Source organism: Falco peregrinus, chromosome 2 (genome assembly GCF_023634155.1).
Source record: "Falco peregrinus isolate bFalPer1 chromosome 2, bFalPer1.pri, whole genome shotgun sequence".
NCBI classification, from domain to species: Eukaryota; Metazoa; Chordata; class Aves; order Falconiformes; family Falconidae; genus Falco; species Falco peregrinus.
In genome coordinates, this window is record NC_073722.1 from 113,255,197 (window position 1) to 113,516,665 (window position 261,469).

A 261,469-nucleotide genomic window follows, 5' to 3' on the forward strand; every position below is an offset into this window, starting at 1 on the left:
TAATGGTGATTCTTGACTCCCAAAACCAGACTTGCGCTCTAAGGCTAGTAATAATAATTTTGCTGATTTTCTTTCACTTAGAAGGATCTGCTTGGCTTTGCTAATTCGTTTTAACATGTAGTGAAGGTAATAAATGTGTGCGAAAAATACCCTTTGGTATTGTTGAGTGGTTGTAATTGCCAAATTTCATTATTCTGCTCCATTAGTCCAGTCAGACTTCAGGATTAGACTGTTAACATCAGAGAACAATGGACACAGCAGCAAAATTTCACGGTTGATTTAAACTAACGTAATATATTGATCTTAACAGTTATGTCAGGCAAGAATTTGGTTTTGGGTGGGTTTTTTTCTGCCTATATTCACAGCCGTTAAAGCTAGTTGGGTTCTTACTGTGGTATTGAAATGGTTCCAGTGAGTACAATATCTGGCTTGTGGTAAGCCTCTCTGTGGCACTGATATGGACAACGGCATCCTTGGATCATGTAGACCCAGATTGTCAGCCTCTCTCTTCAGGTTCTCGTGAACATGAGTTCTAAGTATTTAGGGACATATCTGTGGGGTTTTTAAAATTAAAATAAATGGCATGCACAAACTGGAAGCACTGAGCCTACAGACCCTGTCCAGAACTCTCTGCCTCCCTAACTTTACCTGAAGCAAGTCATGTTCTTTGTGCCTAGTCATAAGCAATGGACAAGTCCCTGATGACCCTAGATCTTCTGAGGAAAAGAAAATGAGGAAGCGTATATGTAAGGGAATGACGCTTTGTGTATGCTACGCTGCCAGCATTGGAGGAACTGCAACACTCACTGGAACAGGACCAAACATGGTATTGAAAGGCCAGATGAATCAGTAAGTCATTCTTGCTGTTTCTTTTACTTATACGATCTTACCGTTTCTGTGACCAACTGACTAGTCTTAGATGACAGTTCCAGTTTCAAACTATAAGCAATAACCAGCTGATAAACTGAGAAATGGATTGGCTTCATTTTTCTGCCTCAGCCTTTTTTAGGCAGCAATGTGCTGGTATTATAGGTCTCCCGAGAAACTTGGATATGCTTGCTGGTAATCAGCAGACAGCTGATTGATCATGAGATACTGTTTTTTCTGCCTTCTCTTTTTCAACTGAACTGCAGCACATCAGCAGAGGAACTGTAGTGAAGAGCATCAGAAGAATGTATGGTTGACTCTTGTAAGCACACCAAAGAGAGCTAAAAATGGCTTAGCCTCTCCTGTAATATTATTATTCGTCCATGCTGTGGCTGTGGAAACTGTACAGATTCTGTTGTAAAGGGAGGGAGTTATTCACAAAATACTCTTTGCTAAACTGAGTTTTGGAACTGATTTAAATACAACCTAATCTACAGTGCAATTTGTGAAGACTCCACAACAGTCCCTCAACATTGCTTCCTTCTGTTGGGAGTACTTCAGCTTCAGCTGCCACATTACCTGTTGGTTTTAACACCCAGCTGGAAATTTTCTATTGATATTTTTCCTGTAGACATTATTGGTGGACACAGGGAAGAACAAAAATTGCTGTTCTTACAACACTGGCTTCATTCTCTTAAGCCAGCTAGCAACTTTGTCTTCTGTTGAAGTGAGCAGAAGTGCAGCTATTAATTTCAGGAAAGATAATTCTTGCTCTCTTATTAGAATGAGCAGGGAGGAAGAAAGAACATCCTGTCTTGGGATAAATGAGCAGGCATGTTGGAAATGAAAGGTACCTGGAGCGTGTGGGAGATCTTTCAGCAGTGCTTTTCTTACTGAGACCTAAATATCAACATGAGCTCCTATATGCGTTGATGTAAAATACAGGGAAAACAGGCTCATTTAAGTTCTGCTCTGAAATCCAGGCTGCCATCCTATTGACTTCAGTTAGGCTATGGATGTTGCCTATGATTACTTGTAATGATTGTCCTAGATTTACATGTATATTTGTCATTAGCGCATATTAAAGGGTGAGTAGATTACTAGATGTTTTTACATTCATACAGAAAACATCTTTCTTTTCTTTTCAGGTTATACCCCAACAATAACGATGTTGTGAATTTTGCTTCCTGGTTTGGGTTTGCATTCCCAAACATGATTCTGATGTTGGTACTAGCTTGGCTTTGGCTACAGTGCTCCTTCATGGGACTCAAGTGAGTATTTAATTGCATGATATTGTGTAAACCCGTCAGCTAAAGTAGATCAGCTTGCTGAGAAAACTGGATAAAACAAATGCACTGACAAGTTACTAATTTAGTAGCAGAGAGCAGTTCTATTTCACAACAACTTTTGAGGTCTGGAAACCTTTTGTGTTCATGGGAGTTGCACTAAGGCAAAAGCTTTATACATTCTTAATGTTCAGACAGAATTGCCTTTTTATTTTTCAATTTCACATCTGAATTTCAACCCTAGGAGAGTTAGCATATCTGTTTTGCTACCCTTGATTCAAAGCTGAGGTTTTCATCCCAGGTTGTTGCAAATTGGACAGAGGCTTACATCCATTCATAGACCCCATTCTTCTGTGAGAACTAGCATGTCCCCATGAAATACTTCGACACTGTTGTCATTTCTTTGTTCCTGGCCTCTGCTGTAGTCTGCATCTGTCCCCAGGAGTGACAGCTTCAGAATGGCAAGCATGTTAAATCCCTCTAGTATGTTAATACTTACAGTATTTTCTTCTCCCTTTTTCTAAAAGCTTTAAAAAAAGTTGGGGCTGTGGGACAGAGAGGACTGCTAAAGAAAAAGCTGCATACAACGTACTGAAGGCAGAAATGAAGAAATTAGGCCCTATCTCTTACGCTGAATTCAATGTCCTCCTGATGTTTCTTTTGCTGGTTCTGTTGTGGTTTTCCAGACACCCAGGCTTTGTAAAAGGCTGGGCCACTAGGCTCTTCCCAGAAGGAGAAAAGTAAGTTTTTTATGGTTTTTTCATCTTGTGCCCTCTTGGTTGTGAATCAGATTCCCATTCCACTTGAGTGTGGTGTCATTCATGCCAGCCTTATCTGAATTCACATGTTTACTGGGCTTGATCCTGTCATTTGTGCATGAGATCACCAATCAATCTATTGTTTGACAGTTTGTACTGCAGTGAAGGCTGGAGACTGGGACATGGAGCAGGCTGAACCTCCTAAAGGAAGAGAAAATTCTGTATGCTGGTCTCAGTCACACTGGTACACATGTTAGTATTTTATTTGTATGAGCCCAAATCACTTGCGGTGTTACTTGAATATTTGGTAATATCACCTCTAAACAATCGCTTAGAACTCACTGGGAAATCGATCTGGTGTTTTGAATGCTTCTTTGCATAATGCCTGTGGCATATTAAAAAACATAAAAAGCGCGATAGGACTGTCATTCAGGCCATTTCTTTTCACATCTTTCTTTGAGACACAAGTGTTGAACATTGGCTTCACCACAGAGGAGGAACCCTGCTTCCACAAGCCATTGTCATCTGTGACTAGTTATTACTGTGTCTTGTAGCTAGTTTCTTTTATTACTGTGTTTGTGTTGTGGCAGGTCTGCGAGACCTCAGTCATGAACCAATGACCCATTTTGCTAATGTACAAGCCCCAAACAGGATGACAGAGCAGTGGCTGCAATGTTGGAAGGCAGCCAGCTTCTCGGAGAAAGATGTCTATTTTCTAAGCGGTATTCTCTTCTCTTCTTTAGGTATATTACTGATTCTGCTCCTGCTGTGTTCATTGCCCTGCTACTATTTATCCTTCCAGCTAATAAACCCAAATTCATAGGCTGGAATCCAAGCATGTCTGACCCTGAACAGACTGAAGAAGGTATTTAAAAGAGGAATTTTAACACCAGGAAACTGTCAGCCAGCTCCACCTAACATGGCAGAAACATATTCTGGATTTGCACACAGTTTTTATGGGTAGCTCACTTCCCTCGCTTCTTGGGCAGGGCTGGGGCATTGTCGCTGCCCATGTGTGTTATTACACTTAACCTGTGCAGGTTTCTCAGTAATATGCATCTGCCTGTTGGGTCTTTCCCTGGTATCTTATAGAACAGGAGACAAAATGTCTTCACTCTCCTAAAACATGTTCTGCTTTTCATTTCTCACTTCAGATATAAAAAAGCCATTTTTATCAGCCCCGCTGCTAGACTGGAATGTGGTTCAGAGGAAGATGCCCTGGAGCATTGTGCTGCTGCTGGGAGGAGGTTTTGCTTTGGCTGATGCAAGCGCAGTATGTCCTGACATCTGTTTTTCTCTGAGTCAAAGGCGAACTTCCCTGGTTTGTTATCTAGTCCTGTATTACTGGGCATGCACCCAAAGCCAAACCCAGTAGAGATGTTCAGATCTGGAGGCAGATCCAAATTAGCAAAAACTGGGAGGTGAGGTGAATGTCTGTGGCTCTTTTTCAGGAATTGGTGTGCTCTGACCACGTGTCTTCAATTTCTCTTACTTCTTGGAGACTGCAGAGTAGTTTGGGATCTTTACTGGCTGGACAGACCAGAAAAGCATCCTTCCTTATTTCTGTTGTCATCCTGATCCTAGCCCTATCTAGAAAAACAGAAGTACAGATAACGCTTGTAAGCTTTTCAGAACCATTTGAGGTTTTTTTAAAGGATAGGTATCTTCAGATTTAAACCAAACCACTACTGAAGTGGTGAGGAAGAAAATCATTGTGGGTAGATATCTTCCAAAATTGTGTACAGTGGGGTTTCTTGAACTTCTTGTCAGTGGCTGTTGCCCGGCAATACACTGCATTCCATAAGCCTATGGTTTGATCCTGCGTTCAGGAATCTGTATTCAGGCAGCTGAATTCCCAAAACAGGAAGGAATCTTTAGGTGAACCATATTGTTTCCTTCATCACTGCTAAGCTGCATCTAAATCAAAGCAAGCCTTAGCTATCAAGAGTGCCATGCTTTTGGAAAACTCATAATCATGTCTAAGTTGTGGCTAGGTGGTTTTAAACCATGAGGCAAAATAAAGCTCTAGGACCTAACATTCATCTACACACACCATGCATTACATTATTAAAGCTCCAGAGCTTTAGAAGCCAGTAAGTCAAAGGTTTTGTAAAGCTGTTTGACTCAATCATTGCCTGCCTGTTTCTACAAGAGAGCATTCATAACAGTATCAGTATCTTCAGAAACCTTAGAAAAACATTCTAGGAAACTTCTGAGCAACACATTAAGTATTTGCAATTGCTTCAGCAATATTTGTTTCTGTTCAGCAAAAAAACGTATTTTTTTTTTGTAACCCAAGTGTGAGCAAGCATTTGGGTTCCAGAAAAATCAGGAAAGTGGGACTCAGTATTACATCTAGTTGGCAACCAATTTCTTCTAGTGTTTGTGACAGATCATTGTGCTTTCCCAGGTGGTGCTTATATAATTCAGGAGTCATTTAGCATTATTTGGTGGGAATGTTACACATGACATGAGTTCCCTGTTCATGACCTATGGGTTCTAAGCCTCACTGAAAACCACTTCTTTTTCTTGTCAGAACTCTGGGCTCTCAGCTTGGCTGGGTCATCAAATGACTCCATTAGGATCAATCCCACCATGGGCCATTGCTACAGTACTTTCGCTTATTATAGCTGTCTTCACTGAATGCACCAGTAATGTTGCCACAGCCACCCTTTTCCTACCTGTCTTTTCATCCATGGTAAGATTACTTCAATGCTGTTATCCTATCAACTGGGAGATCAGAGTTTAACTGACAGTCTCTAGTGGCAAAGCAATATCGTATTTATTGCCTTGAGTGTTGCTCCAATGTTAATGTGAAAGCCAGTAATGAAACAGTCCATCTGACAGTATACCATAATGGTTAGTGATTTTAGCCAGTGTTCACTGCTGTGTTTGTAGCATCATATGTAGACAGAAAGTGAGAATACAAACTTTCTCCAGTCTGCCCTACCTGTATGCCTGAAGCCTGAGAACCAGCTTTCTGGGGGAAGAAGCTAGTTCAGGATGCCTATCCCATGGAACCCTCACTGAGAAGGAAACCAGTTCAAACCTTCTGTACATCCCTTGGCCCTGGAGGAAGTGAAGCGCAAATCACTTTCGTAATACAGATCAACAAGCATCAGTTATTTCTGGTCATTTTGTATTTGAACCATCAACTCAGAACTGGAAAAATATACACGCAAAACTCAAACCAAAATAAAACTTTTATTCATCCCTTTGAATGATTCTTTCTTCTTCATGGTTTTATGCTAGAATACAGAAGGTGGTAGGCCTGGTAATTAGGAATGTGTCATTTTCCATAGGAAGCCAGAAAAATTTTCAAAGTTATGGAGGAAAACCTGGTAAGTTTTGCTGCCTTTTCTGAGCAGAATTGAAATTGTAGCATAAAGGAAAAAATAAGTTACTTTGTTCTTTAATTTGGAAAGTACAACCACTTTATTCTAGACTATTTCATCAAAGTAAAATCTCAGTGAAGGTGCTGCTAAGCTATTAGAGACTTAAATTAGCACTGAAATTCTGAGTCCCACAGAGTTTATATAACATTGAAGAGTGTTATTCCACATGCCTAGTAATTATAACCACATCCCTGTGTTACCCTGGCAAAAGTGTGGTCTGAGGTCAAAGAAAAGATCATTGGATAAATTTGACCAGAACTCCAAATTATACCATAGAGCAAAACAAACAACAATAAAGAATCAAGCATTGTTTTTAAGTATTGTGGGACAGGAAACAAGAGCAAAGTTATGTTTAAACACATGTGGATTTCAGAATAAAATGCTTGCAAATTACTCTGGTGATATAATACCAGGAAACTAAATGAGCCTGTGTGTCTCAATGGTCTGGGAAATGCTCTTTATGCTTTTCTTTTGGAACAGCTCCAGTGTGATATTCTCTCCATTTTATTGCAGGCTGCATCTGTCAAGATCCATCCATTGTATGTTATGTTGCCTGGTACTCTCAGTGCTTCCTTTGCCTTCATGCTACCTGTGGCAACGCCACCAAATGCAATAGTGTTTTCCTATGGCCACATCCGTGTTTTGGATATGGTAAGATGATAATTGCTTGGTCTTTTATCTGAAGCTCTCCATTGCCTTTATCCTGAAATGTGGTGAGAGTAATTTTCTCAGCCAAGTATTTCTGAAGTACCAGGAGCTTTTACGGGCTGTAACTACCACCCTATGCCCCTTTCTTATGCAGTGTTAATACTGCAATAAAGATTTGCATCTCTGAAGTAACAGTACCTTTCTCAAAGGTTTTGGCAGTCATACAGCCCAGCCCAATTGAAATTAAAAACTGACAAGTCATAAATCTCTTAAACACTGAAGGGTTAAAATGCAGTCAGTGATTTCCAGTCTTCTGGGGCTTTGGCGAGTGTAGCTGAAGCCTTGTTTCCACTGGAGCTGAAAGCAGAAGGTAACAATCAGTTGCCCTAGGCTCTGGTCCTCTGATTGCCTGCCAGACCACACAGTGCCAGGTTCTGTGCTGAACACCCAAACACTATGGGTTTTGTAACTGGAGACTTGAAGGGGGCAGAAGTTGTTCTTTAACTAATAAGAGCAACTTGTACATGCTTTAAAGCTCCAAGACTAGTTATATAGCAGAGTGTTCGAAGGCTTTGCACAGTGTGTTCCCTGGTATTTCCACCTAAGCAAGAACATAGGGCGGTGGGTACAATGGCTATTTCTGCGTTTTATTTGACCATGTGTCTTTCTTGCATATGTACAAGTAGGCCTTGCTGCAATTTGCTGTTTTGGTGTTTGGTTATTGTTGTTGGTTTGGACTTTTGTCCTCACAGGTTAGATCTGGAATAGTGATGAACATCATTGGAGTCTTCTGTGTTACACTGGCCATCAACACATGGGGAAGACCTATGTTTGAGCTGGACACATTCCCAACCTGGGCAAACAGCACAACTAACCAGTGAACAGTGAAGAATTCATGTGTTAAACGAGAATAATACTACTCTCTATTGCCCAAAGCCCTGTATAGAGTCTCATCACCACTTCAGATCCAGTGTCGGGTGTTTGCTGCCTTGTGGGAGTCACACATCACCCTAAGGATCCTGTGTCTGGATCATAAGCATGATCAAATGATCCGTTGTGCCTCCAGTCAAGGTCAAGATTTAGAATTTGTGGAACTTTAAATAAAGAGAAGGCAGGCTGTTGTATCAAATGGTTTGAACTATCGTATCACTGGTATGTACTTGTAAATCATTAGCATTGAACACTGCATTCAGGCAGGGACTGAAAATTCATTAACTGTTACTTATATTCACAAGTCAGCAGCTGTATGGAGTAATTCCTGTTGTCACTTGTCTAGTGAAAGAAGGGGTATGTTATGTTACATGAAGTTATGCTATGTTTTAGTTGGGCCTCAAACGTGGTAGAATCCTTCCAAGTCAACATCCAACACATTTTTCATTGCCTTGTTTTCACTCCCAAATCTCACTGCATTTAGACACCCTTATTGAGAGTTGAGATAACATAATTCCATGCTGATCATGATTCAGCTGATGTCTTGGGCAATAATGAGTTATGGCTGGCTTTGTGTTTCTTGCACTGTGGCACTGGCAGGGCCAGGCGCCTTTCACTCTCTTGGCCACGGGATGTGGTTTCACATGCCAAGCAGTGTTTTGTTGGTGCCAGCCTGGAAATGACCAGTGGCCTATAGGACTTCACACCTATTGTGAAAGTTCCTGGATTAGCCCCTGATGTGCTGTATTAATTAACCTGGGAATTTTGGAGTGGAGATAAGGTATGAGAAAAGCTCATATTGAAGGCCTTGTAAAAATTTAGGGGCCCAGCTATTAGGGCTTGTGCTGGCTGACAGCAATGGGAGTTGTCTTCTGTACTTTGGAATTCAGGTCCTGTAAGAAAAGTGTCTTGTAGCACCTGTTTATGTCGTTTCCAAAGCAGAATTAGTCTACAGAAAGACTGCTGTTGGACTAGATGTATTTTGTCACTGATATGTGGATGCTTTTTATTCAGCCCTGGAGATGAAGTTAGGCAGGAGGTAAGGCAGCGTGATACAGTAGAAAGATCTGTGGGCATAACCTGACTTCTGCTCTCAGACTTGCTGTGCAGCCTCTCACAAGTCAGTTCACCTCATTTTGCCTCAGTTTCCCCTCCTGAAGAAGAGGTCATGGTACCTGTCTACCTCACAAGGGTGTTGTGAGGACATAAGCGTCAAATTCTTCACCCGTGGTGATTTCCCACCTCATAAGTGGTGCAAGGTAGAAGTTATAGAATCATAGAATTCTGGCCAGGGAATTCTGGTGAGAAGATCTGGCCTCCAGCATAGCGGTGTGTGTAGGATATTTAAAAGTTTTGTTATTAACATGAATATTCTTTATAGAACTGGAAAATTATTCACATTTTTGTCTTTAAAAGCGATGAAAGTATTTATCCACAAAACAACCAGGTGCTTTTCTGAGCAGAAAACTACTTTAAGAATGATTTGATTTTCATGCCTTTATCTTCTATGCTCTTTCAAGGTGCTGGGCACCATAAACTCTCCACTGACTTGTGTGCAGGTGCCTCCAGTGGCACCCTGTCTACCCAGCTGGCTCCATGTGGCGCAGCCTTATTATACCCCTTCCATGGAATGGTGGGGCATGTGGATAAACACTGTTCCCCTTGTGGAGTCTATCTAAGCAAGAGGTCACTTCTCGTGACAAGAAGTCACTTGGTCACAGACATTTGTCACCACCTGAAGCTTATCACAGTATTTGTTTGAAGAAACTGAAATCAGGAACAGTTAAGCACTTTCTGTGCTTTGGCAGTCACCACAATGCTGATTTGCATCTGTAGGTATCTAAATGCATTTGAGAAAGGGACTTTTTTTGCCTTCTGATGGACTCTGCAGTATGACATGTTACCGCTGTCAGGTACTTCATGGTGCTTGCTCTTCACTATTGCAAATAACATAGAGTGGAGCTTGCATGGGTGGATAACACTCAGCTTGCTTGTCTCAGTTCATAGAATTGTAGAATCACAGCACAGTTTGGGTTGGAAAGGACCTTAAAAATCAACTCATTCCATCTCCCCTGCCATGGGCAGGGACACCTTCTACCAGACCAGGCTACTCAGAGCCACGTCCAACCTGGCCTTGAGCCCTTCCAGGGATGGGGCACCCACAGCTGCTCTGGGCAGCGTATACCAGTGCCTCACCACCCTCACGGTAAAGAATTTCCTCCTAATATCTAATCTAAATGTGCCCTCTTCCAGTTTAAAGCCGTTCCTCCTTGTCCTATTGCTACAAGCCCTGCTAAAAAGCCCCTCTCCAGCTTTCTTGTCGGCCCTTTTAGGTACTGGCAGGCTGCTCTAAGGTCTCCCTGGAGCCTTCTCTTCTCCAGGCTGAACAACCCCGACTCTCTCAGCCTGTCCTCATAGGAGAGGCACTCCACATTCTGATCATCTTCGTGGCCTCCTCTGGACCTGCTCTTCATATGCTGGGGTCCATGATCTTCATATGCTGGGGGCCCCAGAGCTGGATGCAGTACTGCAGGTGGGGTCTCACCAGAGCAGAGTAGAGGGGGAGAATCCCCTCCCTTGACCTGCTACAAAAGCCACGCTGCTTTTGATGCAGCCCGGGGTATGGCTGGCTTCCTGGGCTGCAAGCGCCATTGCTGGGTTGTGTTGAGCTTCTCATCAACCAGCACCCTCAAGTCCTTCACCTCAGGTCTGCTCTCAATCCATTCTCCATCCAGCCTGCATTTGTGGTTGGGATTGCCCAAACCATGTACAGGACCTTGCACTTGGCCTTGTTGAACTTCATGAGGTTCACACAAGTTCACTTCTCTAGCCTCTAGCTAGGCGGCCGAGGGATCCATGCAGATCAAAAACCCCCTAAAACTGATTTCAGCTAAAAGCCACAGGACAGACTCTTCCCTGTCCCATTTGCAGGAAGGAATGTTCTGAAAGTTTTTTGAAGGGGAGGAGGTGCCCTCATCTCAACGAGAGAAGGGCTTCCCTCTGTTGCTGTGCAAGTAGAAAATAAATGTTATTTTCATCAATGGTCACACAGGGTGATTTATTGACAGGAGTGCCAGGGCAGTGGGAACATACATTTGGGATAATAAAGAAAGCAGGTTTTATTATAACTGTGGTCTATTTGATGTGCCACCTCTCTGTCCTGTTAGTTAGCAAATGTTTCTTTCTGAGACACTTCTATGACATCCTGTGATTGATTTGTATTTAATTTAAATGGGTGAGTTGCAGAATTAGAGCCTGGCAAATAAAAAATTAGAACTGTCTCCTCTCTGGCATGGATTGTTTCCTGTGTAACAGGGGACCACTTGCTTCTGCATTAGCTTCCACTGTGGTATGGTATTGCACCAGTAAGATCCAGGAGGGTACACGCCACAGAGAACCAGTGCAAAGCAGAGATTTGGATACCGCTTTAAGTATGTTCAGACCTGTGTATCAGTGGTTCCTCCTCTTTCCTCAGCTAAGTGATACTCAAGTTTCCTTCTTTGAAAATGCTCAGGTGGGACAAAATCAGGTGCCATACTTTATAAGCTGTCTCATTCATTTCAGAGTAAAACATTGTAAGAATTTAAGAAACACAACTAGTTTTTAAGAATTAACCTTGTACAAACTCTCCAATATAACAGATACAAACAGGCTTTTCTTCAGCATCAAGCACACATGTCGTCTTGTTCCAGTGCCCTAGGTAAATATCTGTGTTATTTACAGTGGAAGGACAATGGCTTTGTTAGTGGTGGTAGGTTAAATTCCCTTCTAGCACTGCAGGATAAGTATCTTGATAGATACTCGTCTTGCATGGCATGTATTTTATTTCTCATCAAAGGGTGTTTGGTTTAGTTGCCAAAGTTATGATGGTCCTGAGGCAGTGGCATAAAGAAATCCCTTTGTCCCCTGCTTTCAAACCATGCACGACCAGAGCCATCAGAGAACATGGGAGGATCTTCAGCATGGGCTTTGTCAGGACGGGTTACTCAGCCACACTGAACTAGCAGTTCCTGTTTTATCGTTACGTGGACAGAGTGTGATTCCCAGCAGTTAATGTGTATGTCAGCTGTCCAGCTGGCATAACAGCAGGCAGTGCTGCCTATAAGTAGCTAAATTAATGCTTTCCTATTTTCTGTTCACTATATAGAATGTCCTTGACTTTTTCTTTCTTCTCTCAAAATACCAAGTTGCTAATACACATTCTGCAGATGTTCAATGTCACAAACCTGCAGAATCATGACATGGGCTGCTGTTACACAGGGTTTGCTCCTGCTAGCCATGTACCTGTGTGCAGACTTACTCCCACAAAGTACTGGCTGTTGGGAATGGTTACATATGTGTGAATGGGTTCATTGAACAACCAAACTACAGGAAAACCTACAAAGGGAAGGCAATGGTATTTCTTGCCTGTGTGCTGAACATCAAGATCTGTGGAATGGAGAAGAAACCTTTCAGCATTCTCTATGTGGTCTAGAAGTCACCAAGCTGAAAAAAGTACCCAGACAGAAACAGGCCGAAGCTTAATGTGGACAAAAAAGTCATCCCCTTTTCTCTTAGGTACGAGTATGTTCTTCTTTGGCCTGCTGCAGAGATCTCTCTGAGCCCTAAGTCTGAAGTAGGGCTACGTTACACAGGTCACCTCTTTAGTAGGCATCATCTGCTGAATGATTCATTCTGGCTGAGTTCTGATCTCGCCCAAACCCAGTCTTTGGTTCATTCATATTCTGTTTTCTGGTTCAGGTATGTTACTACTTGAAAAAGCAGTAACTTGATTGTAGCCAAAAAAACCATTTTCTGACAACGTGTTGGAATTGGACAGTTGGTGAAAATCATCCCAGAAAACAAGCAGATCACTGAATCAGTCCTAGCCAAAATCCAGCAGTGCTTTCTTTACACAAAAACATCGATTCCTTTTTAGTAATGAGATATTGTACACATTTTTACATACTCCATGCCTTTTTTTTTTCCAAAATGCCTGTGCTAAATATGGAAAGAAGTGGTAGTAATGAAGCCTGAACACTTGGATCAAGTGTTCAGCTAGCGGACAGTTTTCACAATGTTTTCCCAGCATGGGTGAATAAACTTTAGTGCAGTACTTTTGTCTAGTTGTGTCACTGTGAGTCTCCAATACTTTTGTGCATTGCAGCACAATCCCAGCAGCCCATTACTGCACATGGGCGAGGCTTGGCATTTGTCTGCATGGTTTAATGGCAGGATGCTGGTTTTCCCCTGTCTGGAGCAACCATCCAAGTGGCAGCTCTTCTGCATCAGGTCAGACCTTCACTTCTATGTATCTTTGCTGGCCCCTTTGTGAAGAGCCTGTGGTATAAAGAGGACTCTGCCAAGCATTACAGACTGCATCTGCTTTGCAAGACGTGACTGAAGACGTTCTGTCCTTGAGCAGAGCACTTGAATCTCCCCAGGCCTGATGATCTTAACCAGTTGTCAGCTCCACAGAAGTATTTGCAGAATACCATGACTTGATAGTGCCAGTTGCTACAGGTGAATATTAATGAAAAAAACAGCACAATTAATAATAAATACTGTTGTTATCCTAAGGCCAAAAATAGATTCTTCACAAACCTAGTCTCATAGTAGAGTTTAATTTAAATAACCATGATAGGAAAGGGGAGAAATTTGTCAAAAATTGGCATTGCAGAGGAGAGAGGCTAATTTTACTGTTTTATATGTTACCAAGATTCATTCTCACTAAGATTTTGATTCTGACATTTCCTGTGCAACTCTGTTGCTGTCCAGTTAGGTTATTAGGGATAGATTTTATACCTCTTCTGGCCTTTGTATCCTGCCAAGAATTTTCACCTGCAAAACTGGCAGGAGGCTTTTTCATGCACATTCATCTGGACAGCCATGAAAATCCAGCTTCTGCTACCAACAGAACACTCAAGGAAGGAAAAATAAAGTTCCCAGAAGGTTGATGAGCATTTTTTGAAGACTTATATCTAGATAGTGGTTACCTAAAGATGGATTAAAGATTTTCTGGACTCAGCATTTTACACCACTGTCTTGTAGCTAATGAATGACAATATGAAATGACCCTTTATTGAGCTCTGGTGATAGTTTGTGAGTGTTTGCTTTCATTTGTTTGTGCCCATAACTGTTTCATTTTAATGGTCAACCATCCCCTTTATTTTTCAGACTGAGGTCTGTAGAAATCCTCACATCTAGGAGCTCTTCAGGAGGGTTGCACTGAACCCACCCAGCTGACAATCATTGTGTTTGGGCTACTAAGGCCAACTGCTTTTCTAATGCCAGCAAGTTCTGGGTGTGCTAGGCTTTGCTTACACACTTATATGTCTGTGTATGGATTATATATGCACTATAGACATACATATAAAGTGGGAGGAAGTTGTTGTGTTTCAAGAGTCTAGATTGCTTAAGAGTGTCTAAATTAGTCTGGGAAACTGTGTGAAAAGACTTGTGAAAGTACACGTATTAAAGGGAGACAATGTGAGCATAAAGCAAGAAGCCAGAAAATGGTTTATTAAGGCTGTTTTTGGACTCTACTCAAATTTTAAGCAAGTTGTTTGACTTTTCTGTTTCAGTCTGAAATGTTGTATTTCATGCTTGTCAACCTGTAAGACTAGTTAGAAATATGTCCTGCTAATTCATGCATGAAGACAAAGACTAAATGATTTGCCTAACTAGTGAATAAACTATGTTGCTGAAGTCTGAGTTCAATCAAATTGTATGAAATTTGCTGTAATTCTTGAAGTTCTACCTCTTTGAGTCATGTAGGAATCCCAGCTCTTCTTGGAAGCAATAAGTAAGCCTAAAGCATGGGAGGAAAGTCTTTGAATATCAACTCTAAAGCCTCAAAACCCATAAGGTAAGTAATAGGAACTCACTGTTTTGGTTTTGAATTACTCAGTTTGAAATGCAGACTGGCAATTTTGAGGGCTTGGCTTGTGATACTGTGCAGCAATTTGCAGTATGAAGCAATACCAAGTCCATACTGATAGAATGTGACATTTCTTGTCTGTTATGTCTATTGTCCCCTGCTTTTCCCCTTGTTGTTAAATCCCTATGCCATTTGTTGTACTTGCACATGAGAACAAGCCTAAAAAGTAAACTATATTTATTAACAGAGAGTTCCTTTTTGTAGTAGATTTCTTTCAAATGCTTTGTTATTTAATCTGTGGTTTAGCATTCCAGTGTAGTAACTGTGAACCTGATATGCTGAAAATAATATACTTATTTGTCCTGTGCTTTTGCATGTCTAGCTAATATCTGTAGCTTGCCAAGGTGAAGGAGAACCTGCTTCTTCCAGAGGGAAATGCTGAGGAATTTGTGTGTCCTGTATGGAACAGAGGTAAGTACAGCCCTCACCATTCAGAAACACAGAGTAAAAGGGAGGCATACCAAGCTGCTCTGAGGTGATTACGGACTGCTTAATGAGATGTTTGGTAGCTCTTAAAATAGAGCAGACTATACCGAAACTATTTTTTGCCCATTTAGGTTGTTCTGGAGCACTAAGTCAATAGTTGCCCATTCATTATGGTGTAAATATGGATTGTAAATTCTGATCATAAGAAAGAGACTGTGTATCTTCTCTAAGTAAAATGGTGTTATCCTTCCCGTATTTACTTCAGTCCTTCATTTACCCATGTGAAGTTACTTACTAGCCTTATTTAGCGCACAGCTTTTCAGTGACTTTTCATAAGCTGTTCCAGGTCAGAACATGAGCCTCATTACAGTGTTCATAGAACATTATTTTTATAGACCATCGATATTCTTGAAAGGACTGAATGTTCCAGATACTGAAACCAGTTTGTTGTAGTTTTACTTGTGAACTACTCTTTGCTAACAATAATATGGGTTGGGTCTTAGCAAATATTTTAGCAGGCCAGTTGAAGATCAAATCTTCCACCAGAAATGAAGTTAACAAAATCTTTGCATTACAGAATGATTATTTCTGGAGCACGTATCTATTTTACTTCAATATTTTGTCTTGGCTATACAGTCAAAAATCAGAAACCCAGGATTTTTTTGTGCATGTCACTAAGAACAGTTATCCTTCAATTGGGGAAAACAGAAATTTCCTCTGAAAAAAAGCAGGGGGGGAGGTGGAACCCAGGGCACTTCAGCTCCTCTTTAAATAATAAAAGCTGGGGGAAAAAAACAGCTTAAACTTTCCTGGGAACATCCTACACACACAATTGTCTTATTATACCTCATTTCAGAGCTCACCTTTGACCGTTTTAATTCATATCTGTCCACAAATGTAAGTCAGATCAATGGAGACCAAATCTGAATATGTCACCTCGGGACACAAAAAATACACAAGTTAAAATCATCCCTATGGGGCCACACAGGGGAACAACTTCACCCTTGTTTGAAAGGTGGTCAAATAAATAAATATTGATTTTTTTGGCAGGTGATCTCCTAGCTCTTTGGGTTGTGTTTTTTTATTTTATTTGGGGTGACTTAACTTGATAATGACCAATGTTCTGGGAGCTAATTAGGTGCAGGTGTCCTTCACAAAACTTTTCTCAGATGTCTGTTAATTTATATGTCTCACTGCAGCAGCTATCCATGTGGAGTTATGCTGTGCTGCTCTACTCCACTGTACTGGAATTGATTCCTCAGTAGGTTGGGGTCTGCACAATAAATGAAGGTCAGGATTCTCTGCCTCCTGAGAAATATTTAAGGAATAGAAATTACAATGGGTAAGTGCTTGGGGTCTTTTTCTGCTGTAGTTTGATGCCTCATAACAGCAGGAGTCAAAAGTTCAGAAAATTACTCTAATAAATACTTGTAGGCATGAATGCATATATTTATTAATGTTATGCAGGTGAGAGCTCCAAGTTTGTACACTCAGTGAAGCATTTATAAAGCCTGTGTAGCAGGATTACTCTGTAAATAGAAGTCTGCCCACTATAAAAACCTCTAGCAGTGAGAGTGCTGTTGCAGTAAGGTTCCAGAAGAAAGAGCCTGTAATAATGGAATCTGGAAACCTCTTAACCAATAGATTAACCAAAGATGTATATGATTAATCTGGACAGCTGTGCTAATACTACTGCATTTCATACACTCGAAAGATGGTGGCAAGCAATTTTAGGAATAAAGACTGACTATTCTTCTAGAACTGGGAATAGATTCCAGGAATACTGCTGTTCAAAGTGTGGGCTGGACCCATGCTCTTCTCCTTTCCTGGCATTTCTAAATGCTGCTGATATAGGAGATGCCTGTTCCCTGATGAGAAAGAATAATCTGAATAACATCTTCCCTCTACTAAACTGTTCTGCACAGGAGCTATTAAAAACTCAGCTGGACTGTGTGGTGGCACTCATTAAGATAACTGTAGGTGAAAGACAACAGGAAAATTTGTCGCTGAACAGCTATGTTGTCATACATGAAAACTGCTGAGCAGCTGACACGAGTATCACAGAATGGTCAGGGTTGGAAGTAACCTCTGGAGATCATCTAGTCCAACCCTGGTGAAAGCTGGTTCACCTGGACCAGATTGCACAGGATTGCATCCAGGTGGGTTTTAAATATCTCCAGAGAAGGAGGCTCTGCAGCCCTCTGGGCAGTCTGTCCCAGCACTCCATCACCCTCAAAATAAATCAGTGTTTCCTCGTATTCAGCTGGAACTTTCTGTGTTTCAGTTTGTGCCCGTTGCCCCTTGTCCTGTCACTGGCCACCACTGTCACAGTATGGCCAGAGTATGCTGTAATTCAAGACAAAGCTTGGCAATGATTTCTTCATCTTCCTCTCTCTTTTCCAAAATACTACAATGATCCTTTCTGTGCAAGGAATAGAGATGGTGTTGGCATTTCCAGCAAAAGAAAATGGTATCCTTGAACACTGTTCCCAGCAATGTGGCCTTATTTTGTACTGTTTACCCATAAGGAAGCAGAGATGACTTTTCCACTCAGGAAACCTAGCATCTGAGGAATGACCATGGGCTTCAGAGGTGAATCCTAGTGGGAGGTTCAAGCTAGGTCTCCAGAAAATCCAGTGCATTTGGTAAACGCTGCTGAGGAGCAGCTCAGCTCCTGAATGCTCAAGCAGTTAGCTATTCATGTTGAAAAAGCTGTAAAAGGGGGGAAAAAAAGGAAAGTAATTTTATGTGCTGGTCTCTATCAGATGACTAAGTCAAGGTGTCAAAAGTCACATACAGAGGTCTGTGTTGCCATGATCATCTGAGACCAATCAGCTGATTCTTTGAGTGTTTTTAAGGTTTTTCTAGTCTCCTGTGCTTTAGAGCTGAAGGACCAGAAATACAGTCAAGGGTGTCTCAGAGCCTGGCTCTGACATTAGCAGAAGCTAAATATTTGTAATTTGATGTATCAAGAGTCACTGAACTGGAATTTTGTGTCAAATCTGCTCTTCTGACTTGGTCTCTAGATGAGTGTATTGCACAGCTAGTTTGTTAGGTCTCTAACAGTGCAAAATCAAGGAATTTGCCTCATGGTGAGGTTAACTGGGACTTCTCAGCACAGGCTGTGATGACATGGAAGTATAATCCAGGCTTGGTCCCTTGACAGAAAGGAATTCAGAGACGGCAATAACAAGGCAGCATCCACTCCACAATCACAGTTACATCCCTGCAACAGACCGGTGGAAACACAGCTTTTGCAGTTACACTGCCAGTGTATGTGTACAAGTATTTCCAGAACCTACTGGCTGATTCCAGGCCAGGTTCCTGGATGGGGAGAGAGTCTTGGGGTCATATGTACCTGGTGAGAAGAGACCTGGTCATGCCTGAACAATAGGAAATGTTGCACAGAAACTCCACAAGAGCATTTTATTATGCAGAAATCATCACTAGAAATTTTGCTTATAGGAAACCTGCTGCTTTATTTCTAGTGCTCCCAGAATGACACTTCAAATAAAGTTATTGCTGTTTACTGTTCAAAATACTAGTCTTCAGAGAAGATGCATAGATGATACTGGTGCAGAACACTGGAGCAAAAAGCTGTGAAGACACTGAGTGGCTAGGGAGACATTCCTAGAAAAGCAGGAGCTGTAATAGAGCACACTGAGGTATCCTAGAGGGGAGTGCGTTTAGCCTTGTGTGTGGATAAGGGCAAGAAAGAAAAGCAAGCAATGCCCTCAAGATTGCCAAGATATTTGGCTGAGTGTAAAGTCAAGATGTACGTCTCCAGTAAATGAACAGTGGTCCAGGAGGAGGTGTCTATTAATATCCATCACAGGGTGTTTGTTATGGAGGCCGTTGCTGCTTAGGGTCAAATAGTGCTTATGCTAACAGCCTCTTTTTTTTTGCCTTGCTGGTTTTAATGCTCACACTGCATCAACATAGCATCTCCCAGTCATAATGGTGGCAATTGTTCTCCTGCTTAGAGGTCAGAAAGGGGAGCACTGAATGGATTCAGCCAAGCGATGAATCCATTACATGGATTGGGAAGGATGACTCTGAATCCTAGCTGGGTATTTATTCAACATGTACCCCTTTTCCTTTTCTTCTTTAAAATTACCTCAGCCTGCTGGTGAAAAATGATAAAGCTGACTGATTAAAATTATGTATGTTGAGAATTATTGGGCTGGATTTTCTTTCCAACACCATCAGATCTTCATGTCTGCAACAACACTGAAGCCAGTGGAGATACTCTGCAGCTAGCATACGCATATCTTTCTGTTTGGAAAGATCTTGGTGAAGGAAAATTGTATTACGTGATCATCCCAGGATGTTCATCTTGCACTAAATTTTTCAGGTTTTCCCTCTTGAATTTCTAAAGCAAATCTTACAGTCAGGGTGACAACTGACCCAAAGCCCAGTTAGGGAAATGGAAAGTGTTATATTGTTCTTATATGCTCATGAGAAAGCAAAAATAACATAGGATCAGATCCTGAGACTTTTTCCCCTTTTTGTTTTGTGGTGGTTAAACTGAAGGACTGCAAGATCAGGAACCTCAGAAATTATAATTATAATGAGAGTTAGAGTTGCACATTTTTCTTAGTTGTAATGTTCTATATAAAACTGTATATTAAAAAAACCTTGGGGTTTTTGTTTATTGGTTGTTTTTTTTTGAGGGTGGTGGCTGCTTTTAACACATAAAGTGGACTTGGAAAAGGAATAGATTGAACAAAAACCAACTGGCTGTTTTCACTGAACTAAGAAAAACAGGTAATGAACAGAGATATTATTAATTCTAAGATAGGAGCAAGGAACCAAGAGAGCTTGAAGAAACCACCCCAGAGAAACTGTTTTTATGGCAATGAATCTCAAAATACTTTTATTACAATTTTAACTCTGCAATACAGGAAAAAAATAAAACTGAATGTAATGCAAGTAAGATGTCAAGCAGTGCTTTACACTGTTGTGTAATTATTCATAAACCCTAGGTTACTTCGTGTTACTGAAATTTATGTGTTAGACATAAATCAAACATACTCTGCTGTAGGTTTGGCATTCAAAGGTTATGGGCCTTGCCTACAAGAGGTATATTTAGATTTGCTCCCTAAGGAATTCAGCACTTTTATTTGCCTGAATGCTGTATAATCTTGACTATAAGCACTGACAGGTTGGCTAGCATGCAGCTAAAGAGAGGATTTATATTCTTGCCAGATATTGATGTAGACATCTGTGAAACTGTAACTATTTGTGTACCACCTTTGCAATGACCAAGAATTAAAAGTTATTTTCATCATGAGTGGGTGAGGTTTTGGGTGAGTGTACAAAATATTTAGGGTTTTGCTTGCCAGCAGGAAGGAATCTCACTAATCATATTTTCATTACTGGAGATGATGCAATTCCAGCTCTCTTTATCTATAGAAGTAACTGCAGTACTGCAGTGCTGTTTCTAGTATAGTTAGATGCTCCTGTGCAAGAATAGGAGAATGTGGTTTTTACATGCACACCCCCAAGTCTCTTAAGTCAGGCAGTTGAGATGGCAATATAAAAATGAGAAATAAATTGTTCGCTTTCTCTATTTAGCCCCAATGATTTAATTAACATTACTCATTTATTATCAGAATTTTAATTCCTGGGATTTCATACCTTTGATCCTTAGCTGACATGAACTGGCAGGTTTGTATAAACTTCAGCTGCTCATCCAGTTCCAGTTTATACCTGGGGAAAGTTAGTCTTGAGTCTGAATAAGTATTGTACATCAGTATGTATTTTCATGCTCTGTTATCACTAGCGTTACAGCAGCCCCTACAAGCCCAGCATTTTGAAGTCTGGCTCTCCACGTAATGAGCTTTACTCGGTTTTGAGAGCTCTGATTTGCTAAGGCCTCACGTGAGCCTAAAACTCCTCCAGATCCGAGCTTGCAGCTCAGGATTCAGCAGTTTGGCCTATTCAGCATTTCAGGGGTGAGCCAGCTGAATGCTCTTGCTTGTCTGCCATCAGCTTTCTTTCTCCAGACCATTATTATGCCAGCCCCTGTTTTCAAATCTTCTGGTAAGACCTGAGGTTTTGACCTCATCCACTACACAAGAACTCAGCCTGTGAGCTGTCAGAGAAGCTCTGTACAATAGCCCACTACTCATTTCTGTTGTTCACATCTGGAAATAGAAAAGAAAAGGAAAAAAAAAAAAAAAGAAAGGCAGGCTTAACATTGGTGCCAGTTACAAAATCTAGAAAAAAAACCCTACCTGCTAGTCTGTTATACACAAATCCAAACAAACTAAACCTAGATATCCAAAATGTATATCTACTCACTCTACCTCTGTGTGTGTCTCATCTGGCTCTTGAGATTTTAGGCTATATGGGAGGATAAGGTTGCAATCTCAAGACTCCGTTCTCAGCTATAGTGCCAGGAAAGTTCTCTATTTTTTTTAAATAGAAAAAAATACATTCTCATGTAAGGAATATGGTGCCACACCAGTTGGCAGAACTGTGCTCTATTCTTGTGATTATTAAGAAAAACGCCCTCACCTGTAGTTTGTGAACATACCTATTACTTTCAACACCAAATTAACTATTTCTTTGTTACTTGCTGAACACAGTCAAAATATATAAAATAAAGGGGATACATTTTTCATGAATTCCAAATTCATACCAATGATTTCCTTAGTTTTATACATAACTCTTCCTGGTGTTTTTTCCCTACACCCTTCTGTTCAGTATCACAGTAGAAAAGCCTAAAAATAAAACGGCATAGAAACTAGATCAAACTACACCATCATTGGAGTATTATATTTGCAAAATTAAATAACTGTAATGATAATCCAAAATATAATGGAAAAAAAGTGAAATTATACATGTATGTGACCTTTATAAAATAGATAACATTCAGTTTATTGTTCTGCAAGCTTGTCTGTGGATCTCAAACTTGCGTAGTTTTACATTCACTCATTACTGGGAATGAGTGTCTCTGGCCTGTTTGGCATCCAACAGGCTAAGAGCTCCTTCAGATCAGGCCCCATATATCCCGGCTCACTGCAAAATTCTTTCTTTGGAGCACCTTAGAAAGGGCTTCAAATGGCAAGGAATACCTTGTGAAGGTAGACCATTGTTCTCAGGTTCAATGAGACCTCAAATCCATCTGCTGTTTAGATGCCCTAAGAACAGAAGACTGACAGATTTTTAACCAATGTATTAAAGGAAAACATAAAATGCTTTCTGACATTTGACACTTAATCTTGAAGTTATCTTTGCTTTCCAATGGTTGTCTGAAGCTAGAGGAGTAACATGGTCACATAAGTACACATTGCAGTGCCTGCAATCAGCCACAATCTTTTAAGTCTTTTTACACCATTTCACCAAATGTAGAGCTCCGTTGAATGGTGTTTAACAGCCTTCAGATGAAGATTGTTCTGCCATGACTGTCATAGGCTGGCTTTTGAAATGTACGTTACCTGCCAGTTTCTTAGCCTCAAAAAATAGAACTCAGTGAACAGTTAAGCCTTTAATTAAATATGTTCTGACAATTGTTTCTGTCACTGATAACTATGATCTTGTTTCTATTGAATTACAATTATAACATGGGAGTAAAAAAATTGCAGACTTTGTACTGGCTTGTTATAAATATAAACATAATGCATACTCTGTTCTCTGTTATTTAACCACGTTTGAAGCAGGATACTCTCCAGTCTGCAGAATTCTGTCTTGCATTCTATGGGTAAAATCCTTTAAGATGTCATTATCCATGTTGATACAAGCTCGCACTCTATTCTAAGGCAGATGGGTAAATTTATGAACAAAAGGGGATGTCTTGGGCCCCAAGCACTGGGTATAAAATACTTACTGTTCCACTTCATCAGTTTTCAATCATGAAGCATTGCTGGATCTCCTTTTCTTTCTGATGCAAATGCACTATACTATATACTATGTAAATGTGGTGTCGTAAATAAACCCTTTGCAATATCTCAATTCCTCAGTCTCCACCTTCAAGATCTAATAGCACTTCAGACCACTTTATTTTCTGCTGTCTTGTGGAGACTTCGTACCTTCATGTCCCAGAAGTGGCTCCATTTAATGGCTGTGTCTCTATGCCAGTTCTAATGATGTTATACTGTACTTGTCGCCATAAACCATTCCATTTTCTAAAAAGCATTCTTGCCAGTGCGGGTACTAATCAACATGACTAAAAATGCTGGAACCTAGCCTATAGCTTTGAATATTCTTTGAAATCCATGACTGTAAATTTTAAGCTTAAATAAGTGGAAAGCATATCCAGCTAAAAATTGGGGGGGGGGGGGGGGGGGGGGGTGTTTGTCAGTTACAAGTATCCAGTGTGGAAAACGCTACAGGTGACTGAGATAGACAACTTTAATTCCAAGATAATGGTTTCTACCCTTAAGCCCTCAGAAGCAACTCTGAATTAAGATGTAGATGTGAACATGTGAGATCTTCATCTACATGAGGTATTTTGTTATCAATCTGAAATGGAAACTCCAAAGAATTAAGTGTCTCTATAACATCTCAAACGTTAAAGGAGAGACCTCTTTTTGGCAAGATGGAGGATATATTATTTAATATTTTAAAAAAGGCTGAAGATCTGTGTGGCAGTTGGAAAAAGAGCTTGAAATCCAGTCACTGAGATTAAACAATTGATGACAGTAGAAACATGTTATTTTCTGGACCTGGAAAGACCTTTCAGTATCCTGGTGTCTGTGGTTTTCCTAAATACAGCATTTACAAAGAAATGTCACAAACCTGATTTTATTGATACTTAGCTACTATCTGTAATTACTACTGCAGCCAAGTGTCATTTTTTGAATGCAGTTTTCAACTTGCAACAGCTTAATTTAGTTAAGGTAGAAAACATTATCTCATCTGTTTCTGTTTGTTAGATAATACATCTGTGTTTTATATATAAATCCACTATAATTTTAGCATACTCTGCCAAAATGTCTCAGAAAAAAATAAAGTCCCAGAAACAGCTTCTAGACCTACAACAGCAGCTATGGTAACCTAGTCCCTATAAAAGGAGAAACTGAGGCAGCGATGTTGTTCTGGTTTCACAACAATATGGAGAGTTCCTGGCTCATAGTCATATATGTTAACACTTATACCCTGAAAGTTTGACTCAATTGGTACTTAAAAGCAGAAAAAAAGATTCCGATTTTTCCTAGAGAACGTTCTTAGTTATTATACTATGATCCTGACTTTCAATTTTGTTCCTAGTTTTGATGGCCAAGAACTGAAATGTTCGACTTAACTCTGGCAAGCCTACATAGTAATTTATTCCTGTGACCAATCCTTTCTTGGGATTCTCTCCTCTGAAGTCAGTCTTGGGAGAGAAATCACATTCCAGAATAGCAATGCAGACACGTGGGATCTGTTTGATCTCTGCTTTTAGCCCAAAGTCTGTGTTTACTGGGGAGTGACTTGTTATGTTTTGATATAGTAATGGTAGTATTCCACAACCACTAAAACCTTGCCTAAAAAAAGCAACCCTATTTTATTAAGAAAAACTATGCCTGAATTCTTTTTAGATGGCTTTTTGTAACCAAATTCCCAGGGAAAAAAAAGCCATACTGCATTGGAAAAGATAGATAATTATATAGAAAATTGCTAACTCAGACACTGAAAATAAATAAATTTTTCAATTTCAAAAAATTTCAAGTTCAAAAAATAATATTTAAAAAAAAAAAGAAAAAGGAAAAAAATCAGTCAGGTTTCAGGTAAATCTATATACAGCGTACTGTTGAACAAGTGCCCAGTAATGCAATTTTAGCAGTGTACCTAAGCTAGCTTGACAGTGCTAAACCATTCGGGCTTTTGTTCCAGCCAAGTTCTGAAAACTGAGTATGTAACACCAGGCAGAACTGCAACCTCTGGAATAAATTTACAGCCTCAGTAGCCGGGCTCCTCTCCATTGTGCTGATGCAACAGCGCAGTTCTGCTCTGCACTCTTGTAGCATTTGTTTATTAACTGGTTTCACTCTGATACAATTTTTTTGATGAATGAATAATTAAGTGCAGAGGTTGACTGAAATCTACTTGGCTCATTGTAAGGTTGCTATGAAAAACAAGACAAAGCCCAGGCTCAGATCTCTGTCCAATATGCAGAAAGAAAGAAAAAAATCAAAACCTAGTTTAGTATTTCAGGGTTGAGTCTCTCCTTTCTATTTCCTTCTGCTCTGGAAGTAATCAACAGTGGCTTGTCTTAGCATAAAGTTAAAATGAATGTTCTGCAAATAAAAACATATGATCATCCTCTTTTTATCCTTTCCAGTTCAAGCATTTATCTGTCTATCTGGGGGAAAAAAGTATAATGAGAACATTGACCCCAAAGCTACTTTGTAATGGAATTGGAACCGAATTGCCTATGTGGTAAAAGCTGCCTTACATGACAGAACAAATTATTAGTCCAACACTAATTTTCTTCAACAGGTTGTTTACTCACATAGGACGTCATTAAATCTGTGACGTTAGAACATGAACCATTCAGATCTGGAACAGAAGGTCTTCCTGAGACACCTGGAGAATTGATGACTCACTAATGGCACCAATGATAAAATTGCAAATTCAAAGATCAATGGCAAAAAAGAGCGCTTCAGGCCACATCGCTGCCTCCCAGAAGAGCAACAGTGCCGGGTAAGTAGAATGAAAACCCCAGTCCTGAGATATTCATTGTGGGTTTAAGGCAGACTGCTTTCTAGGTAAAGACTGTCTAGAGACAAACCCTCCTACAGTTCTGCTGAGAGGGGGCTTTAGCGTCACCTCAGCTAGAGTTTTAGACATTATAAAACCTCCACAGAAAGAAATTGCAGGAAACCATTTTCGTATGTTCTGCTGTTCATGGATTTACGTGGCTTATTCTCAGTTCTGTTGGTGCATCCTAGCTCTAATAAAGTGATTTTTAAAACCACTTCCATAGAATTCTAACTTAAACTGGTTTGTAGAGTTGGAAAAGCAGTAAAGAAATGTCAAATAATCATTTCTGCTTGATTTGTTTTATATCATAATCACCAAATTGCTTACTGAAATAAGTAGTTCTTAAGGCTTTTCCTCCAAGCGAGTTTGCAGTGTCTCAGGCCAAACCGATTCCACCTTTGGAAGAGACTTCTGCACCCATTTTATAAGTCCATCATGTTAATCTACCAGTCTCCTCCAGAAATTCCATTGCTGACGCTTCAGGGCAGTACAGAACTCTTGACAAATGCATCCTTAAAATGTCCTCCTTACTCATCTGCCAGAGGATTGATCACATGGCTCGTTAATAATACCTGGATAACACTGACCAAACTCTAACCTTTCTGGCCATGTTACCGTCAGGAGGAGTGTTCTTTTCCTGGTTAGGAAACAGGCCTCTCAAACGCAGCTGCGAGGGTGGTGCAGTGCCCTGCCTGCCGCGCCGGCCTGGTGGGACCGCGTGGCACAGGCTGCCTGACGGACTGCTCGGCAGGACCGCGTGGCACAGGCCACGGGCAGCTGCCTGGCGGGACCGCATGGCGCAGGCCGCCTTGCCCCGGTGGCAGCAGCTGGCACTTTTGGAGCCTGCTATGCAGAGGTGGCAAGGAACATTTCCAGAGGTTCGTTTGTTTTGCTTGCGAAGTTTTCATAGTGAAGTGCTGGATGTAACACTGAACTTTGGTCGATTAAAAATACACCAGAGTTTGTACTTTGGTTTTTGAGCACTTTGAATTTGGTTCCTGCTGCTTATAAAGTTTGAAGCGAGCTGCAGCAGCCCACAGGACAGCAGAGCGCCTTGAAAAGGGAGGAATTTTTCCCATACAATGTTCAGTTGGAGTTTTTATTTGGATAGTGAAATCTCCGGATGTTCTTTCCAACTACTGCTATTACATGCCCTGCCACTTTCAAACCGTCAGGAGCCGTTCCCGCGTCTCCAGCAGCAAATGGATGGTGCCCGTTACACGCAGCAACGTGGATCCCCATGTATCTTCCCCGCAGGTCTCTGTGCGGTGCCGTAATGGGGAACGTGCCCCCCCGGCAGCGGTGGCTGCTCCCCTCCTGGACCCGGTGGGACCACCGTTTAGGAAACTGAACATGTGGCACGACCAGCGCCGGGCATGTCACACCAGCACCGAACAGCGGCCGCAGAACTAGGCACCCTGCCCGCGCCCTGCTGCCAGCGGCGGAACGCAACCCCCACCGAAACCCTCCGCCGCGGGAGAACCCCGGGCGGGCCGCCCGCCCCGTCCCGCCCCGCCCCGCGCGCGCCCCGCCCCGCGCGCGCCCCGCCCCGCGCGCGCCCCGCCCCGCGCGCGCACCCCGCCCCGCGGGTGGTGGCGCCGAGCGAGGAGGCGCGGCCCGGCCCGCTGCCAGGCACCCGGCGCCGCCTTCCCAGAGTGCTTCAGTGTTGGGGTCCGCCGGGCTTCCGCCCGCCGGCAGCGCCCGTCCGCGGCGCCATCTTGTGCTTGGGCGGGTCGCGCAGGGCGGCGGGTCGCTATGGAGTCAGGTGAGGGGTGCCGGTTGCCGCTGGCTCCCGGGCACTCGGAGTCCGGCGGGACCGCGCGGCGAGGGGCGGGCAGGCCGAGCGCCTGCGGCCCGGGGAAAGGCCGCACGGGAACCGGGGCCGGCCGGTGCTCGGCGAACTCTGAGCCCGCCTCCTCCTCCTCGGCTGCTCGGGCCCGCTCTGGCACCGCGTTTGCTCCGTTGCCGGTGCCCACGACCCTCAGCCTCCCGCGGGCCGTGGGAGGTGGCGGGAGGGCATCGGAGGGCGCATGGTGCTCTACCGCTAAATCCTGCTTTCCCAGAACTGTTAGGGAGCTTTGGCCACGGGTGATGCCCCGATCTCATGTTTAATACTTGCTGTGATTCAGGAATCGGAGTTGCAAATTCGGGGGCGCAAGGGCTTCCAGTCAGTCCCGGTCTGTCCTTCATCTTTATTCCTGTGGAAAGCATTGGTTTTCTCGGTTCTCCACGTAGTTGCTTTGTAGGAAAAGGAAGGTGTGTTTAGATGGAGCCCTCTCTGAAGCAGGTGTCTCCTAGCGCTGGGGCCCCAGCTGGGAACCGAAGGTTGGCCGGGCAGTCCTGTGGCTTAGTGGTCCCCAGTGGCAGCGACAGGCCTCTGAGACCTGCAACCCTGGCTCCTGTCAGTAAGGGTTTGCTATGTGCTCATTATGGTTATGAAAAAGAAAAATTAAAATGAAGATACCTTGATGGTATGATTCTAAAAATTAGAAAGTCAGTTGATTCTTTATTCCTTGCTTTTGGTACAGTAGCCCCCAGCTTGTATAATCACAGGCATAAATGCAGAAATTAATTTCTCATGACCACTGCTAATCAGGCAAAAACTGTCAGTACCCAGCTCTGATTTGGTATTAGGTTCTAGGAAGTAGGCTGTTCTGCATTTCAGTGTTCAAGATGGGACTGTTGGGCAGAATTTCAGAATAGCTCATACTCAAAGGAATCTTTGGAGGTCATCTAGCCCAATGCCCTGCTCAGACTGGATCGGATTACTCAGGACCTTGTCTAGTAAGGCCATCGTTATCTTCCAAGGATGGGGATTCCACAGCCTCTCCGGGCAACATGTTCCTATGATCACCTTCACAGTAAAAAAAAAAAAAGCCAACCAAACCAAACCACCGCCCCCATGCCCGATAAACCCCCAAACATGTCTAAAAGGAATTTCCTGGATTTCAGTTTGTGCCCATTGCCTTTTGTCTTTTCTCTGGGCACCACTGAGAAGAGTTTGATTCTGTCTTCATTCCTTCACAGCACATATTTATAGACATTGATAAGGTTACGCCACCCCAGGTGTTGGACTTGACATTTCAATTTGTTGAACTGAATGAGATTCCTGTTGGCCCGCTCCTCCAGCCTTTTGAGGTCCCTCTGAATTGGCTGCACAGCCTTCCTGTGCTTTAGCCACTCCTCACAGTTACATGTGAGCTATGGACTTGCTGTGTGTGCAGGCAGTCACATCATCTAGTTCATACAGATGTCAAACAGCACTGTATCCCGTATCAGCCCCAGTGGCACACCATTAGTGATTAGTGGACATTGTACTGTGGGAACACTGCAGTATTCCTACTGGTGTACTATATGAAGAATAAGTTTCTGAAGAAAATAACTGTGCTACCTTGTACTACTTTTAAAGATAGGCACAACTATTTCAGTGGGCTGTTCACAATTCCCATATTCTTACCACCTTAATTTTCCCTGTGCAAATATTCCAGGCTTCTTGCTCTTCCCTTTTCCTTTACTCTAAACAAAGTGTCAGTGGGCTTTCCTCCATTCTTTGCACTTGCTTGACAGTAAAAAACCCAAACACAAACCAACCAAACAAAAAAAAAAAACCCAAACCCCAGCATGTTTATTAATGCAGGCCCAACAGTGATTCACATAATGAAGGCTTTGCTAAATCAGTCCATGTGTATTATGGGTAGTTACTGCTTTTCCTTCTGTTTTAAACACATTACCTCTATATGTATGGCTCAAACTAAGAAAATTACTTTCAAATCTATTGTGTCAGTCTGATTCTTACTGTTTTTCTCGTGTATCAGATGATACAGGAAATCGACTTCGGTTCCAGCTGGAGTTAGAGTTTGTTCAATGCCTGGCAAATCCAAATTACCTCAACTGTGAGTACTTGAAAGGAAATATCAGGATCCTGAGAAATTAATACAGTTTAATGGTGTTTATTATTACTGGTCATGTTACAGGGAGAGGGCCAAACAAAGAAAAGGCAATGGGTCTTTCACAGAATGAAGGTAGTCTGTAAATAATTTGTCTAGTTTTCTAATTGCTCGTGTTTTATTGTTTCAAATGAAAAAAAAAAAAAAGCATGTCTAGCAGAGAAGTTCAAGTCTGTAGTTAAAAAGTAATGTCAAGTTAACACCACTCCTTTATCTGAAAACAGAATTTTACTAATGTTAATAATAGTTTCAAGTAGTGTACTTAATTCCCTGTCAATTTTAATACTACAGTCAAAGTTTCCGCTTTCAAAAAGCTGTTCTTTTCCTTGCTGTTGTATGAAGGATATGTACACACTGTAAGGGAGGTGGGGCTAATTTATTATGTCTAGTACGTTGACATAAAAATATTTTTTTTTCCTTGTGGTTTTTTAATTTTGAATTATCTAAACTTGATTGTAATGGTAAAGTTTTGACTAAAGTGCCCCTTTTTTGTATAGTTTTATAAAAAATAGATATGTATGTATTTTGTATAGTTTTCTTCCTTTGGCAGATTTTTTTCACACATCTGTAACTGACAATTCCTTGTTGGTCATTTTATTTCAGTTCTTGCACAAAGAGGCTACTTCAAAGACAAAGCTTTCGTAAATTATCTTAAATATTTACTTTATTGGAAAGAACCTGAATATGCAAAATACCTAAAGTAAGTGTTAAAATCACTTAGGCTTCTGCATTTTAATGATTTGATGTTTTATTTTCTGTTATTTACTGTACAGCAGCATGTCACTGTTTGATTTCTGCCTGTAATCTTACCTTTGTCCTCCCCACTGTATTTATATGCAGCTTTATTTTCCTGTTTCCAACAGTCCAGATGTAGCAATAGACAAAATTATAAAACTGGTCTTTCATGAGTTGTACATGGAATCTTCCTTTTGCAGCCTTTATCTGCACTCTACTTTTTGTTTAAAATAAAACTACTGAAGATTATGGTACAGAACTACTTCAGTTAGGCCCAGTAAGTAGATTTTAAGTGTAATTTTGCATTGTTGATGGTTACACGAAACAAAGGATGACTTTGCATTTTTGTGAGAGCACAAACTACTTCAAATTTTGGGAAAACAGTTCTTTGTTATGTTCTTTACAAGAGCTCTGGAAACAGATATTGTAGTTGTTAGGTATTTGCGTTAGTAAAATCTAGCCATTAGAAAAGCTACTCCAAGCAAGCATGCCTATGCCTTTATAAACTGTTACTGGACTCCTTGTTTCCTAGCCTAATACTGAAGTTACTAAGTTACAGCGTGGTGGAATATGTACAGTCTTAAGCGGTTTGATGCTTGAGTAAAGCACATACATGATAAAAACAAAAAAGCGAACTGCAGAATTATTGGATGCTCAAGTTTTAGTGTACCTTATAAAAACTTCTATTAAAGCAATGTTTATTTTTAATCCAGGTATCCTCAGTGTTTGCATATGTTAGAGCTGCTCCAATATGAACATTTCCGCAAAGAACTGGTAAATGCTCAGTGTGCTAAATTTATTGACGAGCAACAGATTCTTCACTGGCAGCACTATTCACGGAAAAGAATGCGTCTCCAGCAAGCACTGGCAGAGCAGCAGCAACAAAACAACACCTCTGTAAAATGAAAAACACATGGAAGAGTGATCATAAGGTGTACTTTGTGTCAGCTGAAGTATTTACAAGAGAGGAACAAACCCTTTTGTAGGTTTGGCTCTGGGTGTGTGTATGCTTTAATTTTTGATTTATCAAGTGATGGGACTGTTTGGTGGGTTTTTTTTCTTTCATCAACTTTTTTAGAGATACGAGACTGATAACTACATCTGCAATTTATTTTGTGGCATGGACAATTTTGTAAGAGCATTACTTACAGCAGTTATTGATGCCTCTTGATTTTGAAAACATGTTACTTAGTGACATTTAAGTCTTTAACAGAAAGTGTAGCTCAGAAGTCTGTTCTCAGGAGGCATTTTCCCTGGAGAATAATGATGTGTTTCAAAGTATGGCCAAGACCTCCCTCATGTACTACTTTTTACAGCTGCAGGATGAGCAAAGTTGAAGTGGTGATACTGTACAAAATCTAAATTGTGGATTTTTGCCTTGAAACCAAGCTGAGCTATTACTTTGGATTTCTGTTAACGTGGTAGTCGTTGCTGGGAGTCTTACAGAGTTTTCCTTACAGCGTGTTTTACAGAAAGAAAACAAAGTGATGAGACAAGGACTGCAGGAGACAAATAATAATAACCTTTGCAAATACTCAACAGAAGGAAACAGGCTGTAGCAGTATCTAGTCCATTAAAGTCAGCTTACTTTAATCTTGGTTTTCTGCCAGTGAAATAGCGGCTGCTCTTAAGCTTCTCTGCAGTACATGTACTGAAAACAATTTGTGTTACAAAAAAAAAGGTGTAAATGCTTGCATTATAGGAGAAGCATTTGCCCTTTATTCCTGTATAGCTTTAATGTTAAGAACACAGATCTTGGCAGCTGTCAGGGATGTAATTTTCACATTTTAGATTGTATTCATGCTGCATTCATGGTGTGTTTCATATCCCTGTAGGAGCAGGTACCACAGCTGTTCACATTCAACATGTAATCGCTGACACTGTCAGCCCTCAACTTATCATAGACTGAACAGGTAAGCCGTTAAACATCTTTGGCATCGAAGATTTATCTTAACAGCTTCAGCAGTTATGTGAAGTCAGATTTAGGAAGATTAAGGAGGTTTTTCCCATTTCTCTTATATGCACACCCCCCCCCCCCACCCCCCACTATTAAAGGTATAACTTTGCAGTTAAGTCTCCAGTAATTGCAGGCTGCTTTCTCAGGTTATAACATGAGCTCAGTTACTTTGAAAAGAGACTTTGCAAACTCAAGTTTATTTGAATGTGAAAGATACATTTTTTTGTTGCAAGATTTTAGTGGAAGGTTTGGACCTAGAATTTAATTACATTCATCTTGACAAGTCAGAAGTAATTAACCATGAAAGTTTTTAAAAAAGGTTAAAGATTCCTCGCAAGGATACTGCAAATAACTTGAGATTAACATCTTCGTAAATGATTAACTACTGGAGGACTTAGTCTTCAGTAAACAACATACGCACAAGCTCTGCTTTAAAACATTCTTCTTCAACCAGCTTCTGAGGCTGAAAGAAAAGATGGTTTAGGGGCAATTCAAAAACGTGTTTTAGACTAGAGCCGTTTGAACATACTAACATTAGTCATACTGCAGCATTTTTTTTTCTGGGAAGGGGAGGAGCAGTGTGCGGAGCAAGCAAGGGTAAGAATCATTAAAAAAGGCCTGAGGATTTTCTGGCCTTGGAAGAAGCATTTCTAAGTAACTGCTAATTTAAATAACATGCACAAGTTAAAGCTTGAGCTGTAGTCTGAAGAATACACTGCATATAACTTGTTTCACTCCCATAATTAAACATTTGGATTTTTATTTTACATTTGAGGAGCTGCAATTCAGGAAGCTTAACAGTATGTTGCTAAGAATTTTCTCTACTCCTCAACCACACCATGCTGAGTGTACATATTATAGATAAAATTACACAGGAAGCAGAGTGGTTCACCCTTCAGGAGCCATTCATGGCAGGAAGAGTACATGGGTAGGAGCAGAAGAGCTGTTGCTAATTGTCTGCTGTTTTTAAACAAGAGAGGGTATCAGAAAACATGGGTTGCATTCATTCATAGCCATAAGCTCCTGCCTGTTTCCCACCTGAATGTATATCTAGAACATATAATAAATGACTTACTGTTCCATATTTAAGTAGTGTAGGTACTCCTGTTAGTTTCAAGTTCTTCCTGAATTCATTGTTGGGATCTTTCCAGCTGTTTGGGAAGAAGCAGTTAAGCACAGCTTGTAGTGGTGCAGCTTGAAGTTAGCCTGTTAAAATTCCTTCAAAAGGATGATTCAGTGGTCTTTGCCTAGCACCTCCCCAACCCACTTGTCGGAACAAGCATGCAGATGGTTCATATTGGGGATGGTATATACCTCAAAACTCAAATAAATAAACAAACTGCTTCATTCCTTGCAGAAAAGGACAGTTCAGTCAGTTGTTCCAACATGGTAACTAACGTCCTGTCCAGGAATAGCAAAGTTCTATCAGTTGTTGGCATTAAAACAGTTACTTACTAGGCTCTGTCTCCTACTAGGCAGTAGATGAATACAGACTCATCAGGCATGTTATGAAGTTCCTTCCTCACAACTGGTTCAGCTAGAGAGTAATTTTAAAATCTGTTAGTAGTCAGTACTTTTACAGCGCTACAGAATCACACCACAGACCTACTCTGAGCAGCAAGGCTGCTAATGAACGTTCTGTCTGCTTCAGGTAGAGATGTGTATTTTGTTTCATCTGGTCAGCCACAAGCTTTGCAGAATTTACTGCATGCTCAACACTGAAGGGACTTGTCTTTGAGTAAAGGCCAATTTCTGCTTTAACAAGAAAAACAACCAGTCTCCTGTCTGAAAGCCTTCGGAACAGCAGTAAGCGGCTGCCGTATGCACTCTGGCGGGTATCATCCAGAAAGTTCTGTGTTTTCTGAGGAGCTACCTTCACCTTTTCCGGCCAGGCAGTGACTGCTAGGTCGCTTCTGCCTCTCGACACGCCACCCGCGCGAGAACTAACCGATCCTAAGGTCCGCGCCGGGCTGTCGGCTGGGCCTTTGCGCCAGACTCCGCTAACAAGCCGGTGCGATGTGCGCTGTTCCGCGCCGCGCGGCCCGCGGTCCCCGCCGATGGGGGCCGGGTACGGAGGGGCACGGCGGGCGGCCGCCCTGCGCCAGCCGTGGGAGGGGAAGGGCACCCGCGGCCTCCGGCCCGAGCGGCAGGTGGGCAGCGCGGACCCCGGGTGGTGCAGCCGCTGCCGGGAGGCCCCGCGAGGGCCAAGGGCGCAAGGCGCTCCCCGCCGCCGGCCGCGCTGCCTCTGTGCCCGCTGAGCCGCCCCGGCGCGCCCCTCACCCCTCACGCAGTCCGGGCACCAGCTCCTGCCCTCGGCATCCTTGTCGCCGCAGAAGAGCGCGAAGATGGGCCGGCCGTGATAGCGCTGCGCCGTCTGCGCGAACTCGGGGTACCCGCGGACCTGCTTCTCCTCCCAGCCCATGGCGGCAGCGGGGAAGGGAAGGGCGGGGCCGCCCCGCCCCGCCTGCGCCCCCGTCGCGCCCCGTAGCTCCGTGCCACTTCCCGGTGGCCTCTGCGGCGGCGGTTGCCATGGTCGGGTTTGAACGGTAGGTCCCGGCGCGGGCGCGGGGCGTACCTCTCCCTCCTTCACCCTGGGGCCGGTCTCGGTCTCGCCCGCCGTGCCCTGAGGGCGATGCGGGGGAGAAGCGGCCGCCGCGGGCTGTCGCCGACAGGGCTGGGCTGCGGGGGCGCCCCTCGCGTCGCGACCCGCAGAAGCGGGCGGGCAGGGCCGCCCCGGCAATGTCAGGCCGGACGGGAGTCCCTGTGGCTGAGCTAAGGAGTAGGGACAACGCCTGTACTTCAGTCGCGATCGAGTTTTAGCAGCGCTATTTAATTCCTAGAGGAAGGAGGCACTTCGCTTCTGTTTTAAATCCTTCTCTGTGAAGCAGTTCAGGTACGAGCGTGCCCTCGGCCTGTGCTCCGTGGACACTGGCGGATTTTGCACAGGCCCGGCTGCCCCGGGCTCTGCCTGCGACCTGGTGCCTTTCCCCTGCCGGGGGAGCCATAGCTATGAAAGTTCTGCAGCCGTCGTAGGGTTCATGGTGTGTGCCGCCCCCCGTTGTGGTGCTCCTCAGCTCTCCATGGGGGTATGTAAAAGAAGGCTATAAACTGTACATTTTACCTTAAATGGCAGGATTGTACTCTTTGTTTTGTGTACCACCTGTATGAGCACACGCGTTACGCTTTCTGTTTCTACATGCCTCCCCAGGTTGGTTCACTATCCGTTATTGACATCATATTGACACCAGGGATTGCTTTTGAGAGGCAGAAATAACTTATGATTCTTTTTGTGTTCACAGTTGTAATTGTAAACAAAGGAAAAATAACGGGGTTTTCAGCATTGAGCCGATGTGATGGGGCCAAGCCAGACAGCTATGTCTGATGCTACGTTTGCATTCACTGCCCAGCTACACAGGAATGAGACAGAGGCTTTACAAACACAGGTATTAGTTGATTTCTGCAGCGATGCTCAATTGGTTTTCATTTGTGATCATCAAGAAGATTACGACCCACTTCCTCAGATAGCCTGCTAGTCGTTGTTAAACGTGCATACTTGCTTTCATGATACTGTCATACATAATCTTGACACGGTTCTTTTGTACGGGTATAGATCAGAAACCAAATCTGTAAATATTTACCTGTCTGTTGTGGTTTAATCCCAGTAGGCAGCTCAGCGTACAGCTGTTTGCTCACTCTCCCTCAGCTGGATGGGGAGGGGAATCGGAAGGGTAAATGCATGAAAACTCATGGGCTGAGATAAAGACAATTTAATAGTTAAAGCAAAAGCTGTGCGTGTAAGCAAAGCAAAATAAGAAATTCTTTCACTACATCCCATCAGCAGGCAGGCGTTCATCCATTTCTGCAGCTTCATCGTGTAATAGTGACTGGGGAAGACAAGCACTGTAACTGTAAATGATCTCCCCTTCTTCCCCACAGCTTTTATTGCTGAGCATGATGTCATATGGTATGGAGTATCCCTTGGGTCAGTTGGGGTCAGCTGTCCTGACTGTCTCCTCTGCCAGCTTCTTGCCCACCCCTCGTCTACTTGCTGGTGGGGTGGTGTGAGAAGCAGAAAAAGCCTTGACACTCTGTAAGCACCGCTCGGCAGTAACTAAAACATTGGTGTGCTGTCAATGCTCTTTTCATCACAAATCCAAAACAGCACTGTACAAAATACTATGAAGAAATTTAACACTATTCTAGTCTAAACCAATATACTATTTTAACCTCTTACTTTACTACATGGAAAAAAGAACCTGGAAACTTTATTCTGTTACCATGTTTCAGCTTTCCATTTCTCCTTCGTCATGCATCTCCATCTTTTTCTCTCTTGTAAATTTAGTAATGCCTTACTAAATCATTATGATATAATCATACCCATTTATATTACTAATGTTAATTGTTGTTATAACTCATTAATTTCATTGGAAGAACTATTAAAAAAATCTTTATAAGGGCATTTATTGTCCATTGCCTAGTCACTTTGGTGCAGATTTTTCAGTGTGTGTACCCTTCCTAAGGTGCCCATCCGAAGTTGCAGATAAGTGCCTAATGTTATTTACAAGATTATCTAAATGTTTAATTCAAAATAATTCTGATTACTGGCATTTGTTTGAGTGGACAAAATGCCCAGAATGCATTCTAATACGAAAGAAGATCTATCTTCCTTACTATTATATGCTAGAGGTACATTACCTGTGTAAAGTGTTCTGTGTAACATCAGCTTTTTTTTACACTTTGGTACAGCTCCAGTTTAATAGAAATGTTCCTGCGCTTCCAGAGAACTTGGCTCTCAGATTATCTAATCCCCGTCCAATTGTAATAGAAAAACTGAAGGCATGCAATGATAAGAGAAATCTAGCTGTAAGTGAGGACCCCAGCATAAGAAGCTCTGGCATGTTTTCAGTGGTATCTGAGGAGAGACTAAAATTGGCTATTCAACTAGCCAAAAGGGACATAAAACGAAGACATCTTGAAGAGCAAGTGTTTGGAGATGCTGTCAATAAACCATTGCTGGTCCAGAAGTCACACCAGCACATGACTAAAGTATTCACAAATCCAGAAAATAAAAATGCACTGAAGTCTCAAACTCTTTCGAAATATCAGCAGAAACTCAGTCAGCCTTCTAAACTGGAAACTACCGCCTCTGGCGCTAAAGTTTTTCTTTACACAGCAAATGAGGGAAAGGTAATACCAGCTGTTTTGGACTCTCCACCCACCCATGACACAGGACCAGACCCCAAGCCAAATGTGAACAAAAAAGAAGGTAAAACTATGCAGGAAGTCCGGCGGCTGCAAAAAGAATTGAGGAACTATGTCCAGAAAATTGAAGAACTGACTAAAAAAGGTGTAAGACTGAACAATAATTATGTTATATAAATATACAGTAGTTTGTTGATTTGTTTTTCTTTCTTTTTTTTTTTTGGCTTGGATTAAAACCCATATTTAGTTCTGGATTTTTGAGAACCATTAACTTTTTTCAAATGGAGATAAAAACTAGAATGGCTAACCAGTTTAAGCAATAGTAGGGTTTAATATCTCTTGAGTATGGTGAGTTCCAGTCCAACCTGCAATGACAGTAAATTAGTGGTAGGCTATTTAATAATGTGGGTGAAAAAATACTGGTGTCTGTAGACCTATTGGCTAGATATTCAGGCTGGAAAAAACAGTATCATAATTAACCACATTCTTACCAGTGACAAGAAAGGGGGCAACAGCTGGTAAGATTTAATTTCACAAGTCTGACTCACCTAATTTATGGATGTACAGTAAGTAGCATGATTAATGTGCTTTCTGTCACAGTGTTGTGGGCTAATCCCGGTCTGCAGTGAAGTACCACATGCTTGTGCTTATATCCCCCTCAGTGGGATGGGGGAGAGAATAGGAAGATTAAAAGCAAGAAAACTTAGGGGTTGAGATAAGGATAGTTTAGTGAGGGAAGGAAAGATGAAGAAGAAAGAAAAACCCAAAACAAGTGATGCAAAGGTAATCGCTCACTACCTCCCACAAGCAGATCCAATGCCCAGCCAATCTGTGGGCCATGGCAACCTTCCCCAAAGAACCTTCCAGTTTTTATTGCTGTGCATGGCATGGAGTATCCATTTGATCAGTTGGGGTCAGCCTATGTGTTGGCAAGGCATAGTTGAAAAATGAGAATCCTTAGTGCTGTGCAAAGCACTGCTCAGCAATAGCCAAAATACTGGTGCGTCATGAGCACTGTTGCAGTCATAAATCCAAAACAGCACCATATTGGTGACTCTGAAGACAACTAACTCCATCCCAGCCAACCCCAGTATACACTATGTTGGTTCTTTTGTAATAATTAGCCAGAGTTTAACCATTCCTCACTTTGAGTGCTTTACCTATAACTTTATAATAAAACTAAGGGGTCACGTGATTTTGTAAACTATAACTAATAAGCTGTATTGATAAGCATTTTTAGTCAAATTCTACATAGAGACATGATGTAGAATTGAAATTACTAGCTTGCATTACTGCTCAAGGGATCCCTGCAAAATACGTGATGCATTGTGTATTAGTTCTGCACAAAAGAGGCTTGCTGCTGAATTATTTATCGTGGCTTAATCGGGATTTTCACAGGTTAAATTAAGACATGAAACTTTAAACCTCATGTTTTTTAGGGAAAGAGAGAAAAATTTTAGATCCTGATGAAGAGCAACGAGTTTGTATTAGGAGACAGAAGCAAGCTGCACGGTCAGCTCGGATGCTGTATGCACTCCAGCAACAGGTAGGAACCAGTGTTTTAAATTGGTGTGTATAGTAGCTAGTTGACTGTGATGAATTTGACAGAAATGAACTGAAACGAGAGAAATTCAATCAGGTTATCTCTGAACTTGATTTAGATTTGAATGGTGTGATTGGAGAGGGGAGCGTCACCATTGGAAAATTTGGACTTTCACTCGGGCATTAATTATTTGTTTATAGGCATGGAGCTAATTCTGACTGACTCACCTCTCCTCCCCCTCCTTCCTTGATAAACAGGTAAAAGAAATTCAGGATGATTTAGAGAAACTGAGTCCTCATAAAATCAAACATACTAAAAAGGTAAGATGTAATTATCCTTCAGGCTGTGAGTAACTTATATTGATATAAAGTTTTCTAGCTAATTGAGTTTGACTGCATAGGGTACATCTGAGCCCTCTCCAGAAGGGAGATTTTCTTTGTATCTTGACCTTTCAACTCATTTTCACAAGAAGTATGTCTTGCTTGGTCTGATACTGCCTTTGCTGCTTCCCTCTTCTCAGATCTTACCTGTCTGCAGTAAATTGGAGAGGAAGGCTGTTGGTCTTCTGCTCTTATGTGACTTTTAATTCCTTCTTCATTCCACTTCCTTTTCTGATTAACACTGTGTGCTACATTTGACTCCTTTTTTTGATTTCCTGTTGATGCCACTCAGTCTTACCAGCCCCCTTCCTGGTTTTCTTCTTGGCCCAGCATCTTTCAGAAAGGCAGTACTGAGATTGTGCCTACTGTTTGGCTGATACTGTCCTTGTGTTCTCTTGTACTTTTCCATCACTAGTATTTTCTTTTGTAACAAAAACTGGAGGATGGAGAATGCTTTATGTTTGTGCAGTTCTTGTATGTTAGGGTCAAGCCCATGACTACAGTACTCTGTTGGCATAGGTAGTAGAAACATCAGAATATGTTATAACCAGGCTATTTTATCTGAGGCTAGCATGATACTTGATATGAGTACTGTTGCGTAGCACCTTTAGTAGATTACTTAAATGCCAGTTTTGTTGTGTCTCACAAGTGGCCTCATACCCATCAGAATTATCCCAAGCCTGTGTGTTTCTCCCTGAAATCTTGACAACAATTCTTTGAATACTATCAGTATTTGTAGAAACTATAGCTATTAAAGCATTTATTTTCCATACTTCCAGTCTCGAGCTGTATCCAGATTGGCAGCAGCACACAGAGGAGCTGTACGAGCCTTGCAGGCATTTGCCAATCAGTTTACAGATCAAACAGAGCAGCAGATTCCTACCCACTACAAGGAACTGGGCAGTCTCATTCGACAACTGTCTCTCTGTTCTGCCAAGCTAGAAGTGGATTCTTCCATTTCTGACATTATCATAGATGTTTTATTGCAAGTTGAGGTAGGAAAAATAATTTTGTTTTTGCCAAAGCAGAAAAGATGTTGTGAAATATGAGACTGCAAACTATATTGTGTGTTCACAAAATGCCAGAATATCTTCCTGTTGGGTTTTTTGTGTTTGTTTTGGGTTTGTTGTTGTTTTTTTTAAAGGCCACATTTCTAATGTATAAATGTGTTTCTTATGTTCCTAAATAATGGTGGTGTAAAATAGAGTTGTGTCCTAAACATGGGAGCCACCTGCTGCGGTTCTTGTTGATGCTGTTCCCTGTCTTTATTGGCTCTCCTGGTAGAGTAAGGACTGGTAGTGACAGTGACAACAAAGCACTGGTTGCTCTGATTAATTTGCCATTTTCAGCACTGAAAGAATTGGATTTTATACATTGGTGTAAGTCATGTGTTTATTCTTTTGCGATGCATGCTTTAGTCATCAGGATTAGTGGTGAGCATCTGAGCCTCACACATGGTGGTGGGTTCAGAATTGTCCAGGCAGAAGATAAAGTTGTAGCTACAAGAGTTACTTAAGCTCTGTGTCCTTCAAATGGCTTTTGTTAGTGATATCTGTTAACTTAAAATGTGTTGTTGGTATAATAGAAAAGTTCTGATTCACGTTTCCTGCTGCAGTTCCTACCTACAAGATTATTTTTTTAAGTAAGAACCTCTGTAAACCTGAACTATTACAAAAATAGTATTTAATTAATTTGAATAAAAGCAACTGATAAAACAGCTGTAAGGTGTTTTATTTTCCTTAAAATATTGTTCTAGTTTTAAGAGCTGTGGTTTTATTTTTACTCTTCTGAAGTACTTATGAGAACAGTAACAGTGCTAATTGCCTGGGAACTGGAAAAGAGGTAGAGTTGTTTAAATTTGGGCTTAGCATTGGAAGAAGTGCCTGTCTGTCTTACCATAGTCATGTGAGCATTTTATTTTTTTTTGTCTGTGGCCTTTGTGTCTGTTTCTTTTTGAACATGCTGTAAGCAATTAATTTGCTAGATTCAATTGTAAATACAAAAATGCAAGTTTTTTCTCTTTAAGATTTAAGTTGATAATATGAAGAAGCTTCTGCATGAATAAGCTATCAGGAATAATCACTACTACAAAAAACAAAACAAACAAAAAAAAACCCACACCAAAAAAGTTCCAGCTACTTAGAAGCTTGAATTTGCTGCTTATTACTACATTATTGAGAGAGTAATTAAAATTGTAAATATATGGTGCAGGATCTGGATGCACTGCTGGAAAAGAAACGAACACCCCAAAAAGTGAAGAAATGTATTACAGCATCTGACAGCAAATCTCCAAGGAACACTAAGATGTTTCCAGCCAGAAAACAGATTATATCTCCAAAAGGAGAAAACAAACTTCTCATTTTAAAGGGACAGCATGGGCAAGAACCTAGAAAACCTCCAGCTGCCAGGAGTCTCCTGACTGGTTTGTATTTTAATTTATTAAATACATTTTTAACAGTTAACTTATCTGCAGTTCAGTTTTGCAGTATGTTACGTATTGTTGGTCAGAAGTGTGTAACAGCCCATATGTAGTTGTCAGATTCACATAGCCTTGCCGTGCATTTTTTTCAACTGTTTCCCTGAGATGATAGACCTGCTGCAGGTTTATATGCCTGTTCATATTATTATGATCATGTTCTTCCTATTTTTGTCCATTTCTTGTACTGTGGGCTATATTTGGATTGTTTTTCTGCAGTGTACAGCTAAATGGCAGTTTATGAGTTGACATTAATGGTGCATACGGAATATTTCCAAGTATCTATGTAGATAATACTGCATAAATGTACTATTTTGGAATGCAAAGTTGCTGACATTTTGCAAATTTCCAACAAAGCTATTGATGAACGGTTTACAGTGAAAAGATACACTGAAGCCTTGGCTCAGAATTTCCTTGGTTTATGCAATTTCTCAGCTTTTAAGGGGGCTGGCTATGTTTTGTTCTTGCCAGCTCGTTAATGTTAATGTCTTCTGCACAGTAATCAGAGTTGCAGTACTTAGAGACACATTAACTGATAGTTAAGCTGGTTTTTTTGAAGGCTTGTTTTTTTCACTACTGGTTTGCCATGCAACTATTGGGAGTTGGTTTAGTTTATTATTCTTTTACTTGATATATGGAAGAAATGGGCTTTATTCTTTCTCAGGTTGATGTGATGTAATTTACTGTTTACCACCTGAAGTATTTTGACACCTCATGAAAGCCATTATAGCTTATTACATTATTACATAATCTGTATTAATTGTTTTTCTTCTTGGGGGTGTCTTTCTCATATCTCCTACTGTTTTTTACTAGAGTGGTAAGTATTCCTTTTTACCCCTAGATAAGGTAAGTATTCCTTTCTATGCCTAGGTAAGGGTGAGAAGAATTCCATGAGATGTATTAATCTTTGGCAGTCCAGAGAGACAGTATATTGACAAGCATCTAATTATTTCCATGTGTCTTGCTGCTTAAAAAAGCATGTTTTTTACCATTGCCTAGACTTCATATGGCTTTCCCATGGTTTTCATACTTATGTGTATTCAAATACCTATATATGTGTAAATATGTGTATGCACACAAAACCCCAAAATCTCCTGTCCATTGAAACAGTGTAAGAAAGACAATTTATTTAATACTTGATGGAAGTAAAAGAGTTTGGGTTTTTTCATTTTTTATTTGACTTTTTTAAAATTATGGTAGAGCTTAAAAGTTCATGATTAGGTATACCTAGCATAACAGAAGTATCAAGTGTAGAAATAAAGATGATTCTTGCCCCTTTCAACTTACAGTTGAAAGTTTTATTTTTGGTACAGATAAACATTGACATGTTGCAAATGTTTCAGCAGTTCAGAAGGCAAACAGTTGTACTTATACACAGCACAATAAATTCGGAGAAGAAAATGACCCACCTACTCCAGAGAGAAATGCCACTTTACAAGAAAGCGTAGATGCATTGGTGCAACCTAGAGCTGTAAAAAAAGATCCCATCCTTGAAAGTGGCCCTTTGAAGAAGAAAAGCATGTTATTACCTGCAAGATCACAGGTATGGAAGTGATAAAAAAATTTATGCTTTCTTCTAGTTGTTCTCAGAGTTTTGTTCGATGTTGTAAGACACTGTCACACTTTGCACTTCCCCACAATTTTTTTATTCTGAGCTAGGAGGCATAAAGTATGTTATCTACCCACATTATTTTTAGTGGTTATGACAATTTTATTAAATGTTTTTTGAAAGTAGTGTTGCTGTTCCTTGGAAACACACTGTGCAACTAGAACTAATAACAGAATTAGCAAGGAAAACTTTTGCTGAAACTCATTTCATGTTTGAAATTAGCATGGTTATTTTTCAACTTGAAATTAAAGCTGAAATATTTTTCTCTTATTGGTCATCCTGTTATGAAAAATGCACTCAGCAGTAATGTTCTGCTAATGCTGGTAGGAGGATATAAGTTAGGCAGATTGACTTTGTTGGTTACAGAAATGATAAAAACTTCACAATACAAATTCTGGTTCCTGGTGAGTCCTCCTTGCAACCATCAAAAGGCTTCTGTAATGCAAACAAATGAGTTCTTTAAAGAATATTTCAAAGTGCTACATTTTGCAAATAGTTGGGGGTTCTTATAAAACACTTTTTTTCCCCCCCTTCCTCAGAGTATCACTTTAAGCTTGAAAAGGCAGATCTGATACAGTAACATAGATGTAACTTTCATTGCTTCCCCTATCTATCTTAAAAGTGAGGGCTGTGAGCAGGAAAGTTAAGCATTTCAGAAATTCATACTGAGGGGACTAGTCTAAGTGTCCTTGTAGAAAATACAAATATGGCAATAGTATAGTCTCAGGGCTGAATAAAATGTTACCGTGGAAACCTTCTATTTGGATTTGTTAAGAGTTAATGTAGAGTCTGATTCTGGTAATTTCAAAGGAATCTTTTCCCCATGAAGAACATCACTGGAAAAATTGGGACTGTTTACAAAAAAAAATAGTTGCAGGATTATGCATACGTTCTGTTCAGGCACAGTTGTACTTCCCTTTGAATCAGTTGTAAAACCTCCACGTACATTAACTGTGCAACAAAGCCAGTAGGCATGTCTTCAAGACAAATTCTGAAGCAGCATGCAAAATACTTTAAAAACTCAGCAACTGGAATGTATGTCATAAATGTGATTGTGTTCATTTTAAGGGAATGCCAAAATCTTTAAAATCAAGACGGGTACAGCCTCAAGGAAAGCATGCCCGATTTCAAGAGACAACTATAGCTTTCCAGCTAAAGGAGAACAAACAACCTGTTAAGGAGAGCAGAATACCCTGCGTGCCTCCAAACACTACCTCTCCACATGTTTCACCTAGGCGGTATGTTCACAATCTAGTGGAACCTCTTTTAGCCCTGCTTTCCTGTGGAAATGCTGCTGTACTTGTGCTAGTAAATAGGGTGGATTTGGCCTGGCTGTCAGATTGCGAAGGCAAGTGGCACAGCACAGCTTACTTCCAGATAGTTGTATTCTTTTACTTGGCACGAAGTGGCCTCATCCATACAGCCTGGGAAGAGCCATTGCTTTATGCTTTTTCCTGGATCAGGTCCAAGTATTGTCTGTGACTCACAGGCCAAAAAATGCTAGGCATGGCTTTGACAAAACACACAGTATGCAGAATGGCCATTCGGCACTGCATTAAGAATGTAAGTATTAACTCCCTGTTCCAGAAGAGCGATATGTATGTCTTTGTCCTAGCCACTAATGGAGCATGGGTTTATTTATTTTAAACTATGCTGAGCATCCTGTAGACCAGGGCTCCCCAAATTTAGTTTACTTTGGGACTGCTGCTTATGGCAGTTGAAGCAGGAGATCCAGCTGCTAGATCTGTACTAGGCAGCATGCATGGTAAGATAAGAAGCTTGTCTCGCTGTGTAGTATTTGTAGATAGCCATGGTGTTGCCTGTTTGCCAGTAGCAGAAACATAATTGAAGATCCCTGGTTCTCAAGAAAATTTCCTGGCTCTATATGATCTTGAAGTCAGTATTCGTTTTCCCTCTAAAGTTTTTTGCAAGTTTTCTGAAGTAATACTCAGAATCACATTATTTCGGAAATTCAGATGTTAGGATGTGCATTTTTTAACCCTCTATGTTACTGTTTTATTTTTGAAGACTTCCATGGCTTGAAGCAGAAACTTCAAAAAGAGTGAAGGTTTTAGCTGACCTTAGCAGAGGAGAAATTAAAGAAATACAAAAATTAAGGTAATGAGTTACTTTGAAGAGCTATTAAATGGTGTCAAACCTGATATGGTCTTCTCCCCACTCCCACCAGTCCCCCAAAAAGTACATTTATGTGTTTGGGGGTTTAAATTATTGTTGTCATACCAAGTTTCAGAATGGCATTGTCATTTGTTCTTTTTTGTGTAGGTCACAAAGTACTTCTCCAACCCAGTACGCAGACAAAGATGAGAAGGCAGTATGGGAATGTTCAGAACCTCTGTTAGACAGGACACAGGTAGTACAGTCAAACTCATGGCTCTGTTTGAAGGATGTTTATACTTGCTAAACATTTACAGAGGGGCAACACAGTTTCTTTTCAACTTAGTTCAAGTCATATTTATGTAGTAACACAGTTTTGGACGTTTGGCAAGTATATCTCCATTTCAGTATGTGGGTCTTGAATTATTGTGATGAAGTTCGGCAAAGCTGCATTAAATCTTTTTTGGTTAGCTTCTTGTCAAGTAGATGCATTTTTAAGTTGTTTTTGAACGGTCATAACAGTTCCACGCTGAACATGACTAGACTTGATAAGATTATTTTAATAATTCTTAAAATATTGTATTTAATGACTTAAATAAATTTGTACTAGTAGTACTAATGACTAATAATACAAAAAGCTTGATTATCATGAGAGGATTTGTGTTTTATTTAGAAGGTCAATCTTTCCTTGGAAACAAACTGTCATGTGAAGGATTCTTCATTTTTAACCCACCTTTCAACTCATGCAACTGAGAAGGTATATTCTATCTGTCTTAGATTAAAGTCGTTTGACATTTGAGATGAATTTTTAACTTTGCTGTATAGCAGAATGCATCTGGAAAAATAGTACTGATTTCCCAAACTTAGCAATTTCAACTCACGGAAGCCACATCTTTAAAACTGTCATTGTGTGGGCATGTGTACCTTATAAAGTATTGGTTTGTAGCCATGTCCAATATGAAACAATGAGAAAGCTCTTTCTAACATCATCTCTTGTACATGTTTTGCTTGATGCAGCCTTGAATGCATAAAGTTGTTTGGGAGGAAAAATATTTTCATATAAAATAATACAAGTAAACGAATAGCGATGTCATACCATGGCTAATTGCTAAAACTGAAACCTATGGCTGTGGCCTGTATCCTATATATTTACTCATTACCACCTGGAGCTGCTGTGAGACTGTTCCTATATGGTAAGCTAAATGTGTGTGTAGTGTTTTGGAAGATGAAGGCCTTCACTTGACTTTCTTGAATTCCTGGGTGATCTCTGAACCTGTGACAGTATTGTCTTCCCATTTGGGAACATAGTTGCGTAGCAACCTTGTTCCATATCCGTTGATTTTATTGGTAGGAACATGCTAACCTGTTTTTATATATTTGGCTTACTGTATGAGTGGAAGGAAAGCAAGAATTTATTTGGATTTTCATTGAAGGGAAAAGTTGAAATGGCAACTGTATTATTTCCATAAGCTGCTGTAAGGAATGTTTGATTTGTAAGCATTCTTTCTTACAGTTGTTTTGGGTTTTTTTGTTTATTTCTTGCACTGGCTGTGTGATTTTTTTTGTGTTGCTTTTTTTTTTTTTTTTTTTTTTAAATAGCAGGTTGCAGAAAATGCAGATATTCTGAGTGATAAGCTATTGGATGATCTTTTGGAAGATACTGCTCAGGAGCTGTGGGGTATGGAGCAGCGTGGCAGGCTCCAGACTGAGGCTCTGCCTGTGGCTGACACTCATAGTCTGGAGTCAATGTTACAAAGAATGGAAGAAATTGAAGTAAGATTTTCTCTCTTGGTTGGTCTCATTGGTGCCAGTTTCTTGTTTACTGTCCATAAGTTGCAGTATCTGTCAGTATCTACATTCTTAAATGAAGGAAGGTCTGACTGGATCAGTGTATGAAATGAAACACTTGGAAGGAGTTTGAGCTTCCAGCAAAACGTTGTGTAAGAATAGATTAATATTTGCTCTAATGGTTTTTATCGCTAGCTTTAGAGTTGGTAGATCTGAGTTTGCTTCCCACCTCAAGACTTTGTGACTTAGATCACCATATGTGAATGGGAAAATCAGTATGACAATTATGTTGATTGTCTCACAAATTGGCAAGTATTTGAATATTTATGATTTTTTTTTTTACACCCCACCCCCCACCCCCCATATTTTTGTGATAATAGGATCCTAGTATTTTAGTAGCATGAGCATCTCAAGGAAATACACTCTGTCAATCCACAATATTTTACAGGGTGACATGGGGAAATCAGATGTATATGGTTGTTTATGCCCTTATGTATACATCTTTCTATGTAAATATTCACGAAGTTATCATTTACTTGCCTTGAATTTTCTCATATATGGCTTTCTTAAAAAATTTGCTTTGGTCAGCTTTTCCATTTTTTGGTTCACATCACATTTCAACCTTTCTGTTCAGTGAAATTTATCATAACTTAGAATTACTGACTTCAGTACCATTTACTTCTAGAGATCCATTCATAAGTGGGAAGCATGAAGTTTATACATTGTGGAGTGTCCTTATCTATATGAGGCACTTAAGCATGCATTTGAATTCTCTATTGGTAAGACAGGAACAGCTTGAGGACCCTTCAGTCGTTTGGCTTACTGCTGTTGATGTGAAATGGGAGGAGCTGCCATGGTACTGGCAACTAGTTGAGTCACCAAGTATGGCATTTTTGAACAAGACGATTATCTGTGATTTCAAACCCTTTTCTGTGTTACGTTAACTAGGCAAGATAAGCCTACTTTGACCAAGGAGGATCATCACCTGCTTTCCTATTGGGTGATAACTATCACAGCTGAACTGCTAACTATGTGTTGATTGATTAATTTTGTGTGTTCAAAACCAGAGATACCAGGAGGCTGTACGCAGGAGATTCACACATATTGCATACAGTGATTCAGAGTTCTGGACCCAGGAAGACAAACTGGGTGAGTGTCTTTTTAATGCAACTTGGTTTTTTTCCTGTAATTTGTATCTTTAAATCCACATGGTTTGAGATCAAAATCATTCGAATAGGTGTGATCAAATAGCACTAACCAGACACACTTTATACTACAGGTGCTTCTTCCAGAGGACAGTTTCTGAAATAGAGTTTTAAAGTCAGTATTTTAAAGTGGAAGGATTTCTTCTGAGAACAGGCTGGCATTTTTACTTGCCTTTGTTGGGTGCTGCATTTGGATGGAAAGCACTGCTAGTGTAACTTAGCTGAAGGATAGGAATCATTAATACATACTTCCAATCATCAAATGTTAAGTTTGAATATTGTCCCTTTTCTAGGCATTTGTCATTCCTTAGCTTAAATATTTTCTGCCAAAATGTGAGTAATGATTTTTATGCAGTGAAGATGATATTCCATAAGTACATACACTCCACTTCACACGTAAGCTACTTGGATTTACTGCAGAAGACAGCTAGTTTACTTTCTGAGGTATCCAAAAGCCATGTCACTCGTTTTCATGTTAAGCTCTTCATGACTTGCCTGTCTTCAGTTTTGAGAAAAGAACTGGGTAAATTCTGTAAATCTTAAATCTTGAAAACAGTAGTGTGTTCTCATTTGACTTGGATTGCTTTGAAACACCTAGCAGTAATAATTTTCATGCTGATGAATTCAAAACTATTCTTAAAAGTGCACAGGCTGAGGTAAGGTACAGTGAGACAGCCTTGTTTGTTCCTGCTGTTGATTTACTTTAGGCAGGAGCAAACAGATAGGTATCTTCTAGTTTGCTTCTCCCATTTTCTTTCCTTTATTTTAATAAACTTTCAGTTTATATGGCTTAGAGTTTAAGAGTAAATGTTACATAAGTACTGCTGTAGCAGTGAATCCATTGCAGTTTAGGGTTTTTCTGGCAGTACACAGGAGATGATGGAAAGAGAAAAATCTTCTGAGTAATTTACTTTGTTCCTTTCAAGTGGTGGTGATAATTGTTTTTAGATCTTGCAGCATACACTCAAGTTTAATTTTTATAGCCTCAGAAAATCTGGATTTTTGTGTACAGAATTCATTGTCCAGTGTGCCTCAGCAAAAAGTATTCAATCCTTGAAAAAAAACCACAGTTTGGTTGCTTCCATTCATCTTAATCACATTTTTCCTGCCTGTTTTTATTGAATAGAAAATAAAAGAAAGCATGTAAAGTCCTTCAGATGAAAGATGTAACTAACTTTTCACATCAGACTAAATTTTTAATTGAGGGACCTAAATAATACCTGTATGAAACTGTTCATTAATGAAAGGTAACATTCCAAACAATAGTTTGATGTTTCCCATACATAAGCATAGATACCTTAATGCTGCTTGCCATGGTGGCATGCTAATAAGGGTGACTTAAGCGTCCTGTTTTTCCCGTCCCCCTGCTCTCTTCTTTATTCTACTATTTGAATGAGTACAACAGTGAAGCTGCATTGATTTTTCCAAGCTGAGTATCTGATCACTTTAATGTACTGTTTTACACTAGTTGGAAAATCTCAAAATAAGACTTGTGAAGACTTATCCCAAATCTTGTTGGATTTTTTTCCCATCTTGGATTTACTACCAAGCTTAATAGACTACACTAGTTTTAGAGTAGTGTTTTCTATCTCTCCTCTAGAAGTATCCGCTGACACAACAAACTATTTATCATAAAGGTAGGATTTCTAAAATGCTCAGCTTTTAACACACTCTGAGGTCTTGGAAATCTTGTATTGAATTTAGATTTTAGGGGCTTGTCACCATCAATACTCTTACTTATCTGAAGGACTTACACTTAAAAGAAGCAAAAATCTTTGTGAAGATTTACCTGCAGTAAATGTTAATTTTTCTCTTCTAAAGAACAATTTTAAATGTTATTTTCTTCCTTCTAGAACAACAAATTGCATCAGTAGCTACAATACCTACATCTCCTCATCCAATTCAGATAACCAAATTAATTGGACACGCAGAGCCGGAAATGGACTTTTTATTTGAAAAACGTTTTGATGGCAAGTAAGTGAACTGTTCATCCCTACACTAAACTATGATGCATATGAGCTGTGTGTCTTAATTATAGTGTTTTCATAATAGAAAATTATGGTCACTATTTGAAGAGGTTTTCTGATCCATCAAAAAGGTACTTGAAAATCCAGTTCTGGCTTAATGGCTATTGTGTATTTCCAGTGATATTGATGAAAACAAAGAAGCAGAGGAGAAGCTGCAGACTAGAAATTACATTCTGCAGCAATTGACTCGGAATTCTCTACAGAAAGAGTGCTATGTATCTCTCTCTGTGCCAAAGCATATGCTCCAGAGCGTCTTGGATTATAACAGCAGATACAAGCATCACTTAAAGCTTATTTCCCATGAGGCAGTAGGCAGTTTCAATCCATGGCAGATTGCTGAGAGGTATGTGAACTATCTTTTGTGTTTTTGAAGTGAATGTATGGGCTGATGAAAAGGTTTTTCTGTCCCTATTCAGGTAAGGACTGGGGAGGGGACCATTTAAATTCCAAATTGAAAGCCAGAAGCAGTAGGCTATTGCACTGTTTCTCTACTGGTACTTGGTGTTCATTTTTAAGGTAGTTGGATAAAACAAGATATGTGAGCAGAATGTCCTGGAGGAGTGATTATTTTTCACAGTTTTCTATGGTGTTACCACAAAAACAACTGTGAAATTTAGGGTAACGTTATTTTCAGAAGGCTGTCATCAACAGGTAAATTGAAGGAAAGGAAAACAGCATTAACTTTTTTTTCTGAGTGGAAAAGAAATAAAGTGCTGTAAATAACTGAGCAAATTTTAATCTTTGTGCTGAGGGATTTTGAAGTTGATGTTTCATGGAACAACAGTAGATATTCTTTAAAAGGAGTCAACTGGATTTAGCACAGATTTCACTGCTTTCTCTTCCACAAGTCTTCATGTTTCATGGAGTTCACTGTGGGAAGTGTGACATAGGTGGCTTACTAACCCTTAGTACAAATAGAAGAGGTGAAGAAGCAGTTAACAGTCTCTCTGCTGTTCACATCCTGGCAAGGAAAACTTGTTACACTGAATGTCTGCTAAAGCAGGCAGGGTACAATGTAAGCTGAAATACCCACCCTTGCACTGAAGCTTCAATAAGTGCTCAGTAACAGGTAGAGCAGCTACATTATATCACTGGTTACGATATCATATGAGTGATAGCCTACAACTGCCTACAAATCATTTTCAGTATGTATGATACATTTCTGAAATCACCTATTGGTCTTGTAAAGTCCCAGCCCAAAAAATGCACGGAAATATAGGCTGAACTTGAACCTTGCTAGTCCTGTTCTTTCAGAACTGAAGAAATACTGGCACGACTGTGCAGTGGAAATCAGAAGACTTCTAACAATGGGAGGAGAGAAATGAAACCAGAAAATTCTGGAGTATTAAGAAAGAATTTTTAAAAAATCTAACGTCAGTGGTTGTAGATGAAATGATTTGCCATAATTTGCTGTACTGGCAGTTTGGGCATCAGGCTTAATTGCCAACAGTTTTTAAACTTCTGCACACATTTTTAATGTAGTGGCATTGAAATAAGTGGTATAGCTCATTTGAACAACATTTGACATCTGCATCAGTGTTTCCTTTCCGGGACCAGGTTCTGCAATATTTGAGATGACTTGCACATGTGAAGTTAATTACGTGCATTGATGGCTTGCCCAACTGAATAAGCAGGCAAATGTTTTAATAACTATAGTTAGACCACTGTGTTTGAATCTACTGAACTAAACCACTGAAATATGCCTTTGTCAGTTCTCAGTGCTGGCATTCTGCCTTCTGACCTTTTTATAACTAGCGTGAGGCTGGGTAGTGCGAGGACTGGCACCTTCTTGGGGTTGGCAGGTGGATGACATGGCAGTGAATGTCTCCTGACAGCTGGGTTCCACTGCTGCCATTTGCCTGATGTTACCTGAAATCAAGCTACAGCCGCAGTCCGATGCCCAGCATGCGTCACTGGCGTGGTCATACCACCGGAGGGCATTACAGATCTTTTTCCGTAGAACAGTATCCCACAGTGTTCAAAAGAACCACTCCTATGCCATGCTCAAAAGGTCTTGGGAAGACTAACGTTATGATATTTTTAGAATATACACAGAACTGAAGGGAAGTTTTCAAAAGGCTGGTAGACAATTGTGTTCTTACATTAAAATAGTTTTCCATTCTGTAACATCTGCTGTGGTCCAGAGATCACTGAAAATTGAAAATTCTCATCTCGCTTTTCCTTAAACTTTGTTTTTCTCACTAAGTCCTGATTAAGTGATAGCTAAAATCAGTAAAAAGCTTCCCATTTGCTTCAGTGGCCTTTGGGTGAGCACCATAATTTGTTAACTCTTAGATACTAATCCTGCTTTAGGAATAAGAGTTTGAAAAAAGAAAGCAACGGAGATCTCTCAACACTTTTAAGCCTGAAGTATGTCCTTTGCTATGAATCGGACTGAGGAAATAATTTCTGGTATCTTACACAACACATACTAGATCTTTCCTTGGGCTAAGCAGTAGAAAGAATGAAAAAATACAAGCATTTACCTTTTAAAATCAGAACATTGATATCAATGGCACAAATGACTGGAATTTTAAATCTGACTTTCAGAACCTTTTCCTTTTCCTTCCCTCCCTCTCCCTCAAGTCTTGCAGAGCAACTAACAGAAGAAGCCCTATGTGATGTGGCAGCAGAGCTGCAGGATGTTTGTGAGGATTATGCAGAAGCTGTGTTCACGTCCGAGTTTTTGCAGCCTGTGCAATAAATGCTTTCAAATCTGCCCCATTAGCAAATGCGATGTCAGCCTCAGCCTTAACAGTCTTATCTGATTATATAATTTTCCATGCGTTTTTTTTTTAAAGTCTGTGAGATTCTGTCCACCAAGTGAATTAAGTCCATCAAGGATTCATCTCAGATTTTTGTAAAGCCATTATCATAACGTTTTCCTTTTCAGACTTTATTATACTGCATTCATCCAGACGTTTTTTAGCCAGTGTTTCAATAGAATGAAATAAACTGTTACAGGTAAAGTTTATGTATTTTGATAGGAGTACCAATCCATTTGTATACCTGCATTACTTCATCCATTTTTATGTGTGATCATCTTACTAGACTGGGAGGGGGACTGGGTTCGAGCACTGTCACGAACAGTTCAAGCAGGCTGTTGACCTATGAGTACAGCCAATGTCTGTGCCATGAGAATCCTTCCTTTGGGTAGCGACATCCCCAAGTCTGAATGTAGCACCTCTTCTGTTCGATTCTGAATATCACTAGTACATCATGCATGGACAAAGGAGACTTTTCAATATAAACGCATCATGGAGATTTCCTTTCTTTTTAAAGTACTCTAAAATACTATGATTTTATCCGCATTTAGTGGTCCAACCCCATGTTCCTTGCTCTTAAGAATCTCGTTGAAATAAAGAACAATAAAATAAATGAACAACTGGGAATTCTGCGATGTTGACTTCTTTGTTTCAAGTAATCAGTGTACTAGTTTCAGCTATGCCTGGAGCCAGCAATGAGTAAGAAGTATTTATGGTAGTATTCTAGGGAAATGCAAATCCAACCCTTGAGGTAACCCAAAATCCCATGTAACAGTCTGTTTCCTTTAACTTATTTCTTTTTCCCAATAGTGTTTGCCCTATAACAGAATAATTTTTAACCTTCTAAGATTATTTTTATTTTCTCTTATTAGAACATACATTTTAAAAATAATTATTTTATTGAAGGATGGTTTACTGTTTTGTCTTGAAATTTACACCAAATGTAACGATGTAAGTGTTATTGCTGATGTGTGACTTTGCTGATGTGTGATTTCTGTAATTTAAAACACTATTTAAAGCACTTATCTTTTTAATTTCCAAGATTATACAGATAAGCCTGGTTTTAAGTCCAAAAGATTAAATCCATAGTGTCTGTGTATGCTTATATATGCTTGTGAAAGTATTTTCAAGACATTTTATTTTTTAAAAACACTTGTTTCTTAGGAGTGAACATAGTTTTAATTTAAGATAACTTCCATCTGAACCCATTTGGAATAGTCAGCACCCAAGATGCAAGGGAGGGAGTACCTGGTAACATTACAAGAGTCAGACTACCATGTGCCTTGAAGTAGCATGGTCATCTGTCAAGGTAAACATACTTTCTCTCTTAAATCCCATGGTGCCATGGGTGGTATCCTCTGATGACTGATGATGCCAAAGTGAACTTCTATTCCGGATGATAATTTTCTGGCATTTGGATGCCTTCTTGGAGCAGAAATGTGTGGGGAGTGAAGGCTTTAGGTAGGATCCCTGACTTCACACTCTTCAGTCCTTCCTAAGGAACTTAATGAAAAGATTTTGTAATGCATTATTTACTCGTGCAAGCTAGACAGTGCTGAAGGTTTACCCTGAAAAATTTCATAATTGTAGGCCTTTATCTTAAAGTGACTCTGCATGTCATTGTTCCTAAGGGACAGATTGGCATCAAGCTGGACAAACATACATGTGCATAATTCTTGTCACAGGATGTTGATAGAGGCTGTATATGGGGCTGAGATGTGCAACCATAATACCACTGCAGTTGCTAACTATGCATCTAATGAGCCATGTTAATTGGCCATGCGCTTATTTAAAGCACTGTCATGCATCTGAGAACATACGTCTTTAAAGCTAAGTCATCGGCGAGTACCAGAAGCAGTTTCAGTTTTAAAAAGCATTTTAATGTTATAGATAGCAAAGAATGTATTTTCTTGCAGTCTGCACTGTTTCTCATGGCTGAAAGCCTTTGCGAACATGTTAGATATGCAAACCGTACTATTCTGCTTGGTGTTGTAGAGGATCCACTTCCATGGATCTGGACTAGACTTCATTGTAAGACCTTTGCAGGCCTGTTTTTTTCTTGATTCTTTATCTGCAAGTTTCATCAATGTCAGAGCTCTGAGAGGGCTGAAGCAAAAACAGGATGAAAGAATTCAGTGGTTCTATAGGCATGTGGATGACTCCAACAAATACCAGTTGCTGAAGGCATGTATAGATGAAGTAGAATTAAAGTTTACACAGTGGTTCAGTGTGATTTAGGTGATGGCTGGTAGAAGCATATCAGAGTGGTTTGGTGCAAGGGCAGTGCAGTATCCTGCGTGCACCAACAAGCATTAATTGCCCTGACTAGCCTGCCTGGGACCTGTGCCCATGGCCAGGAGCCCCCCTTGTAGTGAGGCCAGCCCCTGGTCCTCGCCAAAGCTGTGCCACAGGTACAGCCGTGTGCCCCCCCGCCCCCTGCTCATCCAGACTCACTTGACCTTGGCTCTGACTCATTGCCTTGTGTGGTCTGGTGATGCCCGGGCTGTCAGTGGGACCTGTGACTGTCACCATCCTGCCTTGCTTAGGTGCTGTGGGACCGTGTTCTGGGGGTGCAGTCACTTCCCAGCCTGTGCCATGGGTACCCTCAGCTCCTGGCTTGCCCTCCCTCCTGGGGCAGCTGTGCTCCTCCTTCCTGGTAGATAACTAGGTGTGTAGGGAGCAATGAAGCAAGGGGTGAGTCTGGAAATCCTCTGTGGGGACCTTGATGACAGGACTGCACATTTGCATTCTACAAGCAGCTCCTGCAACTCCTGAAAACATGCAATCTAATCGGTAAATATTTAGCTGCAGAAATTAAATCTGCATGCTTCTGGGAGTGAGGTAGTTAGGGAAACAGTGTTTGCTTTACCAGCGCCTTAGAGAGGTACTTTTTTTTTTTCTACTAGTGCTGGACCTGATTCAACTTCTATTAATGTCAGTGTGAGAACATAAATGAACTCCTTTCTTCTCTTTGGCTTGTTTTTTCTCTGAGTTGCTCCTGGAGGTGACTTTCTTCACATCCTGCTCTTCTCTGTGGACTACTTTCCTTCCAGGAAAAAGAGGTGGGGTGTTTTTTGTTTGGGTTTTTTCTGGCAAGTGGTTCACCAGCAATAGGAAAAGGAACTCTGATCATGATGTACATGTCAGTCAGTTATCAGCCAAATAGAAGATCTGCTTCAGTATATCTGCTCAAGGTATGTCCTGGAAGAACATAATCGTTTTCAGGTGTATTTTTCCTTAGAAGACCCCACATTCTCTCTTGCAGCGTGCTTGAAGTACTAGGTTGCACTTTCCTTTTAGGATGGTAGTCTGGTCTGAGGGAAAAGAAAGCTTAAAGGACAGTGGGCCCAACTGGCCATTTGTCAGATACCTGTTTTCTTGTGCTTCACCTGTGTGTGTGTCTGCCTGTTGTTCCTTGTATAACAGAGGCTGCAATGTGTCGGTAAAAGGGCTGCCTTGGTTCATGCAGCTCCCAGCACATGGTGGGAAGTGCCAGACCACTGGAGCTCCTAACCGCTATGACAATATCAAAGTGGAACAGAGATCTGGCTGGCAGAACCTGCCTTCTGAAATTCCTCATTGAGAACTACTCAGATAAAGGCAAAACAGGATTTCATTTTAAATTGCAAGTATTGCCCTGCACAGAAGGAAATGTAACCCAGTGTTCAGAGTTCACTCCTTCCACTTGTTTTGTGGAGACAGCATCTTTCCTTACGGGTTGTTTTCTGTATGCTTTTTGCTGTAGGAAGATGTCTATTTTCAGGGACTGATTTTTATCATATGTACTTCTTGGTTTTAAATGTTCTTTTAAGCAGTCTTCTAATTTGCCAAGATGCTTTGGACGTGCATAACTTTTAAAGCAATTATATAGGCATGGGTTTAAAAATTGCTGAAATCAGAGCTAATGCACGAGCTACATTTTTTCCTTCAATCAGATTCCTGCTGTACCACATCTAGCTTTAACAAAACACAGAATATGGTCCCACAGCATCAATGTTGTAGTCAGTGCTTTCCTTTCGCCCCATTTTGCCTCAGCTGAGATTTGTATTTTCAGTCTAGCTGTGGCAAAGGCACGCACACAGAAAAGACGAGGTCACCCTGACAAACCGGGATACATGCCACTGGCGATACCTGCGAGCGTGCTGTTGCTGTGGCTACTGTCTCAAGGGGCAAAAGGAAATCTTGTAGCGGCAACAAGGTGGCCAGAGCCCATGGTTCTGTGCAGGAGCACAGGAGCCGGGTGGGTTAGACTGGCCACAGCTGAAATGGCTCTGGTGTTACTGGTCTTATCCTGCATGAGAAGGTAATCAGGTGAAAGTAATTTGGACTCTGTGGGACTATGTGCTTGCTGCTATCACCTCGCTCTGTAGAAGGCGTTGCTGGAATACTTTGTGTTTCCTTCTGGGGCTGTGACAGCTGCCTGAGTCCCAGCTAGAGGGGCAAGACTGGTCTGTGCTCTGAGCTCAGGTTTCTGGAGCAGGCCAGCTCTCTGGAGGTTAATGTAGGTAGGCTCGCTATGGGGAATACATGGTGCATCAGACTGTTAGATTAGTGTGAGGACTGGGGGAGGAACAAAGAAGGAATTATTTCTGAGTAGCTCTCAGGCATGCTCAGCAGTTTCATATAGGGAGGACTCAGGACTTAGATAATACAGGTTTATTTTTAATGGTACTTTGTATATACTGAGAATTGTAACCTTTCCTTATGCATTAAGCACCCATCCTTCATCCTCTGGTACCTGAAAGCTCTGTGGAGCCAGAGCCTGGCTCACTGTGGTGATTTTTGAAGCTGCTTGCTAGTCCTTTGGACTCCCACTAAAATCAGTAGAGAATGAATGTCACTGGTGTCTTGATCTAGTTCCCTTAATGACCTGTGTCAATGCAGTGTTTTTTCTTGTAACCTCATTACTTAAACCTGACCTTGAGCCAACCTAGATGGTTGGGAGTGGATGCAGTCCTGATCCAAAAAGGCTGGATTGGTGTCTAACAGCACCCTGTCGTAAAGTAGTAAACCTGCAGGACTGAAAGCTGAGGGATGCTCTAGCCTGCTAAGCCCTTTGGTTTAGCTCAGCCTGGTCATTGTATAGTGTAAATTTGGCTTATTACTTGTGGAAGATTTAGATGAGCTGGAAGAGGGGGAAAGAGTGGGTGTTCTATAAAGAAGATTCTCTGTAGAAAGACTTACTCTGGTCTGTGTTAACTGCCTAGAATTCCTTTGTTGTTGCCTCTTTTTAGAGGTTTTGGCTTCCTGTTTGTTCATGTGTCAAAGGTTAGGAAACAATAAGATTGAATAGGCTTGGAGGCAAGGAAATTATAACTTAAATCATTTTATGAGTGAAATGGTTGTTTGTTACACAGCCCATCATGTATAATACAGCGCATCACAGAAAAGTCAGCAACTAGCACATTTGTTCCCTTTTCTTCTCCAACAGTTCTCATTAGCTTTGGGTTTTGGGGTGGGGGGGTGCTGGCTCTAAAAGTATATGCTCTTGGTTCCCGATTCTACCAGTCTAACAGCCCATCATTATCCCTGTAGTTGTAAAAGTCCTTCAGCAGGGGCCTGTGTGGATTAGTGACTTTACAGAGTCTGTCTGCAGGCTGTGTTTGAACTGGAAATCAAGCCACAGCAACAGAGCACTGCTGTTTTGCTCCCAGGTGTGGTGGCTGGGAGTAAAGCTGCCTGCTGCGTCCCCTGCCCTCTGTGCCTCAGCAGCCACAGCTCTGGACTTAGCAGGTCTGTGGGCTAACGTAGCAAAATGAAAACTGCTGTGAGGCCATCAACAACTTGGCACTGCCAGTCTGGCACCAGCTACCCTTTGTACAGTAAACCCTGTGAAGGGTGCCTAGAACGGACTGCGGTCTTGTGTTCTGCTCAGTTCACTCTCAGGGCAGATGTTGTCTTGGCTGTCTATACTAGATGTACCATGTCATGTTTCTTCTCTATGTGGGCAAATTATTTTAAAATAGATGAAGGGCAATGAAAAAGGATGCGGGTTGGAAATTGTAGTGAGCTTGACAAGGAAAACCAGTGTCTCATTAGTCTGTCCTGCCTGCTGACGGCTAAAAGGAAAACTAGTTGTTTCTGGTAACATGTCCTAACTCTGTTAGACTGATTTCTTTCTCATATTGTTGTTCATTAGATCTTGATTTATATTGGTAGAAAAGATTTACCTTAAGCTATTCAAGATGCCTTTGAAGTTTAGTCCCTCAGTGAAATGAAAGCAGGGCTAATCAGTTATCACTTAGTTATAGCAGTCTTAATTCTTATTCTGTAATGCACTTGTCTCTGAGCAAGTGGTAGTCAGTGAAATTATGTTGATCAAACCAAATGCAGAGCAAGAAAACAATCAGTGCTGATGAAGTCATGGGCAGAAAATGCTGGTTTTTTTGAAATTAAATTGTAATTCTTTTTCTGCTGCCACCCCTTTTTATCTTCAGGGAAGTTTTGCTCAGCCTTCTAATGAGCAGAACGAAAGCTTGAGACATGTTACTTGCATCTGCCTGACAGAAATTAAGTAATCCCAAATTTCTGCAGGCTTTAACCTCTTGGGAATCTGAGTCTCATTTATTTAATGCACTGATTTAGTTTTTTATGTTTGGCTATTCCTTTCCATGTGAGAGTCAAACATGAGAATAGCAATGTTATGAAGGTTCATGTCTGGGGAGATGGTTCATTGAATTGTTGTTTCAGTGAATTCTTGATAGGGACAAGCTCCTGCAATTTCAGTTGGAATTTAGTGCTCAGCAATTGTCAGGATTTGGCCTTCAGTTTGGGGCAATCTGCAAAGAACCTGTTTTTCATATTGTAAATTCTGCAGGCTATGCCAGTGCAGGCACCTGAATGAAAGCTAGTAAACTGTCAAGGTGTTTTCACTGGAGCTTTCATTAGTCTCTGAGGTTTGTAAATGTGGCTGATACTCGAATGGTTATGCTCTATAATTGTCTGTTGTCTTTCAGTTGGGAAAAGGAGCTTGCTCTGAATATGAAAATATGCAGCATCAATTAAAGTAAAGGTAAAGCTGCTGCTGCTGCCTTCCCTCCCAGTCCTAGCCCCCATCCCTCTGTCTTCTCTTCTGCTTCTGCAGTCTGAATATTTAGGCTGAGTAAAAAACAGCCAAACAGAAGTGGGTGAGCAGGAAGGAGACAGAGAACAAGTAAACTTCTTTAAAAGGGGAAGAAAGAAAGAGTGGTTTCTTCTGTTGTCAAGACTTCCAGTGTGGATTTCTGACCACCTTGGAGCACATGCTTAACAATGATTATATCAGCAGGAGGTGGCACCATCGGTGTCAGTTATTAATAAACCTCTTAAAGTGCACATCCTGACTCTCTTCTTTTATTTTTTCTTCCTCTTCCTTTCTTTAACTCACTGTAGCAATTTCTGTCCCTTTTTGAGCTGGCACAGAACAAAAAGTCCACAGTATTAATGAAACATAAATAGCATTGTTCAGATGGACCCAAACTGAGACGCTCAAGGCAGATCGAGCTGGGCTATTTCATACAGGTGGCTCCTTAAGCTGGCTTTTCTAGTGTCCTGAAATCTGTCCAAAATAGAATCAACTTTGTAAGATGAAGGCTGGCCTGAGAATAATACAGCCCATCAAAGAAAAGTCAGCAACTAACACATTTGTTCCCTTTCTGAAACACCACCCTTTGCTTCCACAGCAGCCCTCATTAACCTTGGATTTTGGGGTGGGCGGTGCTATATACTCTTGAGGTCCAGGAACTTTGCCCTTCTGCTTTGTGACAAAGCGGTTGATGGCAATTTTGTCTCTGAATCTAAGACCCAATAAACTACTCTCCTAATCCAGATTTCAGTCCGTTCCCAGAAACTGAAGAACAGCCTGGAAATATATGCAGGCTTGGATTTTACCTGCAGGTACAGCCAGAAATTGCTGGGGCTGGGGTGAAAGTGGCCTGTTCTGCCTTGTGGGCCTTATGAAGAAGTGGTCCAGCATCATTACCAGTGTAAGACCAGGAGAAGTCTGCCACTCTGTCCCAGGGTAGGGCAGGGCTCTGGATCAGTGAGTGTCAGCACCATGTAAAATGGTGTGATTTATTTCACCTTGTGTATTTCACCAGGTATTGTGGCTCCAGGATGAAGACTCAATATCAAAAATTTAGCAAAATCCCCTTTGTCAGAGCAAGGGAAAGGCTGACTGTAGCCTGCAGTAGCTGAGCTTGAAGTATCGTGAAGGAGTTTGAAAGTATCAGCCTTGGAAGCATAGATTCTACATGCTTGACATTTCTCCCTATGCATTACACAGGTGGTTCCACAGCCTTCTCTTACATGGTACTGGTAAATAAGAGGGGACTGTGGGTGCTATCAAGAAAAGATGTTCTGTAAGTAAATCATTAGTTTGAGGCAGAGGGTGTGTAGAGTGGCATTTAACATCAGCACAAAGACTTCCCTAATGAGAGGCTATTAATAGCAGTGTGTGTGTGTGTCCAGAATTTCACTCTTGAATGCACTGGCCTCTTCGGAGTGTCTTCACTCGTGGATTACTAATTTGCTCTTATGCATTTCACTGATGGCATTGCCTTGGCTTATATGGAGGCCTGATTTTGCAGCTGAGCAATCCAGCTGCATCAGCTGCATTTGTGGTTCTAGGCAGTGTCTTAGCAAAGCTGAGCCAGGGGAAGATTTATCTGTTGAGTAAAAATTGTGTGAGCTGAACAGAGCTGCACATACGTGCATCGGAGGAGAGCTTGCTGAAGTCTGCCAGATGCCCACTGATCAGTTTCAGGTCTCCAGAGCACCAACTAGCATTGTCTTTCCAGTGCACTGTGTCCATGTGTTTTGATTTGGATAATAAATGTTTTTACTTTTCCATTTTGACAGATATTTAGGAAAGTGGATAGGTTGGAATGCCCAAGGTGCGTGCCTTCTTGCTTTATTTGGAATCATTCTAACAATGGAAAATGTTTTTTTAAATCTTCTTAATAGCACTATAGTAGCTTTTGCTGAGACAGTAACTTAACTGGATCTGATCCATCTTAGCAGGAGTGAAGGGTGCACATCACTTCTTCAATCCACACCTCCTTACAGTGTTGAAGAAGCTAAATCATATCACTGCTGCTACTTAGTAGAGCTATTGCTAGTAGTATCTCCAGAGGAAGTTGAGTCATTGTGTATCTCAGCTGCATTATTGCATAAATTTGTTTAAATAGACCCTTGAGACAATCTATTTTACAAATTAGAGCACCCTTAGCCAGAGTTCTGTCACTGGAGCTTTGCCCAATCCCCCCCCAGTCTGCAACCTCTAGGGAAGTATCTAATTAATGTTGAGATTTTTCCTTCTCCTTTGCACAGCATTCTGTGACTTTGCCTACAGGTAGAGACTTTTCTCCTTTTTTTGTAGTCCTCTTTACTAGAGATAAAGTGGGTCTTGAAATAGCCAGTTCCTAGTATGCGGTCTCGCTCTATGTGTATCAGCAGGCCAGTGATAATTGTCTGTTGGTGGGAAGGTGTGACTACCTTAGCAGGCTGTTTCCTCACAATGTAATGTGAAGATCGGATACCTTCTAAAGACAGAAGAGGCTAGAGTTCAGGAGTTAAGGTAGGTTAGTCTTGCTTGCTTCAAGAGAAACCATTACTAGATACCTTAATAGAACTAGAATTGTATTACAGGTAAGGAGATGCATCACCTGCCTCTCTTTACAGACAGAAGGAAATGGGGCTCAGGGATACAAAGTGATGTGCAATGGAGGCACCAAGCATATGCACAGCAGGCTGTGGAGTCAGTCTCTTGACTCAGTCTGGGCCTTTGGGGGGTTGATGAATAGAAAAATACCAGATGGGGGGCTTCCCCCTGCCCCCCTCCCCCCCCCCCCCCCCCCCGACATCTTTTTACCAAATTATTAGCTGAATTTGGGGGAGGAACCAGCCCTGAGTGAACTAGGAATATTTGCACTTTCTGAATACACAGCAAATAATAAAAAAAATCTGCGTGTCTTCACCTGCAAATGTTTGTGAGAGCTGGTTCTGAATAACTTGTGTACCAGCAGAAGCCAAGGTGCAAATCAGGAGGGGAATGCTTTTTTTTAGGAGCATTGTGCATTTCCAGTTCATCTACGATGGGGTTTTCCAAACTGTTAACTCTCTAAACATCATATAAAGAAACATGTATGCTATTGTCAAGCTAGAATTTTTTTTTTTATAGCTGACAGTTACTTGGTTATTGACTGCAATATGCCTATAGTAGTGGAGAACTCAGAGGGGTTAATTATACAAGTAACTCTCTTGCTTCCTGCAGATGCTTTGGAGCTTCAGATGAACTGTTTGATACCACCGCTGTATGGCTATTGGTATCTGACAGTGACAATTTAATGCCAGTCTAGCTGTGAGTTTCTCAGCTGTGACAGTCACATAATTATCTCATGTAGCTATCCATAAGCCTGGCTGGGTGCCATGAGCTGTGGACCTGTGGCAGAGTTCAGCCACTTTGCAGTGTCACTCCCAGAAGCAGAATGGACGGCTTGCCTTAGCTGAGATTGGTCTGTGCCTGAGAAAGCCAGGGGAAATTGAGGTTGGGTATGTCTGTGCAAACAGCTGCTGCACTGCAGAACAGGAATGCTCCACAGATGCTTCTAAAAATCCTGGCATCACGGTCTCTCCCCTCAGCATTTCAGTTAGGAAACAGATGACTAAAAATAGTCTACTGTCTAAAGCACCCAGGGAGCTGTGCTGTCTGATTACACCTTTAGCATTTAATGTTTGTTCTCCTGAATGTATCCAGGATTTATTTCAAATACCCAGTCCCTCATTTATAAAAAAATACAGATTTAGGATCAAACTGATACTCATCAACATCTTGCATTTATCATAGTGCTTCCTCCTGCTGATCTTTCCTAACATTTTGCTCTGCTATGGACCAGCAGTCAGGCTCTGGGAAGAAGGCTTCCTAGCAACGCATTAAGCCACTATAACAATGTTTTACAAAAACCAGGCTGCCTTTATGGAAAACAGCATCGGGAAACTGATAGACTTTTCCACATGGAAAGAACAGATGCCCCGTGCTTACCCACTGAAATGGGGAGATACTCCAATTTTATCACTGTTCCTTTTTTTGTTTTGTTTTGTTTTTAAATGGAAAAATCAGAAAGAGCTTAATGAAGCAGAACAAATATTAGTAATGTTGGGGATTGGAGAGTCTGCCTTATTCTTTAATGATTGGTTAGACTGGGGAGGCAAGAGAGGACAAAATCTGAGCTGTGCCATATTGAAAGAATGAAATATCTAACCAGAAAGATTATAGTGTGAGCAAACCAGTGTGTAGGCTTGGCAGGCTTTAGCTTTTGTTTTTTATTAGTAGGTATTGATTAACTTAGGCTTTTTATATGTGTCTGTAGCAATCTAGATAAAAATTGTATTTTTAGGTTTGCTTGCTTCTTCCTCCTTTCCTGCTTGATGTGGTGTTCTGTCACTGCCCTGTCCTGATTTTTGAGAGTGGAAAGGCTGACAAATGCAACTTGTATTCTAACATTTTGAAAATTAAGACATTGCCCCCCTTCTCCAGCTTCCTCCTCTCCCCATGTCAAAACCTGACAAAAAAGCTACCCAAATTGCCCTAAAGTAACAGCATAAAAATCTACAGCTGCTGCAATTTCATACTGTTCCTTTAAGTTTTGATTCATGAGTTTCTGAACACTTGGGGTTTTTTAATCTGTGGAACTGGTCTTCTGAAAATTGCTAAGATGGCTTTCCTTGGTATGCTATTTAGAGTGGACAGGGAGGATTGCTTCTTCTAAGTAATTCTTTCTGCAGCACTATCAGGTATGAAAAGTCATGACTGTATGGGCATATTTGAATGTGGGAGCTTTCCTGTAGGGTCTTGTAGCACATCTTCCATGTGCTTTCATTTGTACCCAAGGAGTTTTTGTGAGCGGTGTTTCTGTCTCCCATCTGAACTATAAGCTGTTTGCCTTGTGCTCGGCAAATCTCTCCCTTTTTTATTAAAGAATTGTAAACAGTGCAGAGAAAGTAGATAATCTTGGTGAAAGTAGTGATTCTGCAGTGTGGTAACAAATACTAGATACAAATTACTTGTGAAATTTTGCTTAAATCTTGTGATCTTAACTCTTATCACCTTTCCATCTGTTTTTATCCCTTGTGCTTTTTTCCTCATGTAGCTACCAATACTGGAGACTACTGGAGTCATAACAGCAAGTACCATTTTTCCTTGCCTGCACTTAAGAAGGCCTCAGCCCTGACATTATTGATTAGTACAAGTATGCTCCTGCTCTTGGTAGACCTTTAATTGGATAGGCTCTGGCTGTTGACAAGGCTTGAGGCAGGAGAAAGCATCTTCCAGTTCAGAGCCAATGCAGAAGTAACAGATGAGGGGGCAGACTGGTTCAGGACTGAGCCCCCCTCAGCTCTTGCTTCTGCAGCTGTTGACAGCTGTCTTGGCCATTATTTAGACCCTGCTTCTCTGCAGAGCGAGACCTGGGATATTGTTGGGAAAATTCTCATTGCTACGGCCAGGTACTTGTCTGTCTGCCTCACGTCTGTTGTGGACTTCTTACAGCCATGCATCCAGCTTCAGCTGCAAAGCTGAGTAATCCTGGTGTCAGTCAGTGCAACCTTAGTAATAAGGGCTGCATGAGGCCTTTCTGGTATCTGGGAATAGCTACAGCTAGCAGCCTGGAAACATCACAGCTTTCTCACCAAGCCATGTACCTTCCTGCTAGACAATTCCCTGTACCTGTTTGTACCATAACATCTTTGTTGGGACCAGCTGCCCATCCATTGCAGTCGTCTGTAATGCCTCTCTGGTTTATGATTGTGTTCCCTTTGGTTTTCAGCAGAATGCTGCTCTCCTCTAAAGTGCTGGACTCTGATGTATCTTGTCTCTTTTTTATTTTGGCTGTGGGTGACATGTAAACAGTGCAGAGAGGCTTCTCAAACTATTTGAAGTTATGTGGCCAAGAGTTGCCATCTCAAGGCTTGTTCTTGGATCCTGGACAGCTTCTTTGGCTGTTTCACTGGCATGAGCAGCCACAAAGCAGGTATATCGGCTGCCAGAGAATTTCGTAGTCCTTCCAAGTAAAACAACGCAGTGCAACCCATTGCTAGTGGGTGGCTGACATGCAACAGTTGGCTGTGAGCTGCTCTAATGCCTGCTGTTTTTTCTGACTCAGTGTGGTGTCTGCTCCTTAGGGCTGCCTCTCAAATTCTATGATGACTTCAAGGAGGATACAGGAACTGAGCTTAAAGGCTTCTCCTGACCTTCATTGCACCCTCCTCATCAGCTGCTTTCTTTGAGTCCCACACTTCTGTATCGCTGAAGTCCCCCAACTGCTGATGAAACTGCACTCAGCATTGCTCCTCCTTGGACAAACAGTGTGGGCTCTAGGGGACGTTTCCCTTACTTGCTCAGCAGTCTGCTTTTTTGTCTCTGAAGGCTGCTTAAGTCAGGTTGAACCTAGTGTCAGCAGGCACAACTCTATAGAAGCCAGGCTTGAATTCAGTAATGGAGATATTAACCAACCAATCAACCTTCAGCTTTGCTGCCTAGATCCTTACATGTACAGCTAGAGCAACCTTCCCTGCCCAGTTTGAGCCGTTTGGGTCGTTGGGTGGGCAGATATTTTCAAGGGGGCAATAGCATCAGTTAGTAGCATTCTTCTCTGTGCTCCTATCCTCAAGTGGCTCTGCATTGCCTCTAACACATGGCACTGCTTATTGTGTTGGTCTTTTTCTGCATGAATTAGCAGCAAACCATGTTTTGTACAAGGTTTGATTTCTATAATTAGACACCTTGCAACACTGGAAAACCTAGTAATGGTGGGCAGCATCCTCTGACAGAGGCTTTGTCTTGAGAGGAGCTTCTCTGCTGTATTGTAAGGAAAAGAACTTGGGTCACCAGTAAAACAGAATGTGTTTGTAATTAAGAGTAAATGCATTTGGAATTAGATTCTTTTCTCAACAGGCACTTGAATGTATCAGTACCTTTAAAGGCATTCCAGCTCAGGCCATTGCCTGGCTTAGTATATTTTTCTTACATTATTATTTGGCTAGGACTCTTGTAGAGGTTCTATGTGTCCTCTGTAACACATGAAAAAAACTGTGTGCCTTTATGTACCAAAAGGATTTAGTTGGAATCTCTGAAGCTTTTGCAAGTCTTCAGGAGAAAGAAAAGATTTCTGGAGGTTTATGTTGTCAGGGGCTGGCAGTTGTCTCCTTTCAGTATTCAGGACAATGTAAATTAATCCTTTCCCCTCGAGGGAGGCATTGTGGTTCTTACTGCCTTCAAAGGCTGCAGCTAACTGCCTGCACAGGCAGCCACTCCAATGGAAAGCCTTTTGGGTTTTTTTCAGTCACTGCATCTAGCGCAGTGCGGAAGAGCTGTTGAGGATGAATATGTGTTGGAGTAATTGCAGTGTTTTATGTGAACAACAACAAAGCTTATGCTTTCTTACATCCAGAGCTATTGTGCAAAGGTCTAATTTCTTTCTGTCTCCTTGGGGGAGGATAGTGGGTGGGGAGGCAGCACATCTGCAGTGACTCGTAGATGATAGAACCTGGGGCAGGGAAAATGGAAAAAGTACAATTTCCTGGTATGATTTCCACAAAACATTGTTGAACAATGGATGTTGCACCTGTGGCATTGTGCAGATATTTTATGGAAATGGCTGCATTGTTCTGTGTCCATGTGAACTGCTTCCCATCTCAAAATGGGCAGATTCTCTCCTCTCTTTCTCTCCCAATGAAGGTTTGGGGAGCATGGAAAAATCACTTTCATTTTAATCTTGGTCTGGCTGTGAAATTTAGTGCAGTTAATGAAGAACAGAGATAATAAGACAGGTGAATGTCTCATGGGAGTCTCCCTGGTTGTTTCCTACCTGGAAACAAAGTTCTTCCAAGGCCTAGAACAACTTCTGTTCTCATTCAAAGTTCTGTTCAGATGATTATAAGAATCTCTTTTTGGTGTGTCTTCTACATGGTAGTTGACATGGAGACTGTTAGCCTGACACTTTCAAAAGTTACTGTGTTTCACCTCAGTTGCCTTTATGAAACTGCTTAGCAGTCGTGAGGATTGGGTGAATTCTGCCTAGGAACAGCTTCTCGCTGCTTACGCTTTTGTATGCCCAGACTGAATGCAAATATGGGAAGGACAAAGACTTTTCAAAAAGCTACAGTGCAAGTAGATCATTGTCTGGTCTGTAATGGTTATTTTCTTGGATGTACATCAGTGACAGACTCATGCTAGCATGTGCGTTCAGTAGAGGTAGATTTCTTACAGTAATGCTGCTGTGAGGCATAAGTCTTATGCTGGGCTTCTGCATAGGTGATAGCATCAGCTTTGGAAATAGATTAAATTACACCTTTGTTTATGCCAACTTTGTAGATTTCAGAGATACTGCACTCACATAACAGAAAGCAACATGTAATGCACATTTGCCCTTGGTGAATAGCAGGGAGAAGACAACTGCTGTTTGTCCATCACTTCCTTGCATGCTGTTGTCATGATAGCCTTTATGATAAACTGCAAATGGGTTTATTGTGCATTTGATAGCTGTGGGTAGTCATGCATTTCCAACTACCTGTTTAAAAGTATGTTTCAGTCTGCTCTGCCTTTTGTTCTGTTTCCTACTCCAATTGAGTTAACATCCAATGAAAATAGGTGGGTTTATTGCATAGATTACTGACCTGCTCCTTCCCAGAAGTGATGGTGGCAGGTCACATCTCTCCAAGACAGAAGCTGTTTGGAAAGTATTACAGCTTTCATAGTAGGAAGCAGCAGAGTATGGAACTCACTGCTCTTGCCGGAATGTATCTCTGCCTTTCAGATATTTTCCCGTGCCACCAAGCCTGTGACGATATCCACAGCCTTTCTCTAGGATTACTTTGTTTGGTGGCTTGGTGACACTGTGGCATCTTTGGGAAAACAGTCATGTGGTCGAAGTTTTTATATGGAACTTCAAGTGAAACAGCAGAAGCAGTGTGGCTTAAGGCCAAACCTTCCATCATCTAGCACTGTCACCTGTAGCCGGGGGATGGTGAACTGGAGTTGGTTCACTTGCAGCTGGCTCTGGGGGTGAGAATTGCTGGGAATTGTGGCTACTCCACTTAAGCCTCAAACAAAACCACTTAATTCACTCTCTTCTCAGGGGTGTTTGTTGTGGCTCCTTGAACGAACTGCTTAGCAACACCCAGAGCAAATCGCGTATTTATTTTTATACGTACCAAGTTGGTGTTGGCACAGAGCCTGTAAGTTGCTTTAGGACTTGGTTGCATTGTGTTTGCCGGGCTCTTTAATTGTATGCCGCTTTGGGCAAACCTTTTGTTTACTGCGCTTGGTGGTGCTCTGACATGCTGTAAATAAAATACATGCCCTCATAGGCTCTCTGCCTCCTCGCATTGTGCCCGCAAGGTGGGCTGCCACTTAAAGCCTTTCTTGAGGTGAGTTTCTCCCAATTCTTGGGAGATCCAGGCCAGCTGACTACATTTTTCCTTGATCGTGTTAGAGAAATGCTGCTAGCGAGGCTCTTGAGGTGGGAGAAACCAAGTCTTCCCCTCAAAGTTCCCTGCTTCAGTGCTTTCGGCAGACTGTGAGCTGCTTGCCTACGGCTGACTTAAAAGGCAGTGCATTGCAGCAGTTCAACCACTGCATTGACACGGGATGTAGCAAGGGCCAAAGGATTTTTGCTGTTGAAATCCAGAGCAGCCACTTGCAGGAGCGGCTGGCGCGGGTGGCGCTGCAGCAGTGACAGAACCGGGTGCCCCCTGGCGCCCCGGGGCAGGGCACGAGGGGGCAGCAGCCCCCTTCCCTGGTCCCCCCTGAGCACCCCGCGCCCGCGGCTCTGAGGAGCACCGCCCCAGCGGGGGCAGCGCGGGCGGTCTCGGCCTGGCGCGGGTCGCTGCCGGCAGCGGTGAAAGAAGGGGGGGGGGCCGCTCGAGCGCCGGCAGCCGCTCTCTCCAGGTCGTTTATGAGCAGCCACGGCCCCGCGTTGGCCCGGGCCGGCCCCCGCTGCCTGCGGAGCCGCTCGCTGCGCTTGTAACGACGGCGGCTGCGCCACGGCGGGCGGGCTGCGCGGCGGCACCGAGCGGCGCGGCGGCGTCGTCTCCCGGCCGCGTCTTTCCGCGCCGCAGGCGAGTGGGCGGTGCGGGGCCTCTGCCGGGAGCAGATGGGGTGGCGGAGTGCGGGGTGCCGTCGCGCCGGGAGGACCCCGCGGACGAGCACCTGACGCGGCTGGCGACGGCTCGGCTGCGAGCGGGCAGCCCTGACATGGCGAAAGCTCCGCGCCCAGGTGAGAGCCGAGCCTGCGCCGCGGGGCGGCCGTGAGGGGAGCGCCGGCTGGGTGCCCGCCGTCGTCCCACCGGGCAGCGAGGGCAAACTTCTGCGAGTGAGGCATAGGTGCGTTTGCCCTCCTCATCTTTTCTGAACGGGGTCTGCTCTGCCTCCGGTGGTGGCGGGAGTGCCGTGCGGGGCCGCAGGGGCATCGCGGGCGTCCGCCTCCCTGCTCTGCTCCTCGGTGCTGGGCCGGGAAGGGTCTCTGTGGCTGCCGCCTTGCGGAGCCGGTGCTCGCTGCCGCCTGCTCGGAAGAAGCAGGCTGGGACGCAGCGGCCCAGGGCTCCGCTGAAATCATAAGGATGTGCGGGCGGGGAAGGACTTGCTGAAAGGAAAAGGCAGATACGTGGTCTCTCCTGAGGGCTCATGCGTTTTCACTCATGCTTCCTCTGAGGTCGGAGCAATTTGGAGGGGTGGGCTGGGACTGGGGCCGGAGGGCTTGGGGAGCTCGGCAGCAAAGCCCTGGTGCCCCGGTGCCAGGTGGCAGCAGCAGCCCTGCACCAGGTGGCACGTACTTGGTGCATAAATGGCCAGTGCCAGCTGGCAGAACACGAGAAATCTCTTGCTGTTGCAGAAGTGGTTTTCTTCTAGGTTGCATGCAGAGCCTATTGCTTTTGAAGGTGAAAGGCCTAACTCTGCTGTGGCTGGATGGCTGCTGGTCTGTACATGAAACTTGCCTGGTGTCTGGTGCCAGTTCTTGGCACAGCTTTATAACAGCATGGTAATGTTAAAGCTAAACGCAAAGATTTTGCCCAGCATTGTTTATTTTTTTTCATTATTCCCCCAAAATAGGCAGCCCAGAGGCGTAGCACTCAGGAACGCAAGAGCATCAATAATTTCAGTAGATGCAAATATAGCACTGAACTAAATGGTTGTTTTCCATCTTTGGAAGATGAAGAAATAATCAAATGGGCAAAAAGTCTTACTGATTTTTCATTGGTGTTGGTGTGCAGTTCTTTTAACTTTGATAGGAAAATAGGGGAGCGTCTCTTTCACTTTCAGTAATATGTGAGTAATGTAGCCTGCATGTATAGCTTGCTGGTTCAAACACAGCTTTGCACAGGAATTTTGAAGGATGGTGCTTCTCTTGGATGTGATTCCACTCACTTTGGTAGACAAAATATGGCTTGATGTGAGCTTTGTGATGCTGTCACTACTCTTTATTGTAAAGAAAAGCAAGAATTGACTGTTCACAAAGGAGCTCTGGCAGAACACAGCTGGGTTAGGAGCCGGGGAAATGTGCTGCTTTTGTAAATTGAGCCTACTGAGTTTATCCGTGTGAGCTGGAATAGGCACAAATATGGAAATGTTGTGGCTCTTTTGCTTGTGTGTACCCTGCCTTGCAGCCCCTGTCAGCACTGTAGCCTTATCACAAATACAAAGGGAAATACAATGGCACGTGCTTTCAAAGCGCCTTTAGAGGTGGTCGACTCCACTCCTTTGAGCCAGATCTCACCTAGTGGAGTCCAGATCTTAAGCACTTGGAACAGCCCCTGCACAGAAATGCTTGGATGTTTGCAGGATTGTAGGTTGCAAACCCACATAGCAGCAACTGCAAATCACTGCCCAACACGTCCCTGTGGCGGTGGTGTGGGATCTGTTCTTCATCTCCTACTTCATTTTTTAACAGACAGCAGTGACTTAAAAATGCCAGATCCTCCTCAGAAAGCCAAGATTTCTGCGCTGTGAAAGTAGACTCTTTCAGATGTGATGCAGGCAGTCCACCTACAGTCATTGCGGGAAAAGGTTAGAGAATATTCATATCTTCTCTGGTTTTGGGGAGTGAGTTTGGAGGAGGTGATGATACTGCTAAGAGGGAGGGTTAAGTTAGTTTCTGTGTGGGAAAGCTGGCATCTGATTACAATGGCATCTGAGGCATCAAGAAACAGCTCTTCAGAGATACACCACGTTTACAGGAAAGCTTGATCTAGGATTTGGAGCCTGAACAGCCTTGTTGAATCTCCTCTCTCTCTTCCTCCAACTCACCAGTAATCCCATAAAGTGCAAGACTGGAAATGTCACTAGACCTTAAAACAGGGGCTTAAATGTCTGCATGGCTTAGTTTCTTGATTTGTTTCCTGTACTTTAAGTAAATATATGCCTCTCCTTAACATCTGCTGCAGAACTGCCAGCTGAAGGATGTATGAAGTAGGTAACCAGGGTCATGTCACTGCTGAATTGCTATGAGATGAAAGACTGAGTAAGGAATGGGAGAGAGGAGTTGGTAATATTGGGTACTTCTGACCAGAGTGGTGTCTGGACTGTTCCTTGGGTTAGCTTTTTTTACTTGGCTTCTTGACAAGGGAACCTGCATTTTGTGTGGACTTTCTTCCGCATTTAACTATGTCTTTGCTCTCCTTTTGATATTTCTTTAGTGGCTGATGCAGCCACAATGAGAATAAAGAGAACTCTTGACCCTTTCCCCTTTTCTTCCCTATCCCCCTTGGCCTTGTGCGCTCTCTCTCTCTCTGTGACTTCCCTCTTGCCTCCCTCTTTATTTTTTCTCTCTCTGCCCCTTTGGTTTCACACTTGTGTAGGCCTTCCACTCCGTTGCAGCGGGTTTTGTTTTGATTTCAGCTGATTTCTGTTCCAGTCACTTCTACAAATTCGTTGTGTGACTTTGGATGGGTTCTGTGTGGCCCTGCTGGCAATGATGGCATATATGGTTGTTTTTTTCTGGTGGCCTGTGCACAGGTGAGGGCGTACTTTGAATGTACTTCAGGTTTTGCTCTGGAATAACCGAGTGGAGGATCAGCATCTGTCTCTGTCTTGCCTGAGCTCCTGAGTCTGAAGGAGTGCCTCCAGTAGTTAAATTAACATCTTTTTAAAGTACATCTTCAGTTTTACATGTGCCAAAGAAGAACTAAAACATAACTGGAAAATAATGGTGGGTAATTTTGGCCTCCACTAAGTCTTAACTGTGGAGTCACTAGGTAACACTGTGTGGGTAGCTCAGTTCAATCACTTAATGGGTAGGCAGGAAGCATCTGAAACCAGCAGAACAGAACGAAGTAGTATTATGCAGCAGCAGTCAATGGCAACAGCAAAGGTCATTCCTTCTACGCAGCATCTCTTTCCAAATGGAAAAATGACTTGTGCTGTTTAATTTTATTAGGAAAATCACCCCTGAATTCAAAATGGTCACAGTTCTAAAACAAGTTTTGACAAGTGGAATTGTTCTAATCTGTGCAACAGAGTATTTTTTTATTATTTTTTTAATTGAGATTAATTCAATCTTCGATACTTTGCTGTGTAAAAGACTTGGGTTTTCAGTAGCTGTGAGGACACTGGGTGCTATTTTGTCTCTGCAAACTAGGTTGGTGTGGTAGTAGTATTCAGGAGTGCTTTTTATGTGGTTGCTTGTCTGTGGCATGTGCTCGTGTCTAGGCTTGATTGGCGAACGTTTATTAACCAAGTAGAAGATGTAGTGAACTGCTGGGCCTGCTGCAAAGCTTGAGATCTCTAATACTATGACAGTGACATGAACCTTACTGAATTAGTTTTGCAGGAAAGCCCACTGCTGTAATCACATCCAATGAAAACCACTGTTCTTATCCCAGGCTGCTTGACTGCATCTTCCTGGAGGGTTGGGTACAAGCATAGTCTGGATGGTCTGTTGGACTAGCCTGTTGCATGAGTGATATTGCCAGTGCACAAGGGGCTGGTGTGACAGGTGTTCAGATCAACCTGCATTCTTTCCGTCTGTCCTGTTTGCCTGAGTGTGTAACCATTGATTTGTGCATTGTTAAGGAGAAGAGGGCCTTTATGAGATGCTGGAGTGGTTCTTAAACTGATGCTTCTGTGCCTACCGTTCTGCTACTTTGCCCTCTCACAAATATGTTTCAGGTATAAAAATAATTGCTGTTTCATTCCCAGAGCATTTGCGCTGATCCTGCTGGTGAAGTTCCGCTGTAAACAGTGATGACTTGAGTTGTGGTTTTCTTTTTCAGCTGTAGTCAGTGTTTGTAAAAGCTAATTCAAGCTGAGGAGAAGGCAGAACCAGTGAAGAAAGGTAGCATGGCTGTGGTTTCACAGCAGGGCTGGGTTTTCTTGTTGGTGCATTTGTAAAATTATTTTTCAACTCATTAGATCCAATGGTGTCTTGGCAAAAGTGCTGTCCACCAGAGGACATAATTTCCGCAGGCAAAAAGTTCCTTCTATTTTACAGAAGGTGTTACTGTGCTCTGCACACATCTCATCTCCACATGGATTGCACCTGAAGATCAGGGGCCTACTGTGTGTGGTGTTGGTTTATTCTAAGTAGAGGTAACGCCAGTTACTGCAGTGGAACAGTTAGATGCCTTTTCTTTCTCCTGACTTGATGGGCATTTTAAATAGGAGCTTTGCATAATAAGTAATACTGAAATAGCGTTTTTGGTACTGGTAGCAGAGCATGCGGAATTACTGAGTGACAGTGGTGACCCCTTCTTCTGTCTTGCGATGCTTGAGATTTACAGGATGAGTGGGTTTTGGATGCCAGACCTTTTTAAAATTGTATAGGGAAGTGGTTAAATTTAAGTCAGAAATCAGCATTAGCTATTCAATTTTCAGAGGAAGACCTTTGTTTTTTCAAGTGCTTTTCAGAGCCTCTTAGGCCTTCCTTCACTTGTCTGCTTTTCTGCTTCCGTTTCCTTAGTTCTGAGAATGTTGGCTACAGACCAGCAAGGTCACTTCAATTTGTCTTGTGTTTTCTGTCTTCCCCCCATTAGAAACACCCCTCAGGTCACATGGAATGAAGTGTACCCATGCATTGCTTAATTGTTATATCGCTGCCAGTTTGTCACATTTCTTAAAAAAAAAAAAAAAAAAAAAAAAAAGGCACCTTTGGAAAGAATTTGGGTTTATGCCTCCTGACCAGGAGAAACTAGACCCGGTCTGTCTCTTATATACACTTTACTGGTGTTTGTGGGTGAAAGCGGAATTGGCCTTTCCCGTGGCTGTTCTGCATCTTTGGTCTGTATGTGGATCATATCAGAGACTGCATGATCATACTAGTTTTTTTCTTCTTTGAATGGATAGCATTAGAAGCTGCTGATAGAGTGGGAACCATTTCTTCTGCAGTTTGCTGGAACTATGTACAGTCACTAAACAACAAGGATGAAATTTGCCTCACATCTAAATTTGGATGACATCTGCAGAGGTACAGTCTGACTTGCCCTCACACAGAAGTAATAGTGTCACATAATAGGGCATGAAACTATTTGTGTAGCTGTTCTTATTCAAGAACCTGTATGTTCTTGGGAAAAGGATTTTCTTTTTTTTTCCTTTTAATTTGCAAATGAGGGTCTGAGTGGCTGAATGTTCTTCAGGGATGAGTTTAGGCACTTATTTAAGTAGGGGGGGTCAGTTAGCTATTTTACTGTACATCACAAGAGGATGCAACTGATGGTATCTGCTTCTCTCACCCTTATGGAAACTACTGCTGTACAGAATATAGTTTCATTTTTCGTTCTTATTTATATGTCTTAGTGCTAATGAAATTAATATCTTACATGGGTAAATTGGCTAATGAGCATATTATACATCTAAAAATCTTTCTTCAACTGAATCTTTTTCAACAACATTCAGAAGTAACTTTGCTTTTAATTAGCAATTTATATAGTGAGAGCTACTGTGACATTGATGTGTATTGTGAAATATGGTGAATCACAAACCCAGGTCTAGTATATCCATGATGTGGAAAATGGTTTTCTGTAGGTCTTGCGAGATTTGTGTTCATGCAGGTAAGTGATAGCATCAGCCACAGGAAAATTGAAATGCGGAATGATTTAATGCAGGGAAAATCAAGAGAGTGCTTTTCAATGTTGCATTTTACTCATGCATCACATCACCTCATCTCATGTCACCAGGTCACAGATGCAGCAAAGTACTAATGGAATTCTAGCTGTTCTTTGTTGAACAAAAAAAGCAAGACTTTTTTACAGAAGAAAGTCACTGATTGTATGATTGATCTTAATTACAATTGATTACAGTTAGTACTAGCCTAACTAGAGAATTCATCTTCTGTGCATGGTGCTGCAAGATGGCTCTGCTTTTGCCTTCCCCCTTGATGTTGCTGTGGCTGTGTGCTCAGGGTAAGCCCTGAGTCACCTGCTCTGTTACAAGTGAGTGTTGCAACCTGCAGTACTACACAAAAGAGAACAGTTTAGGTAGGAAAACTTGCTTCTGCTTCTGGAAGAAAAGCACCCATGCATTTCTGTTAACTCTCCTGCCACTTGGAGTTGTTCCCCTTGTATCCCACTGTCAGTCTGTCGTGCTGCCTCAGCAGCCCATGGAAACTACTACATTTGCTTCTAGTTCAACTATTGTGACTGGCAAATTAGTGATGTAGTGGGTTTCTGTTAAAGGCATTGCATTTCTGCTTGGTTTCCCTTTCTGTCCTCAGAGATTGTGATGCTGAATAACTGAAATGAAATGTAAGTTACTGCCCTGCTTGCAAAAAAATGCTGAAATCTGGCTAAGAACCGGTCAACAAATACAATAAAGTTTGCTGACACAGAAGCATCAAGTGTCATTACCAAAGAGTTAGCCTGTATTTTGAAGTAGGGCTGGTCCTTTCATTCTCTGAAACAAAATAGTAAATGAAAATACACAGCAGTTTACACTGTAAATCAAATCAGTGAGGCCAGGCAATGCCAGTGTCTAATGCAATCAAGAAATGTTAATAGAGTCCTATTAAGGTGGCTAATGCTAATCTGTTGGCACAGGAGGAAGCAGACTCGGTAAGACATTATAATGTATTAGGGCAATGCAGTGCAGTCCAAGCAGCAGATAGATGTAGATGTGAAGAACTGCTGCAGTGGGTTTATGCAGACTTGTGCTGCTAACTGTGGCTTTGTTTAAGCTTCTTCTAAATCTAGAAGTATTTCTAGTGCAATATAATAAAACTGATGCTCCTAAGGGCTTTTCTTACAGCCAGAATTTATGCCTGGAGATTTGTGACACTTCTTCCTGCCCTCCCTTTGCATTGTGCATCAAACTCCAATGCCACTGGAAGCATGAGCTTTCTTTGTGGGGCCAGTGCTTTTCTGATTTCCAGCCAGGCCAGATTAAGTAACACTGGATGGTATTGGTTAGGGAAGTACTCATGGTTTTTTGAGTTTTCAACTGGAAGTGGTAGTGCAACCACTGGCATTCTTTTCCCTGGTCAGAGATGCATTTGCATTTACTTCCATTCTCCATGGGCAACATGCTGTGGTTGAGGCGAACGCCTTAAAGCTGTCATGCCAGCATTGGCTCCATGGCTGAGAGAAAAGGCAATTTCTGCTTCTGGACAGAGGCCTACTTAGATGTATGAAATGTTCCTGGAAGCCACTGCATCCAACACCAGGGAAGAGCAAATCTGGGAAGTGAACAGCTTTCCATGTTTTACTACTGCTTGTAAGCATAAATTACTAGTGAAATTTAAAAGTTGACAGATTTGAAGAGAAGCTTTGAATATTGTAACGGCCCAGAATGGGAACAATCAATAGGTGCAGCAAATGTCCTGAAACTCCTTATAGCTGTTTACCTGTGGGTCGTGTGCCTTGCAGCACTGTGGTGCTGGCACTGAGATTCAATACTGCTACCTTTGTTTCTTCCCATGTTTTAGTGATTTTAGAATTCTACAACTTTTTAACTTTTTTTTTTTTTTTCAAATCTGTACTGTGTCTTTAATGAAAATCTCGGTAGGCAGGTGTCAAGACTTCGATGCCTTTGCCATGCAGACGATAGTTCCCTTAAAACTTGGGAGCTTGATAGTGTGTGACCAACAGGATGTGGATTGGCAGCATTGCATCTACTGCATCTTTAATAATGGTCGGTGCAAACTGTTGCTGTGCTCTTCCCAGCAGAGCATTTTCTTCTTTTTCCTAAAGTATCTTCAGTCGCTTTCCTTGAGTTGCAGATGCTGATTTTTTGCATATGGCTTGACAGTAGGTACAGTCAGATACTTACCACAGTAGTTGCATCTGTCAAGCATTGTTTTCCAGCAGTCCCTCAGGTAAGTTCTTTTAGTCTTGTAACAATCCAGAGTTCTTTCCAAAAAAACATCAGGTTCTCTTACAAGGGTTTCTACAGTTTCAGAGCAGCTTCTCCATTCAGCTTCCAGCTTCTGCATTGGAGATGGGGAACTGTGACATCATCATCTTTTGTTTTTTCAGCTCTGCATAGTCCTCCTTTCTAGCCTGGTGCTTGACCATTCTCTGATAGTTGCTGGCCTAAAAGAAAGCATGAAAGGGTGCAGGAAGGGATGGCACAGTAGAACAGGGCATGGAAGAGTCCTCCTTTGTGAGGAAATTGGAAGAAGATGGCTTGCTTTGTCTAGCAAAATCAAAGCCTGATTTCATTGCTGTGGATTAGGTTGGTGAGTGGCCAGGGTGCTAAAGAAAAGGTACTGAAACTGATGTTGACTGTAAACCAAGTGTTTGTAGAGCAGCCAGGAATGCATCAAGACAGAAAATAAGGAAAACGTTCTGGATTGGCAGAGTAACAACATGCTGTAAGAGCCTTCCAATCAGAATGATGAGGCAATCCTGTCCCTCGTGTCTTTTTATGAGAGAACTTGTGCAAGTTAAACAGATTTTCTATTGTGGTACCATGTGAGCATGCTTGATAGAAGGTGCATTTCAGCCTTATGTTCCTACAACTGTTGTGTTCAGCACACCTTGGCTGATGGTGTAACAGTTCATCTCCAGTACATCAAGCAGGGGAAATTACTTTTTTTTTTTTTTTTCCCGTCCCCACCCACTCTGTCAGTGGGCCTAAAGGTAGAAACTGTCCCAGCTGATAGTTGAACAAAGTCTGCCTTTTTTGTTGTTCTTTAATGAAGGAATAAGAATGAAGAGTGCTGAAGAGAATATTCTGCCTAGCACATTGCATTTTGGAGCGTTGTGTCCACCTTGGAGTGGGCTAGAGCTGGCTCTGTTGGATACTGAGGAAGCTTCCAGCCCCTTCTTACAGAAGCCACCCCAGTAGACCCTCAGCTACCAAAACCTTGGCACATAAACCCAATACAAGTTCATAGCTTTCTCTAGTGTAAATGTAGATAAACTCTTTGACATTGGGATCAGAGCTTAGACAGTTGAGCATAAAGGGCAGGAGTCCCTAGCACAGTTGCTACCGTCAGCAGAGTAGAAAAAACTGTAGAGAACAGCTTTTGATTCTGACAAACTCTGCATAACTGTGCTATCTTCTGCATCCCATCATGTTGCTAACCATGAAATCTGGCTGAGCTGTGCGACTCTGCTGATGATCTAAGTAGTGATCTTTGTTAGGACTTCAAGGGTACTTAAGTGCTTAGGCATCTTTATAAGGGCTTTGATTAGGGACTGAGGTACATTTTTTCACTTGTCTTTATACTTGGGGCTTGTACAGATTATGTGAAATCTGCATGTGCTCGTTGCTGCAGTGCATTGCTGTACCTCAGATTCACATTCTTGCTGGCTGGCTGGGTTTATTTTAAGGTTATTACTAAGAAACAAGACTGTTTTGTAGAAAAAAAATTTACATTGCCATGCTTGGAGGCAGTTGTTCGTTGTCTCTCCCTGCCTTGAAAAACTAAAGCCACCTCTCTAAAAGCATAAAAATGAACACATTGGAATATATTCTCCCCTACTGCCAAAGCATAAGGAAAAGAGAAAAACAAAAGAGGAAAAAAAAGAACTTGGGGGTCAGGAGAAGAGAGCAAAATTGAAGTAAATTGGATAGGTTGTGGTAAAAAATGTATGGGAAAGAACAGTTATTAATATGAGCAGGTGCTGCACAGGCATCATACATTGCTTATCATTTGTAGGTATGGATCAATTTTAAGCCAAGGCAGTGAATTTGTGCCATATCAGTGGGCTTTTCTGGGTGGCACTGTAGCTGATTGTGTATGTATTGACTTGACAGAGTCCGCTTTGCTTGCACCTTGAGTTCTCAGCTGTCACTCAAGATTTTCCAATAATTTTGTGTATCAAAGAAAGAAAAGGATAACAAGAACACCTAGCTCTTGTTTTCTTGTTTTCATGCCTTTTTGTATTTATTACATCTTGTGTGCTGGATGACTGCCTCCAAAGTACGTCACAAACATATTAGGCAAATACCTCTTATGGAAATGCTCTTCAGAGGGAATTAAATTCTTTAGGATTCTTTTTCCTTCCCTAAAAGACAGGAACATGAGCTCCCTTTTAAAGAATCAGTAAGTTTTGTAGTTCATTTGCTCCTCTTTCCTCCCCAGAGCCCGTTTGCTGAGCAGTGCCAGCTGAGTGGAGAATCAAGAATTAATTAGTTGCAGCAGAACAGTAGGTTCAGTGTGTGTTTTGAGTTCCAGTTTTTACCTGAGTTTGATTTTGTCTTTCAAAGTTCTAGTCCTGCTTTTGATGTCTGTGTGATGGCAACCTGAACTGAGGGAAGCTGAGGAGAGCCTTCCAGCTCAGATCTTATGGTCTTGTCAAGGTAACTTAGACCTAATTACCGAGATAGGTCAAGTGCTTAAGCTTCTTTAACTTGGATATGAAAATGTGGGCTTAACGCAAACCCTGGCCCAGGAGCCCTGGTAACAGTACTAATGAACCAGAGGGACTATACAGGCAGAAAGCATTGTCATATGTGAAGTGATATCTGCTTGTCTAGAGATACGGGAATAAATTTGTCACTCGAATTACTCTGCATAAGCACACTTTTTTATAGAGCAGAAGCTGGCAGGATGCTTGTGTTACCAAGAGTGAGAACATTAAGCTACTCAAAAAAAAAAAAAAAAAAAAGGCTTTAGGATTGTTGCAGATACATCTTTATACTCATTTCATGACTCTTGGTGCAGTGAGGCGTTTTCTCTGTGAGAATTAGGCCTTTGATGTTACAGTAAAACTGGAGTTGCTCCATACTTTGTGCTTTTTTGCATGTTTTAAAACATGGAAAGCAGTTTTATTTTCTGGGGAATAGTCTGCTGTAAGCTGCTGTTAGTGTTACAGGAAAAAAAACGCTCCCTGGAACGTCTTCCCTTTTAATTTCCTGGTGCTCATGTTTTTGTTTTCATGCTGTTTCAAGGTAATTCTTTTCCATTTTATGGAGACAGCATTTTTATAAGCATTGTGTTAGAAACTGTACTGGCCAATGACTATGAATGTGTTGAGGTTGATTGTTTGGTTTTCTGTTTGATTTTTCTTTTCATTGCCATTCTAATGAGTAAGAAACAAGAGTTCAAAGTATTTTATCTTCCTTTCGTGCTTTTTCAGGCATGTGGTGATGACTTTGGAAACTTCTCTCAGCATGACTCATTAAAAGGAAGGCATTTTGCCTTTTCTGGCACATGCATGATACTTGACATCCCTTGACAGTAGAAGGGCATGAAAATGAGATTTTGCTTTGAGATAGGAAAAAGACCTTTTCCAAGAGCTGTCTGATGGGACCAGCTTGTACAGTTGGCTCTTCCCAGAAGGTTATGAGGGTTTTAGCTTGCTTCTTGACCTTCTTCACCTGCACAATGGAGAATATCTGTTAGTGAGGTTTTGCTCTGTTTTCTACCTTGTGTATCATTAAGGCAAAGGCCAACTTGACTCAAATCAGTTTGGGGAATGGCATGTCAAGGGAGTTAACATTGCCCAGCCGTGCTTTTGCCTAACTGTTCTGTGATTGCTGCTGGCACAGAAGTTTTCTAAGACCAGCAGGCCTGCTCAAAGAATTGCAGGCTTGTTTTGTGACAGTGGGTGGCAAGCTTGCTATTGCCCAGCTGTCTGTAGTCAGCTTCTCTAGCTCTTCTGCATGTTGCCTTTTCTGCATATAGCTGGTGAGCTTCCTCAGCTAATTCCTTTCCTCCTCTGCCGAGGTTATAGCATCACAGCTACTGAGAGAGTGAATTCCATTAAAAGGAGCAGCCTGCAGGTGACACATTATCTTTGTGAACATTGAGAAAGTAGTTTTGTTACCTCCCACTGAAATGTATGACTTTGATGCCAGGTGGGGTCAGTAGATCACCATATTTCTCTTGTCTCAGTGTTACCAGGGCCTCCCTGTGATGCACCTTCTCAACCCTTCCAAGCTGAACCAAGAATGGGAATGCAGTAATGGGGTGGCTGTGGGTAGCAGTCATTCTGCACAAGACTAAGTAACTTTTTTTTTTTTTTTAACTCCAACATTGACAGGATTCAACTAACCCTTGGGGCTACTGGACTCAACTCTGTAGGAAACCCTTCAGTCAGAACTTAGTGAATGGGACAGGTAAAGGACAGGGGAAAGCAAAAATATGCCCAATGTCATCCAGTGGATCAGTGGTGATTGTGAGGTTGAAGTCCAATCCTGTAGCCAGGAAAGGATGTTCTTTAATGCAGTGTTTAATTTGCTTTAATGCACTACTTCCAAGTGTCTTTGTAGTAGGCCTGGTAGTCTTGACACATTGTCCTTAAGAAGAGGCCTTACCAAGTATGAATTCCTTCCAGACTGGTAACCTAGGTATTTCAGGATGCAGATACGAACCTTCAAGTTGGAGGGAGTAAACACCAGAAACTGAGTCTTAACGTAAGTGGAACTGGAAAAAAAAAAAAGTAAGCATATAACTTCTCCTTGAACAGAAATACACTATTAGATTTATATTTTAATTTTAAAATAACAATTTTACTGCAGCTAAATTCCATATTTAAAAAAAAACCAAACAAACAAGGGCTCTGTTAGTAAATTGCAGTACATTTTTTCTAGTGTACTGATACTAGTGTACTCTGCAGAGGTTGCAAAGGAGATTGGGATCCAATTCTGATAGATCTGGGCACCCACTAGACCATGTTGGGTCTTCAGGGGGAAAGACCAGTAATAATGACAAGTGGAGACATGAGCAAGCCTTTTCCTTGTCTCATTGCTGAGGACCGCAAAGATAACCAGTTTTCAGAAGTGCTGCATCTGCTGTCCAGTCATGGACATTATGAATTTCTGTGTTGTCACCCTGCAGCATAGCATCTGTTCAGATCAGGTGGGGGTACACCATCACATTTCCATCAAAACAGCTGAAGCACATGACACAGTGCTTATGCTAGCTTTATGTTTCTGTTCTGATTGCAGGCAGGGAATGCTTGATTTGTCGTGAAGCTGTCTGGTACCAAAGTTAACCCTCCAGAATGTTTTTGACAGATGGGAACTTGTATTATGGAGTTACACTAGACCAAAGTCATGTGGCTGTAGCACCTGTGTTTCAATTTGGGGAAACCAGATCACAGGCTTGAGCCACAGGCTGTCTGTCTGATCAGCTATGTATCAGCAGTAGCTACTGTTGAAGAAATCCTGCTGCAGGTGACTTGCCTTGCTGAGTTCACAGCAGAGGTCATGACCAAACATGAGTATTTCACTCTCCTTCATCTGTGAACCACCTATAGACTTGTTCTTTTTCTCTTGCATTTGTCTTTCAAGTTGGTGGCTTTGTGCTGACTGCTGCAGTGATTGGTTGTGTAATACGGTCGTTTAAGTACCCTGTGCACCCATTCCTTCCTCCTTGTGCTTCATCTCCCCGCTTGCCAGAGGTGCTGTGGGTTTGCACAAGGCTGTGATCTGCCCGGGGAAAAAAAGAATTCGTGTTTCTAAGCTGGTCAGCCAGAGGAACATAACAGTGACTCCACAGAACCACTGATGGGACTTTTTTGGTCTTGTCCTTAGAGGTACTGAGAACTGTGGCTGTGAGCAGGAGCTGCCAGCTAAGTTTCCCATGCAGTGGGCAGAATACATGACTCCAATTGTTCTCTGCTGTATTTAAGCATTTAGTATGACATTTGGGGATGTGGCATTGATCATAGTGCCTCTTTGTGCCTGTAACTTTCCAGACATGTATGCCCTTATATGTTCTCCCTTCCCACCTCCACCAATTTTCTCAGTATTAGTCTGGTTTAAGAAACAGCTACTCTACAGACAAAAGCAGAACAAAAAGCTGCTGCTAGGAAAAAAAGGAGATGGTCAATAATATTAATTGCTTCCTCTATTGTGAGCTAAATGGTAAAATGTGATTGGAAGTAAATAAATAAAACTATAGGTTACGTAGAGGGGCTCTGCAGCTTTCGTGCTTTCCACCTCATTGGAAATAGTTAATGTATGCTCATCTAGTTTCCCCCCACTCTTGCTGAGATGTAATTATGATTTAATTTACTTTTTCTTATTTCCGTGGTATATCTGTCTAGCCTTACGTAGTGCACATAAACCTGCCATGAATATATGGGTTTTTAAAAAGTTTTTGGAGTGCTTCAGGGAAGTGTTTGATATTGGTAATTAAGCTGTTCCACGTGGGTTTTTCCTTGTGCAAATTTTAAGGAGACCTGGATTCTTGCTGGTCTGGGAAAGAAGTAGGAAAACAAAATTGTCCTTTTGCATGTTGAGATGATGAGTAACAGGACATGAAGTGGAATTATATGGATTTACTACATGTACTCTGAGGTTATCTACATACTTCTTTTAATCTGAGTTTGTCCCAGGGATTTTCCTGTGACGTAATGTTGTAACCAGATTTCTGAATCATTGTTTAAACACCTAAGTGAATGGCCAGTTATTTACAGGAGGCTGATACAGGGCTATGGCTTCATTATGGTTGCTGAGCTTGAAGGCAGACACTTAAACCCATTTGATATGATGACTTCATCTGTACAGATAGATCCCTGCTGCAGTAACTGTTGACCTCAGTGAAGTTATGCCAGAAGTCTGATTTGATGATTAGCCTCGTTTATTGCTGCACATATTTGCCTTGGTCTTATGTAGACAATAGATAGATGGAAAAAGGTAGAGAGCACTGGAATGGAGTCCCAGGTATTTCCCAGTATACTTGCAAGGTGTAAGTTGGCACATGTATTTAGTTTACTGTTTAAAGATGAGACTTCAATCAGGAAGTAAAACTAATCCCACCACTATATTAGAATTGAAGTCTGTGATGATCTTTTCACCTCCTTGGAAAGGCACAAGGTTGTTTTGGGCATAAGGTGTCTGTGACCTATGTTAGGGTCTGTTAACAGCAGCAGTAGAGCTTTTTATTAAGTGTAAGGTCTTCAGAACAGTTTGATCCTGATTTAGTGTTTTCTTTCTGTCTTTCATATAACATGGTTGCATTTCAGTGCTTAACTACCATGCAAAGTAGTTTTTCCTCAGGTATGTGTCCGTAAGAGCTTGATTTGCAAGACAGCAGCTTATGCTTATGCAACTGAAAAACTGAGTCAGCCCAATTTTTAATTTTCATAGGTCAAAAGTAAAAGGAAAAGCCCAAACAGCACAGTATTATCTTTTTCAAACTGATGTTGCTGCTCTTTAAAATTTTAAGAGCTTTTAAATACAGTTCAGTGCTTGTTATGCACTGTTAGATAAATTGGTAGTTTTGTTTGGCTGGAGTCCAAACACTGTTGTTTAATAGAATAACTCTTAGGTACTTTGTATGGAAAATGGACTTGAGGGCAGAAGACTTTTGTCACTGAAAACCAAAACAGAGTGTTAGTTTTAAAACGTTATCAGTAAGATTACTGAAGAAAATGCTGATTCTCTCATAAAGACCCTTAGAAGGAAAGGACAGAAACTGCTTGCATGTTTTTCCAACTTCAGTTTTCAAAGTCTGTTGTAAAGCTGGTGGCTTATATTCTCCTTTATTATAAAGGGTGAAGACAGCAATTGTGATCTAAAGATCATTGTTCTGTTTGGGTATGCTGTCCCCTATGTCCAATGTATCCCTGTTGTACCTTCCTCACTTTTGTGTTTTAACTGCTTTATCCAGCCTCATAAGATACTTAGTACTTGATTCATTAGAAGAGTAATCTGTTACAGTTGAAAGGTTTCTTTTTTTTTAATAGATAATGAGGCGTTACATAGCCTAGGCAGCTTGAAAAGTTAGAATTAGTCTGGTAGAGCTAAACTAGAAATTCCTAGTTCAGGAATTTACTGGTTAAGCATTCACTAGTTAAGCATTTATGTACAAAATAAGTCATAATAGTCTGCTATGCGCACATGCTGAGATTTGCCTGAAACAATGATTGTCACTTTTGAGTTTGTTTCCAAGTTTTCCTTCATTTCTGGTTTTGTCTCTGTCTTCTAATGCAGTGCAGCCTGGTCTGAAAGTGCAATAGAAAGGGCACGTGGTTGTAGTGCAGTACTCCTGATCCAGGTAGCTGTTCTCTGTATTTCAGAGAACCCGGTTTAAACCTGACTGGTAAAGAGAAAACAAACCCCGAAACTATCATACAGAAGAACCTGTCTCATGATCTTTGCATGACTTAGGAAATCACTTTGTATCTTAAGAGTCTCGGCACAGTGAAGATAAAGCGTTTCTGATGTGATTAAACGCACAGCAGATCAATCTGTAATCTTCAGTGAAAACACAAAAGTGAAGAACTGGATGAGAATTTGATTATAACATCTGTAATGCTTAGAAACCCATTAATTTCCATTGTCTTTAGGAGGAGGGAAGAAAGTGCTCTTACAGGATATAATGACTTTTAAAGTGGATTATGCAAGTTACAAGTAATACCCAGGTCTGACAATTGCACTTTTCCACTGTGGTTCTATTGTATAGGTATTAGTGCTTCTTCTGGAAATACTAGCCTTGGTTTTGCATGAAGTGAGAAAGGAGGCTAAAGCCTGAGGCACACAGTTAAGCACGGTCTCTCTAGGACATTTACAAGGCTTCTTACCTGCATGCTTGCAAACACCTGTGTGCACAATTGTCTACCTTGGCTTTATTGTTCCTTATTTTGGTCTGGAGAAAGCTCAGGGTGCGAATCTTCTTTTTCTCCTTTTTTTAAAATTAATACAAATTTGTCTGTATTTTTAAGGGAACTGGGAGTTGAGAAAAAGTAGTGGCTGTTACGAAGTCTTTAAGCAGTTGCTCCACTGTGTCAATGAATCATAGCGAATGAATGATGATCATAATGAGGAATGAGTCTTCAATGAATCATACTTACTGTATCAGGTGAATGCATAATGGGAGAGTTTTTCAAGTGGATGCTTGGCATAAAAAAAAACAACCATACCAAGTGTGATCCTAGTGCCTGGTGGTGTGCTGTGTGGGGTTTGTTTTGTTCTGTTTTCATAAGCCTAGCCAATCAGCGTGGCTTTAGATATGATAACAAGTAATGGAAGTAGGATTGCCGTTTTGTTGCTCTTCTGTGTGCATTGTTTTTTACATAGTCTGTGGAATTTCTGTTCTTTGATTTGTTATAGTAGCCCTGAACTTCAGTTGCAGACTGATATATGAAGTGGTAGGAAACACAGAACATGTTAAAGAGTCTCTGCTGTGGAGGAGGTGATGTGTATTGCTGTACATGCTGCAAGATAAGAATATTGTGACTCATTATCTTCCTAGTAATGATCATGTACAATCAATCCAATCCAAGCCTATTGGCAACCTGGTTTAGGAGGCCAGATGTGAAGGATGAGGTACTTTTCTGAAGTGTAATGACTTTCCCCTGCTGTCTGTACTGTCAAGGAATACTGAAATCCTGGGTTGTGTGCCACAGTTACATGCCTTAAGGCTGGGACAGATGAATCTGGGGTCTTAACTTGACTTTACCAATGGGACAATTTCTTGTAATTGCAGCAAATGAGGTATATTCCTGTGAAAGTGACTTGGACCGTCTTGTGCAAATACTTGTTAAATGCCTTTCAACAGAAACTCATCTTCTGTGTATCAATCTGATAACTTGCAACCATGCTTTTGCAGTGTTGGGGTTTTTTAACAATTTAAATACATGCATTACTATGTTAAGTAAAACCTTGAAATAACTCTTCCATATTGGTGTGATAGTTAAAAAAATTGCAGCCTTTAAAAACATTGCATATTGTTAGAGGTTTTCTTAAACAGAAATAAGAACAGAGGTAAAAAAAAAAGAGGTGAAAACGTGAAATGAGCACTTACTAGTACCACTGCTTCAGTTAGAAACATATTTTTTAAACTTTTGTTTAGCATTCTTTCTCTAATGAGACTGAAAAAATGACTTTAGTAGCAAACACTTTTCTGCACCCTGTGGGGATTTAAATGCAATCAACTATATTCTGTAATTACTGTTGGTGGACTGGCATTGGGAAGTTATGCATCATTGATTGAGGAGAAAGAATGTTGTCTGCTTTGCTGGGATGAATATGCTTTGCATCAGGTAGGAAATGTAGTAATAGGTATCAGCCATGATATCTTAATTATTGGTAGTCTGCAGAAGATAGAAGTGTATTGGTCTTGAGTATAGTGGACTGGGAAGATAGTATTGGAAATGGAGAGGTGAGGTGACAGCAGTATTCATCAATATTTCTTCTGTTGTATTTGAGGTGTTTGGTCAGTGGTCTTGTATTGGTCTCACCAGCTAAACAAATATCTGAAGGGAGGGTATAAAGAAGATGGAGCCAGCTTCCGGTCAGTGGTGCCCAGTGACAGGACAAGAAGCAGTGCACGCAAACTGAAACACAGAAGCTTCCCTCTCAACATCAGGAAAAGCTTTTTTGTTTTACTGTCAGGGTGACTGAGCGTACTAGCACTGGTTTCCCAGAGAGTCTACCTCCTTGGAGATATTAAAAAGTTGTCTGGTCACGGTCCTGGGCAACCAGCTCTGGATGATCTGCTTGAGCGGGGGCAGCTGAACCAGATGAGCTGCACGAGTCCCTTCCCACTTCAGTCATGCTGTGGTTCTGTAAACCTGCTTGTTTCGTTTTTACCTCCTTTTGCTGAAAAACACTTCAGGTGGTATCTCAAAGACATTTAGATACACTGATTGTAACAGGTTCAGAAGTATCTGAGTGATGATTTTGTTCTTATTAAGCCTATGCAGCTTATGCATGCTAACATTATCAACCCAAAAGAGAATTGGACTTGAAACTGAAGTTAAATGTGAGTTCAAGATTAGGTCCTTGCATGGAATCTGTTAGGTAAAAACAAATGGTAGGAGACAGTTTCTTCCCAGAACTGGCTGTCTTCAGCAGAGGAACCAATTAAAAACTGAGGTGAGAAGGCGTATACCCTGAAATGGAAGGCACTGGCCCACATACTGCAGGTGTTGGATTAACCCTGTAACTTCTAGTAGTTCTTTGAAAGTAGATTCTGCAAGGGAACTAGGTATCACAAAATGCAAAGAAGAAAAGGAAGGAAAAATGAGTGGGTCCTTCTGGTCTTAAGGTTTTTGCTGGACAATTATGGAAGCCCAAGACCACACTGAATGGGACTTCACCAATCCATGGGAAATATAGCTGACTGACATGATAAAAATTAGAGTATCTTTAAAATCATGGTAACACAAATCCTGAAAAGAATTATTAAAAATGCCAAATACTTGTTCTGTGGGGTTTTTTGTTTGTTTGTTCTTTTTCTCAGTGTTTGCTGGCTTTGGATACCTGTATTTGTGGTATCTGACTAGTGGCATACATTTATATGGTTTTTAAAAGTGTAGAGGAAGTAACTTCTAAAAGTCAGGCCCCTAAATGTCTTTTGCAAATTGCCTGCTGTCACAAGAGGGTATTTTTTTGTTCTGGCATTTTGGTTTGTTTGTTTCTGCAAAGGTAGCCCTCTGGCTTGTTGTGGAGTCACTGAATACTCTATCTATTTGCACACACAATATGTATGTGTACACAAGCAAAATAACCAACTCCTCCATTTTTAGCCTTGGAAGAGCTATCATCAGTACAGACATCTGGTCAGGAAGACCTGAGCTGCATCTACAGGACCCCAAAAGGCATTAACTATGTGTTACCAGTAAAGTCCATCTGTCTTACTTTGGATATTCCTGTGGTTTAATAAACGACCATAGCACAGAAGTTCAGGTGCAGTTACAGATACTTGATTGACCAGGGTAGCTGAGCAAGGAGCTGTTTTCTTGCAGAGGAAAATTTTTAACACTCTCGAGATGTTCAAGGCAGTCCTTTGCTGCCTTGTCGTTCTCTTTGTCTCACTCTCGTTCTTATGTTCTGTGGACCTGCCTCTCATTTATAGTTTCTTCATAAGTTTTCTAGTTTACTGCCTTCCTTCTGGCTGCTCATAGATCTTAAGGACTGTGAAATCTAATATTCTACATAAGGCTGACAAAGAGTAGTTTACTTAAGAATTTTTCTACTAATAGTATTAGATTTGTTTTTCAGATCTACCATCTCCAAAGGTGAGGCAGATTACTCCCTCCTTCCATTCTTTTGTAGTGTATGGGCTCTTATCCAAAGACTGAATTTTGCATATTCTCCCTTTCCCATCTGTCAGTCTGGCTTTTTTGTGGTGCTCCCCATTCTTGTGCTTTGAAATTTTGGAATTCCTGTTCTTCCAAGCATTGACCAAATGCAGACTTTTCTTTGTTAGAAGCTCTTAGTGTTCTTTCTACCACTATTTTGATGACTATAGGGATAAGTTTTAGGAGAGATACACACACACACATATATATACATACATACATACATAGGTTTGAATGGGGGGACAGCAAGGTGGTGTTTGGTGAGGAATAATTCAGTTTGCTGTTTCCTATTGTTAGTAAAATGTTCCAGAAATCTGTAACAGTAAATGTAATGATCTGTATGCATTCACTGGTAGCTGCCAAATATCACTGGACACATTCCCAATGCACGCTGTACTCTTGTAATGAACACTGACTCCTTAATAACCAATTATTTTGAATGGTTTTGGTTTTGTTTTGGTTGTTTGGGTTTTTTTAAGCTATTAAAATGCTATTAACTAATTATTGTTGCTGTCTTCTTGGCCAGCTAAACTCTGCTTCCTCCTACCACCTTTCACTTATAATTCTGCATATTCAGCTATAGATGGAGTAAAAGTAGAACAAAAGGCTGTGACCTTGTGGCATTTTTCCCTCAGAGTAATGTAAAGGATGCCTCCCCTGCTTGAGTTGCTTTTTTACTGCTGGGAGAAGGAGAATGCTTTTGTGGACAGGGCCTCAGGATATTAGATTTCAGGTCTGATGTCATCTTTTGGAGAAATGAATAAAAGCAAGGACACAAAGGACTAGGTGGTAATGAGGGTCCTTTCTACAATAGCTGTAGTGTTGTTATGGACGCTATGTTGTTATGGTGAATTTGACCCCTGGTTCCCCACAGATTTGGAGGAGACTTGTTAATATAAGGAATGTACTTCACTACTTTCTAATGTTGGGTTGCTGTAGATGTAAGGAGAATATTTAAATAGTTAGGCAAGTCTGGTTCATTAATTACTAGTTAAGAGTATGGTAATCCCTTGGGACCACCTAAGCTGTCATGACTGTATTTGTTACTGTACCTATTCTAAGGTGGTTTTACCTTCCTGTCTTCAAATGGCAAGCTTCAAATGAAAGCCCCAGGCTCCAGCAAAACACAGCTGTCAGATGAAAACAGCTCAGTGAGTGAGAATTCAGTAGTTTGTAAATCCATAAGCCAAACAGGACGGCAGTTCTTTTAGAAGTGAAATTGAATTTAAATGAAAGCTACTGCCATGTCCTGGGGAAGTGCTGCTTCGTGTCTTAGAAACAACATTTAGTTTGAGTGTTGGAATTGAACAGCTCGGTGAATTCAACATGCAAGAATTCACCTTTTCAAGTCACTGCATTAGCTGAAAGTAATGTGGGTTTATCTTTAACAGGAACTTGTTTTAATCACTTTTGTTATGTGGAAGCAAGAGGTGTAATTTTTGTGCCGTCTTGAGAACTCTGACTGACTGTCTTTTGAGATTAAAGTACATGCACTGACCAGAACGATCCTCCTTGAGCCATCTACACAAACTGTTTATTAATGTGTTTTTTTTCTTTAAGCCCGGAGTGGGGGTGAGCATTCCCTTGGGTTAACATGAGTCTCTCTGTATTTCCAGCTGGCCCACGCCGATTCAGTGGAGCTCAGTGGCACATGCAGAATGTCCTCAAAGACTCAGTGGAGAGTTCTGATGATGAATTCTTCGATGCGCGAGGTCAGTACACGTTTTTATCCACGCCTCCCCATTCTTTCCCCAATTTTGCAGCAAGTAACTAAGCTCCTTTGGGGGTGTTGTTTGAGGACAACATTGTCCTCATCAGATTGGGATCTCAAAAAGCCTCATATGGTCTTCTCTCAAGGATTTGTGAATGAGCCAATGTTTATAGGAGATGAGTGAGGTCCTGGGGTAGGTGAGCGAGCTGCCATGAGCTGGATCTGGCATCAGCATGACTACAGCAGTACAGAGCTTCATTGGGGTCTCATGGGCCCAACTTGTTTACAGGTCAGGTAGTATATGATGTTACAGTTGGAGTGGTCTTTTTTTACAGTTCCTGATGAAGGCCATGAGTGTGTCTGTGTTTCTGATGACCAGCTTTTAAAACCGATGGCCTAGGTTTTCCACTCTGGCAAAACTTTCCTTGGAGTGACTGGGACCTCTGCTTGTTCCAGAAGCAGCAATATCTGATTTTTTGTGGGTTTAATCAGATGCATCCAAAATGCAATGCTCCCTGCAACATCTAATGAGACCCTGAATCTTGGCATGCTCTTTAACATGTCAAGTTTCGTTCAGAAGTAGGAGTGAAGTTTTTAGGTTGTATGAACACACAACCTTCCACCCACAGCAGGAGACAGGGGCTCAGTTTTTGGTTTTGTTTGCAGCAGCCAAACCTCATGCTTTTCTGACATGTTTCATTTGCTTTTCTGAAGAGAATAACCAGCAAGAGAGGATTAATTCTGCTACTACTTTTAGATTAATTAGTAGTAATTAATAAATATTATTTATTTTGCTATAAAGTTATATAAACATATATAAAATATATAAAATATTATATATAATGAATAATTAATACAATTTTAAAAAGTAGATTAATTCTGCTACTGTGAAATCCAACTGTAGCATCTTTCATAGTGTAGGCTACTGAGGCCAGGCTGAGCTGTCCTTGTGTCCTCATGTTACCTGGAAGTCAGGAGTGAAAAGTGATGGAATAAACTTGTTGGAAGTCACCTGGTTCTGTAGCAAAACAGGATTCATGAAGTACAGAGCAATCCCTATGGCTTTGAGTGACCTGATCTAGTGAAAGATGTCCCTGCCTATGGAGGAGGGATTGGACTAGATGATCTTTAAATGTCTCTTACAACCCAAACAATTCTATGATTCTATGAAAAGGAGAGGGATTCCCCTCCTCCCAAATATTTGTTGAGACTTCTTTTCTAGTTTAAAGTAAACCCAATCCAAAGTGGGAACCTTGGCTTGGGTTTTGATGTGCTTTTTATTTTTAGTTCAGTTGCTTCATTAACAGCATGCTCAGCAGACATTCTGCTGATGTCTAAGTGCAAAAACATTTGCATGGCTAAGATTGTTACTTCATTTCTCCCTCTGTTGATGTTTATGGTTCAGAGATAAAATCCACTTCCTTCCCAACATTCTGTTGTTCTTGAATGAGGCCTGTTTCTAAGCAAATTAATTTTCTTTTATAGGACTGCATTGGCTTTGGTCTTATTGCTGTGTGTTAATTTGATGTCAGGAGATGCGTGGTGGTATTGCACATGGCAGTTGGTGGTTTTAAGGCAGTATTTGGCATTAAATGTCTGCTCTCTTGCAGTGAACTTCATATTTCTGCGTATTTTAATTTTCTTTGTGGGTGGAATTGTTGCAGGAACGGTTGGTGACCAGCTCTTGTGTTTTCATGCTGGCATAAGCTTGAGTTGAAATTCAGCATGATGGAGTTGTTATGGCAGGAGCTTTATAGTTGTTTTTAAATATGTAGAGGGTAGGAGGCAGGCAGTGAAAAAGAAACAGCTTTTGTCAGGGGTATCAGCTCTGTGTTCTGAATGATTTGGAAGCTCTGAAGCAGCTTCACTGATAACTCACTGATTTCTTTCTGTGATGCTGAAATTGCAGTATTATTTTCCCAAACAAGCTGTTTTTTCTGAGGCATAATTAATCTTAATCAGATTATTACTGTGTATTATTCAGAGTAGAGGTTTGGATCCAGGATACCTCAGCTTCAGTTTATGTGGCAGTTGCTCCGACAATGATGGTGACTTTTTCTGATGGTGAACCACTTATTTTCCGTTTTCATTTTTGTAAATTGCTTACTGTAGCTATAAAATCTATGACAACTTTAAACTTGAAAAACAAGCTGCTTACATGAGAGATTGTTTTTATATCTGCGCCCCGCTCCCCCCCCCCTTACCCTGCCCCCCCTTTCCCCCAGGCAACAGCCTCAGTCAAACAAGGGAAGAAAAGTTTTCAAAGTAGAACAGAGTTTGAATACTTGGTGCAGAATTCTGGCATTGCCTAGAACATTACAACTGTCCATTGAAATTAGACAGTTCTGAATGGAGATGGGTGTTGGAATAGTGATTTTTGTGAAAGTAAAATGATTTGTGTTTGGTTGATCAAGTATAACAGGATGAAACTATTTAATGTGTTTTATTCAGGAAGTCTCATGAATGATTTAATAGAATCTACTATCTCTAGATCTGTGAAATTGACTGTGGATTTCATGTTCTTTCAGAAACATGCTTGTATCCTCTTGATTAACCACAGCTAGAAATGAGTTCCTGGCTGTACAAATATGCTACAGCCGTTGTGCAGAAAAAGAGATGCTGATGTTCTTTCTGACTTAATTTGAAAGGATGTCCTATAGCAGGTTTATTGGTTGGTTGGAGTATTTTTGTTTGGTTTTTTTTGGGGGGGTGTGTGTGTATGTTGTGTGTGTGGGGTGATGGTGTTTTTTTTTGTTTTCTTTTTAAAACCCACTCATAACTACACTTCAGGAGACAAAATTCCCTGATTTTTTTTGCCTGTGTTAATAAAGATATATATCCAGTTCAGAGCCTTTTCAAAGTCTGAGACATGAGATGCACATCAAATATCAGTTTTTTTCCCCTGTTCCTGTACAGCTAGGCTTATGATAATAGCTGCTTGGCTGATATACAGAGTTCTGTATCTGAGAATCAAGAAGCAATCCACAGAAGGGTAAAGGAATAAGTGACCCAGAAAGGTAAATAAATGAGAGGTTTTTTTTAAAAACATATAGGTGGGCTGAGGCACAAAGCCCAATTCTTGTTGCCTGATGTCACAATGCCAGCTCAGGCCCAGCCCAAAATCAGCTCAGATCTGTACTTCCGAGCTGGGATTTAGCAACCCATCTCTATTTGAAGAGGGATTTGGGAGCTCTGAGTGTATGCATGCACATGAGTGTGTGTTTCAGTAAATACGTTGCTGAATACTAATTATTTTCTACTTGTTCTGAACCAAATGGCTATGTCATCTGAAAAAGACTTTTAGCACAGGGATGTTCCAGCTGTCTGCACAGAGAGAGGAAAGATATGTGAATGTTATAAGCTGATTTGTCTCATGTAATGTTTATTGCCGGTGGGTAGGCTCACAGACATTGCAGGTGGTACTTGGATAATCCTTGCACCTAGATTTTATTTTATTTTTTTCTTTCCCCAGATGGATGCCCCATTATGGGAATTTAACATCAGATTATGAGTGCTGTAAATTGACATGGGTACAAAGCTGATGTGGATGTGTAACTGAGTTTTTGGGAGAAAGGCTGTGTGTGGCCTATGTGTGTAGATACACATTTGCTTTTTTTAACCATAAAAATGGCAGCTCGTTGTCATGTGCTTTTGAGGCAAAACCAAAATCTCAAAGTATTTGTGTCCTGTCTCATGAAAATCCATGCCATTGAAATCTATCTCAGTCGATGGAAGTCTTGCACTGAGAGAACTAGTAAACAATAAATTAATTCAGCAGTACAGAAAAGCTTTATACTTTCTTGTTGACTGGGGCTCCAAGCATGGTTTGGCTTTGCTGGTCAGGAGGAAGTCTGCCCTTTTGGGAAGGGGCTTTAGCTACAGCAGAATTACATGCTTCTGCTGAATAGCTGAGGTGTATGTAATAGCGGCAGTACCCTGTGACACGTGTGAAAATCAGTGTTGAAGATGCTGTCCTGCATTGCAGACACTCAGGTGAAATGAATCTGTTTGGTTCTGTGAAAAGTTGTCACTGTTGGGAGAAAGCACAATGTTAAATAAGAGAATGACCACTGTGCTTTAGTTTGACTTGCTGCATCTCTCCTACTGCCTAGTCCACAGGACTGAGGACAGCAAAAGAGGTTTGAGGTGTGGAATGCTGTTACTTGATAGGCTAGGCCCAAATTTGCAAACATTCACATGTGCAACTACTGTAAGCCTCACTCAGAGGGTTTCACTTCAGAGTCACAGTCAATAAGTAACCACTTGCACTGATTGCTTATGAGCATAATTTTAGATGTTGTAATATTTGTATTCTGACTCATGAAACTTTGGCTAATTTAACCTGGTTGTGGGTAGCTACTGCAACTCGTCTGAGAACTGTTGTTGCATATTTGACCCTTGAAGCATGACAGATTGTAGTGCTATTTGGAAAAAGTATATTCTGCAGTGTTCAAGAAATGTGTATCATTTTTCTGAGCAATAAGGAGAGAGGAATTCTAGTCACAGTGATGCTGAAACAAGGCCATAGCTGTAACAGTAGTGTGTGGTTCTCTGTGCAAAATGTATCCTGGAATTCTGGGGCTGATATGTGGGTTAGGGCATGGTTATAAAAAGGTGCTGCAGGCTATCTAGGTGAGCAGCTTATGAAAAGCAGCCTGTATGGATTGATTTTGAGAAGAAATAATTTCTGGTACAGATTTCCAGAAGAAAACTGGAGAAATCAAAATGCGATGTCTTAAATGAGTGTTTGAGTTGCACCTTCTCATCTGTCAAATACATGTTTTTGTGTTTTAACCCCAGCTGGGAACCAGGTACCACACAGCCGCTTGCTCACTCCCCCTCACCCAGAGGGATGGGGAGGAGAATCGGAAAGGAATGTAAAATTCGAGGGTTGAGATAAGAATAATTTGGTAGGTAAAGCAAAAGCCACACACGCAAGCAAAGCAAAGCAAGGAATTAATTCACTACTTCCCATGGGCAGGCAGGTGTTTGGCCATCCCCAGGAAAGCAGGGCTCCATCACATGTAACTCAGATAACATCACAGGTTACTCAGGAAGACAAACACCATAATGCTGGATGTCCCCCCTTTCCTCCTTCTTCCCCCAGTTATACACTCAGCATGACGTAATAAGGTATGGAATACCTCTTTGGCTAGCTTAGGCCATCTGTCCTGGCTGTGTCCCCTCCCAGTTTCCTGTGCCCCTCCAGCCCTCTTGCTGGCAGGGCGCAAGAAAATGAAAAGTTCTTGATTTAATATAAACATTACCCAGCAAGGCCTAAAAACATCAGTGTGCTATCAACACTGTTATCACACCAGGTCCAAAACATAGCACTGCACCAGCTACTAAGAAGAAAATTAACTCTATCCCAGCTGAAACCAGGACACATATTCACAGAGAAATTTCTTAAAGAATTGTAGGAAGAGATGCAGGCAGGGCTGATAGTTGTGTGTCAGGAGAGCTCTCTGGAAATGAGTGGATGTACACCAGTTCAGTCTGCTATTTAACTGATCAAAAAGGAAAGAAAAAAACCTGACAAAAGCTAATCCTATATACCGTTGTCAAACAGACTGCCCCCTCCTCCTTCCTACTTTACGCTGGTAGAAACTGAGAACCAAGGGAAACAAATTAGTGCAATGGACAGAAGGCTCAGAGCTTGGATTTTTGTGTTTGAAATGAGTAACATGGACATTTTCACTCAGAACCATTTAAAACAAGGAAGTGCAAGAGCATCTGGAATTCTAATCTCTTTGGAGTGTAAAACGTGTAGAAACTGGAAAAGCTGCATCACTGGTAGCATCAAGTCTCTTCCCCAACAAATATATCTGCATGTAAAAGACTGATTTCAGTTTTGCTTGTATTTTTAAAAGCTATGACATGCAGGAATAAATGTGTGCGTAGAAGATACAGGACTGCCAGAGAAGCCCAGTACAGTCTAATGAGTTTTCTTAAGTTCTTTCTGTTGTATAGCCCTAAGTAGGGATTCCTGCTTACCGCATTTTGACTTTACACTGCTGTGTCTTGCTGCCATTTCCTCAAGCATCAGATTGCATCTAGTTTGCAAATGTGAATCTTTACAGCCCTCAAAGCACGAGTGCAGGAGCTCGTTTCCATTCTATTGGAGAGTCAGGATATTTGGTCTCGCTGGCTGAACTGTGACTTTGCTAAATGAAGGGAATAAAAAAAGAAGTAGAAATGGCTGCCTTTGTATTAAGATACCGGGTGTAGGAGCTGAGATTCTCAGGTGTTAGGTCTTACTGCCCACATTGCCAGGGAATTTGCTTATGGCTGGGTCATTTTGCTCAAGTCTGTCATCACACAAGTCATTTTGGTATCAATGCTTTCAGATCGGTAGACATTCTTTTTTTCCTTACTTTTTTTTTTTCCTTTTCTTTTTGATGCATTGTCTGCCATTTACATGTTGAAGCAGAATATGTATTGCCTGGATCAAAGCTCTAGACTGGAGGAGACACTAAGTGGGAGATGTTACTGTGCAGTAGAAAATACCTTCAGGGGATAATGGAAATGTGTTCTACATCACACAGGGTATCACAAATCCTGGCAGCGAGGAGTAGGCAGGATGAAAAATCAATCTCCAGGGTTTTTGCTGAGGAAATGCTAGTCTGTCGTCTTTTCATGGAGCTGCTTAGGGCTAGACTTCATGAAATAACATGTCTGGAAGTATTAATGGTAAGATAATTGTGGACAGTATAAAATTCCAGGCAGAAACAACAGCTGAAAGGAATCATCAGGACACAACAACTTATTTACCACTCTTTTAAGCTCTTTCATCTTTTTTCTTGACACTTTGCTACTGTGATATTGCTGCCCCATATGCATTGAGTCCTGCTAAGGTAAATGGCTCTGCTTTACCCAATGCTACATGCTTCATGGTCTGAAAACCTGTGGTTAATGCTGCTTTGCCTCTTGGCTGGAAGGTGGGAAGAGAGCTTCGGTTATTGAAAATTGCTGAATTCACACCAAAGGGCAGGTGGATGGTTGCTGCACAGCACAACAATGAAGCATAAAATAGAAGGCTGTTCAATATGGGTTGCTTTGGTTTTCTTTTTTTTGGTCTTTGTGCAGGAGAGTTGTGTGCTGTGTAGTATGTAAGTAGTTTTTCCTGGTGTGCATTTACAACTCGGGTAAATGCTGCACTGGGTTGCATGTAGACTACTTTGGGCTTCTTAAGGGGCTGTAAGTCTGTGTGCAGCCACAGGCTGTCAAGAATGGTGATCATCTGCCAGCTGCTGTCAGGTGGACAATAAAAAGACTTGGAAGTGCTTACAGGCTGTTGATAGGAACGGGAGGTTTTGTGCTTCCTTGAGAAGGAAGAGGTTATAGGCTTTTGTATATGGTGCTGCTCTTGAATAGGGCCCGTAATGTGAAATTGTTGTAATTTGATCACAGTTCTGGGACTATGGCTTTTCTAGAAAATCAGGCTGAAGAAGGGCAATGCTGAGGAAAGAGTCATGTATTCAAATGTATATCTTCCAATATGTGAATAAATACTAATAAACCCCTCTAACCTCCCTTTTAGCTGATACTCCCAGATCGCTGACACTTGACAGCATGAAGCAAAAGTTGATAATGAGGAGAGATCGCAGCAGCATGTACTGTCATTGCAGTGACACTGTCTTTGCTAGTCAGGCCACTAAAATATGGCACATTTACCACTCTAAGATCCCTGGTGATGTAAACAGCAGCTAGATGTAGTCAGAGAGAAGCGTAATTTGTCTTTAGCAACAGGAGATCTAAGAGCAAAATGAGAACAGGAAACTGGCCAAAGGTAGTCTCAAGTCTGGTGGCATATTCAAAGCAGCTAATTGTGGAAGTTACTATTTTTTGTTGAAGTCTGTGAGTAAATGTAGAAGTGTAGAAGGATGCACATGGATTAAGAACAAACTGTTGTGTGTTTTGGGTCTTGTGTGTGGTGGGGGGTGTTGGAGCATTGTTGGTAAGCATTTCAGTTAGTTTTGGTTTCATGTGGTGGTGCAGAAGCAGGGAATACTGTATCCGGCAAATTGCATGCCGCTCCCCTTCCTTGGTCAGTGTACGGCTTTCTAAACAGGCAATAAGCACTTAACAGTAGCTGTGCAACTCTTCTCATTGAGTTCATGTACTACAAGCTAGGTTGCATTCATGCTCCTAAATGAACAGTTCCAGTGCTGCTTTTTTATAACCTAGACTCCAGGCACTAGTATGAAGAAAAATTAAAGTTTTTTTTCTTCTTGTTGTGGTGCTGTTACCTTGATTTTTTTTCTTGGTATCTTGATTTTGTGCTAAAAAATGGTTGTCCTTATTCCCTGTGCTCTCTGGGCAGTTAGGTGCTGTTGACAAGTTGCACTTCTAATTTCAGCACAGAGCCTACTGGCTGGAGCAGCTGGCAGAGCAGGGCACAAGAAGCAATCCATGTGTCTGGAAGTCGAAACAAAGCCAGTGTTCTAAGCTTCCACCTATATATTTTTTGTGAGACTTTTATCCATGCCTGTAGACTGACAGAAATGTTCCCTACAGCATTTAAACTCTGGTACAAGTTCTCATTCAGCTAAGGCTTTCCTCATACTGCCTCCCAAAGTTAGCAAGATGTCCTTTCCAGGAGTCGAAAGACTTTAAAGATCTGCCTCAGGAGTAATGTGGAGAAGACATTGACGTGCAGAACCGAACTCTACAACTTGAGGAGAGTTATAAAGCAGGTGTGTTTATTGCGGTGCCGGGTGCAAGGGGGATCGCACCTCCTAACTGGCACACTTAATGTTGGTCACAATACGTATTTATACAGTGAAGTTGGCTAGTTCTGCCTAGAGTCTACACCTACTAACTAATTATTGGCAAGTTGTTTTCTTGCTTCAATTTAAAGGTACAGTTCATTTAAAATTCACTACACACACTCCCCGAGCAAGGGATCCACTCTCTTCAGGGAGCCATTTGAGTAGGAGGTCCTGATCTCCCACTACCGTAATTATTTTACCCTAGTATCCTTGAGTCTTATCACTTCAGTAGTTTGTTTTCTATTATCAGTTAGCAGGTCCTTGTCAGAAGGCTCCTTATTTACGTTCATGTTGAGCTCATCTACATCTGTACTAACTGTCCCTTCTTGAAGTGCTGAGTGGGCCGAGCTCCAGACCTTCTTTCGCAGACAGTGAGGCTCTTGCTTGCGGGTTGATGTTTCTGTTATCTATGCAGCTCCTGCCTGCAGCAGAGTTTTAGGTTTTTCACTGTATTTTCTTGCATCAACATGGCAAAACTGATCATGCTGGATCACGCTGTGTGACAGAAAGGTGTGATTGTCTGACTTAGACTGGTCCCACATGTGGCATTGGACTCTTCATAGGACAGAGTATGTGGTAGTGGGTAAAAAATAGACTGTGGGTATATACAGTCTATTTTAGGGCACTGATTTTCTAAGTCATATAAAACTGTTCATGTTACTTCTAAGTTTTCATTTTTCCAGCTGTAAACTATGAGAAATCTTTGCTGGCAGGTAGCTTGAAGTTAGAGTGGCATTTGAGAGGAAGCTGTGGATGATGGTTATTATTATTAAAGTACCTGGAAGGTGATTTTAGGGTTTTTTGTGGGCTCCCGTAGAAGAAACAAAGTTAACAGTTAGTATCTTGTTTGTCATAAGGTGCAAATGGTAGCCTTTCTGTTCGCAGGGGATTCTTTAGCCACTTTCTGAGCTACTTTAAATTCAAATGAACTCTGACTTCAGCAGTTATTCTGGATTTAAACTAGTCCAGCAGATGAGAATCTGACCTATCAGAAACATACCTTCTTCATAATTTCTTCACCTGTGCATTAGGCTTCTGATCCAGAATGTGAGGGCATTTCTCCCCGCGCCCCCCCCCCCCCCCCCCCCCCCCGCCCCCCCTTGGTTCCTAAGTGTGTAACTGTAGCAGATGTTATAATCAAAAACCTGCTGACAGCTTTGCTGAAGACTGAGGAGGTGGTGTGGAATACAGCTACTTCATTTTCTCCAGCTGAGTTTATTTAGTCTGTAGAAAAACTTTTGTCATTAGTTTTGCCTTCTTAAAATGAGCCTTATGGCACTGTCTTCAGTGTTATGATGTTCATATAAAGCTGAAGGCAATAGAGACATGGTATATATTTTGTGTGTTTTCTCAAAATTCTTACTCGTGAAGATGCCATGACAGTGCTCTCCTAATTAAGAGCTGCTCTTAATTTGCTGCACCTTCCTCTCCTGAAAATAGATCCACTAGTCTCATTTATTTAATTTTAAAATGCTCAGCTGAGCAACTTGGATATTATTTGGAAATGCTGGCAACGAGCTAAAACAGAAGTTTGGGAGGTCTAAACACTCATCAGTTGTTTGTGCTTTTATTGTGTTTAGGAAAAAGCCTCCCAAGGTGCGAGGATGCTAACCCTCATTCACAGAAGTACATGAATTTTAAGAAAGGCTGTATTACAATGATGGCTTGTGAACGTCTTAATGTCAAGATACCTATCTTTTCCTGCCTCAGTTTTAGTGGGCATCATTTCCCCTCTGCTCCAAGTTTAAACATGAGTGGAAGGGACTTCTGTAAGCGTGTTATTTTCCACATGGTACATTAATTGCTGACGATACATGGTTTACCATCCATTTGGAAGACTCAGGTGCTTGATGTTGCTAGAGCTACTCCTGCATATGTTGCATTAGATTAGCTCTTGGTCTCTGGTGTTGGTAATATATCTATTGACTCTGTCTTCCATTTCCTTCTCTGCTTACAGGACTTTTTGCAAGAGACAAATATAGGGATTAAAGTTTCCAGATATTTGTCTGCAAACTGTATGCAACAGTCTTCTAAACCCCCTTGTTCATAAATCTTTTTTAGCTGTTCCATAAAACAGATAAAAGTGTCTGTTCTTGGTTACAGATGCTTAGCTGTGTAATTTAAAGCTAGTGCAGTGTCTTTTGTCAGATGACAGGTTTGATGGTGGAATGGGTTGTTCCATGGCAGACATTGTCATATCATGACAATACCAGTTTCAGTATTTTGATGCTTCCAAAATGTATTTAAAATACTCTTATTGTTGATCAGTGCAAAATGCTGTGAGTTTATCCATAGTGTCGTTACTTCTCATAACATGTGGTATGTTTAGTGCAGATGATGATACTACTGTATGAGAAGTAATTTATTACTACACCAGATTCACACAACACTTCAGAAATGTGAGGAAAGATACCCTCTTTCTGGAGTTCATGCATGCTTAAAGGGACCTCATAGTTCACTGAAATTAGTCTAGATTCTTTTTGGGTGAAAAACCCCAATCAAATTAAAACCAAAGTCAACATTGACTGCTTAAGTATTATAATATTTGAGGTGTCTAGTTTGAAGGTGGTTTTTTTTTTAAGGTTATTTTTTTCAGAATACTCAGGCTGTGAAAATCAACAATGCAGAAAGTTACATAAATTAAGAACCCCCAAACTGGAAAGATTTTGAAAAAAGAAAGATAAAAATCTTAGTCACTTTTGAGAAGCATCCCATGACCCCATCAAGCCCCTTTTCTTCATGTTTGAGAATATTCTCTACATTTCTGTCAAGCAGAAGTGATTTGAGGGCTTATGCAGTATTCCTTCCCAAAAGAAGTGATTTGAGGGCTTATGCAGTATTCCTTCCCAAAAGAAGTGATTTGAGGGCTTATGCAGTATTCCTTCCCAAAAGAAGTGATTTGAGGGCTTATGCAGTATTCCTTCCCAAAAGAAGTGATTTGAGGGCTTATGCAGTATTCCTTCCCCAAACTGTGCTCACTCTGCACTTGCCTAGAATAGGACATAGCAGGAGTTGCTTAGGCCCAGCTGAAATGGGCCTCATTTTTTGCCAGTAACAGTTCTGGACCTAGTATGCTGTATTCCATGTGCTAGTCAATGCTGTTTACCTGTGTGGCTACTGTGATGGCAAACTTTTGCAGGAACACTTTGTATATAAGGCATTAGATTTTGGAATGGGGAGAGTCCCAAATATTCCTTGTCACAATCTACTGCCTCCCATTTTCTTAATTCCTCTTTTTTGAGATAAACTACTTTAAAATCAGAATGTTTGTGCAATAATTTTTCCATTTCTAATGCTGTCCATCGTCTTAGTTCTGCTATGGCAGAATGATTTCCAAAGACAGTAAAGAAGAGGGTAAGTGTGTATGTATAATATCTTACATATTATGTTTTAAACATATTTGGGAGAAATGTCATGATATCTCCTAGGTTTTGAGCACAGTGTATAAAGTATATTGATTTAGTACATAATATAGCTTTCATTAATTACTACTTAATTTTTTAATGTCAGGAGCAGTCTAGGTAGTCTGAAATGCTTATAGTGACAGTAGCTATCCTTTTTATAATTGTTACTTGAAAAAAAGTGACTGCTATACATAGAGATAATGAATGACATCTGGTACTGAGTTGTTAATCCTCTAATAAAAGACTTTTAAGTGAGTGAGAGATAATAATTTAATATGTGATAAACTGGTTACGTGGATCAAAATTAAATATGTATTGGAGACATCTAGGCATAAAGAGAATGAGTGATGGTGCTCTTTTCCCACTGGGTGGGGGTGTTCAGTGAGAACTGGATACCTACATTTTTTAAGCTGCATTGAAAACTTAAGCTTTCTTGAGTGGAAGAGTTGGAAATAGAAGAGGAAAAATAGTCTCTGCTGATTTTCCTCCACACTGCCTTTGTGCTTTTCAATGGTGTCTTACCATATGCTTAAAACAGCTCTCTTAAGGGTTTCAGCGATGTTTCCAAATTCCTTGTGAAGCTGGAATTGTAACTTTGAGCACCACCTCACACTGCAAAGTTTGTCTAAAAAGAGAACTAAAATGACGATCATTCAGACATTTTTTAGATTAAGTAGTTTCTTTGATTGAAAAAATATTATTGGGTTCTGTCTTTGGGAGTACAATTGCTTACTGTGCATGATGGAATAGTCTTTTGGATTGTCAACATCCATTGTTCCAGAATGCTTTGAAGGTCAGTGTGATGACTGCATTATGGAGTTGCTGAGGCATGGATCATGGACTAATGAGAACAAAAAATGCACTTAGAATTTGCTGAAGGTAGTCCATTTTCAAGCTAGGTCATAGAACAAACTTCAAAATACATTTTGCGGGAGACTATAAACAGTGATTGCCCACTGTACCAAGAGAGTTTGACACAAGTTTTTCCAGCTTTTGATTACTTTGTAGTTAGCTTGCAAAAATGCTTTTCAGATCAAGTTTTGTTCAGATAAATTTCCAGAAGAAAAGTGGAAATGGACTCCTTAATTTCTACAGTAAGTCTCCTTGGTGTGTTAAGCAACCAAAGATAACATTGTTTATGTGTAGTATCTTATGATGATCACATATAGGCTTTGGCCAATAAAAAAGCCTTATTGTACTAAACCCTTTGCAAAGGCACAAGGGATGTCTTCTGCAGCCTTATCTTTGTCACCTTTCATTCTAACTAGATGGATGGAGACAGGCTGAAGAAATCAGAACAGAGGAAATCATCTTACCCAGAGCTATAAACTTTACCAGTGGGTGAACTAGGGGAAAATTTGGTTCTATCCCAGTAGTCTGATCTACAATTAAATGTACTTTTTAGAGAGTCCAATTCATATTTAAACATGTTAAGTCAGTATCTTACTGCTGGTTATTAATTGTGCTGGAGTGTTTCAAGGAAATCCAGCTATGGTTAAGGCCTTGGGGTATTTCATTTGGCTTGGTCAGTACTGCTTCATATGCAAAACAGGTTATAGGTTTTACAACCTGAAAATACAGTGTTTTAATGAAGAAGTTAGGGGAAGAAACAGTTTAATTAATCCATAGGGAAATGATCCCAGATCATATTCTTTCTGCCTATATTTGGCATTTGATGTCAGCTCTTGGGGTCTCTGAGTGGACACTTTGTCATCTGAGCAACTGGTCCAGCTGCTGTGTCTCCCTTTGTCATTACTCAGAGGTAACAGGTCCTACATCAAGTGTGTGAAGCTGACTCTTCCCTCAGGAAATGGACTTTGTGCTAGGAAGTGCATGGTGTATCCCCTTCCTCACTACCCAAACTGTTGTGATAGTCAAGCTCTCGCTCTGTAGGCCCCTCTAAAGATCATTTGGTTTGGTAGCTGCTGCTCCCCTGTACCTCTTGCAGAGGTAGTCAGAACTCCTGATGTTCATGAATTTTTGGAAGAGTGGATGGAAAAGATTATTATTTTATGGGAAATTCCTGTTTGAGATGGTTGAGATTTCAGTTTTTCTGTTCTTTATGCTTCGAGCTGAGTATTGTAAAGTGGGCTTTTAGTTTATGTTTAATTATGTTAAGGGAATAAGAAAGAATCACAGTCCCATATTTTCATACTGGTCTCCATCACTGACCTCACTGAAGAAAATGTGGTGGCTTTCTCAGCGGTGTGCTAGTCCTGACTCCCTTGCTGGTGTTTTGATAAAGACAGCAAAGCAGAATGTTGGCTTTGATGTGTTCGTACAGCACCAAGGTGATGTTCTAGCCTAACTGGTCAATTACATGTTTGCATCATCAGAACCCAGCCACCGGAACATTTAATCTCTTAATAATGAGTCTTGAAGGAAAAGTATAACTCAATTTTGAAGCGAGTGCAAGAAGAATGCCATTACTTTATCTGTTCATAAGCTGCTATCTGTGCTTGCTGCAATAGATTTAAGTTGGAAGAAGAGAATTCTGATACAAGCCTTTTGCTGGTTCTTTTGTTTCTGAAAAACAGAAATAGTGGACAGGTTTTAGTATCAACTCTTAAAAAGATGGGATTGAAGGTGGGAATGAGTTGTCCATTCTAAGAGAGAGTCCTTGTGAGGCAGAAGTGAAGTTACTAAATTGATGTTATCAACCTGCCTTCCAGTCTGGCAGCAGGCTTCAGAATCGCCAGATTGTTTGAAGGAAAAGGTGGTGTTTACATGGGCCTGTTTACATGGATTACCTGGAGGATGATAGTACTGATTTTATATTCCGTAACTCACTAGGGAGGACATAAACCCTTACATTTGCTGGTCTGTATATTACTGGTAGGGCATAGGTAGAAAACCTTCTCTGGTTTAGATTGTCTTATTATTGGTTTCTTGCACTTACTTTTGAAGTTTCTTGTTTTCTGGTGCTACTGCGTGTAAACCATATAACAGTGACCATGCTGTTCTGTCAATCTGATTAGCATCAACAATTAACAAAGAAAAGGAGAATTAAAAAAAAAAAAAAGCTAATAATTGGGCATCTATAAGAGTTAAAGAGAGGAGAGGAGGATTTGGTGTTATGTCACTTTTGTGCATGTACTCTTTCACAGAACCATAGAGTATCCCAAGTTGGAAGGGACCTGTAAGGATCATGAAGTCTAACTCCCTGCTTCTCACAGGACTACCTAAAACTAAGTCACATGTCTAAGAGCATTGTTCAGGTGCTCCTTGAATTCTTGACAGGCTCGGTGCTGTGACCACTTCCCTGGGGAGCCTGTTCCAGTGACTGACCACTCTCTCAATGAAAAGCCTTTTCTTAATGTCCAGTCCTAACTTCCCCTGATGCAGCTTCATTGCATTCTGTCATGCCCTGTTGCTGGTCACCAGAAAGAGAAGATCAGGACCTCCCCCTCCATTGCACACCTTGAAGAAGGTGTAGACTATGATGATGTCACCCCTCAGCCTTCTCTTCTCCAAGCTGAACAAACCAAGTGCCTCACATGTCTTGCACTTCAGACTCTTCACCATCTTGGTTGCTGTCCTCTGGATACAGTCTCATAGTTTGATGTCCTTACATTGAGGCACCCAAAACTGCACACAGAACCCGAGGTGGAGCTGCACCAGTGTGGTGTAGAGTGGAAAAATTACCTGCCTCAGCTGGCTAGATATGCTGTGCTTGATGCACCCCAGGACACGGCTGGCCCTTTTGGCTGCCAGGGCACACTGTTGACTCATATTCGATTTGCCATCACCCAAACCACTAGATCTCTTTCTATGGGGCTACTCTGCAGCCTCTTGTATTCTAATTTGTATGCATAACCAGGGTTACCCTATCCCAGCTTAAGAATCTCTCACTTGCTCTTGTTAAATGTCATGTGGTTGGTGATTGCCCAGTTCTCTGGTGTATCCACATCTCTCTGCAAAGCCTCTCTACCCTTGAGTGAGTCTATACGCTCCTCCTAATTTAGTCTTATAGGAATAATGAGTGTTTAAATGTCAGGAAAATAAATGTGCACAAAAGCACAGATACTAGCAGAAGAGGCAGAAGGCATTTCTATACTCGGAAGCTCTCTGGGTGATGAGGGAGTTTGTGTCTTTGGTAAAGTATATGTGTGGGCTAAAGTAATTGGCATTATCAGTGGATTAAGCATAGCACCAGAGAAACCACAGGAGTTTGTGCTGGAATGAGGAGGACCTGTCCAGGAGAAAGGCTCCAGCTTTCACCTCCTAGAAATGAAGTAGCTTGATACCCTTGTTCTGCCTCCAGCATTACATTTCCTGTGATGTTCCTTACCTGTTTCTCTCACCCATTCTCTGTTATTTATGCAGAGTACTTCATCAGTGCTTGACGTTCTTGCAGCTAAAAGGACTTTCTGCACAGTGCAGCTGGAGTTGAGTACTATTTTATTTTATGGGTGAATTTGGAAGCTATCCCAGACTCTACATCTACCCATGTGTAATTTGCACTTCAGTGACGGCCTGAAGTAGAAGGCAAAGGGCACAGCAGTGGGCACAATTAAAACATAACATTAGTGAGCAGCTTTTGCATTCTGAAAAACAGCTGGGGTCAAACCCCAGTTCCTTAAATGAAGACATTTCTGGCTGACAGCCTTGTAAACAGAGAATCAAGCACCTGCATTTGAGATGGGGGAGATGTACATGTTCTGACTGTTGATTCATCTGTTCTGGCTAGCTACTTAATTTGGTGAAATCCATAGTGGAAGGGAGAAGTGTTATTTTACTGCTTTCTTTTGCCCAGCTTTCCTTTGTTTCTTGCTTTCCATGTGACAAGCATTAAGTTAGGGAGAAAGTTCTCAGTTCATAGCAGAACTGTGTTATTCTTCCATGCTGGAAACTTTAGGCTTATTAGACTTTTGCCTTGGTGCTATCAGATTTTCCTCAGGTAAATTATGATCCCTAAAAATATTTTCTGTGTGTATCAAATGTCTACCAATGTGAATTTCCAGCTGCATGTGAACAAGGTAAGAAGCTTTTCACAGTTTGAGCAGGCAAGGGATGGAAGGAGAGATGCAGGTCATCCTGTGTTTGCTGGCAAGGCATTGGATGCAAAGAAAACCGAATGGCTTTCCCTGCCCGACCCCAGGTTCTGTGACAGCCACAGAGAGAGTCCAGGCCTTCTGAGTGAGTGTCAGCTGCTTTTAGATGTGCTAGCAGCCTCTGCGTCCTTCAGTGTATATTCTGCTGCCATCACCTCAGCAGTGGAGGGGCAGGGTGGGGTGGGAATCTTTTCCTTGGAGGCACATGGCTGCGTTCATCTCAGACAAGCTGTGTTTCAGAAACACTGTCGCATGCTGAAGGTTTAAAGGGAACAAAAACTCAGGGCCACATTTGTGTACTCGGAAGCCCTTTGCCTGTTAGGAGAGTTTTAAAGTGGAATGGCCCAGGGATAAGGGGTCAGCCCTTGCTTAAATTAGAGGGCTGCTCAGATTTCACAGAAAACTGTGTGGCATGAAGACCACAAAAAGTAAATATGAAGGCCCTTCTGCAGTACTTGCCTTCATTCCTGCTGTTTGAAATGCTTTTTTTTTACCCAAACCACCTATGCTTTATTGAGCTCTTCAACACTGATCTTTAGGTTCATGGTAAGCAGAGAAAAATCTCCTCCCTCTGTAAACAATGTTATTCATACTAACATTCATTCTACTTTAAAATTAAAAGTTTGTGGGTTTTTGCCATTTATACGTTTTGATGAAATGATGGAAGATAAAAACCATCATCGATAATTACAAGAGGGACAAGCTCAAGATTCTTGCTGCAAAATGTTGGTGAGTTAGGCATAGGAGTTATATATTTTTATCCTGAGTCTGAAAACCAATATATATCTTGCTGTGCTTGAAGACAAATTATACTTGAACAAAGAATTTCAGGTACATGTTCTTTTCCAAGTATAGCAACCTGTTGGTAGTCATGGACATACTCAAGCTATCCTGCTGGTTTTCATCTCCAAAAATGTTCATTGCCCCAGGGAAGCAGCAGTGATCCAAGTTAGCTGGCTTTCTAACTTAATGCAGTTCAAAATCCATCTAAGTTACAGTACATTGTGGTTTGAGTAAAATCCAAAGTTTTAAGCTTGGTTTTTATTCTTAATGCAGAATTAATTTCTTGTGGATGCATCTATGTTTTGTGTAATTTCTCTTGCTAAGTGACTTGTAGCTTTGTCTTGTCACTAGACCTCTGTAACCCATTTAATAATTTGCTGTGACAGCCTCTTACATAGTGTTGGTTTGAACAGATTGCCTGAGACTTGTTTCTTTAACCAAAGGCACCTTATGCCTAAACTAAAAAAAAAAAAGTTTATGCTGCTGGGAAACGTGCTAGAATTAGAAATATTTTTGCTTTGACTTTTTTCATGTTGATATGAAAACTGGTTTAATAAAAAAGCAAAAGGAAATGTATCAGTCTCTGCTTGCCCTTCTAGCCTTGCCCTTCTTATAACTGCTGCGGAAGACGGAAGCGGAGGGCAGAAAATGGAGGCCACTGAGGCTGTGCTCAAGTGTTACTCTTCCCACATGTGCTGGCGAAGTGTGCTGAATGTGTTACATCTCACAGGTTTTTCTCTGGTCTTTTCATGTTGATCGCCTTGTGGAGAATGTTAAGTATTGTGTGTGTTGGAGTCTGATTTGACAGCCACTGAATTGGTATAGATCTCCTAACAGTCAGGACAGACATAATCCTGTAATACTCCTTCCTCAAGTTTTCCTGGTCCTCATTCAGGTCTGTATCTGCTGTTTCTGAACTAGAAGGAACTGTTTTGTTGCTCTTTTAACAGTCCTGGGATTAAGAGTAAACTCAAATTGATGAAAAAGAGTTGGAATTTTTAGGCTTCACCATTCCCTCCCAAATACCTTCCAAAACTGTTCACACACCTGAACAGTTGTGCAGGAGCAACGCTGAAGAGTGTGCTTTAAACGCATTTTAACCTACAGATTTAAATGTTTGTTTCTGAAAAGGTTACTCTTTGCTGAAAGAGAACAAGAGTTTCACACTTGCAAATATGACTGTTAGACTTGCTGTCTACATACAAATCTTCTAGCAGGTTACAAATCTAACCAAAATACCCGTGAAAGTTCAAGTCTCTTACTACTTATGGACAGCTGCATCTACAAAATAGGAAAGAGAATGCTGATTCTTCTACAGAGAACCCACTAAAACAGAGATCCCACTAAAACCTGTAAGGCTTTTGCCCCTCCATACATTCATCTTGCACTTTGTCACTGGAGAACATGGTCACTTGTAGATTAAATGTCGGCTTTCTTAAGTGAAACTATATGTAAAACTTGAGAGTATTTGGGTCTTCCACTTCAAGCTTCTCCTTTGCAAACTGAATGTATTTCCCAACCTCTTTGAAATCCATAGGTTCCACTATAATACAAACAATAAGCAGTTTTAATAAAGCAGCCTTTGTGAAAGAAAGTGACAAAAACCTGAACAAAATGCTGGTCTAAGTGGTTGATTTTCTTTGCCTCAGGGAGCACCTAAGATTGCATTGAGTCCAGTCAGGGCTTTGCTGGATCCAGCTTCTCTGATAAATCTGACAAATGACCTTTATGAGTGTGTGTTTCTGAAAGGTAGGACTTAGGGGGAGGTAAGATATGATGATGACTATGCAGTGATTTAGAAGGCTTTATATGGATCCACTTTCCTCCTGCCAGTACCAAGATCTCTCTGAGAGAGGTACATATGAGAAACCATGAAAGAACATAAATTTTAAAATAATTTAGAGGACCACTGCAAGGCCTGGTTGCCAACAAACTCATGTTTCTTTTTTTGTTTGAAAATGTTGATCATTTTAGCCAGAAATGTTCTGGCCAAATTTTTCTGTGTTTACTTCCGTAATAGAGCCCTTCTCTCTACAAAAGACAGTAAGAGAGGATAGAATTTGACCCATTCCCTGAATCTGCCTTAACAAGTAAAAAACCATGATTAATCATTTTTACAGGGTTTTTTCTGTGCTCTCATCCTAGGTACAAAGAGCATTCTGGGCTGTATGCAGCCAGGCTGAAATGCATTTAGTAAATTTATTCAGAAAGGATTAATGCACACTTCATGCCAAACAGCTGTTAAATTGAAGGAAAATGTTTTCCAATAGCTTCTAGGCCTGTTTGGTTTTTGGGATTTCTTTTCTTTTTTTAAGAGAGAGAGAGAGAATATCCACTGTTGGTGTTTTGTGAAAGCTGAAAGCTTTTCCCACCCCCCCTCCTTGGATGGCATTCCAGTAAAAGAGATGGTTCTCTGTGCTGTGGGCTCGTTGCCATTCCATTATGTCTCTGTCCCTGGACGAAAATGTAAGGCTTTGTGTAGCACAGGTGGCTTTGATAAAAGGAGAAAAAACATGTTTGAAAAGCCTTAAACTGGTCTGTGTGTCCATTCTTCTCTCTGCCTTTTGAATGATCTGAAGTAAAAGTAAAAAAACCACTAACTTTTTCAAGAGGGGGGAAGAATTTTGACTAATCCTGTTACTTGATATTAAACACTCAAAGTGATTTATTACAAGCTTTGGTTTTAAGTGATTGTTCAAGGTAAGAGCAAAAATTCAGGCAGTCCTCTCTTCCATGGTTTTCCAGCACACAATATATCAAGCATGTAGGTAACACTGTAGGGCGTGTCAGTAAGCAAGAAGCTTTCCTGTAGAGTCCTGCATATGTTAACCTGTTAGGTATTTCTGTTAAGGACCAGGATGACTTGTTAATTTCTCTCAATTACTAGTTCTCATTCTGTCTTTTTTCTGTTGTTCATCACTGCAATTTATTCTGTTCTCCTTCCTCCTACAGAAGAGATGGTGGAAGGAAAAAATGCCATTCTCATAGGCATGAGCCAGTGGAACTCAAATGACCTTGTTGAGCAGATAGAAACAATTGGGAAACTCGAAGAAAATCAAGGTAATGTTTAGCTTTCCGTATGTATTAATTGGAAGTTAACAAGAAAATCTGACTACTGAAGCAATTAGTTGTCAGATATTGTGTAAATACTCAACAGAAATATCATTTACAGTATCCCATAGTAAAAGATTTACATAGATATGTAAGTACTCTTTTAGTGCTGGGAAATGAATTACAATGATGTCTTTCAGGAGGAAACTTCTCTGACAGGCCAGGTAAATTTATTTTTATATATTATAATTTATACTTATTTATTATATATTATATTATAAATATAATTTATTTATAAATTTAAATTTAAAGTCAACGTCGGACTCAGCTCAACAACTATGAGATAGAGACAAGACCACAATTTAAGCTTTGTATGTTGACTGTAATGAACATATGTAAGAGACTTGTTGGTCACTGTCACTGGGTTATTTTGCTCCTTAAAGTCAGTAAACCATTATCTGGAATTTTCAAGGGGGCACATACTTTAAGGAGTATTGGGACCAGTTTTAGGTAAACATTTAGATAACTATGTGCCACTGCTGTGAGTGGGAAATGGGCACCGGTACACCAGTAAGAATCTGGGGCATAGGACAAAAGCCTAAGCAGTCTTCCTTTTATTGTTACTTTGGCTCCTAAATTGCCTAGTAATTTGAAAAATAAAATTGCCTCATTGAATTTAGGGAGCGAGAAAGACCTGATTTCCTTATACATCAGTAGTATGGGGCTTATGTATAGTGGTGCTTGTTAATCTAGCTTTTTTAAGATTTTGATGGCTTTGTCCATTTTAAGAGCCTTTTCAGGAGGCTTTTCTTTATGGATTTGCTACATGTAGTCAGTGCTCAAGACAGCTGTGAAGAGGTCTGTTTTAGTATACAGGTGTATAGAAGTAATATTAACTGAGTCACAAACTTCTTGATTACATACCATGAGAATTATTTATTTTGATAGTATTTAAGTGACAGGTAGACACAATAGACACAGTGTATTTACAATTGTTAAATAAGTAATTAGAGAAGAAAAAACTTCCCTGTTTTGCATTTGCTCTTAACAGTGATATCAAGGCCTCACTTATGTTGCTTTATGTATGTATGTATGTAACTTACTTTATTTGGAGCCAGAGATTAAATGGCAATTTCTAAGAGATACTGTATGTGCTGTAAATATGCCATTTTCTCTGCTAAAAAGTACCAATAAAAATTAATACAGTATTGCATCAAATATGGTTGGTCTTCTAAATGACTTGCCAAGAACTGTCCTTGCATTCTTGCAGATATTTCTTTCTTTTCTCCAGGGCTGGCAAAGATTTAGAATGATTATTTTCATTCTAGCATTCATTATATCAGAATGGTTTTGTTTGGTTTTTTCATAGTGCCCTTTGTATTGGGCACTGAGGAAGGAGTTGGAAGAGACTTGCTAAGGGTTTCTGCTCTTAAGAAGCAAGGCTGGTAAAAGGGTCATTGTTTGCATTATGCAGTTGAATAGCTGCAGCAAAGAAAACATGAGACCCAGGTTGCATGGAAGATCTGTACAGGAACAAATGAAGCAGGCCCCTGAGCTATAGTCCATGCTTCTTCATACAAAGAGTTTCTCTTTTCATTGAATCTAATCCTCTGTGATGTTTTGTAAAAGGAAGAGTTCTTATTGGTTCTCTTCTTTCACTTCACTTCTGTTTGTACACAGCTGTTTGAAGAGGCTTTAAAGCCAATGCACCTAACTCAAAGCATTTGATGAATTGGCCTAGATGCATCTACATTCGTACTGTTGCTTTTAGGTCACAGTTTCTTGTGCTGATTTTGGCTGTTCTTGAATCAAGGTGTCAGGCAAGGACTGAAGTCATTAAGAACTGGGCTAGCACAAGTCTGAGCTAATGTTACGTGTACCATGTCTTGTTATGTCAGAATGTAATTTCACTCCTTCAGTAATGCAGAAGAATGTAGAGTTCTGGCTGTAGTGCACACTGCCGGTTAGAAATTTTCCCTGATGCACCCTTGCTAAATACATCAGGTTTCTAAATAGGTGAGGTAGTTATGTGCATTTCCTTCTTTCCTCTGCAACCTCATGGTCTCAGATTTAGTCCTATTGGTTAGATACTTGTTGATTTTATCTTTTTTAATCATTATTTTTTTCTTTTTTCCTTACATGTGTTCATCTGTATCTTACCTTCATGGAATTATCTGCCAAATGCTTATAGGTCATGTTGCAGTGTTGTTAGTGCAGATAATTGTACAGTGCTTTTGCTACAGCTTAACAAGACTGAGTAGTGTTACCAATTCAGCAGTTTAGAAAAGTCTGTGATTAGCAACCATCAGATACAAATGATAAAGGCAAAGAGGAGGGAGGAGTACGTTTGAAGGAAGACTGTATTGTCTTTTGTGCCACAGTAGAAAGGTATTTCACCTTAGCCCAATTGTTTACAATAAAAACATTAAAAGTTCAGGTAAAGCTGGATTCTCTCTTTTAAAATGTAGCAAAGAGGAAGATGGCCTGTATGTCTTCTTTCCCAGGGTATTTCACTTGTTCAGTGGAAAGATGTGAAGAGTATGGTCTCCTGATGCAGAGAAACTTCCCCCCGCTCCCAGCTGGATTTACTTACAGCTTTCAGACAATGATGAGTTCATTGGCTTTGGTTGCAGAGAGCTTTTTTAGAATTCACTCACTCTCTAGGGCCAGTGGTTTTGCTAGGTGCCTGTGCAGAGAGCAGAGCACTGGTTCTTTTTCATGGTTTAAAAAAATTGATTAATAGAGTACATAATTATGGGCTCTTTCAACAAATGAAGACATATGAGAAGATACAGTATGCTCTGGGCAGAGCTTAAGACCCACTGGATGCTACTTAAGTAATGCTATAGTTCCAATGTGAGACAGACAAGGTCCTCAGGAACTCTGTAAATGGTAAGTATATAATTTAATTCAATCATTGATTCTCAGTAAGTATGACTGAGAGCACTTGACCAGCACAACCTTTCTCATCAGAGGTAGAAGTAAGTCTTTAGGGGAAAACTGGCAGCAGCATTTAAAATTATTACGTTTTCATTACAGAAAATATCACAAACAGCAATCAAGCTGAATGAAGAACTCACAGCTGCATAAATTATGTTGATAAAGATGCCTTCCCTGTTGTGGAAGAAAAGCATTTTCACACATCATAGTCATACATTTAAATTCACTCCTGATGCAAAGCATCTGTCCATTAAATTAAGGAAAATTGCATGTACTGGGCACTAAGAACAAATTCAGCCTGTTGGATTTCAATGCTTTGCATCTCCTCCAGCTGCCTGGAGTTCATATCCTTACTTTAGATCTATATTGTTAAAAGTTTGTAAGGTTGAAATTGTTGTTCATTTGTTTTTGTACTCTTGACACAGTGCAGTGAAGGTGAGGTGAAGAAATCTTTGCAAATATTGCAAAGACTATTTATATAATTTGAATTCAAGATATGCTTTATATTTCATTACTTAAGTTTCTGTATAGCGGGATATGAGATTACTGTACATTTTTACTGGCAAACCAGGCAAATACCTGTTACAGAAAAAACACGTTATTGAACCCAAGCTAGTAATCGACATGTAAACCTAAACCTGTGTTAGCATTTCAAAGGGTGAAATCCTGGTGAAAAAATGCCATAGCTGGAGCACACATTACCAGTGAGGTCAAGACATGTTTGTTTGAGACCAAACGTGCGTAAGACTTAAAATAAGGTCACATGAGTACTAGGGCCATCCTGTCTCCCTCAGTTGCCCATCTTTTGTTAAATATTTTTTGTTAAATGTTTTGTTACATAGCCTTTTAAAAATGTTTAAATTCTTTTCTCTCACACATGCAAATAAAAGTATGAGGGAATCCAGAAATATCTGAAATGGATGAAGAACCACAGAGCTCTATAGGGAAATAAGTGCTTGCCATGGCAGCTGGAGATAGGCAGTCCTGCTATGATTCAGTCAGACAACGGGCTTTACTGTTCTTCGCCCTTCATTTTGTCACTCCCACCCCAATCCACCTTATTTTTCTAAAGAGTAGAAGAAACATGAGTCTCAAGGAATGGGCACTGCAGTTCAATGCCAATACAATATGGTCCTTGCCAGCTTACCAGCATCACACATTCATGAACATGAACCAGCTTTAATTACACTGAACTGCAGTGAGAAAAAAGTTTTACAGCTTTAGTGAATCAGACTGTCCTTCCTGAGCTGGTAGCTTCCATGCTGGGGAATTTTATTCACCTCTGCCTTCCTAACTGGTGAGCAGAAGCAGCGGGCCTTTTTTTGATTGCTGCCACAGGCAGCTGCTGTGTGTAAATTTGTGCAAGCTACATTGCAACTTCAGGCCTCTCTTTTTTGCATCAGGTGTAATAAAACATGCAAGCTTCATGTTTTTCCTTGTGCTGAGTTTCTGCTTTTGTCTGTGGCGCTCTGATTTTCTGCCTGTCCTCAGTGAGCCAAAACCCATTGCTGGACAACTCCCAGTTCCTGGCTGTCTTACCAGGAATGCCGGGGAGGTTTTTTCTAGGCAAAGTTTGCTAGACTTTGCTTTTCTTGTACTGCTGACTTTCACTGGGGGATGATGTAGAAGGTATCTGGAAAGGAGAAAGGCCTTCTGTAGACCAGCTGTATATGCCACGTGTCATGCAGTAAGGCAAAGAACAGAATTCCACCTGTAGTTGACCTTGGTACAATTGTGGAAAAATTTCACAGTAGCTAAGGCGTTTGCATAATGATTGAAACAAGCAGTCATGAGCTGATCAACATAGGTATGCATCCTTTTCCTGACCACGGTATGTTCCTTTCACTGCAGGCTGTACTCTTGCTGCAGTTTCTTGGTATAGTAAAATACTTCAAACAGACTGATTTATGGCAGGATGGGAAAGGCATCTGTGCTGAAATGGAGTGGTCTTTTTAGCATTACTGTTTGTTTTCTCCAGATTTTTGTTTGGAGAAACAAAAAAGAGTGTTTTGTTTAAGCCTCTGAAGGGCTTTAAGGTGTAGGTGCTGCTCTTGCTCAGTGCAGTCGTCTTCACTACATGTTGCACTTAGCTGGCAGGTTTTTTTCATTTGCTGAGCTCTCTACTACCCTCTAACTGCTGATTGTGTCTCTTCCCCAAGAAAAGCAAGCAAGAACAGTGTGAACATATAAAATTTAAAAAATCACTTTGCAGGAAAAAAATTGTCTGGAGACTGTGCTGAAGGTACCCAGACTCTCAGTTCAGTAAGGGCTGTGTTGTCTTACTACTTGTGCTGCTACTGTCCCTTCCTTTCTATAATTTCTTCCCTCTTTTTTCTGTCAGTGGCATTTTTTAGCACAAACTGTTCCTTTTGAACAAAAGGAAACTGACTTGCCTTTTGAGGGCCACTGGACTCTTCCTCTTCCCCAGAGGCTTTATTTTTTCATTGTCTGTTGTTTAGTTCTGTGTTTTTTATAAAACAAAACCAACCTTAGAAACCCTAAGAGCAGTGGATTTCCAGGCTCATTTGCAGCTTTTATGGTGCAACTGGGTTTTGGGACTGTGTTGTCCCTTGGCTGCTGCATAGCAGTTTGGATGTGAAAACAGTCTATCTATTCAGTTGGCTGGCTGACATAGCACATCTCACTTTTAGCCCGTCACTGAAGTGACAGGAGTCTGACACACCAGAAGGTCAGGACAGGCTGTATTTCTTTAGAGTTCCTGAATATCCCAGAACTAAATTTGCAAAGCCAAGATTTCAGAATTTAGTGAATGTCAGACTTGAGATCTTAATGCAATCCTTATGGATCTCCTTTGTCTATTTGCCCTGTCATATCATTTTTAGTTACTCGATAATGTGATAGGAACACACTGTACGTGTAACAGGTTTGCTTACTGACCTGGACATGGGTAGAAAGAGAGCTCTTGTCTTTAGCAGTGGTGGGAGGATTCCTGAAGAAATTTGTTTAGCAGTGAATGGAAAGTACTTGGGCATCTTTCTTGTCTGTGAATAGCTTTTTCCTATGAAAGTTCCCTTAGAAATTGAGATGTGAAGATGATCTCCGGAAAGACAGATGGATGTGTGAGTAGGAAGATTGAAATGGTCTATTTTAGATTATGTATTAAAATCACAATAGCAGGATATTTGCAGTAATGTGAATTTGTGGTGTAGCTGTGGGATAATAGGTAATTGGCATGTTTGTGTTCAGTCATTATTTCTTCTAAGGAAAAGAAATATACATCTTTGTAAGATGTGGTAGAATTAGATAACATCTAAAAATCACTGTGTTCAATTTCTGAATCTTTTGACTGTCTATTCTTTCACAGCTCTTGATTTTCAGGAGCACACAACTTCTGGTTTGCACTGGAAGATGTACTTAATATCTGGGAGCAAATACACTTGGGGATAAAGTTTGTATGCTCATTAAAATGGCAATAGGTGACCTCTCTGGTTCTGAACCTTCTCAAAGTTATAACACAGTAAAGCTAGGAAATAACATAAGACAAATAAGGGAACCTTGACCTCAGCATAAAAAGCAAACATAAATCTGTCTGGCTTTGTCTCTCAAAAGACCATGTTGTATGATCGGATGTATGCTGACTTCCAATGTTTTAAGTAACAGATTATGATTAAGAGCTCATTTGGAAAGCAGTCAGGTTTTATTGCCCTTCTGGTTCATAAAGAATTTGTTGGAGATGTGTGGAAGTGTGTGCTTGCTTATGCACATTTCCTGCAGGCTCTGATGAAAATGGCTTTAATGTTTCCTAAAAGGATTTAGCCAGGTCTGGAGGTTGGCCAAGTGATATAGAGAACTGAGCATCTAGAACATCAGTTAAAAATTTAGCTGCATGAGAGCCAGCAATTATGACCATCTGAGGTCATTTTGTGAGCTCCAAGAAACAACTGGAGAAGCATTCTTATCGCCAGCTCTTAGACTTCCATGACCCTTCCTGCCCACCCCCAGGCCCAGGCCCTGGCTGGATGTTCCAGCAAAGAGCTGATGGACTTCAGGGTCTATGGAGTCTGAACTCCCATCTTGTTTTTGGAGATAAATCTGCTTCTGATAGGTGTGGTTATTGTTGAAGTTGGGGAAAGATGCTTACCCTGTGTTTGAGAACTTGTGTATTTAAGGCCCTGGTTACAACAGTATCGTTCTGCAGTTCTCTATTCCAGAGGCAACCCCTAGCTACTCTGTTACAAAGAGCCAAATTCTGGGCCTGGGTCTGGGCCTGGTTACTCCATGGAGTCCCAGTAAAGTGGCTGTGGTGTATATTATTGCACATAAGGCAAAACATAAAATTGGGCTCCTTATTGATGAAACACTGGTGATCCTGACAGTCATTATTTGTAATTAATTGCAGTAAAAGGAAAATGGATCACAACTGAATAGTCGCTACTTTATTAATAATTAGACCCTTTTTTTCTAACTGTGGAGTCAATGCTTGGCTTATCTCACAAAATACTATTTTTTACATTAGCAAGAATGTAGTGAGCACTCTGTTGCCTTTTACAATAATCTAACTGAAAAGCTGATGAAAATTAGAATGACTAATACTTACCTCTTGTGACAACTGATTTTGTGTATGTGTGTTTTTAAGAAGTTCCTGCTTAGGTACAGTGGTCATAATCACCTGTTACCTTCTGTTTGATTTGTTTTGTTCTGGCTGGGGTGCCTGAAGCTCCTTTGCTTAAAGGTTGGTCCAGCTTAAGTGAAATTAATGTGTCTACACTTTGTGCAGAGTAGATTTGTGTGCGGGTTAGGAGTTTGGTAGTTAAGACTTCATTCTTGTCTTCTGACACTCTGTGGTCTTCCATGCAGCTTGTACTTGAACATATTAAGACATGTATTTTATGGAGTTACTTACTATAGATCACATTTGAAAATGTGATACTTTTAACCTTTCTTCACCCCCAGCTGTGAGGATAAGATTGTGTAAACTTCTGACTCGCATCGATTCATTGGGATATGCAGTGCTATTTAAGACCAAGGTGTTGTGGTAGCACAGAACGACTGGAGCTGGTCCTGGAGGCTGGAATTTGCGAATACAAATTCATTGTGAACTGTGCATCTCCTTATGATAAGATGGTCATATTATTGATGATTCTAGTGCAAGGGTACACCTAAGAGGATAGCAATCTCCTTTCAAGTAGGGCATTGTCACGTTGTAACCCTGGCTTGCAACTAAGCATGTTGCAACTTCTCGCTCACTACCCCTCCCCCCTGCCCCAGGTGGGGTGAGGGAGAGAATCAGAAGAGTAAAAGTGAGAAAACTCATGGGTTGAGATAAAGACAGCTTAATAGGTAAAGCAAAAGCCACGCAAGCAAAGCAAGGAATTAAGTCATTACTTGCCTTCAGCAGGAAGGTGTTCAGTCATCTTCAGGAAAGCAGGGCTCCATGACATATAACAGTTACCTGGGAAGACAAACACCATAACTGCAAATGCCGCCCCCCCCCCCCCCCCCCCCCCTTCTTTCTTCTTCCCCCAGCTTATAAATACTCAGCATGACATCATATGGTATGGAATACCTCTTTGGTTAGTTTGGGTCACCTGTCCTGGCTGTGTCCCCTTCCAGTTTTGTGTGCCCCTCCAGCCCTCTCACTGGCCAGGCCTGAAAAACTGAAAAGTCCTCAACTTAGTATAAACATTATCTAGCAGCAACTAAAAACACCAGAGTGCAATCAACATTGTTCTCATACCAAATCCAAACCATGGAACTGCACCACCTACTAAGAAGAAAATTAACTCTATCCCAGCTGAAACCAGGGCAGCTGTATCTTTTGAATGACTCTGAGGACCTTTTTCATCTCAGTCACTTTTTGCGTGTACAGAATTCAGAGGATCTTGGTATCTAGGATGACTGCCACATGATGAAAAGACCATGGAGAATTAGAACATTGTAGTCACACAATATTTTGTTCATGAGTGTGTGAAGTGGTTGTCTGGCCCGGTGCAGAGAGAAATCAACCAGGCTGTTATCCAGAGTACTCAAACAAGAGCTTCCAAGATTGAACTGGGGTAGTATACCATATGAAAGGATGCTCTCCAGGGTCACTTGACCCATTGCCAATTAATTGTAACAGAGTAGGCTAGTGAAAAATGAAACAAAGCTAGAAATATTTCCCCCCCACTCTCCCCATTTTCCCCGGCTTGACTTTGTTCCCAACTCTTCTACCTCCTCCCCCTTCCCTGAGCCATGCAGAGGGATGAGGAGCAGGGGCTGCAGTTCAGTTCTTAACACTTTGTCTCTGCTGCTGCTTCTTCCTCATGCTCTTCCCCTGCTCCAGCCTGGGATCCATCCCATGGGATACAGTACTTTATAAACTTTTCCAGTGTGGGTCCTTCCCACACGCTGCAGTTCTTCATGAGCTGCTCCAGCATTGGTCTTTTCCACAGGGTGCAGTCATGCAGGAAAGGACTGCTGCAGCGTGGGTCCCCCATGGGCCACCATTCCTGCCAAGGAGCCTGCTCTGGCATGGGCTTTTCATGGATTGTAGCTTCCTTCAAGGCACTTCACCTTGCTCCAGCGTGGGGTCCTCCACGGGCTGCAGATGGATATTTGTTCCGCTGTGGACCTGTATGGGCTGAGAGGGACAGGCTGCCTCACCGTGGTCTTCACCATGGGCTGCAGGGGAATCTCTGGAGCATGGAGCACCTCCTCCCTGTCCTTCTTCACTGACCTTTGTGTCTGCAGAGCTGTTTCTCTCACACTTTCTCACTTCTCTCACAGCTGTTGCAAAGTACTTTTCACCCCTTCTTAAACATGGTGTCAAAGAGGTGCTACCAGTGTCACTGAAAGCTTTGGGTAGCAGTGGGTCTGTCTTAGAGCTGGCTGGAGCAGGCTCTGTTGGACATGGGAGGCAGCTGCTTTTGTCTTCTCACAGAAGCTACCCCTGTAGACCCCCTGATACCAAGACCTTGCTATATAAACCTAATAGAACTACTTAACTTTTCTGTAAAATAGTTTAAATACCAGATTTGTGGCAGAGGCTTGAACTTGAGCTTCTTTTAGAAGGGTTCCATAAACACTTGTCTGTTGGCTGTTATGCAGTGAGTTTGTCTCTTTTGAAGCCTTCCTGGGAAAAAAGAAAGTCCCATTTCTGTGGATAGTTTTGGTTTTAATACATTTGCATTTTCCGAAATGTAAACATTAAAAAACCCCACAAATGCACACACAAAAAAAGTGAAACACGCAAAACCCCAATGAATCCTGAATGTATGTTTGTTTTGAAACTTAGTTTGTGCAACATGCTTAAGGCAGTCATTGTTACTTCCCCAATTACAGCATCCTTAAATTGGTAGAATTGGAGTTATCAATATGCTTCTCATGCCTGAAGCTAAGAAGACGTTTTAAAATCTGCTGCATACCCTGGGCTTGAAACCTAATTTCTGCAATATGAAGATGTAAAAAAAAAAAAAAAAAAAAAAAGGAAAAAAGAACTAAAAAAGAGGCTGGCATTTGTGGTATTTTTGTAGAATATAAAGTAAACAAGCAAGCAGCAAAAAACAATGTAGTTTCTGTAATACAGCTTGCCACAAAGGATGACTACTGATTCAATACACTCTTAATTAAATTTTAAGAGCCATTACCCAGTTTTGCCAGCAATATGCTACTACTTAACTCTGCAAATCCAGCTAATTGAATTTAAATGCTTCAAATGAGGATGAATTCACAAGTAGGCAGTTGACAAAATGCAGTTTAGTTTTTGGTTATTTAAAACATAGCTGACTGTAAAATGCCTGTGAAATTCACTTTACCTGTGCTTCATATGCCACACATACAGACTGATGGATTGCTTTACTGATAACCAGCAAAATAGATGGACTTGATCAGCTTTCACAACTGGAAGTGTTCACATCAGGTGAGTGAAAGGCCTTTCTTGGACCCATTGCACAAGAGCAGGTTACTCAGCTCTTTTCATCTTTTAATGCATTGATTGTCTATCTGGAAAATAGTGCTGGTAGTAATACTGCTCTCTTTCTGGGACTCATTTGAATTGTTGATTTAGATTAAACTTTTATTCTTCACATCCAGCTCATTACAAGATAGTGTTCTGGAGCTGGGAAGTGCTACTATTGGGCAAGTTGTGTTAGGTCTGCGTATGGAAAGCTGCAATTCCTGCCCTTTCTGAGCCACCTAGGATTGAGCTGTGCAGTAGTTCCTACTGATTTTTTTAAAATGATAAATTCTGTGCTGCTTACCTTAAAACTTAGGAAGAATCGTTCTCCAAAGGCTGTGGCTTACAAATCATACACTATAGAATTCTGTTGAATTCATGGCATCCGCTGTGACTCCCCACCACTCCAACTATTCTTTGTGACTCCCCTTTAAAAAAAATATGTCCTGAGATCTGAAGTACAGTAAATACATCACTGAGAAATTGCTTTTTTTATTCTCTGGTATTGTATCTTCTGGATCTCATCTTTTTCCATCTAGCGTAAGGGGAAAAAAGGCTGTTCTGTATGTGAAGCAGCACATTTCTAACAGTTGACAGGGACAGTTTCCTGTTGATTACCTGAACTGCTATCTCTGTTCTTCTGTCATAATGTCCACAAGGCACTGAACAGAACTGGAAGACTAAAATAATATTTTTGTTTAAGATTAAGTTTAATATACATCTGTGAAGTAAGCTAGTTCGTAAAACCATAGAAATCTCAAGTTGGACGGTACCCGTAAGGATCATCAATCCAACTCCCTGCTCATGGCAGGACTACCTAAAATGAAATCATATCACTGCATGGCGGGGGGGTGGAACTAGATGATGTTTAAGGTCCCTTCCAACCCAAACCATTCTAGGATTCTGTGACACAGAGCATCATCCAGTTATACTATTGTATTTCACACTAATTTCGAACAAGCGTTACTACGGCATATTTATGCTTCCAGAAAATGTGCAGCAGTCATTTCGCAATTGCAGTGCCTTTTGATGCAAGTAACTTTTGATCCTTTGCAAAGACTATTGTAAAGAGTTACCCTGCTGAAGAAGCTGGACTTGAAGCAGTAAAATGGAGAGCAGAAACTGTCCCAGTGGCTTTAGCAGAGACTTCCTGCATGGAAGGGGGTGGTCAGTCACTGGCTACTTCCTCAATAGTACATTTGGCACCCTTGGGTTTGGTGCTGCCATTGTACTTCTAAAGCCCTAGGATTCATGATAGCTTTTGTTGCACTACATGGAACTCATCTTTCTGTTCTCTTGTGTGCACAAGGATGCTATAAAGGCTTAACTCGACAGTGATTCTTCTTCTCCTCTTTTGAGGAAGTTTGTTTTGGTTTGGTTTTGAGTGGACTGTTTGCAAGGGCTAGCTTTTATAAGTGCACTGAGCTCCCATAGATCATACTGGGCATTCAGGAGGATTAAACACTTACGAAAATGCCTTTACCCTGATCCCAAACCTCTTGAATCTCTGGTTAGACTGGTGCTACAAAAATTTACCCTAATCTCGCCCCATAGTGGAAGGTAGAGATGGGGAAGTGAATGAGAAAGTACTTACTATTTTACTACTTAATAGGGTATAAGCTGTTCTTAATTTGGCTGTGGAACAGTATTGCTTAATTTTTCCATGAAATTAAGACTCTAATGAGTCTTGTACTATGGAGAAACATTAACATGAGAGATAAGTAATGCATCAACTTCAGGAGGTTGGTCTTCATCAAATTTTCAACTGGGTTGTTGCTAAGTAGGTACAAATCCTAAGTGTAAGAGGAGAGTTTAGCTACACCACTCTCCAGTTTGTGTTTTTTACAGAAGGAGAAAGACTTTGTAGTCTGAAAGCCATCTGTTGTTTTTTGGAAAATAAAATTCATCATAGTTTAAGTTAATAGTAAAGCTTGTGCGGCGTTTAAATCTGTACATGCAGTGCTTGGTTAGGAGTAAAGCAGACCCTGCAGCGCAGTGCCTAAATACACCTTTGGCGAAGAAATCAGCAAGGTGCCAGCAATCAGCCCTGAGTTAACTGCAAGGTATGGCAGGAAGGCAGCTGTTAATAAGGTTTTTAAGGTCAGTTTTTTCAGGCAAAATTGGGTGTATTTTTTTCTCTCATGTTTTCTTTCCTTGTATAATTTCTATATTTGTGTAATTTCCTTGTATAATGATGTGAAAGATATATATTTCCTTATCATTTGATTCTTTTCTCTGTATAAAACCTGTAGAGATGGAATCAACTAATCTTTTCAGCCAAACTGTATGTGGATCTTAATTGTTTTGTTGAATTTTGCATTTCTAATGTTTAAAAAAGAGTTAGATTTGATGATTATGTCAAGAGATTAATTTGCAGATATGCCATTTTGGTTGTGAATTAGCATTTTTCACTTAAATGGGAGTGGTTAATTTTTTGCGTTGAATGGTTTAGGCTTTTTGTTAAGATACTTGTCAGTTGTGATGTGGACTCTATCTAACCCATAGCATCTGAAGTTTCAAGCTATGTTAAGTTGGATCCATTAAACTCCTACAGGAAGCTAGTGCCTTAGTGTGCACCCAGTCTTGCACAAAGGCGATCTTAGTGAGCTATTCATCTGGTCTTATTTTTCATTGGCTTACTGATTCAGCCTTCTTTGCTACCTCTGCCATGCATCTCAAAAGTGCTCCAACATCTATGCAATGGTCAAAACACTCAGTTTAATAGAAGAGTCTCTACACCCTCATGACTCTGCTTTCAGTATAGTGATTTCTACCTTGTAGTAGTGTTTTTCTCTTGCTCCTCCGAAGGCTGCCTTGCTTAATTTTGTCCACAGTGAATGTTGTGTGTAAACAAACCGCTCTCTTCCTTTCCCCGCATAGCATGTGATCGCCCCCCCTTGTCATGTCCTCCTAGAGTCACATAATTAATTAAAGGGTGTTTATACATAGATGACTGTAATGTTTATGTTGCTATTAAATTTTTGCAATGGCATCTGCCACTGCCTAATAATATGAAGAATGGCAAACAGAAAATTTGGCTTACGGGAGTGAACAGTGGAAGGGAAGGATGGAAACTAGAGTAGTCAATAGCATTCCAAGACACATCAGATGGCTCCTATAAAGAGTCGATTTGCTTCTAGCAGCAGGTTTTAGAGAGAAGCAGTGAACTGGATTTCTGCAAATCATCAACAGTAGTAGTTTGTACTAGGCCTGGTTATCAGTGTTCTGCAAATGCCGTCATTTAATTTTGTCAATTCTGTATGTTCTAGAGTACAGCTCAGCAAATGCATGCAAAAGAGATGAAGCTTAAGCTAGCCGCTAAGGTATTTATTTTAGCTGAGAGCTGAGTCCTGCTGCAGAGAGTATTGCCTTCCTTGCTGTCCCTCCACAGATTCTCTTTTCAACCTGTATTATCTGGTCCACATGCTGAAAGCAGCATGTGTTCTTGCATTAGTTTCATTGGGCCTAGAGTTTCCCTGGCTGCCATTCCCATCCAGAGGGTCATACCATCTGTAGGCATATTACCTCCTTTCCTCTCCCTCTACTTTCCCAAGTGTGACATGGCATTTAAAAAAAAAATAATTAAGAAAACAGATATTTCTATTTAGAAATTAAATTTCACAATATTCTTGCTGGGGCAAAAGCCACATTCTAAAATGGAGCCCTGACCATTGTTTGTTCCAGTGGTATGGTTATATTGTTAAATGAATTCAGATGATTAGAACAGACAAAGTCATACATGCTATAAAGCCTACCAGCCACTCCAGTAGCAAGTGTTGCGAGGCTGGATGTGTGGGGAAGAAGGCAAAGGATTTCCCCTAATATCTCACTGGTGTTGAGGCACAGAACTGTATTCTGCTGTGCTGTCATCTGATGATGATCCCGTTAGAAATGTAATCCCAGGGGAGAGAAAAAACAGGTAAGAATTGTACAGAATGCCCTCTAGCATCTCAGGAGCACAGATCTGCAAATGTATGTGTAATGACTGTACCAGAGCATGACACTAAAGGTAACATTGTGAATCTTGTTTGTACCTGCAGCTACTTGCTCTGGTGAATAGGTATGCTTATCTCTACTGGTGTTACCAGTCCTTTCTGGAGAGGTAAAGGTGGATTCTATTCTGGTTTCAATATTGCCCTGGGTTTTTTTGGGTTTTTTTTTTTTTTTTTTTAGCTTTGCAATAGCTGGTAGCATGCAACTAGAGCAATACTAGATCATCTTTTAATTCCAGGCCAGAAAAGTGGCAATTTTTTTCAGATTCTGTGGAGATTACTGTGCTATGAAAATATCTGGACCACTCTGATGAGCGTAGTTAATGCTCCTTTAGAGTATACAGTTCCTACCGTTAATTTCACTAGCATGATTTCTTTTGATCAATTTCTTTGAATTTAGTGAGGCTCCTCATAAACTAAGCTGCCTTCATGAATTTGTCTCTAAATGTAGGAGTAACATCTCAGCCCTTTAGTAGTCTAGTTTCCAAGGACTATAGTTACACAGATGAAGTAGAATGCCCGCAAGTGGTTAATCAGGCAAGACATTTTCCCATCAAGTTTTTCCCATCATATCAGAGTAAACGTCTTCAGAAAGATAATATTAAATATGCCAGGTCTGCATTTGAGTATAGGTTCGTATTCCTTGAACCTCCTGGGGGATGACTATGTGAAGAGAAACATAGTATGATTTAGGGGGCCTTTAGACTTGCATTGTAGTCTGTGCTGTGGCATGTATCCTGAAGCTGGAGAACATTTCACTCATGAGGAGGAGGAAATGAGAACAGAACCTGCCTAAGAATCTGTGGCTGAAAGACATCATCAGCACTGTTTTCATGACACATCCAAACATAGCACCCTACAAGCTACGATCAAGAAATTTAACTCTACCCCTGCCAAAACCACTGCAATTTAAAACACCTTGAGAAATATCTGTGTCCCCTCTATCTCATTTCCTTGCTGCACTTGCTCTTTAACAGTGAGTGCTGTGTCTGCAAAGCGATTGTCATTCACCATATCCTGCAAGGCAATGGCATGGATATGACGGGAGATTTTTACAGAACAAGAAGTAGAAAATGTGCTAGAAAAAATGGGGCAGAGCTAGAATTTATTGACTCATATATATATATATAGCATTTCCTTTCTGGTGTTTTGGTTTTGCCTTTGTGATTTTGTTTAATTTTTCCCCCGACATCATCTTACTTCTCACTTTTAAACAGTCGAAAACACCATAACACATACCAAAAGATCTAAATCTGGATGTTAAAAACTTATATTCAAAGTTGACATTTGTTAGTAAAGCTTTTAAAAAAAAGTAATTGTCTGGTTTTGAAACCTAGCAAAGGAAAATTAATTGCAATTCTATAGTGAAAGTAGTTTCGCTTTCCATCAAAAGCTGTTCTTTTGAGATGGAGAATTTCCATATGCACAGCCATTTAAAGCTATCATGAGACGGAGTTTTCTTAATGAAACTAATTGTTTTTCCAGTCATGTTGTAATTAACAGAATTGCATATACAAGCACTTCAGAAGGCTGGTCTGTGCTCGTGACATGGAGGCCTCCTTTTTGCTTTTAGCTCTCACATTCCTGAGAGCTTCATGTGTTCTTCCTAAGGCAATCACTGGTGGCTGCTTTGCCTCAACAATTACTCTTCCTGTGAGCTATTGCAGATAATACTTCTTCCCAAATAAGCTGAAAGCAGGTAATAGTTGTGTCCCAAGCACTTTGGCAGAACAACAGTCTGTGAATTGCCCTGGTGAGGAACTGAAAATGAAAGAGGTTTGTATGTGCAGTTTGGAAAGTGGTTAATTCAGATCATTTTCATTCCTCAAAAGTCAGGTACAGAGGTGCTCTCTTTGCTTGCAGTTTCAGTGCGAAGAATGGAGAAAAGCAGATTTCTATGCTGTATATTGAAGAGTCCATCATCTTCTCTTTTCTTTTTACTCCCTTTAAAAGCCAAGTTGTCAATTGTGATGCCGGGGCATCTTGTTCTGTACTGCTGCATATATCAGAGGAGTTACTTATTACTATTATTCATTACATATTAACCCTAGCAGGGTTTAGTGTAGCAGCATTTTTAATTCATGAGATGAGGAAACAGTGCATGCAAATGCTGTAGCCTTAGAGCACTGGGCAGAAGCTTTCACTGAACACAAGAAAATCAGTGGGCAGGTGGTTGCAACATATGCACTGTTTTATTCACAATATCATGGAGTGCCACCAGCTTCCCTGGTCCTTATCGTTTGATCAGTCTGGTTTTTGTTTCCAAATACATGGAAGATGATGTTGCCTCTGTTTATTTAGACTGTGTCTCAGCGGAAGAGTGTTGTCTCTATTGCTTGGATATACTGAAACGGCAGGTAGGGTCCAGGAAAAAGTAAATCTTGCCTAGGCCTCTGAAGAAGGAATCTAGAGAAGGGTTTGAGAGACCTGTGTTCCTGTCCCAGCTCTGTTGGTAGCTGTGAGCTGGTGCCATTGAGCTTTCATTACCGTCATGGTGGAATGACAGCAAAGGTGTTTACCTTCCATGGTAGAAATGGCCTGAGTGCTGTAGGAGGCCTTCATCTATATGCACAAACTAAATGAAAGGCCCTTCTGTTCCTGTATCCTTGAGTCTCTGTATTTTAGGGTTTTGTATTTAGATCTGAGAAAACTGCTTTATACTTGCAACTTTCCTTGGACAGGTGGACTGTGGGAGGGAACAGAAGGACAGAGACATTCTCTTAAAAGCACTGCTAATTAAACATTTGGCATAAGAATCTATTTTGTGTTTCTAGATAAGTTACACTAGTTCTTAGTTATTCAGAGTTTCCGTGGCTAATGCTACAGGTAACCAAATAGATTCCTAGTTACAGTTTCATTGCTTATGATCCCTTTCTTGAAATGAAGAGTAAAATCTGTCTTATAGACTAACCATTTTGATGAATAGATTAGAGCAGCTTTCAAGTGTGTCATATGCTGAACTATTCCCATGGAAGCCGATGGGAGTTCTAGAAATCAGCATGTGGTCAATTGCAAAATACTTACTGCAATACAGCAGAAAAAGAGCCTGATGTTCATGTAAAGCAGTCCTGTTTCATATTGGTTTTTTCCTTCTGCAGGTGAAGAGCCTGCATTTTGCTCATCTGGCTTTCTACAGGAAAAGCAGTGTGAGTTGAAGTTCTAATTTGTCTTTGGGCTGAGGTGGTTCAACAACTGGAGATAATAATAGAATAGAAATGTTAAACAGCACAGGTCTGGTGTTATGTTGAGAAGGGAGATGGGTGTGGAGGGACCAGGATTCTTTTGAGTTTTGTTGTAAATGTATTTGGTTTTAATGCGGACTATGAAAATGTACCAGGAAAGTGCTTGTAACATTATTTAACATGTTAGGTAGTGCCTGACAGCATTGGCTAGAGTGGCAAAAGTAAAGCATTGGAGGCTGAAGCTGCTGGTATACATGATAGCTCATGCAGGGCAGCACAGCATGGCTTGATTTGGAGTGTAGAAGCCTTCAGTGCTTTGTGCCCTTTATTTCTTCCATCTGTGCTTAAAGAGGTGTAAGAGATGTTGCTGTTAAAGTTTCTGAGTGGCGTAGGAATGAAAAGTAGTGCCATGCCTGGCATTGCTAGGGTTTCTTTGCTGCTGGTGCTCCACTTTGAGGAGCTTATTCACATGTCACTGTTGCTGATCTTTCTGTGCTTTTGTATTGCCTGCTGAAGAGAGTAAATTGGCTTACAGAAATGTGGTGTTAATGAGGGTGTTTTGTTTCCTCACAGCGTCTCTGTGAACAACTGTCAGTTGCCCTCACTGAGTTCACAGTGAAACATCTGCTGTTCCTGCAGCTATGTTCACAAGCACGTGCTGTTCCTTTGTGCCAGCCCCTTCCCGTTTGGAAGTCATGTTTTGCCCGGCTCATCTGGCCTGTTCTGAGAACTGGAGCTGAGGAGCACTTGGAGTCTAGATCGTCAGCTAAACCCTGTGTGTTTCTTCTACTCCAGTGCTCCATAGCAGTCATGTACAAGATCTAGTAGCATGTGTGTGTGTAAGACTCATTCAATGAAGAAAGAGTGTGGAAGTTAACACAGGCACTATCTTATGCTGTGGCTTCCAAAACAGGATTGGGCTCAGTGGTGCATGCCATTATTTTCTTCTAAACAATGCAGTCTGCAAAACTGCATCTGCAGTGTATTACAATATTCTTTATCGTTTGTTAATAGAAAGCGTATGTTACAGCCTTCATGTGGACATATTTCTCATGACGGATTTGTCATTATAAACAGCTAGTAATAGCACAGCAGATGGCAAGAAACAGCATAATTTCTTGTGGGAGTGTGATAATGGAAAGGACAGTTTTCTTTGGGGACTATCACCACCTTATGCTTTGTACCTAAAACAAGTTATCTTGTTTTCACTCTGAATTCCTCCCTCATTAACATGGCAAAATATTAGGGATGTCTGAAATGGTCTTGGAGGGGGGGACCAGGGGGAAGAGGACCTGGCTTGATTCTTAGTACAGGTTTGAACAGCATCTCATGTTCTCAAAAGTTTGGGAAAGATTATGAGAATTCTTTTCTCCTAGATTCAGGGTAATTATTTACTTACTTTTTCTGTCACGGATTGAACTGATACTTTTCATGGCTGATTTGGGGTGTTGAATCACTGTCTGAGCTTTTCTTTTCACCTGACTCTCCTCTTATGCTGATGACTGATCTTGAGATCAGATATATTCCACATGAAGAGACTCTTTGTGCAATGAGTTACTTCAGGTAAGGCTATAGACACACAGCTTGCTTGACATCTCTGTGAGTCACTGATGAACATGTGCAATATATATATATATGCACACACCAGTTCCACTGAGAACTGTAGTCCAAAACAATCCCTGCCACAGATGCTGAGTCCTGGGTATCAGTGGTAGTAGTGTGTGTTTCTGTCTCCACAAAGACTGGGTAAATCTCCGCTGTAGCTATGAAATCAGTGGCTCAGATGGTAGCCACTGTTCCTGGATATTGACTGCCAGACTGAAAATCAGTGTAATTTCTGTAATGTGACTGCATTTAATTTAGGACTGTGAGCTGTCTTACATATAGTTCAGTATGTGATTAACAATAGGTAAATGTCAGTTTCTGGTTTTACTCGCCACCTTCACATTAGTTTGTTCTGGTACTGCATATTGCTAAGAGCCGTTTAACTGCTTAAGGTAGTTCTCAATGAGCTGGTATGTGGTTCAGTGGCTGTCCTAGAGAAAAAATGCGTAATAGTTCCTGCTGTTTTTTTAATGCAGCCTTATGTTTTAAATGGTATCAGTTGATGGTCTCCCAAAAGATGGAACTTTCAAATTTCATACTGTTGACATAGTTTAATAATGAGGTCACTGTTCCCATGTGATAGTTGAACACCTACTATGATCTCAGCTACATCAGGTTATTTACAGTACTTACATTTGGCCACCTATTTTAATTAAGGTTACCAGGTATTCCAGGTTGGCCAAATGAGCCCTGGATTTTCTGTTTCACGAGTCTCTCCCAATGTGAGTTTATACCATTTTCTTCCTTTGAATCTGACTGCCATCATATGCTATGTATTTTTTTCTTTCTGTCCTCAGTGGAGTTTTATGTGCAAGATAGTTTTGTGATTTTGTTTCTTTTCTTTGCTTTTTGTTTCTTTTGGGTTTTACTTTTATTGTTTTTATTGCCACGCTACTGTGCATTCACCTCTGTTCTCTGACAGGCAGAGCATTTTGCAGGGAGAGCAGGCAGTGTGGAGTTTTGTGATAGGTGAGTTTATTCCACAGTCTCAGACTAGCTGTTGAAAAGATGCTCCCATCTGCAGAAGGCAAGATTATTTACCCTGTTAGAGGGAAGTCACTGCACCTTAGAAGCAGAACAGCTGATTGTGATGTTCATATTCTGCCTTGCTCCCTGGGCTGAGGAAGCATCTGGGAAAAAAGACACTAGGAATTTGCATTGTCTTGTGACCTGCAGAAAACCAACGCAGTGATACTAGGGCAAGTTCACCCAGTAGCATGAAGAAATCACTCTGCTCAGTAACAAGAGCCAGAGCTGTGTAGGGTGGCTTAGCAGCTGTGTCTGGGTTGAGGTTTTCAAGTGTTTTACTCCCAGGAAAGCATTAAAACAATGGCTGGGTCTTTGAAAGCTTTCAGTGCGTTTGGAGATCTGGTTGCTTTTGTAAACTGGGACCCAAGGACAGCAGCTGGAACTGGCCACTGCTAGCAGCTGCCCACTACTGGTCAGTTAGTTAGAGCGCCTGCAGAGAGGCTGACCTTGAGGAGTGAGATTTCAACATCTTCTCCTATTCCTGTGTCTCCTCACCTTGTGCCAGATTTGAGAAGCCTAGCAGACTCTGTAGCTGGTGAGTTTGCAGATCAATTAGAAAACAAGACAAAACAAATGAACAGAAAGTTTTTAATCTTATCCCACCCTGACCTTTCCTGACTGCATCACTAGATGTTAGAGTGTAAGGTATTACAGCCTACTGGTTTCTGACTCTGTATGGGATTTGAATACCTATTTTGTTACTGTAATCTACGTAATGATACAATTAACATAAATTGGTATAATGATAGTATGAATCAAGACAGCTGGAAAAATCTGTGAAATGTTGATAATGTCATCAGAGAGGTTCAGTCCAGCAAAACTGTGTTGTTATTTTACCTCGTTAAAGCCCTTCTAGTAAACAGTAAAACACAAGTTCCTGTAATGAGCTTCTTTTCAGTGCCTAATTAAATTTCTATAATTTTCTGTAGTAGGTCATGCTGTCCATTTCTGTCTTCTACAGAGCTTTAGCTGATGAATATCCTTACCTTTTATATTGTCATCATGACAGAGAAGGTCCCCAGTTAAATATTTAAGTATCTAGTATTTAACCTAAACAATAAAGCTGAACCTGTGTAGACCCAAAATCTGATTATCCTCCGAAGTATATGCTCCGCAGATCTCTTGAAATGTCACAGGGTCACATGCATGACACATGGCACCTTGCCTCCCCCACTGTAGGACTGTTTTGAATTCAGGCAAGTTTGTTTCTTTGGGCAGCACACTGCAGAAGATCTACCTGTTGAAGTTCCTGACTTGTGCTGCAAATCATAAAAAAACCCCACCTGGTTCCCCTTTACTGGTTTTTTTTTTTTTTTTTTTTGGGGGGGGGGGGGGGCAGTGGGTGTGTGTGTGGGGCGGGGGGGGTTAAGACCTCATTCTTTTTGTGTTAAAACTGTACTGCTAGGTACAGGTTTTCAAAACAAGACAGTATACATTCTAACATTACTGCAGCCTGAAATTTTGGCAGCATAGCAGTGTTCTGAAGACAGTTGAACTGTGCGCATTGGTACGTCTGAAAGAAAAGAATACTCTGTACACTTCCATAGACTGATCTGTGCATCATCATTTCCGCGATCTCTAATATTGTAAGTTGATATCATGCTTTTTTTTTTTTTTTTTCTCAGCTAAAGTGAGCAAGCAGTTTTGAAAGAAGCTCAAGGTTATGGTAGAAGGCTACTTCCATAATAGAATAGAAATTATGGTTAAAGCAATGCCTGGAATCCTAGAGTCCAGTTATCTATGACATTTTTGTGTGTGTGAAGCAAGGAACTATCCTGCAACCTGGCATTCAGCGCATTAGGGAAAAAGCAAACCACCCTCTGGGCTTTCTGAAAGAGTATCTTTAGAACAAGATTTTCAAAAGAACAGGGCACAAGTAATTGGAGGAAGTAATTTGTATTACACTGTATAGGTAACTGAAGAGCTTTGTGAGCATGTGATGAGGAGTCCTGGGTTTCCTGTTTCAGTATTTTCTTGAAGATAAACATTGCGGTTCACTATAAGGTGGTACCTTATGGCCCTGTATGATCCTTTTTTGTTGCACAAAACTAGAGTTTCTGTGGTACCAGTTCTGTTGTGAGTCTAGGTGTAAAAACCTGAAACTTTTTCATATGATGACCTTCAGAAAAAGGTGAGTCTTCTGGACAAGCTTTTGGAAGCAACACTTTAAATAGAAGCATCTTTAAATTGCAGAGACTTCCAGAAAGCAGTTGAATTTGGTGGCTGTTAAGGGTTTATGGGTGTGTGTTGAACCAGTTGGGTTTGTTTTCTGACATTTTGGTTATTGTTGTTGCATTGTTTTGTTTTATACAAGTATCAAATGACTAGTCTTTTAAATCCTTGCCTGCCAGAAAGGCAAGAATAATTACCTTTCTTTAAAATACGGAGAAATGTATCAACAGAGAATAAAAATAAATTTCTAATGGCTATAAGGAATCGTAGTGGTAGAATCTGTAGAATTAGCTCTCAATCCTAATGCAGAAGAATAGAGAGTGCTCGAAATGTGTTTTGGGCTAAATTCAGTGCTTTTAGAATAGCATGGCCAGACCCTGCTTAATCAGTGTTCTTGGTGAGGTGAAAATTACAGTCCCTCTCTCTCAGGGTCTGGCAGACTGCCTACAAATATACGTCAAGTGGAGTGGAACCAAATCACAAACAGGGTGTTGACTCAGAATGCAAAAAAAAACCCCAGAACCAAAAAACTTAAACTGAGTCATCTCTACCATTACATGATGCATTTATTTTCTTCTGACATGCTGGAAGAAACAGAAAAATGTCTTTAAATCCAGAAAAGCCGTCAGTGAACTACTTTGGTATTATTTTGTCTCATTAACTCCTAAAATGGGAGAAAGGCCTCCCAGCTTTTCTTGGAACAGCTAACCCTTGTGACATGAGTAGAATTTTAAGGCTACAACACTACAGTCAGGTGAAGTTTTAAATTGCAAGTTCCTGGTGTTGACATTCATGGAGAGGGAAGAGGAGGCATTACAGGGGTGGGAGGATTCACATCTTGTCTGGAATTTCATCACTGTCTGTAGAAGGGAAAAGCACAGTTGCCCTCCCCAAAGAACTGACCCCCATGACTTCAGCTGAAATAATTCCACTTCAGTGAGAAGTTGCCGTGTTTAATTTCTCTGAAGTCCACTGAGGTACAAGAGTACAAGGCGTTATCTAAAGATCGCCTGGAACTTTCAGTTTGTGATTGTTTTCTTTTAAATGAAAGGCTGGCATATCTTGACCATGCCATAGTTCTCGTGAAACGCATTTGGTGGTTTCGGTTGTTTCTTGCTGTGTGAGAGTGGCTGTATTTAGGCAGAGGTTGAGATGCTGGACTTAGCCGTAAATCATGCCAGTTTTGCCATTTTGGCATATTTTAATAAACAGTGACTAATTTGTAGCTTTTAATATCCTGTATCTTAAAAAGAAATTTATATTCTGGAGAGCAATGGCATATAAGGTGAAGAAGCAGGCCTTGTGAAATGAGCAGGAAAACTCATGAATAGGAGCGCATTTAAGAGATAAAGCAGAATAGATCTCTACTGGTCTAGGTATCAGCAGTTTGTATTTCAAAGGAAACTGATTCCTTGTTCCTAGGTCAGTATTGGTTGGTTCATAGATTGCTAGCAGACTGAACAAACTCAACTTGACAATGTTTTAGGTGTTAACATCTTCATCTCATGTTTACTTGTATATGTTATCTGTTTCTTGTCTTAAGTAAAAAAATCACTACTAGGAAACTGAGATGGTAGCAGAAGCAATCACACTGTAGATGTTTTGAATTCTAAATGGAAAACCATCAGGTTTCATTTTTGCTACTCTCTCTTTAGTGCCTTTTAAAAATAGTGGCTGAGTGCTGTAAAACTGGAGTTTCATAATACTGCTAGAAATTCAAACCAGCATCCTACCAAATACCTGGTTTGTGGGTTATAGTGGCTATCAAGTACTAATTCTTAAAAGAACTGGTATGTTTTGAAGGCCGCGAAAAACCTCAATACTGAGTTCCAGTGTCTTCTAATTCAGAGAAGGAGTGAGGCTGTATGGGACCTCTGAAGATTTTTATAGCCCAATTCCTCTGCTCAAAGTAGGGTCGCTTAAAGCAAATTGCTTAGGGCTGCCTCCAGTCAGGTTTTGAGTATCTCCAAGGATGGAGACTCTGTAAGTCAACTGGGCAACCCGTTCCAGTGCCCCCTCAGTAAAAAAGTTCGTTCCTATATTTAAGTGGAATTTCCTGTATTTCAATTTGCACCTGTTGCCTCTTGTCCTTTCACTTACTATCATGAAGAGGACTCTGGCTCCATCTTCTTTACTTCCTCGTGTCAGGTATACACATCGATAAAATTTCCCCCACATACCCCAAGCATTCAGTTCTCGAGGCCAAACAGTCCCATTTCTCAGCCTCTTCTCATGTCAGATGCTCCTGTCCCTTAACCATCTTTGTGTCCCTTTGCTGGTCTTGTGCCAGTGAGTCCATGTCTGACTTACACTGAGGGGCCCAGAACTGGACACAGCAGTGCAGATGCTGTCTCAACAGTGCTGAGCAGAAGAGAATGATCACCTCCCTTAACCAACAGACACTCTTCCTAATGCAGTCCAGGATATGGTTGGCATTCTGCTGCAGGGGCACATTGCTGGGTCAAGGTCAACATGTTATCCACCAGGATCTTTGCGTCCTTTTCTGCAAAAGCTGATTTTCAGATGGTTGGTCCGCAGCCTGTACTGTTAAGTGGAGTTATTCCTCACCAGATGCAGGACTTTGCACTTCAGTTGGTTGAATTTAATGCAGTTCCTTTTGACCCATTGCTCCAGCCTGTTGCAATCCTTCTGAATGGTAGCAGAACCATCTGGTGTTGCAGCTACTCCCCCCAGTCTTGTATTGTCTGCAGGCTTGCTGAGAGTACAGTCTGTTCCATCATCTAGGTCATTAATAAAGATGCTAAACAGGACTGGACCCAGTAATGACCCCTTGGGGTACACCAGTATTCACTGGCTTCCAGCTGGACTTTGTGCTGCTGATCACAACCCTTCAAACCTGGTGGTTCAGCCAGTTTTCAGTCCACCTTACTGTCCCCTTATGTAGCCCACACTTTCTCAGATTCTCTGTGAGGATGTTATGAGAGAGTGTTTGAAAGCTTTGCTGAAATAGAGAGAAACAACATCCAGTGCTTTCCATTCATCCACCAAGCCAGTCATCTCATCACAGAAGGCTATCAGGTTAGTTAGGCATGATTTTTCCTTTGTAAATCCATGATGACTACCAGCAGTCACTTTCTTGTCCTTGTGTTTGGAAGCAAAGCGCAATGACCAGTAGCTTACTTCTTTGAGGCAGAATCAGAACTTTGATGCTTTTGTTCTTCCCTCCTCTTTCTTTACCTGAGAAATCAGTGTTCCAGATCTGATTGCAGAACCCTGTAAGCTAAAGTGTGAGTAAGTGGGCTTCAGCACATTTTTTGCAAAGCTTTGCTCATCATCCCTGACGTAGGTGTCTCATAAGTGCTGTAAGAGACCAGGAGTATGGAACATTCCTTTAATTTGTAAGGAAGAGACTGGCCCCGTGTATAAATGTGACGATGAAGCTGACAGCAGTGCTAATCAAATTTCATCCTACAGCTGTTTCCTAGGTAACTTAACACATGCAGCTGTAGAAAAAACCCTGCATTATGAAGAGACCAGAAAGATCCTGTATCAATTCTCTTCAGTGACTGAAGAAACACAGTGCCAGGGGAAAAAAAAAAGTGGATAGTGCTATATCATCCTCTTCTTTGTCCTCACGAACAGAGAAGATTTGTTCAGAGGACAAGCCTTTTCTTATCCTACTGTACAAGTTTTATAGAATAGAATAAAATAGACTATTTTCAGTTGGAAGGAACCTAAAATGATCATGTAGTCCAACTGCCTGGCCACTTCAGGGCTGACCAAAACTTAAAGCACATTATGAAGGTTATTGTCCAAATGCCCAAACACTGACAGGCATGGGGCATTGACCACCTCTCTAGGAAGCACGTTCCAGTGTTTGACCACTCTCTTTATAAAGAAGTGCTTCCTAAGTTTTGCTTCCCAAGGCCAGACAGTGGACAGTCTCATGGTCTTAAAGCTGATATCCTGAATGTTCCACCACTTAGAGCAGGTTGCTGTCTAGCCAGTCTGCCTGAGAAGTAGTCGCAAGTGGGTCTTGGGGTCTGTTTGGTCATGCTCCAAAGTCGATGAAGAGACTTTCGTTGTGTCTGTAACAGAGGGTGTTGCATACATGATCCTGTCGTAGAAAGGTATTAGCAAAGCACTGTGTTTCTCTGCAATGTCACTTCCTATTTTTCAGGTTACAAGGTTTTTTGAGGGAAACTGTCTTTTGCTCTATGGTCTGTTACTCCTATTTTGCATCCTGGTAATGGGCCATTGCAATTATTTCTGGGAGTTTTGCAGGTAGTCACAGAGGTTTGTGGAAGAGCTGGATCTTGAAGGTCTTTAGAGAACTTTGAAGGCTTAATTCACTTGCCTATATGTAGGTGTTTAGTGCCATTTAAGACATACCAGAGTATCTAAGACGTATGGGACGAGCAAATATGATGCAGAATCTCAGATGACCTCTTCTGCTGCTGCTCTGGAAAGGCACAGATGACCAACAGCAGCTGCATTGGTACTACACACCTCTGTATAAGGACCTGAATCTGGTTTTTAATGTTGCTGTTAAGAATAGAAGAGCCTCTAATATGCAGGCCTTATTAGAAACCTCGTCTATTGTTCTGTTTGTCCACAGGAATTCCTGTGAAGAGATGTTTCTGTCTTGAAAGTAGAAATGTGCCTTACCTCCACAGATGTACGTAAAAGATGAGGCAGCCAAATATTTGTATGATTAATTATGTCTCTCTTCCTTTCAGGTGAATTATATAGAGCCTCTTCAAGAAAACAAAGGTTCCCAGAACAAGGCAGTATCGAAATACACGAGGACAGTGAGGTGAGATTGTTTCCCAAAACAAGCTGTACTGGTTTCCAAGGAGTACATTGTGAAAACAGTCTCATATTGTATTATGGAATTATAAACCCGTTGATGGTTTCGTGTGTCTTTCCTTTGTTCAGTAGATGCACATGCAATCACTGAAAATCATCAGAAGCATTTTAGATGTTGCAGAATTAACTTAGGTGGAAATATGACCCAGTTCTCTGAAGAGAAGTTGTTAGGTCTACTTAGTACTTCAGTGGAAACACAGGTTTTGTGAAGCAGATTCAGCAGCAGTCATGAGACTGATAGAACTGCTTTCTTTTAGAAGCAGCAAAGAATCTAAAAAAGTTATGTTCATTCCAGCTATCTGATGAAGGTCCTATGTCCACACATAGGACAGGCAATGGAAATGTCCATTTTTGAAGAATTCAGATCCTACAGCCCACTGAAAACAATGACAGTCTTTGACTTCAGATGTCATTTTGATTAGCCGTTAAAGCCCCTTGTCTCAGTCATGGCTGAGCTACTGCTGAGAGGCTAATTAATTTCATTCCCTTTGAGTCCTCCTGTGAAGGATACCAGTTAAAACCAGCTGAGAGACTTTTTGTAACAGTGACTTTAGCAATACTGACCTGCTTGAATTTTTCCCTCTGTTTTGAAGCTTTCACAGTTCCAACCAACCTATCAGCAGTGCCACTTACTTACAAGCTGGCATTGCCTGTGGAAGGACCTACTCTTAGCTTTTAAAGAGAATTAAATTTTTCTTCTGAATAACTGGAATGGGACCATATGGAAAGGGAAATAGAAAATTTCAGCAAAGTGGAACCTCAAAAATTTCGTGAGATCCAGTACTTAAGTAGATAGAAGGCAGATCAGCAAAATCCCTTCACAATAAATACTTCCACTGGATACTAAAAATCATGGGCTGAACAGAGAGTAGCTCTGTGGAACGGCTTATAATGCTCTAATTTTCAACCATTTCTTTATTACCATTAGGCAGGTGCTAAAGTTACCAATTTTTTTGTGCATGTTAACAACAGGTCCGCCCCTATCCCTCACTAAACTACAGCCTGAAGAGAGTGTGTGTGTGTGTTTACTTGGCAGCTGTTCTGATTAATGTTATTCTTGTTAAACTCAGAGCAATTCTTCTTTTATATTTACTGTTGTAGACTGTGACTTTTGTTCTAGAACTTAAGAATGAAGTGTCCAGAACATTGCCTGAGTCTCATTGAATCACTTAATCTAGTAATTAACAATCCTCAGACAAATACAGGAAATGTTACTGTTCTTTTTGTTGCATGTTCATATTTGGTCAGGAACTAGGAAGTCTCCAGGAATCACATGATCCAAAGCAAAGAAGTAAGTGGCAGTCAAGATTTATAAAAAAAAGTCCTTATCTTTTAATGTATTACTGAGTTGTTCTTTGAGTGTACATAACTCTCAAGGGATAAATAAGAAAAAAAAAAAGTGGAGTTGTCAGGCATTCAGAATGTTTTTCCAGTCTCAAGTAGGTAATGTCTTGTTTATTGTACACATACCCATAAATATGGATATCAGCAGTGATACATTTTTTTTTTCACTCTTTCAGTAAATGTCTGGGTAAGCGAGCTCCATTTTTCATATTAATAAGAAGTTGCCAATCTCAAAAGGCTGAGATAACTGTATCATCTTCTCCTGGATGTCTTTTTAGAACCTGTGATGATTTGAGTTAGAACCTTTCCAGTAAATGCAGGATCCTCATCCACGATACCTAGACAGACATTGACTTAGGCTGTCTGTGGATACTGGAATTCTTCTCCAGTCTCAATAGATTTAAAATAGCTTTTGATCTACACAAAGCTGTTTATAATCTTTGCTGATCTGCATCTGTGCTGCAAGGGTTTTCTGACAGAGCATAGTGTGCCCTGCCTAGTTCAGACATACTTAAATTAAATGGAACACAGGGCACACACATGCTCTGCGAAGGCAAATATCACAAAAGGATCACAGTGGGGGTGGGAGAAAAAAATCACTGCTAACTGCTTGTGAACACTGACACCAAGTGTACCAACACTGTCCATAAAAATGCGTCCTCCATTCTTATTCTGTTTTTCTCACAGGAAGGAGTTCAACACCAGAACTGCAAAACTCATGTGCTAATTTTGATCCTCCATGGGGGGAGCATCTTAGACACTGGAGGTGGGGACCACAGCAGCAAGCTGGCAGACATCAACACCTTCAGTTCTGTGTTTGAGAAAGTGACCCAAGCCCATTTCCCTGCTGCTTTGGGCCACATCTTAATCAGACTTGTTCCCTGCCCAGCAATCTGTTCAGCAGCTTTCTCTCTTGTTTCCAAGTAAGTATTTTAGTAAGTATTTCCAAGCAGTATTGTAGCAGATAGCTGAGCAGATACAGAATATTCAGTAAGGGAAAGGATTAAAATCTTGAAATCTCTTTGAAGTTGTTATTTGTCCCTGTGGCTCTAGTGAAATGAGTTTAGAAATAACGAATGAAATCTTTCATTGGATGTATCAGCTTCAGTAGCTGCTCTTCCTCACTCACTTTTTCAGTCTTGCAATTCACTCATTAAATGAGAGAACCTTTTCAGGTAACACTTCTTTCTTTAGTGGTATTTTCCATGACATAAATATGGCATGATAGAGAAAGGAGAAAGAAACACACACTCTTGGGCCTGCTTCAGGTTTTCCACCAAGTGTAAACCAGCAATAACTAGTGAACTCTGTAGTGATGGGGAGGAGAGAATCAATCGGATTTGCTTGAGTTCTTTTCTGATCAGAGAACATTATCTTGGTTTTGTCTGAGGCTTCCCCTAAGTGATGGTGACTTTTATAGTCTTTTTGTTTCAATATAGTGCCCAAGGCTTCATTTGAACCTCATGTAGAGCCAAAAATCCTGCAGAAGGGTTAAGGAGGTCTGCAACTGTGTTTTGGACCATAAAGTGTGGGAATGATGATGCCTGGTGTCCAGATGACAGTTAGAGAAGAGAGATGGGGAATACATTAAAGTTCTGAAATACTAGCTGGACTTAAAGTAGCTACAAGTGTATAGGAAGAAAAGGTAGCAGGGAGCAGACCAGAATGATGGAAGGTGTGCCTGACAGTTCACATCAAGGGGGAGTACAACCAGGAAAAAATGTGTGTATGTCCAAATCGCTGCCCTGTAAAGCAAGAAGACTGATAGTAGAAGGGGAGGTGAAGTGTCAAAGAGTGTTTGGGAGAGCATCCTTGCCCAATTGGGCCATTGATTAACACAGGTCTCAGTAGTGTCTCTGTGGTATCCTATAACACAGGGCCTGCAGGTCCCAACTATCTGGAAGAAGAGCTGCTACTGTGGAAAAGTGTGTGCTGGCAGCCCAAATGAAGAGAGCTCGCACTTTCTTTCTCTGGTGTTTTTATTCCTCCTTGTTGCAGCACACTGTATTCTAGAATACTGAAATACTGAATAGCTAGAGTACTGAAAATAGGCAAGCTGGATGTTTGAATGTCCTGCAGAATCATTCCAAGCACTCACATAAGATTAGTATTGCCTTGGTACGTTCTTGCATGTATGTATGTATGTACCCATCTAGGACTGACAAAAGGAGAGATGATTCCCTGCTCTCACGTTTCTGCAGCTTCATGCCAGCAAATTTCATAGCCAGAACTCCAGGATGCAGTTATGGAACCTAAACTTGTAAACATTCCATTTAGCAAGCTGTAGGAGAGGAAGTGTGTTTTTAATTATTGTAATATTTGATCGAGGGTGAGCCAGATGACTGACTAAGCAGCAGCACAAGATCTCATTTGGTTTGAATGTATCCTCCATTTTCTGAATGTGCAGGCAAGGTGCGTGCCAAGGTAGTACAACCCTCAGTTTACCTTGTGAATTACGCTGTGTCTGTGCGCTGCACACCTGGGTTCAGAGGGATTCCACTGGGACTTTTCATCTGAATGCACCTATGTGGTTTTCCTCCCTGCTTGATGAATGGTGGGTTAAAGGAAAGGGATCTTTCAAAGTAAAATCACTCCACCTGGTAATTGGTTCAGATTGTTTAATCTGGTTTGCTACCATCTACTCCCATCACTTTCAGTTTCCTGTATCTTTTCTATAAATCAGAAAGACACACTGTTTGTGCAACATGTGTACATTTATAATGCATGACTGATCTCCTGTGACGCTTATCTCTGTCTTTGCTGCTAAGAACAGGTAAGGGTTAAAACTAAGGCACATTCTTATTCCAGCTAGATGACTTGGATGCCATCTCTTCCCTTTTCAGGGAGAAAAATATCCCTGAGTGGATCAACTTTTATGCTTTTTGTAGCATATGATTTGATGAGCATACGTTGATTCGCGCCTCAGACTAGAGCTCCTAAATTATAGTATTAGCCAAACTGAAGAACAGTAATTGCAAATTTAGGGGGGGTGGGGGGTGGGTAGAAGAAAACTTAAGAAAGAAGGGGAAAAGGGGCAAAACAGAAGTTAAATTTAGTAAAGAAACACTTAAGTAGGATAGTAAGCATATGAGTAATAAAATGAATGGAAGTATTTTATTGAATGAGTTTTGGAGTGCTCAGCCCCTTGCACGCTCCTTGCACAGTGGTGGGTCCTGCAGCTCTTGGTGTTGCATTTTCCTAATCAATTTTTTTAAAATACTTTTATAATTTAATTAGAAAGTATATGGAGGAGTCCAGTCATTATGATTTGACTATTTTCTATTCCTTACTTCTCTTTAATCCGGAAAGTGGAGGAAGTAAATGCATATTCTGGAATTCAGAAACAGCAGTAGCAAGTCCCTAGGACTGTCAGGATAGAGTGAGATAGGCAAACCATAAATGTCAAAGAACTTTTGTGCGACAGTTATCCAACTAATGTTACTATATGGGTGATTTGCCCCTCTGCTTTCTCCTTTCACTTCTGCTGTGGTCGGGTACTGTTGACCTGAGGAAGTTTTGAGGAGGGACCAGTGTTTTGTCTTGATCTGCATCTGGCCAGGTGCTTTCTGCATTCAGAATAAGATTTTATTCCCTTGTTCCTCCTTTCCTCCCTGCTCTCCCCTAGGCTGGATAACCTCTCACCCTCCATCTCCATGGTGCAACCTCAGTCCATCCCCACTGGCAGGTGCCACTGTGCTGTCAGTCACTTCTCCCCTGGGAGCCAGGTGTAGTCTTACCCGCCATGACCTTTCCAAGGTGGTGCTTGGGAAGGACCTCCTGCAGTGTCCTGCCCGTGCATCAAGATAACAAGACTTGTGCTCCTCTCAGCTCCAGTGATGATATTTTACCTGTTTGTCTCAGCTTCAGCACTAATACTTAGCATGTCCCCTATGATAAACAACTTCCATCTCTTCCATACGCTCTTTCAGTCTGGATCTTTCTTCCCTTTGTGTTGTGCCTACAATAACAATGCAGGATAACAATGGAGGTCTCTGCAGCTGCAACGTTTACAATAAAATAAATTGGAATTAAAAATCCCAAACCCTCATTTCATACCCAATTAACTGTGATTAATTGTCTAGACAATAATTGCTCAATTTCAGTTTTATCTATATTCCTTTGGCTACAAAAAAAAAAATTACCAGCTATTTATTTTTCCATTGACTCTGTTTTGTGTAGTTCTCTTATGAATATTGTTTGCATTTTACTTTTATTATGAAAATATATGCAGGTATTTTTTTCCATTTCAAACATTTACTTCATAATTGTTTTTTCTCCTATGTTTGTTCCTTTCCCTTTCTGAGGTGTTATATGCCAATTGTTATAGTAGATGAGGCCTTCTTATGTGGGTTTTCAAGTTCTTTTTTAATTTTTGAGAGTTAGTATTCGTAACTATGTTTGCTGTGCATTTGGATCTTCTAATCAGCTGGCAAAATGAAGCTTTGTTAAATCGGTAAATTGACACAGCTTGGCAGACCAGCTGAGCTCCAGGACATAGAAACGTATACTGTTTTGGATGAAAAATACCAAATCATTGGAGTGCTTCAGCAGGAGGCAAGTGTGGAAATGTCCAGTGAGGGTAAGGACATGAACATGGACCAGCTTTCATACTTGAGCGTTGCAAGTCTTCTGTTCATCTTCCATGACCCTGTTATAGTCTCAGGGATGCAGGTATTAGCAAAGACACAGACTAATTCCATTTCAGGCAGCCAGCTTTCTAATATTGTGATAGCCCACCAAGTTCCTAAAGAAAGTAAATACAAAATACGATGAAGTTGCCTGCCTGCAGCTCTGGATGAACTTCAGATGAGCTTAACCAAAATTCTTCTGACTTTCCTTCAATCTCTAAAGGGCAGTCAACTTACTGTAAGAAAATCTGGCACACAGTAACGTACCTTGCATCTTGGTGCTCTGTGAATTGTTTTCCCCACTCATTAATAACAAGTAATTCAAGACACAATTGGCAAATATACTGAGAAACTTGCACATTCAAGATAAAATAAAGCTGACATCCTATCAAATCTAACTTAAATTTTCAGCCAAGTGACCTCTTGTTTTGCAAAATTTTACTGTGCAAACATTGACGTATGATTTCATAATGCGTGCAGCTTTGTTCCATCTTTTTGAAAGGGTGAGACACTGGGAAAATGTTTTTCTGTGCTTTTGAACTATATATCTGTCACACTTGTGTTCTAGGAAACAATATTCCATTGTGATGATTGGATTCCATTCTTTGATGTAGTAAGTTACCATATGGAAAAAAAAAAAAGTTAAATGGAGTAATCTCTGCTGTTCTAAATTATGTCTGCTTGTATGTGGAAAAATTGCACCATATATGTTTAACTACAGAAATGCCTTGTAGCGTGATCTCATTCACATAAAGCCGTAACTCCTTGAGGTTTCTTTTTAAGCTTGAACTCTGTGAGAAAATGATTATTTCTGTATTCTGTCATTGTGACCTGCAATGGCCCCATATCTGTTAATAAGTAACTGTTCATTCTCTAATGCTATATGCTGCTGCCTCTTGCGTTTTTCCTGATGATAGCATGTCCTTCTTTAGCCTAAATCCCTACAGCTATGATGAGAGCTGTCTCAGCAGCAGTGAAGACCACATCCCACTGGCTGCCTTGCCCTTGCTGGCTGTTTCATCCCCTCAGTACCAGGATGCAGTTGCCATGGTGATCAGTAGAGCCAATCAAGTTTACAATGAATTTCTCAAATCTACAGATGGGGCTGGTTTTAATGGACAGGTAGGACTATTTTGTCATACATCAAAGTAAAATTCCTTTGGAGCAAGGCAGTTTCTTTTTAATCCATTGTGTTGAGGGGTCTGAGTTATGAGTGTAGGACAATACTGCCAATATGATGAATGAATGTTAACGTGGGGTTACCTATGCAAAATGCCTTCTCAGTGCCCAGCATGAGAAAGACACTTCTGGAATCCTATGCAGTATCTAACCTTACACTTCCTAAGTTGCTAGAAGATACTATACCTTCTTTGCTCTTACTAAGTATTGCTACAAAGTCTGGTAATGTAGAAGAGCCTTAGCTGTGAGGTAAGTGTGGTATGCGAAGTGGTGAACGAGCATGCCAGCCCAAGGCAAATAATAATCTATGTTACTGAGTTCCTTACACACCTGCTATAGCTGATAGAAAAATTGGAACATCTCTGAGTAAGAGCATAAGGAATCCCAACATTTAACTAGAGCTATTTCTTTTTTGCCTCCATCACAGTAGTAACAGAACAGTTGACTTCCTTAAAGTACAGTGACTTCCAGACTTCAGAAAAAGGGGGGGGAGGAGACATTTAATATAAGGTACAGTGTAATCTTTGAAGGAAAGTGTGTGTGTCATTACACAAATTCTTTTCTGTGGCAGTAATAACATCATGCTGTGACGTATCAGTATTCTTAGACTAAAATTTGGTTTGAAGCCAGTTTTAATATCCATAGTAAATTATTCCTGCTTGAAGCATAAAAACAGCCCAGCTGCAGTGACAGAACATTATGAAAGGTGAGATTATGTAAAGAATTATACCAGTTACAGAAGTAACTGTGAAAACAATTATCTCAATAGAAATTGAGTGTTACGGGGGTTTTTTCTCTGATAAAACTACGAAGAAATCTCCTTGGTTTTACAAACCACATATGTTAGTATTTTTCATGGAAAAGTCTGCATGACCTCTGTATGCTCCACAGAATCTTCACCATTAACAATTACCAGCATTGTTAAAATGGAAGTGACTTCTCTGTGCTCTCTGCAGTGCTTTGCTTTGGTCCTCAGATAGAAATCTTAACTCTACCGCTGAATTAGTCCTGTACTTCTAAAATACATACCATATAACCTGACCCCCATCCTGTGTATATCTTTGCTTTCATACATTGGTCTCCTCTGTCCATTTATATTGCAAGTTCTTAGGTCAGAGATTGGCTTTTTGGATTTATACAGTATCTGCCGCAATTTAATTCCATTACATTAATGCCAATAATAATGAGGATGGATTAGAAATGGAATGGTAAATTGAAATCGAAACAGATACTGTTAATCCCACCAAGCACACACCCCCGAATGTGCTGTTAATTTTATTAAGGTCACCTCTATCATAAAATTTTCTGTTCTTCGTGGACTTCATTGCATGGTGTAGGAATCTGAAAATCAGAGAGTAAATCAGCATGCTGTTAAATTGTATACAACTTTAGAACCAGAATTATGTTAGGATAGATGTTACCTTAATGTATTTCAGTATTTTATTTTATTTTTAAAAATGCTTTTATCTCCAGAAATGTACTCAATTAAGAGAACGTGGTATGTGGAGATGCACTAAGAGGAGTTTGAGGTTTTTCTCTACATGCATCTTGAAGCATTTACTTTTCCTAACGTGCTTCTCTTGAAGAAACCGGCACATCCTCTTACCCAAAACTTGTAGTCTAATGTGGTAGTCAAGCTGCGTAAAGGCTAGAAACAAGTTAAAGTTTGTAAGGTGAGGTAATGTCTTCTGTTAAACTAACTGGAGTCGGGAACAACAGACTAGATGTTTGCTTCAGTTTGAGAATTGGAGAGGGTTGCTGGAACCTGTGCAACTGTAGCAGGTGTTAGCAAGGAGAAAGGTAATACAGCTCTTACCCATCCTCAGGCACAGGCAGGGGGTCAGGGAGAAGGAATCAACTCCTATGGGATGGAGAGGTGTTCAGTGGAATTGGCTTCTGAGGTAGATTCTAGCATGCCATGAAATTACTCTGACTACTGAATTCCCAGTTTTCTCTATGTATTTGGATTCCCAGGTCCAAACTTTGAATGTAGCTTGTATGTTTATATTGAAAGTGAAGCAAGAGTGAATCTTTCTTAATACCTCATTTAGAACTCCCGTTCCCTTGTCTTGATAGAGGAGTACTGTTTTTAATCTGTTGAGGTCCCCTTCTCCCTATGACTCTGAAGGAAATGTTAAGTAGCTTGAAATCTTTTTTTGAGACTGGTTGTCTGATGATCTGGGCTTTTCAAGCTGGAATCTGGCTGCAGGCAGCTGGAAGAGTTCTAGCCCATTTGGCAGAGCTCCCAGCTGGTCAGAATAGTCCCTGGGACAGATGTTCTTGGCACAGAGCATACATCTGGAGATAAAAGGAATTGGGAGAAAGTGGCCAGACATTTTCAGCTGGAGTAGGAACCGAGGTGTAAAAAAACAGGAACAAGGGTATAAAGTAAGACTGCGACTCCTCTGCAGTGCTGTGATGCTTTTTGTTTCTTTTAAAACACTTGCTACATCTCCCCCAAAAATATTTTTATCTCCTCAGGTGTGTCTCATTGGTGACTGCATTGGAGGAATTTTGGGCTTTGATGCCGTCTGCTATAATTCTAATACAGCTGATGGGAGTCGGAACAGTAGCAGGAGAGGAAGCATCAGCAGCATCCAGGTGAAGACAAAAACTCCCCACAGCTGAAACCCTATAGAGTCATTCCCTGGCGGAAATCAGCTCCATATAAAGCAGAGAAAAATTGAGGATTTGATAAATTGCCATGATAGCACGGGATTTTGGTCATATATCAAGGAATTGCCGTCTGAAAATTAAGTCTGCAGCTTCTGTTTTATGTTATACAGAAATCACGAGTGAAGGCTTTATCTGTAAATCTTCTAAACTGGGGTTACCAAGTGCCCTTTATTGTATCCCTAACTGTAGATGCAAACATGTGCTCTCTCAGCAACTGCTGGTAGGCTCCTGGTTTTGCCAAAATCTTTTATCTTTCTTTCCATAATCTTTTAACTCATTCACATAGAGTCTGGAATTCCCTATGCCCCTGCCTGGGGGTAGTGTAGCATTAAGATGTGTTCATGAATAAGTTTAGTGACTGGTGAAAGAATGCCTCCTTCCTGATTAGGAATGCAAGTCATCTGAGGATCTGTGAATGGACTGCTGAGTGTAACAGTGGCTGTATGAGTGTTACATTTGGAGAGAAGGGAGGACTGATTCTAATTGTGATGCAGGAAGATCTTATGATAGTGAAAGCACAATGTTTTTTAAAGTCATGGTAGCATGTAAGCTTCATTATTGTGTTCAACACTTAAGATTAGTTGAACTTAAATTTTCTTTCTTATGTGCTTCAGAATGAATGAATATGGAGACGGGGTGTGATGTATTAGAGTTGGCACTGAGTGAGGTGCCCGTGCTCCGTTCTTTGATGGTTTTGTGACCCTGGCCAAATTGTTTCATATCTTGACTCTTTAGTTACCTGTCTCCTCAAAAATGGGTTCTGATACCAACCTGCCTGGTTCATTGAGAGCTATGTGTGATAGGAGTACTCTTGAGCAGAGAGACATTCCTAAATATTTTCAGGAAGGAGAATTACTCCCCAATAAAAGGCTCTGGATTCTCAGAAGCCAGCCTTTGATAGTACCAACACTGAGGACAGTGCATTGCAAGCAAAGTACATGGAGAAATGGTCCTCCTGGATCCTAATTCTAAAGTGGGGTTGATTGTGCAAGGGCTGCTGGTGAATCTGAGAGAGGGGATCAGGCTTTAGGGAGCATAGGTTCTTTTGACTTCCTGGCTCTTAGACTTTCAACTTTCCTGTATTCCTCTCTTTCCTGATACCACAGAGCTGCTCTTCCCATTCCTTTCTCCATCTTTTCCCTTTTCTCCTCCCGTCTTCATTTCTACTACTGTGTGTTCAGAAGAACTAAGTATTCTTTCCCTTTCTTATCTTTCTGTCCATTGTTCTCAGCTTGCTCATGTGAAACATGTTCAGAAGGCTTCTTTTTTTACTGGTGGGTTTTTTTTTTTTCCTCCTTTCTTGGTGTCTCCAGTAGAAATTGATCTCATTGGAAGAGTTTGAGACACAGAAATATAAGAGAGTTTTTTCCTTTACCATTTCACAAATATCAGGGCCATTTGTGAAACAAAACTACTTGGAAATAAGGGTGAGAGTGAGGTACTCTCAGCTGCTGCATTTTATGTTCTGGTTGTAAATCCCAACAGTATAGTAAATCAGGTTTGTATAGTTCCCTCCTTACTCTGTTTATTTCAAAGTGGTCTATAATAGTAAGCTAGATTGGTGATGCAGTGACCATTATATTCTCTGAATAGTTCACAGTTTTAGGCACTAGAAACTTGCTTTTGGAGAGAGAGGACCAGTTAATTTAGTGAGACAATGTAAATAAGGAATTAGGCTGGTACATTCTTCTATATCCCAGGTGAGTATTTATTGGTTTCTGTGTTGTAGTGTTTTCTGTATTTTAGTTTCCAGTAAATACAAGTCAGGATTATCCATAACAGATAGTGGTTTCTACAGTATAGACAGAAATGTGATTACCGAGATCACGATAACTGTTGCATGTGTACAGGGGAGTATTTGAAAATTTACCTATGTGTTCAATAAAAGAATCTGAAGTAGGGCAAACTACTCTGCTTAGAACAGGCTAGTAACACTTGCTCTGTAAAAAACAGTCACATTGGTAAATGTCAAAATACCTAACAAATAAGCAAGTGTTGTTGTCGTTATCATCATATCACTCCTTGGGTTATTAAAGTTCAGAAGGATGAAGTGAACTTGGGCCATCTTCGGAAGCGGAAACCCAAAGCCTTATATTAGCAATCATTGTACTTGGTTGGGAACACTGTCTCTTAGAAAAGGAAGAACGTTCTTGCTTGTTGCAACAGCTAAAATATTCATAGTTTAGGAATAGATGACTCTTTGTTACAACAGATGGAGAAAGTTGATGATTTGCTTCACGTGAATCAAGAATAAATAAAAGCTACCTGTGGGTGACTAATTGAAATCTCAACATTGATCCCATTTTACTGCAGATGAGATTCTAATTGTGGCATGTGGGGGAATTGAAAGAGCTTGTAGCGATAGAAAACAAGCTTTTTAACTGTTGAAAATACAGTGAGTACACTTTATATTGATCACCTCAACATTCTTCTGACGTGTTGCCTAATAGCTTCTTAAGTGGTATAGTGTATTTTTTGGAAATATATCTCACTCCCTGATCTGACTACTATAAATGCTGATTAGCTCAGTTTCTTTTGCATTATACAAGAAAAACTGTGTCATGAAGGTGAACCTAAGCGCGCAAACCAGTGAGATTAAAATCTGGCCAGGTTTTTTGAATAGGTTTGAATACAAGACTTTTTTTTTTTTTTTTTTAAATGTATCGGACTACTATAAATTTGAACACTTTCTCTTCACCATGATGCCCAGACATGGTGACAGTTTAGAAAAGTTAGTTTCTCCGTGATAGTTATTCTTACCAAATAACCTTCTGTCTCTGAAATGGTTGTCAGGCTTTCCCTATTGAATGGCTGTTCAGTAACGTGTAAAATTAATTTGGTCCCAGTTCAGTCCCCAAGTGACTATCACATGAACAGATTGTTCATGGGATAAAAGCCAACTCCAGAACTGGCACTAACTATAGTTCCCTGTTCTTGGGAATAAAACTAATTATTCACTTGTCACAGAAGGCAGGAGCCTCTTGGCTGTTGAAGGCTATAGGTGGTACAGTGTAGGAACCTTCATCTTGTAGATCATATACTGCTTCTGTCATGGTTTTGTTTTCCTGTAACTCATCCACATAATTCTGAAGAACAGATTAGGTTCTTCTTGACATGAAATCTTACCCCACGTGCACAGAGCTGCTAATGTGGTCCAGTACTGACTGAGTTTATGGAAAATATGTGTCCTATGAACTCATTCTTTCTGTAGCTTCAGAGAAATATATTCAATTAGGATGTTTTCAATAGTCTGCATTACTTTGGCCAAGTCTCTTGACTTACCATGCCTCAGTCTTCATCTGTAAGCCTTGCACTCTTCCTCACATCCTCTGTTTTGTCTAGTTGGATTTTACACTCTTTGCAAGTTTCTTAAATGTACTGAGCATGATAAAGTCTATTTTCACTTGGGGCGTTTTCTGTTACAAATTGTGAAAAATGTTACAATGACACTTCAACAGTGTAATGCAGCAGCATAATGCCATGTCCAAGAAGACAGTTGCAGAGAGCAGTGCTGGAGAAAATGTAGGTAAGCGTGGGGAGAGAGTTGTATGCAACAAGGAAAAGAACAGCTTTGAATCCTGCTCTCTTGTACAGTGTCTAGCTAATTTCACACAATTTCCCAGTGACCTTCCCTAGGGTCATCTCACAGGGACCCAGTCCTTTCTAAAACTACTTTGGAAGACCTGAGTTTTACCCATAGAAAATCAAGTTTAAAATGTGTTGATTTTGACCAAAGAAAATAAAGATTTCTTCTGCAGTACAATAATAATATGCCATGTCCCGCTGACTTGCTTTAGGTGATGGTTATTATTCTAGAGTTTGACAAAGAAATCCCAAAAACCTCAAAAAATCTCAACAGCTAGCATTCTCCTGTGTCTTTGACGGAAACGTCATGCCCAGTAAATCAACATGCACAACTGAAATGCTGGGTATGCTAGGTTAGCTTTAATGATAGAAGTGCGAAAGAGGGAGCTTCATGCTTTTCCCACACAGTATTTTTCCGAGACTGTCAAACTCCTCTAAAACTTGACCTGTCTGAGATTGTCTTATGACACAAGAGAAGAACATACCCTCTGCAAAGAAAACCTGTTATTGAAGTTTAGAAGAGAAAGGTGAATTGTTGCCATCTTTCAGGGATGGAGATGCTAGCTTCCGTTACTAAAAAGTCGTCTTACTAGTTCTGTGGTGTCACAAGCTGATTTTTAAATACTGTGAAGAAATGTGTGTGACTAGAAGAAAAGCGTTTGGTGTTACATTACTGTTAATGCTGTGCCTTTCGAACAGCCAGCCTTCCTGAGACCACCAGGAAATCAAGAGTTATAAACAAAAATGTTCTAATTCCTTGCATCTGCTTTCTTGTTTTGGCACCTTCAAGGGTTGCCGTTTTTCTCTATTGACAGGAATTCTTCTTTAAAAGGTAATGGGAGCTGAGACGCTGATGCATCTGCCATATGATTTTAACGGAGAGCACCTTAAAATGTCAGCAGGGTTTTGTTGAAACCCTGAGCCTTAACAGCACTGATAAGGTTTTCAGGAGTTACTAATGGTATGATGTTTAAGACCTTGACCTACAGCCCATTGAAATAAATGGATTTGTCTGTGCATTTCGTGGGCTTTGGTTCAATCTCTAAAAAATCCCTTTCCACTCTGTGTATGTGAATTCACCTTCATTTTGCCTGCCACCATGAATATTTTTATGCACGCTTAACAGATTTATTCATATTAAAAGCACCAAATTGGAATTTTAGGCAAGGGTTGCAGATTATTTGTAGCATTCAAATTATAATTTAAAATCATAAATATATTGCATTTTCATGGCACTGTTGCTTGAGAACAAGCTAGAGATCGGAACTCATCATGAAGGCTAAGAGGTAAATAAATGCCTTTTGACTGCTGAACCAGTTAAGATAATCATGAGACACAAGCAGGTAGAGAAATGTTCACTTACGTTCTTGGGAATTCACTTGTAAAAAGTTACTCTTGTCAGGAACGCTTTGGTTGTAGGAATTTTGGCTTTGAAAGGTCCCTGGTGTTCTGGAGCATAGATAGAGTTGCTAAAAAGGACTGATGTTGTAACAGAGCTTCAGTGAAAGGTTGGAAACTGTGGGGCAAATCAAGCTACATGGTTCGTGTCAGCTGAAATAAAAGTTACTGATGATATGAAAAAAGACAAGTAGGGCCTGTAGTTGGTTCTGGCTTGAACTTAACAGAAACACATATTTTAGATGGAGGGTTTATTTTGATTTTACATGACTTTAACACACAAAACACTGGGGGCAGTCAGCTGTCAGCACACAGCAGGAGCTCCCACCTCCTGCCTGGCCACGTGAAATAGTTCTCTGCACTCATTGGCAGTAACAGCTACAGAAGTGAGACTTAGTTTTAACATTGTAGATACATTAGTATATGCCAAACAAGGTCCTAAATTTTACATGACTTTCATATGAAAATTGGCACGATGTGCATTTTACTATGTTACTATGAAATGCAGAAAGGGATTCCTACACACATGTTGTTTTCTTCATTGTACTATCACAGGAATAATTGACTGTGAACATGCTGGTCCTAAACTAATCTTCTGTAAGTTATTAAGATGTTAATGGTAGTTGTATCATATCATCCCATGAATTCTAGTACTGCATTGTAAGAGCTAGTAGAATATGGACGAAAACCAGTAATTATGCAGTTGGAAGGGCTTTTAACTGTATCTGTTATCCCAGTGTGTCTTGTTGATGTTTGTATCTTCAAAGTTTTGTAAAAATGGACATCAGGCACTGCCACACACACTGCCTTATATTGTTGATTTGAATAGAAGGAGATTTACACAGGATTGGATTACATAGTTGTTAGTTGTTAGAAAGAACCAGATCTTGCATGCCTCATATACCCAGATCTCACGTGTGAATGGGGGGATTCAGTGCGATGGCATTTGTTTTGAAAAACAGTATTTGCATTGGCTACTGAAATGGATGCAGCAATAAAAGTCTGGGGATAATAGGGAAATGTCAGGAAGGATGTTCGTGCAAGCTGCAGAAGTGCTGGAGGAAATGAACAATAAAACAATCTATTTCCTATTTTAAGGGGTACCTTAAAGGTATGGTACCACTGGTCTCCTCTTGCATCCCGCAGAAGTTCACATTCTTAAAAAAATCAGGTCCCACATCCATGGAACATGATGAGCAAGACCATTAATGTTGTAATGAGCATTTTGTGCACGCAGGTAAGACCCCTTCTGATTACCTTATGATATGTATAGTTCTCTAAGAATGATGAAATCCTGAGGGATAAAGCTTTTGTGTTACTCTTCCCTGCCTGCCCTGCCCCCCCCCCCAAAAAAAAAAAAAAAAAAAACCAAAAAAAACAATCCAAAACAACTAAATGAAAAACAAAAAAAAAACCCCACCCCACAAAACACCAAATATTTCTGATTCTCTTTCCAGCTTTTAGGCTATACATCTTACAGGGAATTCATCTGTTTCCTTATCTTCTACTGCAGAGAGAAGGTCTATCCTGTTCTTGGATAAAGCGAGGTCGAATGTATCATTGCAACCGTTTCATATAAGCTCTGCCATATTTTGGTCACTGTCTAAATCTTCCTTTTGCTCTGTTCATTCTATGAAGGATAATCCCCTCTTAGCAGAGGACTCCAGTCTGGGTGGCAGCAAACGCCTGAGCAAAAGCAATATTGACATCTCGGGAATCATGGAGGATGAGAAGCCAAGGCAGCCACTGCCTCGGAAGCAGAGTGACTCATCCACCTATGACTGTGATACTATAACCCAACATCATGCTTTCCTGTCTAGGTAACTAGTGTTTGATGACTGAGTAAAAGAAGTGAACTTGCTATTGAATGGAGCCTGTCAGCATCAGAGCAACAGAATAATTTCTATTGTTTGTGGTGTGTTTCCAGAGGTTTGCTTGAAGTCCCTTATACCCCTCAAAGAAAACTAGATACAATGGGTCTAGTATGAATGTGCTCACGTGGAGGCTTTTTATTTAATCTTTATTCAGTTGTGAGAGTTTTGAATATGCAAAACTGAATGCAGGTCATTCCATTTCTTCAGTGCAGCCCCCACAAATCAAGATAGATGAATGCTTTATAATTCTAAATTTCTGTTACATTTTTCATTTTAAATATTCTTCTGACTTCACTTAACAGCCGTTCTGTTATTCTTTAAAGAGTGAAATAATTGCTTTAGGTGCTCCCATTAATCTGTGAGCTATTCAGATCATCTTTAAAACAAACAAAAAATCCCTGCATAAACATTTGTCTTAAATGATGAGGAGGCTGGGGGAGGAGCGTTAAATTAATTGACTTTCCTGGATCCTAAGAAGCCTTTAAAACACAGATTTGATGGGAACATAAAGATTCCCTTTGTCTCATTGTTTCTGCCTGTTCTAAGGGATTTCGTTTTTTACTTACCAGAATTCTTTGTGCTTTTTTTCTTCTGTCCATCATCTTATTTCCTTTATTTTATTGGGAGTGATGCAGAGGGAGAAGTCTAATTGTGTGTTGAAGTTTCAGTTCTGCTACAGTTGAGTATACTGCAGACTTACTACTGTACTTCAAGTCTGGCAGTTTTGTTAGTAGCAGTTAAAGGTAATTGTGTTTTCTTGCTTTGATTGAATGTATTTTGCTTTGGTTTTGTTGACTGTTCTGCTTTTATTTTCAAACCATTGGGTTTTCTGGATATCGATATGTTTCCTCTGAGGCAGAATGGTTGGGTTTTTTGCTTGTCTGTGACTGAAAGCATTAAGACTTATTTTTGTCAGTCACTTTTAGGTCCTTGTATGGAAGGAATACTGTGCTATGTTTAAAGCACAGTGTTGGCTTGTATAAAGCACTTCAGACTTGGGGGATAATTAAAAAGATAAAGATAATGATGTTTTTTCCAAGCATTTTTTCATTTCTGGTGTATCTGACTTTAAACTGAAAGCTTTACATTCAGCTCTACTTAATCAAGCAGATAGAAAAGTGTTACCTTTCATTCACATTTTGGACTTGTCAGACTTCACACTGTTGCTAAGTTATTGAGGAGTAGTTGGACAAACACAGGCTGAAGATAGCAGAAAAAATTCCTTGGTAAGGTAAGGGGAAAAACAAATCAGACCAAACCATGTCATCCTCTGACCCACCCTGTACATAGAGAGAGATTCCAAGCTTTTGGATTCCTGTCTGAGACTTGCATAAGATCACTAAGACTTTTCCTCATGAGCTCCTTTTACTGCATTTTAGAGCTGGTGTGTCAGTGTGAGTAATGAGGTTACAAAGATCGCTCTTTCACACAGAAGTGTCTTCGTCCTACATGCTGTGGTTGTGTTTCAGTGTGTCTGCTTGTGCTTTTTGTCCATGGAGAGGTATCACTGAACTGCTGTGCCAATGATGGATTTAATGCTTGGCATTTCTTCCCTAAAGGGGCCCTAAGCCTGGTCCCCAGAGTTTCAGTTAAGAACATCAGGTTATAAATCAAGAATGTCAGTAGGTTCACCGATTGAAAGAGGGGCCTGGTCTCTTGGCCTGATTTGGGACCAGTCTTCAGGATTTCTGGGTTCTGATCCATGCTTGACCACTGATGCAGAGTGTAGTGTGCAGATAACTCATGGGGGCTTCAGTTACCGCTCTGGTTGAAGTCAGCATGGTCAGCATCTCTGTCAGGCTCTGCACGCTGTGAAGGCGTGTTCTGCTCTGTCGCTTGACTGGACAGCAGGTGTATATGCTACTTTTCTGCTTTTCAATGTAGTTATTGCATCTCCAGGAGAACTAAAGGAGGGGCGAGTCTTTTCTCTTGTCAGTGAGGGACAGGTGACCTGTATTTACCTCACGCATGTATGGCATGCAAAGTGAAAGTATTTAAATCACTTAAAGTTGTCTGTAAGCAGCAGTAATTTTAATCTGTAATAAATAATTGGAAAATAAGGAAATTCTAGTTCATAGCTCAGGAAATAGATTAGGACAATGCTTTTTATGTACCCATGGAACATACTTTCTGACTATAACCTTTTAATACCCTTGTCCTTGTACAACTTGAGTAGGTTAGAATTTGTAGCAGAAGTTTCAGAATAAACTTACATACATCTGTACTGCAAAAAGGGAGAGGAGGTAAACTTCAGTCTGCAGAGTCCTTATGTAACTTAGCAGTAAGTATTCTGTAGAATAATCTTAGAAAACCCTTGCATGTTGAAGGCAGTAAAAATACTGAATAGCCACACTGGAAATCATGATAAGTGGCTGCTATATTTGCAGTATCTGTCTTCAGTTCAAGCCCTATTGCATGGATCTAGATACAGATGCTAGAGCTTTCTAAGCAGCTTGTTTGGGGAATGGATTTTTTCTCTGAATGCCCTCTTCATTATTGTTGTATCAATGCATTTTCTTTGCTCAGCATCCACTCAAGTGTGTTGAAAGAAGGTGCAGACTTTCCTCCTGTGAATTCCAGTCTCTCAGAAGTAAACCTGGGCCGATTTGAATTTGAGGTGTCTGATTTCTTCCTCTTTGGATCGCCACTTGGTTTGGTGCTGGCCATGAGGAGTACTGTTCTGCCTGGCCTGGATGGTAAGCTTTCTCTGGGGGTTGAATACAGGCTGTTTAATGACCTTTGTAAACAAAGAAAATCTTATAAAAGGAGGTAAATAAAGGAGCCTACTGAAAGACCGGGAGTGAGGTAAGTTCCTTCCTCTAAAAGAGGGGAGGGCTAGTGTAGGTAGGTAGTGAGGTTGATGAGGGTTGTTCTGGGGGTATCACTGCTCACACATTTACAATAGTGTGTCTTTCAGTCTCCTGTTAATCATATATTCCATGTCATACAACATGAAGCTTACACGGATCACCAAGGATCAGTCCTTGAAAAAGATACCAAAAATAACATCTGCGCTTGGTTTGGCATTGCATCTTGTTCACATCTGGCTTCGTGGGTAAAGGTGGCCCCCAGGTGTGTTTGGTTGTAAGCCATTTTATCCTCTCTGGTAATAGAGCCTGGTGATCAGACACGTACAGGATTTTTTTGTTTTATTTCTAAATGCATCTGTTTTTTTCCAGTTTTTCAGTTAAAGTAGTAAGAGCTTACCTTACTTTTCAAAATTTATTTTGTGTTTTGACTCTCTGCATTGTATAAGGTTTGGATAGCACAGTATCGTCACAGGAAATGGTGTGGTCATTTATGAGGTGCAGGAGAAAAATCATTTGCAATAGTGAGAAGAGACAGCAATTCAGGACTCCCGGTTTTTTTCTTCTCAATTTATAGACTTTTGGGTAATTTCATTTGACTGAGCTTTCAAAGTCACTGTTGATTGTGGGAATAAACTGGAATGTAATATAAACTGAAAGTTATTTTACCTGCCATAATTACAAAAATTACCAAACCCATGTCTTTCAGACCATTAGAAATCTGATAGGATTTTTTCTGTCTTCGGGGTTTCTGCACAAGATTAGCAACACTTCCCTCTGAAGATGGGTGGGGGTTTTGCTGTGGGGTTTGGGGCAGGGAGTTGAGGGATTTTTTTTGTAGGACTTCATGTAGAAAAATCTGTTGGTGTTAATTTGTGCACATGGATTCAATTCTTTGAGCTAGAATTGATATTTTTGCAAGACGTCGTGGTTTCCATTTAATGAATTAGAATGGACACATTTAATCTGGAATCACATATGAAATAGAGCATGCATCTGTTTCATTAGGCATGTTTTTAGAGTCTTTGAGGAAAAATGCTGATTAGCAGATGCCAGTTACTGCACAGTAAGTAGAAAATACTGGCAGTGCAGTGGCAGACATTGACACATCTTTTCTATAGTCAGTGGTGGCTGTCAGCAGTTGACTGGGTGGTAAAGCCCCTCCAATCAGTCAGTCTCGATGAGCACAGATTAAATCACATTTCACTTCAAGGGAATGTACACATGTATTGAAAATTGTGAAAATGTAATGGAATTGTGGCTTTTTACAAGAGGGATTGCTCTGAAGTGATACGGTTTGTGTGTAATTCTCTGCAGTCTGAAAGCCTTCCCTTGGATGCTGTGCTGCATGTGAAAGCACTTGTGTGTTCAAAAGTGTGACAATTACATTTAAATGTCATTGTTGGCCATATAAACATGCCCTTTAGAAGTAATGTTGGATTCACATAGGTGAGAGTTGCCTTCATGAAACCTTATATTGTGAAGTAGGTTCACTGGGTCAGGGGAAGCTCTGCAAGTTGATCATACCTTTCCCTCACTGAAATGCAGGCAAAGCATGAAGAAGGTAAAAATGAGGCTACTGGGATTTGTCTTAGGTGGCAATTTTAAAAACAAAATAACTTACTGTATTTTGGCTTTCTTTGTCTCTCATCTGCCTCTTGTGCATGTACAGAAGGCAGACATATATAGGAAAAGTTCCTGTACAAGAAGTATTAGAAGGTGAAATTAGGCAACTGATTTAATTACATTAGGCACTTCCGTTATGTTTGACTCTGACAGTAAGCAGGACAAGAAAGAAAGAGTAAACCAATATACTACCCATTAGGGAAGGAAGCTCTAGTTTAGTAAGAGAATACCCAGTTTACTGCTTTACTTTATAAGCACTAGACCCCGAAACACATATGTCAAAGTTTTAGGCTTGCCAGAATATGATTTTAATTATAATGCAGGGCAGTGCTGTACCTCACAGAATGTATTTCACAATACTTGAGCTCTGCAAGAGAATTATACTTTCCTTGCAAAGAATTAATCTCTGCTGTGCTTAAATGCTCTCACACAGGTGACCTGTTTCCTTTTTTTCTGGCAAATACTGAAAAAATGCAGCTTGAAGAAAGCCATCAAAAGTAGTCTTGGATCTTTGAGGTCTTGCTGGTGTTTCTCCTCTGCTTCTCATGTGATGCAATTAACTGGAATACATGAGAGAATTTACTTAGTTTTCATAGCACAGTAAATAGATGGGCACATTTTGTGCCCTACTTGGAGAATAATTTTAAAAAAAAAAAAAAAGAGTACTTGATACTGGTTCCTGGAGAACTTCACAGGCAATAGTGTTTGCATATGACTGGCTTAATGGTGGAAAAGGAACAAAGGTGGCATGAAGTTCCTATTTATTTGATAGTGGGCAAGGGAAAGGATGCTGTGGTGTCCTCTACAAGCAGTCTTATTATCTCCCACTTTCTTTTCATCTGCTACCAGATGTGCTTGTTGATGCACAGAGCCATCCTTTCTAGAAAAATCAATGTACAACAGACATTACAAATAGGTTTTGGTTATCTTGCAGCTGGAAACCTAGTAATTGCCACTGATAACAATCTTAAAATGTTTTAAAAAGAGAGCTGGGAAGGGCACAACATATAACGCACAAAGCTTCAATTAATGCCCCCAGATACCCATATTGTTTGCTTTATGTGACAAAAATCCTGCAGAATTAAAGAGATGTTGCTTTATCCTCGGAGTGAGTCAGTAAATGGAAAATACAGTGCACACTGCATGTCCAAAGAAGAAAAAAGTTCATGGTTTGACAGAACTGGATTGTATATAGGTATATTCTTATTGGAAGATATGTCCCAGAGAATTTCTTGAGAGGCTGTGAGTATTGACATCTTCGTGACATGAAGTCTTCTAGACTGTTCAACACAAAGTGTGTGGCCCTCATGGATGTGATTGTGATTCATTATCATACTTAAGATTTAAGATGCCCAAGTACTTGGGCTCTGCTAGAGAATGGTATTTTCAGCTATCTCAGGATATCTTGAGAAGGTTTTTTTCTATGATCAATAGAAGGTTAATTGTCTTACTAGCCTGAGAAAAAAAAATGCTGTGCATGTGCTGTAGCTTCTATAGAACAAAACAGAACAAAACCAAGCATTGCGGTAACCTGCTCATGGCAATGCTGATACTGCAACTCAGTATCAATCTTTTCCTAAGCTATTAAGCTTAGAACTCAGAAACATCAACATAGTCTTTGTGAAGATTTATCCCTGTATACCGTTAGTAGCAGCAAGTACCAGAACGAGAATTTTTAAAGTCCTTCCAGCAAAATGGAGAGCACTTGAGAAAACCTATAAGAATATAGTGTTTCTGATGTAGCTCTTGGTGACTGTGACTGCAGCAGAGGAAGATGTACAGCATCAAGTTTGCTCATTTTAGTTTTGCTTATGTACAAATACCATGACTGTTGCTTTTGAAAATGAGAAAGTAAGTAGTGTGGGTTTAATTTTTCTGGGTTTTGGGGTTTTTTTTATTCCATGATGGGTGGAGAGATGTCACTTAGAGACTTCATTAGATCTAATATTCCATGACACCTTATATTAAAACTCTAACATCTTTCTTCATGGTTTCCAATTAAGCATATGTTTGGCTTGTGCATGGGAACAGTGCTGTGCCAAACATGTCTTCTAAGGAAGAACATCAGACATATTACTAGGTTTTTGTTACCACCACAATGAAAGTAATTCTATCAAAAAAACATTTAGCGTTTATTGTATAGTGCAGCAGGTTTGAAACCGTGTCTTGCTTACATGGAGTTCATGGAGAGCAGATGTAATATTCCCAAACATATTGTTTAAATACTTTTGTCATTCCTTTTCTCTTGTAGTTAATAAACTGACTGTTGTAACATGTAAGGCAGTACTATACAAACCATTCTAAGTTTAATGAGCCTATAATGAATTTATTTGCTTGCACAGGCAAGACTCAGTGTGATTGAAGTGCGGTGTGGTGAAAAGTGACTACACCGACTATTTTACAGACCTTGACAGTCTCATGTGATCACCCGTCTGGGTATAAGTTATGCTTCGGTGCTATGTATGACTAAACAGTCAAAAGAATGCCTTATTAGCTGAGTACGTGATTTTCAGATTTGCATTTACAGTTGCAACTCCAAATCCCCAGGAGCTGCACACCTTCAGCAATAATCATAAGCATGGCTTTACTGTTATAGTGTGAGCAACCTCATTTCTATGCGTTAGCTTCCATAAGGGTGACTTCAGAAATTGTAGTGCTTCCTGACACCTACCTGCTCCTGCTGTCACCTAGATTTAAGTTCTCTGTATGTAAGAGGCCCATCAAACCATTTTGCTGGTAAATACTTGAAGTGCTGAGCATCATAGCTGTAATGCTCAATAATGTATTTACAAGATTTTGAAGCTTCTTTTTCCTTCCTTCTGTGTTTCTCTGGCTGGTCTTCATGTCTGCTACATGCCTGCATCTCAGATTGTGATTTCTCTGCAGTGTAGTGTTCTTTCCATACAAAATAGCAAACCAGTTAAACTTCTTATGGCCAGATATATACTAGTCTGGAGTTTGCAGAAGACCATGTTAACCATGTTTCTGTATAGACTTCTTGACAATTGTAAAGGAGTAATACTGAATTCTCTTCCTCTGTCTCATTCTCATCCAAGTATGCCAGGTCCGTCCAGCCTGCAGCCAAGTGTACAGTTTCTTTCACTCTGCTGATCCCTCTGCCTGCAGACTTGAGCCATTGCTGGAGAAAAGATTCCATCTCCTTCCTCCATTCAGCGTCCCACGGTACCAGAGATACCCACTGGGGGATGGAAGATCTCACCAGTTAGGTACAGTGCCTGTTTTTATAGGTCTCCTTACCTGTTGTTCTCTTAAGCATTCTCTCTTTACACAGCTCAAGAGGATTTGAAATACCAGTGTGCCATAAACACCAGGGACAGAATGGCACAGACATATTTAGCAAGTGTGGAACCAAGGAAGATTACCAAGAAAAAATCATTCTTAACATACGAGCTTTGTGTGATACTACTTGTGTTAAAGAGGGGTTGGAAGGTGATACCGCTGCTTCAGTTGAAGTGTCACTTGCATACTACCATGTCTTTGACTGTCATTTTAAACAATTTATTTTTACAGTTAGTTGACCTTTTGCCTAGATCTCCAGATACTGTTTCTCTTTGTCACTTATGGTTGGTTTATTGAGGATATCTACTAAGACAAGTCAGAGCATTGGGCAAATTGGTTTTTGATAGCTCTTTTCCTAGGTAGGCTGCTAAACAATAGTTCTCTTGAGTAATAAATGTTTGAATCCAGAAAAGAACAGAAATAGACTGTTACGGAGAGGAATGAGGAAGACATGGATGAGCAAGGTGCTAGTAGAAGGAATTGTGCCGGTTTGATTTATAGAAAATGAGATAAAATCATACAGGTAAGAAGTATCTTGGCTTGTCATATTATGCAAAAAAGAAATCAATTAGTGTGTGTCTGTACTTGCATGCACATTAGATTTATTTTTGCTAGATTCAGACATGAATTCAGTCCTCAGTATGACATTTCAAAAGGCTTTTCAGGATTCAGAGTTTCAGGTTGGAAGCTAATACAGTAAAATGGCAGTGTTTTCTGTTTGTTGGAGCTAGAACTGTATCATCAGGAGCCTGTTCTGTGCAGTAGGATACACAGAACTCCTTTGTTTTATCTGCTCAAATATGGTGTACATTAGATGCAGATCAGTTTGGTTAAATCAGTGTTTGAAAAGCAACAGTGGATCTTGAGTTGCAGAAGGTTGGTTTCTAGGTGTTGGCTCCATTGAAACATGTAAAGATCTGGTTGTCTCTCAGGAACTGACTTAAGGAATAGCTGAGGTGGGGGACAATCCAAACTAGACAGTATGTGCTCTCTCCTCACCTCCATGTCTGAGTTTTCTTTCAATGGAAGTGCATTCCCTTCTTTGTGTTCTGACTTGGAGTTGTTATAAGGGCTGACTGTCCACTTGGAAATCTTGCTGGTTAATTAGACACACATTCTGTCACTGAGACACATCTAAGGGTATCTTGCAAACTTGAACCCTCCTTTAAATAACTGTCATAGGAAGAATAGTTCCCTTAGGTTACTTTTTGAATTGAAAACCTTGTGCTGGTACGTTTTACCAGCTTTGCTGGGTTTAAGTAAACCCTTCAGTTATTCTTGAAGCAGAGGCTTTATAAGTGATTTGGGAATAACTGGTGGTTTTTTGAGTTCCTCTAAGGTACTGGGTTAGAAGATTCCCCTACAGAACATGTGAATTTGGAAAACCCTGTCTGTTGGATGTTTTATAAAAGAAAAATTTCTGAGTGCTAATGATCAGCAAATGTTCCATGATATGGTTTTGTATTTAAATGTCTGCACGGAGTCAAATCATTGCCATGCTTTAGACCTAAGCTGCGTTATATTTCAATGAATGTGAAATCCTCCCAAATAAGTGGAAGTGCTTTGAGGTTCTCTTGGAATTTAAGGTTTTTCATTCACAAAGAATTCATTCTAGTGACTCTCATTTTTTCCCCCCTTTCTTTGATATCTGGGCTGTGAAAGTATTTCTTAAAATGAGAGCCTTCATGGTGTCAACTGGAATGGTAGTTTACTAATCAGTTAAGATGAGACCTAGTTACACCAAACTCTTAATTATTATACACTGCCCAAACCAGCCTTTTCTGATAATCTTGCATGTCATTGAACGATCTCGGTCCCTGTTTCTTTTCTCATAAGAGCTGATGATTAAAGTAAGAAGTAATTCTGTTGTCTGACTTTCCTGATAGGTGTCTCTGTGGAAAAAAATTCTGATTTGGAAGCTGCATGAAAAAAATGTACTACTAGAAATTCCACCGTATGATTCATAGAAACGGTTCAGCAATAACACAGCCTGGAGAACGTGATGAAAACTGGGGCAGGGAGCAGATTTCTATAGCTGTCTTTCAGTTCTTGCCAAGCAAATGAAGCTCTTGTAGCCAGCTGCTCTGTGCATAGGGTTTATCTTGAAGGTTTTAGTTTATCAAATTTACTTTTTTCATTGAGATTCAGAAAACATCTAAGACTTAAATGGCAGGACTTAGAGAGCAGGACACATATTTATCTAGACAATTGCCTTTTGCATCCAGCAGGCATCAATACTTACCATTAGGTCTGCCCCCAGGCTCATTCAGTTTGTAGTAATGTGGTATTGTTTGTGTGTGTGTTGGACCATTAAGAGTCTAGCAATGGTGAAAGCTGACTCTTACCAGGCTTGATTTTGGCAATCACAGAGACTTGACTAGCCCAGAGAATTATTCCTCTTCCTGTCAGTTACTTGGTCAGTTGCAACTGTATCTTCTTGATACAGGAATGATACAATTCCTAATGTGAAAGTGACGATATTATTAGGCTTGTTGATAAGATAGCTTAATAAGATAAAATGATTTGAGGCATTATTTAAATTCAGTTTTCTGAATGTATAGAACACTCAAGACGTTATATGCAAAGAGAAAGAAAAATGAGCAGAGATTAAGCTTAATATATGAGGTATCTTCAGCCTATGCACTGGGTAGATGGAAGGCATTGCACTTTTTCAGAAGTCACCTTTTAAGGGAATATTTATCTTGTGTTGCTGTGACATACAGACAAGTGAAAGTAAAAGAAATTGTATTGAAAGCACTACCAGACATACAGAGCAGGTGGAGAAAACATTTATCTTCATAACTCTTTCATCTATGGTGATTGCTGACAGAAGACATAGCAGTAGGTAGTGGTTCAGACAAAAGTGCAACTTATTAATTGATGGGGTTTTTTTCACTCTAAGGGTGAGGTACAAAGTTCACGTGATGTTACAGCCCAGAGAAAGCTGTGCTGTCTTTGACCTTTCATTGAACAGCAGCTTTCTCAGCTGCTGCCTAGCTGCCATTTCATAATCAAAGTGGTTTTGCAGCTATTGTAAGTGAGCCTTAGCTTTGTGACAGGTCTTTGGTCTACCACCAGTCATGTCTTTTGATGCTTACTAACGCGGGGGATTGAATTCCTTTTTTTGCTCTGCTGCTTATGACATGATACATTATATCTACTTGGGGGTTAAAAATATGCTTGTTATGTATTAATTCAAAACACCTGGATTCAACCTGTCCTACTTTTTAGACATTTGACATAGCAGAATGTAGATAAACATAATCTTCTTTAGTGTTTGAGTTTCGACCTTTCGACCTCACATTTTTACTTTGCAGCAGAATTGAAATAATTTCAAAAATTTTCTCTTGCTAAGTTTCATTTATAAGGAATATGCAGGAGTGCCAGTCTAGACTATGGCTGTTTCAACGAGTCTGCTTCATTGTGGATAGACAGAAGTTAGGGTCTAAAAGCACAGTACTTCTCCAATTGTATATGCATAAAATAAATTACTGTTAATTTTCTCTGGGGATGGTTACTGTGTGGCCTAGAGGAAGTTGCTTTGCCTCTGTATTGGCTGTAACTGTCATAATTATCCTAGATGAGACTCTGTAACATGATCTGCCTTTATTTTATTTCTTATAAAAACATTAATAATATTTTACATGATAGTAAATTTCTGTTAGTAGGATGAATGACAAGAACCTTTAGTGGCACTCAGAGCCGTGAGAAAGCTTGTTTTGAGTGGGTGGGAAGTAATCAGTTTCAGTTATTCAAATGGAAGGATTATGCAAGTAGACTGTCCTAGTCAAAAGTTGAGCACAGGGCTTATAGAAAAAAAAAAAAAAAGGATTACATGTATTTTATTAATCTCTAACCAGTTACTCTCTGTCCTCCCTTACAATTCAACAACAACCAGATCTACAGAGGTGAAGGCAGGCTGCTCAACCTGTTTGAAATAAAAATTATTCAGGAAATAGGAAACCCGCAAAAAATACCTTCCATTTTATTGATTTGATTACTTTATAGAAAGAAGGGTTACTTAGCTTAGAATAACAGTATTACAAAATATGCAGGTTTCAAGGCACCAGACCCCTTACCAAGGTGGTCTTAAGCTGTTCAGTAATATGGAAAAGGCTAACAGATATGCTGGATGTCAACATGTTTCTGTTCTGTGCAGTTACTTTTTTTACTTCTCTTTCCTTCTCCATTTTAGTGGGAATGAAAAACCAAAGCTCTTGCAAAATTATGATGGGGGTGGAAGGATTGGATTAGGGTCAGTTTACAACTGTGACTGTTTCAGCAGAGCAACAATTCAGAAGTAGAAAATTTATTTTTAACAACCCTTTTTATTTCCCTGAATCTTTTGGAAGGGGAAGCGGAAAGTATGCGTCAGAACACTGCCAATCATGAGCACTTCATGGAGATACAGCTCTCATTTATGGGATTCATTGCATTTTCTGTGGTATTTCCTGTTGTTTGATGTTTGAATCAGGATTCTGGGTCAGATAGACCCCAATGGCATGCAATTTGGCAGGTTCCCTGTTCCTCACTGCTTATGTCTGTGGATTCAGCTAGTCTCTTCAGTGAACTGATTTGCTGTGATATTTTAGGCCATGTGATTTGGGGTTTATTGTGAGAAGGAGCCTTGCTGTTCAGTATTTATTATGACATAGAATCAGACCTTTTACTTCTTTGTGCTGCTTCTTTCACTACAAAGAGCGTATAATACTTCCTCATCTTGTGCGGTAAGTAATAGAAAGCAGCACTGTGTTTTCAGTTGTCTGTTTTGCAGTCTATATATATAGTTTGCCTGAGACAAGGGAAAATAAAATTATCCTTCTATTCTTTTTACCTCCATTGATCTTTCCTGTAGCCGCACATAGCTTTCCTTACCGTATGATGTCAACGAGATTCCTTTGAAAGAACAGTACATTGCAGTTTATTTAATGAAAACTCAAAGCACATGTTCCCATGGAAACTACAATTGAACATCATCTGCCCAAACTACATACCCATCACAAAGTGCTAGAATATAGTTGTTCCTCTGATTCAGTTTCAGGGCAGCTCCTTGTGCTGCCATGCATTTTGATGGTGGTAGGGTATGCTTTCTCCATTTAGTCATGCTGTCCTATTCATTCTGAAGGAGTTTCATCCATGGTCATTAAATCTCATACTATTCAGGAAAATGCTCATTAGCTCTATATTAAAAAACAAAGACAACCCTCAACCACCAACAACAAAAAAACCAGCCAGAAAACCACACACACTAGTTTCAAAGCCATATTGTTCATCACATTGGGTTTTTTTAAATTATTTTCATTTCTGTAACCTGCAGGTGATGCTATCCACAGCCACAGTGCTCTGTTCCTTGAGAACAGCTCTTTGAACATACCTTTCTCTCAGGAGAGTCCTGGATCTCCAAACGCATCTGATCAGCCACAAGGAAAACCAAGGAAGTTGAGCTTGGCCAGCACAAACAGTGAAAACTCAGGGTCAACAGAAAGCTTGCCGTCAGCATACCTCACCAACAGTGAGTGAAGCCTGGTGCTGTGTGCTGTCTGATACAGCAACAACCCTTCCCTCCACATCCTTTCTGTGGAAAAGTTTATTCTGAAAAGGAGAATTATCTGCTTGGAAATTTGGGGAGAATTAGAACAGCCTAAGTTGCTGCAATTTTACATAACACAATTTAGCTTCCTCTTCTGTTTGTAATTAAGTAGATGAAGTAATGAAAGTAAAGTCACAGTTTTATATTAAGGTGCCACTTAAGCGTTTCATGCTAGCAGGGATTTAGAAGCATGTTCCAGGTATGAAGAAACATACCCATAATTAAAAGTGCTATAAATCACTATGTTGTCCTGTTACGGATTGTAACCGTACATCAATATTTAGTTCACTATTTGGGAAGCATTTGCAATTCTTACTCTATAACATGATCATAAAAGTACTAGTCTTTCACTGTACATTTGCTGTGGACCAGTAAGCAATGGGAATCAAACTGAGGTGATTTCTGCTTCCCAAAAATTGGATACAATAGAACTGGTTAAATTGCAGACAGTTAAGTGATGATGCAGTCAGTGAAAACAGTATTTTGGTGTTTGACAGATACCTTTAACAGACTCTAAATGTCAAGATTAAAAAAGCAGAAGACTTCATTCAGTTAACTAGCTTAAGTGTAAAGACAGCAAGAGATTTATTAAGAAGATATCTTACAGAAATGTGATGCTGTTTTGTTTGGGTTTTTTATAGTTACTGCAAAGTGGTGGGGAACAAAACGAATAGATTATGCCTTGTATTGTCCAGATGTGCTGACAGCCTTTCCAACTGTGGCCCTGCCGCATCTCTTCCATGCCAGCTACTGGGAATCGACAGATGTTGTAGCCTTCATCTTAAGACAGGTCATTGATATCTTTATTTTTTTTCTCTGCAATGAATAACCTTGTAACTGATAATTGCATCTTCCAAGCAGGATCAATCTTTTAATCTTTAGTTCAGTTAGATGGCTAACTGTGACTGCATCACATACAGCTGCATGTAGGAATGACAGATGTGGATTTACTGGAGAGGTGAAGGGGACAGTGAGCCCACTGTTAGCACTCCTAGCCGGTGTTCTTATTGCTGGCTGTGTGACTGGGAATAATGCACTGTCGTGCATACCTTACTCACCCTTCCCACGCCCCAGATCAGGATAACCCTGTATTATATATTAATCTCTTCTTGGTTCTGAAGGAATAGGCTATCTCCAGCCTTATTTAATTATGTATTTCTACTAATATCAAATTATTAGCATACATTTGATAATAAAGTGGCAGTTTGAAAGTACTGCTCTCATAAGAAAATTAAGTCTGTCTTGTAACTGTACTAGAGTATTTCAAGGCATTGTGTGCACTGTCTCCTCAGAATTTATTTCTGAGTCGTATGATGGGTCTCTTGTTCCTACTGTGTCAATAATTAGACAGCAGCTCGCAGTGACTTAGGGATGCAGTGCTCTGACCTCTAGAGAAAGTGGTGAGGCTGAGAAATCTCATCTGGGGTTAAAAAAACCCACAAACGTAAGTGGTGTTCAATTAAAACATGCAGGATAAGTGTCCGTCCAAAAGCCCAAAGTGACTCACCCAAAAGCCAGTCACAAGCAGTTTAATCTGGATTAACACAAGAATCAGTGTGTTTTTTACATCCAGCAGGTGAAACAGCTGCTGCCAGGCAAACAGTAGAGAGGATAATGTAGAAAACAGCACAGTGACTTTATTTCATTAAAACAATTTGGCAGGTGTCAGTGTGGCTGCCTCTCTCTCAACTCCTTTTAGCTGGTCTCTGAGAGTTAACTGCCTCTACCTCCTGCCTCCAGTGCTGCTGTCAATGAAGTTAGTACCCTGGAGGCTCACCTACCGGTAGCTCCTGGGAATGGAATCTCAGTGGCTCAGTTCCCTCCAGTCCAGAACTGCTGCTGAGTCAGACTGTGCAATTGTACCAGATCCCCTTCTTTATATGTCAGTCTGTGAGTGGAGTGTGCAGCAGACAGTCTGGCTGGTAACCAGACCACTTGCAGAGTTTCTAACTGCTGGGCTTAATAGATGAAATTCTCAGAGTCCTTCAACCTCTTGCTGTCCCTTCAGAACATCCTTTAGTGTATCTGATTCCAGTCAAAATGTATCATTAAGCAGTGCAGAATTTTACAAGCTGATTTAAAAAAAAATTGTTTATAACTAGTGTCACCATAACCAAGACAAAGAAAAAGTTGAAGAGTTTTTCCATGAACAAAAACGGTCTCCAGAACAGGAATCTTATTTGATGCTTATCCCAGAGGAGAGGAGAGGTCTCTACTGGAAGCAACAGGATGCAAATCCATGTTTTTTCTGTTCAGAGGCCCTAGATAATTGTACATAGACATTTCTCTTCTACATTGCAGGTCTCTTATAGCTCTTGTTGTCTCGTCTTCTCTCTCAGGATGTTTTTTGCCTTGAATCCATCACAGCATTCTCCCATTTTTCCTTCCAAATGCCTCCCTGAGCCCAGTTGTCTGTTAGCAATCATTCCTGCTTTATTCTACTTGTTATTTCTGCACCTTAATATCAAGTTGTGTTGCTGTTGGGGTTTTTTTAATGTGGGGGGTTTTATGTGCTTTACAGCTTTTAGAATTTAGTAAGCTCTTCAAGCATGTGGAGCGTGCATGTAAAGCAATATGTGGCCTTACAGCACTACATAAAGGACTGGTTAGTTCCAGCATAGTCTGGACATTCTGCCCTTGCTGGGGGTTAAGGTTAAGGCTAATGGCTCCTGAATGCACTGTTGGGTATGCATGTATTTCATGCACCTGACCTCCAGTGAATAGAATTTATGCGAATTTGTTAAAAACCACACTGACCTCTCAGCAGTACTATGATTTGTTGCAAGCCAACTGCTTTGCTAAGGCTGAATGCAGCAGGATTTTAGTCAAGGGACTTCATATGAGACATCTTTCAAAATGATTCTAGGCCACTCTTCCAGGAAGGGTACCCAGGGTGGAAAACTTCAGCACAGAAAACCAACTGTTCAGCTTGAGTAATTTTCTGCCAGGTTGTGAAAGAGGCTGATGAGTCTAATTCTTGCTCAAAATGAAGTAGCCTCACACTGTCCGTGATCCCAGAGTGCAACCCACAGATTTCGGTAAGACAGGGCTTGTGGTTTCAGTTGAAACAGGGCATAACCCACATGAATTTGACATGTAAGTTTCTTGGTAAGCATGTGATATTTAGGTTGTAGGAATGTGTAGCTTGTATAACATATTGGGTTTCTGTATGGTCACAAGCTACAGTCCTCTTATCATCAGACGTTACTAGCCACAGGCCACATCCAGAACCTATCACCCACTGCAGCGGTGAGTAATATCCAAAAGGCGATAAGAGCAATTTTGTCTGACTGTATGTATAGAAAATCAATACAGGTGGAGTCAGGAATCTGACCTCTGCCCCTTACAGGACATTTAAAAATACTTCTGTGGCCTTAAGCTGCTTTACTGACTTTGCAGACCATGAGCAGATGAGGTGACTGTCACGTGATACTATCCTAATGTTCACTATTTTCTCTGGAAGAATGTGCAAGCTCTATTGTGAATGAAAAAAGCTGTTTGGTAAGTACTTGAGGTTAAGTACTGGCCCACAGAGTGAAAGCAGTTTATATTATTTATTTATAAAATTATATATATATAAATAAATATTATATTATTTGTTTATACAATTAATGTGAACATATGGCATGTACCTTTTTCTGCTTTCATTGTGCTTTTGGCTCTGCAGTATCATTCAGCTGGGGCATCAGTGTACTTTCCCTTTCTTTGCCAAGTACCTGGACTCCGCAGGCCACACACTGTTTATTAAAATATTAATATAATTTCAGGTGATGAGGTATGAAAATGTAAATTTGAAGGAAAATGACAACCTGGATCCGGCAACACTGAGTCCATCCAATCCACGAGAAAAATGGCTACGCAAAAGGACACATGTCAAATTGAGAGTGAGTACAAATCTTAATATATGTGGCAGCTATGGAACTTGGATTTGAGAGCAATTTAAATGGGGTTTGATCTCCCAAAGCATGAGTTTATATAACTGAATATTATTAAAGAGCTGAAAACTATTAACATAATCCAGAGGCAAACAAATTAACAGTTATGGAATAGGAACATTTTATTCTTGGTTCATCACTGCCTGTTGGGAGAAAGTACATTTCTTTCTTTAGGTAACAGAGGGGCCTGAAGTTCCAGTTCAGCAAAGAGGTTGTTCTTCTATTTTCTTATATGCTAGATGAATCCATAAATCAAGAAAAAAAATCTTTTCTTCATTCTTCAAATGCTACTTCAGTTAGAAATGTCAGTTAAGATGCATGTGTCTTGCACATAATCATGTGAATTTATGGTACCACTTGAAGTGAAAGATAATTGGTATTCCCTTGAATGTTCTCTCTTATTTGGTCATCTTGAGCATTCTTAATAGAAAGTCTATTCAGGAACGCACCATTACTGGAAATATGCTCCAGCTGAAACAGGAGCACAGTTATGCTAGATGCTTTAAGGTGCACTGTTACATACCTCAGACACTGTCCAGGACTGTTTCTGTGTTACTGTTCATAAGATCATAATAGAGACAGTAGCCTCATTACAAAAGCAAACACTACCTTTCCCACTTTCTGCTCTCATTTCAGAATGTGACTGCTAATCACCGAGCTAATGATGTCATTGCAGCAGAAGATGGCCCTCAGGTACTAGTCGGGCGCTTTATGTATGGACCTTTGGACATGGTGGCTTTAACAGGTGAAAAGGTAAAGTCTGAGTAATCAATTTCCTTGTGTTTCTGAATCAACTTGTACTAGAAACAGTTGTTGCATGTTATACATGAGTGTACAGTACCAGAGAAAGCCTTACAGTGAGGAGAGGTATGTCACTAGCCCCCATCACTTTGGCAAAAATCAGCTGTAAGTGGGCTTTCCTGATAGCTGGCCTTTTTCCCAGTTTTCATCCTTACATGATGCTGACCGTCTCCTCTGGGTCATGATGAGTGCTGTGCAGTGATTTGTCAACCTGCCATCCAATTGTACCACCTACTGGAGACTATTAACTTCTTGAGCAACGAGGAAAGAGTTTTATAGTGGTTGGCAAATCACTAAAAGAAAAATGTATATCCCTCTATCTAGGTAAGACAACTAGATAAAGGAACAGGGATTCTAGAGGCTAGGTGGCTGCTGTTTCTCTTATACATGGAAGAGTAAAGATTAGTTTCAGAATTTTAGTAATAATATGACACAATTGGAACTGTCACTCCTAAAGCTGCCTGCAGTAGCCAGCCTTACAGCTAACAAAGCCAAGCATTAAATGAACACATTTGTTCATATTCACTGACACTTAAGATTTTTTGTGGAAATTAAGAGCGATGCTGCTGAGCTGAGGGTGAAACTGAAGCGTGGAGGCTTTTACTTGGCCTGTTTTGTGGATGCCATTCTGCTAAGATGCAGCACTAACCTGATCCCTCCAGGGATCAGCCTGCTGATGGCATGCCTTCTTTGGAGTATATTTGCTAGTCCAGAGGAGGGATGGATGTTTCTGGAACCATGTCTCTGATGACCATGCTTCTGTCACAGCTGGGTGTTGCTAGTCAACTCCACAAGACATAAGTGATGTGCTGCTTCTAAGATTTTGTCATAGAATTCAGCATGCCTGTGCTGGTACATATTGAACTGTCAATCTAAGTTACAGTTGTGTTTTTAAGACTGTCACTGCTTCAATCTTGTTGCATATGGTTTGTAAAAAAACCTGAAAGCAGCCCCATTGCTTGAGTTTACGGCAAGACAGGATCACAGATTTTGTCTGATTTTGAAGATTTTAATAATTTCTTCATCAGCTTTTATAAATTTCTTCAATCTGATCACATTTTATTCATTGATAAGGTTCTTCTGGCACAAAGGGATCATTAGTGGTCCTTTGAAGAACACCAAAATTGTATGGTTCCAAGATTTAGTAATTTCCTCATTGTGTCGTTTCTCAAAAGTTCAAAACATCAGTTAAATTTATCTGAGTGTATTAGATTGCATTGAAGATCTTCAATTACATCTACAGTCAGGAAGGCTGCTGTAATGGATCTCTTAACATGCATTATTTATGCCTATATCCTAGCAATGCCTCAGGTCAAAAGTTGGACACTTTGTAACTGGTACAGTGCAGAAAGTAGAAGAAACAGTTTTTATCACAAGACCGTTGAATCTGTCGGAGGAAAGGCCATTCCTTTCCCATCTTCCCTAGTGGGAAAGAGGAAGTTGGTACACATCTGTATTCAAACTGTCAATTCACTTTGCAGTCAAAAAGCAGAAGAAAGGAATAAACCCATTGTTTGGTCCTGGTAACGCTTCTGATTCAGCAATACCTGTCGTTTCTTTCCTTGCACGAAAGCTCATCCCTTGAAAAAATCAGTTCTGAATTTCATCTGTTCAGAATAAATTTAGTGTTACAGTTACATCCCAATGTCACGTAACATCATTATATCCAAGAGCCTATCTGCAGAGTTATCAAAGATACCCGTACAAAAGCATGATCTCGTAAGCTGCTGGCGGATCTTGTAGAATATCTGGCTGGCTGCCTGTTGAGCATTGAAGTCCACATAAACCTTGTATGCCTAAATTCTGTAAAAATTAAGTGCAGAAGGAGAGCTTGGCAGATACCTCCTTCAGATTTACTGATCTACTTAGTGCTAAAAAGTGCCAGTTCAAGTCAGACAAAGTATTTCATACACTGGGTGTTAATTTTGATGAAATATTTCTGTTGAAGAAAGCTATATTGATGAAGCCTTTTGGAAAAAAAAAATCCTAATAATTTGAAGTGTTCAGGTTTTGCATTTGTAGGCAAGGTTATGATTTGAGAAGGATTTCATTTTGCTAATAACCAGGTGGAATTTTCAGTTTTGTAGGTTTACTGTGCAAAAATGTAATACACACATGCAAGTTGAAATTATCTTTTTTTCTAGTTTGGCGTTCCTACCAAATTTCTGAGCTCTGTACCTTTCTTTGACACCTGCAGTGCTAAAACTGAGTGCTTTAAATGTTGAAAGTGATAAACTCTTGTATTGTGCTCCTCTGTGAAGTTTTTACTGGATGTGCAAGTTCCTTCAAACTTCCTTGTAAGCTTTTAGTACAAGCCATAGTTGAAGATACTAACGTGATATAGGCTTGGCAGGCCTTGTAAATAGGGGCATTGCCTGCTATCACACTAGATGACTGTTTTGGTGTTTTTGCAGGTTGATATCTTCATAATGACTGAGCCATCTTCGGGTAGGTGGGTGTACTTTGACACAGAGATATCCAACAGCAGTGGCCGGATATCCTACAACATACCCAAACAAAAGAGACTGAGAGTTGGTGTGTATCCCATCAAAATGGTGGTCAGGTAATGGCTTCAAGCTGTGATGGGTTGTTGTGATCAGGAAGACACGAAGGTGTGTAAGATTGAAGGGGGTGCAGAGAGATATTTTTGTCAGTTTCCTTTTCTTGTTCTTGTCACTGTGTTGCCAGCTTAGATTTAAAGCAGTGATCATCTGTTTACCGGCCAGCTTGGAGGTGCCTAGGCCAATGGGCTTATCTCTACTGCAACACAAACCCTCAGTGCAATTCAGTTTAGGAGCACTTGGTTTTGCAAAATAATGTGGACTGGATGACTGCAATCAGTCTTCTTGTGGCAAGAATTTATGACTTGGGATATTTTGCAGCCTGTTCATTGGGGAAAAGACTGCTGAAGGGTATGGTTTTGTGTTCTTCGGACTGATAAGAAGCTTTTCTTGTTGAAATTAACAGTAAAAGATGTACTGCCTTGCTCTCAGCCACCTGTTTATATCTGTTAATGTCAGGATGATCAAAAGAGTTACCTTAATTGTGTACTCAAGACGATGCTTGTTCTCAGTGGGGAAAAAGGAAAAAAAAGCCAACAACCCAGCATCTGAAAATAACAATTCATTGAGATAGAACCAATCAGCTCTCCAGCATTTCTTAAAAATCTCTGTGCTAAGTAAAGTATGAAGTGTGAAGATGTGGGAAATAAAATTTGTTGGCCTAGGTGCAGGACTGGGGTAGCTGTGCTTTTTTTAAAAAAATATGTTTAATAAATGTCTAGTTTAGTTTAATAAAGGAGCCTTAGTTTAATACTGCACTGCCTAGCCACTTAGGAAGTAGCTTTACAGCTTCCTTTGAATCCCTACTTTGGCAGCTAAATCAGTGGGATGAATTTGACTGAAACAGAATGTGTTGTTACCCACCAGTTCACCCAAGGCCAAAATCGATTTGCAATCTTATGTAGGGCTAATTGAGGAGGAAGAAATGTTTTAGTTCAGTGTAACAGAACAATCAATTCAAGACAGGAGAGTTACCTAAAAACAGATCAAGTGTATTCAGAAGCTAAGCTCCTATGGGCTTTTAGACTGCAGGAGTAAGTTTAAAACAGGAATGAAATAAATTGTCCTGCTTCTGCTTATTAAGCTATGCATACATATTGTAAGAATCTTCATCATCGGATACAAATTTCTAGATCATACAATAGTCATCTTTCTAAAGGAAAGAAGCTGTGGTCTTCAGATTACATTTTTTTAGGGAACATGAGGTCATGGGATGGTAAGAGCTTTGGTTCACTTTGTGCTTTATTAGTCTCTTAATGTCAAGACCTCTTGGGAAAAATACATCGTGAGGAGAAGGTTGTATCTCACGTGCCTTCCCATGAGAAAAGCCATCTATGATTGCATTTCTCTTTTGGTGGTTTGGGGTAGGCTTTTTTTTTACCTCCCCCCCCACCCCTTTTCTGTATTGTCATTCTCATTGTAATTTGCAAGGATAGAGGGATGGGTATTTAATAGTATTACCAACTGTTTATCTAGTGCAGAAAAGCTGATATGTGTTGTACATGCCAACAAAAGGAGCATATCAGTTCTTCCATTGCAATTTCTAATAATTTACCAGTAACTGTAGACTGCCAGAAAAAAAGGTAGCCAATTTCCGTGCTGTGTATGTGCATATACATAGCATTCATGTCTTATATGTGTACATATATAGACAGGTAGCGTGTTTGAGTATTTCAGGCTGTTTTGGAGTGCTTTTTCCTGATTCTTTTAGGTATTCATACACATGGGATTTCTTATTAAAGTCAGCTCCCGAATTTCTCCTTGGAAAGTTGGTTCCTAAAAGCTTAAGTTTTAATTGCCTCACATAGGACTGAAATCAGAAGCCTTATTTGACAGTGATTTTTGAAGCTCTAGATCCAGACAGATCTAATTTCAGGCCTTAACTAGAACATGCAGAAAATACATTCTGACATTTTGTTTTTTAAATGTTTTTATTGCTTTGACTCTCCAGAGGGGACCAGAGCAGTGCTGCAAGTTACCTGACTGTGCTTCCCCAAGGAATGGAATGTGTTGTGTTTAGCATTGATGGTTCATTTGCAGCAAGTGTTTCAATTATGGGAAGTGACCCCAAAGTCAGACCTGGGGCCGTTGATGTTGTCAGGTAAGTGAGGTTTGCACACTTCACTTTTTATATCTCTGACTGTTCTATTCGAACATAATAAGAAGGAAGAGGGCAGAACAGGTGGGTTGTTTTTTTTTACTAAATACTTCTTTAGAGGCCAGGATTCTTTCCAGATGTATTTCTATATTTGGTTGGACGTCAGGCCTGCCTGATTTTCAGAGGGGTCTTAGAATGCTATGGTTTACTTGGAAATTTGTGGTGTAAATTGCCTAAAGATTACAAGCTGCTTCTTGGGAATACGGCCTTAAAATGTGTACAGTGAATTAATGATTCCATGTGTTACTGTGATAAGCAAAGAGTGTATTTTGTGTTTCATTACCTTCAAATAAGGACATACTTCTGCTTCAAAAATATCCAGTGCCATGAATACAAGAGGTTTTTTTGGAGGAAAAATTAAAAGCCCTTTTAATCCATTCTTGCAAGTCTGTTAATGCCACACTGGGTGGGGAAGTAACAGCTGTCATTTAAGAACTTGCATGGGAATGGAGGGATGTCAGTTTTCAAGGGTTTCTACTCCTTACAGCTGAAATGGCAGAAAATCTTAAAGGTTTCAAAGGTAGCAGAACTTGATGTGTAGTCTATTCTAAATACATTTTTAAATAGCTCTCAAATTTTATCTAAAATACTGCATAAGAGTCTCTTGCTTCCCTCAGTCTCCCTCAAGATGTAGACATCGTTACTTAATTTCTCGACAGGACCAGAGACTTGGGCATGCTGCTTTCCACTTGTTGGAAGATAACATCTAACTTCTGTCTGGGTCTGTGCTGAGCAAAGAAATGCTGACCTGACCAGTGGGTATTGTTTCTCTTTCTGCACCTACATAATTTATGTGCTGTTTCTGACAGGCATTGGCAGGACCTGGGATATCTGATTATCTATATTACTGGCCGTCCAGATATGCAAAAACAGCGTGTGGTTTCATGGTTGTCTCAACACAACTTCCCACAAGGGATGATCTTCTTCTCAGATGGACTTGTTCATGACCCACTGCGACAAAAGACCATTTTTCTCCGGAATCTCATGCAAGAGGTACTAGAAGTGTGTTTATAGGTTTAAAACTTTTTTCCAAAGACTGTCATTCAGTGAAGTTAGAGATCTGCCATCCTTTTGAACAGTAAATTTTACTGGCCATCACAAAGTCTCTATGCCATTCCTCATCTCTTTCCTCATTTTTGAAAGAGCAAGGAAGGCTGATAAAACATCCAGAGGGACATCCTGGTATGACAAATAAGTAAACTAACTGCTTGTTCTTTCCTGTGTGCATATCTGTAGTTCTTGCTGGCACGCAGACAGGTTTAGCTTTCTGTGCTTTACAGGATGAGGTTGTTTAACAACAAACTAATCCACTGCTTCATTGCAAAACAAGTGCCATCCTTGTAGTGCATGGTGTTGAATAGAGCATTCACTTTGGAAGTTAATATTTGTTTCAGTGCCACATCAAAATCTGTGCCGCATACGGTTCCATGAAGGATATTTCTGTGTACAATGTTTTGGCTCTGTCACCATCCCAGATCTACATAGTTGGACGATCAACAAAGAAATACCAGGCGCAGTGTCAAGTAAGTTACTCTTGCTACTCAGTCAGGAAGTCCTAGGGGGAAAGTGTGAATGCATGCACAGACACACACAGACACATGCAGTGTTTCAGAGAAAGAAGGGCAGTTTTGGTTTCAGATGAGGCATTTTCTGGCAGGGCGAATAGTAAAGAGAAATCAAGCGGTCATAAGTTGTATCTGCAAGTGCACGCATCACATATTGCTCAATGACAAAATGGAACAGGTCACTTTAAAAAAAAAGTGAGGGGAGAAAGGAGTATTGGTACTCTGTAGGTATCTAACTGGGATGCCAAAGATAGGAACTTAATTCCTTACAGAGCTCATAGGTTGAGGCAGCAGTAATTTGTCACTCCCTTTCTTTCCTTCCTATTTCAGTTCCTCAGTGAAGGTTATGCAGCCCACTTGGCCTCGCTGGAGTTCAGTCTCCATTCACGACCCAAAAAGAACAACTCTCGGATGATCTTGAGAAAAGGCAGCTTTGGCCTCCACTCCCAGCCTGAGTTTTTGCGCAAGAGAAACCATCTCCGCAGGACTATGTCTGTCCAGCAACCTGACCCACCTTCTTCGAACCCCAAGCCAGAGCGTGCCCAGAGCCAGCCTGAATCAGACAAAGATCATGACAGGCATTTGCCCTCCGTTGCTTGGGTTCGAAGTGGAGTTCAAAAATTTGAATCTGTCCCCTAGGGAGCTTTGGAATACAGGTCCTGGGTGCACCCCATTAAACTTGTAGGCATGCCTCAAAGATAATATTTAGGCAGCTTCAGACTAAGAGATGTAGAGGGGAACTTGTACCTCGGAGTCTTCGCTGCTTTGGAGTCTGCCTTCTTACACCAACTGGGGAACTTCCAGTCTGTTCCTCTTGACATGTTTGTTGGGAAATTTTAAAATGGTCTATAACTATTGCAAGTGCTTATACCATCAAGGAAACAGGAAATACCTTAGGGGTTTTTTTTAGAACAGATATAACAAAATGTGCAATAAGAGAAAAAGCTGTAACAGGCTGATTTTACTCAGAAGTAGGATTGTGATATCAGCTAACTAGCTGCACACAAAATGGTATACACAGTAGGTCCCATGGGTTTACAGAGAAGGTTTACACTTTAAACATTAAATAGTTGTATCTGTTTCCACTTCACTCTCAATAAAGCGATACGCTTGCAAGGGAAGCAGAGTTGGGAACTACAATAATGGGTGGTCAGGATTTGTACAGCAAGATGCTTTTTGGGTGCCTTAAACCCAAGATTTCCTTTCAGCTTACAGTGTTGGTCAACAGACCTCAACACGGGCACTCGTGTTTGTGTGAAGTGCTGGACGTCAAGTAAACAGGAGAACTCCACTTATGAACCAAATCATAAAAGCTTCATGTTAGAAATAAATGTCTGCCACAGTTTGAAGCAGTTAGTGTTGCTGTATACAAAGTAACGTGCAAGTGTACAAAGATCACATTGTTTTGTGGAACTTGGTGACTGTGCAAAATGTGTGGACTACTCGAGTAAGGAGATGGCTCTGACTATCTCAGTCCAAGATGGATCCTAAGATGGTAAGCTAAAGGGAGCCCTTTTACTAAGGGATCTGCAAACTTCAGAGCAATTCATTTTTTTCATCACTCTAACTAGAATTTTGCACTGGAGGAGAAAAAAAGTAATGGAATTCCTATGGGTAAATAGTTAACCTTCTCATGCTTTATAGCAACTGTGTTAAGACAATCTGTAGCATTTAGAATTGACAGTATTTGAGCTTCAAAGAATGGACGTGCCAAATTGGAGGTGCCAAATAGATGTTTTCCTACTGATTTAAATTTCTCTTGGATCTCTCAATGAACTCGCTAGAAGTAAAATGTGTGAAATTTCCCGAAGTGGTAATATTTCTGAAGTAGTGTGGTTGGCTTAAGATAGTAGCAGTTTGCAGATTCTTCATGCAGGAACTTCCACTGCACTAAATTCACCAAGAGAACTTTCATGACTGAACCGAGGCATGTTTTAAAACCTGCAATGAAGTTGCAACTGCACATAAACCCCTCTTTCTTTAAAAGTTAAAACCAGACTATGGACACTGAGAAAGCTTCAGGTCAATAGATTTCTTTTCCAGGTTGGTTGGTTGGATTGTTTTTAATTTCAGGGAGTTGGCGTGGAGAGGGTGTCATGCTTCCCCACGTTACTTTCAGGTTTTCCTAGTGTGTAGCTAGACCAGAAACAGTCTCTTGACAAATCTGTTGGTTCATGTTTTTGAAAGTTGGCGTGTAAAGCAAACAAGAAATGCAAAGGAAAACTACTACGACAGTGCAGAAGTAAACCCAAGTCTGTACTCTGTATGCACTGGAGTTACAGTGTGCTTTTGAAGAGCATAGTAATATGACTTTTGCCTTAAAAGGCAGCAAAGTAGCTTATAAATGGAGATCTTTGATTTAGTTTTTTAAATGTTACTTGGCAAGATTGTCAGTTACCTATTTCAAACTTCCTGAAAGATCTGGCACATCAGTAATTTGGTTTTTTTCATAATGCTTCCTTTAAGGGAAGGGGTAATCTTTGCTGAAGATTTAGGAAAGATAATAAAAGTTTGGTGGTTCATACTAATCAGGAGCAGGTGACTACTTTACAGGAGGCTGGGGTTTTATGCTGGGTTGCCAAGTCAGCCAGCCACAAAAGCGAAGTGAAAGATACCGACAGACTACTTTGAAGCAGTCTTCAGGTTTACAAATGCTTTCCCAGTAATTTCACAGTTCTTTAACACATAGGCTTGGAGGAATTATTCTGTGTTCTGTCTTGGCCCACTGTGTGTATTAATTCTAATCACAAAGTCCGTTTCTTCTCCTGTCCTCTGCAGGTAGGAGGAGGTTGCACAAGTACACCAGACTCCGTCTCCCTCTAGTCCTGTTCACTGTTAGCATGTTCCTGCTTGTTACTTTTAAATAGGCGTGGGAAGCCTATAAGTAGGCTTGTGAGGGAGGAACTCACTAGGCAAATTTAAAATTTGCTGAGGTGGCCTAAAAGCAACATTGATTGATCACAAAGGTCTTTTAAGCACTGGGTGCTGTGTAGCACGTCTCCTGACAGTAATCACAATTCCAGCTGCAAAGTTCAAAGCTAATGTTGCTTTAGCCATTTACCTCTATTATCCAGGAGACTCCAAAATCTATTTTTTGTTTTAATTGCTGTAGTAGAAATACTTCCTTTCAAAAGAGGGATCTGTGTGTAATTCTCTGACTGTATTAAAGGAACTAGCACCTGAGCACAAGGTTAGAGAAATCTACGTTGTTAAGGTCTGTCGTTTACTCTTGCAGACACAATGTCATTTTGCAGGGTACCATGTCATGAAAACTCTGATTTTGTATATTTCTATTAATAACCGGGTCACCTTTAAAGTAGTCACTCTGTTGGCTTCTCTTAATATTATGAACTAATAGTAGTAAAACAAATGCGTGTGTGTGTGTGTGCATGATTTAGAGTGGTAACAATTTCAAAGTTTCTACACATGGTATTGAAATCAAGCTGAAAATATTTTCCCTGACTTTTATTTCCTACAATATATGAGAGCTTCTGTGGCGTTTGCATAATTCCAACACTACTTATTGCTCAGGGATAGAATGGTTTATCTCCTGATCACGTGCCTCCAGCTGAGCACTTTGGCAAACAGTGACACAGGCATTAGCTTGGAGGTTAAGGCTTCATGTTAATTAGGAGTAGATCTTCTGAAACATCAGATTCCAGATGCGTTTGTTTTGAAAGCCCTAGCCAGTTTCCACTGAAGTGGTAAAACAACTTCTGTTGGAGCTGGGAATATGAACCAGGCAAGCGTGAGTGTGATTTTAGACATCTCAACTAGGTTGGCAGTTCAAGAAATATTCTGTGGCAATAGCTGGGGACCTCAGGCACGTTGCACCACTGTCTTCCCACCCCTGCCCTGCCCCAGCTATGTTTGGGTGATCCCTGAGGTTTGTCTGATGAATCAATCACTGGGTTTATAGCATATTTTTTTTCAGTTGTATTTTCTCTTAAATCATTTCCTTCTGGTCAGAATTTTAGTTATACACTTTGTCCACAGGAAACTGCATGCGGTGTTCATGGGCATTCAGTTTGCAACTGGATTTCAGTTTTACTTGTGCTTTCATGGAAGGATTATCAGTCTTCCTAAGTAAGCCGTTTGCTGAGGATAAGCCTGATCCTACAGTCTTCTTACTGCAGGTCCTCATTGCTGCAGTCTCTGTGCAGTCAGCACTTAAAACTTTTTAGGCTGTGGAAGTGTTAAAGCATACACAGATGGGAAAAGGGACAGAGAACTCAGGTGGGAATGGTGGGTGCCCGAGGAACATGGGTTAGACTTAGTTCTAGCAGCTTTAGTGCCTCCAGTCTGTTACAGAAAAGCATGTTCTTTTGACGTGCTAAATGGAGTAAGCATAAGTGAAATCGTAAAACACAAACCCTTATTCCAGCAGGTGCTAAGGCAGGAGAACAAGTCAGTGCAAAGTAGGCTACAGTTGGAAGCATTTACTTCTTTGTCCTGTTGATACAGATCCAGTTTTAAATTACTGTAAAAAATGGATGTGATCAATAGCAGTGGTAGACTTACCTGAGATATTGTGAAAACACATCTTCACAACTGTGGTGTTTTGGTTTTGGGTGTGTGTTTCTGTGTGTGTGTGTGTAGCTACTGGAAGACATCTTACGCTTTGGTGCTGCTTTCACAGCAAATTTGTAACCAATATATTTTTAAAAAAAAAAAAAAAACAAAAAACAAAACGAAAAACAAGATGGCTGTTTATTCAATTTTGTTGTCTAGTTAGGTAAGTTTGAAAAAAGATATCATTGTATAAAGAGTGCAGAATATTCCACAGACCTGAATAGTGATGTTGATCCAAATCTGCTTATTTTAAATATTTTTTTTAAAAAAAAAAAAAAGTGTTTGCATACACTAGTGCTCTTGGAACAGGTTCTTGCTTGACCAAAGTACTCCTGTTTAGTTTGTGGCATGGTTTATATCTGTTTGGCATAAAATTTTGTTAGCTGTAAAAATGACAGGGCATCGATAATTCTTGTTTGTTGGGATTCATGAGAACTGCCATTTTGATTTGTTTACATGAAAATAGTCTTAATTCTTACAGATTACTTCACCTGTTCCTCTAGTACCTAGGGAAGTCACTTCTAAACAGAGTTAAAACCTTCAGTGGTTATGCAGAAGGGGAATTACCAGTAAACCAGAGGGAAAAAAAGTCACACTTTACTATTAAAATAAGCAGAACATTGACACTTTATGTGGAAGCTCCACCGTTTGGCAAAATAGCCTTTGTTTGCCATTATTAGTGGACAAGTTGTCCCATTTACACATTGCAGTCTTCAGGCCAGGGCACTGCTACTGGGTACATTTAAGTAAATCCCCACTACTTAGATCTATAGTATCATCATGTACTTCGTGGAATAAATTAGAAGAGAAAAAAAAAATTTCCTTCTTTCTACATTGTTTCCTGTCTTAAATTTGCAAAAAAAATTTTGCTTATATGCATTTTTGATAATACCTGAAATCAATAGATATTTTCAGTTTTAAAAATTTTAAGTGCAACAGTTGTTACTGAACAAACTGGATTTTCCCCAGGTTTTCATCCTCCTCTTGCATCTAAGCAACAGAAAGGAGTATACATCATAAAAGTACTGGATGATTGGAGTATTAGCACCTTTTTAATAAGCGAATTGGCTTAATAATGGAGAGATTGTACACTGCAATTTCATGATTTTTCTGATTAGAGCTTGAAATACGGAATTTGAACTCAAGATTTCTGCATTGAATTGTTCAATTCAGGCATGCAGGGAAGAAGGTGGCACATTCCATCCTCATCTGGAGCTGGTACAGGATATTTTTCCTATAAACACAAAACTTTCCAACTTGCCTCCTCAGCTTCTCTAAGAGCAGTGATTCCTCGTGGTCTGTGTTCATAGCTTCAGCAGAAACTGTGGGTTTAACAAGGTAATTTGACTTCCATGATGTTTAAGCACTCAAGTGTAAGTATAGGTTACTACAGATGATCCTAAAATCAGTCCCCCATTAAATAAAATGGAGGTAATAACACGTTTTTCTGGATGAAAAGAGTTTTGTTTTGTTTTCAGAAATAAGAAATGGCCCAGAACAGCTAGAATCCTGTGCCATGGACTGTGGAACTGAGGTCAGGAGGGGTTATTTCCTCTTTCCCTCATTTTAGTTCAAGCCCAAGTTAAGGGGATTACAGTTTACCCTCTATCTCTGTTTATCTTGATAAGCTACCTTTGAAACCAGATACAGTTGTGGGGGACAGTGAAACAAATTTGACAGTTCATTTCTCGTTTGTAAGGATGTACAGAACATGGTGGGAGAGGACAGGCAGCAGAGATTACAATGTTGAAACATAATTTACAGATTGCAAGCTTTAAAGATAAAGGACCAGTCTGGGGCCCAGAATGGCAGTTCTCGCACAGAACCCCAAGCCTTCTGCATAACTTGTTTTTCTATTTGTGGGAGAGGGAAGGGGGCAGTCCACTTACAGCTGGATTCATACAAGGAAACTTGAAATTGTACACGTTCTTTCAGTCTGTAGTTTTATTAAGTGCATACTTCTAAACTGTTTGTCAGTGAGAAGGTTCTATCTGGTGACAAATGTTTATATTTCATATGGCTGCCTTGTAAAAATTCAAAAATGTACAATAATGAATTTCTTAATATGAAATAAGGAGTAAGATTTCTACAACTGGTATAGATTTTGATGTGAGCTGGTTTTTAAAACCTTATAAAAGAGATTAGTCATTTAAATAAAACCTTCCTTGCCTTTAAGCAAACAGTGTCACTGATTTTTCTTACCAGTGATGTGGGAAGTATTAGATCATCATCGTACATGTCCTAGTAGCCAGTGGAAACAGTATAAATAGAGGCTGTTGTAACAGGTGTAACGCTTCTGACTGTCTGAAATAATACTTAGATTGGCAGGTGACTTTTCACAAAACTCCAGCACTCCTTCCTTTTGAAAAATCATACAAGTCTTTCAGTAATGAGACACCATCTTTGTGAAAGCTTTATAGAAGAAGTTTCAGTACATGCAAAGAATAACTTCAGGTTACTGTTCCATATAGAAAAGTGGTTAAGAAAAAACACAACAAAACCAATACAATACAAAAAAAACCACACCAAAAAATAACACATCTAAAGCTCTCAGTCATCTGAAAGCTTTGTGAACTCAGGGTTGTTTTCGTGTTTCCAGGCCTCATTGACTGTTTCAATATTTTAAAACAGTCTCATTTGACAAGAGTAAAGAAAAATGAGGAGCAAGTTTAAAACCTATACTTGCACATAAATCAGAATTTAACATTACTGCTTCCAATATTTATACTTAATACCATTAAAATTTTAGTAGTTCCAGTTTTACTAAATTACATGTGCATCTTAAAAATTATCAAGTAGAACAATGTTTCCCAAATCAGTCTTTTGTTTGAAGGTTCATCTTAAAGTGAATGTAATCCGAGAACCCTGCACAAAGCTCCCACCATGTAAAACAGCCCTGGTGGTGAATTCTAGAAGCCTGAGAAATCTTTGCTTTAGTTTGAAAGACTAAACTTGGTTAAAGTGAATCATCTACCAAAAAAGCTCATCAAAAGAACATTACTTTTTTTAAAAGTAGTTAGAAGCAAAATGCAGGTATCAAATGCTTAGTATACTTCATCAAATAAAACACCTGCGCTGTGATACTACAATAGTAGTTTTAAGAAGTTACATTAATTATATAACCAATTTCTGTGTATAACGAAAAGTCAGATGTCCTACTAGGAAAGCAACGTTCAACTCAGCTGCCAAGATGCTATTTAAAGCAGCGGCAAGAAATTACAAAGTTGTTCTCATTTGTCTGGAACCCAACTACTTAACATAAGGTTTGCTATTAGATTAGCCTAACTAAAGCTAAGGCCATCAATTAAGAGTCCTCATGCAGCTCCTCTCTTGGGGCATGACTGACTGCACAGAAACCTGTTGCCTTGGAGTTGCAGTTGTGGTCAGAACTCAAACAAGCCACTGCTGTTTCATTAACTTCCAGTTCAACATGATGCGTAACTTTTGGGTTGTTCGTATACAGAAAAAGAATAATGGACCAGCACTTTTAGTAAGCAAAGTACTCACACTAAAACCTGTGGCATTTGGATACCAGTCTAAATACTACTATTACCTAAGACCACCCTTCTTAAGTCTGTGGCCATTCCTACTGGTCAGTTATAAGTTTCAAAGGACTTAACAGCCTTATGGAACTCACATTCAGGATGGTCCCTCATCTCGGTAGGCAATTACACACTGCTGCACAATTTTGATTCTCCTGTTCATTTGAAAAGAGAGTGCAAGGGAAAGGAAATCCTGGGCTGCTTTGTCAAGAAAGATTATAAAATGGAATGGCTTGTTCAATGTATGGAGTATACACCCTCTCGAGTGCTACACAGAGCTCTCCTTCATATATGCTCATAACAGTTACAGCCGTCTCTGGTCTAGGTAGCAAGTGCTCGATGGAGTTTCTTTGCCCGCCTTCTGATAGCTTGAGAAAGTTTCCGAGATCGACGCACAGACTGCAAGTTTTGTGCCATTAGGTAGTAGTAGTTCGATATTGCATGTTGCCTGCAAAAGAACAAGACCACCATTAGCAGCGTGAAGTCAGTACGGTGAATTGACTGATTTTCAGGCAAATTGCTGGAAAACTGTTAGATGGGAGCAAGGAAGAGTCTGGGACCTCTACACTTGCACTGTCTTAAGTTCTAGACGCTAGCAAGGAAGTATTTTGTTACCTTCAGTGAGCATAAATGGCAGCAGACAAATTAAGTACTGCAACACTTTAACTAGCAACAGGAGCATTTCTTTTGATGTAATCTAATTCATTAAAATGAAAAACACTAGAACAATACATGGAGCTGGCAACTAGAAAGAGTTTGAGATCAAGGTTTGTTTCATCATGGAGAAGATGAAAAGGGAGCTGAAACACTAAAACTCAGAGCAGTTGGATACTAATATGCAAGACTAAGGGCACCTCCAAAAAAGTTTATTTCACAATTATTCCAGTACAAACTAGCCAGTAACAGCACATTTTATGCCTCTATACATGCAGGGGAACCAGACCAAATTGCTTAGTGGAAGAAGTACACATCACTGTTTCAGGCTTCAGTAAAGCATTTGAAACTGCTGTCACTTTTCCTGAAAAGTTCCAGCAATCAACGTCTTACGCCTATCTTTGTTGCTAAAATAGGACATGGTTTTCAGGATCTAAATTTCCCTTTAACAAAAGCAACACTTCCAACATAACGGGTGAAGATACTAACATCACAACACAGATCTCAGTGAAGGCAAGAGGCATTTACCTGGTAATGGTTCTGCAAATAGATCCTAGAAGTGATGTATAGAAACTTAACAGCAAAGCATTCCTGCTCCCATCCATTTAGGTACAATTGCTGTGTTTAATAATGCCAGCAATACAGGTACCAACTGCTGTTACTGTGACAGCGTCATCTTAACTACTAAGACAATGCTAGGGATGGAACAGAAAGGCTGTAAAATTAGACATTTCAAGGTAATAGTTGGTTCTGTCATGCTTTGTGATCTTCGTTAGTAATCAGTGAGAACTGAGGCCAAGTGGCAAAGACATTAGTACCAGTAGTTTTCCGGTCTGGGGTGAGAAAAGCTGCTGTTTGTGTAGAACCCCAGCTACAGTTCATTGCGAACCCACAGTGTAGAGGTGAAGTTACACAACTGCACAATGGTCTGCTGTAGCAGAGCGCACCACAGTGACTATGAGGGAAGAACCCTACGGTTCTTCATAATAATACATTAAAGCAGCATGAATTAATAAGCCTTTCTCTTTCCAAACAGCAGGTTTTCCCCCCACAGATGCATGCAGGTGTAGACAAGGTAAGTGAACAACTACTTTACCTGGTTGATACTATCTTCAGTTACGAATGAGAGAAACTGTCATATCACTAACAGACAGGAGAATATTAGGAGTGAGATTTAGTGAATCTTCAATGGATATGATCATTAACAAGGTTTAACCTATAGTTATCTAGAAATGGTCCCATTGGTAAAAATTGAATTTATTGGAATTATGTAGGATTTTAAGCCTTTACCTCTTTGTAGATAAATTACTTAACGCTGAGCCCTCTCCAGAGGATTTTAGGTGCTTGACATTTAGTTACTGAATGGTTGACATAAAGTGTTCCAAGAGAGGAAGAGGTTTAGGGAACTGCCCTGTAACAAGAGTTCTGACCTGTAGTTTTTACTGTCCTAATATGTCTAATTTAGAACGACATAACCTTTACAAACACAGCAGCCTATCACCTCATGGATTAACCAAGGTGTTATATAAGCGGTTTCTGCATCCTCTAAATTTTTGAGTTATGGGTACCACGGACTGTTTGTTAACATAATGCTACCTAATAAAAGGATTTTCTTATAAATGTGCAGGCACCAATGACAGCGTCACTGCAATGGGAATCCCACCCCCCAGCCTGACTCAGCACATCTTTTAGACAGAGAAAGGGAGGAACTGTTTCACACAAGGTCAAAGGTAGGCTCTCGCTGGGGAAAAAAAAAATACAAAAATCTGACTTCCACAGCAAGAAACACGAAGACTAGGAGAGCATTCGACAGGTTTTAGAAACTGCTGATTTAATCTGCACAGGTATCTTGGAGAAAGAAGGGCTATGCTACATTACAGCTGAGAAGGTTCTGCAGCTATTCCTTGTCCTGAGTTACAGGGATCGCTTAGCCTGCAATTGGCAATGTCCCAGTGGGAGATAACCTGATGCTAAAAGTTGAGGGACTGTTAGCAGTATTTACCTCTCCTCTTGCACAATGGTATCATCAAATGCCTGGGAGATACGCTTCAACTGGCAAATCCCTGAGGAGACCAGCTCCAACTCGCAGTCAAACTCTCTGCAAAACAGAACAGTCATTACCAAAGATCCAACACGACAGACTGACTAGGTAACGCTACACAAGCCTCTGTCCCTGCAGTTAACAACTCTTCTTACCTCCAGACTTTACCCAGAGAAGTTTAGGGCTGTAACAATCATGCTCTTAATTCCACTGACCATCTGCTTCACAACTCCATTCATCCCCAAAACGACTGTCTTCCAATTCAGACACTGGGTTCAGATTCACAAGGCTGGGATTCAGCTTCCAGCTTTGATATTTCTTACGTGACTTTGACCAAAACAAAAACCTGTGCATGCATTATGCAGTATTGCCCTAGCTCACAATCCTTTATCTAATTCATGTTAAATCTCTGAGACAAGAATCTCTCTACTCTCTATAAAGGGCTCAGCCTAAGCGGGAGCTATTCCAAGTATCTTTGCAATACAAAAAGCAACTTTGGAAAAGTTAGAGCTAAGCACGAGCGAGATGTATCGAGAGCATTTTTCTTTACCAGACAGGCATCATCAAAACCCTCAGGTATGTCTCTAGTGTCTGGTGGGTACTGCTGCTGAGAAACATGGTGTAAAAAGTGGGAGCATGATTTTAAAAAAGTTGTCACAGCACAAAATTAAGTTTAATGTTTCAGCTTTATGCGGTGCTCAGTCCCTGTCTATACAGGGACCTCTAAGTACTTTCTTAACTATTCGAACAGGACGCCCTTTCAGGGGAACAGGATAGTGACCTTCATATCTTGCCTTTTACCTTACAAGATACTCTAATCACAGTAACGAAAAAAAGGAATAAGATTTACAAAAGAATGCGGCTTACATCTTTCCACTGCCGGGAGGTGGTGATGAGTAAGGACTCTTCAGCGCTGCTGCTCTTCTTGATCTCCGAAGAGAGACAGCATCTTTATCAAGCGAGGACGAGAATCTCCTCCATTCTTTACATTCTGGCACCCTTGTTGGCCCAAGCAAGGCTCTTTTGCTGGATCTTGGGGTGCCTTTAGAACTGGCTGCTGAAGTAACACTCTTCTTATGGCAAGGGGTTCGAGCTGTAGTACTTTTCTTGGTAGGACTGGTTGCACAGCTTCCGCTGTTGGATTCAGCTAGAAAGGTCACCATTGAGCGTACTGGGCTTTGGCAAGACTTCTGTATTTTCTGCAAGAAGCATTAGACAGACATATTATGCTAAATGAACTCAATTGTCCTAGAGTTTGGAACCAGAAGGACAAGGAACATTTGAGCTGAATCCCTAGCTTTCATTCACATATCAGGTTTAGTCTAGCAGCATGAATGCTTCTCAAGCCTCTGTACCCGTTTGCATCGAAGCAGTCATTTGCTCCCCCAGTCCCTGGAACTTGCCGAGGACTTCAGCAGGCATTGGAACAGAGCTCCTTCTGCTCTGACGCAGGAAACAGCCAGGCTCCCTAACATATAATTGATGCGGTTAAAGTCAGAGGTCTCCACCAAAGGGAAGTGGAAGCTGGAGTTTGCTACCCTGTGGCTCTTGCCAGTCCAAATTTAGATTGACTATAATAAAGAACATGCTAATAAATAGCATGGGTACAGGAAAAGGAGTGAAAAAATTAAAAAATAATCCAAAGTGCTACGCATTTCTCAGAAACAATTCTTTGCAAGCCATGGCAGTCTCTACTTACCTTTCACCTTGTGAGGGCTGCTGTGCCATACATGATACATACATATGTATTGTGCCATACGCAATACAGTAGGGGAAAACCATTTATCTAGTAATAGAAGTTTCACACTTCTTTTCACTTTCCTCCCCATTCTGCCAGATCCATAATTTGTCTGTCTATCCTTTCGCAAGGATATTAAAGATTTGACTAGTTAGTAGCTGTGAGACAAATGTCATGGTGTGTAAGTGTGTGGGATAGACCCCTTGGAATACAGCACTCTTCTACTGAAATCTTAGTACTGAAGTACACTACAAGCGTGAAGTACCTGGGACACTGTTCCAAAAGCATTTTTTGCTGTTCTTTTAATACTCTGAAGAGTTTGGCACTTCTGTCTTGCTTCCAGACTTTCCCAAGTTGGGGTCTTACGAAAGTTCAGCTCTACTTGCTTTAATGGTACTCGCTTCCTTAGAGACATGCGGATGGTATTGAGAGACCTCAGAGAAGGCCTTCTCTTGAATTTGTCAGGTACAGGGCTCTCATTGTCATCAAAGTCAGCTAGGAGCTGGTGTTTCCGCCAGGCCATTGTTGCCTTGACATTTTGGAGCACAGATACCATCTTGTTCCAGTCCTTGGTCAACCTTATTTCTAAAACAATTACAATGAGAGCAAGAATTAGAGCAAAGTATAGAGCAGCATGAAAAAGGAGAAATGGAAATTGTTACACAGTAAATTGTTACATTTGGCTGAAACAACAAAATTAGAGCTAATTAAAAGCAAGACTTTTACTTGGAGGCTTGAAGAAGGGCCTTGACTGCTACAGCTATTCAGGTCTGTGCACATCCGTGAAGAAGTCTTATGCTGCATTTCCAGCAGCAGACATCAGACCTAAGCTGCGAGGCTCAAGCTTGTGAGGTAGAATGCTCTGCAACTGCGAGCGTCTTGTTGGTGTCTCAGACTAAGGACTCGTATCCCAGATTTTCGCCTTCATTAATTAAAACAGCCTTCCATTGCCAGACAAGTTTACACAGCTGCTATTGTCTCCTGCCAGAGTTGCTAGCTGAAGACTCACGCTTCAGGCACAGTTGTGATTGTGGATACATAAATCCTTAAGTGGGCAGGATTGTTACTAGCAAAAGACATTTGCAGGAAAATGCCTGTTATCTATATGATATATGATGATTCAAACATATATATATCTATCTTAAATTCTTCACTTTCATAGGATACTACTAGCAGATTACTTCTAAAAAGCAACTGAAATGCAAATGTATGTCAGCAACCTGACTTGAGAGTGAATTAATTTTACTAACACTTCATTGCAGGTGACTTGATAAAAAAAGCTGGCTGCTCTCTGCCATTATTATACCACACGTTAGGAAGGCCTACTGATAGTCCTTACTGTCTCTAATCTCCCAAGTTGTCTCCATCTCTCACAGGTGCCCTTAATTGCGGCAGAAAGCAGTAAGCCGTACTGAAATCTTTTCGTGGTGCGGGCATTCGGGATGCACCACCTTTAACGCATTCCTGCATGTGGCAGCACGGAAAGGTTAGTAAGCAGGCAACCGGGTCCGTTCTCTTACAGCTTATCCCGCTTCCTACGAATACACCGCTGACTAATGGTCATTAATTTATGCTACAAAAGTACTGCTCGGGTGAAGCGCCCGGCAGCTACCGCCCCAGGATTACGCGTATCCGTTATCAAAGGGGCATCGCACAGCGCGACCTGGTGCGCCGGTTCACCTGGGACCCGTGGCAAAGAGAACCGGCAGCTTCTGCGCCGGGCGCCTTAGGGGGCCCGGCGTGGTAACGCGGGCGCGGCCCTGGAGCGCGGCCCGGCCCCTGCACTGCTCGGGCAGGGCTCTGCACCGCCGCGGCGCCGGGCTGGCCCGGCCGGGGACGGGTGGAACGAGCGCGGAAGGCGGCGCCGAGACCGGCGGAGGCGGCTGGGACCTCTCGCACGGCAGCGAGCGCGGGCCGCATGGGGCTGTACTCACAGCGACGGACGCCGGGACGGGCCCGCCGCGGTCCTCCTCGCGCCGCCGCCGCCGCGTTTGAACAGCGCGCGACTGCCGCGGCCCGCCCCCATTGGCTGCGCCCTCGCGCGCGCGGCGGCCGTTGCACGGCTCGGCGCCTGCGCAACAGCGGCGGCTGCTCCGCCGGCGAGGCGGGGGGCGTGCGCGTGCGGCGGGGCGGGGCGGGGCAAGGGGCGTGCGCGTGCGGCGGGGCGGGGCGGGGCAAGGGGCGTGCGCGTGCGGCGGGGCGGGGCGGGGCAAGGCCGCTGCGCGTCACGACGAGCGGCGGCGCGCTCCGCAGCACAGCCGCCCGCGTCGGGGTCGGTGCCGGGCGGGTCAGCGGCCCAGAGACCCGCGGCAGCAGCAGCAGCAGCAGCGGCAGCAAAAGGGCTCCGCGGCTGGGTCCCTGCCGGGGTAGCCGTGCCACGGCGTCTCCTACGTTCTGCTCGGTCATTATGAGCTAGCACCTCGGAAGGTTTTCGTTGGTTCGCTTTGTCTCCACCGGCTTCTGCAGCTCTTGCTGGAGGAGCCAGCCGGTGTAACTGCACAGCGTTGTGCTGGGAACCATCTGGGATGCCCTCTGAAGCAAATCGGGTAGCAAAGAATTGTCAAGTGCAGAGAATGTGGTTTGGGGTTTTTTTGTTTTATTTTGGGGTGGTGGTCGTCTTTAACCCTACTGTAGAGGAAAACAAGGCATGCAAATTGTCTATCTTTAGAGCGTTTCTACCTGAAAAACTGCCCTGGAAAGAGCTGCAGTAGCTTGTTTTTTTCCAGAGCTTTGGTTTGGTTTCTCCCCACTGAGTTAAACTCGGAGCTGACAGGTAGTGAGAGACACCCCCACAGCTAAGGTTTAGCTCAAAGCCATGGGGAAGCCGACCCATTAATACTGCAGGATATCTCTCCAGTCCCACCACTGGCTTATAAACATACTTTCCCTAAGTTCCTAAGAGCTGTGGTTTAAAACAAAGTTCCACGTGAGGGTGTTTGTACCCCTGTGTATTCACACACTATAATATGGGAGAGAATAGCTCAATAAATATCCCCTTGTTAATAGACATGCATTTCTATGTATTACAGCCCAATACGTTCTGCTCCAGATCGTTGCAGACATATTATGCATCTCCCCGCCACCGCCAGTCTCCACAGGGAAGGTTTCAGGCTCTTCTCACTAGTCAACTGCTGCCTGAGCCACCGTATTGTAAGACCTGGCTCAGATCTTTGGACAGGCAAAATAGGGTCATTCATCTAAAGACTTTCTAAACGACTGACAGTTCTCCAAAACAAATTGCTCTTGGAGGGGGGTTTAGATGGAGGTACTAAACACAAGAGGCGGAGTCAGGTGGTAATCAGGCCCACATGCTCTGTTTCTAGGGGTTATCTCAAGAGCTGGAGGTTTGGATGGGCATTTTAGATGGGGAGGGGGAATCCCTAAGAATAGACGTGGTACTAATTGAACAGACAGGGTATACAGGCACAGAGATGACAGTTGACAGAACTGTAGGACAAAACGGAAGCAGCAGGCTGAGGCTGAACTGGACAGCCTGTCTTTTCATACCCATTTACAAAACTAAAAGAAAAATACCTGAGCCTTTTATGTCTAAAGAAGACTTTTGGGGATCTGCATGTTTTCTTCATCTCTTTATGGTGCCTCTGTTGTTTCCATCCTGTTCAGCTTTGTTACCCAACAGAACAGCACATGCGAAGAAGATAGATTGTGTGGAGATTAGCATCACGTACTTAGGAATTGCATCTTCCTGTAGTCCTGTCAGCCAGTAAGCTTTGATTTTGGGGCAGACCATAAGAGATTATTACTAGATGTTTTTCCAGTTTCATCCCCAAGACCTAAGGAGTGGTTTACCAAGTGGGCATGATAAAGACACATGCACTATAGAGGTGGGAAAGTAAACACATTCTGAATTTTTGCCTCTGTGCAAAGGTACTAAGAAAACACTAGCTTTCCCTGCCTTTTGGCTGTTTGCAGAGACAACGTGCCTGATTTATAAAAGGCCTCATGAAAACACGCACCTAACAAGCCAGTGGGAGGTAGCTTGCGTTTCGCAGCTGAAGTTTGCAATTCATAGCTGAAGAGATAGAGGATGCATCACTTCCCTTCTTGGCTGTGACAAGACCAGACATACAGCCTGCACCTGGCTTGCAGGTTGTGGCCTGTATTTCTCACTTCCTAAGACTACCAACCAAGTCTGCTTTTCCTTTTTGCCTTCACCTTAGCCCAAATAGCTTGGCCCAAGTTGGCTGGCTTTGCTGTTTGACCTTGCGTAAAGTCTGTTATCATGACGTGACAAATGGTACCTCTGCTCCATGGTGATGGCCGAGCTTTGTAGAGGGAAGGGGCCGCGGTAGAGAAAACAAATGTTGACCTCTGGATGGAGACTATGAGAGCTGGAAAAGTGCACAAGGAGCTGAATACTTACACAGTCCAGCCTTGAGAGTGGAACTGGTAACTTCTTGCATTGTGGTTGCTTCCTTATGTGCTTTACCACTACCCAGTTGGCCTTCTGACTCACCAGCCTTCTCCCTATCCATTGGAGCAGTGACTGAACAACCTGCTTGAACCGAGTGATGGAACAGCTTATATTGTTTATTACTCTCAAAAGGGATAGTACCTTAATCTAGGGCAGTGTACTGCCTCAGATGATTGTCATGGAACAGTACCCCAGAATGTAGAAGAATGAAGCTGGGTTAATTAGCATTGATAATAAACAACTGTGGGCTGGCTTCAGGGGTGTCAGGTTGGCTGAGGTAGGTAAGGTGCAGCTGTGGCTGTTCTGTTAAGACACTGGGCAACCAATGAAGAGGGACAAGGAAGAGAGGAGGAAGAAGCAGAGAGAATGCATGCCTGGGATGAGGAGAGACTAGGAGAAGGCAGCAGAGGGACTGGCATGAAGAGTATGTTGGTATGAGATGGTAAAAGACCTTGTTGCAGCCTGATAGTTTGGAAAGTGCTGTGACACCAGAAGGGTAAGAAAAGTCATTTGCACTACTTTTGTGCTGACAGTACTGTCCAAATGTGTACAGCACTGGATACTTTTAGTCACTAGGCAACAGGCTACAAAACAATTTACTGGCTACAGCTGACACTAATCAAAGGTTTCTACAGGCTGTGGCTGCTCTATCAGGTGTTGACACCATGTCACTGTTTAGCTAGATTGAAGACCAGAAAGTTAAAAGATGTGTCCTGTGCTTGTACTGTGATTGCCCTTCACTTATTGTCTTTTGCTTTCAATTTAGGTTGGACTATAATTTAGACCCAAAAGCCTGTTTGACCCTGACAGCTTGAGTACAGTGGCAAAGAAAGGATTGTTGGTGTTCAATGCGAAGAAGCAAACTTTCATCCGTTTACTTGGAAGCCTATTCTGTTGGGAATGGCAAGAAATCTACCCACAGCTTTCTTTGTGTAGGTTTGGCACAACACCCAGAAGAAAAGTGAAAAACTCTCTTCTAACGGAAGATGACAGTGAACCTGAGCAGAGTGCCTGGGCCCATCTACCTGATGTCTGTCTCGAGCACGTCTTCCATTGGTTACATGACAGGGACAGATCTCAGGCTGCCTTGTCTGTAAAAAGTGGAATTGGGCCATGTACTCGGGATCCCTCTGGAGAAGCAGAGCCATCACATTCTGTGGCCGACCATTAAGGGCACATACATTGGAGCTGCAAAGTGCACTGTGGTATGTCAAAGAGATTTGGCAAGTATTTGGAGCACCTTGAGATCAAGTTAGCAAATCCTTGCAATACTGCCTTTACCCAAAAATTTCAAGTGATTATGAGAGGTCTTCTTTCACACCTGGGTAAGTTTAACAGTCGCCTAGTATCCTTGAGCATCAAATACCTGGACCTAGACCACTTGATCTGGAAAACTGTAGTCAGGGAGCAGTTTATCAAGAACTTGGCTACCTTCCTGAAAAGAACGAGCAAACAGCTTGATTATGTCAACTTCCAAGGAGCGAGAGTAAGCTTGGAAGAAGGCTGTGAGCTTCTGAATTCTCTGAGCTGCTTGACCAACAGAAGTTTTATTTCTGAAATAAATATTGAGGATTTCTTCAGTTTCTACCTTCCCGTCTACAGCAGCACCTTGTTCCACCAAACTATGTCCAAGTTGCACAGCCTGGTCACCTTGACTTTCAATGACTCCAATGAACTGCTGGTCATCCTGCAAGAGCACAGTGCTCATTCCCTGTGCACTTTGAATATCAAATGTCATATCCATGACCCTCATGGGCAAGTGGTCTGGGGAATGTCATGGGCAAACTTGGCCAAGAGAGCCCCAAAACTGAATGTGAACTTCTTCTTTGAAAGAGTCATGAAGCATGATCACCTAGCCAGGGTCCTGCTAGTGGAGATCCCAGTCAGGAGCATCAGTCTACGGAGCTGCTATTTCAGTGACCCAGAATGGACAATGAGACTTACCCTCACCAACCTCCTCCCAGCCTACTGGCATGTTCTGCAGGTAAGGGAAACAATAGTGACACCTTACTGCAATATCACAACATTAAGCAAAGTTATCATATGGGCCTTCTGCATAGTAGCAGTCATCAACAGGAATTCCTGACTGCTTCAGTTTTATGTTCAGAAGGTAATTTTCATAAGTGAGCCATTCCTGTATTCCAGCTATAGTCTAGTTCAGATAATTAGCCTTATCCAGTGACAGTCCTCATTGTGCTAGTCTTTGCTGTCAGGGTGGTGTCAGGTTGTTCTCATAAAGAACTAAAACACCCAAATTACTGGTGGTTGTAACATCAGCTGTGAGCAAGAACAACCTTTAAGACAAGAAAACGTCATTTTTTGTAAGAAAGCTTTAGGCTTATCCTGGTTAAGACACCTTCATGTTTAGTAACTAACTTTCTTATCCTTTCAGATTTTTCTGAATGCCACCCTTTTGCAGGGAAATCTGCATATGAGGAAAATAAGTCTGTATACCTTATTTGCTTACAGACCTGTTGCCTACATCAACCTACACTGATGGTTTTGCTCCATTTTGGCAGTGCACAAATGTCTCACAACACACATAAATTAACTGGTGCCCATGTCAAAACACTTTGGTGTCACCAAAGGTGTGCAACAGCTGATCCATGTAAATGAGCATCAGGTCTTTGCATGTCTGAGGGATGCATGCAGTATACCTGACAGTTGCTGACAACTAAGTTCTGTTAAACTGCAGAGTTTTTCAGTAAACACCAGAGATCTGCAAAGATTTCTAGAAGTTGTATTTGGATCTACTCCCCTATCTGGGATAATTTCCAATATGTCAAATAAGATCATAGCACAAGCCGTGGGTTTAGTATCTTCTAATGGTAACAGAAGTTGTCTATCTCTTAGAAGGGTATATCATATACAAGCCCTGCCCTCACACACACACACACACACACACACCTTAATGGGAGAGTGGAGATTACTGTAGTACATCCTGTTGTCATAATACAAAGCTGATTCTCTGCTAATGTCAAGGTAAAAAATTGATCTGCCGACAGTCACTTCTGTTGCTGAAATTGGGAAACTTGTTTAGAACTTGTTCTAGTTACTGCACTCACAAGCTCTGTTCAGTAGTAGTAGCAGTGTTCATTCTTTTTCAAGAAATTAACACTTGAATTAAACCATGACCATGAGCTGCTGGATGATGAGCTGCTAAGCTCATCTTATCGTGCAAGAACTTGTTATTTCTGAAAGTCTGGGCATTTCTAAGTGTCACCTTTATGGAGAGGCTGCTACAAAACCATGCAGAAAGTAAATGCATTTTGACTACCATAAAGGTGAGAGTTTATGCTTCAAAACTCCCATTCCCTTCCTCTCTCCACTACCCAGAGAAAGATGAGGTCCCCATGCTCATCGGAAGGTCGCTTACGGAAATGTTAACATAACTACCTTCCCCGTATTACATTTTAGCATTAGAATGAGCCTGAGAACCACTCAGAGAAACAGGGCTTTCCAAGCTCCTTAGCAAGGTACAGAATACTACAGAAGTTTAATAACAAGCCCTAACAATTCCACATGTCCTTCCTAGACTGGGGTTCCCTCTGTCACTTCTAGTTCAAGCTAGGGATTCTCAGTCACCTCCCAGGCCCAGTGTTTACCTCTGTGCTTAAATTGAGGCAGATGGGTTGAATGTCACTAAACGGCAAAAAGATAAACACATCTCACTCTTGAGGGATGCTGTGTTGAACTGGAGCCAGACCACAATTGTATCTGGAGTAAACCATGCTGTCATGATACTTTGCGTACTAGATTCTGAATTCAGTAGATCCTCCCAGGTCTGCACAGATCCCAGGGATGCATCAGTTCTGGGGGTAAAAGGAACCTTTGCTCTTCTCAAAAATTATGCAGCAGGAGATTGTTTTCAGTCAGTTTGGAGTGAAAACAGAGTAAAACCCCAAGCATTTACTCAAAACCAAGGATTTTGGCTTATCTAGATTGCTCATTAGTCACAAAAGCATCTTGTCATGAGCTTTTATGGCCTGAGCTTGTATCTGAGTGACATGACTGTTGTCCATGCATACACGTCAGGATTTACACAGTCCAACCAGACAGCAGTGAGGAGGATCAGATGTTGGGTGGTATTTACAGGAAGTTCAAACACGTGCTTGACTCGGAGCTTAATTATTTCATCATCACTCACACAATGGTATAAACCACAGGAAGAGAGAACACCCAGTGACATCTGAAGCAAGGAAAGCATCAGTAAGGTATTTGAAGCTTGACAGCACTGCCTCTGAAAAGGAGATATCATTACAGCAAGAGAGAGGCAAGGGACAATTTTACACTCCATGCATTAAAATGTTGGACTTGGGAACCACCCTCCTGTATCTCCCGCATCATTTATTCTTGCCCTTGCTTTGTTTTGACTCGCCAGAACCAAAGGAAGCAGTGAGCCCTTTTCCATCTCTAGTAAAGCTAAGGCCCTCCTCTTTTTCAGCACTTCTCACTGTAGAGCTTCAAACACTTTACCAATAAGGCCCATCTCATCGTTTCCATTTTGCAAATAGGGAAACTGACAGATGGGGTGGGGAAGTGATTAGCCCAAAGTCAGCCTTGGCTTGATCTTAATTTAGGTACAGTCACATGCACTATCCTGGGTATCACCAGTCCCTACCTTCTAGTAAGTTTGATACACACCCTGTGCCTAGCTCTTGACAGCAGATGTTTAGAACTAAACATACCATGGCTAGTCCTGAGTCACCCCTCCCACTTGCCCAGCTTTCCAACAAGTGACTTTATGAGGAGACTCCTGTTCTAGCTTCCAAAGCTTCTAGACCTTTCAACGGGAAAAGCTATCACTGGTTGCACACAAGATAGTATGGAGGGTCATTTCTTCTTATTCTTGGATTCTACTGCCAAGTGGGAGGTTCCATCAAGCATTCTAGAGCAAAGATAGCTGCGAAACAGATAGCTGGAAGTACTAGGTCTGTTTTAATTACCTTGCACAACTAGAACCAGGACAACACTGAGCCAAACCAATGAATCTGGAGGTTCATCAATAAAATTTCAGCAGGAGCTGGCTCTTTGAGGCACACACTGTCTCCCAGTGTGATGGCTTCAGAAGCTGTTAATACAAATGGACTCTCTCATTTGCATGCAGAGCACTTCATCAATGTACAGTGTATTCTCCTTGACCTGGATCTCCTCCTCCAAGGAAAGCTGTCGACGGCTCAGACCTTTCAGCTCTGTCTCAGCCTGTGCCAGTGTGTCCTTTAATCTAACAGAGAAAATACAGACAGACATTAGTTGAAAACACATGGATTGGTGGTTTTTTTTCATATGGGCTAAGAATACTGAGCAAAAAAAGACAAAAGGGGATTCACAGGGAAACAATATCCATGCAGCTTCCCTTAAAATGTCCTGCCCTTAAGGGAAAAGCATTTCCCAGCCTTTCAGGGAGAATAGCTGGGACCCAGTGTTACTGTGACTCACTGAATTAACCCAGTAATCTATACCACAGATTGTCCCCTCTTTCATTTCCACTTGCCTTTGAATATTTTTTGCAATTTCTTGAACTTCACTAGTCAGCCTGTATTGCACTGTATCATAACACAATTCCACATTGGGGCGATGGTTTCTTGATTCCAAGCGGGTTTGAGCCACTTTAAAAGGTCCTTCTTCATCAGCGATTGCTTTCTTTAAGGCTGCAATGTTCTTCTCCTGTGAGGCAGTCTCATCTATCACCTTAACAAATCCAGCAGAAGGAAGTGCTGCATGCTGTCTCTTACAATGGGTGAAATCATCAACATCTTCTTTAGTAGTTATTGTAGTAACAATCACAATAAATCCCGTTATGTTAAGACATTATTTCATCAAGGGATATTTTACAGAGGTCAGCCAGGATTATGAGTCCTTCATTGGAAAGCAGATGACACTGTTCCTACTGAAACTGGAGATTTAATGCTCAGCAATTAATTTTTAGTATTAACACTCCTTTTTCATGTATCAAATTTTGAACACATTAACCCTGATTTTATAAGTTATTGGACTCTTATATCACAATCATGAAGATTCTGTAGGATCCACATGTAACTAAAAATCACAAGGGAAATTCCGGCTTTACTGATGTATACAGCAACACTTCTATCGAGTGAGTGATTCCAGAAATTCACCTCCGTAATGGTGCACACAGAGCTGAGAAAATAAAATCTAAGACTAATTGGCGGGGTGGACTGTGGCAGGGGCCACTAATATTGCAAAGGTAAAATTCTTAATGCAAAGTAGCTCAAGCCACTGTGTTGAGAAAACTGGTAGATAACCCAAGCCCATTGCTTCCACTTTTTCACTGACTGTCCCCTACCACTTACCATTGCAAGGAGTGTCTCTAGCTTGTGCTTGGCATCCTTGACTTCCTTCACCCTTTTTCTAAATGCAACATTCACCATCTCACATTGCTTGCGCATGTCATTTGCTGTCTGCAAGAAGATGCCATCAATCAGTGCCCTCAGTGCCAAAGAATTGTTTCTCTGCTCGTTGGCCTTTTCAATGTTCATGTTTGAGAAATCTATCCAGTCTTCAGGGCTAACAAAACTGAAAGAGATTAAAAGTAAAAGGTCATCAACTGGCAGCATCAGGCACTCTGTGCCTTCATAAATCTAGAAGTACTCCACAAACCCAAGAACAAAGCAGTACTTTTAACTGCAGCACATCCCAGTGAGGGCCAGTTTTACTGGGAATTCTACAGATACAAACCAAAAACCCTCTCTGTCACAAACATTTCAGAATGAATTACACAAGGGTAGGATGGAAACAAATTTGCTAAAGTCACAGAGGAACTTTTTTATAACCTTCATTTCCCCAATAAAGAATTAAGTTGTGGGGGAAACACAGATAACAGCCAATATTTCTTAGAACACATTTCCTTAATTAGGCTGTTATTACTAATATAATTCAGCTGTTACTAATAATAGCAAGTAACTATTCACAAAAAACATTCACTTACTCTCTCTCACAATTTACCACCTATAAGACAGTCACTTACAGTAACTGGTTGGAACAGTAGTTGGAAAGCCAATCCCCAACTGTATTCCCAGATTTAGAGGGTCATAACTGTGCACCAGCGGCTTGCAGGCAGGCATTTGGGAAGTTCCTTAGAGGCTTCATTGTTTTCATTGTGTGGATATAAAAAGCTGTAATTGTTGTTTGCATGTAGCAGCCCACACCATCCTGGGAGTGGTCTGAGTTACACAACCTGGTGGTAATGCATGCTAGCAGCAAGATCTGTCAGTTTCTTGGTGTTCCAAGTTTGTCAGTTCTTGCAGAGCCAGTCGTGTCCTGTCCCACACACACACTGCTTTCTCAGTTTGTTTCCTCTTTCCACCCCATTTTCTGTGGTAGCTATTTCTCCATCTAAACCATTCACACTAACTGACCCATACAGAAAAGGTGCATTTTCCAGGTTAATGACTGAGTCAGAAACTGACTCCACACCTCATGTCCCAGTCCAGCGTTCTCCCCACTAGGACACCCTTGGAGAGGAGAAGTTAGATTAATAAATCCATCCTGGGTTTAAACAACGTGTGACATTTTCCATTAGCTAACTGTGAGCCTCAAAAACTTTCAGTGAACTGCAGGTCACTGGAAACACAATTATTGTGGCTTATTTCACAGATGCATTACACAGATACTAGAGTGATTGACAGAAGTATAAAAAACAATCTAAAAGAGACAGGTGATGGACAGATATAGTCTGTTTTACACAAAATTACTTTAATCTTACTATTAGTGGAACAGCTTATATTAGCTGTATAATTATCATATGTTCATTGAACTAAATAACCACTTACTTTCCTTCAATTTTCACTGCATTATCAGCATATCTGGTATCAGGAATGTTGTTTGTCAGACTAGCACAGTAATCATCAATCATCAAAGCTGTGAACTTGTCCTTCAGATCCATTTCCAGACTGTATTTTGCTGATCGGTTTAGTCTAGGATGAGAGAAACCCGCACTCTAAGGCAAAGCATAGGCACTCACAAGCGTCCCTAACATGCACACATACATGCATTAGGTAATACAAATGCTGTTATGCAATTCTTCATGTGTGAACTGTTAGTTGAAAAGTCCCCAAATCTAGAGCATGAAGCTGCCTCCATATAAATTGATGGTACAATTTTTATTGGAATTCATGGCACAAGACTGGATCATGAGAAGACCAGGGATCATGTGCAAATACTTTTGAGTTCTAACAAACAGAACTTTCTCACCATTACTGATCCAACGGTATGAATTAGGGCTAACCTTCTGTAACCGTTTAGCACTGAAGGTAACTTTGAACCTATGCTCAGCCTGACCCTACAGCTTCTCAGGATTATGGGTGTCCGTGTTCAGTTACGCTTTTTGCGTCTGCACCTGATTTGCTCATTGGTTTGTTCCAATGTACGTCCAAGCAAAGCAATAACCCCCTGAAGGACTTCAGCTTCCTTCACCAGTTCCTGTTCCACTTCATCATGCACCAATTCAATCCCAGCTCGCCTCTGCCTAAACAAAAAGAAAAACCATCAGCCACATTGTTCAAATGCCTGCAGCTAACAGAAGATCAAGCCCATCTTTCCAGATCAAAGGCTTTTCCCTGCCACATGGGAAGTTTTTCCTTTATGGCCTTTGTTTCCTGGTGTTGAAATACCTAAATCAGACTGTGACTCCACTACAAAGGCAGGCAGGCCCTTAGTTTGCAGCCTTTTTTATTATTTGTTAAAGGCTCATTACCTAGGGTTATTTTTCCCTCCCTGAATGCTTTTCTTCTTAATCGTCTCACCTGTTCAGGAGACACTTTTGGGCAATGACGAGTGGCTCTTTGCAGCTCTCCAAAGATTTCTCCAGCCTAGTCTTAAAAGTCAACAGTACCTCTGTCTCATGAACAATTTGTTCATGTTTTTTGTCCAATTCTTGTTTCCAGAATTTAATTTCTTCCCGTCTCTGTTCTGCAGAATAAAAATTGCAAACAAGTATTAATACAAGCCCATCTTATATGCCAGAGCACATCTTAGATATAGCTAAAAATACTTCTTCCATAGTGGAATGCCTGTAGTGCTGTAAGCTGATGTGGGGAGACAGTTTTGCAACCCTGTGTCAGGAGGTCTGGTTGAAATAGCTTTCTGTGTGTTTTGGAGAAGTAATTTATTTGTTGTAAAATAAAGAATCTGCCTGAAAATATTTTTTTAAAATATTTTTTTATTTTTTCCATCAGAACAGAGAGCATGGCATTAACATATATTCCTATTTGATATTGACTCATTTTGTAAGTCTGTCTTATAGCTCAAATAAGTAACACATCTTGACACTTGCAGAACACAAGGGCTTACCTATTTTTTTGTTGACACCACTTTGGGTTTTCTGAGTTGTCTTTTTTATTTCATCCAGCAGCCTCTGACTCTCAGATATCATGCACTCTGACCTGGATTTCTGAGACTCTGTACTGGCACACTGCATCTTGTTTGCAATATCCCATTCTGAGGGATGAAACTTGGGTGGAGTTTGCAACAACCTGGCCATTGTTTTTCGGAAAGTTTCTGCATGTAATGCAGGTTAGTTCTTAGAATGTGGAACCTGAAAATAGGAATAGTACTACATTTGGCTGCAGAAAGAAGCAAGAAGGGCAGAAGCCAGGTCCATGTGCCTAAGAAAAACGCCCGCCCCTTTTACCTGCAAAATGACAAGGTATGAAAAGAAAAGACTTCTTGCTCAAGGCTCCCCAAGACTTTGCTGTGTGGGGAAGAGTTTGGAGGGGAAGAAAGTTTGGAGTGGGAAAATGAAGAAACAGAAGAATTAGAGAGTGGAAACTAAGAGGAGAGAGACAAAGAGGCTTGAAAGTGGGACTCAGAGGAAAAGATGGACTCTCTGCCATAGGAGGGAGAAGGGAAAGAAAAGGAGACCTGTGAGGAAGGACAGAATTACTAAACAGACAGTCACAGAAAACTCAGAAAAGGTGAACAAATATAAAGGATAAATAGTCTCCCACAGACTGGACAAGTAAATACGTTTTAAGAATATGGCTGGAGAGACAGATGAAGTCTAGGTTGTAAAAAAGAGAGAATTGTCATTAGGGAAAAAAAAAAAAAAAAAGATAAAACAGGACCTGAAAAGCTGAAGGAGGAAATAGAGCAGGTAAATGAAGAAATGGAAAAGCCTAGGAAAGACTAAAGCAGAACAAAGAACAAAGAGTACTGGGGACACTGGTTTAATGTAGGGTGAAGACAATAAGCAAAGTCACAGCAGTTCGATTATTGAATTTCCTATGCTTGCACTATGCTTGTCCAGTGCTCCTGTGGCAACTCCTCACGCCAAATGCACACAGATGCTCCTCAGCCACACACAGCTTTGCCCACACTCCAGCACAGGTACACCTAAACAATCCCCCTTCTCCCTCACGCACCTCTTGGCCGATACTGCTCCTAGCCTGGACTGCTGCCAGGGTCAAACCCTGGCTACGTGCCAATCCTCAGTTCCCCTTCACTGGTGGGGGTTTGCTCCCAGCTATCTTCCAGCCTCAGTCTCCACAGCAGCAGCAGCAGCAGCAGCAGTTTCTTTTTAAATGTGCGACGAAGTGTTCCAGGAGGAATGGAAGCATGGAAGGTAAACAACCCAGTTGCTATGGGAACAGTAGCACAATCTCTAGCAAGCTTTTGCTATTGCACCAGGTGGAAGATGCAGAGCACACACAAGTCAGTGGTGCTTTTTTCACCCATGCCTGGTTAAGATCTGTCTGGAAATAAAAATGCATTCTTTGTACATTAATGGTGATAGTTCCCACAGCTTCAGGCAGTAATTTTTGATCAATTCAATGCAGAAATGCGTAAAAATTGTGAAAGCAAATGAAAGGCATGTTAAGTATATAGCTCTCTGAAATGTCAGTCATAAAACACCCTTAGCAGTATGCTCTGTCTCTGTGGCAACCATATTTCTTCCTGGTATATTCTGTATATTTATATGATTATTTATTTTTATATTAATTATGTAATATAAATAAATAAAAACTTATAAATAATTATATGATTATATAGAGTATAATCTCCAAACAAAGATTGGGAGCCAGACATAATAAATGAAGGATACAAAAGAACTATGCCCTATCTGTATAGCCCTGATGTAGTTTAGACCACAGCAGGGTTTCTCAGAGTTCCCAATAAGGTTCAGAGTTCGCAAAGTGATAAAGGAGCTAGCAGCATCGGTCAAAAGAAGGTGAGCTGGTCCAAGACAAAAGAGTTGGAAGCAACTGTAATTGTTGGCTGCAAATACAGTGAGTGACAGCTAGGAAGAGAAAGCTGCTGCTCATCTTTAATTTCAAACAGTAGCTAAATTTTCTTGAATCATCAAAACTGGTAACTACAGTGCCTCTCATGCCTGGTGCCGTGTAAACAGAAATCTGCGCCTACTCCAGAGGAGCAAAAAAGGGGTTTCAGCTGAAGAAACACTGTCTTATAGAAAAATGCAGGTATTTCAGAGTTAGCCAAAAAAAACCCACATGCTTCAGAAGACACAGTTGATGTCAGAACTGAAGCCATTAGCCTGAAAGGAGAATGACCTAGAGATTCCAGAAGCCACAGAGAATGGGGTGCAAGGCAATCAAGGAAAAGGAACAATATATGCTAACTGACGCAGGAGGATGGAAAACTGTGGTCACAGACACCCAGCATGCTCCTGACTCACGAGGCAAAGCAAAAAGTAATGACTAGGCTGAACACTGATCAGAATCAATTACATAGACCACTACTGAGGCAGGCCTGTAAATCAATTTATGTGGTACTGCACATATGAAGTCTGCCACTTATTTCTGCAAGAGAGGAATACTTCTGTCCCTTGATTTGTACATTTTGCCCCCCACGTTGGTCTAGGTTTGGAGTTTTTGTTTTTCCTTAATAAGTATTATTTTTTTAAGAGACTCTTAACATAACAAGCTAAAAAAAGATAGCTGAGAACAGCAGTTTTTGTCACATGAACAGCTGGATCAGGAACTGGAGCCATTTCCATAATAACCAAAAGATTTCCATTGACTTCAGTTGGTCTGAACTCAAAGGTAGTTTGAACAGAGGTTTACTTTGGGCAGCGTGAGTCACAGAACATGTATCATGCTGCATATGGGTCATCTTCCACAAAATATTATCTCTCAGTAACATTTTTAAGGCGTTTAGAAATAGGAGCAGATTAAAGAGGGATGACAAAAGGATTCATAATAAACTGAAATGCCGAGCTATCTAAATGATGGCCGAGAACCATGCACGCCTGATGTTTGGGAAAGTGTGCTCAAGCTTCAAGAGCCGAGGAATCCCCAAGTGATGGACAGCCAAGATGTGCTGAGACGCATGGGCCTTCACACACTTTTCTTCTGAGAACCCAGCGTCTGACGCTGTCCTGAGCCAACCTGTGCACAACAACGTCATAAGGTAATTCATTTGTCCTCACCAACCCTGAACCTGTCCTTGTTAGTCTACCATAAAAGATTATTTCCTTTTAAACTGTTCAAACAAAATTTACAACTGAGCTTTCAATATTAATTACACACTGTAAGAAAGTTTTGGTTTTACCTCAAACGATTTTCAGGGGTTAAATCATTGTAGACTTCCTGAGGCTAGCATCAGGTGCGCGTCTGACAGCAGAGGAAAAATCATCTCAGCGACGAGGACAATTCAGAAAGGCATGAAAAGGCTCGTCAGCCCCCGAACACCTCCAGCCGTCCGCGAGGGGCCAAAACGACCCCGACGGGACGGAGCCGCGCGGCGCCGCCGCCCCCCCCGCCCCCCCCCTCCCCGCCCCCGCCGCCGATTGGCTGCCGCCTCAGCCGCGCCCCGTGCGCCTCGCCAACGGCCGCAGCTCGCGCCGCAGCTGCACCGCCCTTCCCGCGCGGCGCGCGCCAAGCGCGGGCGGAGCGCTGGCGCGCTGTCCTCGTGCCACGGCCGCAGCTGCGCCTTTGCTGAGGGTTTTACAAAGGAGCAGTTCTGCACCTTGGTGAGTTTTGTCTGGCCGTCGAAACCGGGTTCGTTGTGGATGAAGTCGCCAAAGTCCTCAGAGTCTGGAAAAACACCTCCTCTTTTCTGTGGAGGAGTCTCAAGTAGCCAGCATTCATGAGGTTAGAGCCACATCAAATGTGCTGCCGTGGTCTTTATTAAATGCATTACAAATACCATAGATAGTCTCGCTCTTTAGAGGATTAAACTGTCATCCTGACCGCTGTGAGCGTGCATGAAACCGGGAGAATGCTGTAGGTTGAGCTGGTAACTGCTTGCTTTCACTGTTGCTGACGCTGCAAAGGAGACTAACAATGGGTCTGAATTCAGACGTTGCTCCAGTGTCCAGCATAGCCTCCAGCAGGGCCAGGCTGAGCGAGCTGGGGTCTGGGAGACCCAACTGCAGCCCTCCAGGACCTAAGGGGCTTGTAAGAAAGACCAGGACTGGCTTTTCAGTAGGGCCTGTTGTGCCAGGATAAGGGGGAGTGGTTTTAAACCGAAAGAGGGTCTATTTAAGGTAGATACAAGGAATACATTGTTTACTGTGAGGGTGGTGAAACACTGGCACCAGCCGCCCAGAGAAGTGGTAGATGCCCCATGACTGGAAACGTTCCCGACCTCCAGGCAACCTGGTCTAGTGGAAGGTGTCCCTGCTCATTGCAGGTGGGGTTTGACTCGTTGACCTTTAAAGGTCCCTTTCAACCCAAACTAGTCTGATTCTACGCTAACTCCACTGAGGCTTCATCTAGACATAGAGCTATTTTAGCATAACCAAAAATGGCTTTTAAATGCACCTCACATAAAGCAATGCCAACTTTTATTTTGGACATTTCAAAACTATCTCTGTAAGCCAGGTCAAGTTTAACTTAATGACATATTAGGCTAGTTTTATACCTAATGTATCCAAGAGTTTGCACTGGTTTGAGCATATGTTTAGATGAAACACTTGAGTGGAAATGTCACACAAATGGAGATGTGATGAAAAGCAGCCATCCAATTATTGTACTTTCAAGGAGGAGGACTTCCCTGCTGTGGGAAGCTACATGCAAATGTAATTTTAAAAAGTAGGTGATGTCGCTGCTGAGATTACTTTGAAAATCTTGCACAGAACACATTGATCTAGCCTTTAAAATGAGGATCAAGTTGCCAGTAAACCACCTTAGATAGTACTGAATTTTAGATACAGCGCAGAAACATTAGAAAAGCCAGGAAACAGTCCATCTGTGTAAAACATATACTTGCTGATTTAATATATGTTCTCTTATCACTCATGCCAAACACATTTACTGTCTTACGTACACACCCTCTCTGCATTTTAAAACTAAAAATACTAAGAAAATCCAGCAGGGGGCACATATTACATACTTTAATTTCAGTTTAATCATACAATCTAGTAGTTGAAGTTATTCACGTAGATCAGACTCTTAATGCACAAAGCTGTAGGCTTTTCTAAAATTATGTCATAGCAACATCTCCATCTCCTCCTTCTTCTTAGAAGCAAACCACCGCAGTTACAATCACCTTACAGTCTTCCACTCGCCTGCTATTAAGTTTGCTGGCAAGTACCAGGTATTGATATAAAGATCAGCAGCATCCAAACCTCCTTGCTTTCTAACCTCACACAGCGGGAAGCTAGTTGCAGCTGGGTAAGGAGGCCGATGTAATAAAACTCAGTAACAGCAGACTGCTAATTAAGTAAGCTATTCTTTAGTGCAGCGCTGGGGTTGCACTGGGCATAGCTGCACCGGAAGTGCTCCAACAATCTGGCAAACCTTTAGAGATCATATACCACAAAGTTATATATATTCATAAGATTTCAGAGAACTCATGAGGGTTCCTGGAACTCAATATATGCAAATGTCTGGTCCACCTGTGCAGTCATCTTCCCCGGTGGTCTCTGAGTGGCCGGAAGGCTTGTAGTCTTCTTCACTGTGCATGCGATTGACCTTTACTTCTGTGCAAACTCAGTTCTGGGATCAGTAGACCATATCCTTCAAGGCTATTGTTGCCATTCCCTTAAAACTTTCTTATCTCTGTGGTCCTGTGTACGGGTTCTCAAGACTGAGTTGTCTACCATGAGATTATCCTGGTCCCCCCGTTTTTTACAACCATCCAGAGCCTCTTTGTTGAACCAAGTACCTAAGGTACTCACAACATCTTCCTTGGTTTCAGGGCCTTAACCCTTTCAGTATCTTCACCACCACCTCTGAAGTGAGAAGACTTTAGAAAACCTGTACAAATAGCTTCTGGGTAGCTGTGAAAACAAGCTAAATTACAGGAAGGATGTAAACTTCCTCTGGTGAATTGGCAATAATTTTACTGTATAAAACTTCCTTTATTTAATTATTGGCTACTAGGCCTAAATTGGCCAAACACTTACCTATGTCTTTAGCACTCACATCACACAGGAAAATCATCCATGAACTGGGACTGTAAAGGACTGTGATGTATAAAGCCAGCATTGCCCCTCTTGTAGCTATGATAGCACCTGGCTCTGTTAGTTAATGAAAAGTATTCTGCTGCAAGAATATAAATATGCCTAAGCGGTGGACAGATGTCTTTATGGTGCTTACTGTAATCACTTCTCCAAAACACAAGCACAGTGTGTCTACCCTTACAGTGTATCTGGTGAAGCAACAGGTGCACACTTACCCCTCAGAATTATGGTAATTCAAGGCAAAGTAAAAAACTGAAGACGACAGCAGTCATATGACAAACACACACCCAACTTCCATCTACTTGCTTTAAAGCTGTGAGATGAGCAATACCAAGGATCCTGCTAGTTTGACCAAGTATCTTTCAGATACTTACATTAAGATGTGTATTTAGAAGTCTTTCATAATGTTTCCATGGTAGCGTAGCAACAGCCTGTCTACACTTCAAATTGAACTCGATGATCCAGACCTTCAGCAGTTAACTTGTACTTTACCATTTTCAACTTAGCCTGTTTGGTGGTTTGTTTTGGTTTTTTCTGAGACTGCTAACAAAGTGGTTGCTTCATTCATGGTTTCTTAAGTGAACTTCACTAGAAAAGGAGGCTGAACTAAAATCTTATTCCAAATGCTACCAAACTTCTGTACTTTTTTAAACTGAAATTCAGAGCACACAATATCATAACTAGCACAAAAAAAATCTTCTAAGCAAAAGCTCTGGGTTCTTTTCACCGATTTTACTCTGTTATCTGTCACTTGATTCTAAAGAGCAGCAGTAAATCTGAAAAGCATTTGACATATTTTATTATAAATGTTCATCAATACAGAACCAAAGTAATCTTTATAAATATCTACAAAAAGCACAAATGCAGGTTAAAATTCTCTAGCATGAGCAGACAGCTCGCAGCTTTCAGTTTTTACTTTCTAAAAGCCCATTCTTAGGAAAGAAATAATTTTAAAAGGCTTTTTTTTAAAAAGCAGGCTTTTTTTAGTGGTTTTGGTTTTAACATTCACTGTGAAAACAAAGCTCTGTTGATTTATCAAAGAGAAAACAAGAAAGGGTGACACATGACCTTTTTGCCCAGCGAACCTGGAATAATCCCACCGTGTTGTGGTTTTAATGCTGATTTAACTGAAAATGGAAACTAGTCCAAGGCATTTCAAAACTCCCAAACCTTTCATACTTCTCTGACACACCGCCTGTCCACCTCAGAGTCAGCATGAGGACCGAGCAAGCTGTAAAGACTTAATTCCTGTCCACACTGGAGATGGTCTCCCTAAGAGTCCAGGTCAAAGTGCGCTACAGTCTTGCATCTATTACAACTGTTCAGAGTATTTTGTACCTTCCTAGCTACCCCCTTTCCGGTAATACTAAGTCATGCAAACACACAATCTCATGTACAGAACAGCCCCAGCTCTTGCTGTTCTTCACGATCAAGAAACTAATCCTTGACCCCCAGTACGGGCTTCAAGCCTCTAAGTAAATCACTTTAAATTTGACCATTACAGACACACACTGTTGTGTAACATAGTAGTTATCTGTTGCCCCAGTCAGCAGGTAAGAGGCCATGTTCTCTTTCTGCTTTAAGAGAACAGAACAATGCCTGTTCGATGTGTCTGCCTGCACGCATGTATGAAGTTAGGCGTTAGGGTTGGAGGAGAGGCAATATTGCCCTACTGGTCAAGTTCTCCAGGTTATTATTTGCTAACAGAATTTTCCTTGTCAGTCTGCTATTTCTTTTGTGCTACGCTCAGAAAAGGGGAATTGAAGGTGCTGTCTTCTGGAATTTTACCTGCATTATAAGAGGGAACATCTTCATAGCAGAGTTACCTGTCGCTACATAAAACTGTGTCCCCAGCCTAACAGAGGCAGAAGCAGCAAATAAGCTTCCTGTGATCTTCAAACACAAGAATATTAAAAATCCAACCTACTACTAGAACCAAAGTGACAGCATTTGACTTTCCCTATGGGTTTTTTTCGTGTTTTTCAAACCTATTTCTGTATTACTGACATGCTGATGTGATCAACACTTCGGGGCACTGCTCAGCAACACTTCAGCCACGCAGCTGAATGTAAGCAAAGGGACAGTAAAAAAGCAAGAAATAACACTGCATTCCGTTTGCAAAATGTCACTTTCCCCATTAGCATACCGTACTTGACCCTTCTGGCTGGAGAGGTTTTATTCAAAGCATCGCAGATGATTGTATAGAGACTGGACATAGGTAAAGACACACATGGGATCTGGCTTGTGACCCATCACCATCATATCATCCACTTCTATCAGACGGTCGCAGTGAGCCATTTTCCTGTAGTAATATTAAAACAGATAAAGCAAATCAAGAGTTAAGTCTGGGGCCTGTATCTACTTCCAAGATTCATTTGCTGCTCTGTTTTGAGCAGCACGGAGGCATTTAAGAAATCCTGAGGTTTACCAGCAATATTTCATTTTAAAGTGAGTCAAGCTCAGGTTGGAGATAGTTATTTTTGTGATCATGGAATATTCCTGTCCTTTCTCTCTCTTCCTCTATAGTGGGATCTGATCCAAAGCCCTGTTTTGGATCAGGTTTTGGGTTTTTTTCCCACCGATTGCCATTCACATCCCTTGTATCTGTAGCATGTAGTCCAATCTCATGTTCCTCTGCCCAAGTCTCAGTAAGCAGGGCTGTGCGAGTTTGCGAATCATGAGTGATTATAAATGATGCTCCAAAAGAATGGAAAAAAATGAGAAGAGATGAGATGTGCCAATGAAGACCCATGTGGCTGTGGACTGTTTCTTCAGCACCCCCGTATCTTCAAGGTGTGCGTGATCTCAGATGATCACATTGGAGAACTGGAGCCTGATAGATCTGGACCAGCAGAAAGGAATAGGTCTGCTGAGACCTAAGATGAAAAATCACAAGGGCAGGAAGCAGTTTGATCAGCAGCACTTGCATGCAAGTGAAGAGCAGCAACAGAGAGAATAGCCTTTTCTGGCACTAGATGAGAACAGCTAGTTTAAAGGCAATCAGAGCTATGAAGTAGTCATTTCTGTAGATACCTCTTACCTAACGTTTCTTACTGTTGTATGCATGCTGTCTTCTGTTCTCTGCTGTACTTACTCTTATACATAAAAACTGAGATAGAAAAACACTGCGACTTTCCTTTGAGAGTTGTAGATAATTTTACTTTAGAGATCAGCTACCTAAAAGTACCACAGAATCTCCTTCAACTCACTGACAAGCAACAACATACATATATATGCGTGTGTGTATAAAACCCTTGTAATTCCTAAATGACTTCCTTTGCTAGGGGCTGTAATAAGGAGAGCCAACATTACGCTAAGATTTTTCAAAGTTTTTCTGTGGAATGGCAAATCCAGTTCTGTAAGTTATTGCTTTAATTAAAGAAAAAAAAAAAAGTTCTGAAAGAACCCCAGAGCTTCAGCACGGTGGTACCAGTGTTTGAAGCTGTATCAGAAGCTGCAGGAAACTGCAGCCAGGTATTCCCACATCCTGTTAGTATTTGGAAAAAGCATACTAAACCCAGCTGCATACCACATGGAGTGTTCTTACCGTTACACAAGTCAAACAAAACAGCAAGTAAGAATCATATTGATACTGGGTCAAAAAAGTTACTATTTCTAGCTGACAAGTTCACACTCATAATGACTTTAACAAGTTATCATTTAATTGCCTTGTATGCTGCATCAAAAAGGATCAGGACAGTGTGACTGAGGGTATTAGCTCTGTCTGCTTTACAAAAAATGTGGTTACCAGGTTGAGAGATTGGGAAGCCTTAATCTAACTCTGCGTATGCTGAATTCAACCTTCATTCTTGTTTGGCCAAAGAAATGTACAGACAGAGGTGAACGCTCCCACAAAACCCAATTCCAAAAGTTACTCGACTTGCTCCCTGCCATTCAGGGGTCATGGTTTTTCCATACAGACTGGATGGATGTATTAACATGCCTCAAATTCAAACTGGGTATCAAGCAGGTAGGACTGGCTAAGAAACTACAAGTTGTATGTCCAGTTCCTATGGACTGTCAGTAAACAGTGGATGCCTTATATGCTCTATGAACTCACATTTCTTTTTTATGATTGATAACGGCAAATTCATTAAGAATAATTACTTCAAGAACAAAATTAAAAAAAAAAAAAAAAAGACAAAAAAACCCCAAACACAGAAGTAGGGCTTTTTCCTCTTCAGTCCAAGCATAACTCAAGAGGCTGATTTATCATCTTTAGTGTGCCAGTGCTAAGGCTGGTGAGCATCAGAGAGGTGGGAAAGCAGAATTCAAGTACTGCCTGAAGACTGTGAAAGATCTGAACATTGAACTCCAGTGAATTATCCTGTGCCTGGGGAAATGACCAGTGATTACAGACTGCCACGTCTCCTGTTCTACGGATTCTCTACGCATACCTTTATTATCTTTTTTGGCATGACATGTAGTGATATAGGATCTACAAGAAGAATGATTATACTCTTCACTGCTCCCCAGCCACATTAGACTTAACTGGAAGCACTTCACAAAGATCTAAAGTGATACTCACTCAGCCATGGTGAAGGCCAGCTCAAAGTTCTGCTTGCGATTAGCTGGGTCGAGCTTATTATAATCAAAAGCCTCAGGAAAGAAAGAATGCACAAGAGCACAGAATGCCATCCCATCATTCCAGCTTGAGGAGAAGTTCTGGAGATCAATGTGCTGTCAAGATGAAAAACACACATGTTAATGCAGCACAGGGGAACAGGGAAGAGAGCTGCTTTTGCTCTCTGCAGTTTTCTGTCCTCTTGCGCTAACCAAAGCAACAGAGCACAGGCTTTATGTTTTTCTTCCCCACTTTGTATATCCATTACATTATTCATATTCTGAGAAAAAAAAGGCATGCTCAGCAATGAAAGCCTTTTGCCCAAAATGCCCAAATGCAAAGCAGACACACAGCCAGGGTCCCTGATCCAAAACCTTGCTGCAAATACTGGGAAGAATGTTGTCAACATCAGCAAGCTCTGGAGCAGGCCCAACACACCAGCTCAGTATCTGCAGAAACTAAGGACACTGCTTATCCCTATGAAATATTTATAATTGAAGAACGGTTCATTTTGTGGCTGTGCATAACACTAGATAAAAACTACACTTGCTTGCTTTGCTTTTCAGTAAGGCCCAACTCAATGCCTGTTTACATAGATAGGTAGAAATACAGGAAGAATAACACCTACTTCAAAACCCAGTTCTTAGAACAAATGCTTACTGTTACCAACTGCCACAGTGAAAAGAAACATAATTGGGCTCTTGTTTCATTCTTGCCTTCCCATCATACAAAAGTTCAAGCCCCAGCTTTTCTGGTAAGCAACTAACAGTAATTTTCAATAGTTCTGCTTATGTATACTATAAGAGTTCAACAATACAAATTTTACAGTAACGTTGAAAAACATATTACACGTGCACACACACAAAAAAACCTAGAAAAAAATTTCTTTCACCTGGAAATTGCTTTGGTAATTGCAGTTTAAGGCCAGGTAATATGACTAAAATCTGAAGTGCTGAATTCTTTTAGCTACACTGGTGTTACCTCATAGAAATTAGCTCACTAACACCGTGTAATTCAACTTCAACCACCTACTACAAATTCACATGTCTAAGACCAGTAGAGAATACTTTGGCCTGCTGTGTAGCAGAAAGGCCGTAGTCTCCATGTACTAGCAAAGTGTTTTTCAGATCCTTCCATATATAATGAGAATGCAAAAGTCACAGCCTGCAACTAAGAAAAAAAATGTATGGGTGTATACTGAAGTCTGTATCCATAGCACAAAAATGTAGGCTTTCAGACAAACACCAATGCGTTGCTTCGACAGACATACAAAATCTCACTCATGCAATCCTTGATTGTCTTGAAGTGCTGCCCATGCAAGCCATGATATTTGCATTATCCGCACAAAACCTGATGACCTTGAAGAAGATAACTCATTGTCTAGCATGTTTTACATTCACTTTTAAGTATGCCTTGTTGGCAAATTCTCCGGAAAAAGAAAGCGCTGAAAGTGCTAGCATGTCTTCACCTTGTATCCTATGGTTTTTGAGCGACACCAGTCTAACAGAATTTGTTTAATGCTGCTAGCGCTGGCAACCCCGAAACTCTGCGACCTCTTCAGCTTAGGTCTGGATTCTCCTTTTCCTCTGGAAAATTTAACAGAGACCAGATTAAATTACATTCTAGAAAAACTTAAACCTACTTGTCAGCAACATCTATGCAACCTTGCCCAGGTCAGCCCCTGTACAGGTGATATTTGAGAAACACGTTGTTGAAACTTCAACTTGTTGGCCCTGCAAGAAAAACTCATTTTCATTTCACTAAAGCCTAGGATTCCAAGCCCTCTTCTATTTAAATCATACCCCCATCATGGTGCATAAAGAACAGTCCAGGCCTTTGGTCCTTCATGAATAGCAACAGAAAGTCACTATATTCCCAGTCTCTTATAGTGATGGAGAAGGCAGCTTTCACAGCACTCTTTCCTGATAAAAGGCACCTGCTTCTTCAGCTAAACAACTCCAAAGCCAGAGGAATCTGTAGCTACAAATTTTCAGGGCTCAGTCTGCAAAGTCAGTGAAGCTATACATGACCTCAATATTGTCCCTTAGCTCAAAATCCTACATTAAGAGAGTCCTCCCACCCAGCTGTCTCTGGCTTGTCCTCTGCTGGCAATAACTGACCAACTAGTTTCCCATTAACAAACCCAGTTCAGAGACAAGGGGTATGACGTACTTCCCACCATCCTGTTCGAATTTCTCAAGAAGTGCCTTCCTGGCCAGTGTTCCTGTAGTCCGTGGGAGCGTCTGAGACCGCACCAGTTCTCGCCTCCTTTCAACTCGGCGATGTACAGTGGGAGGAGAGGAGTGAGAGCTGGGGGTCACATCACAGTGACTGTCAGTGGCACTGGAAAAACATAACATGAAAAGTATGTGGTTAAACAGAAAAGTAGCTCTCTGCAGTGCCTGGAGTCCGCATAAAGGTCCCACTGTTGCATACTCCAAACCTCCAGAACATCTGTTTCAAGAGGACCTGTATGAGTCAAAAGCCATTTAAGTAAAAGTCAAAATTTTATTGACAACAGCACTTAAGTATAGAAGAGTCTAAGGTACTTTTACAAATGAAATATAGCTGGACACGTCACGAATGCTTCATAGCACTGAGCATAAGAACAACTAAACACCTTTAAGAAAAAAGAAAAAAAGAAAAAAAAGAAAAAATAAACAAGTTGTGGCCAAACAGGAGCACTAAATCCCTTTAATTTCCAGCTTTGGGGTTCCTGAAGGGTAAAATGGAACTTTAGGAGTTCCTGAGCTCATGTCAGTGTTGCTTCACTGACCACAGGCTGGTAATATGATTGAGAAATACAGGATTTGTCCTGGTTTCGGCTGAGATGGAGTTGATTTTCTTAGTATCTAGTACAGTGCTGTGATTTGGCTTTAATGTGTGTTTGTTTGAGCCATAAACCACTTCACCAGCATTAATGATGTAAGCCACTTGGAAATGTCGCCTGTGACAGAGATGGGAAAACTGAGGCAAAGAGCAATGACATCAGTATTACACATTCATTTCTGGTACAGATGTAGGTCAGATCCGAGAGCAAGTTCTCTAGGCTGCTTAGTGTATCACGATTCAAATACTGAAATGCTGATGTTGGAACTAATTCAGAAGAAATGTAATGCCAAATTTGGGATACTTTTCAAGGCAGATGCAAGCCCAATTTAAGATATTTAAATCGGCTGCCCTCCCATTTTCCTTGATGGATATTTTGCATGCTGAGGATGCCTCGATATACCTACCGGTAGTAATTGTGATACCATGTAATCCTACACTAAGCAACCGTGACTCTGAGTTAATCAAGAACGTGTAGTAGTCCTCAGCAAGGCATTTATCTCCAAACTAAACTCTTGGCTAGCCAAATTAAGGATATCTGACAGCAGTCATATGTTGGTTCCCAAAAATAAACCCGAAGTACAAATTCAACACAGCTGAGTATTTTTTAAAAGTGATTCTAAAGTACTTGACAACTTGCTCCTCCTAACAAAAATCTACCGCTGGCACTGAGAGTTTTACTAACACCGTAACAATGCAGAAACCCACAATTAGGTCTGCTTTAAACTGCTCTGCAGATGATTTTTATCCCTTCCCATCTCAGTTCCACTATAGCCCTCAGGAAAGTTCACAACCTTTAACAGGCTTAAAATACTGCACCTGGGACCCATCTGTTCTGTGGCCTGGAGGGGCAGCCTGAAGAAGCCCCCCACCTCCCCCCCAAAAAAGGGGAACAAAAAGTGCTAAGGCTATCCAATGCCATGATCACAGGTGAGACGCTTATTTATACAGCCTACCAGACACCTTGTGAAAAGAAAGGCATGAGGATCAACCAAGATATGGCCCTGCTACAAGAACCAGAGGCACAAAAGAGCAAGTCAGGCCAGGGGTTTAAGGGGAATGAATGGTCCTGAAGCTAGACATAGAGGATCTTACATGTGGCACGTTGCTGATTTCATGTGAGAAGTATGATCAATAGAGAACCTGCTGTGTCAGCTACAGGTACAGCTAGAAATGAGGACCTGTACAACCTGAGACCATTCAGGGTATGTATTCAAGCACTACCATGTTGAACAGAAATAACTACATACGGTACATCACTAGGACGGTTTTAGTTCAGGTAGTGTGATTATTCTAGTAGTTACTGGCTGTTATTCCCTGAAAGCAGAAGTGTGATTAAGAGACATATGCCCATTTGCACGTTGTGGGACATAGTACATCCATTAAATGTATTACCGAGGTTAATGTAACATAATAGGGCAAGTAGATTAATGTACAATTATACATCCAGTGCTTAAAGTACAGCATCTGTTCTCCAAGCCAGCAGAACACCTGTCCTTTGAGACTATACTGACCACAACAGCCTAAGAAAATGTCAATAAAAATGCGTACCTTTCACTCATTTTGGTTCCACTACTCATTCCATAGCTCACAGTTGAGACAGACTTAGTGACAGAAGTGGCATTCTCTGTATAAAAGCAGGAAAGACAAGATGCGTCAGGGCAGAAACTTCTTTTATCTCCTTTCCTCAGTATGTTTTCAAACCATTTCCTGACAGATAGCCACACACTGATTTTTACTCACCATAGCGAAATGCTGCAGGCCTCTGTTCTAACTTCCAGTATGAGCTAACAAGCTGGGAAGGGATTTTCCCTGGGGTTCAATCCCGCTGCAAAATTGCTGCACTGCAGCAAGGGTGGTGTAAACATAGCAGAAAAGGCTGTAAGAGGATGCCTTTGGTAAAATTGCATTGGGAAGGCTGGAAAATTTCAGGGCCTTGTGCAGACCTCAGAGGAGGGCACACTGCCACAGACATTTCAGTGAAAGGAAGAAATGGTGCTACAGCTCAGCTTGCAGCAGTCATTCTGGCAGATGTAAGGAGACTTGGGAAGTCTGCCATGACTGAGAGCATAATTTAAAGTACCTAATTTCCACTAGGAAACATGGTTCATAAAGAAGAACAGACTCCAAAAGTTGCAAAGGTGGCTTAAAACCAACTTTGCATCTTCCTCCCCCCACCCCTATGGTTCTACCTTTCGTGCTTTGCCTCTTAAGAACCTAGCTCTGGACTCCAGCTATCCTCTGTAAATGCAGAACAAGAGTGGCCTGCCCAGTTTTAACACACTAAAGCCAAAACTTGGTGCATAAGCCAGCAGCTCATTTACTGAAGGCTCCTTCTATACACAAAGAAAAACTGGCATCTTTGTAACAAAATCACTGTCCAAATCACTCTCTAAAAATGCTGAACTCTCCCCACTGCTTATAGAAAGGATCCAGATCAACTAGACTTCTCACGTGAAACACCCTGGCAAATGCCAGCATGCAGATGTGACAACTTTGGGACCACAAACAACTGCCAGATATTTGTGCAAATCTCAGAGGTTTTAAGCTGAGGAGGAGGAGTGTGATCACTGTTCTGGATGAGCTACATCTTTGCTAAACTGACACTTAAGACCACTGTGAAATGCCAGTACATTGTGTAGACAGTAACAGCATGGTGACATCAAAGTACTATTGGATAGAGCTCAATTAATCTATTCTGACTAAAATCAAAAATCCTTAAGGCATTTTGTCCTTTGACACATTCATATGTGAAGACTACTTGTTGCTATTTGGCTCAAAAGAATTTGCTTCAAAATCCATAGGGTGGGCCCACTACTTTCCAACTGCCATTACCTTGCATTCAGTCCCAGTTTTCACTTGGGCAGTTGAAATCTTCACCACTCAATCTGTTCTGCCACACTTTTCTGGCACCTATTGTTTCCACTGCAGAGACTGCCTACTCAGTACACAAGTTTACCACTGTGTAAATAAGGATAAGCACCCCTCACTTTGAAGTGACTGAGAATCTGATACAGCAGAACAAGTATCCATGCTACCCGGGAAACTGAATCTGCATGAAGTCTTGTTAGCAATATTAATATTACCACGTACCTACCAATCAGAACTACATGCTCAGATCTGAATCCCCCAGACATGAAGCACGGAATCCCTCTCCATTTGTGTTGCATAAGGACATGCTGATAGGAACACTCACCTCCAGTGGCAGATGAACCCATTGTTCTCATCGTACTTGAATTCCAGGTCTTCACTGAAACAGCAGAAAAAAATACAACAGAAGGCTATGCTACATTCTTAGCATTATTCTTTCAGCTTTTATCTGATTAATCTGCAACCAATGTCTCTTGATGGCAATTCTATCCGGTCTCTCTCTTTAATTTCTGACCCATACATATTATCTAATCTGTAAGTGTCACTATCACTAAATGTCTATGAAATACAGCTCAAAGATTAATGACTTGAGTATGAATGAGACTGATTTCACTATCACTAAATGTCTATGAAATACAGCTCAAAGATTAATGACTTGAGTATGAATGAGACTGATTTTTTAGTTAGACTTAATTTAAATATAGGTAAGAATCTGCAATCACTCTTGACTTGTGTATATGTGTCAGTCTGCTGTTGGCCATTCCTTCCTCCAAATGACTGTGGAACCCATTAGCCAAGTACCTGCCTAACTTCTCAAGGGGCCTAAGGGTCTCAAAGCACTAAAAGCTTCTGCAAATCTCATTAAAATAGCTGGCCACATTGAAGAGATACTTATTCAGTAACGGTGCTAGAAGATAGGCTACACTATGAACTCAACTATATTAGGCAGTAAAAGTTCTTATAGCCTAAAACTCCACCTAGGACCCACAACAGTCTAAATCACAGTGTCCGAGAGAAACGATTTTAGGGATGGACCAGTGGGGTAGGGGGAAGGATATCTGGAACAGACCGGGGAGAGCAGGGGCAGGTATATATGTATACACCATGGTATATGTAGACATAGAAGAAGGTTTCATAATTGACACTAGGTCTGTCCCAGGGCAATCCCCATAGCACCAGTTTCTTGAAGGAAAGAAATAGGACACAGCTTCAGCAAACAAATTATTTTTGTCTCTGTTACCTGACTGGTTGGAAGTTTTCACTGCCATCACATTTTTGCTCTTGCTTTGTCCCAGCAGGCCAGCAGATGCATTAGTTGTTCCTGTTGAACAGGTGTTCTCTCCTGAAAACTTCTCTGATGTCCTGGTTACTGCAGTAACAGGAAGGTGTGGCATCTGTAAGGTGACTGCAGGGGCATGAGCTTCAGGAGAAGAGTCTGACGCATGAAGAGAGGTCAGTTCATGGTAGACTTTTGCCTGACCTAGTGAATAAAAGGAAAAGGAGAGAGGAAGCAAATGTAGTTGCAGATTTGCAACAAAGTTACAAACCAATTTGCATGCAACAACTTTATTTTCCAAGCCATTGGCATTGTTCCATCTAGTTCTCCATGTGGCACATTATACCATTTCCAGCATGCTGCAGGAACAACCCTAGTGTAAGTGATCATACCTGTCCTACATGAATCTCAGCAAGAACAACTTCTTCATATCACCAACCCACTAGCACCTGCATTTGGTAACCTCCTCCTCTTCCTCTGTGCAGCCCCCGCCCCCGATCTCCTGCCACGGGTAGGAAGCAGCATTCTTGTTTTGTTTGTGGTTTTATGAAACACTGTGTGCCTCAGTTTTCTCTAAAATGGAGACAGTAAGTCCTTCCTCTACTGAAGGATGATGGAAGCAGACAGGTAATTTGCAAAATGTTTTAGGATGCAAGGCTACAATGGCATCTAGAATAGCAGGCCTTATCACTACTGCTACAAGATAACATGACAGCAATAGTCTCTAATTTATGAAATGCCATAGTGCATGCTTAACAATAAAGTTTGAAAGTTAAACTCCTAATTAGGAAATAAATTACAACGGTATCAGTGCCACAGTACAGTATCCATGCTAAAACCACAGAAGACGCTAATGCTTCCAATGTGTGACAGCTGCTCTAAGGTTGCCAGGATCAGGTGTTTTACAAGTAGCACTACTCCTTATGCCCTGTTCCTACCTGATGAAGACTGATGCCCATTTTCAATGATGGAAGAACTAAAAACTCTTCTAAACTCAGGTTTGTGGCGGTCATCCAGGTCTACGCTCTGTCAGAACACACAACAGACAGGACAGTTAATTTCAAACAGCAGCAAAAGTTAGAAGAACATCCAGAAACTCCTGCCAAGAACAGGTCTTCCTTGTGCTAGCGACCACAAGACAAGAAGGGAACAATCATCTACTCTCAAGAGCCAACCTGCAAACTGAGCACTGGCAATGTAGGACTTGTAGCAATCTTCACATACTTGCCCTCAGACCCCATGCACCTAGGAGGGGAGGGGTCTTCCACTTTTGCCAGATGAAGGTATCACCATCTGCTGCGAAGGCAATAAACAGAAGACTCTGCACAATAGTGGCGAGAGTGATTGAGATTCCATAAAATACCTAATGCTCTGTAGGTTTTTTTGTTTGCTGCAGAAAAAATGACATTCAGATAATGTATTGTAAAAGCATTATGTAAAGTATGATCCTGGAACTTTAGAGCTGCATTATAATCTGCAACTTCTGTAAGGATAGGGGTTTTTTTTCTGAGAAAAGTACCAATTTTTCCCATAATGTTTGCCAATATTATTCCAGGAAACTCAGCCAAGGATTTTTTTTTTGTTGTTGTTGGTCTGGAGGGGTGGGAGTGTGTGTGCATGCACACGTGCAACAAATCACAAGGAACTATGAGATTTTTGGCTGCAGAAACTAAAGAAAGGAGAAACTGCTTCACAGACACATGATTACTTCAATTAAAAAAATGTAGATTCCAAGAAGCAGTATATGCAAGAAGTAGAGTGAAATTCCCCAACACAAAATCCATGAAAAAGTTTTAATTGATGCTAGACAGGTATTGAACTACAGACTGGCCACCAATGTTATGAATAAATAAAGGAAAAAAATCTGTCATGTCCCATTATGAACATAATCCAAAATACTTAGAAACTCAACCCAAGCAAGTTTTGGTTTGGCTTGGTGGTTTTTGGTGTTTGTGTTTTTGGGTTTTTTTCCTTTCTTCAGACAGACTGACTGAAGATAGATCCTGGAGAAGATTTCATACTGCAGGTAAGTATAAAAAAACCAGCACATAACAGAAAAGGAAAGAGGCAGGCTGTATACATGTAACAACTTAGTTTGTCTGCTTTTCATACACAGGAAATATGGAGCAAACTGGTGGTTTGATTTTACTTATTTATGACATAGCTTCATCGTAAATTATTACAATTTTTATTGGGTGGAAAAATGTATCTTATGTAAAATACAGAAACCACGTGATCAAGATAAATAAGCAAAAACAGTTTCTGGGAACTTGTCTGCTTTTTACATGTACCTGTTTACACTCATCCAAACTTAATTAAGAACACCAGACAACAATGTTAATGCACCTTGGAGATTTTTTAAAAAGTGTTTAATCTTGTTAGGTGTTGCAGACTACAGACTGTTTTAATATCCATTACATGAGACACTAGAACTGTCACTACCTCAAGTACAAATCCCAGTCAACCCTGAAAACTATGGTCTGAGATCTTGCTGAGAATTTGTTACCTACTATTAGATTACAGTTAAGGCAGCCTAAACCCAATGTTGTCACCAAGTTGTGGGCCTAGATTCTGATCCTCCTAGATATTTAAGGGTCAGCCTCCAACTGACTTCAATGGCACACAGGTTTACATAGTAGAGCTACGTAAGAGCTACATGCCTACACTACTAAAGCTGAGGAAAATCCTTCTCTTGACTTTAAGGTTGGGCCCTACATTCTCAGATCACAATCGGTGTCCAGGCTCTTCAAGACTACAGCATAATTTGGAGAAACCACTGAAGTGTGGTAAAACCCCATTAACTTGACTTCAGGATGGGAACCTACTGCCTTGTAAGCAAGTGTCTTACAAAGAAATATTACAATAAAACACAGAGAGGAACAGCAGCAAGACACTGAGATACTGTGAACTGTCTCTAAGGCTCAATTTGGATGGTGTATTTTATTATATTGGGTTGTATACTATTTTTTTAGCCTGGGGTCAGATTCTCATGTCAATTTTTTCTGTGCCAGAGGTGAGGAGAAGAGATAGGATCACTTGGATAAGATTTTCAAACAAAACAATACAAAGTTCAGAGGAGGATTGAAGACTTCCTGAATATGTGGAAGAGGTACTTTCAAGAAAAGACTTGTAAAGGTTTCTAGCCAGGTGGTTTCATTTAACTCCTCTGCCTAGTTTCTACGTCAATGATCTTTCTGAGGTTATATATGCACTTACATGCTCTGCTAGATGAGAGTGCAGAGGTTACATGATGAGCCAAGACACTCCTCAGTCTTTTTACCACTACCATGCATGAGACACTGGTTTGGTTTTGTCTGTTTGTGTTTTTTAAAAAAAACCCACCACCACCACCACCACCACTCAAGGAACCAACCATGCATACCGCCTGTTTTAGCACAGCGTTGCTTATGGCCCCATATTTCCACTGATGCCCAGCAAAGGCCTCAGGTGCACCTAAGAGAGCTGGGAGTTAGAATGTCCATTCCACAACTCTGTTAGCCTGCCTTAAGGTAAGTTGCAAGTCCTATAAATCAAATCTGTAATGAAGTTCAGTATATCAATGCAAACAAGGAGAACGTTTGCTTCATTTTAATTTTCCTCTATCCTTCTATTTAAAAAGAAAGGAAAGTAAACTAGATCGGGGAAGTTGGGATGTTCAAAACTTCTGTTTCCCAGCATGTAAAACTTTCTAACAAGCAAAAGCACTATGATTCAGCTGTCTGGGCCCCACAATTCCTGTGGGATCTCTCCCATTCATAGGCTTCATTACAGACAGGTTTTCAGAAGAGATCACATCCAACAAAGCCACGCTCCTTAGACAGCTGCTCAGCTCAGGCCCTAAAGGAGTAATTAGTTCTTTTGCAAAGCCAGTCTGCAAACTGTTTTCACAACACACCACTGAAACAACTTCTTTAAAATAACATTTTTCTCTCCTGGTAATTAAAAATATTTTTCATTTTTACACCACCTGCTATCCCTGCAGCGAATGCTTCCATATGCACACAGTCTGACTTTACTGCCACTAAACTGGATCTGTGTCATTGTATCCCTATCTTTTAATCTGTGAAAATTAAATTATTTTGAAACTCTTACATCCGTCAAGAAGGTGGTACTATGCATGAGTAAATTCAGTTACCAGTAGGTGCCAGGATTAACTTGAGAAAAGTACATCAAATATTAATTATACAAACCGTGCAGAATCAGGGGTTCAGAACTTTTATTTCTGTATTTAATGTAATTGACATCCTAGTCAACAATTATTGCCTATATCCAGAACTGAAATGTAAAGAACAGCTAGTGCAGCTCCCTAGAATGTACCCGTGCATACAGTTCGAACTGTTTAGCCACTCGTGTCAGCCATTATGACCGGAATGTCTTGAATGCTTATGTAGACTGTAAACATGAGTCTACTTTATAAGCTGGGGACAGGGAGCAGAACAGTCAAATGACGTGGTCATTGCAAAGATCACGTAGCACCTACAGTGGCTTCCTAATGCAGTGACAGATGCTGCATTCATTTATTTTATGCTAACCCGATTACCACAATTTGGGTAACAGTGCTGGGGAAGAAACTGATACCGGGCTGGAGGATGGGGAAGACCCATGTGTTGATTTAACACTGGGAGAATCTAGGATCAGATTCTACCATGTACTTAATAGTGTCAGGCTGCAGTACTTTAAAATCCACTTTGTTTGGAGATGCCAAGCTCCTGACAAATGCATGTGTAATGGTAATTCTTCTGTCAATGCTGTCTACATAGACTGTAAATAGCAGAGTGACAGGTACCTGTATCTACGCTTAATGAGAAATACTTATCTGTACAACTCGCATAACAACAACACAATGACGAACCAGTGAAGCTGAAGAAAAGAAAGTTAACACTAATATACTCAGGCTTGTTTGTAAAACTAGTATCTCTGTAACTCAGAAGTTTCCACGTAATACAGGGCAATAACACTTCCCATAGCTGTAGGGCTGCTGGAATTCCTCCTTCACTGCAAAGAAGTTAGACCTTGGAGATGCATAACTGGAAGCTGCTATAAAACAGGCAAATATTGTAACCCAGGAGTGAAAAATCCCACACATTCAGAAAAAGTAAGAACCAGATCGTGAGATTAGAATCACAGACAAATGAGATTCCTCTCTCTCAAATGAGAGCTCTCACTCATCCAAGTCTTCCATAAAAGCACCAATTATTAAAAGGGTCATGATAAAAATAATTGGATCTAGAAATGCTGTTTATCTGTGAGAGGTACCTCCCTCTCTTGTTACAGAGGTCAGATGAAATCGACGCTTCACTTTGGTGAACAGCAAAATCACCGACTTCCACAAGCCAAGATTTGACACTGTTCCTTGCATGTAAAAGGATCATCCAAAAACCACAAATGGAGAATGATGAAAGGTGTGAGGAAATGCAAACAAGGCTGCTAGGCACCAGCAAGAAGTGCACCACATTTAATTCTTCTACTAGAAAGCCACTGTCCATCAGATAACAGAAGTATTCTCTATCTGTAACTGACCCTGCAGCTTGAAGAAGCAGCCTTGAATGCCATGAGCGTATTAGGAAAGCTTTTGCACATAGGAGTAATCTCTGAAGTAAAACAGTAGAAGCACTTCTGCAGAACCTTTTTTGAAGCAAGGCTGTATAAAAATGGACAACAGGGAACGATTCTACCACGGCAGCTTCAGCAGGTGCCCACAGCTATGTCACAGTGAATTAAACCAAAACAAACAGCAACAACAAAAATAATCTAGATAAAGATCAAGGCAACCCTGGCAGGTGACCATGCCAAAAGGACACTTGCAAGAAGTGTAAGAGAACAATAAGGAAGAAATGGAACCATTGGACTTCCTTTATAAAATATAGGAATTGAGAAGGTTTAGAATCACAGTATGTAATATCAGGTGACTGCGGGATCACTTAATCTCCCTGCCTGTATATCCCAGGTCATTATGTCTTATGCAGTTGCTCCCATGCTGACCGACTGCTGGGTTCCATGGTAACCACAGAGAGATATCAGTGGGTAACATTTGTTTAGAACTTCCCGGCTGGTCACAGCCAGCTATTTGTCTCTCTGCTCTTGGACCACTGCAGGCAGGTTCTCTGCAGCAGTCTGTCCACATTGTAAAAAAACTCTTCTGACAGTATAAAACCAGAACACCCTTACAGTGTTTTTAGTCCTCCCTGTTCACAAAGGCATCATACTCAACCGCAAACACTACAGAAAGATCATAGGTGATAAAGCTCCTGCCAAAATGTAAGATCTGATCAACAAAAAAGGTCAAAACTCTTCCTTTCCAGCAATCACAGACAGGTAGGAAAGACCTCAGTGACTGCAAAGGATGACAAACAGCAACAAACAGTTCAGTGAGGGATAAATCCTCAGCAGCGCAGCTATGGCTCCAGCATCCTGCTTTAAAATTAATTCTTCAAACATACCCTATTTTCCACCTTCGCAAAAGCAGCTCTCAGATTCTGGCCTGGTTAGAGCACCAAATTAAAGTCTGGCATCAAAATACCAGAAAGACTCGCCTCCAAATCACAGTGGCTAATGGCTGTTTAAAATTCCACCTAAATCAGCACTTGAGACTCTTATATACCAGATTTCAAGGACAGCATTGCAGAGATTCCCTGAAAATTAGAATTAAAAGGAGATTTGCGTACTTACTTCTGAACTATGCCTGGAACACCCTGGCTTCACTTTTTTCAATCAAATTACCTTGAAAAATAATCTAGCAATATTAGACAATAATGGTTCAGATACTGAAGATGCTCAGAATCTCCAATATCCAGCCTGCAAAAGATAGTCTTAACTCTTATCCCAAGTATTTTGCTAGAAATGTTGAAGGCAACAGCCTTTTATGGGGATAAAGGCTGCATCAACCACACAGTAAAAAGGAATTAAACCAATAATTTTTTTTCCAGAGCAAAAGAGCACATCTTGATATGCTACCATTTCCACATCAGTATTATTTGTTCCTCATATTTCACGCTTATGGAAGCATTTACTAAGGCTAGAAGTGTCACCAGGTACTCGTTTATCTGAAAACATACGCTATCATTTATGGTACTCTGTTTCAAGTGTTCTAGTCACATAACCAGAAATTGCAAGCAACTGAGGGAACACTTTCTCCATTACAGAGAATCTGGGTGACCGACATAGCAACCAAGGCTTGCTCTTTAGCCATTTGAGCACAGCCACATCAGAGCCTTACTTAGAAAATCATGTTTTCACCATATGCATTTGGTGCGTGTAGCTCTAGCCGCATCTCCTGTGATTCTCAGTAGTGAAATTCCTTCTCAGTCAGCTATACTAACTAGGGAAGTTGTCCAGCCTTCCGGGGAAAATTGCTGGGAGGGCACCGAAGAACTAGCAGTACTTGTGTGATCTTCCCTGAATCCTCAAAGCAAAGCAGGAAGGTTCCAATGGAAACAAAAGTTCATTCTGTGCTTTAACGCAGACCGACACATAAGGCTGAATATTGCCATAACCTCGACTCAAAACTTTTCACAGACCGTTCAGCACACACTACAGTGTAGGCAGTGGTGATGGAGCAGGTGAGGTGGTGTGAAGGACCACAGCCCCTTGCCCCTCCCATGTTGCTCAGCTCAGCTGTTCCTTGCAATACGAAAGAGTGCAGATGGCTCCGTGGAACAAAAAGGAACAGATGTGAAAGTTGGGTGTATGCCGCTTACCTTTGACACGGGGGGGAAAAGGCAGCAGTTGCCATGACTGTATTGGAAGGAATAATGCATCAAGCAGCAGCTTTACCTTTTTGCTTGCCCAGCTGCGGGGAGCCTATTCTTGAGTCAGTAGGAATGAAAAGGGCTGGAATGCAGTACAGACTCTGCTCCTTCCCACCAATTTAACTTTGAGTGAATTTCATTTCCAAGCTTTTATTTTCCACCCCCAAAACCTGGATAGACCACAGACCAGCTTTTCATGCTCCAGCAGTCTTAAAGACCCCTTAAGACATGGCTCAACCAAGATTATATGAAGCAGGCTGTCATCTCTGGAAGCCAAGAAATTTTATGTGACTGAATCACGGTGTACTGTCTGGCAGCCACCTCCTGGTGTCAAGGACTGCACAAGAGCTCTCAACTCTTTCCACAGAGCTCAATGCACAGAAAAAGGACTACACAAAATATGTCAGTGCCAGATGAGATTCCTACTAACAGGTTTCCATGCAATGAATTACAAGGCTCCACTATGCAACAGAAAAGAGTTTCATCACTGGGAGGAATGTGCATGTTTAGGTCATGGAGACTGTACTTGCGTACAAGTACAGTTGTTTTTGGTTTGGTTTTTTTTTTGTACAAGTACAAAAAACTAAGCTTGAGTGAGGCCCAGCTCTCGGGATGAGCTGCAGCAGTGCATGACAGTGTTGTGCAGCAAAACTGTCTCACTGCAGGATGCCAAGTCACTGTCTTAGGAAAACATGCTACTGCCTGCTGTATGCTGAGCTGTTCTCTACGAGTTTGGCAACCAGCAAACAACATTGCTGGCACACAGATCCCCCTGAATCGAGTCCAGAAAGGATACGCAGATATTTACACACATATGTATGTCGATAGCTGAGGCTGCCTCAGCTTCTCTTCTTACTTCTAACCACACTGAACTGACAAGTTGCTGCCGCTCTAACCAGGGTCCTAGTTTGAGCACGCAGTGCCACAGTCTGGAGTGTCAGGACCAAGACCATTTCTCAGAGAGCCTCCCAAAAGCCCATTTACCCTGCACTGCAGAAGCAGCCCCGCGTCCCTAAGCGCTTGCAGAGCCTGGCAACACCAGCAAAACATCCGCTCATGCACCCTCTTTGCCCTCCCTCCCTCCCACCGCCAGAACTTACTTGGCTCCGGCCAGCGACCGCTAGCTTGGTACGGTTGGAGAACCTGCCGCCGGTGGGACCCTGCCCCGGGGAGCCGGGCCCCGCGGCTGGGGGGCTCCCCGCCGCCTCGTCCACCCACTCCTGCGGCAACCCCGCCGAGCGGCCGAGGGCCTCCACCTGCCGAGCCAGGCGCTCCAGCTGCGCCCGCAGGCGCCGGTTCTCCTGCTGCAGCTCAGAGACGGTGTCCGCCAGGGGACTGGCGAGGCGCAGCACCTCCTCCACCTGCCGGCCCACCCCCTGCTTGAACACCTGCATGTCCACGTGGATCTCCCGCACGGCGCCCCGCAGCGCGTCCTCGTAGCGCCCCAGCGCCTCGCAGACGCTCTGCGCCTCCGGGCTGCGCCGGCCCTCGACCTCGCCGGCCATGGCGCCCGCGGAGCGCGGCCCGGCAGGCGGGGGTGGGGGGGGGAAGCTCGGGAGCCGCTGGCGGCGGACGCCCGGCCTTCTCCCCTCCCGCCGCCGCCTCTCCGCCCCTCCGCGGGCGCCCTCTGCCTCCTGGCGGCCCTAAGCCCGGCCCCCTCGCCGGCCGGCCCCCGCCGCTGCCGGGCCAGGACGCCCCGCTCCCCCGGAGGAAAAGCCCGGCGGGGGGCGCCTCGGCAGCGCCCGGTGCCCCGCTCAGCGTCTGCGCCTTCAAAAGGGAGATGTAATTTCAGGAGGCAACGGTGGGAAGAGGGTGGGAGAAGGGGCGGGGGGCACACCGGCTCGCTCACAGATGCCCGAGAGGGCCGCACGGTGGGCTGCGGGTGGGGCCGCGGGCGCCGTACGGCCCGAGCCAGGCAGCGGCGCCGGGAAGGGGGAAAGGGAGAGGAAGGGGTGGGGGATGAGGGTCGGGGAGAGACTGAGCGAGGAGAGGCAGGGTGAGTATCTGAGAATGACAGGCTATATTCCTTGTATATATCAACGCATGACAACAGAGAAATGGCAATGCAGACAAATAGCGTTGGTCTGTGACCTCAACACTGCTACATTGTATCTCAAAAAGGCCATCATACACAGTGTGAGGAGCAGAGTCATTCACCCAGATGCTAAGCATAGTCTGCATAGGGCCCCGTAAACATGTCCACCACTGTCACAGATATGCAAGGTTACATGGATTTTACCCTGGGCACCACCATTACAGCTAAGATGCTTCTCTGCCTTTCACTTCTCTAAGCAACTTGGCACAGCGGCATCATTTTCCATTGGCTTTGGTAGGGCTCACCATTAAATGACAGTAGCAGTTGTTAGGAGGCTCAGCTCACCCTGAAGTTCAGGATAATTGAGCAGCTTCTCATCAGGCACATTTAACATTCTTTCCAGGCCAGCTCAGTTCATGGGAGGTAGCATCCTACAAGCTACCACAGTATCCTTACACTCAGAGCTTCCAGTTATTTCCAGTACTGAAGAAGGCTACTTTCTTCTTGACCAGACAATTTAAAGTTCTGCATGCAGAACAGATAAGTATCTGCTTGCATGGTACCCTCTAAGTTCCTGAAGTGTCTAGTTCGCATATGGCATAGCCTGTTTCATGAGTACGACTGGTACATGATGTCCTGATGCTGTCTTCAAAAGAACAGTTCCCACAGCAAGTCATCGTGCCAGTCTGTGTCAACTGGATCCTGCAGTGAGACCCAAAAGGGCAAAAAGCATATAGTGCTGCTTTTCCATATTAGATCTTATTTTTCAAAAGCAATGCTCAAAATTTAAGAAATAATGCCAGCAGGGCAGCTGTTCCTGCCTTGGGGGGGGTGGGTGGATAAAAAGAATAAAAATCAAAGAGATCATTTTCTTCCAGCAAGGCAGTAGGAGACAATGGCTGTATTCTCTGACAGCTACCTACTGGTGGGGAACATTTTATCTGTGAGAATGCTGCTTTCAGCAAGGTGTCAGGGAACAATGCTGTCATCACCCCCAGTCACACATGTCGTCCATATCTCTTTCTATCTTTTATTCTTACATAGTTACTTGCACCCTTTATCTGGCTGGAGCAGGAACCATTTATCTCCTGTGGTACACTACTTCCCAGGGTGAGTTTGCCTGTCTCTCTCCCTTTTCCCTTTCTCCCTTCCCCCCCTCTTCTACAGATTGAAAACCATACCTTAAATTCTGTAAAGTAAGCAAAGGCCTTGTTTTCTGCCATCAGAAAAGTCTAAAGGGCTTGCTGTGACAGATGCTGGACAGTCCTGGTACTGGAAACCTCTGTTCTGCTGCCAGTCAAAATTCTACTTGTGACGAGACTAAGACTGTATCTCTCCACCAACAACCTCTGCTGCCACCGCCAAAAGAGCAGTGAGAACTTTGCAGCATCCTCAGGGTCTCAGTACTAAAAGCAACAAAAGAGTAAAGAAGTGAGAATAGAAGCTAAAATGAAGCACGAAAGAGCAGGCAGTAGGATGAGGAATGTTGTGTGACATGTGGTGTTGTGTAAGCACCTGGAGTGGGTCTATCCCATTGACACTCCATTTACTGTTAAACTGGACTGTGAGAATAAATTTAGTGTCGCCCACAGATGCTCAACCACTTCTCATACAGCACCTTTTCTGCTTGGCAAGCAAGCGCTATTTTTAACTGAAAGCTGAAGGTAAAGCTGTTTTTGTTTTTTTCTGCACGGACTAACAGGTCAGTCTGTGTTGCCTCCCTTTGGTGAGAAAACTCCTCAGAGCATTTCTGAGTCATTGTTTTTCTGCCATTGCTGGGGCAGAGCAGAAGCAGAGTGGCTGACTTCAAAGAGAAGTCAGTTCAGGGCTCCTACCTCTGCAACATTAATTACTTGAATTTTGCAGATACAGACATTTTACCTTAGCAAACAGTGGCCTGACAAGGACTGGAGAAGTTCAGACAAGAGCTAGCGTGTATCCAATTTCCACAGAATCTGCCATCTTCCTGCAAACAGATGACCTTCAAACACAGCCAGGTGGCAAGCACATGGGAACACCTGAAAGCTTCAGAAAAACATAGCAGGCTTTTTATCCCAGCAGGCATCTGCTCATCCTCTTACTGACTCTCCATTTCCCAGTGGCCTTCCTTTGGAGAAGACTCCCATAGAAAGGCTTACTGCATGAAAGTTTATTGTTTAAGTCCAGAGAAAGTCTGTGATAAATTCCATCCTTTCTGGCCATCTCTGAACGTCTCCATGGGTATGCACTTCACGCTGACAAGTAAGAGGTTACTGCTGTGCAATGGCAGTTTGTTCACAGGCCAGCCAATTCTGTAGAAGTCTGCATTGATTGAATTGCAATGGAAGAACATTATTGTTTATACTCCTCTGACAAAGTAAACACGTGCTCTTCAAATGATGCCAGTGCTTCCTCAGCTTATCCTAGTTCTGACTGCAATTTATATGCCAAAAACATAGCTACTCCTCTCCCTGGCATTCCCACTGGGAGTGCTCTGGGAAGGTACAGAATCTATTTGCCCTGCAAGTAGGAGGTCATGTGGCAGTATATCTTCAATCTTGTCCATCTGTTCTTTGCCAAGCCCTACCCTAACAGCCCCTTGTCTTCTGCAGATTATGATAGGATTGGCCTTTTTCCACTCTGTACTGGGAAAATGGCTAAAAAAAGAAAACAATCAACCAGCTTCTGGTCATTGCCAGATGCTGCGCTTTGTAAAGAAAGCTTGGGTCAGATCCTGCTGGCCAAGTCAGCAGGAGATTTGCCAACAATGCACGGGATGCCGTGTCAGGCTTTTCCTGTGAGAAGCAGTCTTGGCATTTATTATAGAAAGCACTCTTCATACTAACAACAACCCACCACTAAGATTTGTTTCCAGAGGAGTCCGAAAAGCACCATACAGACCAGATGTAGAGGTGCAATGGATTAAGGGTGGGAAACATTTCTTCCTTACTCATTTTAAAGACAGCAGTTTTCTAACTTTTTCATGCCAGGCTCAGGCATAACCACCTAACGCAGTAACCCAGGTCACTTCAACCACCCTGACAGAGACATTCTCCCTGCACTAGTCATCTTCAGCCCTTCTCTACCTCAGTTCTCCTATATGCAGAATACAGCTAATAACATCCCCTCAAGTAAAGCATTTTCCATTGACTGTCTTGCTGAATATGGTGATCAGCTGTTTTGGTCACAGACTACTTTTTACCCTGCAAATTGCCAGGTGGCATCTGGCATAATTGGGAGCTCTCAGCACCCCTGTAATGGCAGAAGTAGTGGTAACACTGGTACCATTCATAAGGCAGCATGCCACCCTAACCACTGGCTCAAGCCACCAGCTCTGGGCACGTTAATGGGTTTAGGCCTGAAATCTTACAGAGTATGACGACCGCCACGATACATGTCCAGCTGTTAGGACATGACATTTTGCCAGCCTAAATTGCTTCTTTCCCCTTCCTCTGACAGATTCCAGGCTACCACAATTTAAGCAGCTTGCAAGACCAGAGCTCAAGCCTTCCATAGGGAGACTGTTCCCTTTGCCAGCAAGTGGTGCCTGGCATCTTCCATGGCTCACTCCTGCTTGCTGTAGTTTGTATTCCAAAATTAATCCTCTAACCAATGAAGAGATGAAGTTAGAAAACAAGATTCAAAGTTCTAGGTTGCTGCCAACAAGACAGCTCGGATTAATCAGCATACGTGTTTAAAACATACTATAATGACTGGCAGTGCCAAAGTGGAGCTGAAAAATAAGTTTGTAAAAGCGCTGGACTAAGCAGGCAGTTTCATGGCATCAGGCAAAGCACAGGGAACAGCCACATCGCTGAAATGCAAACATGTCCATTTGAACTCCAACTCAAAAAGATGCATACACCTGTGTCCAAATTTGCATCTGATTGGCTTTGTTCTTAAAAGACCAATACTCTTGAGCATGATACGAGAAACGTAGATGTGTGGTGCTAAATCAAGTGCAAACCACATCAATGAACATGCAAAAGACCAGAGGCTTTGCACTCACTGTGTGAAACATTACTATTACCAGAAGTGCATGGGTGACAAGCTTGCTAGTGCCCTCAATATGATTTGCCAGCATGTCCCATGCCAGTCAACACAGCACACTGCAGTCGTAATTCCAGAGCCCTTAAAATCAATTGTGCACTACAGCTGCATATGATAACTGCTTTGCTGTCAGATTTCCTTACTTCAGATTTGTTCCCCTTTGGATATCATTTTTATGAACTGTTTAAGCTCCCCAAGTCTCTTTTCATTCATGTTAGCAGACCAGCCAGAGCAGGGACTAGCAAATAGGCTCTGGTCTTTTCTCTGCCACTGACTTTTCAGCAATCATTGGGCAAGCTATTGAACCTCTGAGACTACAGAGGCTTAAAGGCCCTTTACACTTTTCTGCTAAAGCTGGGTTGACAGGAAGAAGACGTGACTTCAATATGCTGTAAGGCATCTTTAAAAAGCCAGGATCATATAGAGAAAGAAGTAGAATCCTAATCCACAGTAGCTCAGGTATATTATTGGGAACTGATCTTCCTAGACAGCACCGTTGATGACTTTTACATTTGGAACTACAATTAAGCATTGCAGAAAACAAGATGATATATCAGAGGACTTTCCACATTCCACCCTTTGGAAGTTACTCCTCTGCAGGGAAGCCTGGGATCATGTCTATCATCTCCCACTAGCCAGCGTCTGAAAATAGATACCTGTTTACTGCCATCAGTCAGAAGAGATATCCCTCCAAAGCTGCTGGAGCTGTACCTGTATGAAACTGGTGTAAGAAGAGTAGTGGAGAGCAGTCCACTGACCATGCAGTTCTGCCCAGCTGAGGAAGGGTATAGGCTCCCTTTCTTCTCACCGTGATCTGGCAGCTTGGTAAGTTTCATCTGACCTTTCCATTCTTCCTTAAGTGTCACCTCCCTTCCTCCTCCCCAGAGACATTGAGAAAGTAAAATGCCATTTTTCCTTACTTGTTGCAATAGCTTGCCTTTGCTCTTCCCTTCTTTCACCTATAGTTTTTCCCTCAATGCTCTCCATGCTTTTTTCTCTATTACCTTATCAAATCTTTCTCTTGCCTCACTAGTCGTTGCTTTTTCCGCTACCGTCTTGTCATTTGGGACAAGACGAGGACTGCCTTTCATGCAACTTCTTCCAGTAGTGTTTTAACATCAAGTTCCCAGGCAGAGGATCTAGGGAACAAGAAGGTTGGAGAGCCTGGAATGTAGGAAAAGAAACCTAAATTGCATCACATGAGCATGGCGGAATGAACAGCACAGTATGGCAGATTTGGTCAACATTCACTACATCTTACAGACGCTGACAGGAGCGCATACATGTGTCTGTGTGACTGGTACCCTTTGCCCATATAACATGCACAGGTATGCCCACATGCATTTGTGAGCTGAAGCACAATCTGGGGAACCCTGACTTGAAAATAAGCTCTTTCTAGACTCATCTTAAGTCATACCCATTTCAGGCCTTCAGAAAACACAACCTACTACAATGGAGTAATCTAAAAGCAAATCAATCCATGCAACAAAGATTTAGAGAGGTGCCTTAGGTGTAGAAAGACTTTGGATAGTTTAAGTAACAGAATCCAATTCTAAAATGGAATGAGTTAAGTGCACATGAACAATCACTGCTCAGATGAAGTTTCATAGCCTGATGGCATGCGAAATTACAAGATTTTAGCAACTAAAGGAGCATTAAAATTCCAAATATTGAAAAGCAGTTATGTTCTCAGTGACTTAAATTGGTCATTAATTCTAATCTGCAAAGCTCATCTGAAAACAGTTTGAGATAATCACTTTGTGTGGGCTAATACCAAGAGTCCTCAGTTGTTTAATGTAACTGATGGCAACTCTTGTGTCACCCTTGCTTGGCACTGAGAATTATCACAACACTGAAATGATGATGGTAGAAAGTAACAGAGTACACGCACAAGGTGAGTGCCTGCAGACAGATGTGCAATCACATATATCCACAGGCAGCAAAAGGAGCAGCCATTCCCCAATTTGTGCAAGGTCTTTCAGCTCCTTTGGCCCTGTTCACTCACCGCAAGAAGGACTAACATTCAGGGTGCCAAGCCCTGTGAAGGGTAACATTTAAGAGACAGCAGTTGCTGCCATGGCTGCAAAGTTTGTTTTCCCAATACTGATCTCAGGTAACACTGAGTCCCGGCCATCCTCTCCTCAGCAAATCACTATCCGACCGTGTCTGTGACAGCATTCCATGGACAGTTCCAATTCTTTCCAGATCAGAGTTCTAGCTTTTCATGGCAGAAGGCAACCTGATACTCTGGCCTAGCTCCAGCTTACACAGGACTGCCAGCCAAGGGGAAGGCCTCAGCAAGGGGACATTTTTTTGTCAGCACCTGTCTCAAAGCACTCTGTTACAGAAGAAGTGGAAAAAAAAAAAAAATATCTACGGTCACTTCACCAAATCCAGTTCCTTATTCACATCTCCTTGGCACCTGCTTCATCACGCACAGCATCTTAGTGTGACTTATTAGCCATAAATTTCCACAGCACTCAGCTTACCCAGTCTGTGGGCCAGAGGTGACACCACTGGAAATTCTGAGACTAGGGCAGAGGTGGGCAACAGGGAGAAGGAACTCCGAGTCTTACAGGGCTCTGGTGCACTGTGAGAGTGATCCAGGCCAAGGGTCTCACAAGTAAATCCCTGGGAGGAAGGGAGAATGAAAACTCGCTACTGTAGTAACTGACCTTTGGATTTTGCATTAGAAAGGAGCAGGGTCACTCAACACTATGTGAAGGTGACAACTCCATGGTTAGCATCCCGACATCCCATCAGATTGGGACACCACTACATGCATCCATGGCAGGTTAGCTCGCACTGTGAAGTTGCCAAAAGACACGCAAGACACTGGTAAAATGGCCAGTGCTTTGCTCCCAAATCAGCTAATTGCAGTCTGCTTTTGTCTTTATGCTAAGAAAAACCTTTGCCAAGCATCTGAGAGCTTCAGGAATGTCAAGAGACCAGTAGCATGCTGTTCTTGCTCATGCCTTGGGTGTAATCTACTGTTAAGTATCCCACTATCTCACTCTGCATTCCCCAAACACTGCATAAACTACACCAGCTTCCATTATGGAATTCTTCAGGGCTCTTTGATCATTTATCAGGCCAGGGCTTGATAGTTGCTTTCCTGCCTGATAATGCTGGTTGATGAGCTCCTCAAGCACCCTTCACAAATCCTCCAACACATTCCTGTGTACTACATGAAATTCTCACTGTTTGGATAGCGGCCTGACAAGTACGTCAGTTTGTCTCTTTTACAGACTGGGGTTCCCTTTTTCCTGAACGCTTTGCTTTTCTGGCTTGTTATCCTTCCCAGCTTGCTACAACCCATCCCTCTCTTCCTCGTTCTACAGCAAACGAATTTCATTATGTCTCCTTTTGAAGGGAGATTGTGAGTGTTAGAACATGCTCACAGCCTATGGCAAACCTATACAAATTTGATACAGTCCCAAAGAGAGAGCGATCAGTTCTCATCCTCCAACAGGAGAATTTTATCCCTCGGCTGCTGTGGCATCTCAGCCTGCGTGATGTAGGTGACACAGTTAATGTCCATTAAATCACCGACTGTATCAGCAATTGGCAACAGTCAGACATTTACCAAGGGCATCCACGTAATGTTTGCAATACGCTTTCTGAAAGGCTGGGCAAAGACAGAATGCAGACCTTGCACATTCACATTAAACATAATGGAAGGAATTACCTGAAGCTTCTAATCAAGGTCAACACGCATATGCTATGCTGGTAATTTAAAAGATAAAGTCCACTCTAAACTATAATACTAGTCTAAATGTGGAGTTATACTATTGATTCCTGCAGTTAGTTGAGATTTACAGTTGAGTCTCTAAAATCAGCATGCAGGTTTCGGTCTTGATTTTGAAGATCACGCATATTAAGTGCCGTATTTACTAGGACATTTTCTTAGCCAACTTCTGCCTACAGCAATGGCAGTTAGGTGCTTTTGGTTTGAGGTTTTTGTTGTTTGTTTGGGTTGTTTTGGGTTTTATTTTTAACTATCAGACCATAAGTTAAACCAGAGCCCAAACACTGTCATGAGAAAGGACAGGGAAGCTGAGTGGGTGAGAATATTGGGAGGGGCAGGGCATGCTCTTAAGTGCTAAGAAGGAACATTAACAGGGAAACTAAAAATAAATGGAGGCTACAGGTGAATCCCAATTTAATTGCTTTGACTTCAACAGTCACATTTTGTTTCCACCAAGCCATCACCTCCAACTCTGGCTTCATATCTGATTCTTCATAAATAGCTAAACATGCTCTAATTTACTAGCTCTGTTCTGCCTTTATTGTTGTTTGGGGACTTCTGAGCTAAAAAGGAAGCTATCTCAGCTGCTTATAAATTTGCCATCACAGAACCTGTGAGGACCATGCAGGGAGACCACGTTCCAGGTATAGCAAGTCACTATCATAACAAGGATACAAGAGCATCATTTGGACATATAAACTTTAGCACTGAAAACATAAAACCTTACGGGCAGATATCAGACTTAAAGGCCACTTCAGTACATTCCCAGAAGCCATCTGTTCAAATAATAAAAGGGGGGCAAGTGATGAGGTGGTAGCATCTCAAGGTGATTACCCTCTCTTACATTCTTAAACTGCATTACCAGTGGAGTAAAACAATACTCAAGACTTCTGATGATACACCTACCTACCTAATGCAAACCCACAATAAGAACCACAAGTTTCCTGTTACTTAAGGCAGTACAGATGCACAGATGCACTACCATTCCTTGTTTCACCTCTCATGTGCAACAATTATGTCCAGACCTTTCACAAAGCTCTGCTTCTCCAACACTGAACTCCATTCCTCCGCTTAAACACATTGTTTAAATACAGACAAAATAAAGGACTAACTCTCATTGATGACAGCGGTATTTGGATGAATCATAAGACCTCGAATTCAGCCTAGTTCAAGCGTACATGAAGAAGGGGGAGCTAATCTCTAGCAATCACCAGCTGTCCTATACCATCTGAAGTTACTAAAAGTATCTACACTCAATGCAGAGTTACTCCCCCACGCATCTCTAGTATAACAGGTATAGCACACTGATGATATGAGGACACAGGTCACAGGAAGCTTCCACATGAGTGCTTTAGTTACAGCACCATAAATACTGGACACTTCACGGATAATGATCTGGAACATGGAGAGGCAATCTGCATCCAAATGGCCTTTATCCAGCTACCGGGAACCCTGCCTGGTAAACGGACAGACCAAACTAAGTGCACCTTTTTTTTTTCGGGGGGGGAGGGGGGGGGGGGGTGCAGCAGGAGGATGCATTTGTATAGAAAGAAAGAGAACATGCCATGGCGACCGCACACCCATCGCTGTGCCTTGAGTTACCTGGCTGGGCACATACAGAGTTTGGTCCTCCACAACGGCTAGCATTCAAAAGCTGAGGCTTGTGTGACACTGGATGCTGATTTATTCAGGAGTGCACAGAATTCAACATTGAAAAATGGAAGCAACTAGAAACCGTCTCCCCCTTTCTCAGGCAACTGAGTAACAATTTCCATGCTTTTACCAACTATTTGAACAGCTTGTCTGAGCACTTCACACTGGTGAGTAATCACATTTTACTTAAGTGTAATGGTTCCCCCCACAGGTCATCAAGGTGGTTTAAACTCACAGCCTTCAGCACGGTCACCAGCCTTGCACCGGAGTGAAAAAAAACCACAACAACAAAGCACCAAACAATTCTAGAAAACGGGATTGTTATCCTCCTGTATGGGCCAATAAATGAGTAACAAAGGAAGGTGTCACTATCTAGGTTTACAAGAACGTTCACAAAAAGAGGCAAGAAAAGCACTCCCTTCCAATCTGTGTTTTGCTTCAACAAAAATCTCTGATCCCAACATTTGCTAAGCATTTGGCACTACCCAAGTGCTAGCGCAAGCACCTGAAAGGCACTGGTCTAGAAGCACCGGACAGGCTAGCTGAACCCTGGTTCACTGCCATCACGGCAATGAACACTGAGATGTGGAGAGTGTCAGTGTGCTTGCCAATGACCTTGCTTCATCTCATTTTATATAGAACTAAACTAACCCCCGATTCCTTAGATGCATATACCTCTTCCTTTGAGTAGATCACCAAGTCCTTTAAGAAAGCCAAAATTTTTAACCTCATTTTACAGACCAGACATATATGGAGACATTTACTGAAGTGATCTGCCTACAGCACCACCAGTGGTTAAACTGCTGGACAAGAACACAGTTTGTACAGTTCTCATTTAGTTGCCTAGCATCAGCCCTGAGCTTTGCCTCTGTGCTGCAGTTGTGAAAGAAGGAAGTCAGGGGAATGCACCTGTCTGTCTCTCACTGCCCTAATATATGTCCCTCAGCAAAGAGATATTTAAGACTACCCTGATGGAATTAAACTAACAAGACTTCCTCATCCTCCACCCTAAAATCAGAGAAAATATGGGGACTTTTCACATGCCTCTAGTTTTAAGCTTTCCCATGAATGTCAACATCAAATCTTTCCAGAAATCCTGCTTCCGCATCCCCCACGACATATTTAGAAAGGTGGGGTTTTCCTCCATAATCTCCAGGACTGTGGAACTGGCAGTTCCTTTATGTATATCCTGTATGGCTTGGTACAGCTTGGGAGGTTTGCTCCAAATCAGCGTTGCAAGTAATACCCAAAAGCAGGGGTCCTCAAACTACGGCCTGCGGGCTGGATACAGCCCCCCCAGGGTCCTCAATCCAGCCCCCGGTATTTACAGAACCCCCCCTGCCCCACCGACACACACACACCCCACCACCCCCCAACCGGGGGTTGGGGGGGGGGGGGAACCAAGCAGCTGCAGATGACTGCCTGCCACTTAATCCACACACCAGCCCCCTGTTTAAAAAGTTTGAGGACCCCTGCCCAAGAGTTGAGATGCAGAGCAGAACAGCAGGCATTTGACAGCCGTTACCCTGAAAACAGTGGAATACAGAATACCTTTTGTCCAGCCCTGCTACTCTATTCCTAATGAGCTCCCTACAGCATATACCAGCACCAGGCTACCCACACCAGCAGCAGGCAGTCTGCATGGTTGTAGAAGCTGTATGCCTTCTGCATGGTAGCTCACAAGTGAGCTCACTCTTTTGTTACAAGCAAATGGGAAACTACCTGAATGTGATTAGTGCTCAGTATCAGTAGCCAGGGCCTGAATCCTACCTTTCCTCAAAGCATACACAGAGTAAACAAGGCTCTCCTTTGAAGTACCTGGAGCTGTCTTCACACATGCAAAGATTCAGAAAGCTTGCAGGCAGATAAAGTGTCTGGCTCACACCACTGAGAAACATGCAACTTTGTTCTGAAGGTTTTTAGCAGTTAACAGAAATAGCGCTTAGGAAAGGTCAGCAACTCATCCTTCTGGACCCAATAACAATAACAGGGCCAGCAAGGTTGTTCTGTGATGACACCCACAGTGAATTATGACCTGCAGAGGCTGTGTGACAGCAAGAGCAAATAAAATGTGGTAATGTGAGTCGCAGCTTGGACATTGCACTCTTTACAGCAAAGGGATATTATTTTCACCAAATCCAAACATACAAACAGCCAAGAAGGGGGTGAGGAGAGGGATGAGAACTGGCATGATGATGATGATGACGACGACGCTGTGTATGCGTTTGACAACAATCAGTGAGAAACAATGAGATCAGAAGGCCAGTGATTGGAAAGGTTCACTTTGAATGGATGTGCCTAAAAAAAGAGATTCTGGTGAGTAATTAACCCAGTCTCTTAACCCCCACTTCTGAGCTGCATAGCACCTCACTGGAGTGTTGAAATGAATGGCTGAAGGCCCCAAGATGAAGACAATGCAGAAAAAATTGGTAGCTTTGATTCTTTTTCCAACTCTGCTGTGGGTTTGGTGCGTGACCTCGGTCAAGTCATTCAAACTCCTACCAAACATGTTGTTCCTGCACATCTACTGCTTCCTCTTTTCCCTGCTAGAGGTTACTGTCCCTTCAGATCTGCACCCATGGTCCATTCCTAGCAATTTAGGTCACCTTTAGCGCTTTCAGTAGAACCCTACCAAAACCAAGTTAACTCTGAAACATTTTCCCAGGACTCTGCATCTGCTCCATCCATGTGTGCTGAAAGGAATCAGTATGTAATGTTCCCCGTGTCCGTAGAAAAAAACAAAATCTATTAACATCAAGCATGAATGCCTTCCCAAGTTGCAGGGGACTGCCTCGAGCAGATGACTGGACGAGAGAGGCTTTCAGGACACTTAAACCCAGAGAACCCATGAGAAACCTGAATGCAGAAGAGGCAGCTTCAATAACAGAATAAGATAAAGCCAAAGGCCTGTGAATGACAGTCCCACAGCACCTACAAAGGCATTTAAAATGGCTAGACTTGGGGTAAATCTAGGTACCCTGGATGGCTCTCTGGAGGAACCTCTCACTCCATCAACAAGACAGAGACACCTAGGCAGTCGCAGACTTTTAAACAATGCACCCAAGGCTAAAATAGGAATACTGCCACTTAGAGCCACATCGAGAAGATCATGCAAAGCCTGGGAAGGTAGATACTGACTACATCCACACCCACTGTGCATATACATGCCGAAAAGCTCCTCAACCTAATCAAAATATCATTGCATATTAAATATTTTTTGAGATTCATATCGTACTCCCTGTCTTATTTTACTGGAATCTAGGGGGATCAGATGGAACATTATGCAGCTCAACTTTCAAATGTATGGCCTGACCCACACTCAGATTTTGGAAGCAACTCCTGCTTTCCCCACAGATCAAACTGACCTCTCTCTCGTCTCTCCTCAGCACTCCCAACCCACACATTCAAAGCCGTCCTTAAATTTTAATCTCCCAGACCACTACAGAGGCTGTATAGCATTTAGCGTATGCCACATCCGAGGCATCACATTTTCCAAGTACTGCGAATCACTGACCAAAATCCCCTGTCGACTGTTTCATTGCTTTGAAAAATTGGCCTTTTTTACAGACTGATTCAAATCTATGAAACGAGCCTTCCCAATGCTCTCAATCACACTCCAGAAACTAGGACCACCACTCATCTCTTCTCCTGCCCTTCCAGGAAAAAGTTTCATTCTTTTGAATGTGTCTCCCCTAATCAAGAGCTGTAGAAAAAGAAAAAACATACCAAAATAAATAACTCCAAATCTTCCCATGAAGAAGTCCAGAGCCAAAACATGCTATGAAAGCAGAACTTCCACAGCACACTCTTCTCCCCCAGGGAAAGCGAGGAATTAAAACAGAAAGCGTGACAGATGTTAGCCACCTCACTTGGTGCATCACTGGAAGGCACCCAATATGATGAGGTGTACAGCATAAGCATCTCTGGAGAACAGAAACAGAATACAAATGCCCAAGAGCAGAGAAGTAAAATCTGCTATATGAGCCACAACCAACCATGAAAATGCAAAAAGTGCAATCACACTGCCTAGTGTAAAAGAAGAGAGAAGAGGGAGGTGAAAGAGAAGGAGGAAAGCAGAGCCATTTCTCAGGAGAGCAACCACAATTAATGGTTTGTTTTCCAGCTTTTGGTGGGTGAGATCTTAACTCCAGGATATCAGGCTCTTTACAGCACTAACAGGAGCATGGGGCATCTCTCACATAGTGAATAGCTGAATGAGAAGGAAGACAAACTCTAAGAACTAGATATTTAAGATGCCAGAGTACAGAAAGTCAGGCTGTGATATTCTCTTATGGAAAACATTCCTCCTGAGAAAACTCACCACTCAGGTTTCTTTAAGGAGCTTGTAACAGAAGAAGCATCCCACGGACTATGATGTCACATCTCTTTCAAGTGTCATGGATGCAGGATTGCTCCTGGTCTAATAAGGATCCGCGTCGGTGCTGGGTATCACTGACCAAGAGAGACTGAGAAAGTGTTGTGACCCCAGTAAAAATAAGAAAAAACAGAAGCTTGTAGAAATTTTCAACAGGACACTGGGTAGCATCCTGCATTCCAGACAGCAGAGGCAAAAGGAGTCATCTAGTCACCTCCCTCGAGCAGCTCTGCAGCAGCCAACAAACTGTTCAAAACAAAACCCACATCTTGAGAAAGTGAGAATTAAAGTTCAAAGGCAGCCATCTTCCATGCCCCCCTCCTCACCTTCCTCTACTCCTTATCTCACACAGAAAACTACAACCTAAGAGTCAGGAATCTGTAATTTATGCCATGAAGAATGAAAATTATGTCTTTCCAACAGTACCTATTGACACAAATGGGAATGTAATCAGAGTAATAATGAAAACACAAGCCAAATCAAGCCGAGCCAACATGAAAAATGCAAGTCAAACTCTAGAGCAAGCAGTGATTAATCTGGTATCGTGCTCCTCTCTGGCAACAGCCCCTGTACAGTCTGCAGGGCCTTTGAGAGCTTTGTGTCAACAGAGGCACTGTCATTTGGACAAAATACAGAAATGAAGAGCTTGCGCTGGCACTTTCTGGACACTGTCACTACTCCTATTTTTGCCCATCTACCATTTGGGAACAGCTCTCTCCTGACATCCTAAAATTCCCGGCACTGCCTTCCATGTACACAGTACCCCTCAGACCTGGTCCTAAATTACTGTCTGGGGGCTGTTAAAGCTTGTTAAACATCTGCTGCGTTCTGTCTCAGTGAGCAGCATCTCAGTGAGCAGCAGGGATATTCCTCCCTTATTAAACCTTTCAGAGCTTTTGGGGAGAATATATACTCCGTAAATATTCCTGTTCCACATTATTTACTGCATTCTTACTAATTTATTACCACACAAGAGACATTCTGAAGGCTTTTAGAAGTAGCCTCTGTGCTGCTTAAACGTATCAGGCACAACTATAACAGCAATGCCTACATTTTAAAAGCAGATGGTACGATTTGATCATCTCATTGGCACTCCCAACCGTGCTCTGCAGCCCCACCAGCTGTCAGAAGGGTGCAGGTAAGTGATTCACAGCAGGCCCATGAAATGGTATCATTGTATACCGTTCTCATTCCAAATTCAAAAAGGGAACAGTGGCTGACTGTTTGCACATTCACTCACGATCCAAACATCTGAGAATGCCTGTTCTGGGCTGACCTCCTACATAACACAAGCTATGGAATCTATCCAGTCAGTGAGGAAATTCAATAAACAATCAGCACTCCATCACACTTGAGGCTGTACAGAGAAAGCCAAATCCATCCCAGTCCTCAAGAGCATTCTGATTGTGTAAGGTGAGAGCTGACAAGTGGCGAGTGTCATGAGCAGGGAACAAGATGGAAAGTGGGTTTTAAATTTCAGAATCTGCAAACTGGAAATAAAAGATGATACTAGAGTCAGTGTTAGCAGGGCAATGAAAGAGCCACAGGTGAGATGACTTCTAAAAGGTCTGAACTTCACCAGAACAGCTGTAAGAAGTAAATGGCTGAGATACATGGGTCAACACAACCAAAATACCTTATCAGCAGAAACCTGTGGAAGTCATAGGCTGTGCTACAGCACTTAACACAAAGGTCTGACTGGGCTACATACAATTTCAGGCTGCCAAGAACCAGGACATGTGACTGCAGGAAAAACAGGAGCAGTGTGCCGTCTGGTCCCCTTCCCCATTTTGTTAACAAAATTCTGCAAGCCACATTAATAACTTGCTCATGAAGACTTGCCTACAGCTACTCAGCAGTCCTCAGGCAGGTGGTGTCACCTTCCTCCACTTCAGTGTTTGGTGTAACTTTACAAGCCCAAACTTCCAGTCATGGCAGTCACTACTCGATCAAAACAGGGCCCCTGCTGGGTCAGGTGCCCCAGAGGCAGACAAAAGCAGGAAGGCAGGGGAGTTTTATTCCCCTGAAAGTATGAGGGGCTTTGCTTACCCAAGGCCCCAAAAAAAGGCAACAAAAAAGGCCCAGGGTACAAAGGCTGCCATTGCCCCCTTACACTTTTTAAGTCCTTACACTTAAGGTCTCTCCTGCTGTTCTCAGCCCTGACTCAGCTTGGGCACCACTGTGGATGCCAAAGAGGGGGTAACAAAACCTGCAGCTGATGGGAGGGAAAGCTACTCTGTCCTTGCCAGCTAGAGAGCAATAAGGTCTCCCCTGAGCCTCCTCTTCTTCAGGCTGAACACCCCCAGTTCCCTCAGCTGCTCCTCATCAGACTTGTTCTTTAGAGGTACTGCACACAGCTTAGATACTATAAAGAAACTGCAGTACATAAAACCCCATGTGCAAAGCTTCTTGCTGTTAACACAGCCCTCAACTCGCATGCAGATATGACACGTGACATTGGAAAACTCTGGGCATATAAAAAAGGAAGGAAACAGTAAGAACCACCTATAAAAAATTCAGTCTTCTATTGTCATTCAATGGAAATGAATGAGATTACATTCCAGCACAGAACGCAACCTACCATAGAAATCATTAAGCTATTAACTATTCTAATGTAACTATGATCAGGAAAAGCCTCCACATGCTACTCCATAATATTTAGGTATGCTTTACTAAATTTAAGGTCAATGTTAAAGAAAATGTATTTTTAACTAAAAAATTTAAAGCACCAAAGCAGCTAAGTGGCACAACCAGGCCTCATCCCAAGCATAGCCCTAATCCAAGGCTGGTTTAAAACCCAGTCCAGTTAATCAGTGGGAGAACAGAGAAACAATAGATGATCAATTTGTGTACATAGGTGCTCTCAGAAATGCAGGTGTTTTTAGAGAAATTGTTACACATGAATAGGAATTGCTTGTTCAAAGACTAAGCATGCTTGAAGGAGTGCGTGAGTTAAAGCTGGCAGAAAGAAGATCATGACCTCAGCAGGAGCCTGGAACTGAATAGATGAATCACCTGGGACAGAGTCAGGTGATGGATTCACAGAACTGACAGGACCAAAGGAAATTCCTAAAGACTTCAGACGTTGACTAATGGTTTGATAAGCGTATATAAGCTGTGCTGTATCCCTTGGTTCTCTGCCACTCACTAGGGTGGTGGCCCAGCTCCGAGTCGTGACTAAAGCAAGCCCAGCGGTAACCACCACGTCTGTGTGGATTTTTCCTTTACCAGTCAATACTGCTATAGTTGCCATTTTAATAACTGACTGAACATCAAATGTTACTAACAGAAACTGAAAATCGTAGAGTTTCACAAAGATGGGTGGACACGTCCAATCCAACTTGCCACATGTGTGGTGGAAATCAAACTAGCCATACACTTTTTGCAGACAGCAGAAGAAATTGCTTGTTGCATGCAGTGCAATTTGATTGCTTTCAAAATGCTTCTCCTGGATGAAACTGTTTGCTCCCTGAAAGTTTCTCTTCCTCTCCGTTGATAATATAAGGAGCAAGAGCAACCGGTTCAGACCGAGTAATCCCAGGGGAGGCTGGCAACACAAGTAAGGCAGGAGGCCTACATGTGGTAACAGAGAATTGGGTACAGAAAAGCAGGGTTTGCCCCCAGACATTACATTCGTCACGCCACAGCCTCTGAATACAGAAAGGCTGCTAAGTGACACAATAGTAAGAAGGCTATCATAACATTCCTGTGACAACAGGAGAAGCTCTTGTACCTACCCATTGTTCAGCTCTTGGCTTAGTTTAGCCTTTCAGCTTTTAAGAACAGAAAAGTTAAATCTGAGTTACAACAAAACCACTAATTTAGTTCATGCCAATACACAGAACTACACTATCTCCCAGAACAGATAATAAGGACCTTACATTTTAGAAAGACAAAGTCGGGACAGTATTACCGTTAGATTGCAACAGTACCAGAATCGTTCCCGGTTTGTATTGAAGTAGAACAGTAAGCCATAACAGTGAAAAAATGCAGAGGAGAGGTTTATGTAGCCAAGGACCACTTATTCCAACTTGTAACTGATAAATCAGCTGAAATCTATTAATCAGGTATGCATTAACACACACAAAGCAAACTTAGTAAGACACACGTTTAGGCTTAAGTGTCAAGTCAGTGGAGCCTTCCCTGGAGAGAGGCTCTTTCCTCTAACCACCTCGTCCCATTTGTCAGCCTCCTAGGGTTTAAAGATGCAATCGAAGTCAAGTTTTGCCAGAACAGCTGCTTGATTTCTAGTAGGAAAAGCCTATTCGCTCAGCAGCTTTGCTCCCGAAATGCAGCCATGAGTCCTTGTTGCAATTTCAGACGGACAGGCAAAGACTTGCCTTGCAAAAGTACCGAGTATAATATATATACACAGAGAGGAGCTTCCCTGATCTGCCAGTTAATAGACTTCTGTCCTATAAACTCTTCAAGAGTTTGTCATGTTTAAAATGGTCTGAATTCAGCCGTCCCTTGTTCCCACGAATATCATAGCAGGCATACGGTGACGGAAAGGCTGTGAGAGCATCCATCCAAGAATGGCAGAATACCATCTTACCGTGTCTCTCGGCTTCTGGAGTCACACGATTGGCAGCTTTATCCAAGCGTTGTTTAAACGGCTTGTGCTCTACGTCCAGCTGCTGCTCTCCTGGTACATCCATGGCATAGATGCTCAAATCTGAAAGCAGTGAGCAAGGAAAGCGGTCTATGAACACACAAGTGTTATGGCCTGTGGCAAGCTGAGGAAGTGAAAAGACAGAAACTTTCAGCCAGCAGGGTAAGAACGTGCCAAACGGGAGAGCGTGTACGGGCTGGGGTCAAGTGACCTACAGGGAATAAAACGCACGGTGCAGCACGCTAAAGGGCCCACCCAGGTACGCGGTTTGGTTTGGTGTCCCAGAAGCACCGTTTCCAACTTCCAAGAAAGCGTTGCCCTGAAAGGTAGACACGCTTAAGGCAAAAAGCCAAAAGCAAACCCCTCAAAGCCCAGAACCATTCCCAGGAACACAGGAGTTAAGCCTAAAATTGGTTGAAAGCTGCCTCCTACCTCTTCCCCCCTTCAACATCAGCACATTTCCTTGTGATCCCTTTTCACAAAAAAAAAGATTGAGGCCTGTGGTATCAGCTTGGTACCGAAGCACCACGATGCGCTTGCTGGCTACGTGCTCTCTTAGAAGGCTGACAGCTTCTCCGCACACAACAGCCGAGGCTTCCAGTCTCTCTGGCCTTCCCACGCCCTGTTAAACGTGAGGAAGGCAAAGGCCGTAACATCTCAGGGGGTCGTGAGGAAGTCAAGATGCACTACATCTAGAGCTCAAAGCGTTACCCAAAGGAATTACCAGAACAGAACAAGAGGCAGGAACGATCCCGGTAGACAGGCGGACAACATGCACGCCAGTAATACCCAGTCAGACTTGCAGGACTTCCAGTCACTTCATCCCGCAACTTTGCTTTGAATTTAGTTAAAAGGCAATCAGATTCTTAACGCTCATTCTGCTTTTATGACTTCAGGAGAAAGGCTAACGCCTGGCATTAGCATTACAGTCAGAATTCACGTACAAAAATCACGGCAAAGCTGAGCCTTGTCAAGTGACCTCCAAAGCAGGCTCTCGAGCCTTTCAACGAGACAGTCAAATCTGGAGTCCCAAGGGAACTCTGTGCCGGCTCTGTCGGTGTGACTGAGCCCTCTGACAAAGTACGCCGCCATACAGAAATGGAAGGGGGTTTATACCTCACGCTCATTTACAATCTAGAAAAATAATACTGCCCGACTGGACGCGCTGGTTTAAGCGCCCAGCGGGCCTGGCTGCGTAACCACGAGGGACCACCAGTTCCTCCCCGGCTCTTGCCCAAGCAGCAGCGCAGCACTCGGAAGCAGCGGGCACACGGAGCCTCGTGGGCCCTCGGCAAGTACAAGAGTTATCCCTCCGCAGGCAGCAGTCCGACTCACAAGCACGAGGCACACGTGGGAAAGTAACATCTAGACTGACCTTCAGTTTAGCTCCCCTCGATTTGTCAGCGTACGATTCCCGACGAACCTAGGCACAAAGAAAAAGCAAGAGAGCCCCGTTTCACTGGGAAGCAAATCCAAAGGCCTCTTCCCCTCGGCTGCTGCGGCCCAGGAGCTGACTGTCACGACACAGGATCAGCGAGACACCTGAGCTGCTGCCTCCCAACCCTCCCCCGCAGTTAAACGCTTGCCCTTTGCAATACTTTTTGGAGAAACCAGCAGGCGGGGGCGAAGGGTGGGGATTCCGCCGTCGGCTTGCTTTTCCTTCCCCTGCCCGCTCGCAGGGGCTGAAGGGGCTCCCGAGCCCCCCCGCCACAGCGTTACCGCCGGCCCCAAGGCAGCCCCTGCGGCCCGCGGGGGGGCGGCAGCCCCAGCCCGCTGCCACGGCCCGGCCAGCGCTGGGGGAAAGACAAAGCCCCGCGCAGAGCTGCGGCGGCTGCGGCGGCTGCCCGGGCACCCGGGGGCGACGGGGGGGCGGCAGGGCGCCGCGGGCCGACCCCCCTCCCGGGCCCCGCCGCCGCAAGGGAGCACCGGGGCCGCCCCGCCGCCGCTCCTCACCTCCCCGCTGAGGTAGCGGCGCAGCTCCGAGAAAAAAAAAAGGCAGCACCGTGAGCAGCCCGCTGACCACCGTCACGGCCGGGGAGACGAGAACCGCCGGCAGCCCCGCCGGTCCCGGGCCGGACCGCCCGCCTCAGACCGCCCGCCGCCGGCACCAGGCGCTCCCTGCCGCGGCCGAGCGCCGGACCGCCACGTCCCCCCCCAGCCGGCCGCTGCCCGACGGCCGCGCCCGCCCGCCCGCCCGCTCGCTCGCTCGCTCGCCCGCCCGCCCGCCGGCCGGCCCCCGGCCGCCCTCAGCCCGAGCGCTCACCCAGCGCGCCGCCGCACGTCCCGGCCCGAAAGTCCCCCGGGCCCCCGGGGAAGCCCCGCGCCGCCACCGCCGCTCCGGCGCGCCGCGCGGGCCGGAAATGAGCTCGCCTGCCGGGGCCGGGCCGGGCCCCGCCCACACCCGCCGGCCCCGCCCACACCCGCCGGCCCCGGCCCCGCCCCGCCGGGCAGCGCGGCCCGGAGCCGGCCGAGGAGGGGCTGGCGCTGCCGTTCCGGGCCGGGCAGGGGCTCGGTGCCGCCGCGGGCTCCCCTCAGCCTGCCGGCCCCCGGGGCTCGGCGGGGGCCGCCCGCGGGATGCGGGCTGTGCCGAGAGCGGCTACCTGGGGGAGGCGGGGGCGGGGAGACGCAGCCGGAGGAAAGACCCCGCTCCCTTGTCCCCCCTTCCAGCCCCGCCGCGTACTCCGCACCCCTTCACTCCGGTAACACCTCACTCTCCCGTCACAGGGAACGGCTATGGGCTCAAGAGGTTAAACCATGCAACAGCTCATAGTGGCTTACTTGCGCAGGGGAAACTTGTACGAGCTTTTCCTAAGCCACACATTCACAGCACTCGCTTTGTCCCACTCAAAAAGTGCGCTCCTGCAAAATCTCGTCTGTTTAACGAAAATATATTTAAAACTGCTGTTACTAACGTGCTTCCAAATGCAAACGGAGCAAATGCATCCCTATTTCCCACAGCAAAGTGGAATGCGTCACACAGAAATAATTTAACAGCTTGAGCCACGTGGGTGCTTTTGCATACGGAGGCAAAAAGTATTAATGCCCGGGCTGCGAGTGGGCGAAGGGCAGAGCGAAGGGAACCCCGCAGCCGCAGCGAGCGTTCCCGGGGTCCGGTGGCGTAAACTGGGACTGGGATCTCGGCCCGTGCCCACCGTGCCAGGCCTCAGCGCAGGGTTGGGGGGCGCTGCTGCCATCTAGCGAAACAAAATGGGTACTGCCGTCGCCCGGTTGGTGGGGCGCTGCTGCCATCTAGCGACAAAGAATTGGGTACTGCAGACACGCGCTTGGTGGAGCGCTGTTGCCATCTAGCGAAAACATTTGAGTACTGCAGCCGCCCGGTTGGTGGAGCGTTGCTGCCATCTAGCGAAAAGATTTGAGTACTGCAGCCGCCCGGTTGGTGGAGCGCTGCTGCCATCTGGCAACCAAAAATTGGTACCAGAACACGGGGCTCGAACGCGTGTCCTCTGCGCGGGAAAGATTCTACCGTTGGCGTGACGCGAACCTGGGTCGTTGCAGTCGAGCCACTTCTACGCATGCGCTGCCCTTAGTTTGCAAGTAATGCTACTACGCATGTGTAAAAGCGGTTTTTGTAATACACATATGTAGCCACAATCCCTGCCCCGCGGCGTCAATCTGATTCTGTGTATGCACAGGCCTTAGTTTTGTCAGTAATGCTACTACACGTGCGTAAAAGCGGATCTTGTAATATGCATACACAGCCACAACCCCTCCCCTAGGCCTCAAGCCGATTCTACACATGTGCTCCCCTTAGTATTGGCAGGAACGCTATTAAACACGCGTGAAAGCTGATTTTGTAATACGCATATGTAACCACAAAACCCGCCCCGCGGCGTCAAGCCCATTCTGCGCATGTGCTGCCCTTAGTTTTGCCAGAAATCCAACTGTGCATGCGCAAACACCTATTTTGCAACGTGCATGCGCTGCTGGAATCGACGCCCCTGTAGAAGAATGGCTGCAGAAACGTGGCCAAAGAATCCCTAAAGATCTGCACAATCCAGGCCTGGAATTAGAATAGGCCTGTAATTAGAATTGTGCTGAAGTTGTGCTGAAGTTAACAAGAAAGTGGCCTTGATCTATTCTTGAATCCTGAGACCGAGTAACTTTGTTGCACTACCAGGCCCTGGCTGTAACAAGCTGCAGCTGTTAGGGAAGACAGGTGCAAGGCCAAGGGAGATGGGGAGCGGAATGGGAATAAAGGGAGTAACAAACCGCAAGGCTAAAACATAGCTAACGCAAACAGCTGCATGGATAGAATGCTTGTTCTAATCATGATAATTAGTGGTGTGAGAGCAGCGTGTGCTTAGGGGCTAATAACCAATTATGTTTTGCTTTGGGAACATGCTTGTGTATCGAGGCTATATAAGAAGTGTTAGACGCTAATAAAGATGAGCAAGATGCATAACTCATATTGAGTAATTTCTTGACTCCGGCAGACCCCTCTCCCAACAACTGGCACCTGAACGATGGGAAAGCTGGAAAACTCTGCATTGTGAAAGTGGGCATTGCAAACTGGGAGTCGCTAGAGAGGATTTTGAGCAGGAAGGCGTCCGTAAGGAGTAAAGGCGTCTAAATCCGGAATTGAGCTCCTGCACGAACCTGCACCGGTAAGACCGATTTTCCCTCGATAATGGAAAGGGAGGCGGCACTCACGCTATTATCTGAGATTCTTGCTAAGCAAGAGGCTAGCGTGAGCACAAAGAAGCTCCATGAGCTCTGTAGGTGGGCAAAGGAAAAAAGACACCTAAAAGACCCACAATTGATGTTTAGTGTGACTGAGTGGCGAGAGATCGGGGATTCCCTTTGGGGTGTGACCCTTAGCGGCAGCAAGTCGGCCAAGGACTTGGGACCAACCTGGCGGGAGGTCACAAACCATTTACAATCAATGGTTGCGGAGAAAAAGATGGCTATGGCTGCTTCAGACCTCCTCGGTCGGGAAACCGAGTCGATGGAATCTATGGGATTATTTGGCCAAGGCGTTCCATCTGCGAAAGGCAAAATTGTGCCTATTACAAAACCTGCGACAGAGCTATTGCACCCGACACCGACACCGGCGGGTGCCGCGCAGCGCGGGCTCTGCCAACACGCCCCATTGCGTCCAGCCGGCTCTGCACATGCGCTGCCCTTAGTTGGCCAGTAACGCTATTGCGCATGCGCGTTAGGGGTAGGGGTAGGGGTAGGGTTAAGGTTGGGGTTAGGGGTAGGGTTAGGGTTAGACACTTAATGTTAAGGTTAGAGTTATGGTTAGGGTTAGGGTTAGACTCAGGGTTAGGGTTAGGTTTATGTTAGTGTTAGACGCTTATGGTTAAGGTTAGCGTTAGGGTTAGAGTTACGGTTAGGGTTAGGTTTATGTTAGTGTTAGACGCTTATGGTTAGGGTTAGCGTTAGGGTTAGGGTTAGGGTTAGGTTTAGGGTTAGCGTTAGGGTTAGACTCAGGGTTAGCATTAGGGTCAGGTTTCAGGTTAGGGTTACATTTAGGGTTAGGGTTAGGGTTAGACTCAGGGCTAGGGTTAGCATTACGGTTAGGGTTAGGGTTAGGTTTATGTTAGTGTTAGACACTTATGGTTAGGGTTAGTGTTAGGGTTAGGGTTAGACTCAGGGTTAGGGTTAGTATTACGGTTAGGGTTAGGGTTAGGTTTATGTTAGTGTTAGACACTTATGGTTAGGGTTAGCGTTAGGGTTAGGGTTAGGGTTTAGGTTAGGGGTAGGGGTAGGGTTAGGGTTGGGTTTGGGGTTAGACTCAGGGTTAGGGTTAGGGTTAGACTCAGGATTAGGGGTTAGGGTTAGGGTATTAGCGTTAGGGTTAGGGTTATTAGGGTTAGGGTTAGGGTTAGACACTTAATGTTAGGGTTAGAGTTACGGTTAGGGTTAGGGTTAGGTTAGGGTTAGGGTTAGGGTTAGGCACTTAATGTTAGGGTTAGAGTTACGGTTAGGGTTAGGGTTAGACTCAGGGTTAGGGTTAGACGCTTAATGTTAGGGTTAGAGTTAAGGTTAGGGTTAGGTTTATGTTAGTGTTAGACACTTATGGTTAGGGTTAGCGTTGGGGTTATGTCTAGGGTTAGTGTTAGGGTTAGACTCAGGGTTAGCGTCAGTGTCAGGTTTTGGGTTAGGGTTAGGGTTAGGTTTAGACACCTCTTAGGGTTAGGGTTAGCGTTAGGGATGGGGTTATGGTTAAGGTTAGGGTTAGGCTTAGATGTCTCTTATGGACAGGGTTAGGGTTAGGGTTAGGGTTAGGAATAGACTCTTAGTGTTAGGTTTAGGTTTCAGATTCGGGTTACGGTTAGGGTTAATGTTAGGGTCAGGTTTTGGGTTAGGGTTAGGTTTAGGGTTAGGGTTAGGCACCTCTTAGGGACAGGGTTAGGGTTAGGGTTAGGGTTAGACGCCTTTTAGGGACAGGGTTAGGGTTAGGGTTAGTTTTAGGGTTAGGGTTAGGGATAGGGTTAGGTTTAGGGCTAGGGTTAGGGTTAGACTCTTACGCTTAGGGTTAGCATTAGGGTTAGGGTTAGGATTAGTTTTAGGGTTAGGGTTAGGGATAGGGTTAGGTTTAGGGTTAGGGTTTAGGTTAGACTCTTACGCTTAGGGTTAGCGTTAGGGTTAGGGGTAGGGGTAGGGGTAGGGTTAGGGTTAGGTTAGGGTTGGGTTAGGGTTGGGTTAGGGTAAGGGTTAGACGCTTAAGGTTAGGGTTAGACTCTTACGGTTAGGGTTAGGGTTAGGGTTAGGTTTGGTTAGGATTAGGGTTAGGATTACACTCTTAGAGTTAGGGTTATGGTTAGCGTTACCCTAACACTAACCCTAACCATAACCCTAATCCTAATCCTAAACCTAAACCTAAAA

The 261,469-nt window shown here is 41.7% G+C and overlaps 9 protein-coding genes across 24 annotated transcripts in view; 5 read left to right on the forward strand and 4 right to left on the reverse strand.

Moving 5' to 3' along the window:
- SLC13A5 (solute carrier family 13 member 5) overlaps positions 1-8,083 on the forward strand; it is a 19,332-nt gene extending 11,249 nt beyond the window's left edge. For all 3 annotated transcript variants that reach the window (XM_055795816.1, XM_005233035.4, XM_055795817.1), the window contains 8 exons: positions 678-849; positions 2,016-2,138; positions 2,681-2,893; positions 3,655-3,776; positions 4,066-4,184; positions 5,448-5,609; positions 6,820-6,957; positions 7,707-8,083. In XM_055795816.1, the coding sequence (XP_055651791.1) occupies positions 678-849; positions 2,016-2,138; positions 2,681-2,893; positions 3,655-3,776; positions 4,066-4,184; positions 5,448-5,609; positions 6,820-6,957; positions 7,707-7,835 (1,178 nt within the window). In that variant the 3' untranslated portion in view covers positions 7,836-8,083. The remainder of the gene's footprint in view (positions 1-677; positions 850-2,015; positions 2,139-2,680; positions 2,894-3,654; positions 3,777-4,065; positions 4,185-5,447; positions 5,610-6,819; positions 6,958-7,706) is intronic.
- Positions 8,084-26,715: 18,632 nt separating this feature from the next.
- On the forward strand, positions 26,716-32,196 carry MED31 (mediator complex subunit 31). Its single transcript, XM_055795111.1, has 5 exons — positions 26,716-26,881; positions 27,525-27,686; positions 29,737-29,814; positions 30,472-30,568; positions 31,317-32,196. Exons 1-5 carry the CDS (start codon positions 26,716-26,718, stop codon positions 31,507-31,509), a joined length of 696 nt encoding a protein of 231 aa, XP_055651086.1. The 3' UTR covers positions 31,510-32,196.
- A 542-nt stretch (positions 32,197-32,738) lies between these two features.
- TXNDC17 (thioredoxin domain containing 17) lies at positions 32,739-35,020 on the reverse strand. The gene is made up of 4 exons (XM_005233037.4): positions 34,841-35,020; positions 34,016-34,097; positions 33,636-33,711; positions 32,739-33,023 (listed from the first exon to the last, which is right to left on the reverse strand). The coding sequence occupies exons 1-4, from the start codon at positions 34,980-34,982 to the stop codon at positions 32,955-32,957; spliced, it is 369 nt and encodes a 122-aa protein (XP_005233094.1). The 5' UTR covers positions 34,983-35,020; the 3' UTR covers positions 32,739-32,954.
- KIAA0753 (KIAA0753 ortholog) lies at positions 35,008-54,767 on the forward strand. 10 transcript variants are annotated; one of them, XM_055795810.1, is made up of 17 exons: positions 35,008-35,106; positions 35,860-36,003; positions 37,307-37,826; positions 39,202-39,308; positions 39,563-39,625; positions 40,465-40,680; positions 41,897-42,107; positions 43,505-43,704; positions 44,839-45,008; positions 45,799-45,888; positions 46,054-46,141; positions 46,559-46,642; positions 47,485-47,658; positions 48,741-48,822; positions 50,732-50,852; positions 51,024-51,248; positions 53,492-54,767. In XM_055795810.1, exons 2-17 carry the CDS (start codon positions 35,914-35,916, stop codon positions 53,607-53,609), a joined length of 2,559 nt encoding a protein of 852 aa, XP_055651785.1. In that variant the 5' UTR covers positions 35,008-35,106; positions 35,860-35,913; the 3' UTR covers positions 53,610-54,767. The 10 variants fall into 10 exon arrangements, with proteins under 10 accessions (XP_055651785.1, XP_055651779.1, XP_055651784.1 ...); XM_055795804.1 differs by having other exon boundaries at positions 35,009-35,106; positions 37,307-37,907; XM_055795809.1 differs by having other exon boundaries at positions 35,009-35,106; positions 37,307-37,907; positions 47,488-47,658.
- A 15,795-nt stretch (positions 54,768-70,562) lies between these two features.
- PITPNM3 (PITPNM family member 3) lies at positions 70,563-188,805 on the forward strand. Of its 2 annotated transcripts, none has more exons than XM_027780514.2 (19): positions 70,563-70,922; positions 92,676-92,771; positions 113,735-113,842; positions 141,351-141,427; positions 143,512-143,747; positions 148,385-148,574; positions 151,113-151,232; positions 157,929-158,110; positions 160,691-160,860; positions 165,654-165,824; positions 171,215-171,409; positions 172,129-172,277; positions 175,255-175,371; positions 176,059-176,175; positions 178,638-178,786; positions 180,736-180,885; positions 181,752-181,935; positions 182,337-182,465; positions 182,838-188,805. In XM_027780514.2, the coding sequence occupies exons 1-19, from the start codon at positions 70,901-70,903 to the stop codon at positions 183,144-183,146; spliced, it is 2,871 nt and encodes a 956-aa protein (XP_027636315.1). In that variant the 5' UTR covers positions 70,563-70,900; the 3' UTR covers positions 183,147-188,805. The 2 variants fall into 2 exon arrangements, with proteins under 2 accessions (XP_027636315.1, XP_055651778.1); XM_055795803.1 differs by lacking the exon at positions 70,563-70,922 and adding an exon at positions 131,761-131,808 and having other exon boundaries at positions 92,654-92,771.
- Positions 188,806-189,479: 674 nt separating this feature from the next.
- PIMREG (PICALM interacting mitotic regulator) lies at positions 189,480-197,143 on the reverse strand. 2 transcript variants are annotated; one of them, XM_055795821.1, is made up of 6 exons: positions 196,989-197,143; positions 195,320-195,639; positions 194,184-194,515; positions 193,278-193,373; positions 192,372-192,418; positions 190,931-191,069 (listed from the first exon to the last, which is right to left on the reverse strand). In XM_055795821.1, the coding sequence occupies exons 2-5, from the start codon at positions 195,608-195,610 to the stop codon at positions 192,388-192,390; spliced, it is 750 nt and encodes a 249-aa protein (XP_055651796.1). In that variant the 5' UTR covers positions 195,611-195,639; positions 196,989-197,143; the 3' UTR covers positions 190,931-191,069; positions 192,372-192,387. The 2 variants fall into 2 exon arrangements, with proteins under 2 accessions (XP_055651795.1, XP_055651796.1); XM_055795820.1 differs by lacking the exon at positions 192,372-192,418 and having other exon boundaries at positions 189,480-191,069.
- Positions 197,144-199,297: 2,154 nt separating this feature from the next.
- Positions 199,298-204,279, forward strand: FBXO39 (F-box protein 39). Its single transcript, XM_027780550.2, is given in 8 exon segments — positions 199,298-199,302; positions 200,273-200,571; positions 200,574-200,698; positions 200,700-201,473; positions 202,598-202,649; positions 202,652-202,773; positions 202,832-202,836; positions 203,525-204,279. Coding segments are annotated over 8 exon segments (1,506 nt in total). The 3' UTR covers positions 203,649-204,279.
- Positions 204,280-204,408: 129 nt separating this feature from the next.
- TEKT1 (tektin 1) lies at positions 204,409-212,209 on the reverse strand. 3 transcript variants are annotated; one of them, XM_027780528.2, is made up of 8 exons: positions 212,021-212,209; positions 208,802-209,045; positions 208,255-208,420; positions 207,849-207,977; positions 207,283-207,426; positions 205,804-206,026; positions 204,984-205,180; positions 204,409-204,713 (listed from the first exon to the last, which is right to left on the reverse strand). In XM_027780528.2, exons 2-8 carry the CDS (start codon positions 208,989-208,991, stop codon positions 204,554-204,556), a joined length of 1,209 nt encoding a protein of 402 aa, XP_027636329.2. In that variant the 5' UTR covers positions 208,992-209,045; positions 212,021-212,209; the 3' UTR covers positions 204,409-204,553. The 3 variants fall into 3 exon arrangements, with proteins under 3 accessions (XP_027636329.2, XP_055651793.1, XP_027636330.2); XM_055795818.1 differs by lacking the exon at positions 212,021-212,209 and adding an exon at positions 209,872-210,037; XM_027780529.2 differs by lacking the exon at positions 207,849-207,977.
- Positions 212,210-213,784: 1,575 nt separating this feature from the next.
- SMTNL2 (smoothelin like 2) lies at positions 213,785-235,774 on the reverse strand. The gene is made up of 9 exons (XM_027780551.2): positions 235,266-235,774; positions 227,356-227,443; positions 226,382-226,621; positions 225,467-225,520; positions 223,822-223,897; positions 221,614-221,784; positions 220,910-221,027; positions 219,406-219,557; positions 213,785-217,179 (listed from the first exon to the last, which is right to left on the reverse strand). The coding sequence occupies exons 1-9, from the start codon at positions 235,668-235,670 to the stop codon at positions 217,053-217,055; spliced, it is 1,431 nt and encodes a 476-aa protein (XP_027636352.2). The 5' UTR covers positions 235,671-235,774; the 3' UTR covers positions 213,785-217,052.
- Positions 235,775-261,469: the final 25,695 nt, after the last annotated feature.

Excerpts from the sequence above, each read along its gene's own strand:
- MED31 (XM_055795111.1), top strand. The coding sequence starts at position 26,716 with ATGGCGCAGGCCGCCTTGCCCCGGTGGCAGCAGCTGGCACTTTTGGAG. Across the intron at positions 27,687-29,736 it reads GCGGGTCGCTATGGAGTCAG|ATGATACAGGAAATCGACTT; the intron begins GTGAGGGGTGCC and ends CTCGTGTATCAG. Across the intron at positions 29,815-30,471 it reads AAATCCAAATTACCTCAACT|TTCTTGCACAAAGAGGCTAC; the intron begins GTGAGTACTTGA and ends ATTTTATTTCAG.
- TXNDC17 (XM_005233037.4), bottom strand. The coding sequence starts at position 34,982 with ATGGGCTGGGAGGAGAAGCAGGTCCGCGGGTACCCCGAGTTCGCGCAG. Across the intron at positions 33,712-34,015 it reads CTAGTAGGAGACAGAGCCTA|CTGGAAAGATCCCAACAATG; the intron begins GTAAGTAACTGT and ends CTTCCCAAACAG. Across the intron at positions 33,024-33,635 it reads CACTACTTAAATATGGAACA|CCTCAGAAGCTGGTTGAAGA; the intron begins GTAAGTCATTTA and ends CTTTTCTTTCAG.
- KIAA0753 (XM_055795804.1), top strand. The coding sequence starts at position 35,914 with ATGGGGCCAAGCCAGACAGCTATGTCTGATGCTACGTTTGCATTCACT. Across the intron at positions 40,681-41,896 it reads ATGTTTTATTGCAAGTTGAG|GATCTGGATGCACTGCTGGA; the intron begins GTAGGAAAAATA and ends TATATGGTGCAG. Across the intron at positions 50,853-51,023 it reads GAAAAACGTTTTGATGGCAA|TGATATTGATGAAAACAAAG; the intron begins GTAAGTGAACTG and ends GTGTATTTCCAG.
- PITPNM3 (XM_055795803.1), top strand. The coding sequence starts at position 92,654 with ATGAGTCTCTCTGTATTTCCAGCTGGCCCACGCCGATTCAGTGGAGCT. Across the intron at positions 113,843-131,760 it reads GAAACTCGAAGAAAATCAAG|GTGAAGAGCCTGCATTTTGC; the intron begins GTAATGTTTAGC and ends TTCCTTCTGCAG. Across the intron at positions 141,428-143,511 it reads AAATACACGAGGACAGTGAG|GAAGGAGTTCAACACCAGAA; the intron begins GTGAGATTGTTT and ends TTTTTCTCACAG.
- PIMREG (XM_055795820.1), bottom strand. The coding sequence starts at position 195,610 with ATGGTATCTGTGCTCCAAAATGTCAAGGCAACAATGGCCTGGCGGAAA. Across the intron at positions 194,516-195,319 it reads CTTTTGGAACAGTGTCCCAG|AAAATACAGAAGTCTTGCCA; the intron begins GTACTTCACGCT and ends TGCTTCTTGCAG. Across the intron at positions 191,070-193,277 it reads ACCATTGTGCAAGAGGAGAG|GCAACATGCAATATCGAACT; the intron begins GTAAATACTGCT and ends GTTCTTTTGCAG.
- TEKT1 (XM_027780528.2), bottom strand. The coding sequence starts at position 208,991 with ATGGCCAGGTTGTTGCAAACTCCACCCAAGTTTCATCCCTCAGAATGG. Across the intron at positions 208,421-208,801 it reads TGGTGTCAACAAAAAAATAG|AACAGAGACGGGAAGAAATT; the intron begins GTAAGCCCTTGT and ends TTTATTCTGCAG. Across the intron at positions 207,427-207,848 it reads CAAACCAATGAGCAAATCAG|ACTAAACCGATCAGCAAAAT; the intron begins GTGCAGACGCAA and ends CTCTCATCCTAG.
- SMTNL2 (XM_027780551.2), bottom strand. The coding sequence starts at position 235,670 with ATGGCCGGCGAGGTCGAGGGCCGGCGCAGCCCGGAGGCGCAGAGCGTC. Across the intron at positions 227,444-235,265 it reads CGGTCGCTGGCCGGAGCCAA|AGCGTAGACCTGGATGACCG; the intron begins GTAAGTTCTGGC and ends GTGTTCTGACAG. Across the intron at positions 225,521-226,381 it reads GAAAACTTCCAACCAGTCAG|TGAAGACCTGGAATTCAAGT; the intron begins GTAACAGAGACA and ends CTGCTGTTTCAG.